The sequence below is a fragment of the Rhinichthys klamathensis genome, unplaced genomic scaffold (assembly GCF_029890125.1).
Source record: "Rhinichthys klamathensis goyatoka isolate OS25496 unplaced genomic scaffold, OSU_Roscu_1.1 h1tg000125l_1, whole genome shotgun sequence".
Taxonomy (NCBI): domain Eukaryota; kingdom Metazoa; phylum Chordata; class Actinopteri; order Cypriniformes; family Leuciscidae; genus Rhinichthys; species Rhinichthys klamathensis.
In genome coordinates, this window is record NW_026606662.1 from 1 (window position 1) to 288358 (window position 288358).

At 38.9% G+C, this 288358-nt stretch overlaps 10 protein-coding genes across 19 annotated transcripts; 5 read left to right on the plus strand and 5 right to left on the minus strand.

The window, feature by feature from the left end:
* Positions 1-68: 68 nt before the first annotated feature.
* LOC130089115 (regulator of G-protein signaling 6-like) lies at positions 69-15079 on the plus strand. Its single transcript, XM_056256227.1, has 13 exons — positions 69-270; positions 673-738; positions 1518-1594; positions 2322-2403; positions 3615-3689; positions 3772-3870; positions 3967-4028; positions 7266-7376; positions 8385-8510; positions 11327-11513; positions 12481-12570; positions 13528-13581; positions 14271-15079. The coding sequence occupies exons 2-13, from the start codon at positions 697-699 to the stop codon at positions 14319-14321; spliced, it is 1056 nt and encodes a 351-aa protein (XP_056112202.1). The 5' UTR covers positions 69-270; positions 673-696; the 3' UTR covers positions 14322-15079.
* A 3130-nt stretch (positions 15080-18209) lies between these two features.
* Positions 18210-68520, minus strand: dpf3 (double PHD fingers 3). Of its 5 annotated transcripts, none has more exons than XM_056256228.1 (12): positions 68405-68520; positions 44167-44327; positions 38141-38248; positions 34609-34742; positions 32927-33022; positions 32617-32689; positions 31823-31864; positions 28794-28931; positions 27475-27603; positions 20494-20606; positions 20161-20242; positions 18210-19006 (listed from the first exon to the last, which is right to left on the minus strand). In XM_056256228.1, exons 1-12 carry the CDS (start codon positions 68434-68436, stop codon positions 18939-18941), a joined length of 1176 nt encoding a protein of 391 aa, XP_056112203.1. In that variant the 5' UTR covers positions 68437-68520; the 3' UTR covers positions 18210-18938. The 5 variants fall into 5 exon arrangements, with proteins under 5 accessions (XP_056112203.1, XP_056112207.1, XP_056112204.1 ...); XM_056256232.1 differs by lacking the exon at positions 68405-68520 and adding an exon at positions 46752-46853; XM_056256229.1 differs by lacking the exon at positions 31823-31864.
* A 1021-nt stretch (positions 68521-69541) lies between these two features.
* On the plus strand, positions 69542-76789 carry wdr21 (WD repeat domain 21). The gene is made up of 13 exons (XM_056256234.1): positions 69542-69675; positions 70148-70203; positions 70296-70453; positions 72242-72324; positions 72436-72538; positions 72855-72998; positions 73102-73151; positions 73633-73712; positions 73803-73895; positions 74479-74576; positions 75760-75939; positions 76060-76174; positions 76269-76789. Exons 1-13 carry the CDS (start codon positions 69572-69574, stop codon positions 76499-76501), a joined length of 1497 nt encoding a protein of 498 aa, XP_056112209.1. The 5' UTR covers positions 69542-69571; the 3' UTR covers positions 76502-76789.
* A 342-nt stretch (positions 76790-77131) lies between these two features.
* Positions 77132-87925, minus strand: zfyve1 (zinc finger, FYVE domain containing 1). The gene is made up of 11 exons (XM_056256235.1): positions 86526-87925; positions 83397-83901; positions 83047-83261; positions 82680-82786; positions 81725-81833; positions 81529-81626; positions 81319-81436; positions 81066-81236; positions 80796-80976; positions 78830-78946; positions 77132-78549 (listed from the first exon to the last, which is right to left on the minus strand). Exons 1-11 carry the CDS (start codon positions 87006-87008, stop codon positions 78317-78319), a joined length of 2337 nt encoding a protein of 778 aa, XP_056112210.1. The 5' UTR covers positions 87009-87925; the 3' UTR covers positions 77132-78316.
* Positions 87926-89378: 1453 nt separating this feature from the next.
* Positions 89379-91618, plus strand: pigh (phosphatidylinositol glycan anchor biosynthesis, class H). The gene is made up of 5 exons (XM_056256224.1): positions 89379-89669; positions 89779-89988; positions 90086-90169; positions 90269-90348; positions 90445-91618. Exons 1-4 carry the CDS (start codon positions 89493-89495, stop codon positions 90341-90343), a joined length of 546 nt encoding a protein of 181 aa, XP_056112199.1. The 5' UTR covers positions 89379-89492; the 3' UTR covers positions 90344-90348; positions 90445-91618.
* Positions 91619-103892: 12274 nt separating this feature from the next.
* rhov (ras homolog family member V) lies at positions 103893-106550 on the minus strand. The gene is made up of 3 exons (XM_056256236.1): positions 106198-106550; positions 106023-106081; positions 103893-105576 (listed from the first exon to the last, which is right to left on the minus strand). Exons 1-3 carry the CDS (start codon positions 106394-106396, stop codon positions 105130-105132), a joined length of 705 nt encoding a protein of 234 aa, XP_056112211.1. The 5' UTR covers positions 106397-106550; the 3' UTR covers positions 103893-105129.
* Positions 106551-107136: 586 nt separating this feature from the next.
* vps18 (VPS18 core subunit of CORVET and HOPS complexes) lies at positions 107137-113085 on the plus strand. Its single transcript, XM_056256237.1, has 5 exons — positions 107137-107548; positions 107632-107773; positions 108141-108232; positions 109411-111281; positions 111992-113085. The coding sequence occupies exons 1-5, from the start codon at positions 107458-107460 to the stop codon at positions 112718-112720; spliced, it is 2925 nt and encodes a 974-aa protein (XP_056112212.1). The 5' UTR covers positions 107137-107457; the 3' UTR covers positions 112721-113085.
* A 765-nt stretch (positions 113086-113850) lies between these two features.
* ino80 (INO80 complex ATPase subunit) lies at positions 113851-167689 on the plus strand. Of its 6 annotated transcripts, none has more exons than XM_056256242.1 (37): positions 113851-113998; positions 116798-116859; positions 116977-117153; positions 117375-117535; positions 117843-117910; positions 118732-118878; positions 118967-119087; positions 119169-119371; positions 119461-119514; positions 120943-121146; positions 121235-121430; positions 121525-121616; positions 121705-121914; positions 122490-122570; positions 123935-124030; positions 125197-125256; positions 125348-125490; positions 126541-126625; positions 126729-126846; positions 128249-128334; positions 128425-128592; positions 128890-129023; positions 129508-129575; positions 129676-129769; positions 131133-131331; positions 136976-137116; positions 139228-139453; positions 158838-158965; positions 160677-160771; positions 161166-161238; positions 162347-162505; positions 162945-163047; positions 163170-163258; positions 163774-163935; positions 164296-164455; positions 166031-166252; positions 166349-167689. In XM_056256242.1, the coding sequence occupies exons 3-37, from the start codon at positions 117011-117013 to the stop codon at positions 166540-166542; spliced, it is 4683 nt and encodes a 1560-aa protein (XP_056112217.1). In that variant the 5' UTR covers positions 113851-113998; positions 116798-116859; positions 116977-117010; the 3' UTR covers positions 166543-167689. The 6 variants fall into 6 exon arrangements, with proteins under 6 accessions (XP_056112217.1, XP_056112214.1, XP_056112215.1 ...); XM_056256239.1 differs by having other exon boundaries at positions 113852-113998; positions 166340-167689; XM_056256240.1 differs by having other exon boundaries at positions 113852-113998; positions 163777-163935; positions 166340-167689.
* A 693-nt stretch (positions 167690-168382) lies between these two features.
* chac1 (ChaC, cation transport regulator homolog 1 (E. coli)) lies at positions 168383-169941 on the minus strand. The gene is made up of 3 exons (XM_056256246.1): positions 169303-169941; positions 169152-169187; positions 168383-168781 (listed from the first exon to the last, which is right to left on the minus strand). The coding sequence occupies exons 1-3, from the start codon at positions 169471-169473 to the stop codon at positions 168395-168397; spliced, it is 594 nt and encodes a 197-aa protein (XP_056112221.1). The 5' UTR covers positions 169474-169941; the 3' UTR covers positions 168383-168394.
* Positions 169942-175064: 5123 nt separating this feature from the next.
* On the minus strand, positions 175065-183095 carry dll4 (delta-like 4 (Drosophila)). The gene is made up of 11 exons (XM_056256245.1): positions 182389-183095; positions 181982-182242; positions 181613-181670; positions 180682-180945; positions 178894-178954; positions 178466-178596; positions 178100-178269; positions 177448-177667; positions 176615-177335; positions 176021-176129; positions 175065-175719 (listed from the first exon to the last, which is right to left on the minus strand). The coding sequence occupies exons 1-11, from the start codon at positions 182440-182442 to the stop codon at positions 175714-175716; spliced, it is 2055 nt and encodes a 684-aa protein (XP_056112220.1). The 5' UTR covers positions 182443-183095; the 3' UTR covers positions 175065-175713.
* Positions 183096-288358: the final 105263 nt, after the last annotated feature.

Below are 288358 nucleotides of genomic sequence, written 5' to 3' on the forward strand. Positions count from 1 at the left end.
TTTCAGAGAGCTATATAACTCCATAACACTGAACACCCCGTCTCAGCCCACAGTCTGCTTTCCCAGGATTATTACAGCCCTGTTGAACAGTGGAGGGAGAGACTGCAGAGCACTTCTGTGTGTGCGGTCAGTAGGTGTTTGAGAATGAGAAGATGACTGTGGGCAGATGTTTACTGATGGTCAATGGTGACTCATTCACAGTCCCCTACTGTCTGTAAACTGGCCAAGCAGAGATGATAGATTGCAGAGAAAGCACAAAATCCAATCAAGGTCTTATGCTGGATGTGTTTGTAGGGGCGGGATTATACATGACGGTTGTAAGGCCAAATCTCTCATGACCTCTTGTCTGTTTTTCTCTTCTCTGTCTGTCTGTCTGTCTGTCTGTCTGTCTCTCTCTCTCCTCTCTCTCTCTCTCTCTCTCCTCTCTCTCTCTTCTCTCTCTCTACTCTCTCTCTCTCTATCTCTATCTCTCTCTCTCTCTCTCTCGCTCCTCTCTCTCTCTCTCTCTCTCTCCTCTCTCTCTCTCTCTCTCTCTCTCCTCATCTCTCTCTCTTCTCTCTCTCCCGCTCTCTTCCTCCTCTCTCTCCTCCATTTCTTCTGCTTCTCTCTCTCTCTCTCTCTTCTCTCCTCTCTCTTCTCTCTCTCTCTCTCTCTTTCCATTACCTGTCACAGCCATCTATCTGTGCAAGCCGGACCATGCAGAACAAGACCCGGCTGGAGCTGGCGGACTATGAGGCGGTAAGTGACCCACTGCGATGACAGCCGACAGAGAAAATGGAAGCAGTGTGTTTTGCCAGCATAGAAGCATTTCACTTTGGATTCTTGTGCTTATTGGCAGATACGTCGAGTTGCTTTAGACCTGAACGCACCGATTGTGAGCCTTGTCGTTGAGCATTAAACTTGAAGTGTGTCATTTTTTTTCAATGATACTTTCTCCTCCATAGCTTAACGTACTGAGATAGCGATATGTACGCCATTTGTAGATTGTTTTTGAGACGATATACTGAGCCATAAATGCATAAATTACTTGAAGTGACAGTCACAGACTATCCTGAGCTGTGATGTCAAAGTCAGCAGAGAGGGAAAATGATCAATTTTATGCTTTTAAGAGTCTTCCCAAATATATTGGCCTCTGTCAAAACAGCTGCTATAAGAAATATTTTGTAACATTATACACTACCGTTCAAAAGTTTGAGATCAGTAAGATATTTTTTTTAAAGAAATAAATACTTTTATTCAGCAAGGATGCATTAAATTGATAAAAAGTGACAGTAAAGACATTTATAATGGTACAAAAGCTTTCTATTTCAGATAAATGAATTTCTATTCATCAAAAATATCCTGGAAAAAAAATTCTACATTGTTTTCAAATCACCATATTAGGACTGATTTCTGAAGGATCATGTGACACTGAAGACTAGAGTAATGTTGCTGACTTTCCATTTTTGATGGATGAAGCTGAAGTTTGAAGCTTTCTTTCTTTCTCTCGCTTGTTTATCTCTGTCTCTTTCATTCAGGAGAATCTAGCGAGACTACAGAGGGCTTTTGCCAGGAAGTGGGAGTTCATCTTCATGCAGGCTGAGGCACAGGTCAAGTAAGTGCTGTTGTCAGGACAACTAAGCAAACACTTGCTCTTACTCATACCTGCTCTCTCCTCTGTTGAAGACAGATCTACCCTTTGTATTCAGCCCACACACATTCACACAAAGACATATGTACTGTATATATATATATACACAAACTCTCATTATGATGTAATGTAACAATAATATTGCAGATGTGTAGTTGTTGGGGGCGAGACGTATTAGCATGTGCGTTTGATTTGGAGTGGTTCTCATCGATTGAAGCAGTCTCGCACTCTTCAAACATCGGCTGAAGAGCCTCATCTGATGGCCGAGGGCTGCAAACACAAGTCAACCCTGCTGAGATTTTTGATCATCAGTCTGTGTCTATCACCACACTGTCTGCAGTACCCTTTTCAAGACCAAACCCCCAATTTTGTGGAGAGAGAGAACAGGAGAGAGGAATGAGTCTCAGGGCTCAAAACCAGGATCAGTGAGAGATAGAGAGAGTGATGCAGCAAATGTCAGTTATGTAAGAGTGAAGTGGCAGGAATGGAAATGAATTAGCTCTGCTCGCAGGCAGGTTGCAACTTTGATGAGCATAAGGGCTTTGCTCTTTGTCTGTTTTAACGCGTGATGCAGGACGTGTGTGTGTGTGTGTGTGTGTGTGTGTGCGTGTGGGGTGGGGGGATTGGGAATGTTTCCTGCTCTCTGTTTAATATTAATGTCTTGCAGCTTTGTGTTTCTTTGATTTTGTAGGATCGACAGGAAAAAAGACAAAACGGAGAGAAAGATTCTGGATAGTCAAGAGAGAGCCTTCTGGGATGTTCACCGTCCTGTGGTGTGTGTGAGGGGTGGATCCAGTGTGGGATGGGTTGCTGTGTTTGCATCTTTGTTTGAATTGAATAGATCAAATAGGCACACTGTAAAAATTAAGTACTTGAGACACCATTTGTGGTTCCGTAGATTAGCACTTTGGAAAACCTCAAGGCCCATTTTATAAGGGCAGTTCTTGCTAAATGGAACACAGAAGTTCCTGCTCAAACTATGTTGACGCTTTCTTTAGTAAATAAAAATGAGGCACTTTGGGGTATTTCAAAACAAATACATATTGAAGTTTCTTGAGTACATAAAAGGATATTTGAGGCAACTTCAAAATATGTCTAGATGTTCTGCCAATGTGGCAATCTGCAGAACCCCAAAATAATGTTTAAAAATCTGCACTGATTCCTTCAGATTTGAGCAAATTAGTGCGTTTTGGACAAAACTATTTATTTGAAGCTGTCAAAACAAGTTTGTAATATCATTTGTAGTACTGTCAGTAGATTAAAAATATTGAGTAAACTTTACAATAATATTCAATTTGTTGACATTCAATGCATTTGGTATTCTGAACTAAACATTTTACAGCATTTATTATTTAGCTTAATGTGAATTTATAAATATACAAAATAAAAATACAATTTAAACATACTTGAATTGTTAAAATGCATAGAAATTAACATTTTAAAGGGATAGTTCACTTAAAAATTTAAATTCTGTCATAATTTACTCGACCTCATGTTGTTTCAAATCTGTGTGACTTTGTCTTCTGTAGAACACAAGATATTTTAAGAAATGTCTCAGTGTTTTTTTGTCCATACAATGGAAGTCAATGGGAACCAAAACCAACATTATTCAAATATATTATTTTGTGTTTCACAAAACAAATAAAGTTATACTACTGGTTCGGAATGACATGAGGGTAAGAAAATGATGGCAGAATTTTTTTTTATCCCATAAACCGATTTAAATAAATGTTGTAAAAGTAGCCTATTATTCATTGCTATTATATTTTAGCTATTCCATTAACTAATATTAATGAATAGAACCCTGTTCATAAGTGTTATCAAATATTTAACTTTATAGGTAACACATTTTTTAAGGGAGGGAAAAAAAATTGTATGTGTATTATTGGGTGCAGCAATTTGTGTGATTGACGATCATAGTGGGAAATGTGCACATTGTATCAGTTTTTTTATAGCTATATTTACATATGATTGTGATTCACAGCCTGGGTGTGTCAACACCACAGAGATGGACATCAGGAAGTGTCGTCGCCTAAAGAATCCTCAAAGAGTGAAAAAGGTGCTGATGCTGTATTAATGTGTGTACTGTATGTATGAGACAGATAATTGTATTGTAACCTATCTTTGTCTCTGTTTCACAGTCAGTGTATGGGATTGTGGATGACACACAGACTCAGAGTCCTGTACACACACCCTCACAGCAGAGCAGCAAGGACACCAGAGAGGACGTAGAGAAAGAGGTCTGTGCGAAGGATTGTTGTGAATTTGATTCTTGACAGTCTCACAGTGGCTATTAATATTTAGCACGGACCACTCACATGCTCTGTCTTTTTCAGATTCTTTTCTTGAACACTCAGTTGGATCGACACTGTATGAAAATGTCCAAAGTCGCTGATACGTAGGTCCTCTTTTTTGTTCTGTCCATGAAACTCAAACTTTTCTCAGCAAATGTTAATACATGCAATTAATATTAGGTTATTTGAGGAAAAAACATGCTTGTTAGGGATGGGAATCATAAAGAATTAAATGTTTCCAGTTCTGAATCCTCTTAACGATTTTGGTTCCTTAATAGTCCTATTTATTATTTTTAAGTACTTGTAAGTTGTAAGTAAATTAAATGTTATTACCGAGTAGTGAGATTATTTTGATAATAAATAGCTTTGAAAATACTTTTATGCAAGAATTGTTTTAGAGACAACATTTAAGGCCTGTTCACATCAAGGATAACAACAATAATAACAATAAAGATATAGTTCTAAAGATCATTCTAAATGTAAAAGAATAGCAGATTCCACACCACAACTATAACAATAACGGCACAGAAGAACAATAGTGTTGAAATCACTTTCAGAACAATACTTTTCCAGCTGATGAACGATAAAAAAAAATTGACAGCCAATCAGAATCCATCCAACTTTAAGGAGCTCGAGCTTGTAAAGCGGCAGATGACAAAACTGCAGTGTGCACTTATAATAAACAGACAATATTGTGCATTGGTGTGGAAACTAATAGTTATTATTATAGTTGTCTTAATAGTTATCGTTTCTGGTGTCAACGGGACTTTATTGCAATCCAGTAACTGGCCTTAAAGGTGCCCTAGAATGTTTTTTATTATTATTTTATAATGTTTCCTGGGTTACCCTTATAATGTTAGTATGTTTTTTAGATAAAAAATAATCATAATTTAGAAATAAATGGCATTTTTCCTAGCCTGCTTTTAGCCTCTGATTTGAACACTCTGTTTGAAGGGGCGTGTCTGCTGTGGGATTCAGTGTAACCGCGGCCACTGCTGTGATTGGCTGACATGCTTGCATATGAAATAGCAACGCATTACATGTGAAACTCTCTCCCGAATACTTTTACTACTGCTATTATACGTTTTTACTATAACAGCTATCGAGATTAACGAATCGTGAGAAGTTTTTAAAGTATTTAGATCTATTCCCATCACATAAAATGTTGCCGTGATGCGCATTGAGCAGATGACAGTGTGTTGATCACGAGAATGAAGATCTTATCATTGCAAAGCAGTTTCTGCACTCTCTCTGCTTTCACCAATGCAAACACGATGATGTAAATACAGTAAGAGCTTCGTTGTGCAGTAACGTGCGTCATTGATTTCATAACGAGTTTGGCAAGTGTCCAGATAAACTCGAGCTGTGTGGAAAGATTGTTCTTTGATCGCTTTCTGTATATAATTTGTTCACAATTTAAATACGATTATTTTCATCCTACTAAAAGAAACGATGTGAAGCTGATATTTTAGTCACTGGCTTGACTTACTGATGCATAAACAGTATTGAACGATTTTGAGAGAAAGATTACCTGTCTGAACTTGAACAATTACACATCAGAAAGTGTTGCTTGGTAGCTCGATCCGAGGCCAGCTCTGTATTGGCCCAAGTTGAGGAAACAGTCGGTGAAATGTTTGAAAATTTCCAGAGAAAATAAAATTAACCCATTGTTTCTTCAGAGGCTCAGATGAAGGAACTAAAAAATACTTTTGTGTTCATGTGTACATCCACACTGAGCAACTGCCATGCTTCGGCTGCGCAGTTCCGCCTGGCATTGAGGGCTGGCATTATGCAAATATTTGGAGGCGTACATATTAATGATCCCGACTATTGCGTCACAGTCGGTATTGTGTGGAGAACCGACCGTTTTTCAGGGGTGTTTTTCATAAACGTGAATTAAATGAGAACGCGAAAACAGTCCAGTTTGAGATTCACTCTGTCATGTCCATGCACTGAACTCTTGTTATTTGACTATACCAAGGTAAATTCAATTTTGAATTATAGGTCACCTTTAACTATTAAACAAAAATAATAAACTAACAAACATTTTAGAAACATGTTCCATTCTTTCTTATAAAACAGTATAGACAAACCTCATGTGTATTACTGACAGAATGTGTATCTTTAACTACAAGATCCCATACAGTATGAACTTTGCTTCACAAATTGTGAGCTGTATGTTTAACATTCAAGCTGTTCCTTCAGGAATCGGATTGGTTGTGGATGTTTTTAACTAAACATTAACAGGCAGTTTACACTTTATTTGGATGGTCCACTTTTGAAGTTCTACTAAGTAAGGGATAATCTACATCCAGCCGGTTGTTATTTCAGAATAAACCCCCGACAGGTTGATGAGGTCTTGCATCAGTCTGAAGAGGATTTATTCTGAGATAACAACCGGCTGGATGTACATTATCCTGCTTATTACACGGTTACTTGCCACATAAGTAGCCTAAATAATTAGACACAAAATATTGATCTGAGTTGAAATATTTTATTAGGTCTTTAAACACAAAGCTTCCGCGGAGAGAGCAGTTGCTAGCGCGGCAAGTTCAAACTAGACGGACATTTAAGGGATACGGTATACAGTCATACCACTTACTACACAGCATTTCACCGCATAAATAATTATGGAGATGAGAGATATTGATTTCAGATTAAACCGTTTTAAAATCGTACCTGTTTGTATCAACAGTGTACAAAACAATAGTCATGAAAGCAGCTGCGTTTGTATAACACAAGAGAGAGCCAGTCCACGATACTGGATGGCATAATTAAATAACTGTACACAAAGTTTTAATATTTTATTAGCTTACCAAATGCAAAACTTCCACGAAGAATAAGCAAGCGTTCCTAGCAAGCGTATAGCGCTGCTGACTTCGGTAACCCGGATGAGCCTGTGTTATCTGTTTTCAACGGTTGTTATCGAGGAATAACACACCACTGGATGGCGCGATTGACCAATCAGAATCAAGCATTCCACAGAGCCGTGTAATAACTATAATTAACTTGTCAACTAACTCTCATTAGAGTAGTAGTAGACTGTTAGTAGACTGTTAGGTTCGGGTTAGTAGAATTAGTTGACATTTACTTGCTAAAATACTTAGTCAGTAGATTGTTTGTTGGGGGTCCATCAAAATAAAGTGTTAGCAGATATTAAGCAGACAGTTTATTAATACTCTAATAACTGGTAGCTGACATGTTGTTGCAAAGTTACTTATAGTTAGTAGAATGTCTAACTGTAACTAAACTTGTCCCTCAAATCTGATTGGTTGATTGGAATGTTGTTCCAGTACAATAATATTAAAATATAAACATGATTTCATACCTTTGTCTTGCAGATTGATGAGTTACACTGAGCAGTATCTTGACTATGACCCCTTTGTGGCAGTACCAGATCCATCTAACCCCTGGATCGGTGATGATGTCACTTTCTGGGAGCTAGAGGCTAGGTATGAAAACCTAAATATCACATCGCTCTTTTTAGATTTCTCTATTCTCTAGTCAGGTTTCATTAAATGATAGGAAGAAGATGCAAGAGGTCTAAATTGTTAATTGTCCGCCTTGTAACGTCTGCATTAGAAGTTAAATTTATCCCATTTTTAGATTTTCATTTCTTTAGTTTTTATGCTTCTTTTTGGTTTTATTTTGAAGTTCTTGTGTGACTGTTATTCTATGTTACTGTTCCCTTCTCCATTGTTGCTCAAACTGGGGTCCATCCTAAAATAACATAAAGGTCTGCTGACAATTCCTGAATTGTAGACAAAAATCTCACTGGAACATAGGACTGTGAAATTGAGAGTGCAAGGAAGACTGATTTGGTGACTTCATTCGCAGAGCGGGAGTCATGTTTCCATAGTAACACTGACTACTCTGATTGGTGGACCTCTTGTCAGGATTGTGACTAATGTAGTACCTTGTTCTGAATATCTCAAGTAGTTCAAGTCTGCCAAAGTCCTTATGTTGTTTTGAATTACATAAAACACTGCAGGTTCCTTCTTCTCTGTTTGCCTGAGCCGTTTACAAAGCACCTCAAAAATGCCCTGACAGGAATTAATAAATACATCCCACACGCACGCTCATCCTAGAGTTTCATTTCTGGGTGTTCACAATGTGATTCTTGTCACTTAGTTATGCAAAAAGGTTGCCTAATTTACCTTATTAAGTTAATTAACAGATATTGAAATTAAGCTGAGCACTCCTGTGGAGCTTTACATATTGTTATTTATTCAAAGACTAATATACAAATATTATTATTAGACATGGTTAAGTGATCTTGTGTACACACACACAGTCTCTTTCTCTCTTTGTTTTCATCTTTGTCTTGTTAATATGTCAAACAATGGTACATTGTGCTGTCAAAGCAGTAGCTGCTCTCAGTAGATATCGCAAAGAACAATGCAAGTTAAATAAATAAAATACTGTCTTTCTCCCTCCGTCTCTCTCTCTGTCTGTCTCAGTAAGGACCCGAGTCAACAGCGAGTAAAGAAGTGGGGCTTCTCGTTGGACGAGGCTTTAAAGGACCCAGTGGGCCGTGAGCAGTTCCTTAAATTCTTGGAGTCCGAATTCAGCTCCGAGAACCTCCTGTGAGCCTTTCATCGCCATATTCCTTTCATTTGCACTTCTGTGACATTTTATACTCATCCCTCTCTTAACCTCCCACTCTGCTGTTAATGACTTGCACAAAATGTAGCAGGACAGGACAAGCAAAAGGTCAGACCTCAACCGCAGAGCTGCGCTTTAATATCGCCAATGAGAAAGAGCGAGTAAATTCACTGATGGTACATGATCATTACCACATCCAAAGCCTGATCACTGATGCATTGTGATAAGCTAATGCAAAACACGGGCATCGTGGGGCAAATGAGGCAGCGGTGGGCCCCAGGAGATGCCCAACCAGGACAGCGAGGCCCCGAAGGGAGCTGCAGAGATAATGCAGGTCACTGGAGCCATAAAGTTGACTAGGCTAGAGATAAAATGCTGCTTGTCTCCATGCATCTCTCATCCTTCTCTTTCTCTCGCATCTCCACGTATCCCCCAGCTAGGCATTTAATAGCCTCTGTGGGGGCTGTCTTATGTTTGCCAGTCTGTGAGGAGAGTGAAAGTGATGTGTCCTCTTGACTGCCTGACTCTCCCCTGGGCCCATCAGGCCCTAAACCACTTCTACACTGCAGGGATCAATAGAGCTACAGCGCAAGTTTGATATGAGAGGAGGAGTTGCTTCTATCTCTCTCCGTCATGGCAAGCTATGAGTGTGTACTGACTTCAATAATTAACCTGGTGTTTGTTACTAAAGAGTTTGGGAATGCCATTTCCATCAGCGTTGTAAAGAGGTTCCAAAAGTAACATTCGCCAAGTGCTGATTGGGAGTAAAAATTGGCTTTAGAGAGTGAACATGGCCATGGAACAGAAACATGGTGCATGATTTAAATCAAATTGCAGGAATGATAGTCTGGCATTCACTTGTTTACCATAAAATGGTTAAAGGATTTTCTTCTTAACTTAACACGTACAGGTCCTCCTCAAAAAATTAGCATATTGTGATAAAGTTCATTATTTTCCATAATGTAATGATAAAAATTAAACTTTCATATATTTTAGATTCATTGCACACCAACTGAAATATTTCAGGTCTTTTATTGTTTTAATACTGATGATTTTGGCATACAGCTCATGAAAACCCAAAATTCCTGTCTCAAAAAATTAGCATATTTCATCCGACCAATAAAAGAAGTGTTTTTAATACAAAAAAAAGTCAACCTTCAAATAATTATGTTCAGTTATGCACTCAATAGTCAATACTTGGTCGGGAATCCTTTTGCAGAAATGACTGCTTCAATGCGGCGTGGCATGGAGGCAATCAGCCTGTGGCACTGCTGAGGTGTTATGGAGGCCCAGGATGCTTCGATAGCGGCCTTAAGCTCATCCAGAGTGTTGGGTCTTGCGTCTCTCAACTTTCTCTTCACAATATCCCACAGATTCTCTATGGGGTTCAGGTCAGGAGAGTTGGCAGGCCAATTGAGCACAGTAATACCATGGTCAGTAAACCATTTACCAGTGGTTTTGGCACTGTGAGCAGGTGCCAGGTTGTGCTCAAAAATGAAATCTTCATCTCCATAAAGCTTTTCAGCAGATGGAAGCATGAAGTGCTCCAAAATCTCCTGATAGCTAGCTGCATTGACCCTGCCCTTGATAAAACACAGTGCACCAACACCAGCAGCTGACATGGCACCCCAGACCATCACTGACTGTGGGTACTTGACACTGGACTTCAGGCATTTTGGCATTTCCTTCTCCCCAGTCTTCCTCCAGACTCTGGCACCTTGATTTCCGAATGACATGCAAAACTGAGCAACAGTCCAGTGCTGCTTCTCTGTAGCCCAGGTCAGGCGCTTCGGCCGCTGTTTCTGGTTCAAAAGTGGCTTGCCCTGGGGAATGCGGCACCTGTAGCCCATTTCCTGCACACGCCTGTGCACAGTGGCTCTGGATGTTTCTACTCCAGACTCAGTCCACTGCTTCCGCAGGTCCCCCAAGGTCTGGAATCGGTCCTTCTCCACAATCTTCCTCAGGGTCCGGTCACCTCTTCTCGTTGTGCAGCGTTTTTTGCCACACTTTTTCCTTCCCACAGACTTCCCACTGAGGTGCCTTGATACAGCACTCTGGGAACAGCCTATTTGTTCAGAAATTTCTTTCTGTCTTACCCTCTTGCTTGAGGGTGTCAATGACGGCCTTCTGGACAGCAGTCAGGTCGGCAGTCTTACCCATGATTGCGGTTTTGAGTAATGAAACAGGCTGGGAGTTTTTAAAAGCCTCAGGAATCTTTTGCAGGTGTTAAGAGTTAATTAGTTGATTCAGATGATTAGGTTAATAGCTTGTTTAGAGACCCTTTTCATGATATGCTAATTTTTTGAGACAGGAATTTTGGGTTTTCATGAGCTGTATGCCAAAATCATCCGTATTGAAACTTTAAAAGACCTGAAATATTTCAGTTGGTGTGCAATGAATCTAAAATATATGAAAGTTTAATTTTTATCATTACATTATGGAAAATAATGAACTTTATCACAATATGCTAATTTTTTTAGAAGGACCTCCAATATTCCTTGAGGTATTGAAATCGCTTTTGAATGTTTTTCACTTTTGAATTCGCGATCACATGTAATCTGTGTAGAGGGAGCAGCGGTACTGACCACACATTTTACAAGATGAGATATTTGTCAATGGAGCTCGGGATCTGTTCCGCATCAAATCCTCCAACATTGTCCTGTCAGTTTATAACTGTAGCGTCCGTCATTCAGCTGTACAATAAAACCACATATGTGAAGTTCATTTGATTTGTACCATCCTCCCATTTCCAATACTCTATATATACAGCTGACAATTATTATTGTTTTCTCTTTAGGTTCTGGTTGGGTGTGCAAGATCTGAAGAGCCGCCCCCTGCAGGAAGTGCCAGCTCGTGCTCAGGAGATCTGGCAAGAGTTTCTTGCTGAAGGAGCTCCCAATGCCATCAATCTGGACTCGCACAGCTACGAGCGCACCAGTCAGAATCTAAAAGACGCGGGCCGCTACAGCTTTGAAGATGCCCAGGTGAGTAAGCTGTCACAGCTGTTCCTTTTCACTATTCCCACACCCTTTCTACACTTCTGGGGAAAATGATCCCACTATATGAACTAAATGAGAAGACATCATGACTTATCAAACAATTGTACCTTATTATTATTATTATTATTATTATTTATTATGTTCAATAACCAATGTGTGAACGCTTAACAGTTTTACAGATGATTGAGGGCTTTTAGGTCTTTTGATGGACGGAGGGAGGGAGTATTAAAGCTGCACTTAGGGACAAGTTGTGCCCAAGGCAGAATCTTTTTTATTCTTTGAATTGATGAGGAGGAACTTAAAGGCTTTGGGCCATTCGGGGAGATTGATGTTCAGTAATGCTGATAGATCATCTGTTCCTTGTCCTTGTCCTCGTGGCTTTGTTCAAGAGAGTTTGCCTTATGTCTGTCTCCTTCATTTATCTACATTTACATGGTTGATGAAAGAGACAGAATAACAGGCATTTGAATGCTCAAGAAGCAGGGAAAAATACACCATCTCTTTGGAATTATGAAATCCATTTTATTCCAGAAACTGTCACCGACTACAAGCTTACTGCTTTCAGAATAATTGAAGAATGTTAAAGAATTCATGAAATTACTGATCAGAGTCTCTCAAGATACTTGCTAGGAGTCTGTCAAGGGGATTACGCTTAATTGTGAAAATAAAGGAAGAAAAAAACAAGTGCACCTTAAGTAAAACATTACTTTTGAATTTGCAAAGTCTCGCTACTACTGCTGCAATATATGCCTTATCAGAGATTGATACTTCCTTTAGGAGAACCTACAGATTTATTTTCTGTTTGCATATGTGAAGTTATGCTTGAGATAAGAAGCAGGATCATGAGGACAGGAAGCTGGTTTTTAGAAGATTCTTGGCTGATTCTCATTACTTTGCAATGAGGCACTTTTCTTTCGCCTTCCTGTCAGCCTCCAACGTTTTTCTCTTTCAGGACCATATCTACAAGCTGATGAAGAGTGACAGCTACCCTCGTTTCCTGCGCTCCAGTGCTTACCAGGACCTCCTGCTGGCCAGAAAGAAGGTTAGTCTCAATCTCAAATGTCTCTCGTGGCAATTTCTGCCGTGTGTAATGAATCTGGATACATTTTTCTGCATTTCTTGGCAAAATCAGTGCATCTCAGAAAAATATCCATAGACAAACTGTCATTTTCAGGCTAGGATATTTTCCATTAAGTTTACAGACGTTGCCTTTAATACAAAAACCTAATACAGTGCGTAATAATTTTTTTTATTTTTTAAACGAGGTAAACACCTGTAAATTATTTTTTAAATCAAGACCATTTTTATTGACTTTCTTGGACGTTGGCGATACATCTAATTGTTAGCCAAAAGATATACAGTATATATACATTTTTTTTTGATCCGACCATACAAAATGAAGATTTCGAAAGACAGCTTAAAAGTAAAATCTCATTTTTGGTGTTCCGGCAGAAATTCCTTCCTAGTCAGTTCTTGACTTCAGGGACAGTATTTCAGCCCTTAGTTTCATTTTGACAAAATGAACAAAAGCTCTGAATGAAAAGATTTCAAGCAAGTGTTCAATTTGCACTTATTAAAAAATACTAAGCCAACCTATCTTCTAATGGCCAACTTAAGCCGGGGACACACTTAACGACTGTAAGGCCGATTATGATTGTAATTTGATACTTACGACTGATCGTGCCCAAACGCGGCGAGTCAGAGACGGTTACGTTCAGTCAGTGTTTAATATCTGCTCCAGTTGTTGGAAACAGTCTGTAAGTGCGTTCAGTCTTAGAATGTTTCAGCTAGTCGTTAAGTGTGTCCCCGGCATTGATCTACTGCCAACTTATAATGACTAAACATGGGTACCGTTGTGCAGTTTAATTTTGTCTTGTCCCCAGTGTGATTGTTTCCGATTAACATTAATTGTCCTGAATGTTTTTGTACTAACACATGTTAACCTGGTGCTGTGCACTGTTTCTTCCCCTGTTCCCCTCCATTAACCTGGCCTCCACAGCCTGAGACCGAGCAAGGCCGCCGCACATCCCTGGAGAAATTCACTCGTACTGTGGTGAGTGGCACCTGTTGTCTAGAAATAAGTCTGCCTTAACAATCCTTTTTTAACTTTACCTCAGAGTTCTGGAAGGTGGTCAGATGTGATCACAAGAAAATGGGATATTTTCTGAAAAACATGTAACGGGTTCAATAGGATTTCACCGTCATTTGTATTTTATTTACGCTGTCACTGGACAGAATTTATTTTTATTGCTCATTTCACTGGACAGTGAAGTTAATTCGATATAGATATATTATATTTAGATATAATTCTGCATATTTGAACATAGTTTTTTTTTTTTTTTTTTTACTTTTTCAAATATTATTTAATTTCACCCACCCCTGTCTTTGATAATAATGTAAACAAATAAATATATTGTATACATTGTGTGTGTGTGTGTGTGTGTGTGTGTGGGTTATAAATAATTTGTTTAATTATGTTATTTTAAAATAGGAACATCTAGAATTTATGTACCCCTATCTTTGATTATAAAATAAATACATTACATAGAAATACATATAGTACATGCAATTTATATTGTATTTTTATTTATGAATTTATACATTGTTATAAAGTAAAAATGTATGTGTCGTTATTGTATAACTGCTGATGAATGTTATTAGTCAATTGCAAGAGCAGAATAAGTTTTTAACCGACTCTTTAAAAGAGTTTTGACATTTAATAATATTGTAACTGTGTTTCAGGGCAAGTCTCTGACAAGTAAACGCCTGACAGGCCTCATGCAGTCCTCCTGACGAGTCCTGGCTTTTCAGAAGTCCAGACCCCTCCAGAGAAATTGCCGTTTTTTGGGGTGGAAGCATCGTGGCCACGGCGGGCCATGTGTACGGACCACCCTCTCTCCAAAACCCACCCGAACACCGCACAGCTACCGACTCTAGATGGCAGCATGCAATAAGTCCAAGAAAATCTCCAAACGGCAACAGTGTTGTCTGTGTCTATTAAATCAGCGACTGCACAGACTGCATACATGAATGTCAGATTTCCCAGTACCATCTAGAGAACCATTATACGTTTATATGATACCTATAACCAAACTGCAGAAAGGACAGGACTGTCTCGCTGGATATCCATTTAAAAACGTTCATTGTCAGATTTGAAAACAAGGTGTGCAGTAATCAGTCCGGTACGTCAACGATTAAATCCGATGAAGCGAGGAGGATGTCTCAAATCTTCAGAGCATTCCAAAGGAGTGAAGAACGTGTCAAGGGCTTTCAGTGACTGTGGTTAAGGTTTGCACAGAACTTTTCTTTGTGTTGAACAGTCACTGAATATGAAGAATGAATGTGGAAGCGAAGGGGATCAGAAAAGCACATTGTTATTACTCCTGCCATTTTGATGAAACTAGAATTATTTATTCTGTGTCTACTGGATGTGTTATACTCACATGATATTAGCACATGATACTTCTAACTGAGATGAGAATGATGTAGTGAGATACCTTTTAGACTCAGTTTTATTGAGGAATAAAGAAATACTGAGCTGGACAATAAAAGTGTTAGTATTGTAGGATGAATGATTCAGAGCTTTTGCGCAAGTGAGGAACACTGGATGCCAGAGATGCTTGGTCAGTAAGTTTCCTGAACAGCTTTAATAACAAATAACAACATTAAATGATTTAGGAGCATTTATTGAGGCACATTCCACCACATAGAAATTATGGCATACTAAGTCAATTATTAGATTGAAATGTATGGGATAAAATGTAAAAATTGAGATAAAAAGACATTGTCATAAAAACAGAAATGACTAAGTTATACACAAAAGATGACAAAAAGTCTAGAAATTATTATTATTTAAGTCTAAAAATAAATGATGACTCATAATTTTGCCTTTTTATGCCATAATTATGAAATTGGGCTTTCATAAGCATCTGATATTACTGTATGTTTGAAACCAACAAACTTGTCAGCTATGTTTGTCTTTGCTTTAATGTAAGGTATTGTAGATTCAATGTAGAATGTGAGCGCTTAGTGTCGATGTAGTGATTAGTCATAATGATGATGATTTTCTCTAAGCACAAATATCTGCAGATCACAGCCCTTCACTCCTAACATATCAACAGTAGACAATGTTTTTGTGGGATTACCATCTATTAGAAATGTATTTTTGCAGGACACAGAGCAGCCAACCAATCTGCATTGTTCCCTGAAGCAGCATCACTGCCAGAGACACATAGACTTGAATGACATGAATTCTCTCATTTGCCCACAAGTTTAAAAATGGTCAAATGGCAGAACAGAAATGTGTTCTGTTAACATTTCCTCTAACACATTTTCAGGTAGTTGATTTGACTCATAACTGTACATTAGGTTTAAATGGAATGTATAGACTTTGCAGCAATCCTGAATATGGAAGATTATATGTAGAATACTTAACGTGGAATATAACTTAGAGGCACAGGTGCCATATTCAGCACAAAACTATGCATGGAATATTTCTAAAGACTTTTATTGCCTTTAGGTTGTTTTGTTTTTATTTTTTCATTGAAAAAAAGATGAGAACGCAATAGGTCAAGATAATGGAAAGGAGGAACTGAAGTCCTGAGACCTTCAATAAACCTTCATTTGGAGAGCTCAAGAATGCTCATTTTTCTATGCTCGGACCATTTTGTCATGTATTTTTAGTTCAAACTGTGCGTGATGGTCCATTAAACATCTATTAAATGTTTGTTGTGGCATATATGGCTATATCAGAGAATTGTGATTCCATGAGCTAAATTTAACTTAAATAATGTCAGAAAAGTTGTTGAGGAAGGATTTTATGAAACCGAACCGAAATATCAGCACTAAATGGATAGAGGAAAGGTGTTGTCTCTCAGCTCGTCTGTTAATGTGTATGTGCTGCTCTCTAGTGGTAAGCATGAGCGGTACAACCAATTTCGTTAAAAAAACCCACATGAAATCAGCAGAGCCTTGGATTTAATTATCTTTTTATTACATTATAACAAGGATAAGAATAAGAAAAGGGCATAAGAAAAAAAAAAACTAAGTACAAAACGATTCTCGTGACTGGAAAGGATTAAAAAGTATTCAACATTTGTGTTTGTATTACAGGTGATTATATACAAGAAATGTCATTGTAACAGGCCATGACACAAATTAAATGGAATGATTATCGTCCTTATAAACTCAAAACTGAGTTGTTCTACTATTGGACTAGAAGAAATCCGTTCGTATTGAACGACTCTACACTTCTGTTGAAGCTGCTACTTAACTATTAGCCTATCGTCTTTTTTAAAGGGGTAGTTCACCCAAAAATGAAAATTCTGTCATTTACTCAACCTCAAGTTGTTCCAAATCTGTACGAATTTATTTCTTCTGCCGAACACAAAAGAAAATATTTTGAAGAATGTTAGTAACCAAACAGGCTATGGAAAATAAAAATACTATGGAAGTTAATGGGGTCCATCATTGTTTGGTTACCGACATTCTTCAAAATATATTGTTTTGTGTTCAGCAGAAGAAAGAAATTCGTACAGGTTTGGAACAACTTGAGGGAGAGTAAATGATGACAATTTTATTTTTGGGGGGTAAACTATACCTTTAACCCCCTTTTAACCACAGGCAACGAAATATATAACACGTATTCTTTAGAAAGGAAGACATCATTATTTAAATTGTTCGCCCAATCGATAGCCTATCTTTGCAAATATCCAAAAAAGAACATTAACCCAGGATTTACATTTGTACAGTGAAATCTCGAAACCTGAATACAGTGCAAAACATGAAAAAAGATAACCCAGGAATTAGAATGGGTTAACAATTTTAAGTGTGAAAAGTCATACAGCATCAGCTGTAAGTTCCTTTTCAGTTCTTTTCTTTTTATTCTAATAACAACAAAAACTATATTCCAAAGGCTTACCTGTGGTAGATAAAGAGACTCTAAACATTATCAAAACTACTTTGATTTTGGAACCTTTAAGAAATTGCTCACTCCTTTTTATCATGTTAATGCCAATATCTCATTGGCAAAGAATCATCTGCCAAAAAACAAATGTAAATGTAATGTAGATGACCTTTGAAATAGACAAAAATGCATAGCTAAAATATTCAACAGATCGCTGGATCTGGAGAGTGTTGATGAATTGGCTCTGAAAATAGAGCCTCTAATGTATTATACAGGTGAAGGAGCTGGGAATGACATGAGAGAATGTCCAGATGGAAATAGAAATGCTAATATATCATGAGCAAAGAAATACAAAATGGAGTGAACAGATGTTTCACTCAGAGAGGTATGAAGGGCTCCAAACAGGCGGATGGAACAATAGAAGGTTTATGACACAAAGCTAAAATGTTCCTGGAGCATAACCAGATATGTCAGACACAGAATAACATAAAGATTTGAACAGTCAATGTGTTCACATTTAATAGTTAGAAAATAGAACCTAAAGGAAAAAAAGCAGGCTTGAAAAGACAATACAACGCATGCCAGTATTGTCATTGCACAAAGAAAAGCATTAGGTGTATTTGAATATGATGGCTTATGTAATTTACCAACCACACGATTGTCTACTAAATTATATATATATAGAACAAATAAAAAACACATTATTTTCCAGTCCTGATAATAGTAAAAACTATAAGTGCTGCTTTGATACATGGATTTTTTTTTTTTTTTTGCCATTTAGATAAAAGATTGCTTTCACAATAACTCTGATACTAAGCTCTAAATGTCTACCTGAATGATGATCCCAGTAAGAAAGATGAGCTTCTAATCACATTTATCCTCATTATTTCTTTCTTTGTGCAAGCCAAAAATGTCTTTGCAAAAAAAAAATCCTGTAAACTTACATCTTGCACACATTAAAAACATGATTAAAGCGAATAGAAACCAAATCAAATGAAAGGGGTTCTGCTTTATACCACTGGTGTGTGTCTCTGGGTAAGTTTATGTTGCTTTTTATTTCTTACAGATTTACAGTACAAACAGCTTGTCACCATGATATTGACTTTAAAATCTGCTATTTCTTAAAACTGGTGTTGTCAATCGTAATTTCAAAGAAATAATGCCTTAGAATCACAGCTCAGGAGATTTTTTTAGTGTACAAGAGTTTCATTATCACTTCATTCAATCGCAATATAGTTCTAATACGGATTTTGCTATTTTACTAAGTACTTTTCATATAAATGTGAGTTGTATTTGTAGGCGAGCAGACGATCTGGACTCAATTCTGCCTTTGGAATTCACTATGTGTGTGACCTGTCGATTGCCTAGACGTGATTGAGGAAAATGTTTGTAACACGGAGGAAGAGGAAATCTCCACTTCACACTACAGGAGGAAAACTACAGAGGAAAACAGGATGAACATCCATCCTGAGTCTGCTGTGCGTGTCTGTATGGGACCTCAACGCTTACGGCTCTCCGAAACCAGATGCCTTATCCTTCAGCAGATCAAGACACAGGTGACAACTCCAACTTCCTGTGGATGCAGATAGAAAAATGTAAAGGGCTAGATCAACCAATGATCGAGCAGTTCTCTAAAATAGCTCAGAGGTACATCTCACGAAGCTTCGTTTGGCAAGCATATATAGACAGAGCACAACACAGTGTTACAAATTCTGACAACAAAAGAACAAGGAAACAAACAGGGTCAACAGCCAGGAAGAAGAAGAGGATTAAGGATGCATGGTGGAAGGGTAGGGAGGAAAAACAGTAGAAGAGGCCAAGATTGTAGAAATGTTTCTGATGAAATAAGGGCCACTTGTGGAACATGTTCTCAGTCATGACCTTAAGGCAGAGGCGGGTCTAAAGGTGCAGCCGGATGTTGGGAGAACAATTCAAATGTTTGTAGACAGAACAGGTATGTAATCAGACAGTGTTCACTATACTGTAATACTGTATACTTACTGTAATGCTAGATTACAGTAGTCCACTTGTATTTTACATTATACAGTAAATATACTTTATAGAGACATAATGTAACACAAACACACACACACACACATATACAGTGTGTGTGTTTGGTGTATATATATATATATACATTTTTTTTTATTCTTTATATCGCATTTCAATTTGTTTACAGAACAACAGTAAAAGTGTAATTGTGAAACCTGTCCAATCTCTTGCAATCAATATCCCACACAGAGACAGAGCAATGTGTAAAGTTGTACTGTTGAAATATGCCATACAGATAAAGTGCAGTCTTGCGAAATTTCAGTCATTGTCATCAAAATCGTATCCATAATTTACATCTACAAATTCTGACTATATTGACAACATCTTGTTTGTGAACAATGACACAAGGACTTGTCATTCTGATGGCACTGATATATTTATTAAATACTTTTGAGAGATGAACTAAGGATTTCGAGCAAGTTACAGGCTTTTGCAGGTGTGTGGTGCTGTACGAATTGTTTTGAGAAATGCACCCACTGGTTTGCAAATCTTAAGGATGATTCAAGAAATGTACCAAAGGGACTGAGAAAAACTGTCATATATTTGCACGTTATTATAGGCCAGACGTGAAATGTAACAATCCAACACAACACTATGGCAAATTTTAGAATTGGAGCTATGCAAATATGATTTTTCATATCTATATTGTCATTAGCTGCTGTGAAGTGATCTTACCTTCAGGTGGCTGTGTCATAGGAGGCTTGAGGCAGTACATGTGGTATCCCCGATCACAGTCATCGCAGAACAGAAGCTGATCCTACAAGAGGACGGCATCACCAAGCTGTTAACTCTCTCTCTCACACACACAGTGTGTGAACCATACAGTTGAGTGTCAACCATATGAGGAGGCTGGCATATAATTCAAATATTAGCAAAGTGGTCTGTCGGTAATTTCAAATGCACAAGTAAAGAGTGCCATCTTGTTTGAGATGACGGAAATAATATAAAACTATTTCTTTATGCTCACACACTATTCTATATGTCCTCCATTAGTATTGAAACACTCACATCGTTCTCTGAGGTGCCGCACAGACTGCAGGATTTACACTCGATGCACTGCCACTGGTATGTTCGCACAGCCTGCATCATGTTGTCTGTGAACTGCAGACATGAAGGATGGCCTGGTGAAAGAGAAAGATGAGAGAATAATCTGACAGAAACAAGTGTAGCTAAACTCAGACATTAACAGCTATTATATTGTTTTCGGATGTACTAAGCAATTTATTAGAGAAAAACAAATCCACATAAAATGTAATAAGACTAATCATTAAATAGTTTATTTATGTAGCCTACTTTAAGATGGATGGATGGATGGTGGACAGACAGATAGATATAAATGGATGGATGGATGGCTAGATAGATCGATAGATGGTAGCAGATGAACAGATAAGACAAGTGATTCCACACGATTTGTATGAACGAACGAACAACAGTTTCCTATAAGCTCCACCTTCTGTTCTGCCCTCCATACACAGAGAGAGGGTGAGCACAGGTTTGGAAAATGCCAGATGGTTCTGTAATCTCTCATAGCTGCCTCTCTCTCTCTCTCTCTCTCTCTCTCTCTCTCTCTCTCTCTCTCTCTCTCTCTCTCTCTCTCTCTCTCTCTCTCTCTCTCTCTCTCTCTCTCTCTCTCTCTCTCTGTCTGTCTTCTAGGGAGGTGTCATTTCCTCGGCCTGCTCATTTCCTCAATGAGACTGTGAGAACAGCAGGCTCCTCTTGCTTGGATGCTCAGTAGAGCATGTGCAGTTTCCCCAGTTTGGAAAGCATGTTGGGTCTTGGCCTGAAGTGGGATGTTATGTGAAGCTCTTTCCCTACGAGCGCTGCTACAGTACCTCGTTCCTCTCCGTGGATCTGTCCCTGGTATGCAGAACTGTGTTGAGTACATTATGCCAACATGCATCTTTTGCCTTGATTTATTCCCTGCAAGTGTATGGAAATATGCCTTATGTGCATCAAAATTCAGATATGAAAAATTCGATCTATAAAAATTCTTATTAACTCATTTTTTTTATGTCTAATATTTTGATAGAGTGCTCTAAATTGCATTGAAACTATAAACAACAATGGCCCCAAATCATTTGGTCACAAGCAACACTCAAAAATGTGTGAATGTCTTTGTGTAATGCAAGAAAGCGGAATTTATTTTAAAGAAATATGGCACACATTTTTCAAACAAAACATTTCACAAAAATAAGTTTGCTAGGTTTCAATGTATAAAACAACATACCATTCGAAATAAAGGCAATTTTGTGACACTTTTGTTTGTAAGACATTAGTGAAACATCCATTTGAACTTGATGGGAACTGACTTCATGCATCCGCCATGTTGTTAAACTAGTTAAAAACGGCTCATAAAAGTGGTTAGTTCTGAGATGAGGTTTAGGATCATTTACCTGCAGAATTAGTTTGATATTTTATGGTCTGGTTTCACAGACAGGGCTTAGATTAAGCCAGGATTAGGCCTTAGTTCATAGTTCATTTAAGAAAAAACATTACTGGTGTGCATCTTGAGACGAAACAATGGCACTGACATATTTTAAGATAGGTCAGTGCAAGTTGCTTTCAGTTAAAACAGCTCAAATATGCATTTTAGTCTGGATGTAGCTTTAGTTGATTCTTGTCTGTGAAACCAGGGGTAAATCTAATGTAGTGTCATTCAGACATTTGTAAGTGTTCAATTACTGTTTGAGATCACTGCATATAACATGTCCCCTGTTTCCCTTCCTTGAAACAAAATGAACTCAGAGTAATTCATAAAATGAAAAATGTTTAATGTTTTCAGTAACAAAATCCAGTGAAAGACTTGCAGGCTGACATTTGGAGTAACAGGACTCAGCAGCGACCACAGCAGGGACGACAGGTTGCATGAAGTGTGTTCTGTGTGGTTTGAGCCACAGGTCTGCATGACACAGAAGCAGTTACAAGCATCATCTCTAGTCATGTTGCCCTTTGGCTTAGTATTAAATGAAATTAACTTCAAATGTTAAACAAAGTTTAGACATCGAAACACTGGGAGAAATTTGTGGGCTTATATACATTATACAATATCTTAATAAATTATATATTTTTGTTTTCAAAAATTAGGCCCTGAAATAGAGACAAGATCGAAAGCATTAATACGGAACATTTTTCGCAACCGTTTAAATTGAAAAGTGACACATGAGTTCACCATAACAATAAATAGAAGAGCTTTTAAAGAGCGAATATAGCTAATTTTGTTCATACAAAATGAATACAATGAAATTTCCCCATATTAACTGGGTGATGTCCCTGTGACTAATGTGTATTGTGCCATTTATTGCATGTATTCTGCTTTCTAGTTCACATTTACTGCATTTCCCATTGAATGTAGGAAGCTTATGTGCTTGCAATCCAGTGTATTATTTGCAGTTACACATACACAGTTAATCCTCAGAGCTGGATCTCTTAACAGAGGTGAATGGTCCAGATTTTATTTGCAAAACAAAGCCTTCATGGGAATCATTGCACATATGCTACAATTGTACCCCTTCTTGTACCTGTTGTTTCCTGAATAGTAAAGGGGAGTTACTCCAAAATCAGTCAGTCCTTTTTCTTCTTACTCAACAAAACTAGGGAGAGGCCAAGTATCATGTATCCTCCAGTAAACTGATTTCAAATGTCCTTTTGTTGTTGTTGTAGCTTTCCTGAGAAAGGAGGAGAGATGGACATTTAAATGCCAACTGGCTCTTACCTCTCTGCAAACTGTCCTCCCTTCTTTCTGGATCCAATCAGGGCCTGGCCTCAGCCCTTTCTGCCTTCACCTGATCCCTTTCTTCGCAAATATTGTATTTAACCAGAGATATTGTAAAAACCCTCTTCACTGTCCGACCTACAGACACATGTTGAGTATTTTCTCCTCCTTGAGGTTTGCAATGCTGTAATGTCTATTTCTAAAGTTAATTTCCACATTATCTTACATGGCGATGTGTAATCAACGTCCACACACTGGGAACGTCAGTGTTTTCCATTTCGGAAAACAAACAGTCCAGAAGTAATGGCTCCTCTGTCCGATAACTAGCACCTCTCAGTATACAGAAGTGAGAAGCAATAAAAACAACATTCCTTAATTTATAAAAGGCTGCAACTTTGTCCTTTGAAAGCAATTCCTGAAGTTAACTTTGTGTCTGGAGTTGTGAATCCATTATGCATGCTGCTGCAAAACAACAGGAAAAAAGGAAAAGAAAAAAACAGGCAGCAGACACATGCCCAAAGTTTCTCTGAAGCTGTTTTCTTGAGGTTTCTCCTTTGTCTATCTGTACTGAGGTGAGCCTGTGCTGTCGTCGGACAGAAGCCCGTCCAGGTCGTCCTCCTCAAAGCCGTGAAAGGTGGACGCCTCGCTTTCTGAAGTGTCGCCGAACATGTCCAGAACTCCACCCGTCCTCCTCTTCGCCCTGGTCCCAGCGACGCGATCAGCTGACATGCATGACGGACATATCAGCATCACAGTGGAAACACACACAAGTAACACTGCAGTCAGCTAGGACTCACACTCCTCTGAGCTTGGACAACTTGCAGTACTTGCAGTTACTCATACTACGGCTTGCATGTCTGATGCCCTTGCAATTGCCTGAATGTATGCTTATCATTGGTTGTAGATAAAAGCACCTTAATAGCTGTATGTGAATCATAAATCTTTTAAAGGGAGAGTTCACCCAAAATGAAAATTCTGTCATTATTTACTCACTGAATGTTGTTCCAAACCTGTATGACTTTCTTTCTTCCAGGCTTTGAACAACGTGAAGGTGAGTAATTAATGACAGAATTTTCATTTCTGGATGAACCATACCTTTTATCAATATTTTGTTTTACTGAAGAATACATCATTTGGTCTCTCCCTGTCCTTGCTATACCATTCGATTATGAGAAGGCAATGGATCACACAGCCAAAAAAAAACAAAAAACTAAAAACACAAAGAATGGAAGCATATGAGCAAAATGAATATGAGAATATTTTGTACATGTGAACTTGTATAATTGATAATGCCCTAAACAGTTAAATTTGAGTATGTTAAGAGTTGAATAATTTAAGGAAATATACATGTGACCCTTCCAGGACCATTTGCTAGCAAGAGTAAAACAAAAAACGCAAAACACAAGCACTCGAAGAGATGAACAAAAAGTCACATTTAAACGTTCATTCTCATCACTACAAACACAATGCACATTCTAAATGCAAGCATGAAAAAATTCTCTTTTTAAGATTATTTTTTAAAGACCGGAAATAATTACAGAGAGCAAATGTTTTCCGCCACCTTGTAACCTTTTCGAATCGACCTAAGCAATCTAAATTAGTCTTATGTTTAGCTACTTATATCTTAACACACACGCACTCTTTCACTGTAAAAACTAAAAGCATTGTGTTGGAATTCACACTCATCTTCAGTGAACATTAAGCTCCGCCTTCTTTGATCTGATTGGTCACCATTTTGACATTGACGAGCGCTGTTAGACCGCTGAGTCAGACCAGCCTAAATATTTACATTTTTAAAACTGTCTGCCATCCTAACAACAAACAGAGCGATGCATAATGGATGGCAGCATAAAGAAATATCAAATATTGGTGGGGTCCATGGTGGTTACGGCCTTGATGTAAGATGCTTTTGGACTTTATAATTTTGGCATCAGCCTTGCAAAAGGGCATTATTTAATGTTTTCTTTTGCTTTAATAGAATCCCATTACACTCAGAAAGCAGTTTGACAGAATAGCACCTGCTTTCTCCTTCCGACTGTGACCTAGCCATGGTCAAAACAGTCTTAGCAGAAAATGAATATCAAATAGATGATTTTTATTGAAATGTCTTTTTGTACGGCATCAAAATCTTGGCAGAACTATTTTATATTAGAAGGAGAAAATAATGCAAATAAACAATAACGGTATTAATGAATTTATTTTATCTCTATTTTATTTAAATGATTCTACATTTTAAGATAAAAGTTCAATATTACTGCTAAGATTTTTTTGTTGTTGTTTTGTTGCACAAAATATATTTAAGTAAATATCAAATAGTAATTATTCATTTTCTCAAGTCACATGCAGGATAAATCCAAAAGTTATCAAGTGCAGTCAAATACTTGTATATTGTGATATTTGTATTATGTTACATTTAGTAAGTAAATTATACTGTCCAATCTCTGCTCACATGTTGCTTTTCATACAACATGTTTCTAAATGGAGCAAGAATTCACGAATAAACACCAAGACTGCAACAGATAAACAACTGTATTAAAGCAGTGGTAATCTGCATTAGTGGTCGACCCATATATATCGCCATGGCCAATATATCGACTGATTTGTGCCATTTTTAAATATCTAATAAACATTTTATTTCTCAAACCGTGCAGACTTTGTTGAATCCAGCTGTGAGATCTTCTGAAGTGTGCATTTGTAGCCTGCATAAAAACGTGTGTATTCTGTGCATGTCGGTCAGTCTGTGTGAATTGAATGTGGACAGGAGAGTTCAGCTTCACTGGTGACGCACAAAAGACAAACTTTAAACCCTTAATTTCAAAATATTCTGCACTATATCCAGTTCACTATGTGTTCACACAGTTTCACATATGTGCTGTGTGTAAAATTAGAGTTTCTTTGTCATTATTTAAAAAATATGATTCCCAGTGAGCACAAACTTACCAGATTACCGATTGTCCTGTTGGTAACAGTGTTTACTTCCTTTTTATTCATTTTCTTATTATATTTCTATTCATATTTTCATGTTTTATTCATATTTCTTTATTTGTGAAAATACTGCAATATGATTACATAATTAAGAAGTTTACATCTAACTTATAAGTCTGTTTATTTTATAGATTTAGTTTTTAACTCAATTTCAAATTATTTATTTCTAATTTATGAAATATTAAGTAAAATAGGATAAATATAAAGTATAAATATATCGGCTTTATATCGGCCACCCTGCTCTCTAAGATATCGCATCGGCCATAAAAAAAATCAATATCGGTCGACCACTAATCTGCATATTTCTGAACCCACTGTGCTGATTTCCGGGGCACAGATTAAGCCTAGTCTGGTTTTAAATCACTGCTAATGGCAACTCTCCATTAAGAAGCCTTTCTAATAGTATTAATCTGTGTCTGGGAAATCATTTCAATATTACACGGTTATGCCAAGCCAAACCCAAATCACACTCAGCGAAACTCCATAAAACAAATAGACAAACATGCTCTAGCAAAAAAACACGAAAAGATGGGATATGCACAAACAAGCTGATGAAATGTGCTATTGATGCATGGCATGATAAAATGGGATTTTAAATTTTACTTTTGATGGATACATATACACTAAATTTCATGGGCTTTAATTTGAATGTGCTAAAGCTTTTTCAGATCAACTTAAAAATATATTAAAAATAATTATTATAATTGGTATCATAATTTCTAGAAAATAAAATATAAATGTTATATGCATGACATTTCTATGTATATATAAAAGCTAAATGTTTTTTCTGTTGTCCAATGTGTATGTGTGGAAACCCTCAAACCCTTTTTCACATTAAAATTCCTTAAAAACAAGAATGATGTGTGTATAATGATCATACATTTCTGCTTCCTTTAAATAGAACACTAACATCACTTAAACTTAATACGTCAATAAAACAAACATCTATGTGCTTCTGATTTGTGGTCAAAGTCAAGGTTTTACTGACCAAATAATACTGTACCTACTGTAATCTGGCCCATTTTAGAGCACCATTACACTGATTACAGAGAGAGAGAGATAAATCTCTGAATACTGTCTTTGACAGCTCTTACTGTTTGTTTGTTTGTTCTGGCAATACATTTTAAAAATATTTATTTTTAAAAATTTCTATTGGCTATGCCATAGCAAAAATCTCCCTCAGAGTGAGAATAAGGCTAGATGGAGGTGAAACTACCCTACTTGATCTAACATGAGCAGATACTGTAACTGTAACTGAGTAATAGAGAATACAGTGAAGTGAATGGACTCACCAGAGCGGCCGCAGTCTGAACAGGAAACCAACTCCTCAGCCTGGCCTGTCTTCCTGTTAGAGCCTGAGTCTCCCAGACAGAAGTCACAGTAGTCATTAGGGATGATCGTGCCATCAGGACCTTTCTGTGCTGTAAAAATAGTGCAAATTAAAATAAAGGGAAGAGTTAAATATGACAAGATTTTAGTATTGAAAAGTATCAATAGAAAATATTTCCATCTAATTAAAATGAAATATCTCCATAGATATTTGTGTGTAATGTATTACATATGTTTCTGAATATAAAAATGTCGATACAATGTTGAGTATTTGGTCTTGTTTTAAATAATTTTTTCCATTGTTGTGCTTGTTGTTGTTATCTGTTGGTGTTTTACAAGCAGGATGTGGCTGTTGGTCGGAGAGGTTGAACATTTTGAACAAAAAACAGCGTGAAATAGGCCCTGTCCCAAATGGAACCCTAAGCCCTCGCGAGTCCACACTTTCATGACGTAATGCCACTTTGGCCGTCAGGTATAGGTCTGCTGCGGAGCTCGTTGGAAAAGTGTGCATCGAGGGTGCATATCAGCCACAGCCATTGTAAGTCCACAAGACCACAAGTACACACGAAGTGTGCCAGTTGGGACAGGACCATAGACGTGCAGCACCATGCCACGCTGCTGTCCTTTTTAAATAGGCGGTGCTCCCATTGAAAACAACTGAAAAAATATGCTGGCCTTAGGAAAAAACACTTTGGTGGACACATGGCCTAAATGATGTCTGGAATACGCCACCAGAGAAAAAAAGAAAGTTCCACCGCAACAACAGACATGACAATTTTTTATTTAAAATTCCGAGGTTAAAAAAATGTTTTTAAGGAAACATACGCATGGATGAATTGTTCACAATAAGATTATTAAAAGGATAGCTCAAGCTTGTTCGCTTGACGTGTGAGAACCAATGAGGTTCATTCTCGTGTTACGACGTTTGAGCGTCAGCAAGAGGTTTGTTCTCGCGTGTCAAGCATGAACGAAGATGAGCGGAAATCTTAGGGGTTTGGAATGACATGAGGATGAGTAATTAAAGAAAGAATTTTTATTTTTGGGTGAACTATCCCTTTAAGATTAATTTAGGTGAATTCCCATTTCTTGCTGATATTAAGATATCTTTTTTTGGCACAACACAAAGCAGAATACCTAAAATCGGCTTAAAAACAGCAATGTGCTGAACTAATGGCTACATGGTAACTGATCTAATGGCTACATGGTATGTTGGGTGTTGGAACAACAGAAGCTTAGATATTAAAACATTTATTTTACATTTAAAAAAAAAATATTAACTTACGTTTGTGATTCTCATGGTGGACAGGAGGAGACTGGGGGATTTCAGTTTCTCGTTCTTCTTCACCCTCCTCTTCAGCAAGGTGAGTATGGGCATAATGGTAGCTTAGTCCAGGGCGGTTTTTGTAACGCTTCCCACAGACTAAGATAAAGAGCATTGGTTACAATGAGATCCATTTTAGTGGCAAACACTTCTCATTTACTATTTAGTCTCAAAGTTATTCTAATAATCAAGCAGGGACACTAACACATATCTAAGGAATTCACAAAGCAACTAGCAGTGGAATCAAAGCTCTACCACAAAATCTACAACGCATGTTCTCAGCCAGTGAGAGAGACATGCGGGGTGTTTTAGGCACAGTATTAGCACTGCAACCCCACAGTATGTCTTCATGAACACCTATAGGTACTCCTAAAGGCGTCGACCAGTAAATTGCAAGAGTTCAAGGAGTATAATAGGTGAAGTGACCTTTTTAGAACAAAGCTATATTACTTGTATATTGAATGGCACCTTTGTTGAATGTGGTCAGAATCTGTCTGATAAATTTTAGGTGCATTTATGTTTAGTTTTTAATGTGGTCAAGTGCTATCCGACGGTGATCCAATCACTGAAAACACATGTTGATAGGGATGCACCGATACCACTTTTTCCAGAACGAGTCCGATACCGATACTTTAATTTTTGGTACTCGCCGATACCGTATAACCGATACCTGTATTTTCACTGCATTTGTGATTTTTAAATGTATTGGTAGAGAAACCAAAATAATATAAATCATATTAGTTGGCTTAATTTGTTCATCAAATACATATTTCCTTCAGTTATTTTCATGCTTAAGACTGCCTGAAGAAGGTCGCAAGACCGAAAGCTTGCTAATAAATTGATCTTGCACAGTGTTTGAGTGTGCGGCTGCTGTATTTTTACAATTTTCCATGATGATTTAATGTAGCAGCACCTCTCTACAAGACTTTTTTGACGGATGAGCGGTGGTTCTTTTCTATTTTTTCTATGCTTAAGACTGCTAAAATGCATTGTATGAGCTTCTGTTACTTTCACTCTTCATTCTATTGCTCTTTCATATTTTATCTTTCATTTAATAGCACAGCATATTTAGAGCAGCTCCAGAAGGGCTCAGTGCTGAGGATTGGGTCAGTGGTACAAATATTTAGACACCAGTGAAATATTAATTCTTTATTCCAATTTTGATACTACAACAAAAACTACAGTAATCAATCAAATGTGAAAAAACTCTGCATACCCACATATGCATATAAATTAAATATAGATGGATCTTTTTGTAAAGTTACAAAAGGTAGCCTATTTAGTCAAGAGCAGTGAGTAATTTATTTCTCCTTTGTTTGATTAACATTAAAACACAGCAGCAGGTTTATAAGACTGCTGCCCCTTTAAGACCGAACGCACGGACCTCATTTGAATATACTGCGCGCTCAATCCACTGCTAGTGTTTCTCTTATCAGCTCGCGCACCACAGCTATGCCTATGTGTTACTATATTTCGTTTAATATTCCACTAATAACAATAACATTTACTTCATAGACAGCCTTCTTTTTTATCCCCATTATACTCTCTGTTGTCAGTGTTTCTTTGTCTGGACACAAGTGTACACACGCTGCTGCCTGGTATCGGTTGTTGGTATCGGAGCATTTTCATGAGTACATAAACTCAGTATCGGCCCGATACTGGTATCGGTGCATCCCTAAAATGCTTATTAGTTTACAGACATGGGATATATCACATAACCATAGCATAGCATTGAAGTGTGTAATGGATAGAGAGAAAACAAATGGCTTGCTGTTATTGAAAATGTTGGCTTTTGTTGTCATATTATGTAAACCTCAGCACAGAAAAGATGCAGTAAACATGTCAAGCATCTGTGGGTTGCAGACTGCAATACCAGCAAGGTAAGCACAATATTTTCACAGTAATAAATTCTCTCACTTCAAATCTATAAAAAAGGGATGACCAAACCATACAGGAGGAAAGCAAGATGTACAGTATCTAAAGAACTATGAAACTAAGAAAGAAACTGATATTTTTCTTTGATTTTTAAAGACAACCACAAACCATTACATTTTCTATATAGTTTTTCCTGCTCAACCTCAAAGAGGGGTGTATGTTTGATTTTAAAGGGGGGAAATGTAATAATGTTATTTTTTCTTTTTTCTGTTTATGTAACCAAGCTGGCTGAGAATATTAATATGAACTAATACTAAAAGCCTGTCCAATCAATCCGGCTGGCCCAATCCAGTGGACAGGGTGAAATCCCACCCCACAGTTTTTCCTGATGATCGCTTATTTTACTCTGAAGTAAATTGTATTACAGTTAAATGCTTTTCAGTGCTGTTTTTAGGTTGTCTTTTAGCGTCATTGTTACATTTATGCTTAAATGACTAACATACTAAAGCACATATTTTAAGCACATACAATTATAAAACTTTCATATATTTTAATTTGATTGCAGTTAATGTGCAATTCAGTGTCCAATAGCATTACATTCAGTTCACTTAAGTATATTCTTTAATTGCATATGTCTTCATCTAATGTGATTGTATATCACTGTAATCATTTTTGTTTAAAGTGCTTTTAAGTTCTTTATAGGGATAAATTGTTGTCAAAAATGACAGACCATAAGGTAACAGACCTTATTTTTGTACAGACCATTAAGCCAGAAAAGGGAAGCGACAACATGCATTTCGTTTCAGAAAACGGCACATCCAGAGTCAATCATTCCAGCAATGCAGTGGATTGCCTAGAACAGGGCCTGCAAATCTAGATTCAGCAATGAAAAGGCTAGGTGTTCAAGCTTTGCTATTTTAGCAGCAGTGTTGTTAGCCATGCATGATAGCTTTGACCAAGCGGCGTGAAATATCAACAGCAGCTACAGAGAAAAAGACTGAACCAGCTGATTAATGTTAATAATTCCTCCCCGACATAAGCATTAAATGATTAGCCTTGTCATTAGCATAGCCCATATGTCCGAGCAAGAGGAAGATGGCAACATGGCTGAATACCTGAGTCAGCAGTTTTTGAGTTATGCTTTTGTTTGTATCTGTCTGAAACAGAGGAGACACAAAGCAAAAGAGGAGACAGAAAACAAAATACAGGAAGTAAGTTACATTCAGAGAGGCCTCTGGAACCCAAAGTAGCTCTAGTATCTCCTCTGGAAGTCACATGCTCTTGATATATTATAACAGGCGACCATGCCAAGATGAGAAACACAGGCAGGTACCATATGACAAAATGGAAGACTTTTTTCAGGACCCCAAAAATAAGACAGCCAAACAGCAGTAGAGTCAAAATAGTTCAAATCTCTTGATTAACACAGACAACAGAGTGAAATGAAAAATAAATACTACTGTTATACACTTCTACTAAGTTCGATTCATGTATATACTGCACTAATATATTGCTTTTCATAATTTAATAAAAATAAAAAATATATTTGTAATTATATTCAACAATAACAATTTGGGGGGAAAAAAGAATGTCACAAAGTGTCACAAATTAGCTTATTTGATTAGTGCAGAATCATAAATATTTGTATTCATTTTAATGTTAGATTTAAAATGTTTCTAAATTCGAATACATTGTTTATTTCGAATTAGATTTTCAATATCACATTTTCTAAGCAGACTTTTGGACTCGAATGCATAATGGTGGTTTAGGTTACAAATTCGATTTTTCCTAATTAGTTTTTCTATTGAAGTTCGAATGTATATATATATATATATATATATACTGTATTTCAGGTTTCTTTGACTTTAAGGCACACATTGAATATGAAAGTGATGAAATTGACACTTACTGTCACAAACGTAGGGTTTATCCTGATCGTCATTGGCCGCTGCTTCTGTTCGCCTGCGCCCAGAGCCTCGACCCTGATCAACATATTAAAAAAACACATAATCACTTTTTACATGATGACATAATCACTATTTATATCATTTCTCATTTCTTTATCTTTTCTCTGTCTCTGCACACACCATAAGTCAGATATTTCTCTCTCTTGTTTTATTTCTCTCTCTGGCGTCAATCCTCCATTTATTTCTTGCTCTCACTTGCCTTTTTTCCTTCACACCATCCACAGACTTTGATGAGTCATGCTCATCACTCACCCTGCCTTTGTTTCGATGCTTCCTCTTTGGTGTGTCCACTTCAAAATCCTCATCGTCATGGAAACCATCCCCATTTTCGTCTGCATCAAGCACCCTCTGCAGAGAATGAAGAAAGTTGGGGTAAGCGATTAGATGACAAAGATCAATGCACTGCACAAGAAAATACAATAGTCCACATATTCAGAGAGATGGTGGAGAACTTTATTGCCGTACACTTTGTAGTAGCAAAAACAGAAAATGAGACATAGTACAAGAGACACTACAAATGTTAATCAATTTGCAAGTTTATCAATTTGAACTCAAAGTATGTGTAATTGTACAACAGTTATTTCTCGTCCTCCATTCTTTATGAGTGAGCCAATGACTCGTTTATTCAACGAATTCATTCAAAGATGCTGATCCATTTAGGAACAAAACAAGTGACTGTTTGTATGAGTCAATGTATTGGTCATTCAATCGATCTGTTCAAAGATGCTGATTCAGTCAAGAATAAAACAAGCAACTGTTTTATGAGTGATCTTTGAATAATACAAGTTATTATTATTATGAATACTACTATTTTTATGAATAAGTCATTTAATCATTCATTTAACTGATTTGTTAAAAGATGTCGATTCATTCAGGAATGAAACAAAAGCCTGTTTTTATGAGTGAGTCATTGAATCATTTATTCAACCGATTAGTTCAAAGAGACTTATCCATTCAGGAACAAAACGCCATCTACTGTATGTTGCTTGGAAATGCGAGGGTTGTTTTATCTGTGGCATCATTTGGATGCATAAACTGAAAAAGTTACTGGCAAAATTGGGTCTAAAATGTAAGTCAAACTTAATATTAACTTGTTTATTCAACTGTTGTTATGGAACCAAGATCACACTCGCAATTGTGCGTTTTTTCTGAATGATATTCAGGAGCAACACTCTCGCTCGTGTGATATTGAGTAGATATATAGTAATGTGCAGTGCATTGTGTAGAAAGCATGCTGCAATTTGTGCCCTGTCAAGTCTAGTGGTCCTTGCCCTAATAGTATGGTATTGTTTGCCAGAAGGTAGGAAACAAAACAGCTTGTGGCTGAGGTCTCAGGTGATGGATTGGACTCTACAGTGACAGTGAATGGTGGATATCACTGATTGATGGTAGATTGCATCTTATAATCTTCTGCGCCCTTGCCTCAAACCTTTTCAGACCATCTCTGTCTGGTTTGGTAGCGCTTCTGTACCATACAGTAATGCAGCTAGTGAAGAAGCTTTCCATGGCTTGAGAGAAACAGCTTATTTACTATTCATGATTATATGGTTACATTTTATTATTTGTATTTTGTTGTTGTTTTTTCCCGTGCTGTCTGTGAATCTTTTAGAACAGAGCTACAACCTGTACCTTAAGCCACCCACACATACAAACTACTTTTGCCTTGATTTTTGCCATCAGTTGATGGAGGTCAACAACAAGAGGCAAATTAATGCTTTGAATTATCAATGACGGGATCTGAGAAGAGAACAGATGCGTCGCAGATGTTCAAGAGATCCAAGAGACCTGACAGCGATCCAAGTCCTGTAGTGTTTTGACTGGAACTGACATTGGTAACTATATACAGTTGTGTAGTGTGTAAAGAACAGCAATCCAACGACTTTGGAAGCCATGTAGTGAATGGGCGGCATTTGAAATGACTGTCGATGTGTTACCTGGATTTCCAGTAGTGTCTCTTCCTCTTTCGAGTTATTGTTTCTCTTCTCCAAGATCCCGTCACCTCGTAGCAGTGCCTCCAGGGCCGTGGCTTCCGTCGGTGGGGCTTCCCTCTTGGCCATTAGCTCAGCCTCTAAACGAGAAAGAAAGAAGCAGAAAACGGGGTGTCAGGTGGTCAGCCAGTAGAAAAAAATCCACCAGTGAAAATGGCCACTAGTGAAAATGTTTCTATTTTGCGTTATGTATTTCTATATTTTCAAATCTTTGTTTATTTCCAGGTTTAAATAAAACCCCAAATTAAAGTCCCAGATTTGTTCTCAGATTTTTTACCCCATTTTATACCTAAAAAGGAAGTACAATCATCTGGAGACACAGACAGTGAATTAAATCAATAGTCTGAATAAACTTCATGAATTAGCTTCACACAGGCAGACAGATGCATGTGTGTGTGTGTTTGCCAACATCAGTTTGGATAGCTTTCTTGGATACACCAGCCATCAATACATTTTTATAGCGTGGATAGCTTTTCAAGGCTCATTAAAGTTGAAAAGCTCCAGGTGTTGAAGATAAAATAAAGGATGTGTGTGAGTGGAGGAGAAGGCAAGAAAATAAATAGTCATTGGCTGTGTCTCATTTCACTCCCTAGATCTTTATGACATGAATCGGTATTTCTTGAATCCTAATGGGCACTAGCAGGGGCCAGGATCCACTAAACATTGGGACACTTATGAGTCATGACTCAAGGTCATCCATTCACACGTAGCTGAAATTGAAAATGCTGTATATGCATTTGCTGTTAGAAGTTAAAATGTACAGTGCCATTAAGAAATATGTGCTTGTTTTGCATTTTTTAATAAAGAAAAACAGATTATGTACATATATAATAACTTTCATACACTAAACAAATATAATAAAGCTAGGCACAAAAAGCTTACAATTTAAATATCAATACCTCACAACAAAATATACAACTGGAGTCGGTTCGGGGTCAGTACGATTTTTTTTAATGTTTTTGAAAGAAGTCTCTAATGCACAACATGAGGCCTGCATTTGATCAAAGATACAGTAAAAATAGAATTATTAATACATATAATATTATAAGTTTCCTTTGTGATGGCAATTTTCAGCAGTCAATAGCAGTCTTCAGTGTCACGTGATCCTTCAGAAATCATTCTAATATGCTGATTTGCTGCTCAAGAAACATCTCTTATTATTATCATAGTTGACAATGGTTGTGCTGCTTAATATTTCTGTGGAAATATATATATTTTTTTTTAGGATTATTTGATTAATTAAAATGTCAAAAGGAAATCTTTATGCAACATTATACATGTCTTTATGGTCATTTAATGCACCCTTGCTGAATAAAGTATTAATTGGAAATAAATCTGACCTCACACTTTTAAACAGTAGTGTTTAAGAACCAAAAAATATATGTTAATCTTTAGTCTTTTTTTAATAACTCTAATACCTTTTTACTGGCTTACAAGCTTTCCCTATTCAACTGATGTTCAGGGGTTGTTTCAGTGCATTCTGCGAATTTCTAGGTAGGGAGGGAATGTTTCAGTGCAGTGGAACCATGGGCAGCCTTAGTTCTGTAAACCTTAGTTAAATGTCCGACTCCCTGGAAAGTGCACTTACTAATGCACTACTAGTGACCTAGGGAGCTGAAAGAAATACACCCTTAGATCTGACACATCATTTTAATTGTTTTCTGATCTATAACCTGCTCCCACAAGCAGTGGCCCTATCATGTGTTGCCCCCAGATGTTCTTACTCCTTTCCTTTAACCTGTTAAATGTATGAACATGATTGAGAATGTTTATATGAATCTCTGTCCTTGTCTTTATTCTCTTTGTGTCTGATTGAGTCGAGACACACTCTTCCCCTGGGAGAGGAGCTGAAAATAGCGCAGACTGCCAGTCAGGGGCTGATTGCAGCCTCCCATCCCCCGTTTCCAGCCGCCAATCATGACAAGAGGCTAAGAGAGGTTGATGTCTACAGACACAAATCATAAGGTTTTAATCATCGCAATATAATGCAGTGATACTGTGATATGTATGCATGCCATTGGCACAGAAAAAGCTTGCACTAACTGGAAAGAGCATGTACTGCTTTTAATTAAGAATTCAGCACGATAACTCAGAGGAGCCTGTTTCAAATGGCAAATGCAGAGACTAATGAATATATCAGTTTACTAAGATGCAGCTATTTTGTGTTGTTAGCCTAATTGAATCAGTTTATTGAATTAGAGACTGTTCTACATGCCACATCTGCTGTGGAGAAAAAGACTGCATATGAAGATTTACATTGGAATCACACTTGCTTGCTTGTCATCATGAACCAGACTTGGATGGGATATTGGACACCAAACCTGTTTACAGTGGCTGAGCACCCAGAAATGTACAACACAAACATATTTCAGACAGGATGCCCTGCTGCCTGTAACAGACCAGAATTATGCCTCTCTATACGCGTAAATATTACAATTCCAGGACTCTGGAAAACACATAACTTAGAGGGATAGTTTACTCAAAAATGAAGATTATGTCATTATTTACTTTTCTTCATGTTGATTGTCCAAACCTGTTTGACGTTCTTTCTACTATGCAACATTGAATACAGTGTATAGAATAGTTTATGGTGCTTTTACATCTTTTTTTTTTTTTTTTTTGCTTCAAAGCTCCAGTCCCAAAAACTGCATTAATTGCAAACAAGTACACTATGGTTCAAAAGTTTGGGGTCAGTAAAATTTAGTTTTGTTTGTAGAAGAAATTAATACTTGTATTCAGCAGGAACACAGAAGAAAGTCAAATAGGAACTGAACAATGTGAGGGTGTAAATAATGACAGAACTTTAATTTTGGGTGAACTATGCTATCAGAATAGACTACAATGCATCATATATATATATATATATATATATTCATGATGCCAAATGTGTAAGGATAGCAGTCATGTGACTTGAGAGGAGTTTTGGAGGGGCTTAATTGCTGTTCCAGCGTTACACTTTGTAGGAGTTAGCTCTGTCATTCAAATCCTGATATCTGCATTATTGGAAACGGATCACACACAACTTGATGCCTAAATCAGTTATATTCACTTTTTTTTTGCTGAATTGCTGGCTGAGCTCCAAGCGAAGGTCAGTGGTTCATGTATTGCTTTACTGCTATTGTATTTTCAGGGACAGCTAAGAAAATAATAGAGTGGCTTTCTTGTTGATACAGACAGGCCTTTATCTAGTTCCTCAAGCCCTTCTGTAGCCTCCCCCCCCACACACACACCCACACCCACACCAGTCCCCTAGACTTACATTCTAATGCTGCATGGCCAAATGATTAAAGGGGCCTGATCAGGGCACACATAGAGACAGAGAAGGATAATGAGACCCAGATGGGCCAGTTCTACAGCCTCTGAATGACCTCAGAGCAAAGAAGCAAGGGCGGAGAGAGAAAAGAGAAGAAATAAAGAATTCAAAATCAAAATGTAAGCATGAGAAAAATTACACAATTAGCCGCAATCATGATCTCACCAAGTCTGAGTTCACAAAGGCGAAGCTGCGGGTCTAGTGGTGGGTGAAGTCGCCTCTTCTTTCTCCAGCAACGCGCTGGGTAGGTGTACATCTGACCTGCCGCCAACCCTGCAAACACAGAAAGTAGCATGGTTTGACTTTGAATAGGCTCTTACACACATTCTTTACAAAAACATTCTTTGGACGGGATTCGTTTTGTACAGAATGTTTAGGTTATGATCAATAACAGGATATTTGTGGATAAACTTTTGAAATGGGCCATTTTAACAAAATGTACACTACTGTTCAAGAAGTAATGTTTTTGAAAGTAGTTTCTGATGCTCACCAAGGCTACATTTTATTGGATAAAAAAAATACAATAAAAACAGCATATTGTAAAATATTATTACAGTTTAAAGTTACTGCTTTCTATTTCAATATATTTTAATGTAATTTAAATATAATTTATTCCTGTGATGGCAAAGCTGAATTTTCAGCATCATTACTCCAGTCTTCAGTGTCACATGATCCTTCAGAAATCATTCTAATATGCTGATTTACATTTCTTATCATTATCCATGTTGAAAATGGCTGTATGCTTAATTTTTATTCTATTTTATTTGTTTATTTATTTAACAGGGACAATGCAGTCAAACATAGTTACAATACAAATCCTGCAACTGATGCGCCACATAAAGAGTTTATAGCTAATGCTAATTTTCAACTCCTGTCCCTGGTTGGGCTTTTCTAAGTACATTGTAAAACAGATACATACAAGTATAAAACATTCACATTTCTTCAAACATACACTCACTCACTCACTGACAATATTTAGCCATTTAAAAGCCATTTAAAATGGCTACAGTTTTGGTTTGTCTTTAGCCACAACTTTTGAGTCAGATATAGTCTTAATGTCAGATGGTAACGAATTCCAGAGCTTACAGCTCTTAACAGAAAAGGCTGTCTGTGCGAAGCTTGTCCTGCAGTGTTGTACAGTTATGATTTGTGGTGCTTCTGGTAACTTTTTTGCTGTTCTGTATTTGAATAAAGTGGCTCGGGTGCTAAATAAATGTGCCAAATAATTTTGTGGAAAGCATGAACAGATTTGATTTGAAATAGAAATCTTTAGTAAAATTATACATGTCTTTACTGTCACTTTTTTTAATTTAATGCATCCTAAAAGAAAAAAAATCTTGCTGATCCAAAACTTTTGAATGACAGTGTATGTAAATGTGTATTTTATACATTTACAAATACTAGTTTATTTGTGGTTTAACGGCATGCCAGATTTTGTGGATATTTTTTATAACGAGAAAGACTAAAATCTACCCATCAACGTATAGCAAAAAAAAAAAAAAAAAAAAATCATGCATACATAGGATGATGGTTTGCTTGCTGTAGGTAAATTGTCATTCAAACACGTTTTTTGACAGCGAGAAAAGCCATACAAATTTCATTTTACAGGTATCATCCTGAGAAACACAAAACTAATCTTTTCCGGACAGGGATTCAGACACAAGAATTTTAATGAAACATCTTAAAACAAAAACACTGGCATCAGGGGTGTTGACAGAGTCATTCTCTCTGATTGACCCATAACACATAATGCATTTACATATGTGAGGCACATGGTCTCAGTTATGCATCTGTCCAGTCTCCTAACGGTAATATAGAGGAATCGAGAGAGAGAGAAACCCAGAATAAAAAACATGCAATAAACACTGGTCTACCACAAAGTGTAGGGTGTGGCTATGGAGCTTTTAGTTGCGAGACGCTGACTCTATTTGTGTCCGGTTCTCGGCAGGCATATTGTTCCCTTTGGCATCTGTATGTTTAGATATTGGCTGTTTTGGTTAGATAATAAGAAAAGGAATGCTGTGTGACTAGAGACAGAACCCTAATGCATACTTCTGCCTCATTACATTGAATATTCTATTTCATTGTTTAACATGTGACAAGCGGAAACCTACAATTTCCTAAACACTAGAACACTGTATAAACGCTCATCAACACGTATTATTTGCAATCCCTGTGCCATCTGCTTTAAAACAAATTGTGCCAGTCTTTATCCTTAAATCAAGCTGCATTTTTAAGTGAAATTAAAATTGAGGTTTAGATGAATGTGTACAGTGCCAAAGTCCAACTTATCCAAATGCCTGCGGTGAGATAAAAAAATTGTGGAACGACTGGATACGACACCATTTTAAACATTTGGTTACATGATGGCATCTCCAGATGACACCAGTTTACATCCAGTGTGTAGTTCATTTAATGCACATTAACACATTGCAATATAGGGCTGGGCGATAAAACGATAACAATAATTATCGCGATATAATTTTTCTCGATAAAACGATATCAAGAGGTCGATAAATGTTCGATAATGTTTATGCAAAAGCGGAACGAAACTCATTTGAACCGCGCGCGCTCACGGACTGTTTATCCGCTCGGCTCAAAGTCCAAACGGCAGCGCGCGCGAGTAGAGCAGACGCGTTTACTCTGATCGGCCTCGGTCACGAGATTCAATGAGAGAAGTATGGCGTTATTATCCTGTCCAATGTCGAGAGCGCATTATTGTAGCGCGAAAGTACATTAATATTATGCGCGAGCGTGAATCTCTCTGCTCGCGCGCGGAATATGACGTGCCGAGCGTGAATCCCTCTGCTCGCGCGCGGAATATGATATGCACAGCGCGAATCTCTCTGCTCGCGCGCGGGAACTGGGCGCGCGCTCTCAGATACACTTCTCTTGTAAGAATTCTCTCTCTGGGCTGAGTGGGCTCGCTGCCTCGCTCAGAGAATATGCCTGCACTTAAAACGTGTTCAGTGCAATCGCGAATTGCTCCTCTTCCCCAGCTAACAATTTTAGGTTATAAGAACGTTTTCATAACGTTCCCATTAAGTTATAAAAACGTTATTTATTTCTGAATGTTCTAGGGAATTTCAAAAAGTCCAGTTTTTTAGACGTTGTATTAACGTTATTTCTTGGTTATAAAAAAAGTTCAATTCTCCCGTTATGTAAACGTTGTATTAATGTTATTTCCTGGTTATAATAACGTTAGAACGTTCAATTCTCCCTTTATATAAACGTTGTATTAACGTTCTTGTTTGGTTATAAGAACGTTATTCAAACGTTCAATTCTCCCATTATATAAACCTTCTCTTAATGTTTTTCTAAGATAATGAAAAACGTTTCATTCAATAAAAAAAACATTAAGAAATGTTTTAATAATTATTAAAACCTTTCTTAATGTTTTTTTATATAACAAGGTAGCCTATATAATAGGCCTAGCCTATATGAAGAACCTAAAATAAAAATAAAAAAAGACCCATGAATCATGTCTATAATATGTGTAATAGCCTACTCCACTGAAGTCGAGTTGAATTGAACCCAAGTAGGCCTATAGTTTATTCCAGTAAACCGATTAGGGTTGAAGTGACCATATGAAATTAACATGAACATAAACTTGGACTAAACATAGAATCACCAACAATGGTACAGGGAACAAAGCTAGACAAGAGACAATGGGAACACAAGGACAAGGATTATGACCAAAAACAACCAATGACATCCACAAGTTAAAGTTAATTTAATTTATATAGCTCATTTTTACAACAATTTCCAAGTTTATGTTTATGTTAATTTCATATGGTCACTTCAACCCAAATCGGTTTATTGGAATAAACTATAGGCCTACTTGGGTTCAATTCAACTCGACTTCAGTGGACTACATTACACATATTATAGACATGATTCATGGGTCTTTTTTTATTTATTTTTGTCTTAATTTTAAAATCTGAAAGTTCTTGTTTTAGGTTCTTCATATAGGCCTATTATATAGGCTACCTTGTTATGAATGAAACGTTTTTCATTATCTTAGAAAAACATTAAGAGAACGTTTATATAATGGGAGAATTGAACGTTTGAATAACGTTCTTATAACCAAGCAAGAACGTTAATACATACAACGTTTATATAAAGGGAGAATTGAACGTTCTAACGTTATTATAACTAGGAAATAACATTAATACAACGTTTACATAACGGGAGAATTGAACGGTCTTATAACCAAGAAATAACGTTAATACAACGTCTAAAAAACTGGACTTTTTGAAATTCCCTAGAACATTCAGAAATAACGTTTTTATAACTTAATGGGAACGTTATGAAAACGTTCTTATAACCTAAAATTGTTAGCTGGGGAAGAGGAGCAATTCGCGATTGCACTGAACACGTTTTAAGTGCAGGCATATTCTCTGAGCGAGGCAGCGAGCCCACTCAGCCCAGAGAGAGAATTCTTACAAGAGAAGTGTATCTGAGAGCGCGCGCCCAGTTCCCGCGCGCGAGCAGAGAGATTCGCGCTGTGCATATCATATTCCGCGCGCGAGCAGAGGGATTCACGCTCGGCACATCATATTCCGCGCGCGAGCAGAGAGATTCACGCTCGCGCATAATATTAATGTACTTTCGCGCTACAATAATGCGCTCTCGACATTGGACAGGATAATAACGCCATAGAGAAGCGCTTGAGTTCAGCGAAGAACACAAATGTTTAAAGGCAGATGAAACAGCGCTGACAAACAGGAGAAACACTGCGCGCAGAATCTGAATTGATACTGAATCCATTTAGCCTACCTTGGATTTACTGTAAGGTTAGCCTAGTAATATTAACTGCACCATGAAGTGTGGGATACATATTGAATTGTATAATATTATTAATGTAGACAATGTATTAAATGACTAATGGAATATAATTATAGTATTTAATAATGTATTTAACTGTTAGGCTACTGTTTTTCATAAAAATACCATAGAAACCATAAAGTTACATTTTGCCATGATAGTGAGGTGCTAAGTTATAGGCTATGCCTGGTTTTATCTGTGGTTATCATGATCTAAATGCATGATACTGGATGACTAATGGTTAATTTTAATAAAACTCAAACAGTCAGAATATTAGGCTACATTTTACCAAATAAAAATGTGGTCGTCAAATTATTATAATTTTTTTAAACAGATGTTACTGTTTTTGTTAATACATTTAACAGAGTAGTATTAGCTTGAGTTAGGATGCAGATTTACTGTCAACTCACTGTCAAATATGCATTTCGAGACAAAACATGTAATTTGAATATTGCAGCATGCACTGCAAACTGTGCTGAAGAAATATTTTTCTATTCAGATATTAATTTAGTTAAGGAAAAATGACAAATGTTTGAATGCTCTACCTCAGATTTGTGAAAAGTTCACCTGTTTGGCAAGTGTTTGTCATGATATGTTCTGACAATAAAGAGTTAAAACCACAATTAACGCTCTGGTTTATACAACCTTCACTTAGGAGCAAAAATCTGCCTTTAAACTTGAAAGAAATAAAGATTTGACATTTATCGTGATAATTATCGATATCGACTGATATAAAAAAAAATATCGTGATAATTTTTTTGGGCCATATCGCCCAGCCCTATTGCAATATAAGCTAAATATCGCTCATTTATGCTAGAACACCCCATCTCTTCATTAAAAGGATAGTTCACCTAAAATATAATTTACTCACCCTCATTTCATCCCAGTCTCATATAACTGACTTTCTTCTGTGAAGCATAATATTTGATTTGATATTTTGAAGAATCCTAATTTATTTATTATAGCAAAAATCATACATACGGTTTATATACAATCATTATACTATTATATAATATTGTAATATTTATATATAAGCCTTGTATATAATTTACAATTGTACTGTATTGTACATTTACAATACATTTTATTAAATAAATAATATGAATATGAATAAACATTATAACATAATATTATATTTTACTTATAGGATTATATGAGCACTTTTATTCACTGATTGATTCACTTTTTTTTTACTGTCACCGTATTGAAAAGACCACTGTAAAGATTTTTACAAAATGTTCCTTCTCTGTTCCACAGACAAAATAACAGCATACATGTTTGGAACATCACGTAGGGATATAAATAATGAACATTTTGTATGAACTCTTTAATCAAATGAATTTTATGCTTGTAGAGTGTGCTACCTGGCCCTCGGTGCCGCTTCTCCATCCAGATGTAACAGTTGTTCTGAGCTACGCCCGTCTGAGAGTCCAGGAATGGCATGCGTACGCTGCGCTCCGCACACAAGCGGGCATTGTAGCTGCGGCAGTGCTCAATGGCCTCCCTGTAGAACTGGTCCCCGAGCCTGAGGAAGACACATTTGGTGAGGAATCCTGGTTTTAGCATAAACCATGTCAGTGCCACCTTCAACTAATAATTACTAGTACACATATATTTTGTTGATCCTGGAACAACATGCCTGAAAATGTAGGCCTAACCCTATCCCTACCTCTAAATTGACCCATTAGTTATCTTTAAAATCAGAGGGAAAGGATAGGTGAATAACACTGATGTAGAAGCACCTAACCCTGATTGTAAGCCGAAACTTGACATAAATTGTAAACGTGTCCCTCAAATCTGAGACATTCAACCTCATACATTAGTCAGGAGCTGTTAAGTTTTAAAGAGTCATGTAATACAGGGCTATTTTTGTTGGCTAATACCATTGTACCTCAATACAGTTTCAAAGCAAGCTTGTGTTTTGTGCTGTCGAGCCTCTGGGTCATGTTTTTTTTCACAATTCAGTTTCCCACCGATTGTTTTTGAGAGTCATGCACTTTTAGTTATAAGCACAGTCTCAATTGCACAAAGAAATGCTTACATTGTCATCCATGTTATTCCCTATAGGCAGTCAAAATAAGTCATTGAGACACAACTACCAACTTCCATATTGAAAGACAGAAGAGACACTGGACCTGAGCCAGCCTGCATGGCTTCTCTCCCCATAACTGCCTCCTGTTTCGATTAGATCACTCTTCTCTGGACTAGAGGATACACAGATATGTGAGGAATGCTGGGCTGGACAAAGAGGAGTATTCCAAATTTCCAACCCAGCATAGTGACACAAAGAGCCTCAGTGTTTGGAGGGAGCAGGAGAGAAAAAGAGCAGGCAGGTATGAAAAGCAAAGGTCTGAGAGAGACAACTGAGACAACTAACATTTGATAGCATAGTTTAACCCCAAAAGTAGGTTTGAGAATCAAGAACAAGTTCTTAAAAATAACCAGTTCCATTTTAACTAAAAAATCTGTTACGTTTAGGAAAGTTTGTAAATATGGGCAGACAGTTTGGTTCCAAACCTTTCGACTTTCTTTCTTCTGTGTAACACACACAATACATATTTAAAAAAATGTTGTCCACACAATGAAAGTCAGTTGGATCCAATGTTATTTTGAACTAAGGCTGTCACCTATATCAGATTTTCTCTACACAATTATCCTGGCTAAAATAATTCACAATAAGGATATTGTTGTGATATCTATACAAATTGTGAAGAAATAATAATGCTATCTGTGAAATTCATCTTTAACTGTGTTTATTTCATGTTTTCCTTTTTTTTGGCCATTGAATCACAAATAGAGTGTAGGGAGGCAGAGAGTGAGTTTGTAACCATAACTGTACAAAAGCACTTCCTGCAACACCCTGTCTTTTTTACAGAATTAAAAAAACTCTCACAGTGGCGAGCTACATTTTTTGGAGTGCGGGTAGAATGTTTTGCTATCATCTGCCATCAGATATGATTTTGTGTGGCAGTACAGTAGTAACCACAAATGATGTTTTATGACTAGTGGCAACAAGTGCTAAGGTGCAGTACTGCCACCCACTATGTTGGAGGGTCAACCAGATATTTACTGGCTCAAAATTAGTTATTTACAATATTATTGTTATTGTAGTATTATCAAAAAATCTCTATATATTTTTTAAATATCGCCTATATCGTCAATACCGATATACTGCATGCAACAGCCCTATTTTGGACCCCATTGACTTTAATAGTTTCAACTATTTTCATCCAAACATTCTTGTGTTCCACAGAAGAAAGGAAGTCATAGAGATTTACAACAAAATGAGAGGAGTAAATGATGACAGAATTTAGATTTTTTTACTTTTTCCTTTGTCACATTTGACATGTCATGATTATATATGTACAAGTATGTGTTTAGGAGAGATAACAGTTACTTAATGGAATAAATATGAATGTTATTGTTCTGTTGCCTAAAAATCAACTATTCATCTTTATATTATATGAAATCAAAATAGAAACCAGAATCATTAGATTCCTTATGCTTTCAGTCTCTACCCAAAAGACACTGAGAACAATATCTCCCAGATCAGCCGATGAATTATTAAATAATCTGCTTGATTCTTCTCTTGTCATTTATCTTGAAAATCTCCAGATTACATCTATTCTTCTTTCCTCCAGCATTCACTATCCTGCTCCTACCGCTCTCTTTCATGGGCTTCCTGTGTGCATTATTTCCCTGAAACGAAATGCCTGTGCTATCAGCTGGAGACTGCAGGAGTCATTATGTAAGTTGCAGTGACAGAGGCCAGCATTAGAGCGCCCACGACCTGCGCGAGAGCCTCTATCACCATAATCATCAACATGCTCCACTGGACTAAACACCCCTGATGGCTCTCAACTCAAGTTCCCTCTCAGAGTCGATCTATAACTACTTTTCAGCACCTTAAACAAAAACATAACAGCCCCTAGAGATGACAAGTGCTTACCAATGAGCGGCTGATGATGATGGTGTCTCTCAGCACCATCTTAAGGAAAGAGCTCATGTGAGAACACCGTGCTTCATACAGCCTCCCTCCCCCATACAAAACCTTTACTATAAACGGCGACCCGTATTACACTCAAGGCAAGGACTCCAGTCAACAGAGTGGAGCAGTTATGTAAACACGTGTTGGGAGACACGTATTCTCTCTGCCACCTCCCTGGAGGCACGGTGCTTGAAGGTCGTTGAGATCTTCACTCTTTTAATATTATGGACTGGGGAGAATAGAATGGATGTTTATTAAATCGGTCAAAGTATTTGATTTTCACAACCCCATAGCAGTTGCTTCTATATAGATGATGCATGTTGTGGGCAGGAAACAGAAATGTGACTTTGGTCAAGTAATATTCTTAAAATTTTGAAAGTGAAAGGCAATTATAACTGGTCTTCTCACAGTGTATATGAGCTCACCAAAATTGTGGGATGATATGACACTGGAATGTTTTGGAATAAACACTGAGCTAACAGAGCATTGTGTGGATATCAATTCTTCTGTAAGCTTAGAGGTTTTAAACATGTACAGTAGACCATTGCAAAAGGCCAACCCAATCTCAAGGCAATTCGTATGAATTTTATGAGGTGGCTAATTCGTACAAATTCATACGAGCTCACTCGTACAATTTTTGGTAAATTGTACATATTTTACCAGTTGCCCAGTTCGTATGAATTCATACGAATGACCTTCCCCTGACCCCGCCCCTAAACCTACCCATCACTGGGGTTTAGACAAATCGTACGAATTAGCCACCTTTCACTCGTACGAATTGGTCATGAGATAGCATTGAAAAGGCCTACAATTCATGATGAATTGAAAGATTAGGTGTCTGATAAACAACATGCAAAACTTATTTTATATTATTTTAATTTAATAAATAAATAATCATTATACTGCAACAATATAAGCATGATTATCTTTTTTCTTTTCTTTAATAATAATAATAATAAAAATAGTAACATCAACTGTGTTATAATTATGTATTTATGTATATTTAATGTAGCCTATATTTATTTCATTCTCACTAGTATATTTAGTATTAAATTATTTATTTTATAAAATAACAATAATTATTATTAAGCACTTATTTAAATTTTTATGTTGAAACAATAGTAATAAATAACTAACAATAAAAAACTGAACAATAAAAACATTATTATCTTATTTTTTCTACTTAATAATAATAACTATTCTTGTTATTTATGTATGATATAAATTAATGTATGTATATTTAATACATAATAGTATATTTGATATTAAATTATTATGATATATTGTTGTTGTTGTTAGTCCACACAATAAAAAATGTACTCTTTCTCTCATCAATTATTAGTATTATCATTATTTTATGCAAACAAAGCTATAATTTTTTATTTAGACTATATGTTTAAATGTAAAATGTGTTTCTCACTGGAAAATGGCACTGATCGGATCAATCAATAACCGAATTTAGAAAAAGAAATCATATATAAATGATAGGGGTGTAATGGTACACAGAAGTCACGGTTCGGTTCATACCTCGGTTCAGACATCACGGTTCGGTACGAGTTCGGTACAATGGAGGGAAAAGCAAAACAAAAAAGGAGGGGGCTGGATTAAAGGAAAATAAATGTCTTAAACCTTGTATTTTTAAAATAAGTTTTATTAATAAAGTAAAGGCATAGAACCAGTTTAGAGAGAGAGCGCGCGCAACTGACTGGGAAACCGAAGTTTTCCCAAACTTGCGATCTTAAAGAGGCCGGCGGGTCCTTATGTGGGTCGCCACCACTCGCCATACTCGTCCTTATTGCTGCCAGAGAATGTCTAATAAGGGGAGAACTTCCACTCTCAGTAAACTTCCGGCTTCTGAACTGGTTGCAGTTCCACTCTGGTTCCATATGAGGGCGCTCACAGGACGAGTGCAGAATGAATGGAGGTCTATGGAGCTATACCCCTCAAAATCCACTTTTCGCAGGATATAATTTTTTGTCTAGTAATTTGAATGATGTATTCGAAAGGAGATGCAAAGAAATTACACATTGCTGGGTGTTAGATTTTTTAGAGTCACTTATTTGCTTTAAAAAGTCTTTTAAAATGTCAATGACGTCATACACATCATATGACCAGAGATCCTGCTTTACGGCAATCCTTCAGTCACTTTGGTGCTTTCGCGCTCTGCACTTTTTTTCTCTCTCGAGGCATCGACAACACAGCTGACACGTGCTAGAAGAGTGTTTGTGTTTGTTAAACTAAAGTTCTTAACATTCTGGTCCCGCTTCGGATGCCACGATGCCATCAAGCGGTATCTTTGGTCGTAATCAGTCCTTCACTGACCAACCAGCGTTCATTAGCAGAATGCTAGCGTGTTATGGGCAACAACAACTCAAGCTGTAAGAAACTGAAAGGACATAAGTACTCGTTCATTCAACTTTCGACCTATAACCAATGTTGAACTTGCAAAACCTACAATAAAATCTGAGATTTCTCAACGGCAATCGGGTGAAAGAAACAAATTTAGCCGTTTAGCTCCATAGACTCCCATTCATTTTGCACTCGGGTGATCGCCCCCAGTGGAACTCTGGTGGAACTACAACCAAAATTCGGTACAATAGGACTTAATAGGGAGTGGCCAGGCTCTCCGTAGACGGGCTCTGGTGCTGCTATCTCTGACTCACTCATTGGACCGCCGTAGACCTGTCTATGCGTCGACCTGACAAAAAAACAATAGGTTACTTGCGTAACCCAGGTTCTCTGAGGTGTCTCACTATGGGATACGCCCCTTCCGCGTGTTCCTCAGAAGCCCTATTACATTACGCCAGCCCCAATTGGCTGGCAGACATGACGTTATGTCTGGGAGTGGCTACCCACCCCTCCGTATAGACCAATTTTCAGTTGGTAAACATGGTGACATTTTTTTGTGGGCGGAGCTTAAGTGGTGGCAGAACGATCCCTCAGGCCGTTTCCCTAACGTTAGTTTGCAAGTTTTGCTAGCTTGTTTTTTCACAATGACTGGAGAAAATCCGATTTTATCATAATGTGCAAGGTCACTCACTGTCCAGGGCTGCGATTGTTATTTGCAAAAGTTAATTTTAACGGATGGAACCAGATTGGCTGACCCGTACTGTACACGCTGTCAATGGATGGACGATCTGACAGGATTAACGTTAACGCTACCTCCGGTTGAGTGGCCTGACTTCTACACCTAACGTTACCTGATAGAGAAACAGAGCGGAGATAGAAACTGATGGCATATAAATCTTTAGATGCCTATAACTATGTGCTGAATGGTCTTGTACAAGACTTGTGTGGTACGATCCGCAGTTCTGCCTAGCCAGCGCCAAGAAGACGACAATGTAAAGAGTGACATTACGGTGCAATTTTAATGATGTGAATATTTTCTAGAAATAAAAATTCCAGATACAGCATATTCATTTTTCATCGATTCTTGCACCCAACAACACAACAACATGACATTTAATAATAATAATTTAAGCTCCTTATTATGTAGCCGAATCTGTGCTGGTTTGTATTGGCCGCCTCCAGTTTTCCCTTTGTTTTGCCTCCAGCTAGCGCCGTGACATAACTGTGACGTCGGCTCGAAATTGGTCTATAAGAGGAGCGACGCAACGTCATTACGACATTCAAAACAAGCACACCTCTTCCTCGCTTCACACAGCAAGGAGGGTGATCTGGTGAGACACCTCACTTAATGCAATCAGAGAACCGGGGTTACGCAAATAACCTATTGTTCTCTTTCAAGCATACATTTCGGTGTCTCACTATGGGATATCCTAACTCCCGTATTGCCAGATAGCCTGCCTCGAAGTCTCCTGCCAACCACAGCACCGCCTCCAGGGCTGGACGAGTCATGACTTATGACTCAACTCCAACGCTCAATAAACGCATGTGCTAAAGTTTGAGTTGTAACATCCAGTTTATAAAACCTAGCAAATGTATGCGGCGAGGACCAACTATCCTGTATCATGACTCCTTTAAAAAGAGCCCACGAAGTTGACATTCCCCTTGTTGAGTGTGCACTTAAACCAGCTGGGGGTGCATGACCCTTACTGGAGTATGCCAATGAAATCGCCTCCACTATCCAGTGAGACAAACGCTGCTTACTTAGTAATCGGCTTCCCCGTACGTGGCTTCACCCAAGATCCGAACAGCTGATCACTCTCCCGGAACCCTCTGGTTCTTTCGATGCAAATGCGTAAAGCACGCACTGGACACAACTCATTTAACTTTTGCTGTTTTGACGAAGGAAAAGGTGGTGGATAGAAAGCTCTTAACTTCAAAGGAGTGATAGAATTAACTATTTTGGGCATAAATGCAGGATTAGGCCTCAGAACTACCCCTGCATCCCCGGGCATGAACTGTATACATGCTGAATGCACCGAAAGTGCGTGAATCTCACTACGCGCTTTGCCGAAGCCAAGGCTAGCAGCAGCGCCGTCTTAAACGACAATATTTTTAAATCAATCTTGTCCAGTGGCTCAAATGGTGACAATTGAGAGAGCATCAAGTACCAGTGCTAAATCCCATGAATGGGAAAGCGGTTTAGAAACTGGTAAAGCACAACGCGTGCTCTTCATGAACATGCATACTAAAGGATGCTGCCCAACAGTTTTATTATCAAAACCTATGTGACAAGCAGAAATAACGGCCAAATACACTTTTATGGTTGAAAACGCTTTCCCTTGATCTATCAAATCCTGTAAAAATGATAGAACGACTGCCACTGAGCACTGAAAGGGAATCTCGTGCTTAGCCGCGCACCAGCGCTCAAACACACCCCATTTGCACTCATAGAGAAACCTAGTCGACGAAGCTGTATGGTTCTGATAACACTGTCAGACAGACCGATTGTATTCAAATTGAACCACTCACTGGCCAGGCCCATAGTGCCAAACGTTCTGGGTGGGGATGAAAGATGCCCCCCCCCCCCCCCCCCCCAACTTAGTCCCTCCTCTCTCACTCTGTAGAGTGTTGGGGATATTAACGCTATTGGTGGGAACGCATAGAGGAGAGTGCGAGGCCAATCGTGTGCCAGCTAGGGGTGTAAATATTAATCGATTCGTATCGATCCATCGATTATAGAGCCGACGATTCGATGCATCGATGCGTCCGCAACAGTATCGATTAATGTGTTTATTTTGCCGCCTGTCTCTTCGCCTGTCTATTTTCAGCATCAGCTCCGACATATGCGTACAACCTATTCCTAAGCTGCGGGTGGCGCTAACCTCATTATTGTCTTCTACTTCACACCGCTTCACACGCGTTACTTACGTTTCACAGTCTATCTATGTTCACACACATTGTTGAGTCTGTCTTTCAAGAGCGATGGAACCGTCAGAGCGAGCTGGCAATGAAAGTGAAATGTTACACACTCCAGTCGGCGTCAAGTCATGGGTGTGGAAGTATTTTGGCTTCAAGAAAACAGATGGAGCAGTGGTAAGAGATGTTGCCGTTTGCAAAGAAGACTGCTATAGTGTAACATACACATTATGTGAATAGAATACTGTGGCGAGCAGGACGCGGCCGACGTGAGAGAACGGCGCGAGGCCGGTGGTGTGAGTGTTAATGAACGTCACCTGTGAGACGCACCGGTCTCGCATCTCTCACGAAGGAGCGGAAGCATAAAAAGAGGAGCGACGAGCTGAAGATCGAGAGACCGGTGCGTCTCACAGGTGACGTTCATTAAATGCCACCGGCCAAGCGCCGTTCTTTAACGTCGGCCGCGTCCTGCTCGCCACAAATGTTGTTTCTGTATTCTCAATAAAAGGCTAATTTTTTTTGTTTTGATTTTGATTTATTTGAAACTAGATATCATGTACAAAAAAAATATCGAGTATTGAATCGTATCGAATCGAATCGTATCGTGGGAAATTCTGAAGTATCGAAAATAATCGAATCGTTGGCTTAAGAAATCGGTATCGTAGAGAATCGTCATTAAGGCTCCGATTTACACCCCTAGTGCCAGCGCATCTATCCCCAGAGGCGTGCTCTGATCTTTCAGGGAGAAAAATCAGAAAATATCGCTTTGCCGTATATTTTCCAGATCTGCTCGACCACTTCCCTGTTCAATATCCACTCCCCGTAAAGTGGATTGCCCCTGGACAGCAGATCCGCTCCCCGGGTTCATGACACCCTGTACGTGCGTCGCTCTCAGGGATGAAAGATTGGCATTGCTCCACAAAATCAGTTTGCTTGCCAGCATGTGCAAGGTAAGTGATGTGAGGCCCCCCTGTCGATTTATATAAGCCACAACTGTAGTGTTGTCCATTCTCATGAGAACATGATGCCCTTTCAGAAAAGGGAGAAAATGCTTCATTGTCAGAAACACGGCCAGCATTTCCAGGTAGTTTATGTGAAGATTGATCAGATGATGACCCCATCCTCCATTCACTATTCTGCCCTCGTAAATGCCCCCCAACCGGACAATGACGCGTCCGTCGTTATGACTTTTCTGGCTTGAACCACTCCCATGGGTACCCCTTAAACCAGAAAGGTTGGGTGTCTCCACTGGCGCAGTGCAAAGACTGCCTCTGAAATCACTCTCACTCTCCTTCGGCAGTGCCTTAATGGGTCCAGTCTCAGAGACGCTATCCAGCGCTGAAATTCTCTCATAAACAGTCTGATAAGGGAATAACTATTAGGGCTGAGGCCATCAGTCCCAATAGTCTGAGGCATGTGCGGAAAGAGACATTTTTCCTCCTCTGAAATTCGGCCAGGCATCGGGTGAATTTCTCCACCCTGTCCTCTGACAGTCGCGCTCTGAAAGTCACAGAGTCCAGTGACAGCCCCAGATATGTTATGGACTGTGCGGGAATCAGAACACTCTTTTCGGTGTTTAGTTTTAAGCCCAGTTTCTGTATGTGTTCCAGAAGAATGGTTGTGTGGTATCTCACTTCTTGTTCTGACTGAGCTGTCACCAACCAGTCGTCTATGTAAGTAGCGGGACGAATGCCCTTTTCCCTGAGCGGGGTCAGGGCCGCTTCTGTACATTTTATGAATACTCTGGGACTGAGAGACATGCCAAATGGCAGAACTAGGTATTTGTATGTCACTCAAAGGAAAGCAAACCTCAGGAATTTCTTGTGGGGTGGGTATATCTTTATGTGAAAATATGCGTCCTTCAGGTCGATCGATGTAAACCAATCGCCTGGGCGCACCAGTTTTAGGAGTGTAGAATGAGTGAGCATTCTGAACTTGTACTTCCTTAGGTATTTGTTCAGTGCACGCAGATCTAATATGGGACGAAGGGCACGAGTTCCTTTCTTTGGGACGAGAAAGTATCTCGACTAAAACCCACTGTGGCTCGGGCGGTACCACTCTTATTGCCCTTTTGTTCAACACCGAATAAATTTCGTCCTGAAGAACATGTTTTAACTCTCCCCGCACATGAGAATGAATTATCCCTTTGAAATGCGGGGGGGGGGGGTCTGGGGGGGGGGGGGGGGGGGTCTGGGGGGACGGGGGGGGGGGGGAGTGGCAAACTGCAGTCGGTACCCGAATTGTATTGTCTTTAATACCCAGCGGGACTGTGTGCACTCTCGCCAATTGTTTATTCGCAGCGTTCTGGTGCAATCGTGTGGCTGGGTCATGAACGAGTTCGTGGTGTGGTCTGTACTGCGCATGCGTGAGCACTTAACGCTTGGACAGAGTCTGGGTGACCCATCACCTCTAAGGGATCGAAAGCTCCCCGAGGTGATGTTATAATGTGTTCTGTTAACATGTTTTGCAACATTTTTTGGGGCATTGTGTTTTGCAACATTCTCTGGGGGTACAGTGAAAACTTTATTGAATTTTGAACATGAAAAGTGCTTGTGACTAGTGGGTTGGTATGCACCACTGCACCGTTTCTTTTACTTTTCACCGCTCTGCTTCCTCTAGCCCAACCGGGCGCTGTTTTCCCCACAGAACATCTGTGAACAGTGGAACTCGTGATTTGACGAACGCTGAACGTGTGAGGGTCGGGAGCTAGCAAACTGGGGGGTTGTTGACTCCCTTCCCTGGGGAAGACCCTGTCAAACGGTCTTCTTCTTCCTCCTTGCTCCCTGAAGATGGGGATGAGGTTGAGGAGCTGGCTGGGCCGTCTGAGCTGCTGCAGGCAGATAGTTCTTCCTAGGCCAGGCAGATCTCTGTTCCTGTGCTCCGCTCTGACCCGCTGCATTCACGTCAGTTCTGCTTTATAAGCGTGTTCCGTCATGCTCGACTGGAAACTTTAGATGGCAACGTCGGACTTGCAGCCGCCGTGCGCTTCGGTTGCAAGTGCGCGGCAACTAATGGCTCCATGGGGGGCATTCGGAGAAGGCCTTCCTTTTGCATCCCCTCCACATCTAGTATGGAGCCACCCTGCACGGGCATCTTGCTGGTAAAAGGCTTGTCCTTCCACGTAACCGCGACCTCCTCCAGGAGCTCTGGGAAAACAGGAAGGAGCTGTCTTGCTGCCCGTTTTGCAATCGGCAGCCTCTTACCCTCATAGCGAGACGTTGCAGACTCTGCTACCACGATCGGCCACGGAATATTTAGTTTCCCTGCAGCGCATTTGCACACATCTTGCAGATCAACACTGACAAGTGGGGAGGATGGTGCCCCGCCCGCCTCTTCCGTGGATCCCGCCGCAGCAAGGAGTTGTGCCGGGTGCGCAGGCCGGGGGAGGAATGGAGAGTCCTCGAAGTCTTCCTCTTCATCAGAGAGAAGAAAGTCCGATTGCCCCTCTTCCTCAAATTCAGGCACGTAATCTTCCTCGTCTGTGCTGAGCAGACTGGGAAGAGGCATGCACACATCGAGCTGTTCACTCCAGGATAGAGCTGCCGTGGTGGGCAGTTCTACAGGCATGGATACCTGCGGGGTGGCAGCTGGCGCAGGGCTAGGAGTCATAAGGGGATCCTGGCCCGACAGGCTAGCTTGGTGTGCTAGCCTGCGATGAAGGCTCTTCATGCTGAAGCGTGCACAGTGTTCACATGTGCCGGGACTCTCGATCGCCAATTGAGCATGTTTCAGCCCGAGACATGCAGAGCAGACCTGGTGTGTGTCCTTACATGAAATTTTGTTCCTGCATGTACAGAGTCGCACAGAATCTCCCTCACTAGCCTGGATAGTCTGCATTGCTGCAGCCATCGTAGTGTCGAACAATCCTTGCAATCGGCTGGAATGCGAATCGAAGGAGCCAGACGAAAACGGTGTGGTGGCCAGTAATTCGTCCAAAAGTTTGTTGAAAGTTTGAAGGCTCATAGGCTTCTGGTGAAGAGAAGAGGTTTTTGAATGTCGTAATGACGTTGTGTTGCTCCTCTTATACGGAGGGGTGGGGTAGCCACTCCCAGACACAACGTGTTGGCAATTGGGGCTGGCGTAATGTAATAGGGCTTCTGAGGAATACGCGGAAGGGGCGTATCCCATAGTGAGACACTGAAACGTATGCTTGAAAGAGAACTGCACATATGCGGAGCTCGCCTAGGCGAAGCTACAGATTATCTGTCCCTAAAGAACCCGCATATCTAACAGTAGTTCCGCATTACATTAATTGCACACGATTTTTATTCATTTTTATACCGTGTACCTATTCTCCGTGTAAATTCATGCACCGAACCGTGACGCCCGTACCGTTTCAATTCAATACAAATACATTTACCGTTACACCCCTAATAAATGACAAAATTGTTTGTCTATAGAAAAAATACACTGCTGGCAAAAGCAGCAAAATTAAAGTCTTCTCACTGAGAGGTAGAGCAGTAGCAAAGAATATGAGCTGTGCAGCCCTTAGGAATTTACTTCAAATCTACTTTACTCTTTCCCCGCCATTGTCTGAACTTTCAGGCTATCAGTGTTTTCTGTACAGTATGGTCAATCATTAAACAGCATATAAGTTCAAAACTGAATGAAATGTCGAACCCATGAAGTGGAAACGACAGTGAAGCTTTGAGGGTGTTGATAGATAGGGATGCATCGATCCGATACTCAGTATTGGTATCGGCTCCGATAGTGCCATTTTTGCCGGATCGGGTATCGGTCAGACGAGGCCGATCCAAATCCGTTATTGTGCGTATTATTCTGTGTTATTGTTAAGCCCCACAAAAGGCACAAAAACATTATAAAGCACCATAAAGTTTTCGTGCACTATCTTATAAGTGTTCTGAAGCCATTATATAGTATAATGTGAGATATAAATTAATATTTAAGTCATTAAATTCAAGATTACGCTTTTTTCCCTCCGCTGCGGCTGTCAGTCATTCTCCATTCACTTTCAAACAGCGTCGCGTTCGGTTACGACGACAGTCAACAACATGATGAAACTCTCCAAGATGATTCAATGTTTATTATACTTGATCTGTAGATAAATGTCTATGGTTTAGCATAAAACAAATTTATATTGCTGGACTTTATTGCTGTAACTAAATCATGTTACTTTCTACCGGGTGTCTGTTAGATCGTAACACTAGAGTCAGGACACTAATTGTTCTTCACACGCACAGTAAATGAAATTTAAAACTGTTAAAAGAAAAGGCTCAATAAACGATTGCATAGAAAGATACTGTGTATAATACACTACGCATCGATTTGTGTTTCCCTTGTGCTTTGAACTTTTCAATGCGGACTCGACGCGCTGCGACTCCGTGTTACTTCAAGCACAGAATTCTGCGCTCGGGATGCGCATAGGCGATGTGTGCCGCACTGTGCCTTTCATAATCATATCATACTACTTTTGCGCAATGAAAGATTATTAATAGCCTTTCTTGTTCTGTCCTGTCTATAATATGTTGCTGCCTCATTAAACAGCTGTGCTATACATTTAAAACATGTATCAATTTTATAGTAGCCTATATAGGCTATGTAATTTATCTTTTTGATTTTAGTTATCTTGTTTTTCATTAATGTATTTTACAACAATACAACGAGCAATGTGTAACGTTTGACCAGATTTAGTGTTACACTTATTGTCTCTTATTTGTTCCCCTAATTTTTTTTTTAAGTTGACAAAATGAAGTTGTCTGTATTAAGTAGATTGTGTTTAACAAACAAAAGAGTGATTATCAGTTCAACACACAGAATTATAGAAATTCTACTTGATTTAAAAAAAAAAAAAAAAAAACTGCACTGGTATCGGTATCGGCCGATACGCAGAATTTTGGTTTTGGATAGGATCCATCGATATTCGCTATAATCATCATACTGAATCCGATCCGAGCATAGTCTTTGACAAAAATGTGATTTTCTCTGCTTTTTGTTGAAAATGTTGCTTTTTTTAAATTTAAACTTACCCACATTCAAGTGTTGATAAAAGAGGACGCATGAAACTAGAATAAAATGTTTTTAAAGTGGAAAGAGTTAAAGTACAGTTAAAGGTAGGTATTTCAAGTAGGCCTATAAAAAATTATAAATAAGAACATACAGTATACTTTAAGTGAAAAAATTATATATAAATAGTAAACTATAAGTATGATGTTATGTTCACTTAAAGAAAACTTACAAGTATACTTGCAGTATAAACTACTAAACTAGTTGTTTACTGAGAGTTTAGCCTACTTCAAAGTGTGCTTTCATAAACTAAAAAAATGTGCAACAAGTATTAGTAGTAAATTAAGTAGACTAGTAAATTATCAGTATACCTATAAGTTCACTTGTAGTATAGTTGCAGTACAAACAAAAAACTTAGTTGTAAACTACTTTTTTTACACTAAAAAGTGGGCCAATTTAGTCCCAAGTATTGAAACAGTACACTTTTAGTACATTGATATTAGTGTACTTACATAAAGTATACTTAAACTTTACTTAAGTGTACTTAAAAAAAATTAATGTTTTTCACACGTCCAATTCGAAAAAGGTATTTCTGTCAGCCTGTTTCAGCCTCTATGACTACTGTAAATGAAACTTCTGCACTGAGCCATGTGCTTTGTGCCTGGGCTGCTCTTAGGAAATGAATACCTCTTCTTTATTCAACAGAGCAGAGCTGCAGCTCATTCACAGTTTTGTGTGTAACTCAGAGGCTGGAGGCCCCTTTACTCAGCAGAGCCAGCGTCTATATTCATATTACTTGAACAACAGAGGCGTCTCCTTTGTGTCTCAAAGGAACATAGCCACACTTCTTAAGGATGGAGAAGATGTCTTTCATATTTAAATGACCCCTTTAGTTTGACTTAATCAGAATGGTCTCTCTGGACAGGTGTCCATGAATAATCATTGGCTTAGGTAGGCGTTGCTCAGAGAATTGTTGTTCATTTTCAAATACATATGCATACCGTCGTGATAATCAGTACTGCATTTAAATTAGACACGTGCTTTGTCAACTGGCCCTCCAAATGTGATTAAGCTTTCATTAGTTAACAGGCCGGCACAGAGATGTCTTGTCTCAAAGCACTTCCTAAGGAAGCTTTTCATCAGTAAAAGTAAACAAGATTTGATTAACTAAAACGCTGTATCAGATTTTAAAAAAACAACAACAAACAAACCATCATGGCTTCCTTGTTCAAACCACCTACTCGATCACAAATCTATACATTAAAAATATACCACGTACAGATCTCCAGTGTGCCAGTTTGTATGTTAAAGTACCATGCTGCTATGTACCATCCTAGCCTGAAATACATCCCACAGGGCTCCAGACTAACTTTTTTCACCTCCGTCCTGGAACCGTCCTGAAAACCAATTTGAACCGTCCTAAAGTGAATGTCAACCGTCCCAAAATAAAACTGTTGTTTCTGTACTTTGTTATTATGATCTATAGTTATAGTTGTTGGTAGTTTTTTTGTATTCATGCAGAATAAAATTGTTTTTTTCCTTTTTATTTTTTTTTACATATAGGCTACGAAAATTAAGAGAAAAATACATAGGCCTACAGCTCAAAACGTTTTTGAGTTGGTTGGATTAAACAATAAAAAATAAATACTGGTGACTAAATATCTCAAAGTGGTAATGTGTCATAGCTGATCATCTGGAAACGTGTTAATAAGAGAAAGGGCTTTAAAAAGTGTAATATGACTTCCCTAGAACACAGAATTTGGGGGAAATTCTGTTTCCATCTCAGTCTTTGTACTGAGATCTTCGTGCCGGAGAAAACATCTATTAACCTGTTAATATGAATGATTTTAAAGTTTGAACATGCAATACAGATTTAACTGCTTAAAATATCTTAAAATTAAATAAAACCACTTTTCCTAAAATAGAACAGTCTTCTTTTCAATTAATGATATATGCATTCTTTATAACTACTTGCATACATAATTCTTTATTCTTTCAAGCAGCAGACAGTTATTTGTATGAACTAATTATATTAAATATAACATTAAAGCTATTAACGAGCAGTGAATGCTTTTCTCTTTTTCTTTTGTTGCTTGATCAATATTAAGGACACGGACCGCATTAGGTTTATTACGCACTGTCACTTTAAGACGTCGGATCATGTCTAAAGACATGCGGATACAATTGCACTGATGCACATCCGATTCTCTCACAACTGTTTAAGACATAACCAACATAGTTTACATGAATACTCTCCAAAACGGACATTTAGACATAATGTTGTGTGTATTTGTCCACTCAGACACGAAAGAGAGCTCAATCAGTCCTCGCGCGCTGTATAGGCGTTTATGTGCATGGCTGCACGCTTCGGTCGGGTGTGTGCGCACAGAAAACCGAATAGAGCTATTTTTTGCGTCGTCACTCTTATTCATATATATACACTCACCGGCCACTTTATTAGGTACCCCATGCTAGTAACGGGTTGGACCCCCTTTTGCCTTCAGAACTGCCTCAATTCTTCGTGGCATAGATTCAACAAGGTGCTGGAAGCATTCCTCAGGGAGTTTGGTCCATATTGACATGATGGCATCACACAGTTGCCGCAGATTTGTCGGCTGAACATCCATGATGCGAATCTCCCGTTCCACCACATCCCAAAGATGCTCTATTGGGTTGAGATCTGGTGACTGTGGAGGCCATTTTAGTACAGTGAACTCATTGTCATGTTCAAGAAACCAATTTGAAATGATTAGAGCTTTGTGACATGGTGGAAGTAGCCATCAGAGGATGGGTACATGGTGGCCATAAAGGGATGGACAATGACATGGTCAGAAACAATGCTCAGGTAGGCCGTGGCATTTAAACGATGCCCAATTGGCACTAAGGGGCCTAAAGTGTGCCAGGAAAACATCCCCCACACCATTACACCACCACCACCAGCCTGCACAGTGGTAACAAGGCATGATGGTTCCATGTTCTCATTCTGTTTACGCCAAATTCTGACTCTAACATCTGAATGTCTCAACAGAAATCGAGACTCATCAGACCAGGCAACATTTTTCCAGTCTTCAACTGTTCAATTTTGGTGAGCTCTTGCAAATTGTAGCCTCTTTTTCCTATTTGTAGTGGAGATGAGTGGTACCCGGTGGAGTCTTCTGCTGTTGTAGCCCATCCGCCTCAAGGTTGTGCGTGTTGTGGCTTCACAAATGCTTTGCTGCATACCTCGGTTGTAACGAGTGGTTATTTCAGTCACTGTTGCCCTTCTATCAGCTCGAACCAGTCTGGCCATTCTCCTCTGACCTCTGGCATCAACAAGGCATTTCCGCCCACAGAACTGCCGCTCACTGGATGTTTTTTCTTTTTCGGACCATTCTCTGTAAACCCTAGAGATGGTTGTGCGTGAAAATCCCAGTAGATTAGCAGTTTCTGAAATACTCAGACCAGCCCTTCTGGCACCAACAATCATGCCACGTTCAAAGTCACTCAAATCAACTTTCTTCCCCATACTGATGCTTGGTTTGAACTGCAGGAGATTGTCTTGACCATGTCTACATGCCTAAATGCACTGAGTTGCCGCCATGTGATTGGCTGCTTAGAAATTAAGTGTTAACGAGCAGTTGGACAGGTGTACCTAATAAAGTGGCCGGTGAGTGTATATATATATATATTAGTGCTGGGCAAGTTAACGCGTTATTATCGCGTTAACGCATTTATTAATTAATGCCGACAATTTTTTTTATCGCGCGTTAACGCAGTTTTTTTATTATTATTATTATTTTGAAAGTCCGTTGCTCACTGGCTCTGAATACACATAGGCCTACAGTCAAACCATGATCACAGGAGGGGTGGGATGTTGGTCAGCCAGCAAATAACCAACCCAAACAAGCAGTGGAGAGGCTTTGGCAGGTTCTCTCAGGTGAACAGAAAGGGAGACAGCGCTCCGCGAGTGAATGACAGGCGCTCCATGGATAGTAACCATGCAACGGCTTCTGTGCGCTACGCAGCTGTAGCCTTTTTAACTTAAATTAAAATTATACATAACTTTACCTGATAGGCCTGCGTTTAGTTTAGCGGGGATGCTCTGCCATGTGAATTCCCTCCTGTTGATATCCTGATAACTATTTAGATTCTGGAAACTCACAAACAGCGAGCCGAGGATCAGTCTCTCTTCCAATGATTTGTGCTGCGCGTCGTGTACAAAAAGTTAGACAATTCAACTTCGGCAACGCGCGGGCGCGTGCGTGAGGTGAGCATGACCGCAACAGTTTCACAGAAACGCACCCGCTTGTCGCTGCACCTGCTCGACCACTTCACCTCACTCTAGGCTGATTTATAATTCTGCGTCGGACCTAAGCCGGAGCCTCTACGCTATAGACTACGCGTTGGTTTTCATTTATATATCTGCGTCGTTGTCCGCGTTGACGCGCAATTACACATGCAGAGGGAGAGTGTGAAACCCGGGGAGCGGTTCTAGCAATCACAGCGCTTGCAGTACGCGTAGAATTGACCTTACATTTTTGGAGAGATGCACGTCAGGGTACGCGCGCTACACAGCTACGGCGTGAGTTCGACGCAGAAGTATAAATTGGGCTTTACCTCTGTTTAATGTAATCTTACGTGGGAAACCATGGCATGCCATGCTAAGCTGCTATCAGAGAAGTAACGTTGGTCGATTTATATCTGTAGTAGTGATCATGACCCTTTGACTAGACTGTTTCTGCTGCTCCCTGATACAAGATACCTGTTCAGAAAAAAAAAGAAAAGAAAACTGGACTCTTTTTAACAAGCTAGATAAAAGGTAATGCCCTGGCAGTGGCAAATAGCTTTGTTTAAATATTTGATTTGATTACGTTAATGTTTAAGTTGATATTTACAAGAAATATTGTATTGATACTGTGTAAAGGGAATACTGCTGGTATAAAAGCACCTTATTTGTTTAAAGTTTTTGCAAACCACATGTTATTGCACTTTTGTAGCAGTACATTTAAATCAAAAGTGCGCAATACACTACTTTAGAATTCATTATTCAATATTGCGCGTAACAATGCGATTAATCGCGATTAATCGCAAGAAAATCATGCGATTAATCGCGATTAAATTTTTTAATCGTTGCCCAGCACTAATATATATATATATATATATATATATATATATATATATCTGCTCTACTCATTCTCCCAGACGTTTACACATTTTAACGTTTTATGAAACATGCAGCGAATGTCAACCCGTGTCCCGCTGGGTAGATCAGCACGTTACAGTACAAATGTGCGCATCTACACGCAGGACATCAGTTATGACTGGATCGCTTCCCAAATCGTCACTATCTAACATTTTTGTCTAGTTTTTATTCGTTGAATATCTGTTGTTTAAACAGCGCAACATATTTACGATGTCATTAAGCCATTTGATAGATGTACCGCGGAACAAGTCTCTGGGTGAGTAGCCGGTGATAGTAACGTTAGGCTATAGCATGAGAAGACGCGCTCCGTTGTAGTCAGCACTTGGTCGATTAATTTTGACATTTTCTAAGTAAGTTAGCCCATAGGCTAGAAATAAATGAACACGCATACAAAAATATCTTTCGTCCTGTAGGCGTCCTGGAGAATATTTCTGTTCGTCCTAAACACATTTTCTATCGTCCCCAGGACGATAGGACGCCGTTAGTCTCGAGCCCGTCATCCCAACACATCCCAGAAACATTCGGCTCAACCAATGGTGCTAATTTGGGGCAAGGCTTTCTGTTCACTGACCAATGGCAGTCAGGAAATGATCAGTCTGCTACGGGCACAGAAATGCCCCATCTTTAAACCTCTCCAAAACCTCTCACTTCAAAGTAAACCGCCTATTCAAATATAATAATCATTTTATGTGATCGTATGGGTATTTTAATATAGTATGTAGCACCGGAGGGAAGAGAGGTGCTGATATGAATAGGGATTTGCCCTCCACAGTGAGTCGTGTGAAGAGAAAGAGTGATCCATCACAGTCAGGCTCTTTTCTGTATGTCTATGGGGAGATGAAGATGCTGGAAACAGAAGCATAGTCCTCTCTCTCTCTCTCTCTCTCTCTCTCTCTCTCTCTCTCTCTCTCTCTCTCTCTCTCTCTCTCTCTCTCTCTCTCTCTCTCTCTCTCTCTCTCTCTCTCTCTCTGAACACCCAGGGCACTGAGTGCACCACATTCACTCATTACATGCCTGTTAATCCAACTGACCAGTAATTACTGGGCAACGTTTGCATTCCAAAAAAGCATTGATCATCTAGCGATAGAATTTAGGCATTTAAAGGAACACTCCGACTTTTTGAAACTTTAGCCTATTCACCTTATCCCCCAGAGTTAGATAAGTCCATACATACCTTTTTCATCTCCGTGCGTGCTGTAACTCTACCTGACGCACCCACCGCTAGCCTAGCTTAGCACAAAGACTGGATGCAAATGGTTGCAGCTAGCATACTAATCCAAATAAGTGACAAAATAGCGCAAACATTTTCCTATTTACATGTTGTGATTTGTATAGTCACAGAGTGTACAAAAAACGAATTCACATGAGACACAGACATATTTTAACCGTATAAATACTGGGAACTATATTCTCTGAAGGCGAAGCACTGCTACTTGGGCGGAGTGATAACCGCAGCACCTGAGACGCGCTCTCTGCTCCTCACCACGGCGCGTCTCAGGTGCTGCGGTTATCACTCCGCCCAAGTAGCAGTGCTTCGCCTTCAGAGAATATAGTCGCCTTCAGAGAATATAGTTCCCAGTATTTATACGGTTAAAATATGTCTGTGTCTCATGTGACTTTGTTTTTTGTACACTATGTGACTATACAAATCACAACATGTAAATAGAAAAATGTTTGCGTTATTTTGTCACTTATTTGGATTAGTATGCTAGCTGCAACCATTTACATCCAGTCTTTGTGCTAAGCTAGGCTAGCGGTGGGTGCGTCAAACAGACTTATAGCACGCACGGAGATGAAAAAGGTATGTATGGACTTTTCTAACTCTGGGGGATAAGGTGAATAGGCTAAAGTCCCAAAAAGTCGGAGTGTTCCTTTAACAATTTAGCTTCATTGAATTTGAATCATTAATTGCAGGCTTCTTTAATTGCATTTTTGTTTAATGGCATAAACTGTATCCAAACTATTTTACTGTGATTTAGCACTGCATGATATATCAGATTCAGTACCATATCAATCATCGGCAGACATATTTTAAATGATCAAACTGTTGTGCTGCACAATATTTTTGTGGAAACCATGATATCGATTTTTTCAATATTCTTTGATGAATAGAATGGTAATGTACTATTTTAGATTTTAGTGTTACATGTTTATGTAATTGTACAAAATAGTATAGAATGCATAATATCAGCCATTTACAGCTTATCAGCCATAACATGAAAATAATTAGCGACCCACAGTATAAAACACATAGTCTAAGTATTTATTTATAAGATGCCTTTTCTCATGGTAATTCACATGCTTGTACCCAGAAATTACAATTTTATGATTGATTATGAATCTGTGAAATAATGTATGATTGTAATGGAAATTCAATGCCTAATTATTCAGCTCTGCTCTGAACTTCTTTAGTCAGTCTTAAAGAGTTTGAAGCAAATCTAGGCTGTGAGGAAGCTAAACATAGGTGCCCCATCAGACTGCTGCGCTTTCATGATATCGCTCACTTTCTGAGAGAAACCCCTTAGCGGTGAATAAAGAAAGGGCCTTGAGCAAGAGAGAAAGGCCAGAAGAGCTTGAAGAACTCCTGGAGTGTGCAGTTATCTGGCTTGCTAGCAAACATTTATTTAAAAAAAAAAGGCGGAAAAAGGTGATGTAGAGTTCTAGACTTTTAGCAAATGGATAATGGAATGGAATGAAGAGAGGCACTTAAAATATGCCTTCCCTTTAGTTCTTTTACTTCATATGTATGTCTATTTTTTTCTTTATTTTTTTTTAAAGACATAAACAAAAAGAAACAAATGCTGAACAGGATAAGGGTTTTGTGTAGTGGAGTCTATCCCAGCACAAATCCCTGTTCCTGGACACACAAAGACCTCAGGCTCAACGGTGTTTGTAGTGCAGTTGTAATGCGAAAGCGAAATGCATCCAGACAGACGAAGATGGGGGGATGGGGAACAGCCAACCGCAAACGCCTTAACCTAAACCCCACATTCTCACCCCCTCAATGTATCCCTCCTCGATTTATATGAGACGAGACGAACGCAAACCACCTGACCCCGCTCTCCAGACACTAATAAATGAATAGGCTAAATGCTGTTGAGCATGGTATGGTATATATGACTGCTCCTCTGTAGAAAAGAACACTTGTATTTCACAGTGGTAGGAAGTAATCTCATTCACGACGAACAAACAACCAGGCAAAAAACACATTATTTGCCTGGGCTACATAATGAGATTTATAAAGGAAGAAAAAAATCACAGCCAAATTTCACCAGCAACAGTCTTTGTTAACCATATTCATCATTTACAAATTCTTTCATAACACAATAAGTAAACATGCTTACTGTCTTATGGCAAAGTATTTAGAACAATAGCAGTGGGAAGAGGGAAAAACACGAGAGTGTGCTCAGACAGGTGTATACAGCTCCCTTTCCTGCTCGTGGTGACCCCCTGATGTCTTTTTGGTGGGATGGGAGGGGAGCTTTATGTCCATGATCTGGAGCAGATGGGGCTCCGTCTCTTGCCCACTGACATCTCTGCGGCTAGTCATCGGAACAGATGGGTACTGAGGGATCCTGGGATATTGCTAATCTGCTCCACCACAGCATTTAGAGATGGTGCATCCCCCTCAGTGTACACGCTTATATCGACAAATCAGCTTGAGTTTGAATTTGAATAGAGATGAATTATAGAAATAACTATGATTTAGACTGGTGTGATTCCAAGGGCGTCGTGCAACCTTTTTTTTTTTTTTTGGTGAGGAGGCACCAGATGCAATCCTATTTCACTTGCAAGATAAGACACGACCAAAGAAGGGAAAAAAAACAATTTAACATTGTTACTCTACTTATGCAATATCTGTTATAAAGCACAAGTATTTATTCATATATAATTATTTTTAACATGGATATCTAAAACTTTTTTTATTTTTTATAAGTGCTTGCAGAACTGCAAAACAAATATTCCACAGTTTGTCTACTGACAATGTTATAGGAATAGCATAAGATAAATGCACATGTGAAATTTGAAGGGTGACATGTATTTGCTTTATTAATTGCCAGGTAAATGATTATACACATGATACTGGAAGTAAATCCTTTCTTTCTCCATCAAATATTTAAGACTATACCCTACAAGGTAAGGTATCAGTACTATTCTAATTTTAACCTAAAGGTACTGACAAATGCCAATAAGTAGGACAACCCCCTCCTTAAAATCCTAATAAATGTAAATCTAATAAAAGCTGGAATTCTGTCACATGGGAGAAAGCAGCTCTGCACTTCAACAGACAAACAAGAGAGAACAGGACAGTGAATTCCATTGTTATCCATCAGTTGATCTTGACTTAATGAATGTTACGCTGTTTTTATAGCCTTTATATATATATATATATATATATTTCATTACACATAAAACGGCGTTTATTCACCAGACACGACGCAAATATCAATGTATATCTCATATCAAACAATAAATATGTGCGTTCAACAAAGTTATCTAAAGAATTCTTGTGAAAAAAGCACATATTTAATTTTAAACCACAAAACTTGTTCTGCAACTTGCCACTTTTCAATTGTCAATGTATATGTGACGGTTATAGTCTGTCCAGCAGTTCTCTCCATAGGCCACGGGGAAATTATTCGATCCCTACTTATACGCATTTTAGGACAATAATGCAACCGAACCACATAATCGGTTTACTTCACCGTGTATCATCTGGATCCTTAAATGATTATTTTACGTTATAAGTAGTTTAGCGATGACATGCTCGTGCAGTCATATGACAGCTCATCCCGCCAGATTTAATATATGGCCAAGGCTTTAACGTTATCTAGGTGTCCTGCAAACAAGTCAACGGAGTCTGTAACGTTACACTCTCGAAGCATTGCATCCGAAATAATGCTGCACTCACAGTGACCATCAGAGGCTGAATGCTGAGACACACCGTTGCATATTTGCAGAATGAATGTCCGAACATAACGCTTTAAATGTATTTAGTCACATGTATATATACATTACACACCCACACAAAGAGAAACTACGTGGATTAAACAGTTATTCGTTTGGGACAGAATTCCTTGAAATACAAAATGCACGGTGCATACAGTTCTATTTCGAGACTCGGTTTGCACACATACTCTAAATCAAGCGGAATACAACACATTTTCAAAAAAGAGCGAAAATAATGTTTATAATTACTTACGATTTCAGCGGATTCTGAATGACAGTCGCCATTTTGCCACACTGTAACCTAATATTCCAAATCTCTGAGTTCTTTGGGATCCGTGTGAAAGGAAAGCAGCCAATACGGACCTCAGTGTCCGGCAGTCTGGCCAATACAATACTAGGAATCAGAATCTGGGCGTAGCTTCCAAGAGCTGTCAAAATTATAAAAATTACACATTTACTTAGACTATTTGCTTGGCTGCAGAGATAAAGTGATGCTATTTATGCAAATTGCATATATATATATATATATATTGTTTTTAATTATTATTATTTTTTACATTCAGGCACAGAATAAGAGTCTCCTGTAGTCTTTACTAAATAGCCTTCATCTGACCGTTTTAACTAGATCTTTGTATTCTTGCAGCTTGCTCCAGAATTTGCTTGGTGAATTTTATATTGCCTATTTTAAATATAAAAATGTAAACAGTCATAATTCAAATATTAACAATATTAATATAATGAAAACAATTAAAATAAACACTGTATATTTTTGTTAGACATGTTGTTAAATTGTTATAATTTTATACATTTAAATACATCAAATACATTTAATCGTGATATACAAATTTTTATTTTTATTCATTCGTTTAGCAACGAGACCCCAATGAACGAGACCAGCATGTAAAGTGATTGACAGCTCATTATCCAATCACATTATTTCATTATTGAAAAGTCTCAGAGGTCCACCATTGAACAGTAAGGAGGCGGGTATTCATGAGGAAATCGAGTTTCCAAACAGGAAGTCAGCACGATTGGCATCTATTTCAGGTAAGTTTATTATGACTTTCCTTTTTACCTACAGTTGATATGTATGTAATGTATGGTATATACCTAATAAGTTACGTCGATCAATAAATATGTGAGTACTTGTCTGTGAAAATAACCGTTAACTTAAATGAACGAGCCACGTGAATGTTCATGAGTAGTCTTAGCATGTTAGCTCCTTGTTCAACTCGATAACAAATCAGTGTTTTTCATCAGTGGCCACTGTCTTAATTAATAATGCTCCAAAAATGTTTAGTTTCATATGTTCTAACACCAAAAATGAATATACACATTTTCCTCTTTATTTGAATATAAAGGTATTAATCTGATTGAACTAATTTATCAGATATTCTGGCATGACTCCTGAGAAATAGAAATGAAGCGGGGATATGAAGCTCGAGGCAGGGACCGTCACCGACACCGACACCAGTCACAGTGGCGGAGGAGACAGCGTTCAGCCCACGATGAGCAGGAATATAGGCAAGTTAATTAACACGGACTGAGTCTGATCACCTTTCAAATAGACGCTCCTCAAAGTGAAACTATGAAACATTTACTCCCCTCATGCTGTTCCATACCTGTTCGTCTTTTTCTGAGGAAGAATGACAGCCTCGGTATTATTCACTTTCATTGTTTGGAAAAAAGACGCAATCAAAGTGAGTGATCATGTCCTTCTGCAACGTCTCGTTTTGTTTCACAGAAGAAAGTACGTCATACAGGTTTGGAACAACATGAGGGTGAAATTGATTTTTTTTTAGTGGACCATCACTTTAACTAACATATATGTTGCATTTCAAATCAATGCATGTGTTCATACTAAGTAAGTAAGCAGTTTTGGCTGTTCAGTTCTATCTTCAGATTTTTTATTCATATTATTTTTTAGTTATGCTTGTTTTGTATTTATGTTAGCTGTTACCATCAACAAGCATTCATAACATCAGTCCTTTTCTAGGTCCGAGAGCACAGCAGGTGATGCAGGTTCGTCCTCTGCATCCTCATCTGCACCAGGTGAACTTTTACTTTGCATTATCCCTCTGCACATCTTTCTGTTATAGCAGTCAAAAATGATTCACTTAGCCATTAACCATTATCACTTTTAGAGCTGCCAGGCTTCTACTTTGACCCAGAGAAAAACCGATACTTTCGTTTGTTGCCCGGACACAACAACTGTAACCCTTTGACAAAAGAAGGGCTCCAGAAAAAGGAAGAAGAGAGAAAGAGAGCAGCACTGCTTGCAGAGGATGATGCTCCTAAGAAGGTGAGCTGGGGAAGTACTGGATATGTCCGTACATGTATTTTATGTGGACGTTCCTCACTGCTACATTTTTGCAGTAAATTCCAGCTGTAACATCATTATTTAAGAGATGTCTTTTGACGTTTTGTTCAAATGCATATCTGCAGTAGTTGGATGGGTTTTGTAGGTAATAAATAATTGTACTGATTTGTTATCAAGCCTATTGAGATGTAACTTTCTCCTTGATTCTCCCTGGTGTGTTCAGAAAGCTAAAAAAATACAAAAATGGTGTGCACATCCCAAACACCCAAATTGGGCTCAGGTGCAGGACAACTAAGTGATATAAACAAATAAAGAAGTGTGAAGTCCGCACACTGAAAAATACTGCTCCAAAAGAATTTATTAAAAGGCAACGTTTCGACCTATATATATATATATATATATACACTCACCGGCCACTTTATTAGGTACCCCATGCTAGTAACGGGTTGGACCCCCTTTTGCCTTCAGAACTGCCTCAATTCTTCGTGGCATAGATTCAACAAGGTGCTGGAAGCATTCCTCAGGGAGTTTGGTCCATATTGACATGATGGCATCACACAGTTGCCGCAGATTTGTCGGCTGCACATCCATGATGCGAATCTCCCGTTCCACCACATCCCAAAGATGCTCTATTGGGTTGAGATCTGGTGACTGTGGAGGCCATTTTAGTACAGTGAACTCATTGTCATGTTCAAGAAACCAATTTGAAATGATTCGAGCTTTGTGACATGGTGCATTATCCTGCTGGAAGTAGCCATCAGAGGATGGGTACATGGTGGCCATAAAGGGATGGACATGGTCAGAAACTATGCTCAGGTAGGCCGTGGCATTTAAACGATGCCCAATTGGCACTAAGGGGCCTAAAGTGTGCCAAGAAAACATCCCCCACACCATTACACCACCACCACCAGCCTGCACAGTGGTAACAAGGCATGATGGATCCATGTTCTCATTCTGTTTACGCTAAATTCTGACTCTACCATCTGAATGTCTCAACAGAAATCGAGACTCATCAGACCAGGCAACATTTTCCAGTCTTCAACTGTCCAATTTTGGTGAGCTCTTGCAAATTGTAGCCTCTTTTTCCTATTTTGTAGTGGAGATGAGTGGTACCCGGTGGGGTCTTCTGCTGTTGTAGCCCATCCGCCTCAAGGTTGTGCGTGTTGTGGCTTCACAAATGCTTTGCTGCATACCTCGGTTGTAACGAGTGGTTATTTCAGTCACTGTTGCCCTTCTATCAGCTCGAACCAGTCTGGCCATTCTCCTCTGACCTCTGGCATCAACAAGGCATTTCCGCCCACAGAACTGCCGCTCACTGGATGTTTTTTCTTTTTCGGACCATTCTCTGTAAACCCTAGAGATGGTTGTGCGTGAAAATCCCAGTAGATTAGCAGTTTCTGAAATACTCAGACCAGCCCTTCTGGCACCAACAATCATGCCACGTTCAAAGTCACTCAAATCAACTTTCTTCCCCATACTGATGCTCGGTTTGAACTGCAGGAGATTGTCTTGACCATGTCTACATGCCTAAATGCACTGAGTTGCCGCCATGTGATTGGATGCTTAGAAATTAAGTGTTAACGAGCAGTTGGACAGGTGTACCTAATAAAGTGGCCGGTGAGTGTATATATATATATATATATATATATATATATATATATATATATATGTGCCTGATGAAGACCTGAGGGTCGAAACGTTGCCTTTTAATAAATTCTTTTGGAGCAGTAATTTTCAGTGTGCGGACTTCACACTTCTTTATGTGTTCAGAAAGCTCCCAGGACAGGGATGAATTCTGCACTGCTGTTACAGAAGAGACATCTGGGTCTGCTGCCCCCAAGCTCTTATTCTAGGTATTGCATAAAATAATGTTTTATGAATACTTATTTTTTTTTTTTTTTTTTTTTTTGATATTTTGTATTCTTTAAAATTAATTTGATTTCAAGGCTGTTCTCATTTTGCAGGCTGATCCATGAAGTGAAAGTCAGTGGGATGCAACGTCACAGGCTGGAGGTGCAGAGCTCCAACTCCACCTGCCCAAACACTGACAACTTTCATCTCATTGTTGTAAGGCTCTTGTTTAATGGGAAAAACTTGAAGACTTAGAAAGAAAACAATGATTTCTGAGACCACTCCCTCTATTTAAATGTATTCTCAGTGGAAAAACAGAATGTTATGCTGAGGTCAGGAATCTTGAGAACAGTCAAGCCATTTTTTGGTTAGCTTTGTTTTCATGGAAAAGGGGTTGTTGGCAGGTGTTACTGGAGGTTTTGGCCTCCAGTTGTCTATTCTTTGTAAAACTAGCAAGAAGGAAGATTAAGCTTTGGCGGTGATCGTGTTTTACAGTCTGACTTTCTTTTTTTTTCTGGATGCATCTTATTAGGCAGATTCAGCTTGTGAGAGGGTTTTCACAGTGAATGACGTGTCGCACGGAGGCTGCAAGTATGGCATTATGAATTTCCATGGCTGCAGAAAAGGCTCTCTGTCAGTGGAGATGTGCGATAATCTTTATTTTACTAACCGCAAGGTAAGCTGGGTAGTTTAAAATGAATTCCTTCCACCAATGAAAAGCAAAACAAGACCTTTTTGTAATAGTGATTTCGTAATGAACAAATGTAATTTTGTTTCAGGTAAACTCTGTATGCTGGGCCTCTGTGACGCATACAGACTCGCATGTTCTGTATCCTTCAAACATTTCAGATTCTAGAAACTAAAGCTTCAATTATGTTTTTGATTTATTTTGAAGCTGTAGATCTGTGTTGTGGTTTTACTAGATACACACTAACGGTGTGTCAGTTTTCAGCAATTTTCATAACCAGTTCTTAAAATAAACGATTAATTAATCTTTAACATTGTGTGGAAGAGGAGGACTACAAATACCATATGCTTATGAAATGCGAGTATTGGTATTTCCCTTTTAAATTTCATTCCACTGTATACTTTTAGAGTAGGTTTAGTATGACTTTTATTGTTTAATGTAAAAAAGTATTTCTCTTTGTGAAATACTTTGAATGGATGCCAAATGATAACTCTTTGTATGAACCTGCGTATCATATTTCACTACACTAGTCACTGTGCATTTTTAGATGAGCATACCTGCATGTTTACTCTAGTAAATACAATTAATCAAATACCAAATTTTTCTTGACGAGGGTTTTCAGGTTGTGTTTGGTGGGCATTTCTCAGACGCCAGGCTGTGTAAGCTTATTACCTGCTTCTCTTTTCAGCAACTTCAATCCAGGTTCAAATCTTTACCCAAATTTTGAAAAAAACATTTATTTGGTTTCCCTCTATCACGATGAAATGACTTGGCTTCTTTTTTCTTCTTCAGATCAACCAGGGATGCTATGCAGTTTTAAGATCTCCACAGCTTGGTCATGTGCATGGTGTCTCAACCCTCAGGCTGATAAAACCTTCAGCACTGGTGAGTTCTTGAGTCTGTATATTTGTATGAGTTTGTATACATTTCTGTGTGTGCTATTGGAATGAATGTACACTATACTGCTGGTTTTTTTTTTTTTTTTTTTTTTTAAGAAAATGCTCACCATGGCTGCATTTATTTGATCACCAATACAGTAAAAAAAAGTGTTTTAATTTTAAAATTAATGTTTTTGCATGTTAACATATTTGAAAATGTAATTTATTCCTGTGACGGCAAAGCTATATTTTCAGCAGTCATTACTCCAGTCTTCAGTGTCACATGATCCTTCAGAAATCATTCTAATATGCTGATTTGGTGCTCAAGAAACATTTATTATTATTTGAAAACCGTTTTGCTGCTTAATATTTATGTGGAAACTTTGATGCATTTTTTTCAGGATTCTTTGAATAGTATTTATTTGACTATTTGTTTTATAAATGTCTTCTTTAATGTCACTTTTGAGCAATTTGATGTATCCTTGGAGAATATAAGTATTCATTTCTATAAAACAATAAAATCTTACTGAGCCCAAACTTTTGAACAGTGGTGAATATGTAGGCTATATATTTTTTATATGTTCACCTAGGCCTTTCTCGACGAGTGATTGTTACGGATGCTGTGACTGGACGCAGAGCAACATACCTCGCTGGAAGTGATGTTCTAGCTCAGCAGTTTGCCCTAAGGGTGAGAAGAGAACATTGCCTGAAAAGTGAAAGTTCATTGTGTTTAAGTCGGGACATGGCGCAGTAGTAGTACACATGCCCTATTGCCATATATAATCTCTCTCTGTCTGTCTCCTCCCACTTTCCAGTCTCCCCCAGTTTGACTATAATTATTAGTTTGACTACTATTAAAGGGTTAGTTCACCCAAAAATGAACATAAACAGCATCAGAGACTGACACGGAAGAGAAGAATTTGTTGAATAAAGTCGTTATTTGTTTTTTGCGCACAGAAAGTATTCTTGTCACAAAATTAAGGTTAAACCACTGTAGTCACATGGACTATTTTAACAATGTCTTTACTACCTTTCTGGGCCTTGAAAGTGGTTATGACATTGCTGTCTAGGGAGGGATCAGAAAGCTCTTGGATTTCATCAAAAATATCCTAATTTTTGTTCCGAAGCTGAATGAAGGTCTTACAGGTTTGGAACGACATGAGGGTGAGTAATTAAGGACAACAGAATGTTCATTTTTGGGTGAACTATCCCTTTAAAGGTGCTCTGAGTCATTTGTACCTCTTTATAAAGGTTTACACATAAAGAAATTAATAATTTGTAATAAGTCCTGCATCCAAGCCACTAAGTGTCAAAACAAGTCCAAGATGACAATGCAACATGATAAAACTTGAGTGTAACTTTAAATGCATAATAGCCCTAAATACAAAGTTAAAGCAGAATTTTAATAATAAAGAAAATCACTTTACAATAAGGTCATAATAGTTAATGCATTATCTAATAATGAGCAATGCATTTGTCACGGTATTAATGAATATTGTTAACCTTAGTTTATAGAAATACAACTGTTCATTTTTAGTTCATGTAAGCTCAGGTCCATTTAATTAATATTAACAAATACAACTAAGTGTACAACTGTTAACTAATGAAGTTAACAAATAGATCCTTACTGTAGATTTTAAAACTTACCAAGATTTTAAAAGTAGTTTATGGTTTATAGCAATGTTTGATTGATTAAAAAACATATCTATTTAAAAACAAACAAAAAAAAACTTTTTTTTGCAAGGAATCCATTTTCTTGACTCTAAAAATTAACATTCTGTACAGGAAAGTTTTGTAAATTTTATACATTTTAGTTACTTCTGCATGTGAGATATATGTGGGACACTTGTGTCATGCATCTCATATTTTAGGCTCCGGTGCTGTTCAACGGCTGTCGCTCTGGAGAGATCTTCAGCATTGACCTGCGTCAGCGTGACAGGGGTCGCAGTCACGGTTGGAAGACCAGCCGCTTCTACCAGGAGTCAGCCATCACCTCAGTCCAACTGCTACAGGATGAAAACTACCTCCTCGCTGCTGACATGCTGGGCAATGTCTGTCTATCATAAACAACTACCAACCATCATGCTAATATAGGTTCAGCTAATAACATTTAGAGCACTCAGGTATGGATTACCCGATCTTTATTCTCCCTTCATATCGTCACTGAACAGATCAAGCTGTGGGATATCCGTGCCAAGCGGTCCGTCAAACAGTATGACGGACACCACAATGAATACGCCTATCTACCCATTCATGTCAATGAGCCAGAAGGATTGCTTCTTGCTGGTACATCTTTTTCATATAACCCACATATGATCATGTAGAGCTTGTTCAGTTGTTTTGCAATGCTTATACCACATCTCCTGTGTACCGTTCGCAGTGGGTCAGGACTGCTACACCCGGCTTTGGAGCCTTCATGACAGCCGTCTCCTCAGGACGATCCCCTCGCCTCACCCTGCAGGGAAGGACTCAATCCCAAATGTAGTGTTTTCCTCCCAGCTGGGTGGTAGTAAAGGACTTCCTGGACTCCTTATGGCTGTTCGTCATGATCTGTACTACTACTCTTACAACAAAGACTATCAGGATGGGCTGACACTGGCGGGTCAGTGCTAATATTTACCCTCTGAAAACAAGTACAAGGCTGCTGTGGAAAATGATCTGTTGTCATTTTTATTGTCATTTTATTTTATTTGGTCATTTTACTGGCCAAAAATGTTGCCATTTATACCATCTGCCTTTTTAAAAAGTAATATATTGATTAGACTGTGAGGAATTCAGAATACTTGCTTGTCCATTATATCATCAATAGATTGATTTCAAAAAAAGCTTTAGATATCTAAATTATAGTCACATATAGCCACTTGAAACATACCTCCTAAAAGTGCAATTTCATTGTTTATGGTTGTTTTTGAAAAAAAAAGAAGGATTTTACTTGAATTATGCTGGAACTTTTTGTAAAATAAGAGGGAAATTGTTCAAAATAAATCCAAACTTTGTTTATCTGTAGTTCGAATCTCAACATGAATTTAACTGTTTTTGTTCAAACAAAACCACATTGACTTTCATTTATTGGGCAAAAAAAACATTGACACAAAATGTTTTCTTTTGTGATCTATAGAAGAAAAAAGTCGTAGTGTTTTGAATTGTAACAACATGAGGGTGAGTAAATGACAGAATTTCTAGGTGAACTGTCGCTTTAGGTACAGCATATACTCATTTTTATACTGTATGTAAGCCACACTCTTAGAGGTACTCAAGTTTAATTTAATTAGCATACAAGGTGCAAAGAATATAAAATGATATTCATGTTTCTTATGTCTGTGTCAGTCATGTTCAATCATCCACACATGCCTCACTGAGTCTATAATAACCTGATTCTACATAATGAGTGTTCGATTGGCCAAGAAAACCATTTTACTGACAGTGATCAACACATACCAGGGGCTAAATAAGAACAACTACCATATAATAGCACGCGATTTATGAGAATTAGCATCTCTTGACAGATAATGCAGAGCCACATCATTTGTGCGGTTTCATCATGGCTTTGTGTTAGGAGTAACTGTGCAGTTTGATTCGGCAACCGTGGTAGTGATTCTTCAAAAAGGTCCATTTTAAAAACTTCAAACAAAAACTTCCCGCCCGAGTACACACATTTAAAATAAATGATAAAGAAGAAATTTAAATTATGCTGAACAATATCAGATAGTGTAGCACGATCATGTGAGATCAGATTCATAATAGGCAGCAAATAATTGAGACAAACAGTAATGAATCTAAAATGTACACTAGGGTTTCTTTGAGGGTAAAGGAATGCAAAACAATATGGACAATTTTGCATTTTAAAAGCAAATTGACAGGGTAAATCTTTAGTAAAACCGAAAATTGAGCAACAGTACGGTAAATAATATTACTAATAGTTGTGCACCGGTCTAATGTCTCCTGTAGAGGCCTTATGTTAGCTGCCTTTACCCACAGGAAGGTCCATATGGATCTGCAGCCACAGAATTTGAACGCCCATAATTCATATCTTGCACATTTAACACTTTTTCTATCACATTTAAGCCCATTCTGCAGGTTTTCCCGAAAAACATTTGTTCCATCTGGGCCTGCCCACAGGTAACGTATTGCATGGTAGACAAAGGATTGTCAAAGGTCTGACATACATTTATTTTCCTGATGGATTTAACCTCTGAAAGAAGAAAATACATAGGCCATTACATATGTTGAACTGTGAACAGCTCATGTAGAGTTGAAGAGCATGACGTGAATGAAATGTTGGGACAAAAAGCAGAGATGTTCCTCTTGTTTTCAACAACCAATAGGATTTATCGGTTTGAGAGTAGCACTTCTTCCCTCCCAACCTGTACTGAAGCACTGTGGCCACATATGGGGGTGTCTTATAATGCGGAGAGCTGTCCGGTTCTGCTAGAGCTCTCCAGATTTTTGGTTGCAGGTGATGCACACCCGCACAGGATGGTCCCAACCCCTGGAGGGCACGGCCCGGCGATCAGGGGAGCAGTCGTTACATACTCCTTGTCCACATGCACGGCAGTGATGGATAGAGAGACGGGCGTTAAACTCGCGCTGGCACTGGGAGCAACAATGGATGTCTTGGTCAGGGACCCAATATGCTGGACGGGCGGCATCTTTTACCAGACCTAGTAAATACACAGGTGCATTTGATCATCTGTGTATGCTGATATTCCAGTGCAAGTATGTAACTATGATGAAATTAAAATGCTTAAACCTAAAGATCACATAACAGGTTAGTCAAACAAGCCAAAGGTTTAAAATGTATATTAATAATACATCTCCTTAATTATAAAAACATTATAATAGATTGATACTGTATTTCCAGTGTGAATTCATATTAGTATTAACATATCATGTTAAGTGTTTTCATGGGCTCATAAAACTGAAATACAGTGAAGAACTCACCAAGAGGGATGTCTATGGCAGTGACTACCGCTCCTAATGTGTTCTGAACAGCTTCTCCCACCTTCCTGGCAATCAGAGTCCCACCTTCTTCCTCTTCCAGCGCTGCATCCAGCAGTTCTGTGTGAGATCATAATTTTGATATTATTCATGTTATGAATTGAAATAATTCCATTGTCACAACATGTTGCAACAGTGTCTTATACTAAGTTTGTAATACATTCAAAATGATTGAAACCAGTAAATCAAGCTTTTTTTTTTTTGTTGCTTTTTTTTTTTTACAATATTTAGTAATTTAAGACATTAATGATCTCATTGATAAAGGTATCAGATACATTTGCATAACTGCACAGTAGACTATAATAAAACAATATTTTTTTAATTTTGAAAGTATTACAGTATGCACTTTATTTTATATACTAAAAGAAATGATCTATCATCTATATCTATCCATCTATATATACACTCACCGGCCACTTTATTAGGTACACCTGTCCAACTGCTCGTTAACACTTAATTTCTAAGCAGCCAATCACATGGCGGCAACTCAGTGCATTTAGGCATGTAGACATGGTCAAGACAATCTCCTGCAGTTCAAACCGAGCATCAGTATGGGGAAGAAAGTTGATTTGAGTGACTTTGAACGTGGCATGATTGTTGGTGCCAGAAGGGCTGGTCTGAGTATTTCAGAAACTGCTAATCTACTGGGATTTTCACGCACAACCATCTCTAGGGTTTACAGAGAATGGTCCGAAAAAGAAAAAACATCCAGTGAGCAGCAGTTCTGTGGGCGGAAATGCCTTGTTGATGCCAGAGGTCAGAGGAGAATGGCCAGACTGGTTCGAGCTGATAGAAGGGCAACAGTGACTGAAATAACCACTCGTTACAACCGAGGTATGCAGCAAAGCATTTGTGAAGCCACAACACGCACAACCTTGAGGCGGATGGGCTACAACAGCAGAAGACTCCACCGGGTACCACTCATCTCCACTACAAATAGGAAAAAGAGGCTACAATTTGCAAGAGCTCACCAAAATTGAACAGTTGAAGACTGGAAAAATGTTGCCTGGTCTGATGAGTCTCAATTTCTGTTGAGACATTCAGATGTTAGAGTCAGAATTTGGCGTAAACAGAATGAGAACATGGAACCATCATGCCTTGTTACCACTGTGCAGGCTGGTGGTGGTGGTGTAATGGTGTGGGGGATGTTTTCCTGGCACACTTTAGGCCCCTTAGTGCCAATTGGGCATCGTTTAAATGCCACGGCCTACCTGAGCATTGTTTCTGACCATGTCCATCCCTTTATGGCCACCATGTACCCATCCTCTGATGGCTACTTCCACCATGTCACAAAGCTCTAATCATTTCAAATTGGTTTCTTGAACATGACAATGAGTTCACTGTACTAAAATGGCCTCCACAGTCACCAGATCTCAACCCAATAGAGCATCTTTGGGATGTGGTGGAACGGGAGATTCGCATCATGGATGTGCAGCCGACAAATCTGCGGCAACTGTGTGATGCCATCATGTCAATATGGACCAAACTCCCTGAGGAATGCTTCCAGCACCTTGTTGAATCTATGCCACGAAGAATTGAGGCAGTTCTGAAGGCAAAAGGGGGTCCAACCCGTTACTAGCATGGGGTACCTAATAAAGTGGCCGGTGAGTGTGTGTATATATATATATATATATATATATAGAGAGAGAGAGAGAGAGATACACACTACTATAAAATAATAAATATATTTTAAATTGTAATAATATTTCACAATATTACTGCATTTTTTGATTAAATAAATGCAGTCTTGGGGAGCATAAGAGACTTCTTTCAAAAACTTTTTTTAAAACCTTTTTTTAATAGTGTATCTCTCTCTCTCTATATATATATATATATCACAATTAATTCATATATGAATTATTGAATATGATCTAAAATGTTTCTGTCTGCCATTCAAAGTGTAGTATACCTTCTGGGATGCCTCTGTTTTGAAAGCAGGCATCACAGACTCGCACAGGTGCCAGGCCCCAGCCTCTCTCAGGAACTGGTCGTGTCTTAGAGGAGCAACCATCACAGAAACCTTCTCCACAGGCCCGACAGTGGTGCTTTGTATCATTATCCTGGAATCCCTCTCCACATTTATTACATCTCTGAAAAAAATAAAATAAACTCTTTCTTCAGTAAAGACTTATCTTCATTTAAAAGGCAAATTAAAAAAGAACCTAGCATTAAAACTCACAAGGATGAGAGAATTGGGCTTCCAGTAAGTAGGAGCAATTTGGTCTGTTAACCAGGCGGTGACGGCTTTGGCAGGCTTGACGCTTAGCTCTGAAACAGACTGAGCCATATAGTTCACACCATCCAGCAGCCTCTGCGCAGCATTGTTGTTGTCTTTCAGGAATCCATCAGACTGAGACGGAATTGTGAAAGTGAATAAAACTTTGCTATTTAAATGGAGGAAACATAGGAAAAAAACAGCAGATTTCTCTCACCCCTGGCCAGACATGCTGGATCTCAGTCCGAACCACTGTATCAACAGGGTCCTGGTTCCCATACCAGTATTGCCTACTTCTATATATCACAGAGCAGTTTGGACACTCAATCACATATCTGCAAAGAAAAACCCCAACTCAGTCCCGTATGTCTAAATGAACTGAAGTAAATGCACCTTTGTACAACTATAATCCAATAACACCACTCACCCGGACCAGGCGTATATGGCCAAACCAAACCAAGGTGAGTCAGAGGATGCCGTCGTCTTTGGAACCACAATCACCTCTTTGCCACTCTCATAACAAGCCTGGAATAGCAGGTTAACACATATTGTCAGACCTGGGCATTCACAGAATTTGTATAGCTGGTAAGGTCAGGTCATGTGTTGCATTGTTTAGGACCGACCTTGCAGGTGTAGATGCGATTATCGTAGTGGGCTGAATAGCGGCAACGGTGTTTAGCCTCATGCACCACACCCTCTCGTAGGTGATTCATGCTATTTTTACAGCCTGAGCTAAAAAAAACAAACAAACAAAAAAACCAAAGAATTAGAATTACTTTTGTGAATATATGTAATTCAGAACAGGCTTCAGTATGGTGTACATGCAAGGAATTTTCCACCTGCATTACAAGAGTCAAAACTAGCATAGTCAAACATCTAATTACTAGTTTAGCCAGCTGAGTGGCGCTGCACAAATAACTCCTTGTGAACTTTTTTTATTTTATTGACTTGATCAAACCAATTTAAGTGTATGTAAATTACTCAGCTGTAAAAACGAACTTTAGGAGTTAAAAATATAAGGTAGGTGACGTGTTGGCATCATAACTGAACATTTGGCAATCTAAAAATATAATATATAAAATATATACAAATATTAATTTTACTTGCTAAAAATTGTTGCTTCAAATTCCTTCAAAGGGTTTGTCATTTAATAGGCTTCAAAGGGAACACGTTCTATACATCCCCACCCCTTGCATGGTCATTTAATAAATATTTTGTCTAAATTAATCAAGCCTTGTTTTTTTACCATATTTGAGTTCAACCCCGATTCTGTCTAGGCCTTTGTCTGAAAGAATCAAATTGCTAACATGACTTAACACTTATATTTGATATCCATAACATTACCATTCAAATGTTTGTTTGAAAGATATAATTTAATTCAGCAAGGATGCATTAAATTGATCAAAAGTGACAGCAAAGATATTATAAAAACATTTATATTTTAAATAAATGCTGTTCTTTTGAACTTTCTATTAAAATTGAAAACAATATTAGTGTTTTTACTGTATTTTTGGTCAAATAAATGCAGCCTTGGTGAGCATAATAGAGTAGTGTATGTGAGAGTCAGGAGCAGCTTACCCACAGCTGAGGCAGATGCTAGAGCAGGTAAAGTATTCATCTGGAAAGAAAGAGTTGCTTGCCAGATGCTCATCAGGAATCTCTCCACTGAAGCATTCACTCAAAGCCTTGTGAACAAGAGCTTCATCATTAGCTTGATGATACATTACATTTTATAACTGAAAAGTAGTGTCTTATGGAATATTTCAAGGCCAGTGCTCAGGATTTGTAAGCAGCCATTTGAGGAAAACGACCTTCTTAATGGGTTAAAAATTAAATAGAAAAAAAGATTTTTGGAGATAAGTAATTCAAACCAACACTTCCACCCTTTCATGTCATTGATGAGTTAAATGTGTGATTGAGTTTATCAATGACAAAAAAAAATTACCTGCAAGGCCTTGTAGATGACACCGGCAGACCGTGGAGATCGTGTAGTGTTGTTGTCTAACTGCTGCTCCACGCTACGCAGCAGACCGCTGAAGTCAGTCGGGGGGTTGTGGGTGCGGGTGCCCCGGTACTGAATAGAGCTGAATGCTTCCGGAAAGAGGCCAAGCTTTCTGAAACGTTCCTGAAGAAGCCGCTCAGCTGATTCTGATGGCTTATCTACAGTGCACAAGAGAGAGCGGTATTAAGCATTCATTATTTTGCTTACTTTATCTATTTTCAATGTAATTTCTAACCTATTGTTTTGTGAATAGGACAGCAAAGTGGAAAGCATCCAAAACTCAGTAAACTGACCTGAGCCTAATAACTTGGTGTGGACTGTCTCATGAAAGATTATAACAGCAGGACCCAGAGTCGAAAGGGGCACATCCAAACCACAGCGGGCAGTCGTAGCTTTCAGCTCCTTCGTAAAATGCTTTAGATACGCATCTGACGCATCCCCGAGAAACTTGAAAAGATCGTCATGAAGCCGGTCAGCATGTGTCCGATAGATGACGAGATCAGACACTGCAAGCACCTTCAGGAGGAGGCGGGTTCGCTGTCCTTGGTTAGCTCCTGCCCCCAGGAGTCCCTCTGTGTCAACAACCACCACTTTATGAACAGGGTCCATTGCTGCCCACACCCCAACGGTGCAGGATTCCTGGGTTGGGGATGTCTGGAACACTTCACGACCCAGAAAGAAAGTGTGATTGAGGGTGTGGGATTTGCCCTCTCCAGTATTGCCGAAAATGGACACCACCTTCAAGAGCTCCTCAGCCCTGCAGCCTAATTTCCTCACAAACTCCTCCTCATCCTTCAGCTGTTCCGGTTAAGAAAATAAACATAAGCCATATACTTAGGCAATATCACAGAGTAACATAAAACAAAAAACCAACTAGTAGTTTGAAAAGAAGAGAAAGCATAATGCTTTGTCACAATGCAACACACAGATTAAAAGACAGTCTGGAACTTTGGTCGAGCAGAGCGACAGTGAGTTCCCTCACTTAAGGCAAGTGGTGCTCACTGCAGAACGAAATGACGTCCAGCTCCCCCTCTCTGGACATTATGGGTGGAGTTATGTATAGGGTTAGGATGTGGTTGGGCCATCTAGCTCCACCTGTTATGTCCAGCGAGGGGGAACTGGACATCAAGCTGCGGGCATTCCGGGGGGTTGCTTTAGGGTGAAATCGCATTCCAGGGAGAGGGTTCCCCCTCGGCTGAAATCACGTTCTTTTTGAAATCTCAGACCGGTTCGAGGGAGATGGGGGGAGCACAGGGATGTCCATGGGCGGCCAGTCCAGATTTCAACTTTGGTGCCCGGGACTGCTCAAGGCGTTCTGTAATTACTCCGCTCCATGATTTCCACTTCCCACTCCAAACTAACTAGTGAGAGAATCCTTGCTCCAAGTGACCATTGTCTGTGTATCATTCGTTGTTTTAATATTCAATTAAATAAAATTTGGAAAATCGAAAAAGGACTTTTATTGGTCATTATTAACAAATACAAATTTTCAATTACGAAAAACGCTTACAGTAGTCCAAATCCATGTGTCATTAGTTCCTTTAATTTTCAATTAAGACACAAATCAAATTTGAGGATGACTGTTGTTGCATAAAAAGGACACATACTTGTAAAATACAAATAAGTTAAACAAAATGCGAGTGATGCTCACTGCAGAGTCAAATGACGTCCAGCTCCACCTCTCTGGATGTCTCAAGCCTCGGTTCTACTCCAGTTTGGACGCGTACACGGACAGCACAGATGCAAACTACTTGTATTTATACTACTAAAAAGTGCTGGGGTCCGCTCGGTGGACGTGTTCTGCACATGCGCATTAGATCGGCGCAGTTGGAGTTTTTGCAGCCTAGTGACCGCGCGTACATGTCCGTGCGGTGACCGGTCACAAAAAATGGGAGGCACGCGGCTGTCCGCAAAGAGCCTCTGCTTACACCCTCCGATGACGATTTTTACATCACGCGGACCCTTGCGGATGCGTAAAGTATAACACTAGCTTTATGGGATGGAGGGATAGAGTTGTGGGTAGGGTTAGGGTGTTGTTGGTAGGGTTAAGGCCTCATTATGCTTCTGCGTCAACTCCATGGCGTAGCTACGCCGTCACTCCTACGGCGTCGTGGCCGTTTTATGGTTCTGTGTCAGGTTGCGTTGCATCGCGGTGCATTTCACCGCCAGAACGCTAGGGGGGTGTGTGGTTCGCGAATCTCTTTGCTAGTTTGTTTTGGTTCCGTGCGCCGGTTCCGCTTTTTCATTTCCAAATGGCGAGCGAAAGAGAGAGAATGTTGTTGCAGCTGGAGCTAATCGACGTTGAACAACAAATGATTTTATTGCAAATGTTTAATCGCAGAAGAATCAAACGTTCCTCAACTTGATCCATCGTTGAAACAAAAAGTGCAGTTGTCACTTTAAAAATGGCGGTATAGCGGTAGGGGGAAACCGGAAAAGCTACACTCCGGAACTGATGTATAACCTGACCAATCACAGCCCTTGCGGTCTGCGTCGCCTCGACGCGTAGCTAAATTTTTTTTGGGGGTGCACGTCGAGCTACGGCGGAGGGGTCGGAGAGGGGTCTGCGGGGGTACGCCGTCGATTCGACGCAGAAGCATAACACAGGGTTTAGGTGTTGTTGGTATTCTAGCTCCACCCATTAGGCCCAAATTACATTCTTTACTCCTCACTGACGTGTAGCGAGGCAGAGCTAGACTTAAGCTCCACCCATTTCCTCTGCAGTGATTATCATCCTGGAGTCTTTTTTGAATGGGGTTTTGGTTAAATGGCTGAAATAAGGTCTGTGGTGAACACAAGCTCAAGGTACTTCCACGTTTTATTCTACAACATAAAATACATCAATATTCCCCCACTCGTGATTTTTTTTTTAAGCTGTTATGTGCCTTGAATAAGGCGGTTGCTAACAAATGGCTAAATGGGACTACAAAGGCTGTCGAGGAGATTAAACGTCATGACGCCGAATAGGTCAGCTCAGTTCGCTTATACAGCATCGTTATGGTTATAATTGTGCTTTTACAAACTATTCTAACTCAAACGTTCTGGGAGAACTGAAAGAGTTATCGTAAGCTTGGTGGTGGTGTTGAATTCATGGGACCGTGGTGTAGAGTTTATAGCCTACCTTTAGCTTTTTACTTCTGGCGACTGCATTTGGGCTTCAAAATTCATAAAAGTTGTCATGGACAAAAGGACAGCGTGATGCTAACTGCCGGTTGGCCTACAAAGTGACGTCATACCCGCACCACTTTATTTGGGCCTAATGGGTGGAGCTAGAATATCCAACCACACCCATCCCTAACCCTATAAAACCCTACCTACACCTCTATCCCTCCACCCCATTAGACGTCCAGAGAGGAGGAGCTGGACGTCACTTGATTCTGCAGTCAAGTACCACTTGGAGCAGCCTCTAACAAATTACTTACCTGCATGTCTTCCTTTTCATCCACCAGAAGAAAGCTGATGACTTTCTCCAGTTTAGCTTTCAACGCATCCAGCTGTTCATCCCCAGTACTGCAGTTCTTCTCCGCGGGTTTACAGGGAGGGTAGGCAGTGGTAGGGTGCTTTCTTTTACTGACCCCGCTGTGAGTCCGCTTTTGACAGTCCAAACATAGGTTGATTTTACATCCCTGACAGCGAACCACTGCTCTCAGCCGACCCCCGTTCGGAACCCCGCCGTCCCCTTTACATGAATCGCAGTAGGGTACGTGGCCGGGTGCGATTCGGATCCTGTCGTGGTTCCTCATGCGCTCCTGGCGGTGGAGCTCCAGCTCGCAGCGCATGCACTGCAAGCTGCCACATTCATCGCACTCGAAGGCGGCCTCGTCAGAGCCACCGCAGGCGTAACTCTCCTGACAAACCAGGACACCGTTCAGCCCCTTCTCCGCTGGAGAGCCCTGACCGCTCATTATACGTCTAAATATAATAGCGAGGTAACTTAGCACACCGAAATGAAACAACCGAATTTAAAGTACTAAAAGCTCTCTGTAAATATACCGACTGGTTATCCCTCAGAAAGTTGAACCAACTAACTTACAGCAGAGACCAACCTAAATGTACAATCAACAAGAGATATGATATATTATACCTCATGAATGATGCATTTGAGTTCTTCTTAAACGAAATATCTTACTCGGTTGCCTTGAATTTCATTGGAATTCTAAATGTGTTGTCAAATTATGACACTGGCTTAAAATCAAATATTCAATATGAACTATAAATAGATCAGTTGACATCCGTATAGCACTGGCACTAAGTCAGACTAAAGTCTAGCTTTCTGGCTGATGTAAAAGTGACCAAGCAGTCTAAAGTGTCTAAACTCACAAACTACAATCGAAATGTATTTATTGACAGACGTAAACACTAAGAAAACAGCTACATTCGAGTATTGTTATCGTCCAGGGCTTTTGTTACTCAAGCTAACTAAGATTAGCATACGTGTCTATAAAATATCCTCCAATTTCAAAGACAACAGATACTAGGGGGTTAGAAATATGATTTCTGCAGCTGAATTAATGATTATTTAGTATCGTACAGACTGTCCTTAAAGTAAGTTCACCCAACAACAGATTGATCAACACAGCTTTGACCGAACAAAACAAGCTGATTTCGAGCCAGAATCACACCGCAGTCTTCATCAAATAAGCCGCTGAATTCCCTGCAACATCGCACACGACAACGACTCTTTGATAAACACAAATTAATAAGCCGGTTAATGTCAAGATAACTGTTTTTTCCCCACCAGCTTGTAAAACGATTCCACTCCCCGGTAGATTCGGGTGAATGTTGTTGCCAGGTCAGATCAGCTGATCGGCTTGTTTTCACTGTAGCTGCAGTCGAAGGTTACCAAACGCAAAGCTAGATGGGAAATGTAGTCCATTCTCTACAAGCAACATTTATTACACTTATCATGACATGAATTCAATTTCAATTTCAGTTTAAGTGTTAGGATAAGGAGAGGTCGACAGATATAAGATGTATGATAAAAAAGAACAAGATTTTTTTTGGGAACATATGAGACGACAGAATAATAACATTGTGCATTCATATCTGAAAAAGAAGTGCACAGCCTAATTGTATTTGTGTGTGTGTGTGTGTGTGTGTACATTACATAGCCTACACATATTAAATAAACTATTCTTGCAGGTAATATAATATTAATTACAGCCCACTTTAGTGTAATTTATCATACTGAAGTACACCTTTTAAAAAATGTCAAATTAAACGGTTTAAGTAGCCTACATTTTTAAATGATTGTGTTTAATATCTTTTATTGGACTTTATAAAAGCACACTTGTTTTGATGTGTTGACTAACATTCTAAAACACGTTCATGATTATGATTGCTTTATTTGTAAATGTTCTAAATTGCAACTTCTTTATCTGAGGCCTATAGCCTAGTTATATTTAAATACATGATGTGTCATTAGAATTTAAATTAAAGTATATTTAAGTGTACAATAAATGCATGTCATGTCAGTACATTTTTCCGTACATGTTAACCATATTTCGAAAACAATAGAAGTAAATATGAAATTATGTATAAAGTAAGTTCTAATTTATAAAGAGAATTATTTTCGTAATATGTCAAATTAGCTATGCTAAAGTGTAAAGTGCCTTCTCTTTTTCACAAGGATCATGTTCAGTCACTTTTCATCACTAGTTATAAGTCAGTATGTTCAGGGTAGACAACATTTACATTTTCCACTAATGAAAAGTGAGGATCTGAGGGTCAGACCAGGGGCGTAGAATTTAGTAGGGACGCTAGGGACGTGTCCCTACCAATATCCAGTAACACTGATATATCCCTAGCAATAATTTTGATCAAAACTTAAAATATATATATATATTGATGTCCCCGTCCCCACCAATTTCAAAATCAAACCTACGCCACTGGGTCAGACATACAGACATTCAAATCATTATTGTGTTGGATGTGAAAATTCAACATGATAGCCTATAGAACATGTATATAGCCTACATAAATCTTGTTCACAAGTTATTTTTATTATTATTTATTTATTTTGGAAACGTATTTTAAAGAAATGGTTGACACCCACAATAGCTACATTACAACCATGATCTAAAGGTAATTTAGATCCTTGCTACAACCCAATTAACTGCCCGTCTCTTCCTCAGCCTCATTTTCATTCACGTAAAATCAAATAATAGGCCCATCTACCATAAAAAAAGGCCCATTATAACTAAAATAACAATTAAGGTCAACCGCAATTCTCCTCCAAACCCCAGTCCAGTAGGTGGCGGAAATGCATCTTTATATTAAGTTGCCACCGCCATACTGTAAGAAGAAGATTTCAGTGTCTGTTGACAAATGAAACAAAGCTGGTTAAACTCAAGTCCTCATTCACATAATATTCTGACAGCGAGATAACTATGGCTGGGGAAGAGTTCACAGACATAAATGGCAACTCGATTTCTTTAGACTGCCAAACTCACTCTGGTTTCTGCAGAGAGTTTACTGTCACCTCACCGAAACTGTCCTTGCGCAAGGTGATGGTGTGCACTTGCTTTATATGGTTATTTGCTTATGCTATATTTTTCTTCACCGAGGTAAGAACGTTTTATAATGCAAATAATATGAACTCGTAAGCATATTTAATTTTATAATACTAAAATGAGATTATTATACTGACTTTTGTTGACTTTTATTAATGCCTAGAACACTGCTGTCCTGTCGAGTGCCATCATCCTCACGCTGGCTGGGATGATGATTCACATTCATTTTGTAAAGGTGGACCATGAGACTCTTCTTATAATCGGCTCCCTCGGCATCCAACTGTCTTCATCTTTCGCATCTGGACGAGAAAGCACGACCTTCATTGAGATGAGCAAACTGAAAGACATTGTCATCAACGAGGCCGTTTATATGGTAAACAAACTATTTGACTCTCGTGCATGATGGACTTTGTAATCTAGAAATCAAAATCATGTAAAAAATAATCACTCCTTGTATGTTTCCACCTCAGCACAGCATCATATACTATCTGTGCATTCTGATCAAGGACCCGGCAGAGCCTGAGACTGTGACAAGCGTCGTCCCTCTATTCCAGGTATGAAACAGCTGTATAGGAATCACTCTGTATGATAGCATGTCATATATAAATGCCCCATTCATTCATTCAGATTAACACGTTGCATTCTTCCGTCAGAGTTCAAAGCCTCGGCTGAATTGTTTGGTTCAAGTCTACAGGAGCTGTCAAGAGATTTTAGCAGAGACCAGATGACGCAGAGGAAATGGTGCATACATATTATACATGTTTTACATAACTGGCGTAGTTCTGTCTGTGTCTATATATGTTTTATGGCTCTATTTCTTTTACTCACCAGAGTCTTCCTTTGAAACAGGATAAAGATGGGAAAACCACAGAATGTACCATAAGCGTATTGTTTGTAGTATTTGTATTATTAACTACACTACATCTTTCTGTTACATATAGTAGTTTGTTAGATATATTTTCCATCCACAAACTTAGTGGTTACAGTTGTCTCAACTCATTTAAAAACATTATTTTATGATCAGACATTTTGTATTTCTCACTGCCTTTATTATTTTTCTATATTAATGTTGCAGTTAATATTATATCCATTGGTTTTTCCTCACTGTTTCTGACCTTAAATAGCCACTAGGGGGACATGTGTGCCAATTTTTGGAAACTGACACAACATAAGTTTATTAAATATTAATGATTTCCTATTTGGTACAATAAGGTTTCATTTGTTGACGTTAGTTAACTGCATTAGTCAACATGAACTAACAATGAGCAATACTTCTACACCATTTATTAACCTTAGTTAATGTTAATGTCAACATTTACTTATATATTTTTTTAAATCAAAAGTTGGATTTGTTACCATTAGTTAATGGACTGTGAACTAACATGAACAATGAACAGCTGTATTTTTATAAACAAACTTTAACAAAGGTTAATAAATACTGTAAAAATATATTGCTCATTGTTACTTTGTTAGTCAATGCATTAACAAATATGACCTTATTGTAAAATGTTACCGTTATATGACATTTGAATTATTCATTTTTGTTTGGTTTTAATAAATGTTTATATTAAAGAGTCAACATAAAAGCTGTTTTAATTCAATTATAATTTCAAATACTGATTTGATTGATGAATAAAAACCATACAGAGATTTTATTTTAAAGAAGTATAGAGAATCAATGCATTATTCAGCTATTAAAGCAGATCTTATTTGGCCACCATTGTTGTGGGTCACTTGAGGGATTATTCTAATCCATCTCATTCGCTTTTTGGCGGGTCAGCATTTGATTGTGTTCCAGTTTTTGTCAGGATATCTTGTTATCCAAAGCAGTTTATGTCTGAGAGCTAGCATACAGGTTCAACTCACTCTAACTGGATGGAGTGAGTTTATTTTATCCGAGCTCTTTTTGCAGAATTCAGAGCACCACCAAGCTTCTGAGTTACTTGTTGATGATTTTTTTCTTATAAATTACATAGTTGAATCAATTATTTTATTGGTGTCAATTTTTTTTTAAATTGTTTAAATACTGTAAATACCAAGTGGAAATGTATACTGCGGTTTCCTGTACAGAGTAAATGCTTTCTAGAGGTCAGACAACAGAAGGCAAGTGAACCTTTTTTGCAATATCAGTTTCATAGTATTTCTGGGGCACAGCTGTTGTGAACATCCATCACACTAGATCTTACTGTCTTCTGTTGTTTTATGGACCACAAAACTATTTTTTTTTTTTGTTCTTGTTGCTGTGTTTACCTTTTCTTATGATTCCACTAACCGTTACATATTCTGAGGAAATGTTTTCCATGCCACCTCTGTGTTATTTAAATAGTCTGCAATTTCCTTATAGGAACTCGCTGCCTGTTGCATAGACAAGGGTTAAGAGTTATTTGAGTTTACCCGTTTGGGAAAAAGAAAGAGAAACCACCCATATTTATTTGAGTTCATGCTGCTTTGTGTTTACACACAGTGAAACATTCCCTTCACTTTTGAAAGCAACTATCAACAATGATTAAGAACACAGATTCCCCTCTAACCTTTGCTTAAATGAATACTCTGGGTTCAGTACCTAAATGACAGCATGTGTGTTGATTGGCACAGAAAATAATTTCAACAAAAGAAAGCTAAAATCTGAGTTAGTGAGGCAATCTGGTGAGGCCCCCCCTTACAATGGAATTAAGTGAAAATGTAACTATAGTATAGCCACAAGATGTGAACAATATTTGTGTTAACATGACTAAAAAAAATGCTTACTTTTCTGTCTGAAGTTATACGAATGCTTTTGAAACAGTTATATTGTGATTTTTTTTATTACAATTTTACATAACTGTTCTCTATTTTCATATATTGTAAAATGTTTTTTTTTTTCTGTGATGGCAAAGCTAAATTTTAGTCTTCAGTGTCACATTAAGCAACATAACCAGAAACCATTCTAAAATGCTGATTTGGTGTTCTAGAAACATTTCTTCGTATTATTAATCTTGAAAACAGTTGTGCTGCTTAATATTTTTGTGGAAAATGTGATGAATTATTTTGCTCAATTATTTTGATAAATTATTTTAGTATATAATTGAAATAGATTTTTTTGCAACAAAGTGTCTTTACTGACACTTTAGATCAATGTAATGCATCCTTGCTGATTAAAAGTATTAATTCCTTTTAAAAAATATCTTGAAATATAACTGACCCCAAACTTTTGAACGGTAGTGAATATCCAGTTTACAACTTTGTTCCCTGCACAGCAACATAAAACCATAAAAATGACTAGAACAGCTTTACAGCTCAAATAAGTTTTAACCAGAAATAATGTAAGTGATTTTTATAAAAATATAAACTTTGAATCTCTTTTTAAATCCTGCATAAATTGGCCCCTTTTGCTGCTTCTTATTTTCCGCTTCTTTTGTCTCATTGTAACCTTGTTTTTTTTTTAGAAAAAATAAGGAAGTCTCAAAATATTTTTTTACGAATATTAACATTATGCTACAAATGCAGTCGATGAGGCTTAACTCGTATTGAAGTCCTGCTTGAGCCCGAATAGAACCTAAAGGTCAGAGTTCAGAGATCTTGTTGTTATTCAAATACTGTTTCCCATGTAGCATTGCTTCATTCCCCTCTGACCATTTGGAATGACCGTTCCCATAGAGGCTGTGAAAACAACTGAAGGGTTTAAAATGATCCTGTTAGGTTGCTGTGAAGATGCTCCTGACAGGATAATCATCCCTCCCGGAGGTGCGAACCTCCCAGGAACTCTGCTCGGTGGGGGTTTGGCCGTCCTACACCCTCCAGCCACCCAGCGGAGCACATCATAAACAAGCTGTCCACCATCAGCATTTTTCCAATTAATTAAACTCTATATAACAATAAAATATCAGGGTGTTTAGCTCCTCGGATTGATGTGTTTATACTGTGTCCTCCTTATGCGGTTAAATGACGTTAACCACGGTTATATATTTTTGTATACATAAACACTCCAGAGGCACGTGAGCTCCATTGGTTTATAAATTAAAGTACTCAAGTGATAAAACTTGGCATTTTCAGCTCAAGTGGGAGGAAGCCTTCTTAAGGACTCTGTTTTGGCCTTTTACAAGCAAAGGATGTTGATCTTACCCTCTTGTGAGACTGTTTTAATGTACATACCACTTAAACTATTTCAACAGAGACCCCTCGTCAGCTGAATTGAATGGCTACATCTGATTGCCCGAAGGATGGGCTGTTTTTTGGAGGGAAAAGTTGTGTGGGAAGGGTGCAGGAACCCCGCTGTGATGGGAGTTCCCCTTCCAGCACCACTTTGCCTCCCTGTGGGCTTTTACTATGTGCTAAGGTGTAACATTCACAGGCCATGAGGCAACACAAAAACACCCATGTGATAGAATATGGACCGCTGAAGTGAATCCCTCCTCCAGCTGTAATCTTTTTGCCATTGGCCACAATTTTTTTTTTGTGTGTGTGTGCAGTTGCTAACTTGTAAGTTGGTTGTACTTATATACCAGGAAGCGACATAAACCCTCCCTAAACTATGTTTGTGTGCTTTGTCTATTGTGTAATAGTATATGCAAATAGTGCTGAGCAACACAATCTGGAAAATCTAACTGAATCTGACTTTTGATATGCAAAAGCAGCTAATGTGAACTTGTTCAGAAGTAAATCAGGATGTAAAATAAATTCAAGAGGGCATTATAAAGCCTTTAAAAGGAGAAAGATTGATATTTCTACTCAGGAAGCTATACTGCTGTGCTTTTTCAATGCTCTCCATCCCCCATACCTCTCTGAATAACAAAACTGTAACTGGAACTTCAACCAGAAAGACCACCCCTTCAGCCTCAAGTTTTCATTTGAATCTTGGTTCTAAACTCTCTAGCTTCTCTTGATAAACGTGTGCTGAAACTTTAGGACAGGTGTTTTGGCTGTGCATTGTCACCTGAACCGACCCATGGGAATGTGGCTGCGTCTTTTGCCTTGCCAATTTACCTATTTAGCCTATTTGTTAAAGTTTCAAGCATGTCAGCTATATCAAATATTGTCTTTTTTTCAGCTTCAGTCAGGTACTCAGCCTCTCTCTTTCCCTGAGGTTGTTTTGAAATGTGTGCTTTTCATCTGCCTCCCTGTAAACTTTCACCTAGAAATATCCACCTGATATCCTCTTAAATTAAGTTCTCAAGTTTGCTACTGCCAAGTGCCTGTAAACAGTGGAGAAGGAATAAGCAACCATTTTTGTGATATTAGGTCAGACAGTGACCATAGAGAAAGATGACTCCGATTACTCATTCTAATAAAATGAGAATAACAGGTTGTCTTGACATCATTTTCTTTAATATATTAATTATATATATATATATATAGAGAGAGAGAGAGAGAGAGAGACAAAAATTAGATTTCAAATAAATGATGTTCTTTTGAACTTTCTATTCATCAAAAAATCCTGTAACCAAGAATGCATTACATTATTTTTCTAAGTGTGCCATGCATGCTGTTTTGTCGCCTGGTGCTTTAAATGCTTGAGCTCTTTAAAACAGGATAGATTCTGATTGGCTAAAAAAAAATTGGTCTGAAAGTGATTCCAACCATTTTTTTTCTTTGTGCCATTAAAGTTGTGGTGTGGACTCTGCTGTTCTTTTATATTAAGAACGATTTTTAGAACTATATCTTTATCATTAGCGTTATAGTTATCGTCCTTGGTGTAAGCGGGCCTTTAAACGTTAAAATTCCATTTAATTTGAACACCAAATTAGCATGATTTCTGAAGAATCTGAAGAGTGACACTGAAAACTGTAAGAATATATATTTTTTTTTACTGTTTTTACTGTGTTTTCGATCAAATAAATGCAGCCTTGGTGAGCATAAGAAACTTCTTTCAAAAACATTAAAAAAATCTTACCAACCCCGAACACTAGTGTATATATTGTATGAATACAGGTTTTTCCATACATCATCAGCTGTCATAAAAATCTACATTATGACATTTACAATCCCTTCTTTTTGAATGGCACTGAGTTTAAAGACTTGGCGGAAATAATTGTAGCAATACGCCATTTCCTTAAAGATTAAACAGAGATTATGTTAATCTTCAGCGCTCGGTTTCATGAGAGCTCTTATAGATATCATTGTCTAAGTCTGTGGAAGCGGATGTTGATGTGTTAACCTAGCACTCTGCTCACATTACCTCACTAGCAGTTAGATGATCTGAAAGGCTGGGCCGATAGTCTAGATGTTCTTCCAGTCAAACCGGCTCTTTTGGCTGTTAAGTTGAGCGGTGAGAGAGAGCTTGTAAAGCTGGTCAGGTGAGCATTCGCTTTGTTAACAAAACGTAAGCCTTGTGCAGGCTTCATTTCAAATCATCAGACTACATCTATCAATGACCTTTGGTCTGGACAAACTCACATTAAGAGCCACAATAGTTAGCCTCTTCATGGCTTGGTTAAATTACATTTGTGAGGCTGGATATTGCTGAACTCCCAGTCTTACATTTTTAAAAGTTATCTTCTAAAATTTATGAGGAAATTAATCTGCCATGACATCATTTAGGTTTTGTAAATGTCAACAAATGTTTGTCTTTCATGTTAAAGGAACAGTGTTATAGACAGGTTTCTTGGGGTATATTGGTGCTTCCAAAAAATCCATGTCAGTGGAATTTTTCCCCATCATTTTTTACAATGAAAAGTGTGCAAACCTTTTTTTAAAACTCTGATGGGTCCCATTCCTTCAGATTGAGTAAGCAAGAACCAGTCACGTTTAAACGTTTATGTCATTGGAAAACACAGCTGACCCACATGCCAGTCTTGCATGCTTTGTATTCTTTCAGTAATACTACCATTAGAGCTAACACATGATAACACAGATGTCTGACAAAGAATTTTGTGACTCTTGTATGAGTTCCTTTCTTTTCTTAGCTCAGTGTCAAGAACTTAATCTGACTTTGAATTTATCCATTGTAAGAAATCTATTGCACTACATTGCATGGGATCTTTAGGCAAGATTAACAGCAGTAATCATAATTGATAGCACAACAGATTGTGGCAGTTCATAAGGGTGTAAACGACGTGGTGACAAAAATCAGGATACATTTTAATCAAGATTACTAGAGCGCTGTTGTATCCACCTTATTTTGCAACTCAATATTTACCTATTTTCTGTGAACGTGCAAAACGTCCGATTCATTAGGTAAATTACTAAAATAAAGTGCAGTAAACAATAAAACTTCATTCTCGCTACAAACCAGTGTGATGACAATTATGATAAAGACAATCAATTAAAATAATAGGATAACAAATACCAGTTTTCAGTAACAAGCAGCTAAACAGACTGGAAGTGGCTGAACCAGTCTTGCACATTCAAGTTAAAGATGGTCACACCAACTCTAACGTTAAAAATAAGTTGGATGACAAGCATGTCATGTAGAATACAGTGAAACAAGGCACTCTCCATTATATTTGTAAATGTTCTTAAATGGAATGACTGAGGGACAGTGATGGTGTTCTCATTGGCCAATGATCTTGTCACTCAACAAGCCTCAGCAAGCGTGTGAGAATTTATGCGACTTGATGCACCATTAGTAAACATGTTCTGATGTCAGCATGTCTTCCCTTTTCGGTACTGGCCCGGGTGGTTGGGAAGTGTGGGATACTGTTGGTTGTTGTTGCCATCTTGTCCTTACTTGCAGTTGCGCCTCTCAGTTGGCTCGTGTGGCTGCACCCCCACCCCTACATGCAAAGTGTGAGAAAGGCACCGCCTTCTGATTCTCACCCTTGATGGACCTATTAATTCACTTACCTTAAGAGAAGCATCTCATCAGTGTAATAAAGATATTGATATTTCTGGAACTTAATAGCTGTTTGTGTCCCAAGTTTTATTTTATAATCGATTGAAATATGACTGTATGTGTCTATGACTCTGTTCCAAATCTAATGAGCTTCCAAGCATCTTACTTGAAATGAAACCTATTAAGTGATTAATGTTGAATGCTCTGAAACTGAACAGCAGGCTCAACATTTGCTGCAACATTAAAGGCAATGTTTTTCACAAACACTTTTTGTTTAAGAAAGTTACCTGAGCATCTGCAACCGTAGTTAAGACGCATGCATGAATATCTATATCTGCAATAGACTTCAGCAGTTGATTTTGCTAAACTAACACAATACAACAAGACGAAGGCATCAGCTAACACAAGATTACCATACCAATACCATAAAAGTTACCATAGTTTAAAAACCTGTAATATTGAGTTAATACATAAACACAAACCAACACATTCTCAAGAAAGGTTAGCCCATTTCTTCAGGAATTTAAATCTCAGCAGTTTCACAACCAGAAGCTGTGCAATTGTTGTGGCATCATTGATTCTTACCGTGAGTAACGACAAGCTGACCGTTCCAAGATGGCCGACGTGTCTGGAGATGTGGAATGTGGCATCTATGTACACTATGGCCTGCCCTACGTTTAATAAACCAATAGAAGTACATAGCACACAAATATTGGGTACAATATGCAGTTTTTAATAAGTATTTAAATAAAAATGTTGGTAGTATTTTATAATATACTTATTATGTAATTATATATATACGGGGTTGGACAATGAAACTGAAACACCTAAGACCACAATAATTTGTTAGTATGGTGTAGGGCCTCCTTTTGCGGTATAGCATCAATTCGCCTTTGGAATGACAGATACAAGTCCTGCACAGTGGTCATTCCTCTTCCAGAACAGTGGCCAGGTCCTCCATGTGATGCTGGTGGAAAAAAAACGTTTTCTGACTTCCTCCCAAACACCCCGAAGTGTCTTTCAAATATTTAGATCTGGTGTCTGTGCAGGCCATAGGAGATGTTCAGCTTCCCTTTCATGTTCAACAATCATTCTGTCACAAGTCTTGCTGTGTGTATTCGTGTATTATCATGCTGATACGCACGGCACCCCCTTCAGGATACAATGTTTGAACCATTAGGTGCAAATGATCCTCCAGAATGGTTCGGTAGTCTTTGACAGTGACACGCACATCATACGGGATGCCATGATATTGCAGCCCAAACCATCACTGATCCACCCCTGTGCTTCACTCTGGGCAGCAACAGTCCGGGGGTTAAGCCTCTTTGGGGCTTTTCCACACCAAAAATCCCACGGATGTGGGGAAGACAGTGAAGGTGGACTCATCAGAGAACAATACATGTTTCACATTGTCCACAGCCCAAGATTTGCATTGTTGGCACCGATTAAACCAACATTTGGCATTGGCACAAGTGACCAAATGTTTGGCTATAGCAGCCTGACCCGACTCTGTGGAGCTCCAGACAAACGTTTTGGTGGAAACAGGAGAGTCTAGGTGCACATTTAATTCTGCAGTGAGTTGGGCAGCTGTGGGTTTATGTTTTTTGGATACAATCCAGGTTAGTAGGCCTACCTGACATCACTTTCAGACAGATTCCTCTTAGGTTGACAGTTACTCCTGGATGTGGATCATCCTACGTGGAGGTATGCCAATATTAACCTGGATACCATTATAGCTCCTGATACACCACAAAAACTTGCTGTCCTGGTCACAGATGAGCCAGTGTGATGCGCACCAACAATTTGTCCTCTTTTGAACTCTAATATGTCTCCCATTATATTGGATGGATTGCAGTATTTAAACAGCTTTGCTCAGCTAATTCAACCTTCACACTCCGCTCTTACTGATGGAATGTAAAATCAGTGAAGATTGGCCACCATATATAGGCTTGAAACCTCCAACACAGTATATCAGCCAGTGTTTCAGTTTTATTGTCCAACCCTTGTTGAATGAATTATGAGTGTATTTAATGATTTATAATTATAAAAACAGTATTCTCTCATTCGTGCATTCTGGGATTGTTGTCTCTGCAAGGAAAACATGATGATGTTTTAAAATTGATCTGGCAGCATAATTATAATTTCCTGTTGGAACAGAAGTTGTCTCTGAATTGCACATAGGGGGCCTTAAAAGGCCACCTGGTTTTGGAATGGTTCACTTTTGGAACAGGACCTGTGCAGTCAGAGATATTTTAAAAGAATTAACGGAAATCAAAATACAGTAAAGTGAAATGTCAGCATGTAACACTGTGTCATGATTGCATCTTTGTGTTTATGTTGACCAAAATTGATCTTTTGTTGGTCAGACTCAGCAGATCGTTGCTCAATGGGTTTCAAAAGGTCAAACTATTTCGTGGACAAGAGTGACATGTCAATGGCATAAGAACAGCACAATTGATTTAGTTCAATGGTCAAAATGATACCATCACATTGAACAGTCCAATCAAGGCTTATATCAAATCTTTGAAGTCATTATCAGCTCATCAGTATTGTGAAAGGGGAGCAGTTTGAGGATCAGAGTGGCACGAATTCTTTGAAGACGGACATTGGTGATGCACGGAAAGACATTTAGCCTACTATAGTAGCTGATGAACTGTCATTCACTTATGAAGCAATCCATCATGGACATTATCAAGCAATCTCTGTTCACAGGATCACATGACTGCTTACCAGTTATCTGTCAGTTCAACCAGGAACAGCTTTATCAGGGTTCTGTCTTAAAGTACATGTGTGAGAACTGAAACCATAACAGCTTATAAGCCACACACCCGAAACTGGGGATGAATCAAATAAACATGACAGTCAGTGTGGGAGTGTGTAACGTTATTGCCTACAGGCAGTTCTGTAGACAACAGCTGTGAGCCAAGTAGAAGCCCTTGAGCTGTCCGTTATCACAACTTTTATTTTCCTGATTAACACTTTCCCCCTGCTCGGGGGATCTTCTCCACAGCAATATTTGCTGTAATTACAAAGATTCATTTAGGTTTCTAAGTTTGAAGTAAAACATCACTTAATTAATTTAATTTCATGAAGACAGTTTATTAGTGTCAATGTGTAAATCTAATTTTAAAACATTAAAAAAAATATATATATTTATTTACTAGCGGTGCTTGGTGAGACAAACATCACTATTACTATTTAGTTGATTAGAACAAAAAGTATTCCATTTGGCTATTACCTTTTACCACAAAATGTGTGCTATGGACATGAATGATAACTCAAATTATGTTTATCATTGAGAACAAGTATGATATTACTTTTTTAAGTTATCGCACTAACATTTTTTTAATTGGCAGATGATAAATTGGTCAAACAAATCCATTGGAGCCGGGTCACAATATCAGAGACTTGGGGGTATAGGCACCAATAAAGATGAAATAAAACTAAACTAAAGTAAACTAAACTAAATTAAATAAAATAAAAAATAAAATAAAATACAGCATTCTGTCCACCAGACAATATATTTTAAAATTAACTGCATGCCATTTAGCAACACAAGTCATCCAGCTTTTATTAATAATGCGATTCTAATATCGATCTAGCTTCCTGCAATGTGCAACAAGTGCCATACCAGCCACCAAATAATGTTATAAACTTTCAACACACTCATTCATTATTTAAAATTAAAACTGAAAATGGAAAATATAAAAATTAAATCTAATTGGAAATATGAATGAATACTATTATAGAATATAAATAATTCTTAAATAATATTGGTACGTAGCAATCACCCAGAACACCCTAGAAAAAAATCTTGAAATGCCCTAGCAATAGCATCATGGTACAAATCCCCCTGACACCCAAATCCCATAGCAGCTAGTATAAGTTATGCACGCAATAATTGATCAAATACAAAAATGTAATGGGTGAATTGGTGCTAATGTTAAATACCATTTTGAAAGCACAAGATTCAAATGAAAATATTGTTAATACAAGGAATACAATCTGCCTTGTCTGCCAATCAGCTTCTGGCAATAACAGTAACATGGGATTTAGCTGACCAGGAACAGGTCGGTCTGTGACTATGCACCTGTCTCCTCTCAGGAGGCCTGTAGGTAAATGTGACAGCAGTGAAACTCATTGAAACTGGCTGTGTGCCAGAAAAGGCACAAGTCAGTTTAGTCTGAGCCCTGGGAAAGGGGGCGGGCAAGAAACCTAACAAAGGGGTGAGTAACCGTTCCTTTAACCACAAAGTGAGATGAACACCTCACCATTCATGGGAACCTAAACCTGTCAGGCCTGGCCTCTGTTGCTCAACATGTGGAAAGCGGTATCATGCTAGGCTCAAAAGCACAAATGCATCTTCAAGGAAATGTGGGTGTGTGTGGACATGGCCGAATTTACCAGTGGATTAGTTTAATTACTTCGTGTCAGGCTAATTATAGAAATTTGTTATTTATTGCTTTCCTGTAGTTCCCTGCACTTTGGAATATTACTTAAGTATTCAGTATACCTTTAATTAAAACTTCTAAATGTCCTGTCCCTTATTTTAGTTGCCTACAAAACAGATTGAATATAATTTCAGTTTTTAATTTATAATAAAATTAAATAAAACAATTTATAATTGCTCATAGAATATAGATGTACTGTTATTGTAGCATGAGGTCATGTGTAATTTGATCTTTCATATTGTTAGGAGCAGTAACACCTTATCTTGCCCTCATATTGGTTCAATTCAATGCAGCATTAGAAATTAGTCAGAAATTGTACAACTCACAGGATGCTCTTCGGGTCAAATGAGTAAAGCCCTACAGTGGAAGTGATTCATTGTTTTTAGGCTTACCGTAATCTTACTCTTGCAAATGGGCACAATAAACATTTGCCCATGACAATTTTGTTACGTGGCTTTTGTCACTTAAACGGGTACTGATGTTAGGCATTATGGGCAATTCAGCATGACCGTTTAGTGTTTTAAGAGATCTGAGTTTAAACAGTTATGATAAAAGTTCTGATTTGAGGTTTGTCAAGGCTTTTTAAACATGGATGACATCAACAAAAGTTTAAACATTTTAAAAAAGCTTTAACGTTTGAATGCTATAAAAGAAAGAAAGAAAGAAAGAAAGAAAGAAAGAAAGAAAGAAAGAAAGAAAGAAAGAAAGAAAGAAAGAAAGAAAGAAAGAAAGAAAGAAAGAAAGAAAGAAAGAAAGAAAGAAAGAAAGAAAGAAAGAAAGAAAGAAAGAAAGAAAGAAAGAAAGAAAGAAAGAAAGAAAGAAAGAAAGGGATTTTAGGGAGGTTTTGTTCATATTTTTATTTCTTTTCTTTAATCTTAGGCCTTAGAAATGGGATTTTGAAAAAAGAGTCAAGGCATCATAACAATCTGAATTTAAGTAGTTTGAACAGTGCAAACGACGGCAACAAGCCCTTTGTCTTCTGTTTACACTTCAAGGGTACGTGAGTGACATCCTCTCCCACATTCAGCTGAGCTCGGCTCAAAGTCACAGCATGAGACCTCGGAGCAGAGAACTGTGAGTTCACAATGTATTAATATTCCTTCAGTACCTGACACTTCCCAGTGTGTCTCATTTACACCCTCTGAAGATATTTGCAGAACCATTTACATCAAGTTCTTGTGCTGTTTGGGGAGCGTATTCAGATCTCTAACATTTGTTTGCTATGTCTATAATTTAGTAGCACATTGCATGTCCAAGCAAAGCAGTATTTCTTCTCAAAACCACAGAAAAATGTATTTAAACATTTAAATATTTTAAATCAGAATCAATTCAATAAAATATTCACATGTTTATTGTAATTAGAATTAAACTGGTGAAAGTAATAGTTTTATTCAGCAAGCATATGTTAAATTGATCAAAAGTGACAGAAAATATATTAATAAAGTTACAAAAGAATTCTATTTAAAATAAACGTTGTTCTATTAAACTTTCTGTTCGTCAAAGAATACTGAAAAAATGTATCACGGTTTCCACAAAAATATTAAGCAGCACAACTGTTTTCAACATGAATAATAATAAGAAATGTTTCTTGAGCAGCAAATCAGCATATCAGAAGTATTTTTGAAAGGTCACTGAAGACACCTTTAACGTCACAGGAATGAATTACATTTTAAAATATATTTTGTATTATTATTTCACTATATAACTATTTTTACGACTAAATAAATGTAGCCCTGTTGAACAGAAAAGACAAAAACATGAAAAACTCTTACTGTACCAACTACAACCTTTTCCCTTGGTTTCACAGACACGGCTTAAGCTAGTCCCTGACTACAATGCATGTTTGAGCCGTTTTAACCGAAAGCAACTTGCACGGACATATTTTAAAATGCCTCAAGACGCAAACCAGTAATGTTTTTTTTCTAGTGCACGTTAATAAAAGCTATACTTAAATGTCCTAATTGAACTAATCCTGGCTTAATCGAAGCCCTGTCTGTGAAACCAGGTCACTGAATGATAGTGTAATTGCTAATATTATTGCTTAACTGATCTTAGAAAAATTACTAGGAAACAATATTCAATTTCAGCATGTTATTTTCATTTATTTGATATTTAAGAGAAACATTTTAAGATTATGTAAATAAACAACGTTCACAATATAACACTTAAAGCAGGATAAAAACAGAGGACTTGGATAGGATAGTTGCATTGTAAAAACAGCATTGGAAATGTATTTTGCCCTTTAAATTTATTTCTAGATGATGCAAAAAAACACTGAAGGAGAAGCCGTTTAAAAGTGCTGCTTGAATTTGATCAAAAGGCAAAACCATAGTGAAGACAAACAGAAAATAAATGTTGAAAGCAATACATCCTTCTTGCCTGATGCATCAAAACAGAACAGGTAAAACTGTTAAAAACAAACAGCATTTAAAAAAAAAAGATATCTTCCACAAGAAGCACATTTATAACAAAGACAGCACTGTTTACTCTGTGAGAAGTACATGCTGTCAGTAAAAGATTAAAAAAATAAACATAACCGAGCTACGGCTCCACAAAATGGGCTGGGCTGCTATACTTTCATCGGTGTGTGCGTTCTCACAATACATTTGCACAAGAGAGGACGCTAAACCCGTCTTAGGAGACCAGGAACAACCCTGCCAAATTTTCCCCAGATGTAGGAAACCATTTTCACACAAGCCTAATAATCTTATCTTCCCGATTTGCAAGACAATCCCCAGCTAAGATTTATCAGGAGGACAGGCTGAATCATTGTAAGCGTGATGTGGGATTTATTTGGTCACAAGCACCTAAAGAGGAGACAACTCACACATCGGCTTTAGTTTGGGGTGTTGCATATGAAAGAGTCTGTCTAAGTAGCGGCTGAGACGAAAGAGATAAGACAGATACCCACTCTTGTCCCCTCGACCATCAGAGACGCATCCACGTGAGCGCCATTCAAGCTTTGAATAGGCAGCTAACCAGCTCATGCAAATTCATTCATTTACATATGGTGGGTGCTCTTTGTGAACAACAAATGATTTAAAGAGAAGTTTTCTCTAATCTTTCTTCATAATAGGTCTATAAATCTTACAGCATGTGTTACTTAAACAGGTTGAACGATTAAAACCAACGTTGCTTAAACGTTGTGTTGAGCAACGCAACACCTCTCAAATTTCACTGGAACATTTGCTGGGAAGTTCCACAGATCAAACAACTCCGCCCATAAAATAAAGCTAGATGGCCCTAGGTAAACACATTGTTCAAAATAAATTAATATCTCGTATAAACAGTTCACACAATGTGACCCACAGGGTCAGACGAAGCAGAAGAACTTCTTCCAGCTGCATTTGGAAAAAGCTTTAGCTCGTCTGTCCGACAGCCTCCGTTTTTTGACCTTCCTGGCCTTGTGTTTAATAGCCGCGAATATCGCCGCGTCGAAGGCCTCTTTTAGGTTCTTCTGGGTCAGGGCCGAACACTCCACATACTCGGCGGCCCTGATCTTCTCGGCGATGCTCCGTGCCCGTGAGCTGAACACGGGTTGGACCTTGTATCTGTCCAAGTCTATGAGAACATTAACGTCCAACAGAAGGTCTGACTGTGTTCCAACTAAAATGATGGGGGAGGATGGGTTACACGCACGAATCTCAGGGATCCATTTCTTGGTAATGTTCTGGAATGATGTGGGGTCAACCACACTGAAGCAGAGGAGGAAGACATCCGTGTGTGCGTAAGACAGAGATCTGAATTCATCAAATTCTTCCTGCAAGTCAAAGACAAAGAGAGATAAGAACACTTGACAAAGTTAATAGACTTTTGTTTAACGTTTTTTTTAAATGACACTTTATTTAGTAAAACTTTGAATGATTTACATTCGTTTAAACAAAGTTTACACTTCACACTGTAAAAAAAGGTGCTGCCTTAAATTAAGTACAATCAACTTGGATGTTTAAGTCATTTCAACTTAAATTACATTAAGCTGACTTAAAATATGAGTTGAATCTTGTATAACTTGTAAAAAAAGTTGAAAATTGCTTAACTTATTTTGAGGAGTTAAAGCAATGTAAAAACATGTTATCATAACGTATTGATCATATAATGTTTTACAGTGTACAGACCTTTAAACAAAGTTTACACTTTACAGACATTTCCATTTTCAAAATGTTAACTCTTTTTTACTAAACAGTTTAAATGAAACTGTTCAATTACCTGACCAGCCGTATCCATCAACTGAATCCGCACAGGGGTCCCATCTACCTGAACTTGTCCTGAATAATCAGAAGTAAAAAACTTGATTTAAAAAAAAAAAATTTCATCCTCACGATCTTTAATTACTGTAAATTAACCATCATCAGCTAGAAGGGGTCAAAGATCATACACTTACCCGAGAAGACGTCAAAAGCCGTCTGTTTGTAATCCGTGGGGTATCCATTGGTGGTGTAGCTGACAATCATACTAGTCTTCCCAACCGCGCCATCCCCAACCATCATACAGCTGATCGCAGGCTCCAGCGCGTCGTCCTGCTCCAAGCACACCGACGGAACTCTTGACTCGTGGTAAAAGTAATCCATTTGAGGTGGCATGTCCAACAATTAAAGCCAAGATGAAACGTCTTCAGGAAAACTTTTTAAACTCCACAGTATTGATTGGCGTCTTTGTTGAGACTGATGAGTGACTCATTACTTTCTCAACTCAAAAGCTGAATTGACTCTCTCTGTGATCTGTGACGGGACCTCTCTCTGCCTTTTGAATCAGCTTGACTTTGCATAGCCACGCCCACCATAGTGACTCACGGGCCTCAATGGAAGGACACAAATCTTTGGTTTGAACCTTTTTTTACAGTCTATGGTTTGAACACAAATAAGCCTTTAATGATTCGTTAATGATTTTAATCCCAAATTAATCTCAATGAAACAAACTGCAAGCCTTTTCTAAAGAGTAAAAAAAAAGACCCTTTAAATATTAAATGCATCCATGGTCATTTAAATAGAATGTTAAAATACTGTTAAATGTCTGCATTTTCATTTTTATGAAAATGCTGTAAAAAAACCACTGTAAAATCTGTAAAAAATCTGTAAAATCTGTAAAAAAATAAATAATTATATATATAAAAATATGTATAATTTTAGACCACTGTCTTTGGGCCTGGATGTTGGACTGCCATGATAGATTAATAAATAAATCAGAATAAATAAATTAAAAGAAGCACAAAAATAAACAACACAAATTAAGCATAATCCCAATCATTTCTAACACTGACAAAACAGCGCCACTACGTGGACAGATAAAGAACAGCAGTGAAGTTTGTCATTTTAATCACATGATATATTCATCAGCTGACCAAGACAGCAATGCACACAACATAGATCGGTCTCTCAGTGCTGTCATTATTGATAGATAAAATATAATTTGAAGCTCAGTTAGTTTTATTTTATATCTTTATTTGATCACTTTTATATTTTATTTAGCACACAACGGGGACGTTGGCAGTAAAAACAGCCTTTGAACAGGACGTTTAGCTCACATGCTAGCGTGTTATGGCTGGGAACAGTTGGTAGAGACTTTACATCTTTACCTGCAATGTAAACACAGGTTTAGTATTTGTTGTAAGTACTGTAGTTTTGTGAATATTTGATAATTTGCAATGGCATCTATTCTGGATCAATATGAAGACTCTCAGAATATCCGTCAACACAGCCGTGTGTCAGCAGCCAACATCGGGATTACTCATTCAGGTACAAACCTACACAATTTAGGATATTGCAAACATTATGATTTGGGGACGTTGTGGTATTTACATGAACTTTTTCGTTCACAGGGTTTGTGAATGTAAGGCTAGAAGAAGAGAAACCCATTTTCAACAAGCAGCGCATCGACTTCTCACCTCCCGAAAAAATCAACCACTTCTCGGTGTGCAACAACCAGTTATGCATGAGTCTGGGGAAAGACACTCTGCTGAGGTAAAGTTGCCATTTCTAGAGGCTGTGTTATCAACAACTGTTTAATTGGCAGATTTGGCGGTTGATAAGTTTTGCATTGATTAGTTTATGTACATGCAATGAGTGATTAATGTGTAATGTAATGTCTGAATACTGGTGAAAGAACTAAGCTGTGAGGATGTGGACCATTAAAGGCAATTCTCTTTGACATGCATATCGAATCTGCTGGATAGGATAGAAATCACTTAATCTGCCTTTTATTTGTGTTAGTGTAATTAATCAATTATTAATTTATTGATTTGCATTACATATGCCTTAAACAAATAGGATTGATTCCTATTTAAGCAGCATTTAAAATGTTGTAATAGACATACACATTACTTTTCAGAATTGATCTTGGAAAACCTGATCAGCCAAATCAGATTGAACTGGGAAGAAAGGATGATGGCAAAGTGCACAAACTTTTCCTGGATCCTACAGGTAATCACGTGTCGATGTTCAAACCTTGTTGTAGGAGGATTTAAATGCATTTGGGACATCTATTAGATGTCATTATTAGACACATAAGTGACTTGATTTCCCTTGAAATTAGAATGACAAAAGAAGAATCAAGCATCCCAAAGTAGAGGATGTGAACTGAGGAATTCAGTTAGGACAACATATATTTTCAAATTGTTATATAAATATTTGGAAACGCATGCACAAGAATAAACTCGCATAAATGTAATGCTTATTGTGTTTTTGATATGATTTTTTTTACATCATGTAAAGCTTTCCAATGCGTGTCATTGAGAGAAACAAATGCTCTGTTTACAACTGGTATTAAGCTCTGTCTCAGGTGATCGATCACAAATGGTCAGGTGAGACACACCAGCGTTTAAATCTGGTAATAACATTCATTTTCCATGTTAAGTCCAATATTATATAATTATGCTTTTAATTCAAATTAAATGATAAATGTAAATTTATAGGCCATAGGCCTATATTTAGAAATATAAAATTATAATGTCATAAGTTATTTTGATTAGAGGGTTACTTTTGTTTAACCAGCAAAGTTTAAAGCATCTGTTTGGCTAAGTGGTTGATTGACAGGTGAATGGGCTTGTCAACATTTTAAACTGGTCAGTTTGGTCTAAATGCTTGACTTATTTTTCATTGATTTATTTTAGTTAGTAATTTGTTTGTAAATAAAAACATATTACATATTTTAAAATAAATATAAAAAGATATTATTTATATAAAATAGGAATAATATTAAATAGAAATATTACTTTTTAAAATGTTTACATTTATAAACCAGAGAAAGGCTACATTTATAAATGTAAATATAGAATTATACATTTAAAAAAAAAGTGTAAAAACACTTCGGCACAGGGGTGGTTTAGGCTCATTAGATGGATTAGTTTTAACAATCCAAATGTGATATGCATTTCTACCTCCTTAAGTGGTTTCAGTGATCGGATCACAGAACATTTTGTACCCCATTTACACTTGTTTTTAGCGCTGACTGAATAATGGAATCACCCGAAATGAATCTTAATATCAGGTGAAAACAGGATCAAAAGCTCAGGCCTGGCTTTTTAAAACATGTCATTTGTTGTTGATCTGCTTAAAATACTTGCAGCCTGTAAAATGTCATTTTCTCAATTATCTTACAGGGTCACATTTAGTCATCAGCCTCACCACAAACGAATGTGTATACCTAAACAGAAACACTCAGAAGGTCCGAAGTCTATCGCGTTGGAGAGGCCACCTGATTGAAAGTATAGGTTGGAACAAATTAATTGGCTCAGAGACCAACACTGGGCCGATTCTGGTCGGCACCAGCCAAGGAATCATCTTTGAAGCTGAGATTTCTGCCTCAGAGGGCAGTCTGTTCAACACCAACCCAGACCAGTTCTTCAGACAGGTTCATTCCCTGGAGGAGGATGGCAAGCCAGCTCCGGTTTGTTGCCTCGAAGTGGAACGTGGCTTGGAATCCAAGTACTTCATCGTTGCGACCACACGAAAACGGCTGTTCCAGTTTGTAGGAAAGCTGGCGGAGGGATCTGAGCAGCAGGGGTTCAGCTCCATCTTTGCTCAGAACCAGGATCTCCTACCTAGCTTCCAGGAGTTTCCTGTCAATATGGGCTACAGTGAGATTACATTCTACACGTCAAAGCTGCGCAGTTGCCCCAAGAGCTTCGCATGGATGATGGGCAACGGGGTTTTGTATGGACAGCTGGACTACGTGCGGCCCGACTCTCTACTCAGTGATGTCCAAGTGTGGGAATACACACCAGACATCGATTTAAACTTTGTCAAGCCCATCTCTATAGTACTCACCCAGTTTCACTTCCTGCTGCTGCTTCCTGACCGTATCAGGGGTATCTGCACTCTGAACGGGCAAGTTGTACATGAAGATGTATTTACAGATAAGTTCGGCACCCTAAAAAAGATGATCAAAGATCCCGTCACGGGGCTTGTGTGGATCTACACCGAGAAAGCCGTGTTTCGCTACCACATCCAGAGAGAGGCGCGGGACGTTTGGCAGATGTACATGAACGTGAATAAGTTTGATCTGGCGAAAGAGTACTGCAAAGACCGACCAGAATGCCTAGACATGGTGCTTGCCAAGGAGGCGGAGCACTGCTTCCAGAACAAGCGCTACCTGGAGAGCGCCAAATGCTATGCGCTCACTCAGAATTACTTTGAGGAGATTGCGCTGAAGTTCATTGAGGCCAAGCAGGAGGAGGCCTTGAAAGAGTTTTTGATTAAGAAGCTGATCAGCTTGAAGCCCAGTGAGAAGACTCAGATCACTCTGCTGGTGACCTGGCTGACTGAACTCTATCTGAACCGGCTCGGTCAGCTGGAGGCCGACGACGGCAAGCAACACCTCTTTCTAGAGACCCGTGAAGAGTTCCGCACCTTTCTTAAAAGCCCCAAACATAAAGATTGCTTCTACAACAATCGCAGCACAATCTACGACCTGCTCGCTAGCCACGGCGACGTGGATAACATGGTGTATTTCTCGGTCATCATGCAAGATTATGAGCGTGTTGTGTCTCATTACTGCCAGCATGATGACTACAGTGCAGCTTTAGATGTCCTCTCCAAACACTGCAATGACAAGCTCTTCTACAAGTTCTCTCCGGTCCTCATGCAGCACATCCCCAAAAAGGTGGTCGATGCGTGGATTCAGATGGGAAACCGGTTGGATCCGAAGAATCTGATCCCAGCTCTGGTGAACTACAGCCAGATGGGCAGCATGCAGCAGATAACTGAGACCATCCGGTACATGGAGTTCTGTGTGTATGAGCTGGACGTCAAAGACGAGGCCATTCACAATTACTTACTGTCGCTTTATGCCAAACACAAGCCAGATGCCCTGTTATGGTACCTTGAACAAGCGGGAACCCACGTCACTGACATCCACTACGACTTAAAATATGCCTTGCGCCTTTGTGCCGAACATGGGTACCTGCAGGCCTGCGTCTTGGTTTACAAGATTATGGAGCTATATGAGGAAGCGGTGGATCTAGCTCTACAAGTATGTGTGCTTTGACATTCTTTTTTCATTTCTGTTTAAGAGTATACCCGCATTACATTTGTTCTTTTACAATAACCTGTTACACTCGGATGTACGTTGTTTTCTTGCGATCTTTGCAGTTTTTTTGCAAAAATTTTTTTAATATATATTTTTTAATCACAATTAAGAAAAACATTTTATTTCATTTTTACTTAATTTATTAATTCATAAATATTGTGTTTTTTATTTGTTGCACCGCATAGCATTTTCTAGCCAAATTATCTGAAATTTTAAAAGACTTGAATTTGGCATACAGTCATGAGGGTCTGCAGGAGTCCTCTCTATGATATATATGATATTCAAATATTAATAAGCAGTAAAGCAGTTGTGTTCATTTTTTTCTAGGAATTATAAAATATATCAATTATTTTAAGAATTGTATTCTTTAAATTAAGATGTTTTTCCTTCATTATGATATTATGTTGTTTCACTCAAATTTTTTATACTCTCCCCAAAATATCAAAAGTGAGTTTTAACTAAAAAATGAAACATTCTCATCATAGAAGAGGTGTCAAGTCATTCTATTTATGAATTGCAATTTTAATGTATTTTTTTAATTAATTAATATATTTCAAAAAAGCATCACAACCATTGACCTTAAAACCATCTATATTGGGATAATTGTGCATTAATTTCTTTTTTTTTAATAATGTCTATGTTTATCCCTTTAGGTGGATGTAGATTTGGCCAAGTCTTGTGCTGACCTTCCAGAGGATGATGAGGAGTTGAGGAAGAAGCTGTGGCTGAAGATTGCTCGTCATGTGGTTCAGGAGGAGAAAGATGTCAAGAAAGCCATGAACTGTCTGTCCAGTTGCAACCTGCTTAAGATTGAGGACATCTTGCCTTTCTTTCCAGACTTTGTTACAATAGACCACTTCAAGGAGGCAATTTGCAACTCCCTGGAAGAGTACAACCAACACATAGAGGAGCTGAAACAAGAAATGGAGGAGGCCACAGAAAGTGCCAAACGTATCCGTGATGACATCCAGGAGATGAGGAACAAGTATGGAGTGGTGGAGTCTCAGGAAAAATGTGCCACTTGTGATTTCCCCTTGCTCAACCGACCTTTCTATCTCTTCCTGTGTGGACACATGTTCCATTATGATTGCCTCTTTCAGGAAGTCATTCCTCACCTCTCTGCCTATAAGCAGAATAAATTGGAGGAGCTTCAGAAGAAGCTGGCAGCGACCACACAGACCACCAAATCCAGGCACAAGCCCAAAGAGGAGGATACGGTCAGCTTAGGCAAGGGCCAGGGAAGCAGAGAGCAGATCAAGTCAGATATTGATGACATCATAGCGTGTGAGTGTGTCTACTGCGGTGAGCTGATGATCAAATCCATCGACAAGCCTTTCATAGATCCACCGAAGTTTGATCAAGAAATGTCCAGCTGGCTCTGAAGGACACATTTCTGCACGAGTTCATCTGAGGGCTGCACAATAAAACCTCTCTAAAGTTCTATGATTTAAATTGTACATATGCTGAAAAAATGTAACCATTTGTGTATTGTGAAAATTGTATTTTGTTTTGAATTTTACATGCGATATGCTAAATTAATGAATATTAACATGCTTATGTTAACAGATATGTACTATACAAATGGCCGCCTTTGATTTATATGTATGTTTGCTTCCATAGACCAGTGGGCACTACAAAATTTAATATGCAACTGTTTTCATTTTGCATTTTGAGTTAAGTGAATTAAAATCTTTTCTTTTTAATGTACTGTATGCAGCTAAATAAATAAATAAATGCTATTTGACCAGACTTTGTGTTATGATATGATGGGATGTAATAGCACAAAAGTGTGCACTGAAGGGCATTTTTCCTAATGAAAAAAAAAAAAAAAAAAAAAAATAGTTAATTGTATAAATATTAATGTATATATAAATGCTAAAATGTATATCTATAAAACTATATTTTTTTATATAGACCACTTATATACAACACATCTCCCCTCAAAATATATATAAAAAAATTTATACAAAACTCCAAAATGAAGCATGCGGTTTAATTTTTTTTTGTTACATGACATGGATAAAGATTTATTATAGATCCTAACATCACTTTAAAAGTGAGAAAATAGGGGGTTCATTTTTAATACCTTACATTTATGGACATAATATTTGGCAAGCAAAATGACTAAGTTGCATAGACATTACACATTTTCATATTGCATTAGTGTTATGTATAACAAGACAGTGACAAATTCTACTTCAAGTCCCAATCACGCGATATTTTAAGACTACATTCGGAAAGTGTTACGTCATAAGACCTTCGGCAACGTTCGGTTTTTCTAGGCACAATCAGTAGAACTCCGATAGCCAATATACTCTCCTCCAATTACCTGCTTAATTTATAATGAGTCAGTTTCTCACCTCTATCCTTTCTTAATCGAAACTACTCCTTTCTTTTTGCTACTACTAATTTATTATGATACCCTCCCTAAATGCTTATAAGATTGCAGCCGTCAATCTATTGTCGATTGGTTCGCCTGTTCCCCACTCTGTCCTCGCCATGGCGCCGTGTCCCTGTTCTCTCAGTTACTGAAAGTGGCCGCCTCTCTGCTGCTACCGACTCACGGTCTCTCTCCTCGCTCACAACCGCCATTTTGGAGACAGAGAGCTGCGAGTCGGCTGCAACAGAGACAGAGCAAAAACGGCGGACACGGGGACAAGGTGAGCTAGCGTTTATGAGGAACGTGGTGGGGGAGCAATGGGGGAAGATGGCCGGGAGGGAGAAAGAATTAGAATATGGGAATCGCAGATCTGCTGGCCTCCTCGACTCCCGCAGTGCATATAGATACGAGACGGGGCAGATGGTCCATGACCTCACGTGGAACAAGGCCACAGAATATTACGAATCATTTTAAACCATATCCCTACATTTCATTTGACAAAGAGGTGGTGGCCTTAAAGAGACAGAACCCATTTCAATTATTCAAAATAATCAAGAACTTGCCATGATACTAAATCGCGTTGCTAAAAAAAGTCACCTCTACACGGTTATCATTTCAATAGCAGGCAGCTAAACTCCATAGCCTTCCTTAAAAAAAAAACTCATTAAAGCTAATTTTTGGTGGTTGTGACTCAAGTTTACCTTATAACGTTAATTGCTGCGTTGCTAACTAGCAACATGTACAGTAACTGGATTTAGATTAACAAGCAACACTGGCTGCTGAAACGCTTAGCGTTAGCTAAACCTAGCCAGCTTAATGTGCTAGCTAAGCTAAGTCAGATATGAATCATCAGCCTTTCGATTATATTGTGTACACTAACTTAATTTTACCCGGTTTTTATAATGTTTGTTGAGACACCTTGCACCGCTATACATTACCTCTTTGTATAAAAGGATACGCTCATATCGTCATCAGTGTGCGTTAGGTTTATAAATGTTTGTCGCAAATGAAGAAACCATAAATTGACGAGTATTTGGCTGTATTTACACATGCGTGTATTGATGGTGTAACAAAGTTCCCCGGGCATTAAAGTCATATGAGTTGCCAAACTATAGAGATGAGAATAGTTTCACACATTGTAACTCGTCATGACCATTGCTACAGTATGTTAAATGGCATTCAGGAAATGGTTAAATGGGGGCACTAAAAACACTAGTGGTGTCAGTGCTATAGTTATGTTTACAGAACTCTCAAACTCTGCAAATACACCAGTATTATATATCGTGTATTGCATTAGATTTCCAGTTGGATGAATTATTACTAGATTTAAATGTGTAAAAATCCATTTCCAGTGGTGCATTGCCAATAAAACAATGCACATTTTTTTAATAGAAATAATATTCTGGGTTTGGAGAAAGAGTTCAGTAATCCTTAAAGTCAGCATAAAATTGAAATTCAATATATTTTTTAAATGCAAGTTATTGATTTTATTAATATGAGCCATTAATCCATGTAAGTTTTTATTTTTTTAGTCACAATGAAACGGAAGAAGTAGAAAATCTTTTCTTTTGTATTGTGACACTTCTGCCTGACTGTAATGATTTATTGAAAAGTAAAGCATGTTGGGCAGGGACTTGGATCTATGCATTGGTTGTTGATTGCATTTTGAGATGTGGGCGTTGCACTTAAAAGTGAAGGCAGAGCTAAACTGTCCCTGAAAGCTCATGTTAAAGTGGACTAATTCATTGGAAAAGTCCTGCATACATCACCAATGAGAAGTCTGTAATTTTCCCCAGAAAATCCAGTTGACATTTTGATTGATCGATGCCAAAAAATAAAATAAACATATGCCCAAATGAATTGCTCACAATAAGATCTATAACATGCATTTGGAAAATAGGGTGAATTTTCAGATCATGCCGACTTTTTTTTTTAACCAAAATGTCAACTTTGTCCTTTTTAACAACAGTCTTCTTTCTGTTGATTTATGCCAGATTTATCGAATCATTTAGTAAGCTTAAACCCCGCCCCCTTTCTTACAGTCATCTGCAAATTTGCATTCAGTCAACAACCGATCAATAGAACCCTGCACTACATTTATTTTATGATGATCCATTTCACTCAGATGTATGTCACAATGAAGAAAAAATCTGTGCAACATCTGTTACATCTTGACTCACTTGACAAGTGAAGTTTTCTTTTCATATGCTTATATATTTTCTATTAAAACAGGAAAGCAGGATGGGACTTATTGAAGTGCTGGTCCCATTTTAAAATTCTTTAGTTTACACCACAGCCACAAAACATGGTGTGCTGTTTGTCAGTCATTACAGGTGTTTTTAGGGACACTTGACATTCTCATTCTAGTGAGCATCTGATTGGAGAAAGTACAAACGAGATCAGTCATCAATGTCCTTTGTCTGTTTTCCTGAAGGACAAGACTATTTTAAACATGTATCTGATAAAAGTTAATTTTGTCTACTTTTAGGAGTTATACGAATATAGATGGCCTCAAAGCGGATGCACAACCATTAAAGGCTACATGGGTAGATACACTACCATTCAAAAGTAAAAAAAAAAAAAAAAAATTCCGAAGAAGAATGATATCTGAAGGACCATGTGACACTGAAGACAGTAATCACTGCTGTAAACAGATGCACATCTGAAAAACCCGCAGTAAACAAAGCGGTTCACAAGATTGTGGTTAGCTGATTCTGAACCTTAGAAGGCTCGCTGTTATCAGATTGGTTAGCACCTCTCCTGTCCTACAGAGGGCACATACTGCTGTGACAATGGAATCAATTTGCTATTACATTTCAGTATGCTATCAACTGTGTTAAATCTCAATCCACTTCATTCTCTTTCAGCCACTGCCAGTATCACATTCTGAAGTTGCTCAAATTTGTCAGTTGCTATGAATTATTGTCCAGTTCTGAATATTAATATGCAGTCTTATTGTAAATGTGCAATAAATCGTACAGTGATCATGTCTATAGAAGAGCACAGCACATGTAAATGCTGTATATGCTGTGTTCATCAGTAAATGCTGAAGTAAACATCACATACTTTTCTGTTTCAGATTTATCATTTGTGAGACACTGAATGTTAAAATTGTGAAATATGAAGTCTCGCTTTCCAAAGGTACTGTACTGCTCTTTGGTCACAGTTATGTTTCCACCTTCAGAGCTTTCAAATCATTCAGGTGATCTTCAAAATCTCATTTTGTGTTAACCAACAAACTTTCTGTCTCCTATGCAGTGATCGCCATTTCAGGCTCTTTTAACCTCTGCCTATGGCCTCAGAGCAGGATGGCGTGGGAGACGCCACTTGCTCAAAGTTGGCCAAACCACTTCACCTGCAGTACCTTGAACGATCCCTCCGCCTAGACACCTTTCTAAGGCAGACTGCTGCTGTTTTTAACCAGAACATTTCCAGGTAATTCAGTCCTCTTTGACCTTCTGTCTATTGAGTCACAACATTACCTCTGTGACTCTAGAAAATCCTTAGAAACTATAATGTCACAATCCTGTTTGGGATTCTTGGCTAGTTTTCCATAATTCCTAAAGCCAATAGCTTAGCTAATAGTAGATTTTTATAGGAAACGCTGCACTGTAGGTTTGTTTAAGATTGTGTTTGTGTGTGCTTCTCTGTTTAAGCGATGACAGCGATGATGGTTTGGGCGAGGGGTCTTCTCTGGCCTCGTCTAACCCACTGCTGGCAGTGAAAGAAGATCACATCAACCTTGAGGACAAGACCAAGGACTCCTGCAGAGATGGAGAGACAGACTGTGGCACTCTCAACGGAGCTGTGCTGCAAGGTACAATACATAAAATAAAAAAGTTATCTGTTGTATAACATAAGAATGCATAACCTCCTCTTCGAAGTATTTTTCTGTATATATATATGGAAGTATTGGAGTCTGTCTTGGACTGCAAGTACATTTTATCTCATAATGTTGATGAAGTGAGTAGTATTTAGCTGGTCATGTGATCTCAAAAGGGTGGCTTTCATGAGGCATTCCAGTGTGTGTATGATTTTCAACATATTTTTTAAAAGTACTCTTCATTTCTTTAGGGGTAAAAGTTTTTAATGAGTCACCTTTAACCCCAAACTGTCTTCTTCAGAGCACAAAAGTGACAAGGCCGGTCTGTATAACTTCTCGAAACTGAAGAAAAGCAGGAAATGGCTGAAGGTATGTATAGATAGAAAAGAAATAGAAAATAGTATGTATAGATATCCAAATCTAATCCCTGCTCAATGGAAGCTTGTTTCTGCCTCAGAGTAAAAAATAAAACTGGTAATTGTGATATAAAGTTTAAAATAGTAAAGAAAAGGCACTCTGCAAAATCTAAATTAAATTTTTTTTTTTTTTTACAAAAAATATAGTCACAATTGCAGGTTTAAATGTCGAAATTATGAGAAAGTGGCAGTACTAGTGAGAGTAATACCACAGTTAAAATAAATAAACTTGCAATATTGAGAAATGAAGTTCTTCTTTACACGGCAGAGTTAAGGCTGCTCAGTTCCTGTTCAAAATTCTGCGTAAAGATATAATTCTGAATAAAAGCCAGACCAAATTATGCCTGCTCTGACCCATCTCAGCCCCTGCTTGAAAAACTTTTCTCTAGAGAAAGAGATTTTGTGTGCGAACGAAAAACTGCTGATTGAAATAATGAGATAGAATGAACTATATTTGAATGCTTCTGCGAGTGAACAGAACATTTCTCAGGGGAACGCTATACTTTTGTGAACGCAAAAGTTTTGTGAGCAGATACAAAGTTTCTCTGGGGAAACGCAAAAGTTTTGCAAGTGAACTTTGAACATTTTTGTTCTCCAGTTTTTCTTTCCACCACAATCTCAATTTAGGGATTGTTGCAATTATGAAAAATGAATTTGCAGTAATAAGATATTAAATTATCTTTTTCTTTTCTTTTTTGCTCAAGTCACACGTTCATAATTAATTGTCTCTTCTTTATGTCCATGTCTAAGCAGTCTGATGTTTGTGAATTGCAGGGCATCTTGCTGAGTGATGACACCACAGATTCAGATACTGATTCGGATGATTCTGACTTTACAATGACACGAGAAGAGCTCCAGGACATGCTGCGCCTGCACAAGTTCACCAAACTCCACCAGAGCAAGTTCCACTCTGACAGAGAGGTAAGACGTGTTCGCTGAGTCTGGGACAGCTGCCCCCCGCATGGATAGCTTCATGGAAACTGTTGGTAATGTGTGTTTGTGTTCACAGCTGCAGCACTATCAACACTACAGCACAGGCCTCCTGTCAACTCACGATCCTTTCTACGAGCAGCAGCGCCACCTACTGGGTCTCAAGAAAAAGAAAATCAAGGAGGAGAAGAAATGTAAGGGTAAGCCAAGCCTACAGGACAAAAGAGGATGGCAGTAACTGTTTTCTGGTCATCTGAATACTAATCCTTCTTCTTTTGTAGCCAAGCTAAAAAAGATGAAAAAGAAGAAGAAACGGGGAGAGGAATTCTCCATGGATGGACGGGCGCACATTACTAAAATTTTTGCTAAGTTTTCACATGATGCACCTCTTCCCATGATCAAAAAGAAGCACTTAACCATCGAGCAGCTCAATGCTCGTAGACGAAAAGTCTGGCTCACGATTGCCAAAAAAGAAATCCCAAAGGTACAAACATTTTTCTTGGTCAATAATTTGCAATCGACTCCATTTCTTCCGTTCATGCATTAGTCTAAATTTTTATTGTCTCATTTCAGGCATTTAAACAGAAAGTCTCGGCAAGGAACTTTGTTTTAACCAATGCCAGAAAGGTAAGAGATGCTTATATTTTACATACACTACCGTTTTGAAGTTTGAGATCTGTAAGTCTCTTATGCTCACCAAAGCTGCATTTATTTGATCAAAATTATTTAAAATGTTTTTTTTTTTTTCTTGTGATGGCAAAGCTGAATTTTCTAATATGCTGATTTGGTGCTCAAGAAACATTTTTTTTTATTATCAATGTTGAAAACATTTGTGAAAACTGATCAATTTTTTTCAGGATTCTTTGATGAATAGAAAGTTCAAAAGAACTGTGTTTATATGAAATAGTAAACTTTTATAACAATATAGATGTCTTTAAGTCACAATTTAATGCATACAAGCCGAATATCTTAATGTTAATCTTACTGACCCCCAAACTTTTGAACAGTAATGTATAGTGTGGTCAAAACATCTGAGACCACATTACAAATCTGGAATTCAACATTTTATTTAAATCTGGAAATAAAGAAAATGTTTTACGATTTTGACATTTAAAGGTGCTCTACGTAACTTTTAGCGGCCTCTAGTGGTGATGTTTCAGATTGCAACCAACTTTTACAAGAGCGCTCGTGCTCAAACTCATAGACAATACCGTCTATTACGCAAATATCTCGGCGAATACTAGACGGATTCGGCGAGCACCGAGCTTGTTGGGACCATCTAGTCGAGCTGAAAAGAACCATATAAGTTCCATAGTTTTTGGTGGTGTTTTCGCAGAGATATTAGCAGAAAACCATCGGGCGCGCTGCAAAATTGCGGACGCCGGTGACGTCACGATCTCAAAAGAAAATCGCTCGTATCTTTGGAACGCAAAGACCCAGAGAGCTCAAATTCGGGGGAGGAGGTCCCAGGGGAACCCTTGCCCAAACGCTAGAGTGGCGGGCCTCGGGGATGCCCCCTACCGGATCGCCGTTCGCTGGGACCCCTGATTTCGAACGGCTATAACTCGGGGAGCCGGGCGAGTTGGACCTCGGGGGTGGGCTCAGTCGAAAGGCCCCGTCCAGCACTACGATCGATTAGAGTCTTGGGAATATTGATCATAGATTGACTGAGATATAAGGCGAAAAACGTGCGCCTTTAACCGGACGTAACTCCCTGACCGTCTACAATAGACTGTATATAAGGAGAGAGGCTCAGGAGCGCGCATGCACGTCACATCCGTTGGATTTCGCGGTAAATCCGACCCGGAGACTTCACATAGAAATAGGAATACTGGCCTTCAGAGGTAATAGCAAAACCCGACAAGTGGCTCATTGTAATGTGTGATTACAACCCCTTCACACACAGGCAATAAAAAAGGATTCATTTTAGAAGAAAAGTTCCATATAGCACCTTTAAAACTTAGTTAGAAATTTGTTTATTTTTGCTAATGGTCTCAGAAGGTCTATTTTTGTGGATGTTTGTTAAGTCTTCTTTATGCATCTACACTTCTCCAGTTGGCCCACCAGTGTATGCGTGAGGTCCGGAGGGCTGCAATCCAAGCGCAGAAGAACTGCAAAGAGACTTTACCACGGGCCCGTCGGCTCACCAAAGAGATGCTGCTGTACTGGAAGAAGTACGAGAAGGTGGAGAAGGAGCACCGCAAGCGTGCTGAGAAAGAGGCTCTCGAGCAACGCAAACTGGATGAGGAGATGCGGGAGGTATTTATACATACGCTAAAAATCACATTTCGCTGAGAATCATTTCCTAAAGCATCATCATGACAGTTCTTCCTGTGTGTCCCATCAGGCTAAGCGTCAGCAGAGGAAGCTGAACTTCCTGATCACCCAGACAGAACTGTACGCTCACTTCATGGGGGGCAAGCAGAACGCTGGGGGAGACGGCACACAGGAGGAGATCCTGTGCAAGCTTGAGGACAACACCTCCCAGCGGCAGATCGACATCGGTGGAGGGGTTATGGTCAATGTCGGCCAGGAAGACTATGGTAAGACCTTATTCCGTCTCTAAAGGACCATTCTACGTGGAACTTATGGAAATGTATATCAGAATCATGTGGTTTCCATATTTCCCTCTTGCAGATAGTGAATATTACAAGTCTCAGGCTCTTAAAAATGCAAAAGAGGCGTACCAGATCCACCAGGCTAGAGTAAGTGCTAGTCGGAATTATATGGTATATATTTGCATTACATCATACATGTTTCCCTCATGAATTTTGGCTGGAAATGAATTATTACAATGTCCCTCTTTTTGTTCTGTAGACCAGGTTGTTTGACGAGGAAGCAAAGGACAGTCGCTGCGCCTCTCTGCATGCGGCTAGCATGTCTGGCTCTGGCTTCGGCGAGAGCTACAGCTTATCAAACCCATCTATTCAAGCGGGTGAAGACATTCCCCAGCCCACCATGTTCAATGGGAAGCTTAAGGGCTACCAGCTCAAAGGCATGAACTGGCTGGCCAATCTTTATGAACAGGTGATTTTTTTTTATGCTCTCTTATGCTTATTTCTCCATATGCTGCTGTTCAAAAGTTATTTTTAATGAATTAAAATTAATACTTTTATTTAGCAAGGACGCATTAAATTGGTCAAAAGTGACAGTAAAAACACATTTTAATGTTACAAAAGATTTGTTTCAAATAAATGCTGTTCTTTTGGACTTTCTATTCGTCAAAGAAATGTCACATTTTCCACTAAAATATTAAGCAACACAGCTGTTTTTAACATTGATAATTATAAGAAATGTTTCTTGAGCACCAGATCAACATTTTATAACGATTTCTGAAGGGATCATGTGACACTGAAGACGAGTAATGGCTGCTTAAAATTCAGCTTCGTCATCACATTAAATTACATTAAACACATTATAAATTACATTTCAAAGTATATTAAAATTGAGTGCAGTTATTTAAATTTTTTATATTTCATAATACTACAGTTGTTGTGGTATTTTTAATCAAATAAATGTAGTCTTGAAAAACTTCTTTAAAAAAAATGTACCGACCCCAAACTGTGGGATGATTTATGTCTCTTTCTGTTTGTCTCCCATAGGGTATTAATGGCATTCTGGCAGATGAGATGGGGCTTGGAAAGACGGTCCAGAGCATTGCTTTACTGGCTCATCTGGCAGAGGTAAGGATTGACTTTCCAAGTTTTCTGAAGCGATGCAATAGCTTTGTGTGATGAACAGACTGAAAATTTAGTAGTTACGCACTGTAAATCTTGACTTTCGACTTGGCTTTGCTAGAAGACATTTGAAACATTATATAAGTATTATTAATAAATATTAATTTGTTATTTTAAATAATATAGATCTATAAATACATGATTTTAAATATATATATATATATTAGGGCTGGGAAAAAATTAATCGTGATTAATCGCATCCAAAATAAAAGTTTTGTTTACATAAAATATGCGTGTGTAGTGTGTATAATTATTTTGTATCTATAAATACACACACATGCATGTATATATGTAAGAAAAATGTGTTATTAATATAAAAAATATGTATATTTATATATAATATAAATGATGTATAAATATATATACAGTATATACATGCAAATATTTCTTAAATATATACATGCATGTGTGTGTATTTATATATACAAAATAATTACACACACTACACACACATATATTATGTAAACAAAACTTTTATTTTGGATGCGATTAATCACGATTAATTTTTTCCCAGCCCTAATATATATATATGTATGTGTGTGTGTTTGATTTGTTTGTGTGCGTACTGCGTAGTGCATTGTTGTATTTGTGATTATAAATGTATTATGGACTTGATAATGATGACTGTTCTCAAATGATAAAAAAAGTAAAACAAATCTTAATAATTATACAAATAAGTTTTCTCAGACCATTTTCGAGCAAATACATAAATATCAAGATGTGATGCATTTAATAACAAGATATTTTGTTTCATTATATCGCCCAGCCCTACCATTAGCACAACATAGCATGATAACAGGGCTTGCGAAACATTCTCCTTCTCTATTGTATCATCTTCTAGCCAACCGATTTCACTTGAAAGATACTGTATTTTCTAATCGCTAGGCTCTCAGATCAAAAATCTGGAACAAGTTTATTTTTTTGGGAATATGACACCAGCGTTATATAAAAAACACTACTCTCTGTTCTGCTTTCCTGTGCTATCATATGCATTTCTCCCAAACAAGCCCCTGACACCACAAATCAGTTCTTTGGCACCGATGTGAACCCTCCAGCTGTCTCCGCTGCCCTCTGTGACCTCCAGGGTTTGCGAAAAGAGGAGGATACAGAGTTTTGGGATTTGATATGAAAGCGTAGCGCTGCCTGTGGGCCCATAGGAAGCCATGTTAGCATGTTACCTTGTTCTTCAGTTGTTTCCTGTTTTGACCCCCTCTCTCTTCTCTCATTCTTTCCCACCATCTCCGTCCCCATCCCCCTCTGCCGCCTGCACCTGTTGGGATTATTTTGTGTTGGTGTGCTCTATCGGACAGAGGGAAAACATCTGGGGACCCTTCTTGATTATCTCCCCTGCCTCAACACTCAACAACTGGCATCAGGAGTTCTCTCGCTTTGTCGCCAAATTCAAGGTGAGTATGGCAGCTGTGCAGGGAAACACCTGCAGCCGTGGAATCCTTTTTACCGCTCTGTCTCTCTGTCACTGTCTCAAACCTTTTATAAACCCATTGAACTACGTCTATTTTCAGAACAATGGAAAATGTGTTTTTTCTAAGCCGTTGCATATTTTGCTGTAAGGAAACGCATGTCAGATTATTGCATTTCTGGTTTGATTTTTTTAATCCTTAGGGGGCAGTGTTGTATCATTTATAGTGTGTTCTTCTAATATCAGCAACCTAAATATTAATTTCCTGCCAGTCAGACTGAATCTCACAAATCATCTGTATCCGAAATCCCAGCCAGAATAACTTGAGGAATATCAGAGGGCTGAACAATAATTATTTCTTTTTGTTGGCCTGGTCAGGCCAGTAGTTCAGTTTTATACTTGCCCTGCCAATATTTTCACTGGCCCTGCAACACTTTATTTTTAGCAATATATTTGCCAGAAGGAAATATGTTTTTCATTAAACATTAGTTTTCTTTATTAAAAAAACGTTACAACAAATAATTTATAAAATGTTTAATTTGTGTTATAACTGAAAATAATAGAGCTATAATGTAACTTCATGAAAGCTGTTAATTCATGCATACACTTTTACTTGCTCATTCTTGCCCGGATCAGTCGGTCCATACTTATTGTTGAGCCCTGAATAATTTACATTATACACTTTGTAATGAGGTTAAGATTAGTGTATGTATATACAGTACCGATCAAAAGTTTGGAAACATTACTATTTTTGTGTTTTTTTGTATTTGAAAGAAGTCTCTTATGCTCATCAAAAAGTTAAAAAAAAACAGCATTCATTCAAAATATAAATCTTTTCTAACAATATTAATCTTTACAATAACCTTTTTTTTTCCAATTGAACACATCCTTGCTGAATAAAGGTATTAATTATTTCAAAAAAAGAAAGACTAAAATAGAAAACCTTTATTTTAAATTGTAATAATATTTCACAATATTACTGTTTTTCTGTATTATTGATCAAATAAATGCAGGCTTGATGAGCATAAGAGACTTCTATCAAAAACATTATGAACAGTAATAATGTTTCCAAACCTTTGACCGGTATATAAAATGAAAATGTTATAAAATTTTCAACTTTATTTAGTTCTCTTGTCTCATTCTGTCTTGCAGGTGTTACCGTACTGGGGGAACCCTCATGATCGTAAAGTTATTCGAAAATTTTGGAGCCAGGTAAGCATTTCATAAGAATATTGCTCTACTATATCAGATTAATTTAAATCTACTACTTCAACCCTATTTTATCCATGTTTGGCTCCTGTAGAAAACTCTGTATACCCAGAATGCACCATTTCATGTGGTCATCACCAGTTATCAGCTGGTGGTACAGGATGTGAAGTATTTCCAGAGGGTGAAATGGCAGTATATGGTTCTGGATGAGGCCCAGGCACTGAAAAGCAGCACCAGGTAATTAGCACTCTTTTAGCACTTACATACATGCATATACACTGCCGTTCAAAAGTTCGGGATCGGTAATATTTTTTTATGTTTTTAAAACCAAGGCTGCATTTATTTGATTAAAAAAAAAAAAAAAAAAACTGTAATTATTACAATTTAAAATAAATGTTTTCTATTTGAATATAGTTTAAAATGTAATTTATTCCTGTGATCCAAAGCTGAATTTTCAGCATCATTACTCCAGTCTTCAGTGCCACATCATGACAATAAATAAAAAAATAAAATAAAAAATCATAACATTAAAGGATAACCAAAAATAATACTAATTTTAATACAGTTTCATTACAGATAGAATATTAACTAGCTATAAACTTTGTTTTACACAGTATTTACTTAAATGTTTTGGAACTGACACTGGCATTACCACTTCCGCAAAGTGGCCAAACAGACTGGTTATCAACTCATGCTGATAATGAATGATTGAATCTTAAGCCTTAAAATGCCCAAATATATGCTAGTTTTCTTGCAAATATAGCGCCAAAATGTAAAAAACTGGTTGTCTAACCGATACGCATCCTTGATTGTACCTTTCAACAAGGGAAACTAGCTTATAAAAAGCTCCAGATGCTACAGAGAGTCTCCAGTACTGGTGCAGATTTTCCATATTCCCATCCTCATAGTCAGCGCAGTGACACTATGTCTGGACTGGAACCCTTCAGAGAATGAGGGCCTCTCGAGCTCTGAGTGTGAGTTTGTGCCTCTCTGGAGATGACAGCACATGTGCCAGCATGTCCTTCTGTTGTGGTGGAACATGATTTATCGCCCAATTGGATTCTTGACAGGGCGTCAGAGCAGCTTTCTTGAGCTTTCAAGTCTCTAAAGTCCCCAAAATCAATGAAAGACTTAACCAAGTCTGAGAAGTGAGCTCTGAAGAGAATCCCTGTAGTATTCAGAGTTCAGCATTAAGCGTTGTTGTCATGCAGAGTTATATTCTCCATTAACCTCAGCTTGCTGCTTGCTTGGGAGGTCTTAGTTGCTGTGTCTGGTTCTTCTTGACAGCGTCCGATGGAAGATTCTCCTTCAGTTCCAGTGCAGGAACCGCCTCCTGCTAACAGGGACACCAATCCAGAACACAATGGCAGAGGTGAGTGCATTGATTCATGCGAGATGTTGTTTGAGAGTCCACGTGTGCGAGACTGCGAGTGCAGTACCACATAAAAACATGACACTATTGTTCTTCTCCTCAGTTGTGGGCCCTGCTTCACTTCATCATGCCGACTCTGTTTGACTCTCACGAGGAGTTCAACGAGTGGTTTTCCAAGGACATCGAGAGTCATGCTGAGAACAAATCTGCTATTGATGAAAGTCAGTCAACTCAATTATCTCAATTTTGTTCACTGTCCATTTTATCTCCAGGGAGGTTCAAATACAGTGGTGTGAATAAGTTATTACCCCCATGCTAAAGTTGCCTAAAAAGAGGAATAAAAAATCATCTTTTGGAAATTGATCTTAATGCCTTAATTAAAAAAATGAGGAAAAATCCAACCTTTAAGGACACCAATTTTCTTTGTGTATGAATAATGTATCATAAATAAATAAATGTTCTTCCTTAAAATACAGGGTGCATAAGTCAGGCCCCCCCTATGTTAAATTCCCATAGAGTCAGGCAGATTTATATTTTTAAAGGCCAGTTATTTCATGGATCCAGGATAATATGCATCCTGATAAAGTTCCCTTGGCCTTTGGAATTAAAATATCCCACATCATCACATTCCCTTCACCATACCTAGAGATTGGCATGGTGTTATTTCAGTTAGCCTAATAGCTGGTTTGATTTGCATTGAAACATGATCTTATGGAAAGTACCCCATGCTAATCTCTAGGTATGGTGAAGGGAATGTGATGATGTGGGTCTATTTTAATTCCAAAGGCCAAGGGAACTTTATCAGGATGCATATTATCCTGGATCCATGAAATAACTGGCCTTTAAAAATAAAAATCTGCCTGACTCTATGGGAATTTAACATAGGGGGGGGGGGGCTGACTTATGCACCCTGTATTTTAAGGAAGAACATTTATTTATTTATGATACATTATTCATACACAAAGAAAATTGGTGTCCTTAAAGGTTGGATTTTTCCTCATTTTTCTAATTAAGGCATTAAGATCAATTTCCAAAAGATGATTTTTTATTCCTCTTTTTAGGCAACTTTAGCATGGGGGTAATAACTTATTCACACCACTGTATGTGTTAGGGTTGAACAATTTATTAAAAAAAATTATGTGAAAAAACGAAATAAACAAGAAAGCTGATTTGATATAAAGCCGGGATAGTACTGTATGTCAACGTTTGAAGTAGTTTAAAAAGCTTGAATTTTGAAAGGCGTTCAGTTTGAAGTAGTTTTAAAAGTTCTAAGGTTTTAAGGCCTTCCTCATCCAGTCTATTCAGTTTATCATCTGATCTATAGATTGCTTGGATTTTGCTAGCTTGTTTTAGCACATAGCTAGTAGGTTTAGCAATTTGCTTGCATGTTTTAGCATGTTGCTGGCATATTTTATTAGGCTTTGCTAGTATGTTTTATCATTTAGCTACATTGTCCTAAGCAGCAAGCCAACAGAATTATTTAATTATTCAAAATGATTTGGGATTTAAGCTGCAAAATAATAAGGATTTAACATTTAATACTGCATTAATATTAAAACAGCGATGTCTTCATGTGTTGCCCATGCTCCAATAGATGTAATTTACCATGGTTTACCCTTTCAGACCAGCTGTCCAGATTGCACATGATCCTAAAACCATTTATGCTGCGCAGAATAAAGAAGGATGTGGAGAATGAGCTCTCTGACAAGGTGATACAGTCCTACAGTGTCTCAGACAGAATTATGGTTTGTGGTTTCATGCCTAGTCTCTATATGTGATATTAATTTATTTAATCGCAGATTGAAATCCTGACATACTGCCAGCTGACCAGCAGACAGCGGCTGCTCTACCAGGCTCTGAAGAACAAGATCTCCATCGAGGACCTGCTGCAGTCATCAATGGGCACGGCCCAGCAGGCCCACACCACCACCAGCAGCCTCATGAACCTGGTCATGCAGTTTAGGAAGGTGAGGCTGGGTTTATCAGCTAGATATAGATCACCCAAAAATGGAACACAAAAGAAGATATTTTGAAAAATGTTGGTAATAGCTTTGGTTCCCAACATTTTTAAAAAAAAATTTTTTTATGTTCCACCAAAGAAAGGAAGTCATACAGGTTTAAAACAACATTAGGATGAGTAAATGATGACAGAATTTTCATTTTTGGGTGGACTATGACTTTAAAACCTGTTTATCCTTTTAGACTCACTGAACATATAGTAATGAGCTGCAGTTTTTAAACAGTGTTTTTCACAAATTTAAAAGGTTTGTAACCACCCAGACCTTTTTGAGCGTCAGGAAATACGCTCACCTTTCCACATGTCCCTGAAGCCCTTCATCATGTCCAAGTTCCTGTTCCGACATGCCATCCTCCGCACTTCTGACCTAGGAAAGACCAAGTGAGTTGATCTCCATGTAGCTTCCAGGTTTACTGTTCCTCCCTCAAGGCTTGTTCACACCAAGGACAATAACTAAAAAAAAAAATTGCCTTAATTCAATGAGATTAGGTAAGTCCATACCATAATTATAACAATAACGACACAGAGGAACATTATCATTGGAATCTCTTTCAGAGCAATTCTTTTCCAGCCGATGAAGGATAAAAGCATTCTCAGCCAATCAGAATTTCGAGCTCAAACAGTCGAAGTGGCAGACGAAATAACTGCATAATGTAATTATAATAAACAAGAACGTTATTGTGGTGTGGGCTAATATAGTTACCGTTATATTTATTGTTCTTGGTGTGAACGGACCATTAGGATTGGTGCCGCCAACTGTTCGGCATTGTTGATTCCATCTCCGATCAAAAGTTGTTGTACAACACGTGTAATAGCTTTGACAAGTTTTAAGTAGATTGATTTATTCATTCTCTTCACTCCTCAGGCTGAAGCAGACTCTAGTCTCTCCGTTCTCCACACAACACATTCAACAGTCCTTGTTTCACAGAAAAAGTGAGTCTCTTTATTTATTCCACAATTATATTTCAATTTTAATTTTGTCATTACAAAACTTACACACTCTTATTTCTGATCATCTGCATGATTGGTATAGCTGATGATGAAAGCAGCAGCTTTTCCTTCCTGCGTTTCATCGATGTGTCTCCTGCTGAGATGTCAAACATCATGCTTCAGGGGACTCTAGTGAGGTCAGTTACTTAACATTCATGTCATACACACTTTTTCTGACTCAAAGGGATAGTTTACCTGAAAATGAAAGTTCTGTCATCATGTCATTCCAAACCTGTATACCTTCCACAAAAAAAAGAAAGATTGGAATGATATGAGGATTAAGAAAATGATGACAGTTCAAGTCTTCCTGTAGTCAATATTTTTTATCCCTTAAAACTCATCTTTGATCACCAAAATGACATATTTAAAACTTTATTCTTCATGGCTTAAAATAGCTTGAATGTAACTGCACCCTTGCTTCATTTAGTATACGCGTATCCATGATGAATGTGCATATTAGTCCCCGCCTCCACTCACTCACACCAGCTCAGAATACCTGATCCACTCACCAACTTTACTATAGTAAACGCTACATGATGGCAAGTGGAAAAACTGGTTTAATTTAGCCATATATGTTTGAACCAGAAACTGATTCAGAAGAAGTGGAAGAGTGAATTTTACAGGCTCATCTACAAGTCAATGTATCAGAATGGAAATGCGTTTTATTTTTCGCTCTCTACAACGTCTGACACAAAACGGTAATTAATATGATTAGCCTTTGGCTTGACTGTATTTTAAACAGCTAATAATGTGTTGCTAATGTTACTCAAACCATGTTTCCGTTCCCCATCTCTGAGTCAGACAGCTGCCTTCTAAAAAATCAGCATCCTTACAAACGCTTTGAACAACTCAGAACATCAGTGGAGAAAGACATAGTACATCATAACATCATATACATAATTCACCCTCTTTATTGCTAAATGTACCCGGTTTTTCATGTCAACAGAAAAATATACTAGGATGACCTGGCTTCTCTTAAGACTCCCCTACTTCGCAGCATAGTAATGATGATATGCTAAAGCCCGCCGGCACGTTGACGTGATTGGGTACAACACATTGTGACGTAGAGAACCGGGGCGATTTTTAACCAAGTTTTTTAGACTGTCTTTGTTAACTGCAGTTTTAGGGAGAAAATACTCAGCAATTGTTTTGTCTGATGAATTTGCACATGGTTTGTCTTAAAGCATATTAAAAACACCACATAGACATATAAACAACATTAAAAACTTGATTTTCACCACAGGGGGTCTTTCATGTTTGCTTGAACTATCCCTTTACCCAGTGGATATCTTGAATAAATTGCATTATTCAAGCACGTTCTCATCCGGTAGGATCCATGACTCTAATAAGAACTGAATAAAGCAATAAGAATCACATTTTTTTCACACTTGGATTAGGTAAGATTTAGGTGTGGGATTCAGTACATTCATCGTTTCCTACGGCATTGATTCCTTAATAGCTGTTTAGATAATAAAATCTCCTCTTTTCCTCTTTTCTCAGGTGGTTAGCCCTATATCTGTCCTTTAAATCAGCATACCGGCTCCACCACAGTCGTCTGTGGGATGTAGAGGAAGAGCAGGAGAATGAGGCTAAAGGGAGAGCCTGGTTACACAAGCTGTGTCTTTCACGCAGAGATCTCATCCTGTGGATCAACAAGCCAACGTCTTTCCCAAACGTCCACAGCAGTCCTGTTCTACAGGTGAGCTCTGTCGTTCTTCTTTTTTATCGTTCTTGCTTTGTCATATGACAGCACATGTACTAGTGGCCTTCATCACTATATGCCTAGTAGTTATCAACTTTTTTTGGCTACGTTTACACTGTCAATTTTTGGGAATGACAACCGCATTTACTTGCAGGTGTGAGTCTTGAAATGTCCCATTCACATTTTCACTATTTACAGTAGCGTCTCGAATACTGTCTGTATGAACGTGCAACAGGAGTCAAGCCCATATTCTCTTACCGGTAACCAAAGTGACAGTGACCAAAGTAATGCCTGGTTCAGATTACACGATTTTAGCCCGATTTTGGCACGATCCGTTTGACGTAGGGTGTCTTGGGGATTCGTAAACGGCAACGGGCGTCGGGACGCAAGATTCGATCGTATCATCTCGTATAGTGTCTCATAGTGGGCGACAACCTATGTCGCGTCTGCGATGCATCATGACAAAAAGACTAGCATGTTTAATTTTTTTAACGGTCGTCCACGACGGGTTCCGTCACATGTATGAGGTTGACCAATAGGAGCACAGAAGCTTTTCCGTACACAACTTTCAAAAATGGCGAAACGAAAGAGAGACGATGGTGCTACTAGGTGGAGTTATGAAATGGAGGAAAGGTTCGTGGAGCTGTGGCAACAGTAACAGAAAACAATATTTTACCTCAAGTTCTCTTTGGAGGATTTGACAGCCCATACTGTCCTCTTCGAGCAATCCAGGAACGTGTCCATTGTCGGGTTTTCTTTCTTTTTTTACGTTTTTCTGAACACAGGACAGCCAACACTCACCGCTTCATCCATTGTTTGTTTACGTTCGTTTCTAGAAGTCACTCGCTACTAGTTTCGCCTTCTCGATGACATCACGCGCGTCGTTAAAGACGGCACACGATGACTGGTCAGGAAGCAACGTGTAGTCTGACATGTTTCTTGTCCACGACACGACAAGATTTTAGGAGTCAAAATCGCGTAATCTGACACCGTGACTATCGTAACAGACAAAAAAAATCGTGTAATCTGAACTAGGCATAATATCAAAGGTGGGGACGTCCATAAAACCGAAAAGTCTTTTGACAGGACAAGAGTCCAATTTTCTTTAACCTACAGCAGCTTTTTTATCTGGGTGGAGAGTTGAGCATTTGAGTCATGCGTAGAACACAAAACTGATGGGAGCAGCTCCGGTGGAGAACAATGACTGATCTAACACACAGATTATATCTCCGTCACACACAAAAAATATACGGGTGTGAGTTTGATTTATAGAATGTGATTTTCACTCCTGTAAATAACTTAACTGTGTGTGAACGTAACCATATTAAGGACTCGAATACAGGACTGACAACCGTATTCTGCTACTGAAGGAAAAGCAGCAGTGGAATGGAAAAACACAAGACACAGGGCAGTGGATTCTCTTAAGACACGTTTTTTAAAAGTTGAATTACTTTGACTTGAACTTAAACGCGAGAGACCGTGAGACGCTACAAAGCGCAAGACATAAACGCATCTCTCAAACATGTCCATCTAGTGCATGTTTACATAGAAAAACAATGGAAAAGCAGAGCAGTTAAATACAAAAGCACGTTGTGTGTGCCGTTTTTTGGCATACATTTTAGATGTAAGTCCAAAAATAATAAGTACTGGTTATTTCTCAGGCAAGACAAAGTGGAACAGTTCTGCTTCTGGATGTTTAGTTAACATGCTCGTACAAAACTGAATATCTTCCAAAGATTTGATTGCACAAACTTTGGCATATTTCTTTGTTCATCGTATTTCTTGCGTTCACTGTGCAGGTCTACGCCTGCCTTGGGTTACCCCACTGAACCAGATTAAATGACCCTCATCTTTCGTTAGTGCCAAGGGTTCGTATTTCGTTGTGGAAACCGATTTCCACTCACCCACGAGACACTCCAATGTAGCTGTATATCAAATGCTGATGGGAATATCAAAAGTCCAAACTGATTCCCGAGGAAAGGAAAGACGATAGAGGAAGTGATGCTGGATGTCCCAGTCCACAAGCTACAGTGTCGTCGCCCGGAGGCCAAACAGCGGCAGGGGTTAACCTGTAGTTTGGCGCGCTGGCGTGCGTTCAGGCTTCGGTCAGGGGAAGCTGTGCTCAGAAGGTGCTGACTGAGGTGTAATATTATCCACTTCCCACTACAGCTTTTATACCACACAAGCGTCTCCTAGCTCCACTGGGGCATGGATGGGGAACACGACACCACAACAATCAGCTCCCCATGCGGAAATGTGGACCGGCCCATATCGAGCGCTCTGAAGCTTTGCTGTAGACTCGTAAAGAATCTTAAACCATGCTAACTAGTAGCAAAAGTGAAAGCACCTGCCTTTTTCTAAGATTTTCTCCGCCAGACTCAATCTGGCACAGTTCAGTTTTCTCCAAATATTGCAACATACTGTGATTTTGAGTTATAAACTAAGATGCAAACTGCAAATTCAGCAAGACTGATTTCTAGTTTCTAAATGTACAAGCCCAATTCCAGAACAGTTGCTGTGATTTTAACTATCTTTAACCTTTATTTTCTGACAAAAGAAAATGTTTGTACAATACTTAATTGTATTTTGGAAATATAAACAAATTTTGTTTTTGATGGCTGCAACACAGTCCCAAAAAGTTGGGACAGAGGCATGTAATATCTCTGTCATATCACCTTTCCTTATTACACTTTTTAAATGTTTTCGATTGGAATGAGGATATTGATTGTTGCAGTTTTGCATGTGGAATTTTTGCCCAATCTCACCTGATACAAGACAGCTGCTCAACAGTCCGTGGTCATCGTTATCTGATTCTTCTTTTCATGATGGGCAATATATTTTCAACAGCAGACAGAAATTCACTTTTTGCAGGCCAGTCAAGCACATGCACTCTATGGTGTAAGAAACCACTCTGTTGTAGAACGTGTAGAATGAGGCCTGGCATTGTCTTGCTTCCCAGGAAAGATGTCATCTTGATGGCAGTATAAGTCTGTACAATTCCTGCATTCTTCAATGGTACCTTCACACAAATACAAGTCGCCCATACTGTCACATGACCTGTTGCTGATGAAAGTCTGGATGTCTTTTCGTCTTTGGAACTGAGAACTCAATGCCTGTTTTTTCCAAAAACAAGCTGAAATGTGGATCTGACCACAGCACAGTTTTTATTTAGACCATCTGAGATGAACTCAGGCCCAGAGAATTCGGCGGCTTCTCTGCATTGAACAGATGTATAGCTTGCTTCTTGCGTAACAGAGGTTCAAGTTGCTTTTCTTGATGCAGCGGCAGACTGTGTTAAGTGACAATGGTTTTCCAAAGAACTCCCGAGTCCACGTGGCTATATTTAAAACAGTAGGATTGATGGTTTCTCGTGCAATGGCGTCTGAGGGCTCAAAGATCACGCATATTCAACGGAGGCCTCCTGCCTTGCCCTACACATTTCTTTGGATTCCCTGAATCTTTCCACAGAATTATGTATAGCAGAAGGTGAAAGACCCTAAATACTTAGCAATCTTGCATTACTAAATGTGATTTTTGAATCGTTTGATAATTCTCTCATGAAATTTGGCATAACGTTATGAGCCAGGACCCATTTTTGCTGGCAAAGTCTGAGCCAAAGTTGGTGGATGCTCCTTTTATACCCAAACACGATCCCCTTATCTATTACCAATTCACCTACTTATTGTGGACTGTTTCAACAGTTTAACTTGGATCATCTTTACACTATTATTTTGCCTCTGTCCCAACTTTTTTGGAGTGTTGCAGCCATCAAAATCAAAATTTCTTTATATTTTCTAAATGCAATTAAAGGGATAGTTCACCCAAAAAGGAAAATTCTGTCAGTAATTACTCACCCTCATGTTGTTCCAACCCCGTAAGACCTTCGTTCATCTTCGGAACACGAATTAAGATATTTTTGATGAAATCTGAGAGCTGGATCACTCCTCCATACTAGTCCATAGGCTTCTTCAGGGATTGAACTTGCCGGCCTCGAAAAGTTATTAAAGACATCGTTAAAATAGTCCAAGTGACTACAGTGGCTCAATTTTAAGTTTATCAAGCGACGAGAATACTTTTTGTGCGCAAAAAAAAAAAAAAATAACGACTTTATTTCAACTATTCATTTCCTTCTCTGTGGGCCTCGAGTCAGTTCACTAGTGTAATAGCGTAAGCTTCTGTTGTTGTACGTCACACGCATCACGCACATGACCAGCGTCGGCCAATAGTGAGCCTACGTGTGACGTAGCTCTACGGAATCACACTACGTTATCTGACTAGAGGCCCAAAGAGAAGGACATGAATAGTTGAAATAAAGTCGTTATTTTTGTTTGTTTTTGCGCACAAAAAGTATTCTCGTCGCTTGATAAACTTAAGATTGAGCCACTGTAGTCACTTGGACTATTTTAAAAATGTCTTTAATAACTTTTCGAGGCCGGCAAGTTCAATCCCTGAAGAAGCCTATGGACTAGTATGGAGGAGTGATCCAGCTCTCAGATTTCATCAAAAATATCTTAATTCGTGTTCCGAAGATGAACGAAGGTCTTACGGGGTTGGAACAACATGAGGGTGAGTAAATACTGACAGAATTTTCATTTTTGGGTGAACTATCCCTTTAATTTAGCCATTGAAAACATCGGACATTTTTTTCTTTGTGCTTTAGTCAGTTAAATAAAGTTTAAAGAGAATTCTTTAGATTCTTGACTTTATTATATTATTTCAAAATGTCCCAACTTTTTTAAGCTGGCAGTCTGTGGTCTTTGTAAGTAATCACGTATTGCTCAAGCCCAGGGAACAACCTCTGTGCAGAAGTTGATGATCTGTGTGTGTTGTTGTATGGTAATTAGCGTTTGATATATTTGTATCAGTCAGTGAGCAGCCGCAGGCAGCAGTGCTGTGAGAATCTCAGTGCTCATCTGTGTTCGTACGGTCGCTGTCACTGACGTCTCCAGCCGGTGCTTTATGAAACAAGACACGAGCACTCCTGCTGAGGCTGCCACACAGCACCACTTTCTTTCTTTCTTTCTTTCTTTCTTTCTTTCTTTCTTTCTTTCTTTCTTTCTTTCTTTCTTTCTTTCTTTCTTTCTTTCTTTCTTTCTTTCTTTCTTTCTTTCTTTCTTTCTTGCTTTCTTGCTTTCTTGCTTTCTTGCTTTTCTTTCTCTCTCATCACATGTCTTTTACACCTCATCCATCATTAGCTCACAGTCTCCTCTAAATGAAGTTGACTGGTCTGTTTATTCTTGTCACTTTGTGGATGCAGACAGGAAACAGGCAAATATATAGGCTGGTCTTTATGATTCATGTGGGTCATTAGAGCCGTAGTTCTGACTGTGACCCCGTCTGGACGTCTGTTAGCACTGTGGTCTCATTTAGGGTATCACTTCTGCTCAGTGTGACCTCTTGACAAATGGAGCTGATGAGATGGGAGTTGGGTTTACATTAGATTAGGAGTAAATCGTTGTAGAGAGTAAAGTGATCACTAGGAGGCGCTGCAGGTCCATACACTCCTATTTGACAAATTCAAGCATTGTGCGGGAAAAATAGCAATTCTCTCACACTCAGTCATACGTGTTGACATTTTGTCAGTATGTGTTTTAGTAGGGTGTACTATGCTATACTGATTTTTTTCTTTCTTTTCCTGTAGGATTTAGTGTTCACGTCCACAGGGTCTTCGCCGATCTGTCACACCGATGTGGTGATCCACAGCAGACGCTCATCAACTAAAACGTTCAGACCGTGCCGGCCTACCCAACCTCCCAAGTTTTTACTCACCGTCACACCCAGGGTGAGAAACACACAACCTTTCTCTCAGAAAACAGCCTAGTGGACCATATTAACTGCCACTGAACTGAACTTGCACTCAGTTTAGCGGTTTGAAATAAATCCAGGATTCTATATGCAGTATCTCTGTTTTCTTTATCCAGTAACTGTTTGGTAAAAGTCAGAAACTCATCAGCGGGGATTTCTACTGAGGGTGGTCAGCTGCTGACAGGGATCTCCCGCTGTCTCAGAAACAAACTTATGATCAAAAATGAAAGCCCTGTTGTCTGTGTGGCCCTCACTACAGGCCTGGTTTATTTATCCTCTTTGACCCCATGACAGATCTTCTGCTCAGCTGATCATGACCCCGGTGGAGAGTAACCAAACAACACAAGCCCACCAGTGAGAAATCGGAGGTCTTGGTTAAGGGCTGCTTCTCTGGCTGTGAATACACAGCCCATCAAAAACCACACCGCCATTTGGGATAGTCTCAAACTTTGGGATAGTCTGAAGATACTGTGAAGTGACATCTTTGGTACTGCAGGGAATGTGGTAGTCAAGACCTACAACATTGTTTGCTGGTTCTTATCAACATTCCTATCAAACAATCCTAGCCAAACGTATAATTATTATCAGTTTAAATCTTGAAATAACCTAACTTTAACCAATAAATACATTTTATTAATAATAATAATAGTGATCAAATCATTTTGATTAATCAGTCAATCTTAATGGTAATTTATTGTAATAATTTAATTTTTTATAATAATGTTATAATTCATAGGTGTAGTTATTTTATAATTATTATTTTATATAATTAATAATGTAATTATTTTATAATTGTTTTATTTATATAATTGTTTATTTACTTATGTTTTGATTACTTTAACTTATTATTTATTATTATTATTATAATTAATGATTTAATTTGTATAATTAATAATGTTATAATTCTTCCATATTCTTCTATATTCTTATTATTTTTTTCTGTTTAAAAAAATTTTAGTAATTATTTTGTTTATTTGTGTTCATTTTCTTCCTTGTTTTCCCAATTTGAACCATTGCTCTTGACTTCTCCTATCCCTAACCTTAACCATAATCCACACTTTAAACCAGAGAAGATGATTTTATGATGAGTTTTATCAAAAGCATGTTCAAGCTCTGAAGCCTAACCCTAAACCTAATCTAATCTGGTAGATAGGAATGCTGTTCCCGAACCAGCAAAAGATGTTGACCCAGTAAAACGTCCTACTTAAGCAAGGCAAGATATTAATCTTTTATAAGTGAGTATGTTGTACTGAAACATATCTGTGACGTTAATGGTTTAGTCACGTATGAGGGACTGTTTTCTTTTTCCTCCAACATCTGCTGTTAACTTGGCTAATGTGAGGCTACCTCTGTGTTATCCCAGCCCAGAGAGTCGGGATTGTGTCTGGCCTCATGGCCGCACTGTGAGAATTGGCACTGCGTTGGCAAAGGCCCCTAGGCACCAGGGGCATATGGGCACTGTGGGAAAGTGATAAGATAGATTAGTTGCCTTTTTTCTCTTTATTCATGAGGGACTCTTGACCCTTTGACTTTTTATGGCCACATCTGCGTGTTCGCGCTCCCATTGGTCAGCTGTTCGCTACAAAACTGGAAGCCTGGCCAAAGCTGAGCTGTTTTTCATCAGAGATAAGGAATGAAAGGAAGATAATATCATCCGCTTGTCAGCACGCCATAAAATCCTCCATAAAGCTGAAAGAGGGATAAAGCGAGAAGGAGAGGGAGAGAAAAGAAATGGCCAGTGGAAGGGATTGTGAGCGGTGTGAATCACTACAGGAAATGGTCATCTGTTACTCAAAGGCCTGTTAGCGCTGTTAGCACCGCTGACCTCTGCCACGCTTTCCTGCCAGAGCGGCGGGGTTCGGACAAAATGTCAGAAAGACAGGGTTGTGCGTGCCTGTGTGTGTGTGTGTGTTCACGTTCGACAACTGGAAATGATTCTTCTCCCCCCTCAAGGTCCAATTTGTTTGGTGTTTCTTAGTGATAAAAAGACTGAATGGGGAAATAGATGACAATTATCTGGAGGAAAGAAAATGCATTAGTGTAAACAGCCTTGGAGGTGTTGACTAAGGAGTTTTCTTCATTCCCTAGGTGACTTCAGTTCCCATGGAACGCTACTGTGCGGATCGCAGTGCGGAGTATGAATGGAGGTTAATACGCGATGGAGGGAGTCTCATTGCTAAGCAGTGCTTCCTGTACGGATCCCCCGAGCTGGCTTGCGCCTGGGCTCAGCGCTCTCAGGCCTTCCTCCCGCAGAGCCCAGGGGGCGTCATGGCCCTGCAGCAAAGACATGGCTGGTCCTTCATAAGGATTCCAGGTAGGTGAGATCCTGGGTGGGAGTTAGCATGCAAGTTTGTTTATGTTTGCCCGTGTGTAACAGCGGTTGAAAGGTACTTTGCTGTGAGATTTTGCAGGCAAAAAGGTCTAATGTTTATTGGCAATAGTGTAGCAATTTATGAAGCACAGCTCACACAGCAGTCAAACCAAAGCAGCTTTTTTTTGGTGAACGTAGAGAATTTGCGTGACCAACATGAACACGAGTAAAATCTGTGTGGGGAATTTTTTTGCACTCACACAAACCTCCTGATTGCATGGATTCCTTTCGAAATGACTGGATTTGGCCCACAAAATTTTGCAGAGGAACTGTAAATGTGGCCGCACCTTTAGACTGAACACAAACCAGAGAACTGCATCCCAGCTCCTAATGGCAAGACTTTAGGCCCTGGGGGACCCCATGGTACTGCTGTGCTCTGGGGTCAAATTGCATTTCAATCAAAGAAAACTCACATTGTGGCTAAAAACGAGATGTAGGCCCATGGGAGAGGGCTGGGGGTCACGAAAGAGGCCATGTCTCAGGGTCGGTGCACCTCTTTGTCATTGTCACTGTTTTGGCACCAATGCGCAGCCATTTGTCACATGTTTAGCGCGGCAGTGCGATGGGACTAGCGCCAGGCGATGCTTAAGACTTATTTTGCAGATAAGACAAATTTTTGCATGAGCCTGTAGCGTGAATTGTGTGCAGGCCTGTGTTTGTGTGCGCGTTCCAGTGTAATTGCTGGGAGCAGCCTGGGGAAGAGAAAGAGGTCTGGGAGCGCTTGTGAAGTTGGGAGGGGGGACAAAGCAAGGAAGTTGGACTATTGGACATTGTTTCTGCACAGCGTTAGGTAAGCGCTTTGAATGTGTGTGTGTATCACTCTGAATGTTCATTCACAGGCTTAAGGTGTTTCAGAGCGCACTTCTCCCATTTTCTCAGAGTCATACTGTACCCAGGGAAGGAAATGACACAAGACTGGGTAAGAGTCATTGATGTATACAGGCGCTCCCACCACTGGCTAATGGAACTAAAGGCCTACATCTCCATATAAAGGCTGGTGGAGTGTTTATTAGCAATAATGGGATACTATGTTGATCAATTTCTAATTATAGGACAACTATTTTGAATGGTCTTGAATAATCTAATCTTTAATATACAACTCAAAATATAACTTTTTTTTAAGTTGCAAATTAAAAAACTATGTAGAGAGAAGTTAAATCGATCAGGGGTTTTAAAACGGGGACCACAAGGCAGTGGTTTTTCAACCAGGGGCCTCTGCAAACTGCCAAGGGGGCCTCAAGATGACTATATATTTACACATATTCAAGACAAAACAAGTGTTAAAAAAACCCCCGCTGAGAATCAAGATATTTCTTGTTCTAATTCAACCCCTCAACATAAACCCCTTTACAAAAAGAACAGGACTCCCAGTGTCTGTAAAAACCTGGAAAAATCTAGAGCTTGTAGACCTGAAATATATTATCTAGGGCTTGGCTTAGGCCTGTGAATATTGCTGTGGACAATGGGGGGATTTGGAGTTTAAAAGGTTGAGAACAACTGTGCTAGCGGGTCCGTGTAAATGTTTGGAGAATGTAAATGCAAAATATAATAATAATAATAAACGAAGATTAGATTAAAATAAATGGGTAACTAAATAAATACAGTGCTAAATACAGTTCAGCACTATAATGAGTAGAAAAAAAAACGTAATAATTTGACATTAACATTAACTTTTAAAGTTGGATCTTTATAAGAAAACTGTATAGATGCCTTTTAAATTGATCATATTTGGAGGTCTAACAATCTTAAAGATTGAAAATCCCTGATATATATTATATGAAGTTACAGATACAGTTTTGAGTTGTATATTAAATAGTCATACAAAAAATGATGATCACACAAACATGTCATACATTTAATAAAGAATCATAATAATAATAAAAGTTGAATGTTTTTATTTACGTCTTTAGTTATAGTTACAGATCAAACGAATCTAGGCATGTTCACCTCTTACTGTATTTTTTTATCATCACTTAATCACACACACACACACACACACACACACACACACACACACACACACACACACACACACACACACACACACACACACACACACACACACACACACACACACACACACACACACACACACACACACACACACACACACAGACATGTATTGGTGCAGCCACCCATCGGGTGTTTTATACTGTTGTGTTAGCGTGTTGCTGCTGTACCTTTGGTGTCACAGTAATTGTGGGCAGGCCACAGAAGGACAGGCTCTCTCTTGCAATAGCTCTGCACATTGTTGTAACGCGACTGCTGCTTTGAGCTGTTGTTTTGAGGGAGAGAGAGTGAGAATGCTGCAGAGCTCAGCTCACAGACAGCCTGTGGGAAACTCTGCTTTCCCTTCCTGTTCTTTCAAAGAATCTCTGCACTCCAGCAAAATGGCCGGAAATATTCCTGGCCTTTTTGATTTGGGGCCCAAACAACAGTGACTGCATAATTGTTTGTGATCTGCTCCCTCGCCCCGCCTTTCTGGCTCTGAAAAACAGCCAGGCTTCACCAAGGTGTTTGGGAAGCTTATCCTTCAGCTTATCCTTTTTTATCATGTTTTCTAGTCAATTATTTTATTTATTTATTTGTTTTTAACGCCTTAGTTACTGTTTAGTTACGCCTTAGTTACTAGTTTCACATACCTCATTAACTGTATGCATTGTGCACTTTCTCTGCCATAGGGTATTGTCCTTTTTAATGTCTGCAGGGTTTTGGTCCTATGTCCTATGGTTGCTGGGGATTGTTGGGTTCATTGTTGGTGTACTTATGATGTCTGTTTTTTGGTTATTTATGTCTGAGAGTTGTACCAAGACAAATTCCTATCAACTTAGTTGACATGGCAATAAATTATTGATTGATAGTTTGTATATTAAAAGGGATATTTTAAATTTATTTTTACTTATCCAAAAATAAGAGTATAATCACACTAATATATATATATATATAAATATAGCTGCGAGCAGCGATTACGGGCCCAAGCCGGTGGCACCGCAACCCCGGTGCCTTTAGTTACCTAAAGGCACCGGAGTGGCGGTGCCACCGGCTTTGGCCCTTCATCGCTGCTCGCAGCTATATTTATATATATATATATATAAACAAGCCGGTGGCACCGCCACCCTGGTGCCTTTAGGGTTACTGTGCATGACGGGCAATAACTTAACCCCGCTTTGACTGTAGAGCTTGCATTGGTGTGGGCTCTGCAAAAGTGTGCATTGAGGGCACATATCATATGCGTGAGCAAACTTCTGAATCCTAAAATGAAAAATGAGACACCCTACGGTCTCATGGACTTAATGGACACATGAAATAAGTACACAAGATTGAAAGTTAAATCAAGTGTGCCAAGACAGAATATTACTTGCCTGATCTGATTAGAAAAAAGTTTGTGTGTGTGTGTGTGTGTGTGTGAAACGTGATTGAACAATGTAGACATAAAAACATACTCCGTCCTTTTGTTCATACAGGACATTATTCAAACTGCAAAGTGTTTACTTATATTTGTGTACAATCGCAATAAAACACAACATTGTGCTTTTGTCAAACTGTAAACTACAACTGTCACCCAACCAAAATCTCTTTTTTATTTTATACAGAAATAAATAGTCTATCATTCAGATGAGAATAAAGTTAGTTCAAATTTTAAGGAAAACTCTGAAATATAGCACATTCATTTAAAATTCATTCAGGTTCAATTACCAAACATACAAATCTTAATGTAATTTAAAGCAAACAATACATTTAAAATATATGGGTTGTATGCCTATTTTTTTTATATAAAAAGATATATATCCAAAAAGACAAGGCCTAAACTTTAACAAGGGTTAAACAATCACTGTAACAGACACAATCATACACACACACACACACACACACACACACACACACACACACACAAGTCAAATCACTTACATTTTATATGCAATATTGACTTTTTTCTGTTTCAGCAGCGAAAATAGTTAAACAAAGATCACAGCAGAACCATCGAGCATCTCACAGCAACGTGTTTTCTCATTACTGAATGATTCAGCATTTTGAACGAATCGGTTGACCCAAAGATTCAATGACCAATCCATAATCTGTCTCATTCATGAATGACTCAGCCGTTCGAACGAATCGTTCGAACAAATGAATCAATGACTCGCTCATTAAGACGGTCGCCTGGCGACACCTAATGACGGTTTAGTGTTATGTTTAAAAGTATCATTCTTTCAAACGATTGTTAATTAACTCATATTTGAAACATAAGCTATATATATATATATATATACACACATATATATATATACACAAAAATAAAATAAAAACACATTTGAAGCGTGTTTGCTTACTAAATTGTGAGCAGAACGAAAGTTGCAGCAAATATCAGCAACAGGAGTCAAATTTCATTAATCACGAGAGTGAAGAGCTGACTGGAAAAATTATGACGGAATATTTTGTGTAAAAGCGCCTATTTAAGCGAATCTGTCATTTACTCTTTCGTTGTTGTGTTTTCCCTGAAAACCGGAAGCAATCGGTCCCCGATATTGCACTAATTTTAAAGTGACACTAAAAAGTATGCGGCTGCACTGGCATTCATAATGGTGTGCGTCCATGGCGACGAGCGAGCAAAACAGAGCGAACGTTTTTTCATTTCTACTTCCATAGAAATTCATTCGAGCGCACTGCAAGCGCCACCACTATAAATGTCCTTACTTTACTTTCACTTTTAACTTAGCGATATAAAAGCCCCCAGTGGTCAAAAACCGGTGAGAAAAAATTCTCGGAGTCACATAGCAGCTACCTATATTTAAATACAACAGGCCTACCTGATTTTGAACACAAGAGGGCAGTATAGCCCTATGTATTATTTGATATATTTATTTTTTAACTGAATAGTGCATCCTGGCTGTTTTTAAACTTGTACATTATTCTTAAATTGAAAACAAGAATAAAATGGGTTTAGTTCTGATATTTGTATAATTTTATCTAGAAATAAATGGTGTATAATTACATTTTTAGAAGATATGAGGCTTTTAGTGTTTTTTTTTTTTACATGACTTTAATCCCTCGCCATAGCAAAACAATTAGAGATATTCAATAGATATTCACAATTATGCTTCTTTAATGTATTTTCATCATGTTGAAAAAGTTTGGTGGGAATAAAATAAACCACTTAAGAGGAGTGGTTAAAAATGTAGAGCCTGGTTTTGCAAAACATCCACATTAAGACCAAAATAGCCCACTTCCTGTTGGGCTGGCTTAAAGTTGTTTGGCCCGATGAGATCTATATGTGTACTGAGTTTCATAATATTACATGCAAGTGTGTTTGATTTATGGACCAAATTTTCTGACGAAGTTTCTGGACCAAGTTAATTTAATTAATAAACTAATTATATAAAACTATTTTCAATGCACTACAATTCAACTGGTTATATGCCTTTACTTATTAATACAACTTATTTTAAAAATACAAGGCGTAAGACATTTATTTTCTTTTTTAATGCAGGCCAAACCACACAGCAGTCAAATGGTTAATATAGCCCCCCTCCCCCTCCCCACACTCACAGACACACACACACACAGAGACGTAGGCTCAGAGAGAGAGAGAGACATAAAATGACAATTTTCAAACCAAAATATCTGACTTCCTGTTGGTTGGAGCTATTGAGTGTAAATTAGAAAGTTGTCTGGCTGGAGGAGAGCAATACACATACCGATTTTTATTACTGTAGATAAAATTAATCCCCCCACTTTTGACAAAAGGTGGCGCTACTGAGCCCCTCACCACGCCCGTTTCTGAAACTTTGCACATATCTACTGGCTAATAAATGTGATGTGTCTGTCGAGTTTCATGCAATTTCAAGTATGCTAAAAGTCTCAAAAGCATAAAAAAAGAATATTAAAGTTTGATGCGTTGCCACGACAACAGTATCTAAGATATCAAGAATCCATTCACAGGTCTACATCTGCCGTGTGTTTACATTATAGTAGTGAAGTTTGAAGCAAATCGGGTTAAAATAAGAGGGTGATTTCAAAGCATTTTGAAAGTGACACACTTCCTTCTGCCAGTTGGTGGCGCTATAACTTTAACTCACAAGAGTCACATCCATGTGATCGGCCTCTTACAACGAACACACTGCTGAAGTTTCATCAAGATCAGTTTATGTATGCAGAAGTTATAACTAGTGCTGTGTTGAAAAAATCGATTCACCAATTCTGAATCGATTTTCATATTAATTTCTAAAGATCGATCCGTAACTCAGAGGATCGATTTTAATAGGTTTACATTTTCCCCGTGAACTTTAACTTGCCGCGACTGGGAGATCCCTGTATGCGCATTGAAAGGCTTTCACTCAGCGCGCACATTGTTACGACAACGGGCTTTGAGTGAGTCATTAAACCGTTCATTCAACGAACACGTTCAAAAAAGCTGATTCATTAAAAGAGATGTAATGAAACAAGGTGTTAATTATTTTTTAACTTTGAGTTCCACTTTTCAAGGCTCAGCTGAGCAGCAATGCGTCGCATGGGTAACGCTGAAGCTGATGCTTTACTTATTAGAGACCAATATGGCATTGATTCAATGCGTGACTCGCTGATTTTATTTCCCCGCGGCTTCCTCGCGCAGTGGGATGCTGACCAGCGCTGCTGCTGACGCGCATTTATGGTAAATACCCGTGACGTGAACGTTAAAAGGATGATACGACAAATATTTCGCTTTCCTTTGACACGGCAACCTTTTTCACAAATACATATATGACTTCAAAGACAGACGCAGGTAATCGCACGCGCTCTGCCGATCTCTCTCATTCACTGTCTGTGCGAAGCCTCTGTAGGCTACACATCACCACGATAAACAGTCTTGTTTGTTATCATTATGAACTTGTTTAACATTCAATACACATGCATGAAGTTCAAAACAAGAAGGGTAAAGCCTTATAAAAAACGTGAATATCGCGGTTGCTGCGGTTACTTGCAATCCTCTGCGGTTACTGCTGCTGATATACCTCTGCGTCCTCTGTCGTCTACACCAGTGCAAGTTTGTGAAAGCAGTTGTATCAACACTCTGGAAGGGGGATTGTTCTTTACAACCATCCATACTCCATTAATTTGCAGTTAAATGTCTATAATAATTGTATCAATATGTTGCATAACTACAGTCCTGTAATTCAACAGCTGGAAAAAAAATATGCTTTTTTCAAAAACACTTATCTTAATCTCGAAGATCGGATCGGATCGGATCGAATCGAATCGAATAATGATAATCGATTCAAGATCTTGAGAATCGGAATCGAATCGATTCTTGAAATTTGAATCGAAACCCAGCACTAGTTATAACACACTTCCTGTTTCCATTATTCGCCATAAATTCGTTTCCTCGCCACGGCCACACCGTTCGAGATATCAAAAATCCGTTCGCAATTTGGGATCCTCAATGTCTTGACTTCATGCACACCGAGTTTGGAGACGAACGGCGGAATTCCCTAGGAGAAGTGTTTCAAATTCCTGAGCATGCGTTTCCAAACAACCCTAAATAGCCGACTTCCTGTTGGGCTGGCGTAAAAAGTAAGAGCATGAAGGATATATGAACCGATGAGATCTATATGTGTACCAAGTTTCAAATTATTACATGAAAGCGTGTTTGATTTATAGACCAAGTTTTCGGACCGCGTTCCAGGGGGCGCTGTCGAGCCCCCCTGCCACGCCCGGGTACCATCTTCAGCCCGGCCCTGATGGCCGCGGGTTCTGACCCGTGTGCAAAGTTTCAAGAGTTTTCGAGCACGTTAAGGGCCCCAAAAGTGCCCGAAAGGTTGATAGAAAAAGAATAATAATAATAAATATATATATATAAATATAGCTGCGAGCAGCGATTACGGGCCCAAGCCGGTGGCACCGCAACCCCGGTGCCTTTACCTAAAGGCACCGGGGTCGCGGTGCCGCCGGCTTTGGCCCTTCATCGCTGCTCGCAGCTATATTTATATATATATGTATATAAAAAGCCGGTGGCACCGCCACCCTGGTGCCTTTAGGGTTATTGTGCACAACGTGACACAAAATATCAAAATATCTGCTCGCTATCTGCCGAACGGCTCTGGTAGTTCCGCTTCAGCACTGATGATGTTGTAGAAATAGTGCGCTCTGGTTGGTCTGGATTATTCGGGATTTTTTATTTTATACAGAAATAAGTTATTTATAATTCAGATGAGAATAAAGTTAGTGTTGATATATATCCAAAAAGACAAGGCCTTAAAGGGTTAAACTCTTTTCACTGTAACAGACCCAATCTCTCTCTCACACACACACACACACACACACACATCAAGTCACTTACATTTTAGATACAATGTTGACTTTATTTCAGTTTTAGCAACGAAAATAGTTAAATAAAGATCACAGCAGAACCATTGTGCATCTCACAGCAACGTGTTTTCTCATTACTGAATGATTCAGCATTTTGAACGAATTGGTTGACTCAAAGATTCAATGACCAATCCATAAACATCTGTCTCATTCATGACTGACTCAGTCGTTCGAACGAATTGTTTGAACGATTGAATCAATGACTCGCTCATTAAGACGGTCGCCTGGCGACACCTAATGACGGTTTAGTGTCATGTTTAAAAGTATCATTCTTTCCAACGATTTTTAATTGACTTATATTTAAAACAATCTCATAACATTATTTAATGCATTGTTATTTTTCAGTGTAAACGATTTAATTTGATCAGCCCTACCTAGGGTAAAAGCCATATAGTGTCTAATCATTCTAAATAATTGAATTTATTGATCAAATTTACAAATTAAAAATGAAAGATGAAGCATACATTTAATAAGACTGGACTGGGGTGCCCTGCATATATTACAATATGCAGATTTAAATATACCATTGCCCCCCACTGTCAATTTGATGTGTGTGTTTGTGTGTGTGTGTGTGTGTGTGTGTGTGTGTTTAATAAAATCATTTAGTCACTACAATTAAAACCTGAACGTGTTTGCTTACTAAATTGTGAGCTGAACGAAAGTTGCAGCAAAGATCAGCAACAGGAGTCAAATTTCATTAATCACGAGAGTGAAGAGCTGACTGAAAAAATGATGACGGAATATTTTGTGTAAAAGCGCCCATTTAAGCGAATCTGTCATTTACTCTTTTGTTGTTGTGTTTTCCCTGAAAACCGGAAGCAATCGGCCCCCGATATGGCGCTAATTTTAAAGTGACACTAAAAAGTATGCGGCTGCACTGGCATTCATAACGGTGCGCGTCCACACACACACACACACACACACACACACACACACACACACACACACACACACACACACACACACACACACACACGTCAAGTCACTTCCATTTTAGATGCAATATTGAATAAGCAGAAAAATTGGATTTTCTGCTCTGAAAATATAAATAAGCAGAAAAATTGAATAAGCACTTTGAATATTCTAAACCGAATAAGCACTAGTCGCTAATGAATAAGTACTAGTACTTAATAGAATAGATACTAGTATCTAAAAAATAAGTACTAGTAGCATGAAAATAGAGACTAGTAGGTTAAAATGATTAAATGTTAAAACGGCTTGCCATATTGGCTCAGAGAGAGAGAAAGAGAAAATGACCTTTTAGATACTAGTACCTATTAATAGATACTAGTATTTATTCAATAAATACTAGTACTAAGTCATTAGATACTAGTATCTATTAAATAGATACCAGTACTTATTCGTTAGCTACTAATACGTATTCAAAAGAATATCTAAAGAATAAGCACTAGTATCTAAAGAATAGGCACTAGTACTAAAGAATAAGCACTAGTCGCTAATGAATAAGTACTAGTAATTAATGGAATAGATACTAGTATCTAAAAAATAAGTACTAGTAGCATGAAAATAGAGACTAGTAGGTTAAAATGATTAAATGTTAAAACGGCTTGCCATATTGGCTCAGAGAGAGACAGAGAGAGGCTCACCATATTCAAACCAAAATATCTGACTTCCTCTTGGTCGTAGCTAATTACAGTAATTTAGAAAGTTGTCCGGCTCGAAGAGTACAATATACATATCGAGTTTTGTTACTGTAGATAAAACTAACCCCCCCACTTTTGTCAAAAGCATTTAGAAAGTGACACACTTCCTGCTGCCAGTTGGTGGCGCTATAACTTTGACACACAATCGCTCTGCACGCGCCACCATTATCAATGTCCGTGTGAACGTCCGCGATCGAACAGTGGAAACATTGGCTACTCCGTCATTTTATTCAAGAAGATCATTCAAACTGCAAAGTGTTTACTTATATTTTTGGATACTCGCAATCAAACACAACATTGTGATTTTGTAAAATACATTCAAGAAATCCGCCCCCGATATGGGGCTTCTTTTAAAATGAAACGAAAATGCTCACGGCTGCACGGGCATTCATAACGGTGCGCGTTCACGCCGAGGAACGAGCAGAACAGAGTGAATGTTGTTTAGTTCATTCCTACTTCCATAGGATTTAATTGAAAACTCTCGCTGTACTCCGCACCCTTGTTAATGTCTTGTGGGGACGTCCGTTACTTTCGCTTTCAAGTTAGCGATTTTAAAGCCCCCAGCGGTGTCACGGTGGGAAAATATTCCCATAGTAGCGTCCCTACAATTTAATACAATTTGCCTACCTGATTTTGAACACAAGAGGGCAGTAAAGCACTATGAATGATTTTTTTTTTTTTGGCTAAACAACCATTCTGACTGTTTTTAAACTTAAACATAAATCTTAAATTGAAAAAAAGGAATACAATGGGTTTAGTTCTAATATTAGTATAATTTTATAGAAAAATAAATGGTGTATAATTACATTTTAGAAAGATATGAGACATTTCCTGATTCTTTTTTTGACATAATCCCTCGCCATAGCAAAACCGTTTGAGATATTCAATATCCGTTCACAATTTAGCATCTTTAATGTATTTTCATCAAGTTGAAAAAGTTTTGTAACTGTAGATGAAACTAACCCCCCCCACTTTTGTCAAAAGGTGGCGCTACTGAGTCCCTGCACCACGCCCGTTTCTGAAACTTTGCACATGTCTACTGTAGGGGTGACCCCGAATAGTCGAAGATTCGATGCTTCGATAGGAGGAGCCTGATTCGACTACCAATCTCACGGTCGAATCTTCGCAGATGTGTTATTAAACGAGGATTATGTCATTTTGGCTATATGAGTGTGGTCAAAGACTGATTTCACATAGAACTACTGGTTTTCTGCCAATACGTTAATACACAGCCTATTATGATAATGCTGTCAATAAAAATGTGCAAAGAAAGAAGCTTTTAATAAATATTTTTTAACGTGCGTGCAGCGTGAATAAATCCAAACACCCCGTGACAGATTTAAGTTTCACTTTCGATCCGTGACCGACAGAGGAGCGTCTTGTCGGCAGGGATTTAAATCTTTAAAAATGTCTGGGATAAGAAAATCTAAAGATGCACACCATCAGAAAGGATATTCTCCAAGGCTGGATTTAGCATCAGGAAAACCATGATCGCACTTCTGCCGGCCAACGTTAACAGGTTGGTTTTCCTCGGGACGTTCTAAAACGCTTAACGTGAAAAAAGCTTTTAAAACGCTTAAATGGCACTTTTACGTGCTTAATGTATGTACACAGTAGGCTACACACCTTAAGAAACCATTCTATGTGCATATAAGCAGATGAACCCAGAATATGAACGCAACGCGTTTCTCCTATAGAAAGTCACGTAAAGCTTTTTCTTTAACGGTTTTCTATGCGAGGAAAATGCTTAACGTAGCCAATAATAAAACGCATTGCGTTCATATTCTGGGCTCATCTGCTTTTCTGTAGGCTATATAATATGCTTTATTAATAAGGTGTGTACAGAATTTGATCTTTTAATATAACAGTTTTAGGACCGTTAAGCGTTTTTCACGTTAAGGGTTTTAGAATGTATTTTATCCGCGCACACAATTTGAAAAGACTCAAACGGACACAGGCCGAGTGAAAGACTGGATTTTGTTTTTTCGATCAGGTATGGGTACAAGTGATTTCAAAACATTTCAGCCAGTTCTAATTTGATTTTTGGATACTGTGAGTGTGAACACGTTTAGCTAAAAAGACTGCCGCTCCAGTTTAGCGTTTATTGTTGTTTCTGCAGTTAAAAAGACAAAGTTGACAATCCTGGCCATACTTTCGTTATTTTAATAATTTCTTTATTTTTATTTTATTAATTGATCACTCAGGGTGATCTAATTTAACTATTTGTGACTTGTGTTTTGAATATTTGTTCCCCTGCACTTTAGGCATTTTGCACACATTTGTTCTGCTTCTTGTGACTTGATTCTGACTTATTTCGTTTTGTATTTTTATTTATTATAAATGTATATTGTGTTCTTAATTGTTAAATATTTTTCAGTGCATTGATGTTGCGCTGTAGGCCTACTTAGAGCATGCTCGTACAGGCAATTCAGCCGATTTAATTTGATTTGCATGTGAAATGCAAATCCTATCTGCAGTGTGGCCTTTCTGCAGTTATTTATGTTATTTCTTAGTTTTATTGATCCAAAATGTTTTTATACATTTTCTTCTATATCTTTGTGTGATGTTCTGTACATCGCGGCTTTAAAATGTTAAAGCCCCGCCCCCTCCCCAACACCACACACATGATTCGACTATTAGTCGACTATAGGCAGGACTTGACGAATCTGATTCGACTATGAAAATCCTTAGTCGGGGACACCCCTAGTCTACTGGCTAATAAATGTGATCTGTCTGTCGAGTTTCATGCAATTTCAAGCAATTTCAGGCATGCTAAGAGTCTCAAAAGCATCCTAAAAGAATTTTAAAGTTTGATGCGTTGCCACGGCAACAGTATCAAAGATATCAATAATCCTTTCACAGGTCTACATCTGCCGTGTATTTACATTATACAGATGAAGTTTGAAGCAAATCGGGTTAAAAATAAGAGGGTGATTTCAAAGCATTTTGAAAGTGACACACTTCCTGCTGCCAGTTGGTGGCGCTATAACTTTGACTCACAATAGTCACATCCATGTGATCGGCCTCTTACAGCGAACACACTGGTGAAGTTTCATTAAGATCAGCTAATGTATGCTGAAGTTATAACACACTTCCTGTTTCACGTTTCTCGCCATAAATTCGTTTCCTCGCCACGGCCAAACCGTTCGAGATATCAAAAATCCCCTGTCAATTTTTCATCCTCAATGTCTTGACTTCATGCTGACCGAGTTTCGTGGCATTTCTTTGAATTCTCTAGGAGAAGTACTTTAAATTCCATTGCATGCGTTTAACAAACAACCCTAAATAGCCGACTTCCTGTTGGGCTGGGGTAAAAAGTAAGAGCATGAAGTATATATGAACCGATGAGATCTATATGTGTACCGAGTTTCATATTATTACATGCAAGTGTGTTTGATTTATGGACCAAGTTTTCGGACCCCGTTCCAGGGGGCGCTGTCGAGCCCCCCTGCCACGCCCGAGTACCATCTTCAGCCCGGCCCTGATGGCCGCGGGTTCTGACCTGTGTGCAAAGTTTCAAGAGTTTTCGAGCACGTTAAGGGCCCCAAAACCTTGAAAAACAATTTTAAAAGCATTTTCACTCAACAGACAATCCCCTCACCCCACACACACACACACATAGATGCAGAGACAGAGAGAGAGGGAGGGAGAAAATCCTCCTGAAAATCACATTCAAACCAAAATATCTGACTTCCTGTCGATCCGAGCTAGTGAGTGTAAATTAGAAATTTGTCCGGCTCGAGGAGAACAATATACGTGCCTATTTTTGTTACTGTAGGTAAAACTAATACCCCATTTTTGACTAAAGGTGGCGCTACTGAGCCCCTGCACCACGCCCGTTTCTGAAACTTTGCACATGTCTACTGGCTAATAAATGTGATGTGTCTGTCGAGTTTCATGCAATTTCAAGCATGTTAAGAGTCTCAAAAGCATCAACAAAGAATAATAAAGTTTGATGCGTTGCCACGGCAACAGTATCTAAGATATCAATAATCCTTTCACAGGTCTACATCTGCCGTGTGTTTACATTATACACATAAAGTTTGAAGAAAATCGGGTAAAAATAAGAGGGTGATTTCAAAGCATTTAGAAAGTGACACACTTCCTGCTGCCAGTTGGTGGCGCTATAACTTTGACTCACAATAGTCACATCCATGTGATCGGCCTCTTATAGCGAACACACTGCTGAAGTTTCATCAAGATCAGTTAATGTATGCAGAAGTTATAACACACTTCCTGTTTCCATTATTCGCCATAAATTCGTTTCCTCGCCACGGCCAAACCGTTCGAGATATCAAAAATCCCCTGGCAAATTTTTCATCCTCAGTGTCTTGACTTCATGCACACCGAGTTTGGAGACGAACGGGGGAATTCCCTAGGAGAAGTGTTTCAAATTCCTGAGCATGCGTTTCCAAACAACCCTAAATAGCCGACTTCCTGTTGGGCTGGGGTAAAACTTAAAGCACGAAAGTTGTTCGGCCCGATGAGATATATAAGTGTAGCGAGTTTCAGATTATTACATGCAAGCGTGTTTGATATATGGACAAGTGTTCAAACCCCGTTCCAGGTGGCGCTGTCGAGCCCCCCTGCCATGCCCGGGTACCAGCTTCAGCCCGGCCCTGATGGCCGCGGGTTCTGACCCGTGTGCAAAGTTTCAAGAGTTTTCGAGCATGTTAAGTGCCCCAAAAGTGCCCAAAAGGTAGTAAAATAATAATAATAATAATAAGTCGGAAGAATAATAATAATCCTTAGGAAAACAATAGGGCCTTCGCCTTTTCAAGGCTTGGGCCCTAAATATATCACATATCTAATAAACTTGTCTGATGCTACATTCATTTTCTTATAGTAGGAGAAGACAGAAAGTCAAGGGGAGAGAGTGGGGAACAGTATGGAAACATGGCCAGGGACAGACTCGAACCCTGATTTCCCGTGAGCTCCACTGCTCAATATGTCCTCAAGGCCACCACGTATTTTATTTTTGCAGGTCAAAGGCTGCAAATGTCGACCTTTCATGAAACAAGTTGCTTCCCTGATGCAATTCTCCCTCTGCAGTTCTCCTCTGGCCTACAGAGGGAGCATTTTGCTCGGTTTTAGCCTGCTTTGCCTCTCCATTTTGTGTGAAATTGAAAATGTGGTCACATATTTCATCCCCTGTGCTTTTGTGTTTGGGTTTGTGCATAGATCCCAGGTGGGATCTGGTGAGTACAATCGATATATGACAGCTTAATGACAGTCTCCCTCATTTGCTCGTTTCACTGCTGCAAGACCCCATAAACAAGTGTGTGGCAGCAGATGTGTCGCATTTTATACAATCTTTACCTGTAGACTACAAAAAGACGGCTTTAGATGGAATATCCCACCGATCTGAACATTTCTTTAGCTGCTGGTCTGTAGGTTTTATGTCTTAAATGTTGTATTGAGCACTTTCTATAAAGTATAAAGGGATATTTCACCTAATGTTTTTTTGGACCCCATTTCCTTCCATTTTATGGACAAAAACAGTTGAAACATTGTTCAAAATATCATCTTGTATTGTGTTCTACAGCATGAGAGTCAAACATGTTTAAAACAACTTGAGGGTGAGTAAATGATGACAGAATGTTTATTCTGAGTGAATTATCCCTTAATTTGGAAGTATATCACACTTCAAATCTGAGCTCATGCCCTTCTAAAGCATGAATACATCATTTATTTTTGCAACTCTGCCCTGTTTTTAAGGTGCAGTAATCACTGTCACTTAAGCAAAGTTTCATAGTGTGGAAAAACAAATATTGTTTGTGTTAAGCATCAACTTTACCCCTTGGCCCTGTGCCAATGTTTAGGTGTTGGCCAGTGGTTGTACAGGGCGTCAGTAAACACTAAAGCTAATCTTATAGCATAGAGGTCATAAGAGCCTGGTGCTTGTGCTTTCACCTACTGTCCCTTTGCCAGAAGAAATGTCCCTAAAGCTCAGATTGCTTTAATGAAATTAGCATACAGCGGAAGGGCAATTAAGTAGGGAGCGGGGTTAATGAGCTTGTCCAGGGCTCTGTGGCAGATTTTTAAACTGGGTCAGACCTGAGTTTTGGACGGGAGGGATTGGATTAGAGCTGAGGCTCCTGGAAGAGGCATTTTTAAGGGGTTGCCACCAGCAGGTGGGTTGGATGGATAGTGGTAACCATGGTAACATCAGATGGTACAATGCTTGGTAACTTTGAGTTCCCCTTGGTTTGCAGTTGAGTTGGAAATCATCCTGAAAGTACATGAAACGTCCTCTATGAACTTTCATGCCAACACAATCCATCCGTTATTTTGAAATCTAAATAATGTAGTCGCCCTTGTTAGTTTCCTCTGAAAATGTTTTATTTTTTTTTATTTTTTTTACGAGATTAGCTTTGTTTGATAAGCATGGAGGACTCACCAAATGTTTTCGATGAAGTAGTAGCATGTAAAGTCTAACTGAAAAAAGTGAGTAATTGCAGAGTCGTCAGGCTTGTGAAATAGGACGTGTGGGGGGATTTGATAAGAAGGGAATGGAAACACCAGAGGAGACTCTGTGGTGCCGGTTTCGTTGAGTTGTGGGCACCAACGGGTCACATCATCCCCTTAGATCACCATCTTCATCCCACAGTCATTCAGGGGCTTCATAAAGGGGGATCTGGCAGCTTGTTGCCTTATTCCTCTGACGCCAGACCCATTAGATTAGAGCTTTATGGGGAAGAGCGTATGGGAGTCTCTCTTCTCTTCACGAAACCGTCCTTCTCTCAGTCAGGAACCTGAAACCTCTGCTTTTTGCTAAAGAAACCATTGCTGTTAGCACTGTGGGATATGGTTGTTAAACGTGTATTTCAGCAGGCAATGAAATATGATCACTCAAGCAGTCTTTAGTGGTCTAAAAGTAGTATAGTAAATAAGTATTATGTTGTGTAATGTATAATCATTATATAGTGTGTAATAAGTTCTATTAGATCTTTATTAGTTTAAATGTGCACGCTCAGCTGCAAGTCACTGTAAATCTATGTAAATCTGGGGTAAAAAAAGAAAAGAAAAAAGAATACTTTCAGTATTAAGTACCAATATTCAGCAAGGGTGCCTTATCAAAAAAAACAACAACTAATAAATAAGCTTTTTTTCTGTTAACTTTCTATTTAGCAAAGGATCATGTTTCAAAAAAATTTTTTTATAGTGGTTTCCACAAAAATATTTAGCTCAACAACCATTTTCAACTGTGATAAGAAAAAGAAATGCTTTTTGAGCAGCAAATCAGCATATTAGACTGATTTCTGAAGGATCATGTGACTGAAAACTAGAGTAATGATGCTGAAAGTTCAGCTGTACAATCACAGGAATAAATGACATTTTAAAATTTCAAAATAGAAAACAATTGTTTTTAAATTAAATTAATATTTCACCAATTTTTTTAAATGAAATAAATCCATCCATGAGTTGAGTTGAGTTACTTGTTTTAAAAACATAAATCTTACCATCCCCAAACTTTTAAATGTTAGTTAAATATCCCAATTAAATTATTTAAATATTTAACTAATCTATTATAATAAATTATAATATTGTAGATATTTAGAATTATAATTTGTTTACATTAAATAATAATAATAATTTAATGTTTATTGAATTATATTTAATATACCAAGTGAAATCCTTTATTTAATTTTCAATTCAAATCTTCAGAAAAGCTAATCAAGAGATGAATAAACTGAAGATGACCCATTTTAACCCTTAATGTTTTTTGAACATTTTCAAGAGAATTTTAATGTCTGCTCTGTCTGAAACTGATGGTTGTGAATTTCATTACTTTTTCTTTATTATTACCATCCTCTCTGCAAACAAATTGGTTAGATGTTATCTAGTTTTCTGTTCTATGTAGTTCAGTGTAGATGTATGTAACCCAACTATTTTGATGAATATAAGCATGCAGGCTTGTTTGTTAGTTTTGAGTAGCACTTTTGAGGGGTCAATTAAAAGTATCTCTCGGGCTGAATGTGGCCCACGGGCCTGATGTTTGAGACCCCCTGCCTTAAGAGTAAATGTTCATCTTGGTTGGAGTAAATTAGATCCATGTGGTCATTATCTTGTTAATCATCAGCACGGTGAGTATGAGATTCTTGTATATGAGCTCATTTGAGCCATTCTCCTCCACTTATGGTAAAGGTTTCAGGGTCATGGGGGTGTTGAGTCAGGGTTCAGCTATGGTTCACATTAGCATGGACATGATGTGGTAATAGCAACATGGTCATGCTGACCGTGTGTTTGACATCCTTTTTGTACTGTCTAAGGCTCGGCCAGCAGGCCTCAAACTCTCTCTGGGGATCTCTAGATTGCTCTGGCAGCCGGCTCACTCTGTGTGTATAATCACTTTCTGAGTGCCCATAACCAGCAGGGTCATTTAACTTACCCCCCATGAGCTGACCTTAGGGTCAAGGGTTGCACCAGTCAACAATGGGAAGCCTGAGCTTCCTCTTTTATAAGCTCTGTTGGGGTGACAGCATTGACAACCCATTGCCACTAGATTCTCTGGTCTGTGAACGTCAGTCACATGTGTTGAGGTATTACGTAACTGATGTAAATTTGATTATTTAAAAACTGAAATGTGGATTCATAAATGTAGGATGATGTGAATTACAGAAAATAAGTTAAACTGAAACGAGAAAAAAACAAACATATTAAACATATAACCAATATTAAAATTCTAGTTGACATCAATAAGCCAATAGTTATTTTCATGTTATGGCCAATATTAAACTCTGTACTTTTTACAACATTATACTGTACAGTATGACAAAAAAATCTTTCCATAAAGATGGAATCTAAATGTAAAAAACAAAACAAAAGATAAACTCTAATATTGGCCTGTAACCAATTTGGTAACAATATATCATGCATCACTAATGTTTACAGCAGAATAAGGCAGTATTTTATTTTTTAAATATGAGAAAGGTCATTCCGATAACTTCATCCTGAGCGTAGTTGATATGTTTTGTTCTTGGATGTCCAAGATATTATTAATCAAACATATTTAAAGAACTTCACAGTGGATCGGTAACCGGGTACAAATCTTGCTACTGAGAGTAGGATTTCTGTCATCGGTAAGTGAGGAGCAGGAAATGGAAAACCCGGAAGGGGAGCTGACGCGGAGTGATTACAGAACGCTTTGAGCGGGGAGGGGAAATTGCTGTCACTCCACAAGCCTATTCATTATATTCCTTTTGATTTATCTAATCAGCTCCATTCCGACAGTGTGGGATACAGTTTGGATCTTGTGAGATGACACATTATTTACCGTCTCTCAGTGTTTTTGAAATGTTATTCTCCGCTTTGTTCTTCAGACAAAGAGTCTCTGATCACAGACAGCGGGAAGCTTCACACTCTAGACCTGCTGCTGACTCGACTGAAGTCTCAGGGCCACCGAGTTCTCATTTACTCTCAGATGACCCGCATGATAGACCTTTTAGAGGTGAGTACTTCCAGGACCTTCTCACAGTCGGTGACTGACAGCTCTGTGGCCTGTGAACACTATGTAACTACGTCATGTCATTCTGACATGTTTTTTCCTTCATGTCCACAGAAATCTGTCTACTGAACCGATTATAGATTTCTGAGGTCATGCTGTACTTGTTTTTGTTTACATGTTCAATGTTTTTTGAGTGTTAATCTCACAAAAGAAGAGATGGCGAAATTTGATCAAGCATTGTGAAAGGAGTGTTTGCTGTTAAATAGCTCCATATTGTTGTAGCTGGACAAAGGCGGTTGAGAGAAGATAACTGGAGGAAACAATCACTTTTTCCAAAGGCACAGTTGTTTGCCACATGTTCAGCAGCAAGCCAAACATGGAGCTAAATGTAGAAGCCTCCAATAACAGTCAACACAGGCCGCTTGTAGTCCTACACAACAGCTCTCGTAGTCTAGAAACACCTCAAGTCAAAAGGAATATCCTTCCGATTCGTTTTGGCTTAAGCATTTTCCATGGCAGTCTCACTAAAGTCCGATTACGTAGACTAGACTTCCTTTATTTGTGAAGTAGATTGTCTATAGAAAAAGTTAAGCATGGAAAAACATGGGCTCTTATTTGTCTAATAGTTTTGGCATTGCATGCAAAGCTCCACTTTATATTTTATTTTAAGTCAACATAAAAATCTAAATTAACTCTATTTTTTTTTTAAAGCACCTTCCTGGGCTCACTGTGAATGTTTCATCGGTGCGCATAATTCAAAAGAAAAAAATGTTTGGCATCATAAATAATCTTCAATAAAAATGGAATAACTAATCCTGCCTCTGAAATAATCTTTTTCAGCTGACGTGAAAAAGTCTTCTTATATTTTAACCATCACTTTGTGTGGACTTTTTATTCTAACGTATCATTAAATAATTGCGTAACACTTTACAATAAGGTTTCGATAAAGTGTTTTAAAACATTACATTAAACATTTAATTTATATCTGAACTTAACATGTTAACTTTGACAGCCCTAAATAAGCATTTTGTAAAATCTTTTTTTCTGTGGACCACCCAGCACCCCCTTGCAGGTCGCTGAATCCCAGTTTGAAATGCCTTATTCTATAGCAATGTGTGTCTTTCCAAGCAGACCCCTTGAGTGTTTTGGTCAAGTTTTCTCATTTGTTATGTGTTCAACAGCTCAGCTCCCACTTGAGGTCTGTTCAAGTGTATTCCGGGCATTGTTCCTAAGTCTCAGGCTAAATCACGTTATGTTGAACACTGCTAACCTAGAGTTATGTTCTCAGCGGGATAATGCAGTTTAAGATGGTCCCATTTGTTACTTACAGCTGCAGAGAAGCTTAGTGTTTGTGATCTAATGTTACTTCAGGCTGGAACAAAGTCCTAATCAAAGACGTTTAATGTCAAGGAGAGTGCTAATGCTGGCTTCATACAGTCCAGATGTGCTTTTGGGAGGCCGTCCAGTGGAGTCGTAGGCCAGATGGAATCGAGACTTCACTCTGGGTGGCGTAGGAGAGTGGGAGGTCATCTGAGAAAAGTCACTGAAAAGAGTCTGCCCAATGTTAATGAGGGTCTGTGGCAGCGTGTTAAGGGGAACGTTATTAAAAACCAGAGGATTAAAGTGAAATAGACACCAGTTTCATATCGTTGACTTGTTTCCCTGCACGTTTTTTTCATTTTCCTACTTGAAATGTTTCTCAACTGTCCTGCAGGAGTACATGGTGTACCGCAAGCATACTTACATGAGACTGGATGGTTCATCCAAGATTTCGGAGCGGCGGGACATGGTGGCTGACTTCCAGAGCCGGTGAGTTTTCAGCTAGTTTTCAGCTGCCTGACAGCCAGGATTGAAAAGGAGACGCACACGTCTGTAAGCGCCCATCTCTTCTTAAACCTAATTGGGGCTTGTTTTTTCTAAATGTCACCAAGCGTAAATTCCTCATCCATGGCGGTGCTGTCAGACGCAGAGGGTTTTGCGCTCTTTTCTCTCTCCCCGCCCTTCCTCACAGGGTCTGGTTTGCATTAGCTCAGCTCTCTGTGGGTGCAGTGGGCTCTGGTTTTCATTTTCTAGAGGAGTGTGCTGTATATTGAAACGTCTCTCTGTGTAAATCCTGGGTGGTTGGGCCGGCCCCTTAAAGAGCACGATCTGCCGCCGCTTTATTTGCTTTCTCTCACTGTTCTGGTCTCCCCTCCCTTTGCAGGACGGATATTTTTGTCTTCCTCCTCAGTACCAGAGCCGGAGGCCTGGGGATCAACCTGACAGCTGCAGACACGGTGAGGCCATAGCCCATCAGCACATCATGATTACCAGATCACCTCCCCCCACCAGAGGCCATGAGAACGGCCCCTAATATAGTATGAACCTGAAGACATTTAGCGCTGCACTCATTGACCTTAATATGTACACTTTGAAGCTTTGACTAAATGGTCAGCATGAAAAGCGACCAACCACATTTTGTTTTGTTTAGGGGTGGGAAATTATGGAAACCGCAATAATAGAAAGGAATTAAATAAACAGATAAATAATAATGGAGCAGTTTCTATTTATATTGTCACTTTACTGAAATGAAAGAATATTATTATAACATTAAATGGAAAATATTTACTTTTATTTTTTTTACTGTTAAAACCCATGCATAAATTATTAATCTTTTGAAAGTTATTGCATGAAACCTAATTAATTTATTAAATTAACTTAAATTACTTTGACAGAATTAATGATAAAAATGCTTTTTTAAACTTTTTATTCTAGTGAATGAACATCATTAAACTAAAGCTCTTTGATAGTACATTCATGTTTTTGTTAAATGTTGACAATATTTAAATAAATAAATAAAATGTTTGAATATTGGTTTAATTTTACACTCTCGTGTCAACTATTTTTGTCAGCTAAAATCAGATGCCGTTTTAGTCGAGAGTAAAATGAATAGGGCGTGACAATTTTGGAGACAAAAGCTATTGCTAAAACATAAAACTAAATAAAAAAATAAAAATACTTATTTGATGTCACTATCCTGTCAAACTTTGGCAAATCCAGTGATTATTTCATCCTCAACAGTGCTCATTGTATCAGCCCCTTACTTTGTAAACATGATTTTGTTTTCAAGCAGACTGATGAAAAAACCCTGTTTGCTCTTACTCCCTGAAGTTGCGTTGGCCAATCAGATAAGAGCTTGCCATATCCAGAAAGTGCTTTTTAGTTTTGTTTACAAAAAGCAGCGAGAAAGACAGCGAATTAACTGTGAAGTTGTGCAATCTGAGGCTTTTAAACCGATATGAATTTTGTGTGTAAGAACAAAAAATGCCATCTGTGGATTAGACATGACAGGAATGAGTTCATACGTGGAGATCATTTAATGTGACGAATTTCCTCTCTTTCCAGGTGATCTTCTACGACAGTGACTGGAACCCAACAGTTGACCAGCAGGCCATGGATCGAGCCCACAGACTAGGACAAACCAAGCAAGTCACAGTCTATCGGCTTATTTGCAAAGGGACAATTGAGGAACGCATCCTACAGAGAGCCAAAGAAAAGAGTGAGGTTAGTACACAGTATCAACTCCCTTCCTTGGGCCAAAAGGTTACACAAAATATAATGTAACACATTTTCCTTTTAATTCAGCTAATTCCACAATGGATAGTCAAATTACCCCCTTTTTCCCCTGACAGCTTACATTTGTCAGTTCAAGTTACAAGAACGATATTTAACTAAATGTCAAACCTCAGAAGAGTCTTTGCAGTGACAAGGGGGTTAAAGTATTATTTAGCCCATGGGTTCAACTGCAATTACCACTAATTATACTGTAATTACATATGTGCTCTAAACAGTCACATGTAGTCCAGGACGTCTGTATCAACACATCATTATAGTCAGTATATGTTTCCAAGAGTCGTGTCTTCTCCTCTTACTGCTCTTAGTTCTTTGATTTATTTATTCTCTGTCTCAATAATCACTCTCTGCTGTGGGATCTCCTCTTCAGATTCAGAGGATGGTTATATCAGGAGGAAATTTTAAACCTGACACTCTGAAGCCCAAAGAGGTGGTCAGCTTGCTGCTGGATGACGAGGAGCTTGAGAAAAAGTGTGAGTTACCACTCTGTTATGATCATAAAAGAACATGTATAATCTATATAATGTAATAATAAATGAATCGATTGGCTGTTTGCTCTCCTCTGATTGGATGGTACGGTTGTGTTTCTGGGCAGTGCGCTTTCGGCAGGAAGAGAAACGGCAGCTGGAGGAGTGCAGTAAGGTGAAAGAGCGGAAGAGGAAGAGGGATAAGTATGCAGAAAGGGTAAGTTTCCTCATAGAGGCACAAGGAATTGATTTTAGAATCTACTTCTCCTTTGCAGTGGTGTTCAACAGTAATAATAAATACTGTATCCTTTTTTTGCTAAATATTTTATATTTAAAATTTTTATATGTTTATATTTCAATACATTTTCTTGTGGTAAAGAATATAGTTGTGCACTATATCAGTGTTATTATTGTTAACTTTTTTTTTAAACTATTATAAAACTAAAATGATTAAAATCATGTTCAGTATTTGAAATAAATGTAAATATTAGATATTATAATATTAGAAAACTTGCCTTAGCAACTAACTGAAATAAGTTGAAGTACTAAAGATAAATGAAACTTTAATAGAAATACAAAGAAAATAATACTATACTATAATAGTATATAAATAATGCAACAAAAAAAAAACACGGCTCTATATTCACAAATTATTTTGTAAGCAAACATCAGAAAATGCCCTAACCACTCTTGTCCAACTGTCCTGTCTCCCTGCATCCCTCTTATTTTAAGAAGAGAAAGGAGGATGACCCTGACACTAAAAGGAAGAAGGAGGGTGTGAATGTGGTCATCCCTTATGTCCCCTCAGCAGACAACTCCAATCTGTCTGCGGATGGAGAAGACTCGTTCATCAGCGTGGACATGGACTCTGCCATGCCCAGCCCTTTCAGTGAGGTAAGAACCAATGAGACTCGACCCATGACCACTTCCTGGACTCGATTTAAAATAACTCTGTGATCTTGATGATGTGTGTTGAATTGCAGAGGTCATGATGTCAGGAAGAATTATTGTACAATCCTGTAATGACATTCTTTAGGTGATGAGTCCACAAAACAATCATGTGAGAACTTTCCCAAAGAATAGATGATTTCTATAGAGCTATTATGCCATTGTCAACACACATCCTCTCGTTTACTTGCTGCATTGATCTCACGGCGCTCTTCCTCCTCCTCGTCCATCTTCTGGTCCTGCTGTCACCTCCGTGGTGCTGTCCCTCTGTCCCTGTCTCACCCCCAGAACTATGTGTCTCTGCAGATCTCATTGAGCAGTGAGCTCCAGCCCAGCTCCATTCCTGCAGACGAGAGTAGCAGCGACATGCTGGTAATTGTGGATGAACCCATGTCTTCTGCTCCTCAGTCCCGTGCCACCAACTCTCCCGTCTCCATCGCCGGCTCTGTGTCCGACACCATGAATGGTGGGTACCCTCGGCTTACTCAATTTTTAATTGGTCTCATGTATATCACAGCAAGCCATGTCATATTACACATACAGTATTCATAAACTTTCATACAGTATTATGCATTGTCGGAAGTTGGAAAAGGGCAGGGAATCCACACTGATGTCTAATAGTCAGCGAGGGAGGGATTTTTCAGTCCGCTCCCCCAAGATTCTGTCCCTTTTCCGTTCCCGTTAGGTCTGCATCCCATTGTCCTACTTTCACCTACAAAATCCCGCAGTCCCGTTCCTGTTAGATTCTCACTCCAGTGTTATAGACTATTTTTTTCAATTTCCACATACACGCACAAAAGTTCAGACCCACACCCTTTTTGTATTTGTCTCAGTAGGCAAACAGAAGGTGCTTTCTCTCTTTGGTTCACTGTATTTTTAAGGAGAAAATACTCAGCAATGGTGTTGACTTGTGAATTTTCACAGGGTTTGTCTGAAAGCATATTAAAAACACCACAGACATATAAACAACATTCAAAACATGTTTATAAGGATTTTTGCGTAGGCGTGGTTTTAGTTGTTCCTACACATTTTAGAACAAAAGAATCATTTGTTTGTGAAAACGTTTGTATGCGGATTTCACGCACAAATTTGTGCGTTGGCATGCTTAGTAAATGAGAATGAGAAAACTGAATGTATTCTGCTTTTTAACTATGTTTGTTACAACTTTTCACTTTACTGGTCTCATACATGTTTGTTGGGGCTTGTTGCTTTACTGCTCAAATCCCTGAATCCCCTACATTTAGCACACATTTGGCTGCCTTCCTGTCAAATGATGAGCAGTGCTGCAGTCTAGGGTGTAAAGGTTTGTGGGACTGAGCTTGCCGGTGAAATGCGAGCAGAACTGTGGCTGTAAAGGAGACAGGGTTTGCGTGAGTCTAGGCCGCAGTGGCTCTGCATTCAACCTCATAATAAACTGAGGATTAGTGGAAGATGAAAAACTCCCAACAATTCAGAAGAAACATGTAGATGTTGTTTGGCTGGCACATAATCCGTTAAATAGTCGTGGATCTATGAAATCAAAGTTTGAGCATACTCTACTTTTCAAAAGTTTGGGGTCGATATGATTTTTTTATGGGGTCACTTATGCTCACCAAGGCTGCATTTATTTGATAAAAAATACAGCAAAAAAAGTAATATTATGAAATATCTTTACAATTTGAAACTGCTGTTTTCCATTTTGATTTATTTTAATAAGTAATTTATTCAGTTTTCAGCATCATTTCTCCAGTGTTCAGTCAGTGTCACATGATCCTTGCTGCTCAATAAACATTTCTTATTATTATTTCTTCTTATTGACAATGTTGAAAATGCTTAATTTTTGGTGTTAACTGATGTTTATTTCTGGATTATTTGATGATTAGTAAGCTCAAAACAACAGTACTTTTATTTGAAATTTGAACTTTATTTTGTAACATTATAAATGTCTTTACTGCCACTTTTAATGCATCCTTGCTGAATAAAAGTATTGATTTAAAAAAAATATCTGCTTTTGAACAGTAGTTCAACAATAAGCTAATTTCATCATACATGACTCTCTCAGGTGTCTCCTCGCAAGATATCTCCAGTCCTGGCAGGGGAAGGTCCGGTCGGAGTCGAGGACGACCCAAAGGCTCTGGAGGATCGGGCAAGTGTTCTGTGAGGAAGGGAAGAGGCCGGAAGTCCAGCGCGGGCAGTGCTGCAGCCATGGCAGGAGCGATGGCAGGGGCGGCAGCGGCCTCAGCAGCGGCCTATGCTGCATACGGCTACAGTGTACAGTCCAAAGGTAACACATTTGACTTTGATTAACAGAACTGCTGGTGAAAACTAAGGCCTATAATAGTTCATCCATTGTTATTCAACTCTCTTCCAGGTATTCCAGCAACTGGCTCCGTACAACCGACTCTCATTCGGTCTTCTACCACACCTGCCTTTGTTCCAACTGGCACCTCCTCCCCCCAGGCTAAAGGAAGCGCTGTGGCCACCAACTCACAGACTTCAGCACATGGCAGTTCACAAAGCCAACACAACCCCACTAAAAGAAGCAAAGTACCAAGCAACCACAGTGGGCGGTAGCAGCTTGTGAACCCTTGCTTTTTGATTGTAGCATGGCCAGTACGTTTTCAGTCCCAGGTTGACGATTCTCACGCTTATGATGTTGAGCCGCTATCACACCACAAGCCCTACTGTCACTGTGAAACCCAATTCCATGCCCACACCCAACTTAGCATCTATTTCAGTGGCTGGTGAGCAATATGGGAAGTTGTGCACTAGAAGCAAAAAGAGTCATTGAGAATTATATCTTCAGTTTATGAAGTTTAGCTCATTGATCCTTTATACAGAAAATAGCTGTTGTAAGGATGACCAAGGGTTTTGTTATTCTAGTAATGGCTCTTTTTTGTTTTCTGATGACCATATAAGCAAAGGGCAGCATGGCTGAATGAAGGAGTTTTCTTCATCTTCTGGCACATCATGAGATGTTCTGCGTCATTATCAGCAGAGATGAGTTGAAATGGGAACAGGGAGGGATGTTGGTTATTAAACACCCTCTTGAACAAAGTCTTTACCTGAACACATATGAACAGATAAGACTGCTTTTGTAAGATTGCTCTTATTTTTGTAGGACAGACTCGTTGACATTTGTTCAGTTTAAATACCGAATGGCCTTCTCTTTCTATGTTTATTTGCTGCAAATTCAAAGATTTTGGCTTAAATACTAATATATATTTTCTCTTGGAAAGAATAAAATAAATCAATGTTTTTTGTAGTAAATGCAATGAAAAAACACCTGAAGTGAGTGCTGCTCGAAAAACTCGAAAAACAAAGTCACTGCTCAGATCGTGACTTAAAAATACTTGGATGTGAAATGTAATATAGCTTAAGTTAAAACTTGGTAATTTATAATGATCTGTGCTAGTTGTAAATTGTATCGAATCTGTTTTATTTTTAAATAACATGATGAAAAGTCCTTGTTGCATCCGTGACAAATGGCTGTGGTTTTTGAGAAAGGCCATTTCTGGGTTTATTTTGTCTTTAAATTGTGATGATAAATGTTCTATGTATGTAAATATTTTAAGGGTATCATCCCTTTCAAAGTTCTCCATTTCCCCCCAGTTGCTTGTCTATTTTTATAGGTCAGTGTAAATACCTAAAGGAAAAACCCAAATGGTCCTTTTACTAACTTGGAGAAAAACTAAATAAACATTGATTCAATGATTTGAAATTTTCCCTGTGGGATGTGATTCTTGATAAATCTTTTCCCCCATACATGTTACTGCTGAATTTTACAAAACTATTCGTTTTTAAAAAGCAAGTCTACTTGAGCTATAGGTAGAGCAAAAACACATATGCCATTTTGAGCTCTCAGGTTCAAACCTCTTTCTTGCACATTTAACAAACATACCGACTTCATTTCACACCAAACACACTTGACAACAAGGATACAGGTTCTTAGAATATTTAATGTGCAAAAGGACAACAATTATAATGGCTTAACAGTATTTTGCTTCAGTGCAAATTAAAATGGAAGTGTTTTGAGGTTGCATGCCCACATATTTGAAATAAAATGCAAACACCTTTAGAACTTGACAAACTTTGGCAATACATTATCACAAGCATGCGTTTGTACTACAGCACCACATGTTTGGGACAAGAGCACATGACGAAAACTGACAGTATACATGTCGCACCATAGAATCAAAATAAGAACAGCCTAAAATACCATGTTCCCTTAATGCAGTACCTTTACCGTAGTACAGTAAATTAATCTCTTGGTATAGAGAGAATAAAATGTTTGAACACAGCCACTAAATCACAATTACACCCAAAGGACGGCAATGTTAACTTTATGTTAGGAGGACCTTAATGGTGTTTGGATTAGATGCTGATAGCCTCAGTGACATATTTAGTGTTTTACAGAAGATACAGGTTACTGAGATGCTAACAATATGGGTCTAATGGTGGTGAGAACAGCTGCCTCGATAGAGAACAGGTGAGGGTCGTCGACATCAGGGCAGCTGACTCTCATGAACTCCGCCAGGCGAAGCAGGTACTCGATGTTGTGGCCCGACTTCCCCTTGCACACAGCGATCTGAGCAGCGATTTCCTCCGTACTTGCAGGCCCCAGGTAAATAGGGTTGTCAGCTGTGGCGATATACACCAGAGCCTGGACAGGTGACTGATTCATGCCCTGCGGAAAGAACTCTAAGGCCTGGGTCAGGTAGCCTCCTCTCACCGCCTCCCTCACGTTCAGGTACTTGAGAGACTCTTCGACCTGAGAGCCAGTCACCTCGAAGGCAACACCCCAGGTGCATGCCTGTGTAAAAAAAAACCATAAGGTTAGTCACATATAGTGAGAGAAACGAACATTTAAAGGGACAGTTCACCCAAAAACGTTTAAAAAAAAAAAATCCATACACAAAATGTTATTTTTCCAAACCAAAAACTTTCAGAAAAATTTAAAGATTTTGGGTATAATGACAGCCTCAGTCACTTATTTTCATTACATCTTTTCTCTATACAATGAAAGTGAATGGAGACTGACACTGTCATTCAGTTTGATATCTTTCGTGTTTTGCGGAAATCAGTCATGGGTAAACGGTAAAACCATCATGCCCACAAAATGTGATGTTTCTTTGTGGTCTATTCATAGCGTTGTTCCTATAAAAAGTGGAAGTTGCACTTACGTCATCCTCCTCGATGAGCGTCACCACTCTTCCGGGCTGTTATGGAAACACGAAAAAGTCAATGAGTTGCAATGGGAGAACTGTTCAGGTATTTACTTGTGTGTTCTTAGGGGGGAAAATATATATATATATATATAAATGGAAAACTCACCATTTCATCATCTCCACGATGAAAATTATCTCCGTGCCAGAAGCGTCTCTTGTACCCCTTAATGTAACCGACCTTGCTCCTCTTGTACTTAAAGTCTGGTTTCCAAACCAACGAGCCGTAACCGAAGATCCACAAGCTGGATTTTACAGCGACGACGTCTTGAGGTTTCATCTTAGTATGGTATGAGAATAGGAAGGGTAATAGTGTAACGTTACGGTTTGATGTAACAGCTAAGTTGAATGGGCCCACAGGCTAACTAGCTAACGTTAGCTTCCTCCTGTCAAGTAGGAGAGGTATCGGTTGGCTCACGGCTATACCGCGGACGGTATTAGAGCCCAACTGCTTGGCAGTTGTGATGGTGCAGTCCCGAAAATCGCTTTTCTGTGCCTGGTGCATGCCGATGCCGTGCAGTTACCGCATCATTGCCTTAAAACTCCATCTCGGCCTCTTCGGCTCTTTCAATTCGAATAAAACACAAAAGCTGTTGCTAGCTCACCAGCCAGCCTCCTATTTAGCAACAAACCGCTAACCAGCCAATCACACGACTCTTTATAGTCAGAAGAAATAGCCTTTTAACCGTTGCTTTCGGGAACCCTAGGTTGCCGTGCTGCTTTTCCTCCTCAGCGGATGATGAAATGTGGACTGCTTTGAAGCACACTATATGCGAGATGTCTATGGGCGTATCTGACCTAGCTCAAAATCCGGACCAATCATTAGCGTAGATAGGGCGGGGCGTCCTGCCTTCTATCCAACCAATTCATCTCGCTGTGACTCTATAAGCGCATAATTGTCTGATTGGTTCACGAACCCGGAACAAACGTGCGCAGTTGACTAATTTCATAGGCGTGCCAGCCGTCAGTCACAGAAAACGCTCACGCTCATTCGCCAGCAGTTCTGTCGCTTAAAGTCTGCTCGGCTGATGCAACTTGAAACAAGCGTTTCAAGCCGCGATGCAGGCAGGCACAGTACGTACTGAGACTTATTGCATCAGTCCTCCCAACAAGAATGTTTTTTTTGAGACCGAGTCAGGTCTCATACAAGGTATCGGATTTTACTAAGTAAGAAGTCTTCATTGGAAAATAATATAATGTCCATCCATTTTTCAAACCGCATTTACTGTCTCAGGGATGCTGGAGCGTGTCGAGCAAACTAATAATATAATATAATATAATATAATATAATATAATATAATATAATATAATATAATATAATATAAAGAGAAAATAAGATGCTTTTGCAAACCATATCCACCAATTCCTTTTTGTTGTTTTTGCTTTAAATGCAATTGTCTAGTCAAATTGTCATAAGAAACGGCAACATCCTTGAAACATCTCCATTTAGTTTTATCCTATCATGACTGCTGAGGCAGATTAGTTTCTTCCTGAAGATCTTTTAAGCTATGGCATCGGCTTGTATTTTAGATCTCCTTTGTCTGTAATCTCCATGACATATTTCAGATCTTTCCATTTTTATTAGAATGCAGAATCCTGTTATTCATACTATTTTCATTTCTAATCTTTCTACAAACCTGTGACATCCAATGCTATACCTGATGGTTTCCACTGTGACAACCACATATGTTCATCTCTAGTTGTTTACATCTCATGTTCACTTTATTTACAAATTATGATAAAGTTGAGGTTATCAGTACCTTAAATTCAGAAGGTACTCTGAGTACATATTGTTTGTCCTCTGAGTTGCATCATGTTCCTTGCAAAACAAATATTTATGTACCGTTTTTTTTTTTTTTTTTTTGTCTTGGTGATTCAGTGTTATTACATTAATATATTTGCATAATACTGAGTCATTCAAATGTATTTGACCAGGCTGAGAATAACAACATGTCAGCATCATAAAACTATTAAGACAGAAAAACAGGCAGGCAGACTTGTGATCTCAGTAAGTCACAGTTCCTTTGTCAGCCCTGCTTGGGAATTGCGTTTTTAGGTTGACACCCTTTATCAGCCGAGTTCCGAAGCCATTAAACCACACTGACTCAACTCCTTGACAATGAGGATAGTGGTATTTTTCTAATTTTAAAAAAAATTAAGAGTTTATTTTATTAGTAACCTATTATATTGCAAATTAACCTTTTCAATTAAACATTGAATGTCACAAAAATTGGATGAATGAAAATATTATTTGTCATTTTTGCTGCTATTTTCTTGTTCAGTTCAGTTTCGGTTGATAAACAAAACACCCCTCGCCCTCGGCCCCCTGCCACTCCTGGACATTTCCTGTAGCTTAGGCTTTTATTTGGTTAAAATAGGATTATCTATAAATAGAGGTATTAGCTGGCATCATAAGATACAAGCACATGTAAGCTCCTTAAAAGTCTGCATGATGCACAAGCCTTTCTCTGCCTATAGCTCAAGCAGACGGGGGAGCGCAGTGACCAGACCTTTCACGAGACAGCCTGTTTACTTTCTCTAGCGCAGTGACCTTAGACTCGGACACACTAGCCCCCGCTGACCTTATATGAGTGACAAATGCAGAATGGAAAGAGGGTCATGTGAATTACACACTTGCTGTTTGTTTATAGCCATTATGAACACATTTCTTAAAGCTTACTGTTGCTAAAATTCCTGAAACAATTTAACAGCATAATTAATCGAATGTGTATCTTAATTGTGCTGCAACTGATATGTGATTTGAAAAAGCAAATTATTTTAAAAATGGATGACAATGGGATGTTCATGATGCTTACCTTGGTTGCCGTGCAAGTTTGAAAATCTGTTGATGACCAGATGAACTAGTTTCAGTCTGAAACATACCAATAGTATGTCCTGCAGGGAATTGAGGTTGGAGACCAAGAAATTTGCACCAAAACAGAAAAAAACAGGACAAGACACATTCCAATGCCCCATGCACACATATAGTGCACTTAAACATTCTTCCTGCCATACATGATAAAATGCAGTGAACGGTTCAGAGACGTTGATGTATTTAATATATATATTTTGTTTAATAATTTATTTATTTATTTTTTACTTTGGCTCACTGATAGATGGGACTGTTTGGTAATTATATATTTATTGTGATCACCACTTTTTTTTTATTTAACCTTTTCCCTCTTTTTTTTTTCTTAAAGGAATAATTTAGCCAAAAGTGGAAATTCTGTCATCATGTAGGCCTACTCACCCATATGTCGTTTTTTTATTCTGTGGAACCCATGATAAGATATATTTCTAAATATATAATTGTATTTGAAATTTTTTTGAACAATGTTCCAACTAACTTTGTCCATACAGTGAAGGTGAATGAGGTCTAAAACAACAATGGACTCCATTGACTTTCATTGTTTGGGCAAAACAGATCTTCAGAATATATTCTTATGTTGCATAAAAGAAATAAAGTCAGTTTTAGAATGACATGAAGGAGAGGTGAACTATCATTTTTGGGTGAACTATCCCATTAATAGGCTACATGCAAATCACTTGATAATTGCTTGACCTTGTAAATACTCAATTGTTATGTTTGTTGCATGGTTAAAGAATTTAAAATGTCACGAAATGCATCCTATAAAAGAAAAATTCAAGGACAGACAGGCACCAAATGTATTTTTTTTAGACCTTTATCATGTATTAATGTACAAACCGCACGGGCATTTTAGCGACATCTAGTGTTAGTGAAGAAAATTGCAGATGGAGGGCCTTTGGGTTTACTGGGTGTCTGGCTCATGATTGCTGTTTTTTGGACATCATGTGTTTTATATTGTACATTTTGGTATTGCATTTTAGCATCCTTTTAGGAATGGATTGACGTGTGACACATTTCCTCTTCTTCTGACTGCATATGGCTGACTGTGTCAAAATCTCATGAATGTTTCGCGATGTCAACGATGTTTTCGAATTCCACAGTGCAGATTTCAAAATACTCTTGAAATGAAATCAATAGTCTTGATTTGATGCCCCCCTCCCCTTTCGTTTGTTATGAGCTTGTTTCCTGAAACTTTGGGGATCCGTACAAAAATACAGAACGGAGAAAGAAAGAGATGCGTGAGAAAAGCGTTTGGCCAGTGCCGGCATGTTCTGCATTTTTTAATCAGACAGGAAAAAGGAAATGATGTCACTGGGTCACAAACAGGATGCAGTGATTATAACACAATGAGAATGCCTGGCCATGCGATTTAGACCCAGAGGCCAGAGAGCAATGCGCACACACACACACTTGCAGTTGTGGCAGGAGGGGTTCAAGTAACAGGTTGCATTGCGAAAGTTTTAGTTCAAGACTAATTGCTGCGATAACAAGTGTTTAATGCTCCTGCTGCTGACGGAAATTCTCTCAGAAACCTTTCCGAAATGTGTTTATTCTTCCTAAGTGTCCTTTTGACCCAAGCACAGACGCAAAGACAAGGATGCTTATGACATGGATGAACAGGATGTGTGTGTGGAGTGTGTTTGCGTGGCATAGATTTGTTGTTGTTTGTTGATTATGTTGCTGTTAGGAATGGAAAGAAATCCGAGCTTGACCTCCTGGACAACCATTTCTGTTTTAGTACTTTGTTAAACTCAAACTCAAAAACGCATCTCCTGCATGGCCCTCTGGTGCCTTGCGTGGGGTCTCGTAATATTGACTTTGGCCAGGGTGGTGAATTATTTAGGAAGAACTGATGGGAAGGATGAATCTCAGAGCTGAACATCGAACGCTAGTACAGATTGCTTTGTTTTTATGATGTGTGTCACCCTATTTAAATTCCCAATCAAGCCTTACAGATGTCCTTTGCACCCTTTAGGTGATCCTGTACAGCCGATACAGTCTTTGATTATTTCATTATTTTTGAATAAGACCCTTGCTTTTTTTCTCGATTCTTTTTGGTGTTTGGTGCGCATAATGCCACTGAAACCCATCTGTGGGCGCCAAGGCCACGTGCACGGCTCCGGCTGATTCTTTTGTTGGGGATGGAGATGTCTCCTTCAGCCCGAAGGCGAGGCTGAGGCCCTCGGAGCTGGAACTCGTTTGTGTCTGTAGATAAGTGTGTGTGTTTTGTTTATGGGTGCTCTGCTGAGCAGCGCCACGATGAACCTGGTGAGAGGGGCGGCATATGCCGCTGTTTTTATGGCAGGGCAAGGTTGCACCCTGGGGCATCTGTTTCGGTTTTCTGAGGAGGGGCTGCTCCTCTGTCGTTTGCGCTCTTCGCCTGTCTTTGTTTCAGAATTTCCAGCTCAAGGGGCCTGTATCCGAGGCAACGGATTTAAATTTCAAGCCAATTTACAACTGGGGAAGTGGAAGGAGGGGGTTGAATGTTTTTTTTTTTTTTTCAGGATTGAGAAAAAAAATACTTCACGGAGATGTAAAAGACGGTACATTTGTAACCTTTATAAGAGAGAGTAAAAGTAAACCATAACATTTTCATTCCCTTTCCACTCACCATTATAAGAAACACGTAAGTGTGAATGTATATGTGAAAAAAGCAACAAAAAAATAGCTTGAAGGAATTAACTTTTTATTCTTCAGATGTTTGGTTTCTTATAAATATGCATTATATACAAAATAATAGTATAAAACATATAAAGAGCAGTGTGTCATTATTAAATTAACTCTGGAAATAATCACTTTTTAAAAAAATTACATTATTGGTTCTGTATTTTCAAAACTAATTATAGGCAGTCAGTGGTGAGCAGTTGCTTTGTTTTTGTCCATTTCTTGTCTTGTACTCATGGGCCGTGTTGCATAAAAGAAGTCAAGTGAACTTCTTGGATCTTGCTGGCACAGTTTTGCGTATTACAGTTCTGTAGGTTATTTTTCTTCTCTTCTCCCCCCCCCCCCCATGTTGATCAAAATCCCCAAAACAATCCAAGAAGACCCTGGGCACAAACATAGCACTCGATTTAATTCTTTTAAGGCTTTTTTGTGAATTTTCAGCTGCTTATTGTAGAGAGGAGAGCAAAAAGTCTTTTTTTTTATATGATTGATGTAAGCAGTTTTTTTTTCTTCTCAGACATTCATAATGCTCATCATTGATTTGTATGGGTAAGCTCTGATTGGTGCTCCCCTCCTCATTCTTGCATAGCTGGCAATGCTGGTTGAAGGTTTGGAAGTCCCTGGCACCTTCCATTGATTACTTGGCGGACAATGTGTCCATGATTACCGCAAAAGGATCTTTTAAACTTTTTTTTTGAAGTCCCTTTTCCTTTCAGCCCACGGGGAAAAAAAAAAACATACCGTAGCAGAAGAGTTCAGAAATCATCCAGGACTGTACACGTTTGTACATAAACACTTCTTCAACATAAAACTAAACTATTGCATTCGATGAGCAGGACTCTGCTCTCTCCAGTTTCTCAAGTTTCTCAGTGCAGCAGTGGATGTCGATATAAATCTCCAGTCTCTAAGATTTTTGTAAACAATCCAGAAAAGATTTTAGTTTGATTGTGTTTTTGTCTCCTCTCTTCATAGACATCAGCCTGTAATTTATACCTGTAGAAAGAACAAAAACAAAACAGAGGCTTAGATTATGCTTTGGAAATGAAGCATCGCTCTCAATATGTACCATAATAATATCAGTTTCATAATAACCTAAATGGCATACAGTAGAATTCGATTTCAAATTTTAGTGGACTAAATGACACATTTATCACTTTTCTTTCATCATTAAGTGAGCCTCTGTTTAGTAGACTTCATTAGTAGACACTGACAGAATGATAAAATGGTGAACATGGCTAGCAGATCCCTGCTTGAAACATGCAGACATATTAAGAAATTAACGGATCCTCCTTACCTCAGTTGCTATGACACATTCACTCCTCTCCTCTGCTATTACAAACACAGACTGGTACATGGAGTCCCTTGGGGAACATATCGTTGATATCCTACACTCTGGCTTTTCCCTGCACACACAAATCACGCTTCATGTTAACACAAAGTAAAAGCACATGGGGCAGCTATTTATTGTGCGGAGATGGGGGTGAAAGCGCTCGGCTCATTTTTTCGCATTATAGCATTTTGTTCCTTTCCTCTGTTTACAGAGGCTGATGTAAGAAAACCCTTGTAAGAGGAAAAAGCGCTTTTGTTGTGCAGTCCAAATCAATAAAAATCTTTTAACAGGGTAAAAAGGCTTCTTGCTGTCAATGCCTTTGGGTCCAAGTGTAAAATTTAGTTTGAGTGTGTAAATGTGTGTTGTGGTTGTGGATATCAGGGTTTAACTTCTCTTAGCCAGTATTGATGTTCATATTACGGTCATCAAGTGAGCGCTAAGTGCAAAGGTTAATATACTGGGCGGCACGCTAATGGAGCATGACCTCAGCATAATAAAGCAAATTCAATCCATCCAAACACCTCTATTTATCAAAGTGACGTGAAATCCATTTCTTACCTGTACATTCTACTCAATGGTATTTTCTCTTCTAAACACTTTTCGTATTTATGACTTTTGTCCTCTTGGGATACGATGTCCTTGAACTCTTTCGATGAATTGTAGTCCAAGTGGCAGTTCTTGTGTATGTAATTCGATTTGTCAGGTGCACAGTCCACCTCTAGGCTGACCTGCTTATTAGTGTTCTTCAGCTGTGAGGTGGGGATCAAGTTGTCTCTTTGTGATTCCGACATGTTGTTCATTGCCTCGCCTCGAGTCCTTTCTCCAGATGCCTGCCTGTGAATGTGGCGCAGGGCAATGACCACCATGCAGAGCAGAACCACGAGAGCCACCAAACCCACGGCCAGAGAGACCGCGGCCCACTGGAAGGAGTCTTGAGTTTCTCCTTTGCTCACGGGAGCGGTGACCGAGTAGTATTCGCAGTGGGGTCCGGTGAAGCCGCTGGGGCAGAAGCAGGCGGGCGGGTTCCCTGGGATGCCCACGCAGGATCCGCCATTGAGGCAGGGTCTGGACGAGCAGGCGTTGGAGGGCCGGTCGCAGTTGCGGCCTTCGTATCCCGGGGCACAGGAGCAGACGTAGTCGTTGATGCGGTCGTAGCACGTGCCACCATTAGCACAGGGGTTGTTCGCGCAGTCGTTGATGTTGATCTCACAGCGCTGGCCAGTGAAGCCCGCTCGACAGCTACACATGCGAACGCCCCCCAGGACCACACACAAGCCATCTGTGGATCGTATAGGCACAGGTGTAAGTGACTAATTATACACACATCTGGATCTCTAGATCCAAAACACACTGCAGGAATTTAACATAAGAGAAAAGTTACTTTTGCGTACCATTGGCACACGGCAGAGTCGTGCATTTGTCCACTCTTCTTTCGCAGTTGAGACCAGTGTAGCCTCTGGGACAGTCACACGCATAGCTACGCCCGTTATCCTTCTCGTGGCATCTGCCGCCATGAAAGCACGGAGAGTCTGCGCAGGTGAGCAGACTGTGTTCACAGTGAGCTCCCTCAAAGCCAGGCAGACAGGTGCAGATGTAACCTTTATCAAGATCCTATAGGGCGAGAAAGGAAGCAGAGGTTTCAGAGATATATTTATGGACCCGTTCGCATTGTTTCATGTTTGTACAGTAATTCTAGATGTGAAGAAAGAGGCCTTTCAAAGGATGCAGAAATAAGGTCATAACATGCCCCTTGATTAAGCCTGAGGTTTTTACAGACACATTAATGATTGTTCTGAGATGACCAGATAATAAAATATCAAAGGTTAACTGTCATATTTGAGTGATTTCAATATCATCAAAGTCTGTTGTGAAGAGTATCCCAATCCAGATTGGTGCACATTACAGTAAAAAAAAAAAACAACAAAAAACATTAAACCCATGCATGTGGTTTTAATGAAATTAATATTTTCAGATGGAGTCAGCATCCCTCAGTGGCAGTAAAAACATGATAGTTTGGGGCTTTTCAACAAAATAATGACTCACTGAGCAAAGACCTCCGTTCTTGCATGGGCTGCTGTCACACTCTCGCACCTCAAGCTCGCAATTGACCCCGGTGAAACCAGGGCGACAGGTGCAGGTGTAACTGCCCTGACCTGTATTCATACATGTGGCTCCGTTCACACATGGCTTGTGATGTGTGCAAAAATTCAAATCTGTTTTGAAAGAAATAATAGAAAATGTCAGTCATATTTTTTACCATCACATTTTATTTTTCCATGTTAGAAAACTAGCAATGAACTGAAGTGCTTTAACTTCTTAAAGTTTATTACTTTGAGTGGTATGACACTGAGGTCAGTAATGAGTGAGACATTCAGTCAGCTATTGTAACCGTTTAGGGTTTAGTCTTACCTTGGTCACAGAACAGTCCACCCCAGCCCTCTTTACAGTTGCACTGCCATGGCTGTTGACAGGTGCCGTGTTTACAGGCTGGATATTTTCTACACTCTGTACAAAGTTTACCCTGCCATCCTTCTCTGCACCTGCAATACACAAATATAACCATACTATATGAGAAACACTTTAAATATGGTTCAGAACAAATGTTGTTTTTAAGCCCCACTAAACTAGATTTTCATGTTATTTTTCCATCAAACCGCAGTTGCTAAAACTCATTTAAATGACAAAAGCTGTTGCTTTTTAAGACTTACCCTGTTGTGTATTACAACAGGGCAAATACTATATAAATGTATGTATGCAGAGACACAGATCAAGAGGAATATTAGATCTGAATGTGATCGAGATATTTCACACTTCATACACAACCCATGTATACTTACACACACTCTCCAGGTTTGGAGCAATTGCCATTCGCCTCACTGCACCCCTCCAGACAGATCGCTGCATTAAAAGAAAAAGCTCTTGTTAGTAAAGAGCCATGGGTTTACAGTAGTTTTGCAAAGTTGAATCAAAGTTATGTTGGCTTATTAAAGGTGAAATGTCTTTTTTTTTCTCATGACATAATTCCTCCCGCATAGATAATAAGTAAGCCTTTGAGAGGTTGATTCTTCAAAAAGTGTACCAAAATATCGCTCTGTTTCTTTGAACATCTCTGCAATAACAATGTTGGCTTAGCCAGGTTTGGGCAGCACTACTTGTTTGCCCAACCAATGAAAGACAGGGGAAGTGCTCAGGAAACCTTTTTATTTTTTTTTATTTTTTTTATTCTGTCTGGTGGGAATAGTGGCACAAAAATAACACACTTTAACTAAAGATTAACCTTCACATTGAAAGTTGAAGATGTAATATAGCGCTGAGTTTTAAATTAGTATGTGTGACTGATTCATTCTGTGCATTAAGCTATGTTGCAGCTGAATGAAAAACAGAAATGTTAGAAACTGGTATATATATCTATTCCCAAGCTTTACAATAGGAGCATCCCATTATTGCATTATAAAAATTTACTTATCATCAGCTGCTCTTGTAAACTGAAGCTTTGTACTTCTTTATTATCATCAGCATATAAAGCATGGGCCTTGTCCAAATAAATATATTTTACTGCAACCAATTGTACAGAACCTGTCTAACGAGGTCACTGCTATGGATGCGGGTAATTTACTGTTGCCTGTGTTGAGCGGTCTATGACATTGATTTTGAGCGGGTACCCGACCAGCACTGACCGCAGCAGATGCTCTATCCCAATAACGGACAGCTGCCCCTATTGTTGTTTGTAGTCTCTGTGAGCCATATTTGCAGCTGCTACGCTGGAGCGCAACAATGGGGACTACAATTTTGTGGCGCGTGGCGGATAATAATGGCGCGATTAACCCGGCGCGTGCTTGCCATGACGCTCGTGTAGGATTAAATTACCAAGCACCCGCGCTTAGAGTATATACAAACTGTGTCAGCGCCCTGATCAACAGCGGGAATGGTCAGAGAAACTACAGCAGTTCACACCGTCACCGAGAAACCGTACACGCAAGAATCAAATGAATACAGCCAAACATTTGCTTTTCTTTAAACCCATGTAACCATCTCTGCGTACGTTTTGACAACCAAGATAAGGTTCTGGGTCTTTAAGGTACACACACACACACACATATTATATATATATATATATATATATAACCGCCTATTTCACCTCGCGGACGCTGTAAACAGTATCGCTTAAGTGGTAACCATAGCAACAGTGCGCTACTTGAGGATCATCATCATCGGATGGAACATTGACATGTTTAATATTTAACATTGCATGTTGCATTTTTACTAATTTAAACATTCATTTACACTAGATTTCATTATCAGTTAATTATTAATTTGCATATCTCAAATTGCCACATTTGTTTTGTTTTGTTTAAAAGGGAGTTTGCATGTGCTGTGAGCAGCAAAAGACACTTCTGGTTGTGCGGGATGGATTCCTAAAATGTCCTATAAAAATTCCCTCTAAAAAGTAGATCCAAGTCATTGTAATTTGCACAGTGCAGCGAGGCCTTATCTTAAGGTTCACCGGCAACATGGTTAACATCACTCATACATGCTCGAACAGAGCAAGACATAGGCTAAGGCTCACAGCAAAGCCTCAGTCTTCAAGACCAGAGTCCAGTGGATTGTGATCTCTGATTGCTTACGTTCTTCGCAGTACTCCCCCTTCCAGCCAGGGAGACAGGATAACTGTCCATCTGGGTTGCAGGTGTAGTGGCCAAAACGGTCGTCCCTGGGCGTGCATTTTTTGGAACAACTGTCGCCGTAGTAATTTTCATTGCAGATGAACCGGTAAGAATACCTTAGCTCCATCTGCTTCCCGCTTTGAACATCCTGAGACCATTCAGCCCCTACTTCCAACTTTCTCTGGATGGCAAAAAAGCTTATCTGCAAGTCGGGGTTGTATGTGTCTGTAAAGAAGAGGAGAAGATTCGGATTAGGCCATTGCTTCACTATTATTTGATTCTTCTTTTAAAATGTTTTTTTTTTTTCTCAGTAAAAACAACAACAAAAAAAGTTAAAATTAAGTATAGGTTAGAGTATGCCATTATTTGCTTATGTGTTTTTTGAATGCCTCTTCAAAAGAAGGAAAAAAATAAAGACCAATTTTAACTTATGGGAAGCTGACACATTTGGAGTACAACTTATGTTTAAATTTCCTCTTCCTTTTGAGTTAAGCAAAATATTCCCATGGTATTATCCCATTCTAAAGGGCGGGACAGACAAAGGTGTAAAATACAGGAAAATGCAGTCGGATGGTTTTGGCAAGCGCTGTGTATTCTCACCAAAGCCCACTGCGCTTTCCCACGCCAAAAATAAACCAAAGGAAGTTCAATTGTGTTCGAGCATGAGAATGCAAAGGTGTTTGAAGCAATAGAAAAAAAGGCATTACAAAGTAGCATTTTTTTAAATGAACATGTTTTTCTTAAGAGTTGGGTGCAGCGTGCCATGGTTTGATTAATGTTTTGAAAACAAAAATGTATATAACGTTCTAATGAAAGGAGAAGATTGAAATTCTGTATATATGCACAATATCGTAGTGTCGCCCTCTAGTGGGGGAAAAAAATCGTATCTTACCTACAGGTAGATCCGCGTAAGGTGAGTGCCAGGCCTCAATAATCAATGAAAATGATCCCTAACAGGAAAGAGAGATTTAGATGGAAACCTTTAATAACTGCAACACAAGATAAGTAAAACACAGTCGGGTGTGTATAAATAAATATAGTTGCATGCATTATAAAAACGTTAGAAGCAGAAATAAACGAATAACCATAATTAAGATGATCAAACTGCTGATTAATGAGGAGAGGATCGAAATAGTTAGTCTACACATGTTGAACCTGGCTGCATTACAAATTGTTGCTATCATAATACTGGAATAAAAACACAAACGTAATGCGTTCTGTTTTAGATCATACAATCCAAATAAATTGTATTTGAGCTTACCGGCCACCCAAAGTTGAACGGCAGTCGAATTGGTGTGCTGAAAGAGCCACCTCCCATGATACTGAACGAGTTTGTCCCAAGCACTGGCGTTATGGCACTTCCAAAGATACAGTCACCTGGAGACACGACCACCTGGTAGTTTTTTAGGCAAACTCTGAAGAAAGTCCTGCAGTCAGGCTTGCATAAATTGCCATTTGCGAGCAAGCCTTTGAAATTTTTGAATTCGTGAAGGTCGAGTTCGAAAACACCAGATCCAAATATCTGAAGGGAAAAATGACATGCATTACAACATTGCACTGCAAATACTGGCTTACCTACAAAAGTGCTCTCTGTAGGCAACTTGAGAGACAATTGAGAGAAACAGGTCCTACTGACTTTCCACAGCCTGACCGACTATGTTTGTTTACCTGCGTCAAAACGGTCGTGAAAAATGCGATGAGAAAGGTGAGCCAAGCTGCCATGCTTTTCGATTCTCCTGGGCAGCCGCGTCACCCACGATTATATTCCACGAAAGAGCCTATTCCAATGTAAAAGGGTGCAATGAAAACAAATGCCGAAGAGTAAAAAGGTATATCCCGCTGCGCGTCCACATGCACGTCACTTCACTGTGCAGGAGCACGTCAAATTTCCAGGTTATCCAAAAGGTGAAGGTGAAACTGGCAAATCAGCATCCAGTCTTATTCCTCTTCGGCTCAAGATATCCACGGAGCATGTTTAGTATTCCACAGTGAGCACACCGATGTGTTTAAATGTCAATGGTAATGTCTTGTTTTGGTTCTAAACTTTGTGCGCTAGCATTGCGCTGTTGGGTATCCTCGCGCTTCTCGTGTAATTCGTGAATGAAGACTTGTTTCTTGCGTCCCGGAGTATTTATACTGGCTTTGTGTCCGCGCTGCTCATTATATAAACTGTCTATCACTAAACGCCGCCCACTTTATACTCAGCCCCCCTCTCTCGACAACAATGATATCCACATTTAATACCCACCACTACGCGGATGATGACCAATTGAGCGCGAGTGATTATTAACAAGCCCAGCATCTGTTGGCATATTTAAAGCAGGCACGATTAAACACTGACCATTTCACACCATGCAATTTCCCCCTTATCGAAAACGGAGGAAACTTCGCACTACGTAGGCTACAGCCGGTTACTTCTCGTTTGTCCCCGTTCCAGTCAATTGGGCAGGTAATTATATTACATCATTGAAAGCGTGCACGGTCAGTGTAGGGTCATATTGCCTACCTTATACCTGATGTTCCGGCGTAGAGCCTCTTCGTGTTTCGAGCTAGGATAATATGAAAGCTCTGCGTTAAAGTGACCCCGACAGCACTATAATAATATTAGAATATGAAATAGTTAGCTAATAAAAAAATAAGCTACTGATTTTTTAAAAACAGTTTATGCACAATATTTTATTTTAAAATAATCAAAAGCTCACTCCAAACAATGCCTAAATAAGCTTTAATTAACAAAATCACAATGAATAACATTTCCACATTTAATTTGATACATGTGCTGCACGCGCTGCTGAGCTCTTTCAGCCTATAGCGTGCCGTTATTGTTGAGTCGCGTGCCCCTCGTTAGAAGCGCGTTTCGTGTTGCTTTCATAAACGGGCCTCTGGCTGAGATGGGGTGAGATAACAATTCAGCTGTATGATAATGAGGGGTTTAACCATAACCGCCATAAAACTCTTCGTCTTGTTCAGTACTTAACAAGAAAGATAAAATGACTCCAGTTTTATTCAGTTTTTAATTTTACCTTTTACCTTGAAGAGCCACGGTGGTTTATGACTCACTCATTTTGGATGATGATAACTGCGTCATGTAAATTTAGTATGCCTGCAGTCTATTATTTAATTTAAGTTATTAATTAGTTTAAAATCAAAGTCACAATGTAGGCTATGGTCTCAATAAAAGAAGACTAAATATGGGCTATTAGGCAGGCATAATGTAGCCTACAATTTATTTGCATGTAAAATACTTAACAAGCTAATTACTTTAAATTGATCATATAAAATGCCTTTAATAGCAAAATTAGTGTGGTTTGCCGGCATGATTTTCATAAAGCGTTTTCAAACGGATAGCGTCTTAATGAAAAGAAAGAGCAATAGGTACAGAGTTCAAATTGAAAGCACTTTCATTTTGCTTTCGATATTTTGCCAATGTCCACAGGCGTTTGGATTTTTGATTGGTTGTGCTATTGGACTGTCATGTCGCTTGAGGATTTTCTATTTACCATCTGGTGCTATTGAGCTCGTGCACTAGCCTACTCTCGTCTGATCGCGCTCTGAAGAATGAATGAACCTGTTCATCTTGGATTCTAGCAGCCATCGTTAGTGAGTAGAGAGGGATTCGGCACATCCAACGAGCCCTTTAATTGCATTGCATTGCTATAATGTGAAAATTTCAATAATTAGCAGCAAGCCTTGTTTTAATTTTCCGGCGCGCTTTGAACGAGCCATTTGAAGGAAACGCCTGATACATGCACAGGTGGCGAAAGTGCATGGAAGAGGGTTTAATTGCTTTGTGGTTAGCGGTGACATTTGAGCTCTTTCGACAAAACATTATATTCTCTGGCTTTCTTGCCAAAAGTAGTAAACCGAACTGACAGCTTGAATAACCCATTATCAATCACTTATTATGGTTAAAGCTCGGGATTCTAGTGTCATAGACTGGTATGCAAATATCTGTTCAAAACCGAACAAGCCTTACCTATACTTAAATCATGCACAAGCCATGCAGCCAGATGAAGATCATTGATCCCATCGAGGTCTGATGTTTAGACAATATAAAACTTATAAATCATATAAATAAGCTCTGCAGCTATAGAGGGATTCCCATCTCTTCCATCCCCTTTTGCTTAATTTTTTTTTGTGTGTGGCATATTTGTAAATTGCAGATAGGCCTACAACACAGAAACTTTGATCTAAACCCTTATGTTGATAAATTGTTGTAGGATACACACATGGGATTCTGTTTATTAGCCTGTTTTTACTTTTGGTCAAGAGGGCAGTTAATAATTATGGGAAGGGCAGCCGTAATAATAATATGAATAACAGTATAAATATGCCTCCCTTCCCTTGTTTCATCGTTTAGAGTTTTTATGAAACCTTTATCAAGGGTCTTTTTAAATGGAAATTCTGGATGTTGACAGACCTTGATCTGTGAAACAGATTTGCCATTATCTGTTTCAAATCTCATTTTCTCCATTCCATTCCTTCTGAATATACGCGGAAACAGCATATTTATCCAAACATTTTTTTAAAAAGATGATTCATTGAATAGGTTTTGTGAGTCATATTTACACACCTGCCATGCTGATGATGACCAGAACAAATGAAACAACAAAAAGAAAGAAAATGCAGTCTGTGTAGAGAGAGAGCGAGAGTGGCAGAAAGTGATGGAAAGACATAGACATAGCATACTCTTTGCATCCATACTTGTTTTGTTTATTGACTGAATTAATTGTACTGAATTAAAAGCACCATAAATTAACCATAGCAAAGACATGTTTGTTTTGTCTTATCATGAGCAATCTCTGAGTTTCAGTGGATAAAGCAGTGCATTAGTCCACAACGCCACATGGCATATCAACTCTCATTTGTTTTGCAACTAGTTAAATAGCATGCTCCAAATTATCCTGTTTTTGTCAAATCATTAAACCGGGTTCACAGTCAGATGTTATTGTATTATTTGCACCCAGGAGGTTGTGTAGAAAGCTGGTTTCTGGTTTGATAGCTGCCTCGCTGGAAAATATTGCCCATCTTATCTCCTCTGGTGCCATATGTCTCAAGTTAAACAGACATATAAATGTCATGGTGCAAGCAACAACTAGGCATTTATAGATGCGTTTCAAGCATTCACACTGCTGATGATAGTGCACTGTGCTAAATGTGGAAAATTACCTTCCTTTGTCTCTTTTCACGGTAGAAGGGAGATAAAAGAACACACGAGCTTTGAATAACAAGTTGCTTTATTGGTCACTGTGGAACAAACTAGTAAAAATGTGCGTTGTTTGCACAATTGTGTTTTTGAATGAATAGATTTTTTTAAGGTAGAGTTGGTAAAAAGCACCAATGATCCAGGTAAAAAGAAATATATGAATGCTGCTGTTAGTAAGCAATGAAACTTCCAACCATAATTGCATTAGCTGGCCATTTGATAACACCACAAAATGGAACTTATCAACTCGTTCCTTCAGTTATCGATCCAGAAACTGTTTCTGGATTTAAATGGACTAAAGTCCCAAGAGGACTTTCTGCAGTCCTCAGCTCACCCCTGCGGCGAGCAGAACAGTGGATCAGAGAACATTTTTCCTCCTGTGTCTACACCACTTCCCTCCACTCCACAGTTGTCTGGTCTATATACAATATATGTCTTCTTGTTTTGACTGCATAGAGATCTGATGATGAGATCAGTCTACATTCATTCCCAAACAAGGGAATCAAATTTTAGATGGATACTTCACAGTTGTCCAAATGATGTTGATATGAAATCAGATTTGTTCTATCCTTGCAGATCTTTTGTAATATGTCAGATCATATATCAGGTCAAACTTCAAACAATAAACATATTATGTTTTCTGTCATAGATGGGAACACAGAGTGCTCCATATTTAAATGAATAAACATTATGTATGACCGCTACACAATGTTTGCTCAGCATTGTTTCAGTGAATCCCAAACCTATAAAATACAATAAAATAAACCTGCTTCTTCTGCCGGAGTGACTTATCAACACTTTATTTTATTTTATTGCCAGCACTGGAAGTAGAGGCAGATGGCCCTGGTCCACTTGGATTACACCCCTATTAAAACATGGCAGTTTCACACTCCGCAATGCTACATTTGATCTCTGAGCCACAATCTGTCTCGGCCAATCAATATCCAGTGCTGCATTGAGAGGCTGTATATCAGCAATATTAGCCACCTGTTTCACTGATTATAGTTCAGAGCTCTATTTGTTTTAGCTAAGCACCAGCAAACGACTAAAGTAGGATGGCGTTCATTGTAAAATATTGCAAGGCTTCCAATGAGAAACGTTAATTAATCTGCCGGCCTTATTTCTAAATGTGAATATAATCTGTATCTTAATAAAAGTGGACAATAAACATTAGTACAAAAGGCTTTGTTATCATTATAAATAACCTCACTCAAGCATATAGCGATCTGATATCTATCAGACTGACTGTGTCCATCTTGATCCTGGCGAGCCATTAAGGCTTCTCATTAAAATCACTAGCACCAACCCATCACCCCTGAGAGGAGCTTCACTTTGAACCTGTTTTGGAACTTTTCTACCATTCTCTCCCACATTATGTTGACACAACAGTATTGTTCCATCCCTCCTCGCGTCCCTCACAAGAATCCTGTTACTGGCAGTTGTTCTGTTGAAACCACGATCCATGAGTGTATTTCAAGATGTCATGATTCATCATACCATGACCTTCCCGAAGACAACCCTGCTGAAAAGTACATTAAAATCAATCATATATAATTAAACTGTACACGAAAATGCAGTTTTTAGCTAATTTCACGGATGCAATCAACATAATTGGCCATTTTATTTAGCAAAATGTGGATGTTAGAATCAGTGAATAACGTATTTTTAAAACAACTTGAACACTCTAAAAAAGAAAACATCTATCAAATTTTATTAAACTGATGTCTTCATAATTCATGTGTACACTTCTGTTCAAAAGTTTGAGGTCGGTAAGATTAAGATTTTTCTTTGTGTGAAAGATTTCTCTTATGCTCACCAAGGCTGCATTTATTTGATAAAAAATACAGCAAAATTAGTAATATTGTGGACATGGAGGATTGGGGTAATCCAATATACAGTGAATTACAATAGTCCAAACGAGATAAAACAAAAGCACGTGTGACAGTTTTAAGATCGTTAAAAGATAAAAAATGTTTAACTTTGGACAGAAGTTTAAGATGGAAAAAACAAGACTTTACTACAGAGTTTATATGTTGGTCAAACTTGAGAGATGAATCAAAAAGAACTCCCAAATTTTTCACAGTGGGTTTGATATAAGAGTAATAATCATAATCAGTATTCGGGTTTGCTTTTCCCACAGAGGGCCCAAAAACAATTGCTTCAGTCTTACTTTTCTTTAAGTGCAAGAAATTCAAGGACATCCAAGCTCGTACATCAGTTAAACAGGCAAGCAAAGTTTCTAGGCCTTGCTTGTCATTATGTTTCAGAGGGAGAAAGATTTGGGTGTCATCTGCATAAAAATGAAAAGACACTCCATGCTTCCTAAAAATTGAGCCCAGAGGTAGCATGTATAGTGAAAATAAAATGGGAGCCAGAATAGACCCTTGAGGAACACCACAGGTAACTCGTGCTACAGATGATATAGCACGACCAATACCCACTGAAAAGGTTCTATTACTAAGATAAGATCGGAACCAGCTAAGGGCAGTTCCTTGAAAGCCCACACACTTTTCAAGACGTGATAAGAGCATGTCATGATCAACTATATAAAATGCAGCACTCAAATCTAATAGCACCAAGATTGCTGAATTCCAGAGTCAACAAATAATAAAATATCATTTAAAACTCTTAAAAGTGCTGACTCAGTACTATGTTTTTTCCTAAATCCAGATTGTAATTTTTCTAGAATCATGTTTGTTTCCAGGAAGCTCTGCAATTGCACAGAAACAGCATTCTCTAAGATTTTTGCAATGAAAGGTAAATTTGAGATTGGTCTGAAATGTGATAAGACAGTTGTATCCAGACCTGGCTTTTTCAACAGAGGTTTCACCATAGCATGTTTGCAAAAGGATGGAACAATCCCAGAAAGAATGCTCTTATTTATAATTGCTAGAATCCAATCCCCAACACAATCAAGTACCAATTTTAAAAATTGGGTCGGAACAATATTACATGCAGAGGTGGTAGGCTTCAGCTTAGCAACTGAATTCATTAAACCCCGCAATGTGATCGTCTCAAATTAATTTAAAAGTTTAGTAGGAATTAAAAGATCAACAGGGTCATCAGTACAAGGATTGATGGACTGTCTAATTGCATCTATTTTATCCGTAAAAAATATCAAAAAGTTTTCACACACAGTTGAGGACTCCGCTAAACAAATTTTGCCATCTGGATTAAAAACAGAGTTTAAGATATTAAACAAAGCCCTGGGACTATTTGTGCTTTTGCAAATTATCTCAGAGAAATAGTGAGATTTTGCAGCTTTCACTGCTTTTTGGTATGTAATTAAAGATTCCCGTAGAATGTCATAGGATACTTGGAGTTTATCCTTTTTCCACCTGCGTTCTGCTCTTCTGCAGGCTTTTCTTAAACTACGGGTATTGCTGTTTAGCCATGGTTCATAATTTGTTTTTATGTTTTTTTAGTTTCATAGGGGCAATAATATCTAAAACACTAGTGCATACATAATTAAACGTGTTAAGAAGCTCGTCCACATTTAACGCATTAGCAAGATAATCTGAAGAAAGCAAATCACAGGTCTCTTTGAATGCTACTGAAAAATTATCCACGAGGTTGGAGCAACACGTGACCATTTTTCAGATCTAATAATTTCAGTAGTATGACAAGAAATATCAGCAGTAAACATTATAGGCTTGTGATCCGAAAAACCTAAATCGCCTATATGCACATCAGAAATAGAAAGGCCATAGGTCTAAAATATGACCCTGTGCATGTGTTGGTTCTTTCACCCACTGAACAAAATCACAAGCCTCTATGAGGCTAAGAAACTCTTTCACTAACACTGTGGAGTCACAACAAACATGAATATTAAAATCACCATCATTTTCATATTTTAAAATGTAATTTATTCCTGCGATGGCATAGTAAATGGCAGCATGCCTGTTTCTCTCATAATGCTCTTATAAACAGTGCAGTAGGTCCCAAAAAGAAGTTTGCTCAGTGATTATGGTTTTAAACATACACTGGGATCCAAAAGTCTGTCCGCACTAAAAAAAAATCTGGGATTCAAAATGTAATTTAAACCTGGAATAAACAAAGTTTGAAGTAATGATGTAGAATGAGAAAGAAATATTTAAGATTCGGCACAATTTCTTGGAATTAATCAAAAAAAGTCATGTCAGGTGTTCTTGCTTCCATTTGAAACTGAAGATGCTCTTTGGATCATTCTCAAATCACACTCGAGAACATGATCATCAAGTTTTAAACAGCCTGCTCTCATTAAAGCAAAGGGGACAATCCAAATATTGAGACATTCAATTACATTTTTCATTTAGCTTTTCACTCAAATTATTATGCTGATAATATTTGTACTGAAATTAAACCTGTACTTAAGTAAATACGAAAAAAGAAAATATATATATTGGTGTTCTCTGACTTTTGGACCCCACTACATATTATGCAATATTAGTATTTTTAATTAAGTAATTAAGATTTATTAATGTTTTTTGTATGCTCACCAAGGCTGCAATTATTTGACACAGTAAAAACAGTAATATTGTGAAACATTATTAGAGTTTTAAAATAACGTTCTATTTTTTAATTTTTTACTTTCAATTGTTTTCTTTTTGAATATATTTAAAATGTAATGTTAGTAGTGATGGGAAAGCTGAATTTTCAGCAGTCATTACTCCAGTCTTCAGTGTCACATGATCCTTCAGAAATCATTCTAATATGCTGATTTGTTGATTTAAGGAACATTTCTTATTATTATCAATGTTGAAAATAGTTGTGCTGCTTAATATTTTTGTGGAAACCTTTTTTTTTTCGTTGATGGATTCGTTGATGAAGAGAAGGTAAAAAAAAAAAAACATTTATATGGAAACAATGGGGTTACATGAATATCATATTTGTGTTGTCTCACCTCCAGAGCAGCAGCTGAACATGATGCATCCAGCGAGTGCTAATGACAGAAAAAGACTAGTTCCACTTCCTGACTCGATTATGAGAGAAGACATGTGGTTAAGATACAGAATGTAGATTAGAGAGACCACCTGCAGCCATGTAAGGGGTTTAGAGCACGATGCGAGACTGAATTAAAGCATGTGCTAATCTTCCCAGAAAACATACTTTATTAATCAATAGCACACTACGTCTTATCATCCACATCTTTGCCTGTGAAACGAAAGTGAAAACCGTATGTTTGATCTGCTCTGTGGACTTCTTCACTATGGGAGCCTGAATAAAATTTAGGGAAGTGTCTAAATTCACCTTCAACACTTTGTCACTGGTGCTAGTGGTGACAAAGTTAAACAAATCCCAGTGGTTGGGTACATGGCACATTGGAAGCATGGCCACAAGCAACACATGGGGGTACAGTTTCTGCAAAGCCTTTGCCAAAATGGGATTAACGTCTGTAGCCCAAGATAATCCCAGTTGTCTCCACACTAACCCACCCTGCAAAACTGGAAGATGAGAGAGAGGGTAAACAGACAACTGAGGCTAAGATGGAGTCAGAAAGCTACACTGACCTCATGAGTGAAACTCCTAATGCTTTTTGTCCACTTTCTTCATGTCACAAGGTAGGAGTGGAAGGTTCTACTGGCCTGAGGCTCTGAAGACAATTTGGGTAATCTGTCGCATGGGTGCAAGGCTACTAGCCATCTGTGGGCATGACGTGGTCAGTAATCAGTCAACAAGTGAGATCTACACTGCAGTTAAGCTCCATCCAAGTTAATATGTACATTGCTTGCCAGTTTCACAGACAAGGCTTTAAGTCCCAGGTTAAAATGCATGTTTAAGCTGTCTTCACTGAAAACAACTTGCCACTAATGCTATTGTTTTTTCTAAGGAAAATTAAAAAAATGCTACTTAAATGTCCTAATTTAACTAAAGTCTAATCCTGATTTAATCTAAGCCCTGTCTGTGAAACCGGGCCTAAATTTGGTATGTTTGAGTTGCTGAATAGCCTAGGCTACTATTACACAGGAGCCTAAACTCTTGAGAATAGGATAACATTAAGTGCACCAGAATAAAATAAAATATTCAGAATTAAACAGTGTAGCTGACTTACAGATTTAGTTAAATCGCTACTTTTCCAAAAGTGAATCGCTACTTTTTCAAAAATGAATCGCTACTTTTTCAAAAATGAATTGCTACTTTTTCAAGTGAATCGATACTTTTTCGATAGTTAATCACTACTTTTTTGAAAGTGAATCGCTACTTTTTCAAAAGTGAATCGCTACTTTTTCAAAAATGAATCGCTACATTTTCCAAAAATTTTGCTACTTTTTTTCCAAAAAGAATTGCTACTTTTTCAGAAAAAAACCCCTACTTTTTCAAAAAGAATCGCTACTTTTTCAAAAAGAATCGCTTCTTTTTCCAAAAAGAAACAACAAATGTATAATAATAATAATCTAACAAATGTATAACACTGTAAAAAATGCATAATTACATTGTAATAAATGTATAATAACACTAATAAATGTATAACTACATTGTAATGAACGTATAATTGCATGGTAATAAATGTATAAAAACACTGTAATGTATAATTATATTGTAATGAACGTATAATTACATTGTAATAAATGTATAATAAGACTAAAAAAAGTATAATTCAATTTTTTACACTACATTTTCAAAAAGAATCGCTAATTTTTCCAAGAAGAATCAACAAATGTTTAATAATAATAATATAACAAATGTATAATAACACTGTAATAAATGTATAATTACATTGTAATAAATGTATAATAACAGTGTAATGTATAATCACATTGTAATAAACGTATAATTACATTGTAATAAATGTATAATTACATTGTAATAAATGTATAATAACACTGTAATAAATGTGTAATTACATTGTAATAAATGTATAATTACATTGTAAAAAACACTGTACTAAATGTATAATTACATTATAACAAACATAATTACATTGTAACAAACATAATTACATTGTAATAAATGTATAACACTGTAATAAATGTATAATTATATTGTAATAAATGTATAATAACAGTGTAATATATAATTACATTGTAATAAACGTATAACACTGTAATAAATGTATAATTATATTGTAATAAATGTATAATAACAGTGTTATATATAATTACATTGTAATAAACGTATAATTACATTGTAATAAACGTATAATTCCATTGTAATAAACGTATAATTCCATTGTAAAAAATGTATAATAACACTGTAATAAATGTATAATTACATTGTAATAAACGTATAATTACATTGTAATAAATGTATAATTACATTGTAACGTATAATAACACTGTAATAAAGGTATAATTACATTGTAATACATCGCTAAATTTTCAAAAAGAATCGCTACTTTTTAAAAAAAGAATCGCTACTTTTTCAAAAAGAATCGCTACTTTTTAAAAAAGAATACTACTTTAAAAAAAAAAAAGAATCGCTACTTTAAAAAAAAGAATCGCTACTTTTAAAAAACAATCGCTACTTTTTTATAAAAGAATCGCTACTTTTTTTAAAAAAGAATCGCTACTTTAAAAAAAAAGAATCGCTACTTTAAAAAAAAAGAATTGCTACTTTTTCAAAATAGAATCGCTACTTTTTCAAAAGGAATCTCTACTTTTTTCAAAAAGAATCGCTACTTTTTAAAAAAGAATCGCTAATTTTTCCAAGAATCAAATGTTTAATAATAATAATATAACAAATGTATAACACTGTAATAAATGTATAATTACATTGTAATAAATGTATAATAACAGTGTAATGTATAATCACATTGTAATAAACGTATAATTACATTGTAATAAATGTATAATTACATTGTAATAAATGTATAATAACACTGTAATAAATGTATGATTACATTGTAATAAACGTATAATTACATTGTAATAAATGTATAATAACACTGTAATAAATGTATAATTACATAGTAATAAATGTATAATAACAGTGTAATGTATAATCACATTGTAATAAACGTATAATTACATTGTAATAAATGTATAATAACACTGTAATGTATAATTACATTGTAATAAATGTATAATAACACTGTAATGTATAATTACATTGTAAAAAACATAATTACATTGTAATAAATGTATAATTACATTCTAATGTATAATAACACTAATAAATGTATAACTACATTGTAATGAACGTATAATTGCATGGTAATAAATGTATAAAAACACTGTAATGTATAATTATATTGTAATGAACGTATAATTACATTGTAATAAATGTATAATAAGACTAAAAAAAGTATAATTCAATTTTTTACACTACATTTTCAAAAAGAATCGCTAATTTTTCCAAGAAGAATCAACAAATGTTTAATAATAATAATATAACAAATGTATAATAACACTGTAATAAATGTATAATTACATTGTAATAAATGTATAATAACAGTGTAATGTATAATCACATTGTAATAAACGTATAATTACATTGTAATAAATGTATAATTACATTGTAATAAATGTATAATAACACTGTAATAAATGTGTAATTACATTGTAATAAATGTATAATTACATTGTAAAAAACACTGTACTAAATGTATAATTACATTATAACAAACATAATTACATTGTAACAAACATAATTACATTGTAATAAATGTATAACACTGTAATAAATGTATAATTATATTGTAATAAATGTATAATAACAGTGTAATATATAATTACATTGTAATAAACGTATAACACTGTAATAAATGTATAATTATATTGTAATAAATGTATAATAACAGTGTTATATATAATTACATTGTAATAAACGTATAATTACATTGTAATAAACGTATAATTACATTGTTATAAACGTATAATTCCATTGTAAAAAATGTATAATAACACTGTAATAAATGTATAATTACATTGTAATAAACGTATAATTACATTGTAATAAATGTATAATTACATTGTAACGTATAATAACACTGTAATAAAGGTATAATTACATTGTAATACATCGCTAAATTTTCAAAAAGAATCGCTACTTTTTAAAAAAAGAATCGCTACTTTTTCAAAAAGAATCGCTACTTTTTAAAAAAGAATACTACTTTAAAAAAAAAAAAGAATCGCTACTTTAAAAAAAAGAATCGCTACTTTTAAAAAACAATCGCTACTTTTTTATAAAAGAATCGCTACTTTTTTTAAAAAAGAATCGCTACTTTAAAAAAAAAGAATCGCTACTTTAAAAAAAAAGAATTGCTACTTTTTCAAAATAGAATCGCTACTTTTTCAAAAGGAATCTCTACTTTTTTCAAAAAGAATCGCTACTTTTTAAAAAAGAATCGCTAATTTTTCCAAGAATCAAATGTTTAATAATAATAATATAACAAATGTATAACACTGTAATAAATGTATAATTACATTGTAATAAATGTATAATAACAGTGTAATGTATAATCACATTGTAATAAACGTATAATTACATTGGAATAAACGTATAATTACATTGTAATAAATGTATAACAACACTGTAATAAATGTATAATTACATTGTAATAAACGTATAATTATATTGTAATAAATGTATAATAACACTGTAATAAATGTATAATTACATTGTAATAAATGTATAATAACAGTGTAATGTATAATCACATTGTAATAAACGTATAATTACATTGTAATAAACGTATAATTACATTGTAATAAATGTATAACACTGTAATAAATGTATAATTACATTGTAATAAACGTATAATTACATTGTAAAAAATTTATAATTACATTGTAAAAAACACTGTACTAAATGTATAATTAAATTGTAACAAAAATAATTATATTGTAATAAATGTATAATAACACTGTAAACAAGGTATAATTACATTGTAATAAATGTATAATAACATTGTAATGTATAATTATATTGTAATAAATGTATAATAACAGTGTAATGTATAATTATATTGTAATAAACGTATAATTCCATTGTAATAAACGTATAATTACATTGTAATAAATGTATAATAACACTGTAATAAATGTATAATTACATTGTAATAAACGTGTAATTACATTGTAATAAATGTAATAAGCTGGTGTGTGGTGAGCGTTCTGGCGCAATATGGCTGCCGTCGCATCATCCAAGTGGATGCTGCACATTGGTGGTGGTTGAGGAGATTCCCCCCTTCCATGTGAAGCGCTTTGAGTGCCTAGAAAAGCGCTATATAAATGTAATGAATTATTATTATTATTAATTATTAATGTAATACATCGCTAAATTTTCGAAAAGATTTGCTACTTTTTCAAAAAGAATCGCTACTTTGTTAAAAAAGAATCGCTACTTTGTTAAAAAAGAATCGTCACTTTTTAAAAAAGATTCGCTACTTTTTAAAAAAGAATCGCTACTTTAAAAAAAAAAATCGCTACTTTTTCAAAAAGAATCGTTAATTTTTCAAAAAAGAATCAACAAATGTTTAATATTAATAATATAACAAATGTATAATAACACTGTAATAAATGTATAATTACATTGTAACATAATAACACTGTAATAAAGGTATAATTACATTAAAATACATCGCTAAATTTTCAAAAAGAATCGCTACTTTTTCAAAAAGAATCGCTACTTTTTCAAAAAGAATCGCTACTTTTTTCAAAAAGAATCGCTACTTTTTCAAAAAGAATCGCTACTTTTTCAAATCGCTACTTTTGTCGTAAAGAATCGCTACTTTTTCAAAAAGAATTGCTACTTTTTTCAAAAAGAATCGCTACTTTTTCAAATCGCTACTTTTGTCAAAAAGAATCGCTACTTTTTCAAAAAGAATTGCTACTTTTTTCAAAAAGAATCGCTACTTTTTCAAAAAGAATTGCTAATTTTTCCAAAAAGAATCAACAAATGTTTAATAATAATAATATAACAAATGTATAATAACACTGTAATAAATGTATAATTACATTGTAATAAATGTATAATAACAGTGCAATGTATAATTACATTGTAACAAACGTATAATTACATTGTAATAAATGTATAATTACATTGTAATAAATGTATCAAACAGTGTAATGTTTAATTACATTGTAATAAACGTATATTTACATTGTATTAAACGTATAATTACATTGTAATAAACGTATAATTACATTGTAATAAATGTATAATTACATTGTAATGTTTAAGACTGTAATAAATGTATGATTACATTGTAATAAATGTATAATAACACTGTAAACAAGGTATAATTATATTAAAATACATCGCTAAATTTTCTAAAAGAATCGCTACTTTTTCAAAAAGAAAAAGTATCGTATAATTACATTGTAATAATTGTATAATTACATTATAATGTATAATACCACTTTAATAAATGTATAATTACATTGTAATAAACGTATATTTACATTGTAATAAATGTATAAGAACACTGTAAACAACGTATAATAAGACTGTAACAAATGTATAAATACATTTTTTACACTACTTTTTCCAAAGAATCGCTACTTTTTCAAAAAGAATCGCTACTTTTTCAAAAAGAATCGCTACTTTTTTCAAAAAGAATCGCTACTTTTTCAAATAGAATTGCTACTTTTTCAGAAAAGAATCGCTACATTTTCCAAAAAGAATCGCTACTTTTTAAAAAAGAATCGCTACTTTAAAAAAAATAATTGGTACTTTTTAGAAAAGAATCACTACTTTTTCAAAAAGAATCGCTACTTTTTCCAAAAACAATCAACAAATGTATAATAATTATAATGTAACAAATGTATAATAACACTGTAATAAATTTATAATTACATTGTAATGTATAATAACAGTGTAATGTATATTTACATTGTTATAAACGTCTAAATACATTGTAATAAACGTCTAATTACATTGTAATAAATGTATAATAACACTGTTATGTATAATTACATTTTAATAAACGTATAATTACATTGTAATAAATGTATAACACTGTAATAAATGTATAATTACATTGTAATAAACATAATTACATTGTAATAAATGTATAATTACATTATAATGTATAATAACACTGTAATAAATGTATAATTACATTTTAATTAACATATATTTACATTGTAATAAATGTATAAGAACACTGTAATAAATGTATAATTACATTGTAATAAATGTATAATAACAGTGTAATGTATAATCACATTGTAATAAACGTATAATTACATTGTAATAAATGTATAATAACACTGTAATGTATAATTACATTGTAATAAATGTATAAAACAGTGTAATGTATAATTACATTGTAAAAAACATAATTACATTGTAATAAATGTATAATTACATTCTAATGTATAATAACACTGTAATAAATGTATAATTACATTTTAATAAACATATGTTTACATTGTAATAAATTAATAAGAACACTGTAATAAATGTATAATTACATTGTAATAAATGTATAATAACAGTAATGCATAATCACATTGTAACAAACGTATAATTACATTGTAATAAATATATAATAACACTGTAATAAATGTATAATTACATTGTAATAAACGTATAATTACATTGTAAAAAACACTGTACTAAATAATATAATTACATTGTAACAAACATAATTACATTGTAAAAACATAATTACATTGTAATGTATAATAACACTGTAAACAATGTATAATTACATTGTAATAAATGTATAATAACACTGTAATAAATGTATAATTATATTGTAATAAATGTATAATAACAGTGTAATGTATAATCACATTGTAATAAACGTATAATTACATTGGAATAAACGTATAATTACATTGTAATAAATGTATAACAACACTGTAATAAATGTATAATTACATTGTAATAAATGTATAATAACAGTAATGCATAATCACATTGTAACAAACGTATAATTACATTGTAATAAATATATAATAACACTGTAATAAATGTATAATTACATTGTAATAAACGTATAATTACATTGTAAAAACACTGTACTAAATAATATAATTACATTGTAACAAACATAATTACATTGTAAAAACATAATTACATTGTAATGTATAATAACACTGTAAACAATGTATAATTACATTGTAATAAATGTATAATAACACTGTAATAAATGTATAATTATATTGTAATAAATGTATAATAACAGTGTAATGTATAATCACATTGTAATAAACGTATAATTACATTGGAATAAACGTATAATTACATTGTAATAAATGTATAACAACACTGTAATAAATGTATAATTACATTGTAATAAACGTATAATTACATTGTAATAAATGTATAATAACACTGTAATAAATGTATAATTACATTGTAATAAATGTATAATAACAGTGTAATGTATAATCACATTGTAATAAACGCATAATTACATTGTAATAAACGTATAATTACATTGTAATAAATGTATAACACTGTAATAAATGTATAATTACATTGTAATAAACGTATAATTACATTGTAAAAAATTTATAATTACATTGTAAAAAACACTGTACTAAATGTATAATTAAATTGTAACAAAAATAATTATATTGTAATAAATGTATAATAACACTGTAAACAAGGTATAATTACATTGTAATAAATGCATAATAACATTGTAATGTATAATTATATTGTAATAAATGTATAATAACAGTGTAATGTATAATTATATTGTAATAAACGTATAATTCCATTGTAATAAACGTATAATTACATTGTAATAAATGTATAATAACACTGTAATAAATGTATAATTACATTGTAATAAACGTGTAATTACATTGTAATAAATGTATAATTACATTGTAACGTATAATAACACTGTAATAAAGGTATAACTACAATGTAATACATCGCTAAATTTTCGAAAAGATTTGCTACTTTTTCAAAAAGAATCGCTACTTTTTCAAAAAGAATCGCTACTTTTTCCAAAAAGAATCGCTACTTTTTCAAAAAGAATTGCTACTTTTTCACAAAAGAATCGCTACATTTTCCAAAAAGAATCGCTACTTTTTCCAAAAGAATCGCTACTTTAAAAAAAATAATTGGTACTTTTTAGAAAAGAATCACTACTTTTTCAAAAAGAATCGCTACTTTTTCCAAAAACAATCAACAAATGTATAATAATTATAATGTAACAAATGTATAATAACACTGTAATAAATGTATAATTACATTGTAATAAATGTATAATAACAGTGTAATGTATATTTACATTGTTATAAACGTCTAATTACATTGTAATAAACATCTAATTACATTGTAATAAATGTATAATAACACTGTTATGTATAATTACATTTTAATAAACGTATAATTACATTGTAATAAATGTATAACACTGTAAGAAATTTATAATTACATTGTAATAAACATAATTATATTGTAATAAATGTATAATTACATTATAATGTATAATAACACTGTAATAAATGTATAATTACATTTTAATAAACATATATTTACATTGTAATAAATGTATAAGAACACTGTAAACAAGGTATAATTACACTGTAATACACATATTTTTTTTAAGAGTGTAAATGATATTAGGAAAACATAAAAAATGTTGGAGGTCCGAGAGAGCATGTGAAACAAGGCAATCTGTTAAAGGTGCTGTATGTATTTTTTTAGCGGCCTCTAGCGGTGATGTTTCAGATTGCAACAAGAGCGCTCGTGCTCGTGTGCGTGCTCGATCTCAAGAGCGAGCATTCACTACCGGCCACACGGAGACTTTCAACGCAACGGCGAAAGCATCACACAACATGCTGGAAACTCATGTAAACTCCCACTGCAACGTTACAATAATAGGTTACTTTTACCAGCTTGACGTTGAACTAATGTTCCATGCTCGTACCATGATAACGTTACATTGACTGCATTTAGCTACTTTTGTGATGTGATGTTATCTAGCATAAGGCATTTCACTAACTATTCGTGTATCTTTCACAATCAGTGATGTCAACATAGGTGAATGTATAATATGATAACGAAAACGGTTAGTGAACTAGACTGAACAATGTCAGTGTAACAGTAAGAGAGTAGGAAGTAACTGAACGTGTCTGGAAATGTGTATTATAAACAATCTGATAGTAGGGGGATGAGTGACGTTAGACAGTAGATCTAGTACATAAAATAAGTTACATCCTAAAGCACCTACTTTTTGTTATCCTGGAACAGTCTTTTGTATTCATTTCATGTCTCATGTAGTTTACCTTGCTATTTCATTGGAGTTTACTAATTCAAAAGCTCTGCCGATGTTGATCCGTGTTTTCGTCCTGAGTCGATCAGAATCACGTTTGGCCTGACGAGCTTCAGCAGATAAAACTTTTTTTTGTTTTTTATATTTTTTGTGGAGTTTGTGTTGGAGTCTGTGTTGTGCTGGAGGCAGGTCGTTTTGGGGTGTTATCAGACTCCATGTCGTCAGCTGCAGTGCCGTCGGTCGCATAGACTGTATATAAAAGGAGAGAGGCTCGGGAGCGCGCTTGCACGTCACATCCGATGGATTTCGCGGTAAATCCGACCCGGAGACATATAACACATTCACGGACACATTCACATATAAATATGAATGTTGGCCTTTCTAGAGGAAATAGCAAAACCCGACAAGTGGATCATTGTAATGTGTGATTACAACCCCTTCACACACAGGCAATAAAAAAAGCATTCATTTTTAGAAGAAAAGCTACATAGAGCACCTTTAAATGACAGCTGGATAAAAACAAAATTCTGTCATCATTTACACATTCTAAATGCATGACATTCTTTTTTCTGTGGATCACAAAAGAAGATATTTTGATGTTTTTATCCATACAATGAAAGTCAATAGGGTTCAAAAAACATTGGACTGCATTGACTTTCATTGGACGAAATAAAAAAATCTTTGTGGTTATAGCTTGGCTCCGCATGTACACTACAGTATACATGTTAGGCGGAAAAATGGCCTAACTCCGTAACTAAAATAAGCTTTTTAACTCCCAGAGGGTTCTCTCCAGAGATCTTGTTAGCCACTCACCTAATTAACCACTAGGGTCTACATCTGTAACGCTTCAGGTCATGGGGTCATCCATTATTCAAGGACCGTGTTAATGGACAAAGCAATCTTCTTCGGTTTTGGCACTTGAAGAACAAGCTTGATGTGGATAGCAGACACAGAGCAGATTATTTGAGTAGTGTAGATGTTTGTTCGTGTTTGACATTAATAAATAGTTGATAGAATAGATGCTGTCCATCCAGCCATGTCATCATCCAGTGTGAGATTATATAATGTTGCTCATCATTTGGTATTTGGTACACATGTTGTAAATCAAATTTGAACCCAGAGTAGATTTATCACTATTATAGGTCCATTTGAATGATATTGTCTCTCCGAGAATGCTCAGAACCAGACTATTGAGGAGAATATTGAATCACTTAGGAAGCTGGGGTCAGAGGAAGTGACCTTAAAGTGCTGACACACAATTAGTCATAGCAAGGGTTATGTCACAGCCTGTCACAGTTGTAAAGTGTTGGGTAAAGTGTGCAGTTCATCTGAGAAGCCGCTGATGCATCTGCTAGCTTCATGGAAGACAGTAGACATCCAACAATTACTACCTTATGACTTCATCAATACCAAGGAACAATACAATTCATTTGAGTTTAATCCCGTCAGACAAGAATCTTAAAGGGATAATTAACCTAAAATGGATCATACAAAACTGTCAAATATTATCCTTATATTTGAATAATTCTGTTCACATTGCTGTTTGTTTACATGATGTTTACTAACCAACCACATAACTTATAGCAGTATATAATATATGGACATTACTTTGGCCCACTCTGGCTGAAGACAGAATGCTTCCTGCACATGCATTTTCTGTGAAGCTGCTTTTAAACAATGTGTATTGTGAAAAGCGCTAGGGTGAATTCAGGGTGATTGGGCCACTTTTTGCCATTGAGATGTCTTGGAAAAAGTGTCCCATTCAACCCGAATCCACGCCTATACAAATAAACTTGAACTGCATTAAATTGAATTCTGTCATCATTTACTCACCCTCATGTCATTGTAAACCTGCATGGCTTTCTTCTGCAAAAAAAAAAAAAAAAAAAAAAAAAAAAAAGATTAAATAAATATATATTATATACACACACACACACACACACACACACACACACACACACACACACACACACACACACACACACACACACACACACACACACACACACTTATATATATATATACGATTTTGCAGGTTTTCCCACTTACAAAGCATGTAGAAGTCTGTAATTTTTATCATAGGTACTTTTCAACTGTGAGTGACGGAATCTAAAATAAAAATCCAGAAAATCACATTGTATGATTTTTAAGTAATTCATTTGCATTTTATTGCATGACATATTTGATACATCAGAAAAGCAGACCTTAATATTTGGTACAGAAACCTTTGTTTGCAATTACAGAGATCATATGTTTCCTGTAGTTCTTGACCAGGTTTGCACACACTGCAGCAGGGATTTTGGCCCACTCCTCCATACAGACCTTCTCCAGATCCTTCAGGTTTCGGGGCTGTCGCTGGGCAATAGGGACTTTCAGCTCCCTCCAAAGATTTTCTATTGGGTTCAGGTCTGGAGACTGGACAGGACCTTGAGATGCTTCTTACGGAGCCACTCCTTAGTTGCCCTGTCTGTGTGTTTCGGGTCGTTGTCATGCTGGAAGACCCAGCCACGACCCATCTTCAATGCTCTTACTGAGGGAAGGAGGTTGTTGGCCAAGATCTCGCGATACATGGCCCCATCCATCCTCCCCTCAATACTGTGCAGTCGTCCTGTCCCCTTTGCAGAAAAGCACCCCCAAAGAATAATGTTTCCGCCTCCATGCTTCACGGTTGGGATGGTGTTCTTGGGGTTGTACTCATCCTTCTTCCTCCAAACACAGAGAGTGGAGCTTAGACCAAAAAGCTCTATTTTTGTCTCATCAGACCACATGACCTTCTCCCATCCCTCATCTGGATCATCCAGATGGTCATTGGCAAGCTTCAGACGGGCCTGGACATGAGCTTGCTTGAGCAGGGGGACCTTGCGTGCGCTGCAGGATTTTAATCCATGACGGCGTAGTGTGTTACTAATGGTTTAAAGGCAGCACTTGAGACTGTGGTCCCAGCTCTCTTCAGGTCATTGCCCAGGTCCTGCCGTGTAGTTTTGGGCTGATCCCTCACCTTCCTCATGATCATTGATGCCCCACGAGGTGAGATCTTGCATGGAGCCCCAGACCGAGGGCGATTGAGCGTCATCTTGAACTTCTTCCATTTTCTAATGATTGAACCAACTGTTGTTGCCTTCTCACAAAGCTCCTTGCCTATTGTCCCGTAGCCCATCCCAGCCTTGTGCAGGTCTACAATTTTATCTGATGTCCTTACACAGCTCTCTGGTCTTGGCCATTGTGGAGAGGTTGGAGTCTGTTTGATTGAGTGTGTGGACAGGTGTCTTTTATACAGGTAACGAGTTCAAACAGGTGCAGTTAATACAGGTAATGAGTGGAGAACAGGAGGGCTTCTTAAAGAGAAACTAACAGGTCTGTGAGAGCCGGAATTCTTACTGGTTGGTAGGTGATCAAATACTTATGTCATGCAATAAAATGCAAATGAATTACTTAAAAATCATACAATTTGATTTTTTGGAGTTTTGTTTTAGATTCCGTCACTCACAGTTGAAGAGTACCTATGATAAAAAATACAGACTTCTAAATGCTTTGTAATTGGGAAAACCTGCAAAATCGGCAGTGCATCAAATACTTTTTTCTTCCCACTGTATATATATATGTATATATATATATATATATATATATATATATATTGCCCATACAATGAAAATCATTAGGTCCCAATGTTGTTGTTTTTGGCCCCCATTGACTTTCATTGTGTGCACGAAAACATTTTTCAAAATATCTTTGTGTGCTTAAAGGTTTGGAATGACATGAGAGTGAATAAATGATGACAGATTTTTCATTTTCAGGTGAATATCCCTGCTCGCAATGAAAATGGGATTAATGGGATGGTTTTAACAGGAAAGCATGCTTGCTTTCAGCTGTGATATTTCAGCCTGTGACCGTTATGAAAGAGGAGGCTGATGAGGCTCCTAATGAGCAGTTACACTGAGCTTCCTGACCAGCGAGGAAGGGGCAACATAAAATGATGATGGCCGGAGCAACAAAGGAATAATATTTCTGTTTATCTGCTTTGGGATGGGTCAGGGGTATTTTTGGAAGGCTGTTGTTTTTTCCTCTGCAAATTCCAGGTTCCGCTTTTTTTCCGTCTCCCCCTTCACCCCTTGTTCCCAGACTGTGAATGCACGGACGCTTCCTCTCCCTTCTTCCTATTCTCAGCCTCTGATTGCTAGGAAGCGTATGTGTTTGTGTGTGTGCGTGCGCGCGCGTGCACGTGTGTGAAGCAGAGACACACACACACACACACACACACACACACACACACACACACACACACACACACACACACACACACACACACACACACACACACACACACACACACACAACACACACACACACACAAAGAGATATTTAATAGTGAGGGGGAGTGTGTAGGGTGTAGGGTGTGGGGGATACGGCCATTAAAGAAATGAGGGGAGAGTGTCAGCGCTTCCACGAATGCCGCTTTCTCAGAAACAGCTGCTGATAGTTAGTGTGTTAAACAGCGAGACCTGTTCAGACAGCCCAGAAAAGCACATGCAGATGGATTTAAACTCCTACAGTTTTAATCAGACTGTGTCATGCTAAAATTACTCTGTGTTGTCAGAGCAGACTAAATAAGCAGACTAAAAATGGTTTGTCTGTTGGAGGAGGTGGTGGTGCTTCCAGGTGATATGACTTGTTCCATATTAGTTTTCCTGATTGCATGCGTTTATCAATATTGAATATCCTGAGGATGTCTCTGCTAATAGGTGAGCATCTGAAATTCAGGCATCAAGCTGATTTATAAAAACAGTAGTAAATGGCAGCATGCCTGTTTCTCTCATAATGCTCTTATAAACAGTGCAGTAGGTCCCAAAAAGAAGTTTGCTCAGTGATTATGGTTTTAAACATACACTGGGATCCAAAAGTCTGTCCGCACTAAAACAATCTAGGATTCAAAATGTAATTTAAACCTGGAATAAACAAAGTTTGAAGTAATGATGTAAAATGAGAAAGAAATATTTAAGATTCGGCACAATTTCTTGGAATGAATAAAAAAAAAGTCATGTCAGGTGTTCTTGCTTCCATTTGAAACTGAAGATGCTCTTTGGATCATTTTCAAATCACACTCGAGAACATGATCATCAAGTTTTAAACAGCCTGCTCTCATTAAAGCAAAGGGGACAATCCAAATATTGAGACATTCAATTACATTTTTCATTTAGCTTTTCACTCAAATTATTATGCTGATAATATTTGTACTGAAATTAAACCTGTTAAAGGGGTCATCGGATGCAAAATTCACTTTATGGTGTTTGCATATAAATGTGTCTTTGCAGTGTGTGGACACAACCACCATACAATGAAAAAAATCCATTCACGACTTTTTTTTTAATCCTCAAAAAGTCTAAACACTCAATAATCTTTTAGATTTTCTGAGCAATATGATGTCATATTGCTCATGCTCCGCCCACGACCACTGAGGACTGTCACGTATTAGCATATTTCCACCCTCAGCCATTTGTATACTGTCCACCAAGGCAGGTTGCCAAGGCAGCACTTTATGCTTCTTGTGTCGACACCCCCCATGGAAGAGAGGGGTGGGGTGAGCAGTTGCTCATTATCATTTAAAGAGACATGCACCGAAACCGGTCTCTGTGAACAGAGCTGTTTTTGAGGAGGTAAAAAGGGTGTTGTTTTACACAACCATTGAGGAATTTTAACCAAAGTATGTTACAAACTTTACATGAAGACCCTGAAGAATCATACCAACTTGTGGAAAATGGGCATCCGATAACCCCTTTAAGTAAATAATAATAAATAAATAAAAATCGAAAAAAAAATTGTATCGGTGTTCAAACTGACTTTTGGACCCCACTGTACGCAATATTCGTTTTTTCCCCCTCTTACACCCCCATTAAAAAGTTAAGGGTCAATAAGATTTATTAATGTTTTTCATATGCTCACCAAGGCTGCAATTATTTGATCAAAACAGAGTAAAAACAGCAATATTGTGAAAGATTATTACAGTTTAAAAAAAAACTTCCAATTTTTTTTTTTTTACTTTCTATTGTTTTCTTTTTGAATATATTTAAAATGTAATGTATTCCTGTGATGGCAAAGCTGAATTTTCTGCAGTCATCACTCCAGTCTTCAGTGTCACATGATCCTTCAGAAATCATTCTATTATGCTGATTGGGTAATTAACAAACATTTCTTATTATCAATGTTGAAAACAGTTGTGCTGCTTAATATCTTTTGTAACATTATACAAGTCTTTACTGATACCTTTGGTCAAATAGCATTGACCTCAAAAAAAAAAAATCAAATAGCATTGACCTCAAACATTTTGAACATGCAAAATCAGATATTCAGTGTTTAAAAGGCAATGCAAGAGGCGTCAAGAAAAGGGTAAGAAACAAAACTGTTACCTTTGCTTCCAGTGTGGAAGTGTCACGAGTGGATGCAGACACCATTAGGTCACTGACATCCACTGGTGGTGACCTTGGGAAGGGGTGACCACAATAATGTAGATCAGCACAGACATTCAGTCCACCATGTGAACAATGAACAGTGATATTCTCTGCTGCATTTCACTTTATGAATATCATTTCTTTTAACTGACAATAAACATGTGTACATAACATTTATATTTTATAATCACGGATAAGGATCTGAGCTGACAACTCATTCCAGGAAAGTATGAAGAGTCTGCCATCATCTTCCCTAAGGCAGGGCACTTAATCCAAGGCTGGTCAAAGAAGACTGACTGTTCTTGCACTTTGAGTAGTTTAAATTGCTTTCCTGAGTGGCACATGTCCTATCTAACTATAACTCATTAAAAGTATCATTTACTTTGGAAAAGTGCACAAAGTGCTATTAGGGTGTAGCCTGAGGCAAATAGCACATAAAGTAGGGCTATTTTGCTTCAAGATTTGGCTTCTGTTTCTCACTAAAAGAGTGACTAAATCCATAGCCTTTTAGGTCCAAATAGTCACTGGTTTGCAGTACAGAATTAACCTTTTGCGTGCCAAATATCTAGAAGTACTTCAAAACAAGAAACTTTTGCTAAACCAGTGCAGTGTCCTGAATCAAGTTCACATGAGGTGTAACACCAAAGTTAACACTAAGACCGAAGTAGTTTTATTCTTTTAGGCACCATTTCCTGCTCCTGAAATCTTTTAACAAACCAAATTCCCTTGAAAGTGTTTGACAGAGATTTAAACGTGGAGTTCAAAACTATCAAGTCTTTAAGGGATGCCACGACTCTCGGCAAATACTTTTCCAAGGTTAGTGTTATTTCAGTTCAGGGTCATTGGGTAACACTAACAGTTGTAGAAGAGTATATATCTATATATATATATATATGACTTAACTGAGATCATTACACCATATGCCAGCGGTGTCGTTGTTTAGAGACAGCATCATCACCGAAAGCTTGCTGTTGATATAAAAACAAAGCAGTGCTGCTTCACCAACAGCCCAAGCCGCAAGCCAACCCTCAATGTTTACAGAGAAACAACAACCTCCGTCAGTTTTCTCCATCCAGAGTGTGCAGCCTTCCCTCAGGTTCAGCTGGAATACTACATGAAAAATAATTCATCCAAACCACACTTGAAAATTCATGCATGTTAAGTAAGGATATCGAATTTTTCTAGCTGTAAAAGACCATTAATCTTACTTTATTTACATTATTTTTGGATTCCCTGGATTTTTATGTCATGACCCACATTTGAATGAAAAAGAAAGCAGGCCCAGAGGACATTTTTGAACAATCCCCCCTCCCCCAGCAATTCCAGAGGGTCCAAATCTCCTGGGGAAATGTTAACACGTAAAACAAGCAGATAAACACAAACCCAGACTATCATTTACTATAAATCTCCCAAGTGCCGTGGATCTGCACTTGACGGCAGAAACGGCACACTCCATTCTTATCTGAAAGGCCACCGAGATACAGTTTGTTACATTGTCAGAGCAGGGAAAATGTTTTACTTCCAGACATGGTTCTGTTTCTGCAGCGATAACCGATCTTCACTTTAGTCAGCTGTTTGTCTGGAAGCACAACCAGAGATAGGGGCACCTTGATTAATGTTTAGGTTGTAAATATTTATATGGGTTGCATTTCATGGAGAGGTACAAACAACCAGCACATGGGTCTTTTGAGTTTAATGCCTGGTTGGGTGTTGAAGCGGAATACTTTTTTATTAACCGGAACATAAATTCACATCTTCTCCTGGACAATAAATCAGCAGTACAGCAGGTTTTCTTAGTGTGATCTTCTATGCCTTTCAAAATTATTTACAAATTCATGAAAAATAAAAATGACCTTGCATATCTCTGGCCATTTAAACATTTTGCTCTTGTTATAAAAATCACTCTAAAGTTGTCCTGATTCTTTTAAGATAGCTGTCATACATATGTCACAGGTTTAATCAGAACAGTCTTCTTAATTCCTTGTATATGTTTTTTGTTTTGGGTTTGATCTGTGCATGTAATTGGTAGTGTGAACAAAGCACATGAACATGCAATACATTTAAAATACCATAATTGTGGTTCCCTTTCGTTGCCACTCCGAGTTCCGTCGGATGACGAAGAATGGGGTTTCGCTTAGAAAGCCTATCGACTTCGAGTATACAAAAACGAGCCAATGGCAAAGAAATGCCATGGGTCTGCGGAATTTGCCTAGCGTAACTCCGCCTCACCTCATGGGTATTTAAGGAGAACGCTGGCAGCAAATAGGCATGTTTTCGCTTCGGAGCCAAGAGTATCTCTTCACTCCACAGCCATTTCTGACTTCACTCTACGAGACGAGCCACTCTCTCCGGTGTTGGTGTGACGGCGATCTGCAGCGAGTTCACATTGCCTGCTGATCTGTGCAGTGATCTGCCAATGAGTGTGTTTCTCCCTGCTCGCTTCAACATTGCGGAGTTTTTTTCTCCTCTCATAAAAGAGCTTGCACGCGGCACGTCTTTTTAAAGACGGCTCGCCCGTGCATTTCTGGTTGCGGTCGACTCATTTCCGATTTTGATGGGCACATTCTCTGCTCTGCGTGCTTGGGCTTGATCACGCTAGAGCAGCGTTTGTGGATGACTCACGTTCTCCCCGCGGGAACGTGACCATCACGTCATTACGGTCGAGACTCAATGATCTCGTTAGAGAGAGAGTCCCCTCATCCACACCCCAATCTAACACTCTCCACGTGAGGTGCTACTTCGGCTGGTGGCCAAGGTGACCTGAGGGTGTGAGTGTGGAACAAATCCGCCGACTGTTTGTCCGTGGACCACGCCCCCCTCTTCAGTGACGCAACCCGCGAGTGTTCAGGGGATTCCCCGGGTCTATTTTCGGATGCCCCGCGGGTTTCCCTTGACGCTCCAGAATCGGATCTGTTGTCCATCGCAGCATCACAGGGCGGGCTAGAATCTTCAGGAAGTGAAGATTCGACAGTGCTGCCACTTTCGGGTGAGCATATGGCATTTGTCGAGTCAGATCCTGAGATGACGGCCATGTTTTCCCGGGCCGCTGCGAGCATCGGACTAGAGTGGAACCTTTCACCCTGTCTGAGCGCTCGCTGCTGGACGATTGGTTTTGGGTGTGGCCGCTGACTCCTGTCGGCGTCCACTCCAATGCCTTTTCTTCCCGGATGTGCATCAGGAGATCTCGAAATCTTCGAAGACCCCCATGTCTTCCAGCAATCCCTCGTTGATCTCCTCCGCCCTTCCTTCCCTCGACGGGGCCGCTGCCCATGGGTACACTGGGGTCCCCCCGGTTGAACGCTCTGTTGCGATGCTACTGTGTCCTCAGAGTGCTTCCTCTCGGCGCGATCCTAAGCACCCGTCCAAAGCCTGTAGTTTTTCGTCTACACTTGTGCCGAATTCCTATAGCGCTACAGGACAGGCAGCCGCCTCACTGCATGCCATGGCCATTCTGCTGGTCTACCAGACCCAGATGCTCACGGACATGCACGAGGGCAGGACTGACCCCGGGCTCTTCAATGTGCTGAGCGCCGCCACTGACCTTGCTCTCCGAGCGACAAAAGTGGCCGTACGCTCCCTGGGTCAGGTGATGTCCACCATTCTGTGGCTAAACCTGTCTGATGTGCAGGATGTCGGGCGGACCCTTCTGCTTGACACCCCATATCCCAGGTCGGCCTCTTCGGAGGTGCGGTTGAGGGCTTTGCCCAACAGTTCTCAACCGCCCACGAGCAGACTGAGGCTTATTCTGCCCCGACGGCCCCGCCGTCCGAGCAGATCCCTCGGTCTGCCCACCGCCGAAGGCGCCCTCCTGCGGCTCCCACCCCGCCCGTTCACCCGGGCTGGCTCTGGAAGCCGCAGGGGGACGCCACAGCCCTCTCCAGCCCGCCCTCCGCTATACGCCTGATTAAGCGGCACTCTTGAGATGGGCTGCTCAGAGATGGGACTCAGTTCTTTCCAGGAGCTGGTAGCACTCCTTTCGCTGGTGGAGGGCCGGGGAAGAATCCTTATTCCAGAAAGAACTGTCTCTGAGCACACAGAGTTCTCGGACGACACGGTGCGCCACCCCTGGGCCGTGCACCCCTCGTCCTCCTCTGTCCCAGAGCCGGATGACAGTGCGCGCCGTCCCCGGACCGTGCCGCTCTCATCCTCCTCTGTCGCCAGACCCCTGGCAGAGCAGACCCCCGTGGAACGTTCGTCCTTCCCTGGTCTCCTCTGTTAGGACGCGGTCTATGGCTGTACCCCCACACCGGGCCGCTATGCCGTCCACGTCTGGGTCAGCCATACCGCCTCGCTGCTCCACCGACGGGAAGTCTGTGGTTCGGATGACCCCGCTGGTACAGTCCTTGGGAGCCTGGCTAGAGCTTCCCAACCTGTCCCGCTGGGTTGCGTGAACGATCAGGCTCGGCTACGCGATTCAGTTCGCGCGGTCTCCTCCCCGCTTCAGGGGAGTCCGCTCCACTATGGTCGGTGGCAATGCCCCTATCTTGAGAGCGGAGGTTGCTACCCTGCTGGCGAAGGGTGCGATCGAGACTGTCCCTCCAGCCGAAATGAGGACCGGTTTCTACAGCCCGTACTTCATTGTCCCGAAGAATACCGGTGGGTTACGGCCAATCCTGGACCTGCGCGTTCTGAACCGCTCCCTTCACAGGCTGCCGTTCAAGATGCTCACCGCCAAACGCATTTTCGAATGTGTGCGGCACCAGGATGGGTTTGCAGCGATCGACCTGAAGGACGCCTACTTTCATGTCTCCATCCTCCCTCGACACAGACCGTTCCTGCGGTTTGCTTTCGAGGGGCAGGCATATCAGTACGCGGTTCTCCCTTTCGGGCTAGCCCTGTCTCCTCGCGTCTTCACGAAGGTCGTCGAGGCAGCCCTTGTTCCTCTCCGGGAACACGGGGTTCGCATCCTGAACTATCTCGACGACTGGCTGATTCTAGCTCACTCTCGAGATCAGCTTTGCGAACACAGGGACTTGGTGCTCCGCCACGTAGCCCGTCTGGGCCTTCGGGTCAACTGGGAAAAGAGCAAACTTTGCCCCGTGCAGAGGATCTCTATTCTCGGTATGGAGATCGACTCGGTCGCCATGTCCGCGCAGCTTACGAGCGAGCGCGCGCAGTCACTGCTGACTTGCCTGAGACAGTTCGAGGGCAAGAGTGCGGTTCCACTGAAACTTTTTCAGAGGCTCCTGGGGCATATGGCATCCGCAGCCGTGGCAACACCGCTCGGATTGCTTCATATGAGACCGCTTCAGCTTTGGCTTCACGACCGAGTCCCGAGGTGGGCATGGCAACACGGCACTCTCCGAGTACCAGTTACTCCGACTTGCCGTCAGACCTTCACCCCGTGGTCGAACCTCAGTTTTCTACGGGCCGGTGTGCCCCTGGAACGAGCTTCGTGGCATGTTGTTGTAACGACAGATGCCTCTGCCACGGGCTGGGGTACCATGTGCAATGGACGTGCTGCCGCGGGCTCCTGGACAGGACCCCACCGCCTATGGCACATCAATTGCCTAGAGTTGCTGGCTGTACGTTTTGCTCTGCGCCGCTTCCGGGCCGTGCTCAAGAATCAACACGTACTAGTCCGGTCAGACAATACCGCCACTGTAGCGTACATCAACCATCAAGGTGGTCTACGCTCCCGCCGTATGTCGCAACTCGCCCGCCACCTCCTCATATGGAGTCAGAAGCATCTGAGGTCGCTTCGTGCCATTTATATCCCCGGAGCCCTGAACTGTGCAGCCGACGAGCTCTCACGGCTTCAGCCCCTCCCGGGAAATTGGCGACTCCATCCCCAGTCGGTTCAGCTGATTTGGAACCAATTCGGGGACGCACAGATAGATCTGTTTGCCTCTCACGACTCGACCCATTGCGCCCTGTATTATTCCCTGACTGAGGGCACGCTCGGCACGGATGCACTGGCGCACAGCTGGCCGCGGGGCAACAAATATGCGTTTCCCCCAGTGAGCCTTCTTGCACAATTCCTGCGCAAGGTCAGGGAGGACGAGGAGCAGGTCACTCTGGTCGCGCCGTACTAGCCCACCCGGACCTGGTTCTCCGAACTCATACTCCTCGCGACAGCACCTCCTTGGCCGATTCCCCTGAGGAAGGACCTCCTCTCTCAGGGACGGGGCACCCTATGGCACTCGCGTCCCAATCTTTGGAACCTCCACGTGTGGCTCCTGGACGGGACGAGGCAGGTTTGAGTACCCTACCACCAGCGGTGGTGGCTACCATCACTTCCGCTAGAGCGTCGTCCACGAGACACGTCTACGCATTGAAGTGGAACCTCTTCGTCAACTGGTGCTCTTCTCACCGAGAAGACCCCCGGAGATGTTCGATCAGTGTCGTGCTTTCCTTCCTTCAAGATGGGTTGGAGCGAAGGCTGTCTCCCTCCACCCTCAAGGTCTATGTCGCCGCTATTGCCGCACAGCGTGATCTTATAGAAGGTAAGTCTGTGGGGAAACACGACCTCATCATCAGGTTCCTGAGAGGAGCGAGGAGACTGTATCCTCCTCGTCCTCCTCTCGTACCCTCTTGGGACCTCGCAGTGGTCTTAACTGCCCTGCGCAGTGCTTTGCCTTTGCAGTCGGTCGAGCTTAACTTCCTGTCAATGAAGACAGCGCTTCTGACTGCATTGGCCTCCATCAAGAGGGTAGGGGACCTGCACGCATTCTCCGTTGACGAAGCGTGCCTGGAATTCGGGCCGGCTTACTCTCACGTGATCCTGAGACCCCGGCCTGGATATGTGCCCAAGGTTCCTACCACTCCCTTCCGGGACCAGGTGGTGAACCTGCAAGCGCTGCCCCCGGAGGAGGCAGACCCAGCCTTGGCACTGCTCTGTCCAGTACGTGCTCTTCGCATCTATGTAGACAGAACGCAGTGTTTCAGGACCTCAGACCAGCTCTTTGTCTGTTATGGTGGGAAGCTGAAGGGAAAGGCTCTCTCCAAGCAAAGGTTGTCTCACTTGATAGTGGACGCCATTGCTTTGGCATACCAGCAGCAAGGTCGACCGTGCCCCCTTGGTGTGACCGCCCACTCCACCCGGAGTGTGGCGTCCTCTTGGGCTTTAGCGCATGGCGCCTCGCTAACAGACATCTGCAGAGCTACAGGCTGGGCGACACCTAACACATTCGCTAGATTCTACAATCTCCGAGTGGAGCCAGTCTCCTCCCATGTACTGTCTTTTTCAAGCTAACATGGGAGCCGTTCAGGTGTCTTCGCTTGCTCGCCATTCCACTCCACGGACTGGATACGTGCGATATTTCCTCAGGTGAGCCTTCCTCTCTGAAGCCCTGAGTTCCTCCAGCACTGTTGACGCTGGCGCCAGTGTCTATTGCCTGTGCGTCGGCTAGGTGCCTCCGTGTGCATGGTTCCTCCTCTGAGTAACCCCCACATGTGTATTTCCACTGTAAGCCTCTTTGAGCATGTGTCTTTCCCTCGGCAAGCGACCTTGCCACCCCTGGGGTTGAAATATTCCACCTGCGGCTGGACACCCCAGTGATTCCCCATATGCATCCCTCGGGTCATATGTGTATTCTGAAGTCCCCCCCTCTGGGTTGGCAGTAATTGCATATTCCCCCAAAATCTGGGATATGCTCCCCAGTGTACCTTGGTATTCCTGTGCTAAATAGGAGTCCTTCGTCCGTGCTAGTCTCACGACAGGGATCTCAGATTTACGCAGGGCACTGGAAGACAGCTGAGAAGGTGGCGTGATTAGACTGGTATCCCCATTCGTCGTCATCCGACGGAACTCGGAGTGACAACGAAAGGGAACATCTCGGTTACGGATGTAACCCTCATTCCCTGAGTAGGGAACGGAGACGTTCCGTCTTCCTGCCACTTCCGCTGTACCGCGGGGATCGCCTGAGCTCAGTCTTGGCTCCTCAGCGAAGAAACATGCCTATTTGCTGCCAGCGTTCTCCTTAAATACCCACGAGGTGAGGCGGAGTTACGCTAGGCAAATTCCGCAGACCCATGGCATTTCTTTGCCATTGGCTCGTTTTTGTATACTCGAAGTCGATAGGCTTTCTAAGCGAAACCCCATTCGTCGTCATCCGACGGAACGTCTCCGTTCCCTACTCAGGGAACGAGGGTTACATCCGTAACCGAGACGTTTTCTATAAGCTAATAAACTCATGTTATTTCATTTTGCCCAATGGGACTATGTTGTAAAAAACATTTGATTGACTGATTGATTGCACAGGCTCATTCAAAATCAACACTTTTTTAATACTCCACAGGACCTTGCTTCTATACAGACTGGTGAAGTATTTTCGATTCTGCTGTGCGTAAGATGTAATGGCATTAAAGGAACAGGACAAATCCTGTTCTAACTGGAACTTCTCAGTTTGGAGACAAAAGCAGTTAATGATGACTTCATAAAGTTACGAGTCATATTAGGACTATTGTAAAGAGATTTTTAAGGTACCAGCTCAACATAGTATTTATGTAATTCATATGCATCAGAGGGAGGGGGTTAGGAAATATTAGAGGATGAGAGGAAATAGTGAGGGAAATGGTGGTGGTGGTGGGGGTTGAATGTTCCCACAGGAAATAACAATTGTGTATGTTCCTAGAGTTACACACACTGAATATATCTACAGGTTATACATGTAACTCAGTATCTAGCTGATTATCTATGTTTTTGAGTATTTTCATATCTGTGTCTCTGAGTTGTTTTCAGCAGCTAAGGGTCTGTCTAACTAAAATTCATTCAGGGTGCAATGTAGCTATATGTGATAACTCCCCTGGGTTTAACGCATTGTTCTTGTGAACAGAGTCATGCTTTAAGATGTTCTTGACCAGACCACCATTCACAGCTGTGGCACTTCGGAGGATGTTATTTTAGTGCAATAACCTGCATCTTATTCACTAGATACTCACAATACAGTATAACAATTTAGGCGTTAATTACTTATCCTAAATGTTACTTTGATCAATTTGATCAAAAATGCAGTATAAGAATAGTTAGTTCACTCAAAAATGTCATTTATGTCATTAATTACTCACCCTGATGTTGCTTCAAACATAAGACATAAGACATTTGCTCATCTTCGGAACACAAATGAAGATATTTTTAATGAAATCTGAGAGCTTTCTGTCCCTCCATTGACAGCCTATGCAACTACCACTTTCAAGCCCCAGAAAGGTAAAGAAAGACATCATACAAGTAATCCATGTGACTCCAGTGGTTTAACTTAAATTTTATGCAGTGACGTGAGTGCTTTGTTTGCACACAAAAAACTGCATTTACCACTTCATTTGCAAAATATTAATCTCAGACACGCTTTCACGCAACAACGTCTGCTCTCGTGTGCTTATTTTGTAAAGAAAGTGGTGATTTTTAAAAAATTTTTTGCAAACAAAGCTCTCAGAGTCCACTGGACCAAGGACTGGACCAACCACTGGAGTCACAAGGATTACTTTAATCATGTCTTTACAACCTTTCTGGGGCTTGAAAGTGGTAGTTGCGTATAGGCTGTCAATGGAGGGACATAAAGCAGCAGATTTCATTAAAAAGATCTTCATTTGTGTTCAGAATATCATCGAAAGTCTCCAAACGCAACGGTTTGGATTGTAAGCAGTCCTTATTCTATTCAGTGTCACATGGTCTTTCAGATATCATTCTAATATGCTGCTCAAGAAACATTTCTTATTACTTTCAATGTTGAAAACTGCTGTTGAAAACTGCTGCTTAATATTTTTTTGGAAACCGTGATATTTTTCATGATTCTCAAAAGAACAAATCTTTTGTTTGAAAATTTATTTGAAATATAATTTTTTTGTAACATAAATGTCTTTACTGTCACTTTTGATCAATTTATCGGGTCCTTACTAAATAAAAGTATTTATATATATATTTTTTTAAATCTTACTGACCCCAAACTTCGTGTGTATATTGATCACAGGAGCATGTTTCTGTAGCTCAAACAGTAGTGTGTGGCACTAGCAATGCCAGGGTCATAGGTTTGCTTAAGGCATGAACTGATCAAATGTTGAATGTAGTTGACTTGCAAGACCAGGTACTACGCAGTAATCTGCTTTGCATAATCAAGTGCTAAAACAACGCGAATAAACGCACGCTTAAATTGGCGCCGTCCACGGTGTGATTCCTTCGTAGTGAATTCCCTAAATCACCTGACCTGCTCCTTGGGCTCTACCTTTTTTGTCACTCGTCCCACATCCTGTGTGTACATATTAGGGTTGCAATGTCCCAGAGAACTGCAAAGGGAACACAATGCTGAGAAGGCCTTGCCTCTTTCCCTATTGTGGCCTCGTTAGGGAAATGAAGGGGGTGTTCCGTCTATACTGACCCTCCGATGTTTTTGCCAGTCCCTGCGTTCAAGGATTGCCTGGGAATTATTTCGTTTATCAGCACTATTGTTGCCGGCCATGGTATATCTCAATAATCTATCTATTGCACAAATTACAGTCAGATTGCAGGGCCTGCAGCAGGATATACAACTCACTGAAGTGGAAACAATAGGAAAGAGTCATTTTATCTTAGTCATTAGCGATTTTATGAAGGTGCTATTTAATTGGCCACAATAGTTTCGTGTGAGAGTCGTCCCTTAACAGAAGTTCACAATGCTGCGGGGACCTGTCTGGCCTTTTCACAGCTGATGGTTCTCATCCTTCAGGCCCTCCCTCTTCAACCCCTTCCCCCTACCGTACCCTTCACATTCCCATCTCCTCACAGCTTGCCTTTCTTATCTGCAGCCTCCAGACAGCTGTGTGTGTCATTGTGTTTGTCTGCACTGACTGTGTGGCGGTGTGATGAACGTGGGTACGTACGCATTGACTTGGAAGCAGTGAGTGTTAGCTATTTGGTCACAGGCCGTTATGAATGCAACTTGTCTTGATGTGGTTTGCATTGCATATAAGGCTATAGAACATGCGTGGACTAACGAAATATTGAATTTCTTGAAAAACCACCAAGATCTTACTCATTGTGTTTGGACACAGCAGATTTGACTGTTTACAGTGAGTCTGGGAGGTTTCGCAATGAATGATCGAGCAAACAATTATACTGTATGCGCATGATCTAAACCGGACTCGAATTTTATCAAAACAATGGATCCGCTGATGACAATTACTCTCAGCATCGTCTGTGTACAACATGCTATTTAAATATTTAAATTCGAAAGCTTCGCTTTTGGAATGTTTACGTGCTTGTGATTTGGTTTGAATATGGGATGCAGCTTTGCTGGTGAGAAACATCCTGTTTACTGTGGTCTTCCTGGCTCAGGGATCATCTTTGACATCACCTTATTGTCTATAGCTGTATTCAAGGTAACCACTCATAGGGGTCACTGTCTGATGCTTTTCCTGATTTTAACACATATTGAAGGTTTGAAACCGTATGTTCCAGAAGAGTGGTTCTCAATTGGTTTTTCTTCACAGCACAGACTATAGTCAAGTCAAGTCACCTTTATTTATATAGGCCTAGCGCTTTTTACAATACAGATTGTATCAAAGCAGCTTCACAGTGATAACATGAAAATAATACAACAAAGTTTGTTTCTAGAAGAAAATTGCGTCATCGTCCACCTTGGACGGTAAGGCAGATCAATAATTTTTTTGAATATTAAATGTCCCCGACTAAGCAGGCCAAAAGCCAAGGCAACAGTGGCAAGGAACCAAAACTCCATCAGGTGATAGAATGGAGAAAAAACCTTGGGAGAAACCAGGCTCAGTCGGGGGGCCAGTTCTCCTCTGGCCAACGAACGAACAGTGTATGATTATGATTCAGGCAACATTACAGGTTAGAAGTCAGATTGGATCAGAACATTCACAATATTTATCCAGTTCCATCTGTACATTAGATATCGAGTGTAGGGTGAATTCAGGTTGAGTGGGACACTTTTTGCCAGTGAAATGACTGGAAGCAACCCAGCACAGTACTACATTTTACTGCAAGCAAAAATGTATTTAAATTTTAAATTAATTATAGATATTATTAAAATAAAACTATTTAAAATAAAAATAACAAAATTGATAATTTCGTTATTTTCGGCATGTCAACAAACTTTCCATGTTGGCATAATGAAAGAGTTTGTGCCAAAATACTCCAGAGAACTCTTGGTCTTTGATGTCAACAACAAAATATTAAATATGGAAAATGTTTTCTTCTACTTTTTAAAGTTGATTAGTGTTGTTACATCGATAAGCCTATTTATTTTCGCTATCCTAACAATGCACAATTATATATTTAGTTGGATTTTATTTGGCAATGCTTTTGTGTTCTCTCGCAAACGGTTTGCGTTCCCCCCGAGAAACGACAGAATGCAAACGTTTTGCAATTGAGCGGACCGTTTCTCGGGGAAACGCAAAACATTGACTTATTATTTTTCCTCCCGTCTCACCGGTTGAAAATAACAGTACTAGAGCGTAGGCAATGAGCCTTTGTGCACAGTTTTTTTTTTTTTTTGTGGTTTGATGAATTGGCAAAATATGCTATATATAATTTCATTGTTGTGTTTTATTTTTGTTGGCTCACAATTTATCCAATTTAATAGTTATGAAAAAAATAGTTTAATCATAACCAGTTATGATTCAAATCAATCACCACATCATTTGAGCCCCCTGGAGCCATAAAATTCAACAGGCCATGGCATTTAATCATACTTTTTAAGGGATCTTGTCACTTTTGCTTTTGGAATGCGTGTCAGAATCCCTGAAAATATTGCACAAGGCACGAATAATTTCATGGGAAGGTACACACACACACACACACGCACGCACGCACGCACACACAATACAGCTGTGTGTCCTCATTTTGCAACTTAACTTGATCTTTACCTTGTCCAAAGTATGTTTATGGTCTTCACAAAAGTTGTGAAATCATTGATTCAGTTTTCTGTTATCTGAATGTTTTCATTATCTAGTTTTACAAATTAAGTTTCAGCGAAACCTGGCCTTCATGTAATAGCCTATCTGGAGGCAACTTCAATCAACACCTGTGCCTGGTATCACTATGACGTTTTTAGTCTGTGTACATTTGGGCCAGCTCTTATCTGATGTCAGATATATGAATAATAATAATAAAGTTGTGTTTTTTAATCAAAAGAGCAGTAAGAAGCCTCTTGTACCTTGTTTCCATGCAACGTTGAGTCAGCTTCCTTTACTGCCTTATCCCACCTCCTTTCCCCCTCCTCCATCTCCTGGTGCCGCTTCCTGCGTGTTCTGTTTTTGAGAAGCTTCACATCCTTACACTTTGACCATTAGGTCCTGTTACTAACACAGGAGGTTGCGTACAGGAACATCTGCGTGATGATTATTTTGAGCCCTCACATGAGGTCTCTCCTTTATTGTGCAGAGTGCTGGCTGTGATCATCCGTGTTTCTCACCCTCATCGCCTCCTGCCTACCTCTGTTCTTAAGCCTCACGGTGTGGTGCTACAGGGAATCTTGCCTTAGCAGTGAGAGGAATGGTAACAATCGCAGGCCCATAGAGGACAGATTCCCCCTGCACCACCATCCCCAAATTTTAGCAATGCAGTATGATAACACCTCCATAACCCCCACATGTGAGAGCACTCGTGAACACAGAAAACACATGGTGATTTTGGCTGCCCGTGTGAACATACAAAGGGTGTGTTTGGGGGTGCATTAACGACAGGCAAGCTGGCACTGGTCCTATTCTGTGTTTCACACATTTCAGCGCTGATGTATTTACTCTCATAAGCTCCTGTCTTTCCCAGCATCTGTTGCAGTGTGATTCTAGAAAAGGGACTATTGTGCTATCTATCTATCTATCTATCTATCTATCTATCTATCTATCTATCTATCTATCTATCTATCTATCTATCTATCTATCTATCTATCTATCTATCTATCTATCTATCTATCTATCTATCTATCTATCTATCTATCTATCTATCTGTAAGACCTAAATTAAATTACAATATATTTATATGAATACACACAGTACCGGTCAAAAGTTTGGAAACATTACTATTTTTAATGTTTTAATGTTATCTTATGCTCATCAGGCCTGCATTTATTTGATAAAAAAAAAAAAAAAACAGTAAAAATAATAATGGTTTTCTATTTTTATTTACTTTAATATATCATTTATTTCTATGATGCAAACGCTGAATTTTCATCAGCCATTACTCAAGTCTTTAGTGTCACATCCTTAAGGAATCATTCTAATATGATGGTTTGATACTCAGTTATTATCAATGTTGGAAACAGTTCCAACAGTTCAGTTCCATTTCCATTTGATCATCCTTATCAGGACAGATAAACAATCTTCTAATTTTGATCAGTTTTCACAAATCCAATATTTGGATTGGATGCTTATCAATCTGCAGCAGTAGGATGGATCCTGGGCAGATGGCGGTGTGATTTTATTATTTCCCAGTTCCTTGCCATACTGGTGCAAATACAGAGAGGCTTGGCTGTGGTGTGCAGTTCTGGCGGAGATGTCAGCTCAAGGTCGAACTCAGCCTCATTTGCTTCTCATTAAGCGGTTCCAGGCATGCTCAGCCATGCCCAGTCCCACTTTATTTCCCCCTATTAGAAATTATATTTGCATGGCGATGGCATGGCAATTAACTTTGCTGTTTTTTCGATGAGGGAAGAAGGGACTATGTATTTAGCAAGGCGTAGGAGCCACTAGAGGTCCTCAAAGATGATGAGGTGTGTGTAATCGCTGCTCTGTGTACCACCTTCCTGGAAGTCAAGCACCTTCCCCACAGGCTCAGACTGAGAGGAGCGTTACCATGGATATGTAGACTCACAGCGACATGTGACCGCTGGTCAATACAGGTCTCTCACTTTTTCTCCGTTCCTATCCCTCTCTCGCTCTCTATTTCCTCTGCTCTCTATTCCCTCTCTCCATTCCCAGCCTTACCTCTGAGCCTGGGAGCGGAATTCTGGGAACATTTTTCCATGTGAAACGCCGAGCACCAGTTGAGGGGTGTGACGCCACTGCATTGTTTCAGCCGGTGAAAAGAGGAACCGCGCGCGATGAGGCCAAATCCTGTCCACTCCAAAAAAACAGCCACTTTCTCACACTGGCTTCCTTCCTCGCTGGACAGCTCAAAACAATCCCATAGTCGTAGGGCCCGAGGAGTGTGAACGAGGAATCAGCCGCACAGAGAGCAAAAGGGAAGCGGGCCTTTTTCTATCGGTTTATGCAGACTGTTTATGAGCCATTGAAAACAAACAAAGGGGCAACACTACTCATGCCCCCCCTCAACAGCCGCCAACTGACACCCACACAACAAAGAGTGAACGGGCATTATATCACCGTGAAACAACTAAACCGGTGGGCTGCTGGATATTTTTTTTCTCTCAAGCTGTCTTGTTGCAAAAACAATGAAAAATCCTTATCATGAAAAATGGCTGGCTGTTCCTGAGGGCAGCCTTTTCAATGTTCAGCTAAAATAATATATATTGTCACCTGGGAAGTTTCCAGAGATGTAACTTTCACTGTGCATGTGATTTCTCTTTACCTATTTTATGGTCCAATTCTCACTATTAACTAGTGGCTTATTAGCATGCATATTACTAGGATAATGACTGTTTATTAGTACTTATATAGCACATATTAATGCCTTATTCTCCATGACCATATTCTACATCCCTTAATCCTACCCAATACCTAAACTTAACAACTATCTTACAAACTATTAATAAGCAGTAATTAGGAGTTTATTGAGGCAAAAGTTATAGTTGATTAATAGAGAGAATTGGACCCTAATCTAAAGTGTGACCATATATATATATTTTTTAAATCTATATTTGTAATTCTTTTTTAAAAATAATTCTTTCATAATGAAACATACAATTATTTACTTAATTTTTTTAAAGATTTTTTTTTAACTTATTTTATTGGTAACTTTTAGAAATCTCTTTTTTAGTCGAGGATTAGGTGTCAAGGTAATAACCTTCACTCTCTTTTAATAGTGTTTTACCTTTTTGCTGGTAAAACACATCTGTAAAAATGCTTGTGGTATTCTAGTAATGATTAAGAGTGGGGGCTGGAGGGGTCTGCGGATCCAATCAACGGCATGAGGTATTCCTGTTCACTTGCATCTGAGCTCAGGAAAACGTCTGATCCGTGAGGATAGATTCAGCTGTGGAGGTCTGTCTTCAGTTGTAGAGCAGTTCTCAGGTCAGGAGTTTAACGAGTTCCAAATGTGTGCATAAGGCCATGGAGAGGCTGCATACGTGCCTCCCCTTGCGATGACTCAGATAGCCCCCCTCAAATCCTCCCTCTCATCATCCTATTGTTTTATTCCGCGATGCATTTAGCACGTATGGACACCACACTGAGCTTTTCCTGCCCTCGTCTATCTATCTAGTATACAGTTTAAGTGTGCAATATATGTAGTTTAGAGTAAATTGATCAAAATGGACTGGTAAAAAAAAAAAAAAAAATCTATTTCAAATAAATGCTGTTCTTTTTTATTCATAAAAAGAATCCTGCAAAAATGGATCACAGTTTCCACAAAAAATATTGAGCAGCACAACTTTTTTCAACAATGATAATAAGAAATGCTACTTGAGCACCAAATCAGCATATTATAATGATTTCTGATGGATCATGTGACACTGAAGACTGGCGTAATGATGCTGAAAATTCATAGATATAAATATATATATATGTGTGTGTGCATGGTCCTAACCAGGGTGCCTTGCAGAAATGGGCTTCATTGAGCAAATTAAAAAGGTTCATGGCTGCAGGGCTCATGAAAAGTGTCTATATTAAGAGAATATGAGCTTTGGGCCTTGAAGAGGACTTCTGACCAAGTTTTTCTTTTTCTGAAAGTAAATGTGTGTTTACACGATGTATATAGAAACAGAATGGGTGAACAAAAACAAAAACAGCCGGGGTTGTGCGGCGTTTCCTGGCCTGTGTGCGTGCACTGTCCTTCGTCTCGCCCTGCCCTAGGATGCTGTTCCTTTAACAGCTCCGCTCAAACACACACACACACACACACAGGCTGGGAAAAGCCTAGTCTGACATGGCCGAAGAAGGGAGCAAGCTCAGAGGAAGCACCTGTTCTTCCGCGGCCGCTGCTGCTGCGTTTATCTGACCCCAGTCACATCAGGTGGCTTCCTGGTTTGCGTCAGTTGCTGCTCCCTGAGGCCTGGCTGTCATTGGGCAGCTCTGGCCCCTCCTCTTCCTGTCGCCGCCATGCTCATTGATCTTGAGAGCGATCTTGAGAGCTTTGTTGCTTCCTGGTTTTTCAGTGGACAGCAAATTGGTGGGTCTTTGGACCTGACTGATGGAGTTTCTCATCAGTGGAACGCCAAACTCTGACATTTGCAAATACACAAGCACATGCACACAAACAAACCCACTCAGATTGTGAGATTGTCTGGTTTCCCTGTTTACATGTGTATATATAAATAAATATATGTATGAATGGAAGAGCTAATTTCAGAGGGTGAGAGAAATTCATTAAACACACATCCAGTATACTCGCTCAACCGCCTTGATGTTTACCAGCAGAGCTGTTTCTTAGTTAATGTGACACAGAACATTTGGGAAATTAAATGATGGTTGGAGAGCAACAGCAAACACACCACTTCCTACACGCATATACAGCTCATAACATATGCTGGCTAGTTTTTATGAGCCGCTCTTCAAGGCCATTGGGTTGTTGGGTGAAACAAACACTCGGATCTTGCAGGCAAACACGGAGGAAAAGTGGATCGAGAGAATTTGTGAACCCTTTGTAAATACCTGGATTTCTGCATGGATTATTCATGAAATGTGGTCTTATTAATTATATTATGATATATATTATGAAATGTGATATTATTAATTATAAGTTAAATTTAACTCACTATTATAGGCTAGAATGAATATAATGTGACTAATGCAACTGTATATTTCAATTTTTTTACTGAATACATTAAGTAATTATTCACAGTGCATGGTGGAGAAATTTAGTGAACTCTTGAATTTAGTTATTTTAAATCCAGTCATTTTCAAAGTGTTTACAAACTTATTCTTGTAGAAGACAATAATCTGTATGACGTCATGGTACTGTAATAAGACTGACAGGAAAAAATGCTGCAAAGAATTGTAAGAACAGCACAGGATACCATTGGAACCCACTTACAAAATCTAGACTCAATGTAGACCTCACTTTGCTTGTGGCGAGGTCAAAACATCATAAACGACCCATTTCATCCACGCCATCACCTGTTTAACCTTCTGCCATCTAGAAGGAGATGCAGGAATATCACTGGAAGAAAAATAGTTTCTTTCCCAGGGCTGTGACAACACTGAACACCTGAATACATGCAATAATTAAGATCCACAGAGAGTAACATGTTAATCTCATCATTGTATATCGATACTCTTTTTCATCCCATGTTTACTTATCTCATATCTTGTTATTTAATCCTATCCTATCTTATGTTATTTATTTTTATTTTATGTTAACCTCATGTGTAGTAATTGTTTTCTAATATTTTTTGTTTGCTGAGCATGGTGACCTTTTGTAATCTCATTGTTTACAATGATAATAAAGCTCTATTCTATTCTATTCTATTCTATTCTATTCTATTATGATATAACATAAAGTGAACCCTCCCTTCAGACTGTCTCCAAAGCCATGGTTCCTTCAAAACACATGAACACACACAGCAGATTCTGCAGCGTTTAACTACCTCATGTCTCAAAGCACATAACATTACAATAATAATGAACATAAACAACTTACAGAGGTCTTACTTGTACCACATGACTGCTGCAGATTCATTTCAGCGTTGATAGTGCTGACATAGAAATGCATACATCAGAGTCTGAAGACCGAATGCAATGATTGGATGAAAATATTTTGGTCCTGAGACTTCCACAGAAGATATATGAACATTTTAATATTTTGATCACTGCTATTATTGATTGCTATCAGAATGTGAAGAGAGATTCAACTAGTATAACAAAAAGTGTTTATAAAACAAATTGCCTACCTTACTTAAAAAAAGAAGAAGAAAAAAGAAAATTAGAAATGTTACAAGTTAAAGTACTAAAATTACTAAAACTAAAATAAAAATAGGTTAAAGTTAAATAGAAATATAATAACAAAAACTAATAAAAATGACAAAATTAAAATGAAAACTGAAATTATAAGCCAATTGAAAATACTAATAAACACTACATTAGTATATAACTATTACTAAAATAACACCGTTACATGCTGAATGAAGCATTATCTAGATCTGTTAGCATAACTTCACAAAAAGAGAGCTTTTTTACATGACATTTTAAAAAGACAAATTATTGCCTGAAATCGTGCATATAAACACATGTAAATCCTGACCTTACACAAACTCCACTGAGGTTGATTGACAGCTGTACTATGAGTAATCAAATATGGTGCCTCCCTTTGTGGCACTGAAGTGATTCCTTTCTCTAGTAAAATCCTAAAAGGAAAGCTTTCCTTTAATCACTTAAGGTATGGATCTTTTTATGGATGGCATTTTATTGTCACTAACAGGAAGTATTTTTTTCAGAGAGCCCGATTGTGTGGGTATATTGATTACTATGGAGGCCAGCTGAGACGAATGGGATGACATTTACAATGTGTCTCTCTTTATTCGTGAGTTATCTTTTTTTCTGCTTGCTATGCATGTTCTACTGACCTGTAATGTGAAAATCATTGTTTTCTGACTTCTTTGTCATTCCTGTCCTACTATCAGCCCTACTTACTGAGACATGGAAGATCCAAAAGATCCATATCATTCATCTTTTACTAGAATGTTTGTTATCTCACTTCCCAACAACTGTAGATATGTCAGACTGAAACCTCTACATCTTATCTCCTTTGTCAGGAAGAGCGTATTTGACGTCATGCTCTTGGTTTTGTAAGATGAATCAAACATGGAAGTTATTCCACAGCGTCATCACTCATCCTGTAAATACTGCTTCCTTGTGTCTTGTTTTCCAGCAGGTGTTTCTCCAGAATGACTCCACCCCTTCCCTTCAAAGCCTCATAACATACCGTTTTTGTTATGTCTGTTTAGGTCGGTTGTTTGTGGGTCCGGCTCTTGTTCTGTCCTCTCTCAGATGAAGAAAATACCAAACATAATGACTGGGTAATTGCAAGGTAATTTCCTGTTTAATGACTCTGCGTTTGATGACTTTTGTTGTAGTAAATAGCATAGGCTCTAATGGTCCTCTTCTACAGATGAAGGTCCAAACCAGATCATTCATGTTACTGGAGGGCATTTGGTCTGGTTGGGCCAAATGCAGCACTAATTTCTAAGAGACGATTGCCTTTTGACTCAGTCTCAGAGGTTCTTCAGTGCTCATCTCTCGAGAAAATAGACTCTTCATGGACTTCTCCATCCCGCCCATCAGCTGTGTTTCTTCATTGACAAAGCCACGCTGATGGGCGTCGAACCAGCCATGCTCTTTGTGAATGAGTTTCTAAGGATGCTGTGGCCTTAAAGCTGGTTCAATAGCTGCTTTCCTGTCATTACCCCTTCCCCCATCCCAACCTGGCCTTTCCCTCTGTCTCATTTCCTTTCTGTGAGTGCCACATTTTGTGGGGGTCCGATAACAGGGGCACAGTTCCCATGGATATCCCCTTATGGGGGGAGGGAGTGATGTTGGCCAGGGCACAGAGAGAAACAGTCACTACATATATTATATTGAACACACAGATTGGCTGTGAAAGCTCTCATGCTCTAGCGCCAGTTACACCAAATATAACTAATATATAACTAACACAAAAATACATTCTCTGCTTCACATAAAATGGATTATACATTCCAGATGTGCTTGTAATGCTGTAATACAGTTGGGTTGATTAAGTCAGGGGTTTTCAATCTTTTACAATCACACTTATGACCCCATCCTAAAATGTGATATATTTCCACATATAAAAACCCAGTCTATGCTGAAAAAAATAATTATTTGGAAAACATTTAGTTATTTGTATTAAAAACATGTCTGTCTATCTGTTGCTCTGTTCCAAATAGTGTTTTTAACTGCATAATAGCATAAAATAGTGCAATTAATAAGCGTAAAATAGACAAATTACGAATTTGTATTAAACTGAACTGTTTAGTATGAAATAAAAGTTTCTTCCATCTTTGATTTATTTTTTCATTGCATGTTGCAGTGCATTCTGGGATTGCCTTCTCCACAAATGATCCATGTTATAATTTGGCAAAAAAAAAGTTATTTTGGGAGGCAGCTTTTGTGTCGATACTATGATACCTTAGGTAACTCACTAGGTTTTGAAAAGCATGGCTGTCTGTCTATCTGTCTGCACAATGGAATGACATGATTGAATGTCGTCATATGTATACATACGCAAAAGCAAACGCCACTTAGTTGGTTTTCTTAGGAACCATGTGGGTCCGCATGAAACTGCCAAGGGACAGGGAGTGGATATGCCCTCCGATATAGACCAGGGCCCTTGCCTGTCAACAAACCAAAACCAAGCTTTGTTTCTGGCTCTAGTTATAGTCTCTCCTTATTTCTTTGACATCAGCAAGCAGTTTCCTTTTTTTTTATTCTAGACATCATAACCCCAGGGGCACAATGGACCGATTTCCCCCTGCTTTTGTTTTATCTCATAATACATCTCACACCACTGTTTCTGTAATTGCTGAATAACACCTTGCAGTACTGCTTAAAGGCTAAATTCCAGATACTCAACAGAGGGGCATTAGGGGGCTCCTTGGGTAGCATCAGAAACCCCCTGAGGACAATTATGAATCACAGGGTATGAGACCTCCTCTGTTTTTCTGAATTCTTGCATGTGCAGTCTTGTCTAGATTAGAGTACACTGGACTTCTTTTAAGGTAACATTAAAACAGGACGTTGTTCTTTGGAATCTTGTATAGGAATGCCACAGACAGGAAGGCCTCTATTTTATTACCCATTTTTCGGCTGAGTTTAATTAAACTAATAAGCCTGGTTTCACAGATAGAGCTTAGATTAAGTCAGGATTAGGCCTTAGTTAAATTAGCATATTCAAGTAGCTTTTATAAATGTGCCTTAGAAAAAAACTGGTGTGCATCTTGAGACAAAACAACGGTACTGACATATTTTAAGATATGTCGGGTACAAGTTGCTTTCAGCCTCAAACATACATTTAGTCCGGGACTAGGTTTAAACCGTGCATTAATTTATAATTAAAATAATAAATTAAAATGAATAAATTAACTTTTATTCAGCAAGGACACATTAAATACGTCAAAAGTGACAGTAAAGACTTTTACATGTTACAAAAGATTTCTATTTAAAATAAATGCTGTTCTTTTGAAATTTCACTTAAACAAAGAATCCTGTTACAAAAGTATCATGGAATCCACAATATATATCAAGCTATATATCATATTTCTGTCAGGACCACTATTGTCAAATACGATTGCCAATTGCATACAGTTAGGCTTGGCGGTATGGTTCTGTTCTGGGAGAGAACTACCTGCGCATCCATCCAGCCTAGCATGGATAAGAGCAGCAATAACCCCCCTTAGGGTAAACAGAACAGCACCAACATGAACGTATTGATATCATTAATTCAAGATTTTAAAGAACAACTTAATTCGAGAATTTATTCTGATTCAAGGGGAATCAGAATGCCATACTGACTGGCGAGAGGAGGAGCTGGGGATGGAGGAGGGTAATACTCCTGAGAACGTGATAATTGCTGATAATACTGAAGGAGCTTATATATACAGTGATAGGCGTCATATTCCTATAGGTAAACGTGGATCAGCTGAGAGTCAGCTGATGCGAGCTTGACTAACGTGACCTGCCAGAACTGACGCTACGCTTAATATTACTTTTTTTCCCCCAAATTAAATGGACATTGAGAGGTTCATATTAGAATGATTTCTGAAGGATCGTGTGACACTGAAGACTGGAGTAATGATGCTGAAAATTCAGCTTTTCCCATCAAAGGAATAAATTCCATTTTAAATATATTAAAATAAAAACAGTTAATTTAAATTGCAATAATACTTCACAACATTATCGTAAAAAAAAAAAAAAAAAAAAAAAAAATTCTGCCTGAGTGAGCATAAGAGACTTCTTTCAAAAACATAAAACAATCTTAAAGACCACAAACGTGTGAATGGTGGTATGATTATGATTACCATCAGATACCATGGTAGTAAATGATTTAGATATACAAACATTTACAAGGTATGCCAAGGTACTAAAAAATAACACAAAATTGCATTTTGTCTAAAAACATGGCATTATCATAGAGGCGAGAGATTATCATGTTAATGCATGTAACTTTTTGGTATATTTTCGTTAGTGATTATGGCTAAGTAGACAGCGATCACACTGAACACAGAAGACATCATCTTACATAGCAAGAAAAGAGGACAAACCTGTGATGCTGACAAAATCCGACTGTAAAGGGTGTCAGATATTGAAGTCAAGTCATATATGCAACATTTTTGTGTCGAAACCGAGAAGGGTAATTCATCCTCCTGTCTAATATTAGCAAAACCAGTGAGCCTCTCTCTGCATTCCTCTGTATGGCGCAATGTCAAGAACAATAAAACCATCCATTCAAAACGCTTTTTCAGCTTGGATCTATTATTACTGGCAAAAGGTCTCATGGCATTCTCAGAAAAACATGAATGTGGGTTCACATGAGGTCATGTGAGCAGAGGGTGTTTTTTGCTTTGTTGAAGCCCAAAGAGTGATCAGCAATCAGGTGGACAACTGGCCTGGGATTTTATTTAAAACGTATTTTTTTTTAATTTAAAATGTAAAAACAGCACTGCAGACTATTGTAACAATTTCACATTGAACATACGTATCATGTTAAACAGAACATCCTGTAAATTTCCTCCCTTTTTTGAATTCTCATGTTCCTGACCACACATCTGGATGGCTTTCCTGATGAAAAAGATTCAATATGGCATGGTTTGTTTTCTCTGAACTGCTTTAACCTAAACATTTATGTGGTAATAGAGAGAAAAGGACTTACAGAAGGCTTCAGAGTGCTGCCTCGTGGCTGATAGGAACGTGACGTCAGTCATCCCTGTTCAGTGTTACAGCGAGGCGGTTCCTTACCCTTCAGAAATATGGGATTACAGAGCAGTCCCCCCCCCCCAACACCCCAGATATAGACTGCATATCTTGCCTCATATACAACTGTATACTCACATGTTTTTGTTTGCATTACTGTGTTTGTGGTAGTTGAAGCCTCTGGGCATGCCTGTATTGAATCGCTCACTGAGGCCTTCACTGATTCATTTTAGGACGCCCTTCTGCTGTTCTTCATCAAGAATAAACATATAGAGGTGAAACAGTACTAAGAAATTGTACTTCAGGTTACTGTGTAAAATTTTTAAATTAAAAGTCTAAGTAAGTCTCTAAGTAAGAAGTACTTATCAAAATATACTTAAGCTAAATAATAAAAATAGGCCTATATAAAATATAAAGTATTTAGAAAGAAATTAATTCAAACACCTTAATTGTCAAACAGTATTTTTGTGCGACTGGGATAAAGATGGATAAAGACTAATTACTACTTGATCTTAGTTAGCCAACTAGACACAAGTTCCATTGTTACCAACATAGTTTAACGATTCAGTGATTTCTGAAACCAAGTTCCAACGGACATTTGCAAACAGCATCGCAAAGTTGTGTGTTTGGAACTACAGCTCAGTATGAAAAATTGGTCTTATATCATACTCTTGAGCAAAATAAAGGCCCGTTTACACCAAGGATGATAACGATAAAGATATAGTTCTAAAAATGTTTTCAATATTAAACAATAGCTGGGTTCACACCACAGCTATACGATAACAGCACAGAGAAATTATATGTTGGAAGTACTTGCAGAACAATTTTATCCAGCTGATGAATGATAAAACATAGCCAATCAGAATCCATCCTGCTGTAACGAGTTTGAGCATTTAAAGATAAACACGCGCTTAGAATAAACAGAACGATATAGTTATCTTTATAGTTATCGTTTTTTTGTGTGAAGGGCCTTTTAGCAAGCAACATGCAGTACATTCTATATCTTTTATTTCTATTTCAACTATATACAAATTCCATCCTACATCTTTTAGTTTGTCAAGAGAATTAAAGCACTGTTTTTGAAGAATGCACATGTGTGTACGAGTGACTGAAGAAGAGTTAAGCAAATCAACAAACATCTACAAAAATACCAAAGTAGTCTTCAGATATGGCATGTTCGTTATTTACAGCAATAATCTGACATTAATTTGATCTACAACGGATTAATTAGTAGATTAACTTAATTAACTACACTGTTGAACTATGGGATGGATGTGCGACAAAGTTACTATGTTTTAGGGAAACAGTCTAGCTTCTCCGATGTATCGCACTGTGGGGGTCAAGCAGCGAGTTATGTTGTTGAATGGGAAACGTACCCCTAAATAGTCGCTAGGAAAATAAACGTGTGTGAAATGGGTTGGCTATTCATATGTGTTTGTTGGTTTAAATTTCAAATGCTTAATTTTTTGTAAACTATATTAATTGGAAAAGTTGAGATTGATTAGAGGAAGTAAAATGTGTGAAGTTATCAAATGAATATGCATGAAGTGGTTTTGTAAAGCAACCTGTAAAATCACAATTTCCTAACTACTCTGACTATGCAAGGCCATTAGATATTACACTTTGAGTACACTAGACTCGTGTCTCAGAAATCAACATTTATCAGAGTTATTTTTTTTATCTTCAGCGATGGTTATATAGTTAAAACCTATTGATATACATAAAAAATGTGTGTTGTGGTGTTACATTCGTAATTGTGCAAAATTTTACACTAAAATACACAATGCGATTGGCTTCTAAGCTTTGAAAGAAGGCCAAAAAGATTAATGATGACATGCAAAAAAAAACCCCAAAAAAACAACAACAACAAATAATAATAATCAATAATAATTGAATAAGGTTCACATTCCCCACAATAATGCTTAAGTGTAGTAAGTCAGTCGATTTTTTATTTGATTGGATAAATGCTATTGAATATTTCTTAATTTCAGTGATATTTCCATTCCATATTGACACTATTTTTGGCAAGGTCTGATGATTAATCTCGGTTTGTTGTTGTTGTTGAATGTTTCAATCAAATCCATTCATTATTAGTATGTCTGTGACACTTTCTCTTTCCAAATGGATTAATCTCCCTGCTTCCACAGTGCCCAGATGAGAGATGTTTATGAAATGGTTTTATGCAGAGAAGGCCACCCAGTGCCTCTGTTTGTTTCCATCTGTACTATGCAGGTGCATTGTAGAAAGACAGGCCAAATGGAATGGAAGGACAATGGAAAGCTGGCATTAGCAAGCCTGTGGAGGGGGACCAGGTGCAGTCCAGAGCTGTGTTCAGACAGGGCGGGTACATCCATAACGCGTAAGTGTGTGCAGAGTGGCATTATTGCACCCAAAACGCATTCTGTTAAAATATGTACAAATTAGTTAATTGATTTGAACTCAAATGGTTAAACTTTTAGAACATTTTTGAAAATCTGCAAATGTTATGTTTATCTATTATATTAGACCACACATACAATATGGCACAAAACAGACTTGATAGAGATCAAAATGATTTGTTTTCATCATAGAAATAAGTAGTCATGCTTATTTATTCAAATGGACCACACTGCCCAATTAGAGCACAGTTTCTTACTCTCACTGTAGCATGTAGCACCAGTTTCAATAAAACATTAATGGAAGAAAAATAATCCAGGATATCACTGTGTCTAAACTGCCGGTCCATTAGTTTGTCATGCTTAATGCATAAATCAAGCAGGATTCCTTCGGAAAGCCTTTTCTGTCTGTATAAAAATCAAGACAGAACCCATATAACTCATTTCTAAACTGAGCAGCATGTGGAAAAACAAAGCCACCAGAAGTGATTGTGTGACACCTGCAAAGTTGTTCCCTCTGTTTGTCCTTGTGTCTGTCTGCACTGCAGTGCCAGCCTTGTGGCCTTTGACTGTTGATGGTGATGACAGCTATGAGGTGGGACGTTTGTTTTTCCCACTACTTTATCGTAAATACAGCTCACGGCTGCCAAAGACGCAAAACGGTTCACGGACCCATAAGCAAGATAATCGAGTGTGAGCAAATGCTGCTTCAACTGTAAAACATGCTGGGGTGAGCTGCCTTTTGTGTATATGAAGTTGCAAAAACCATTGAAGTAGATGCTGATAAAGCTGAGTGAGACAACAAAGAGCACTTAAAAACATGCTCAAGCATGTTTGGAAAACTGTAAACATAACGAACTGTTTGATTCCCTTATCGGTGTTCATGCTCAAATTATGAAAGTAAATGTAAAAACAAACAATTGAGAATTACAAGAAAACTGTCTAGTCAGCTGCCTACAACTGTATTTACTATCACTTCCCCCCGCCACACTTTTTTATTCTATAACTGACCTATACATGACACATTGACCTGTTTTTCACCCGCATCCAGCAAGGCATAGTTCATCTGCAATAACAATTGTGTCATTATTTACTCTAAATAGCTTTCTAAACATGCTGTATGACTTTTAGTCTTCCATGAATCATGTGTTTTTTACAGCAGTGTGTCAAAGCTGCTCTTTTCCATACAATGAAAGTAAATGGTGACCACAGCTGTCAAGCAAGATTTTCATGTGATCATATGGTTTCATAAGACTTGAAATGTGTCACAAAAGTCATATGAGTTATGATGCTTGACAGTTCCTGGTCCACATTCACATTCATTATACAGAAGAGGGCAGCATGAATATCCTTCCAAACTTCTTATTCACTGCTCAAAAAGAAAGTCATACATGTATGGAATGACATGAGTCATTGAGAAAATGACAGAATTTTCATTTTTGGAGTGAACCATCTTTTCAATATCCAATCGTTAAATTTACATTAAATAATTTCATACAAGCAGGGAAAAACAATTATAGTAAATTTCCTGCTATTCAGTCATTCAGAGACACACGTTATTTTATGATTAGCATTCTGAAAACATACATTATGTCACTCAAGACATAATCTTGATTTACACACCGCCACTAGAATGTGGCGTATTAGTTCGTTTTTTCTCGTCGATTGAAAGTTGTTCTAAAAGGTGGATGGAAACCAGGTGCTCATTTCACAATAGAAAAGACTTTTACAGTTTTGGACGTAACTCAGACTGACAGAGTGCATGTGCATGCTGAGCCTGGTATGCAGCTGTATCCGTTTGGGGGGAAATTTTAAGTTTAGTCAATTATATTACATCTGTTTCCACCTGAGTCCAATAAGACACAACCCTTGATGAAAACACCACACATAGATCAGCTCCAAGGGTTCAGTTTTCTTTCTGTTTCTTCAAACAAGCTGTAATGCTGTAGAGTAATTTTCCAATGTTTATGTAACTATTAAAACTCTCTGAACTGCCATACCTCATAAAGTATGAATAAAATCAGAAAGACAAAAATGATTGTGTATTACATGTTTACATATACGAGTCCATCCCTTTGGTAAAACAACAGGTTTAATCAAGACCTAAGGCAGTTTTTAGACACCTCTGGCCATTTGAAATTAAACAAAGGATTAAACAAATTATTCACAAGAACATACATTTTGCTAGCTACGAAAACTTGCACAGGAAGAGATATGAATGTGTTTGTGTGCATGTCTGAGGGTCATTTCCCCCAAATAATAAAACATGTTGTAAAAAAAAACAACAACTAATGTTGGAGTTTGACTACATAATGTTCAAAGACACAGATGGCTTTTAACCGCAGTACTGGCAGTGCTCCTGTAGCTGTAATCCAGTTTAGCTCCTTTCTAAAGCCAATGAACTAAATTAATTCGATACCCCTATCAAACCTTCCCTTCGCCAAGGGCCAAGCAACGCCACCATTAAAACTCCTCAGGCCACTCAAATGTTAGTCTGTAATCTAATTGCACTTAATGGCCACACATTTATATGGATAGGTTGTGCTTAATCCCACCACTGTAATCCTGGACTACAGGACAAGATGAGAGGACTCTATTGTAGCCAAATGACATGCTCCACCAAGCTGCTAGAGGAACAAAGCACCTTAATCTGATTACCTTGGTGAGAGTCTGGAACTCAACCAACTTGGAAGCTTTAGAACATAAGAAAATAAAAACATCAAGTAAAACCAATATCAACAAACCTAATAAAAAAAAAATCGGAAAATGCAAAACTGATACAAAAAAAAAATGATGAAGCCAAAACTCCAAAAATTATTATAGACTTGAACAAATTTAATACATTTTAAATTAAATTATATAAATATGCTTAAAAATGTAAAAATACCATTACATTTAATGTATAACAAATTCTAATATTTTCCCTACTAACAAATAATCAATTGAAATACACATATGAACATCACATGTAAATTATATTTAAAAAGTCCTTTAAATACATTTTATGTTGAAATTTGATTTGCTGACGTGCTCATGATGGAAGGATATATTTTATATATATTAGGGAATGATATCTTATTGTAATGCAACCTGCTTTGTGCCGTTGGCCATGCAGGTGGATACGGAGAAAGGAGAAACAGAATCCAGTACAGGGATCAGAGGGCTCAAACTGTGAGACGCAGCTCCGGTCTACCGCTGACTCATTGTGTGTGCCAAGTTTCCCTTGCTGAGCTGCACAACTTCATTGACTATAGTGTCTGTGCTCCTCTGAGGGTTGCTACTGTAGTTTGAGTGTGTGAATATGAAATGTGTACAGCTCCGGTTTGTGCCGTTGTGCGGTGACAGATTCTCTGATTTGTTGATTGCACAAATACGCCAACGCCGGGGTCACAACCTTTGAATGAGTGAATTTCAATTTCAAGTGTCTGCTGTCACCAAACTTTTTCAACACTCAAACAATGTAAACAGCGAGTCGAGAACGCCGATAGATAGATGTAATAAGCTAGCAACAGCAGTAAGTCTTTGTTTACACAAGCATGTTGGCCACATGTCCCACGCTTCACGATGGCAAGCTAAGTTGTTTATGCGTCCCGCGAAGTTCACACGAGGTTCAGGACTAGCGTGGACTGCTTTTTCACTTAAGTTTTTCTTGTTTCTTTCCCCAGCCTTTCTTCCTTGTGGCAATATAACAGCATTGTATATGAGAGAGGCATTCATGGCCATAACAATGTCGGGGAGTGATTGAGACCTGTGGCGTGTTCTCTGATGGTTAGTTGTCGTGCTGTTCAGCCATTGCATTTAAACACACAGGGGACACATTTAATGCGGCACAGCTCTGTTTCACCATTGTTCTTCCAGGCCATAATGACAGATTAGGCTCTAAAAAGCACTAAACTACTGTGGGCCAATACTCCACATACTGAGTGAGTGAATTCCCATCCATGGGAACCCGAGCAGCTTAATTAACTACTCTTTCAATGTTCAATTTAATGGTATTGTGTCTAACTGATAAACATTGCATTAACCATAGCTTGGCAAGCACATTTAACCCTTTAATGGTTCCTGTATCCTGGGGAATATAGACATTTGAGAGGCAGTGGAGGGGGACAATAAAGAAGTGGGGCCCCGTAGATAATGAAAAAACAGAAAAACATTTGAGAAAAATACTGGAAAAAGTGAATTTGTATAAAAACTCTGGCATGAACGTTATCTTAAAGTAACAGAACAGCATGCCTAAGTAAATATTCATGTTTTTTATTTAGAGGTACCTAAACAAATTATTACATAAATAAATACATAATTGAATAAATTTGAGTTTTAATGTGTAAAAGAATCCACTTTTGGAGATATTTGGGCTATGGTTAATAGTTTGTAACCATCTCTCACTCTATTTGCTTTGTATGTTACCATTTGCTAACAGTATATTATTCAAAAATGATAGATCTGCCTGCGGATTTAGTATCCAAATCTCCAAGCCTTCAGTGAAACTGTAATAGACGCTTTTATAAAGATTTTTTAAATATATTTATAAAGCTAACGGATATGGATTTATAGCACTTGATAATGGTGCAAACAAACAATGATAAATCAGCTGTGATAAAACCCACTCCCCTCATAAAGTGAAAGCCAGAATAATAAAATAAAACTGAGTGGGCCATAAGGGGGACGGTTTTCCTCAAAACATGTTCAGAAACACATTAATTGGAATACAGATGAAAACCTACTGAGACTATGAAAATGTAATCCATTCTGTTCTGTTACATTTGCAATAATGACCTCATCCTGTTTTAGATTAATGTAAATATAACATTATTGCTGGGAATTATGTCATAATATTGCGCTTGTGGTTTTTGGCCTTTGCGTGCACCGTAGAGTCCAAGCACATATTACGCAATTATATCCTCAGTCAGAGAAACCCATTTGTAGTGAAAAAGGTCAGTGGACTAGGGTGAAAAATTACTCTCAGGTGTACGTTTGGCCAAAGCTCTCCTTCCATCTCCATTAGAAACAAGGGGATGAATTTGACGGGCTGATGGGTCTCAAGTTACCTAACTAAGCCCATGCACCAGATGCTGAATGGCACTTGCACACAAGTGCCAAGTCAGGGATGGTAGTTTTCAACAGCCACGAGGGCGTTTCCTGGCAAACGGCTGTTTAATTTCAGACAAGAGTTTTAGCGTGAACAGAGACTCAGACGTCAGATAAAGGCCCTCAGCAGCCTGACCAAACAAACAAGCGTCTGATTATTTCACTGCACACGCCAGGGCTAATTTGTAGTGAATTAACAGGGCCGCTCCTAGCACCGATAAGCCACGGCCCTCTCCCGTGTGTTTTCTTAACTAATGCTAGCACTCCAGAAGCCAGTTTAATCATTTTTAGATATGTGCAGAAATCCGCCGCAACGCAGGAATACAACGTCAAAGCAATTTCACTGCCAGCCAATTCACACGTCCTCTTTATGTTTGGAAACCTGCGAGTAATCAGCGACTGAATGACAATGTATATTTTGCTTGCTGGTGATTATGGACGATAGTCAGTGATTGCCCATGTAATTTTACACGAGCCTCATGTATCTGCCATGGAGAGGTTAAAACAGAAGAAAAATTTAATTTTGAGCAGATTATTTACACATTTATCTCTTGATATATCACAGGCTATGTAGGAAAAAGAAAGAGAGATTCATGTAGATTGAGTATGAATTATGGACTTCATTACAGGGATCATCATAAGGACAGGCTACTGGCCCGGGTCCAGTGTGAGAGAGTTTCAAGCCATGAACTGTTACTTGTCACTTTCCCTATTTTATTATTAGTGGGGTTTTTTTTTTACCATGCATTTTTAGGCCTTGCAAATGTTAAAAACATTTGGTTCACTTGTATTGTAAAACAGCAACAATTCACATTACATGAAGTCTTTCACTGGGAACCTTCATTCTAATATATCAGAGGTGAACATGGTCACACTGGGTTCACATTTATCTCACATCGAGAAATAATCCAGCTTGCCGTCTGAAGTGTGTATTATTGTACGATTAGAGCTGGGGTTTGAAAACAAGCAGGGTCTTTAATGACCCTGCGATCAGTCATCAGAGCTGTTCAGTCTCACTGTTCATCATCACTTTACAAAGGCTCTTAAAAGCCCTAATTCTGTTCTCCATTAGTCTGGCCTCTCTATCCCCCCGGTTCCTTTAGCAAAGACCCATGTTCCGATCCGCATTACCCGGGCCCTCGTATCGCCTTTGCCCTGACTGTTATTTGTGTCTCTTCCCTCTGGCGTTTGTATTGATTGAGCCGTGTTTCTTTTTGCCCCTTTGATGACTAAAGTATAGGCTGCTGAGATGAACCCTGTACAGCCTGTGTTCCCCTAACCCCTCCCATCCCGTGGTCCCGGAGCCCTGAGAAATCTTCACGTGGAGCAACAGGAAACACTCGAAACATCAGGAAACCAGCTTGCGTTAGAGGGAGGCTGTGTTCCTGTTGTTGTCATTGTTGTCACCGTGGCAGTTTCAAAATGAATATTTTCCGAGCTCATTTCGATTTCAGAATAAGTCTCATGCAGGCGCGTTTACTGGACTTGATGTGATATAGAATGAGAAACTGACATGATGCTGCATGCTTGTTTCCATATTTATATTATCTAATGCATTTTCTTTTTCCTGAAAATCCATTTCTGCAGAAGAACATGTTGGGTGGCCTGTGATTTTGTGACAAAAAATCTGTGCCCTTCTCTCATGTTTTGGTTTTGTTATCTCTTACTGTAAGTAGCTTATCTCTGGTACTTTTTGAAAATAACATATGAGGATGAGTCGTATGTCATCGTTCTGTTCCTGCCCAAATGTCTCATTTTCTCTCATGCAGTGCGGCCTATTGTTTGCGGGGCTTTTTACCAAGGCAGGTTTCCCCTGACCAGATTGCATCATTGATGTCAATGGTGAGCTTGAAGCAGAAAAACAAAACATGAATAAATAAACTGAAACAGTGAGCCAAACTGTCCTCCTTTTTAAAAGGGACACGTGGTCTTCATTATCTTGCTACGCTGGAGATAATTTCATTTATCCAACTGAAATTTCTACCCTCTGTTGCCATTTGGCACAACAATGCTAGTGCCTTTATTACCTAAAAGCTTACTTGATCTAATGTCTCCTGAAACCTGAAAATTAGATTTGAAAACCTGCCTCATTAATCATCACATCTTATAATCTTTTGATGTGATTTAAAAAAAAAGAAAAAGAAAAAAAGAAAAAAGAAAAAGAGATAGTCTGTTAGATGTTGAGATAAAAGGCTTCAGAGACAGTATTGGAAGATGAGGCCCACGATCGGATCTATTATTACTATTAAGAAACATCTTCAAAGATCAAGGCTTGTGCTAACGTAGTACTATCAGAAACATTCCATTATGAATGTATCTTGTTGTCCTGATAACGAGTGTTATTTTACTATTATTTATTAATATTTTGAATAATTTTTAGGTTATTTGTGTTAATTTTAATTTTAGTTTACATTTTTGTCATTTTGTTAATAGTTTTTTATACAACTTTTTAGCTTTATTTTTATTTCAGTTTAAGTTTTAGTAATTTTAGCACCTAGACTTAAATATATATTAAGATTAAATACATTTAAAAATATAAATTTAACTTAAAAATGTTCTTTTTTTTATCTAAAATTTATATTTTAGCTTTATCTAAATTACCGGCTTTAGTTAACAATGAGAACACTGTCCTGAACTGCTCAAAGAAACATCTGAAAATGATGAATAAAAGTGTATAAAAATAACAACAATGCTAGTCATGTTATGCTAGTTCCCACCGTCCCTCTTAATGCTTTTAAAGGAACAGATACATTTGGAGGAAACCTGAATGAGAAGCTGAAGGTCATTTAAGTGGCAGGAAGCTCTGGTTTAGCGTTTGTTAACAGCTTGAAGTCTTTCCAGACATCTTGCAGACATTGCTGAGAGTGTCATGAGTCTAGAAAATGTAATTTTGTTGTGTTCCGTATAGGAAAGAAATTCATACAGGTTTGGAATGACACGAGGGTGAGTAAATGATGACAGTTGATGCTTGCAATTTGAAATTGTGATTTCTATCATGTATGTATTATGTGGACACTGTAATGTAAAGTGTTACCGCTGTCTGTTCTGCACTGAAGAAATAAAGTGTGTGTGCGTGTGTGGATAGCTGTTCAGATTCCCGCTGATGTGTGTCAGAACACTGTTCAAATAGATGTAACAGAGCAAGAACAAGCTGTCCCATTAAACATGTACCAACAACCATGAGTAGCATCAGGTCATGCCAAGTGCTATCAGGTGGCCAAAACAAAAACTCAGATGCGCCATGAGCCAGCTGCCTGATGTCATTCGCAATAAGTGACCTGACGACATACTGACACTCCTAATGTTGAAAAAATTCCATGTGTTTCAACAGCAACACAATCTGTAAAAATATGATATAATGCAAATGTGATTTGCAACCTAAAGTTGCTGGATGAATCATCACTGGATGAAGGGAACATAACAACAACATTTTTAAAGGCTTCCTTTTTTATTACTGTGTATTTAAATGAGTTTAGTTTTTATAAATACAATAAAAATAAATGACTAATGCTTTGTAGGAAAGCCAGAGAGAGTCAACAAACAGGTGAAAAATATACATTGAAGAATTTGGATTAACATCATGCATTTCCCTGTTTTGTTGTTTGTGCACAGGATCACCAGTATAGTCTCTACAACAAGCCCAAATGTTGCCGTGTAAAGAGAATTCTTTTGGAAAAACAAAAATCATCCCTCATGGATATGGAAGTGTTAAATTTCACACCAGTTGTGGGCATCTTCCCAGCTAAGATGTAACACACTGCAGTGTGCCAGCGTAGAGAAGCGAGCTGTTGTGATGGTGCAGATAGAGCGAGTTGATGTTGATAGCATAACAGTGAACGTGTGCATGCGTGTGCACGTATCGTGGTAATCCGAATCAGCCGTGAAACCCAAGGAGGCTCATCTACCAGAACGGTTAATTATTCAAGGTGCTTTGGCTGAAAACCTGATCGCCTTAGGAATCCATTAGGCAGCGTGAGCACCAGTGCTTGCCGTGAAACTACAATGGAGAGAGAATGGCCACTGCTGATATACTGTACATGGTGTAATTGAAAACCAGGCTTTTTGGGTGGCATGTATGCTTAAACAGGGAGAATTAAACCTCGTGCCAAGCCAATGCCATACAGGAAAGTATCTAGTTGAGCCTTGAAACCACAACACATGCAATGAAATCAGCCTTGTTACAACTTTGTTGTAATTAGAATTTATGGTTTCGCCTCACCGGAATGGAGATTGAGAAATAGCGGGGAAAAAAGAGGAGGAGAAAGGGAGAAAGGATGAACAAGATATAGAGATACGAGAGACTACGTTGACACAGCAACGGAATAAAAGTGTCAGACATGTTTGTTAAATACGGTTACATTCACACACACAGTTGATCTCATTTCCTACGCAAGGTTTACACATGCATTGTTGCACATTTGAACCATGAAACTTATATATAACGCACCATTTGAAAGTATTTATACATATACAAATCTTTATACATTTTTTATACTGAATACTGGAGTAATGGCTGCTGAAAATTCAGCTTTGCCATTGCAGAAAGAAATTACATTTTATAATATATTACAATAAATAGATATTTAAAATTGTAATAATATTTCACAATATTACTGTTTTTACTGTACTTAAATGCAGCCTAGGTGAGTATAAGATACTTTTTTCAAAAACATTAAAAAATATTACCACCCCGAACATTTACAAGTTAACACATTGACAAAAATGCTAAATGTTAAATCTTAAGATGTAATACATTGATTAAATACAAAAAAAGAGATTTGATCCCTTGCTTAAATACAACTAAAACAATCTATTAATTCCTTGAATTCAATAATCTAATAACTTTCCTGATTCTATGAACAGAAGGATTTGAAAAGCTTTGACATCTCTAAAGTTGCTCATATGTAAAAAGCTTACATCTTTGTCAATCTGTTTACATACAAATACCTATAATTACTAATCATTTGGTTATGGAAGAAAATTGGCCCCGAACTCGGTTATTCATCCATAGAGACTGTATTTGAGCCACTGTTGTATAAACAGATTTTAAGAGTCACACCTGTTAGTAAATGAGGTTGCCATCCCAGACACTGACTGTTTGAACGTAGCCAGAGATTGCAAGCATTTAACTGAACATGTGAAGCACACGTGAGTACAAACATTTTTCATTGTGTGCAGTCAACGATGCTTGCTTCCCCTTTAGTTAAATAGAGGAAAATAGGAGCAGATCACAGGCGTTTCGTTTGACCATCTGCTCCCATTTCTCCCAATAGAAGTCCGTTTTGCCCCATCCGAGGCCTCAATTTCATCAACAGTGTGCTAAAGACACCCTAGAATTAATCTCCCTCAGCCTCCAGTCGGAGAGGGAGGAAGGATTGTGGGCGACCACAGAGCAGTGCTTTGGTTTTGAACGCAGTTATTTGTTCATTCACTGCTGTGGAAAGCAGCACCCGGGGAGCACACTTTCGCTTGCTCTCCCGCTGACAGAAAATTACTTGGTTCAGCAGAGCAATTGCTGGTGCAGTGTAACATCCCTCAGATCTGAAGAAAACAATAGGCCAGGGGCATCTGCTCTCTGACAGTTACACATGGGGTCTTGTTCTGTCCCGTTATCAACAGTTTAGTGTTGTTTATTCAGAACTACAGTCGGTCATATTTATCTTTTGACTGAGTAAATGGCCACAAATGTGACATAATCAAAATGTCTGACAATAAGTCTAAGAACCACTAATGACAGTTGAGAAAACGTTGTCCATATATATATATATATATATATATATATATATATATATATATATATATATATATATATATATATATATATATATATATATATAATTTGTTCACAACTCCATAGAGATGTTAACAAATGACTCTTATCAAGTGGCTCTTCATTTGTGAGTGAACGGTTCACTCAGTCAGCACATTTTTCACAGCCTTCTCACAGTTCAGACTTCCTCACTGAACGGTGTCATTTTTTCGGAAATGTACAATTGGAAATGAATGAGCGATGGAGCGATTCTGTAATTTGTCATTTGGTTCCTAAATGTTTCATTTTAAAGCTCCCTCATTGTCTGGATCCCTTTATCCAAAACTGTTGGACCATTAGCCTCTCTTTTAGAAAAAATAAAAATAAAATAAAATAATGTTTTTTTTTTTGTAAGCCTGTAATCTACATATGTGCTTCAGATCAGACCTTAAAACATTTGGCTAAACCAAAAGAAGATAGCTCCAAGCAGCGATGATGGGCCCCAGCCCCAGCCCCAGCCCCGGCGCCACCGTCACCCTTAAGGACAACTGTGCACGGCAGGCAATGTGCATTTAAAGCAGGTAAATGTAAAAGAATTACATGAAAATAATTTGAATATGCCACATTTACTGCAGCAGCTGGTGCCACAATGACAATGAACCACAACAGCCACATCCATAAGATCATTTAAATTTAGATAAATTGCACGTCATAGGTTATAGGTCACTTTCAAATGAGTGTGAAGTTATCATTTTTATTAACCTACAAATGCAATAGCTAGTAAAAGTAATTAATTATGACTGAAATCACTGTTTTTACCAACAAGGTTTTAAAAGAGAGTCTAGTGGTTATACTATGTATTACATGTGATTTTCCTTCTTTCTTTCAACCAGATAGCACCAAGTCTGCATATTTTTAACTTGCACATAATTCATTATAATTATGTTTTTTAAACTTTTTTATTTGTATTATTTTATTTAGAAATAAATTGTGTATAACTTATTATTTAGAAGATATGAGACTCTTCCAGTTTCCATTTTTGTCATTACTTTAATCCCTCATCATGGCAACACCGTTAAAGATATCCAATACCCGTTCGCAATTTAGCATCTGCAATATATTGGCATCATGCTGAGAGTTTGGTGTGAATCGTATGAAGTCCTTTGGAGCAGTAATTAAAAATGCAGAGCTTGATTAAAAAAAAACATTCAAACTAAAATAGCTGACTTCCTGTTGGTCAGAGCTAATGACTGTAAATTAGAAAGTTGTCCGGCTCGATGAGAAAAATATACACTATTTACAGAGTTTGATGACTGTAGATAAAACTAATTCCCCCCATTTTAGTCCAAATCTGTAGTGGCACCACAGAGCCCCTCCTCCACGCCCTTTTCTAAGGCTTTGCCCATGTCTACTGGCCGACAACTTTGATGTGCATGTCGAGTTTCAAAGAGTCTCAAAAACACCCAAGAAGAATATTAAAGTTTGATGCATTGCCATGACAAGAGTATTCAAGATATCAAGAATACTTTCACAGGTGTACATCAGAGGTGTCATGTTATTATTCTGACGAAGTTTGAAGCAAATCGGGTAAAAATAAGAAGGTGTTTTCAAAGATGCTCACAATTTAGCATCCTCAATGTCTTGCTGACCAAGTTTGGTGGTGATCGGATGAATTCCCTAGGAGGAGTATGTCAAAATCCAGAGCATGCGTATTTCAAACAACACATAATATCGAACTTCCTGTTGGACTGGCGAATGTATGAAATTTGCTTCATCGCCCCCCCCCCCCCCCCCCCCCCCCCCCGACGATTCCAACTTGTGTGCAAAGTTTCAAAAGTTTTTAAGCTTGTTAAGGGCCCCAAAAGTGGCCAAAGTTTGAAATAAAAAAAACTACCTTTGGAAAACAATAAGGCTTGGGCCCTAAAAATTTATTTCAAGTATTCATGGTCAATAAACAGAACATATTCAACTGTTTCCTGATGGAAAAAACAGTAAATCAAACTACTTGTCATTGCAAAGGGGAAATTAACTACTAAAACACATTGAGTGATTTGGTCACATGCGACCAGTCAAATGAACGGCTTGGAGGGCCATGAGCAGGTTTCAGAAGTCTGGAGATAAGAATTACAATCTTCAGGGCTTAATGAATATTCAAACACATCTGGTTGTGCAGGAGAGATAACAGTGGGTGGAAGGACTGTGAATTGTCCATCATTGCTGCTGGAATTGATGCTCTGCATCTGGCTCGGCTGGGAGCTTAGCCACAGCAAGCTAGTCAGTCACCAAATTAGTTGCATCAGAGTGCCAAAGACCCGACACACCATATGGAATGTCTAACTTACTGGGTATTTGAGGACTCCAGATAAACCACGGTTCACTCAGGGACATTCTGGGCAAGAATTGATCAAGTTAGCAAAGTTCAAGTCAACGCACTGGCTAAAATTCAAAACTATCACAATAAGGCTACAGCAAACATCAATAAAAGAGAACCATAAAAGTATGAACACAATTTAAATAAAAAAATACACCAGTGAAGCAGAGATAATGACACATCTGCTTTATTTTCCATCATAAAAGTCATTTGCTCAAAATGGTGTCAGTACATCAGGACTGTTTGCATCCATTACTTTGTGAGAAGTGGGCATGTATGTTTGCCTCCTGCCATAAATTTTAGGAGCTCCATATAGTTCCTTATATCGCGTTATATTTATGAGCCCTAAATAATGATGATAAGCACCACAAAAGAACAAACAGAAGATGTCCTGCTGCTGTGGAGCTCCTAGCACCTTTATTTGAGCGATTTCGTAGTTGAGATAAGGATAGAGTAATATCTTGTGCATCTTCTGGCTCATTTCATCTTGGCCGGCAGGTCTGCTATCACAAAGTCTAATAATTCTTGGTTGTGGTTGCCTATCAGTTAAAGATCAGAGATGCTATTCAAAAGGGTTGGAGTTCAATTCAACCAGGCACTGGAAACTTTCAAAAATCTTGGAAGCGATGCCAGGATGTGCGTAGCCTGCTTGGAGGAACTTGAGGAAATTAAAGCTCATTGACTGAAACAAGGATGTTCCAAAACCTTGATAAGTATAGCACAAACCGAAATCATGTCAAATGGAAATCATGTTTATGGTCTTTATACTATTCATTCACTGTTGAAACAATGGATTTTTAAACCCCAAAATGTGTTAAAGTAAACAGTTTGATCTTTTCTCTACTACTGCAACTTCAAACGGCTTTTACAGCAAATTCAATTATTTAGCTTATAGTAAGTATACAAACACTGTGGACAATTTATATTTCCTATTTTCTTTACTTAATTTTCTTTACATCTTTATAATATAATTTACATCTAGCAATACTTTCTAATGCTTTTTAAGCTGGAAACACCAGGGGCCTTATTAATAAAATGTTGTGTATAAACTGTTTGATCTCACGATAATTTCTCAAATGTGCGTAGCCTACGTGTGATTCAGAGGAGGAACGTACGCACAAAAAACGTGCGTACACCTCTCTTCCAGACATGAAATTTATAAATCGCAAATGATCTTGAAATTGTGTGCAGCTGAATGGTTTCAGATTTCCCCTTTGTAAATGTGGCCTAAATGTCATTATTAAAGAGCACCAGTCAGCATCCAAATCCTTTACTTGAGAATGGTGAGCGGCAAAAGTTTCTTAGTTTTTCACCCGCAGTACTGCGACTCTCTGCCACAGGGAAAAGTCGTCTGCTTAGAACCTGATGTGGAACTAAGCATCCACATCAAAGGCCATTTTTATAAATATAAACGTTGGCGCAAAGATCAAATCTGTGCGTACACACGTTTTACAAATAAGGCCCCTGATTCGGTACAAAGTTTCACGTTATGCAAACTCAGAAAGCCATAGGTTAAGTCCCATAGTTATTTTCATCTTTCACTTTATGTTTTTCCTGTTTACTTCTATTATTCAGCTTTCAAAACTGTTATCACATTAACAACTTAAAAGATTGATATTAGGCACTTTTAACATACTGTATACAAAAAGCACTATACTACATAACTGAACAATGCACAAACGTAACATCAAACATGCAAATCCCATATTGTCGTTCCAATTCCAAATGCATTATTTGAAATAACATATCACTTTCATGACACAAACATAGTTGTTATTTTTATAATATGTATAATATGTTTTATAATATTATCTATTCTAAATATAACAAATACTTTCCCTTAAAAATCCCATTAAATTGCTTGAACAAAGTGGTGTTCGGCTTAGTCCAACCTTTTACTTCGTCATAAAACATTAATATTTTGAAACTGCATCTACAGACCAATTCTGTGCTAATATCTAATTTTTCATTTCTTTTTCAAAACTTATTCTAACCCAATTTCAACAAACATTATTTTATTGCATTTTATTGAATCAACACAGTTTAAGGACATTGTGCTTCTGTAGAGATGCAGATCACCCCTGCATTGATGCTTGAAAGAAATGGGCAGGGCATCAGCATTTTCCTGACTCCTTTTGTGTCACTAATTATCACCTCTAATTGAGCAGAGGGGAGAGATTCGTGCTCCCGATCTCTCCGGGGGTTACCGTTCATCATTAAATAGTCAGTATTCCATTAACTTGGCCTGGCACTTCTGCTGGGAAGGGCAAGTGTGTGAGACGGCCTCAGGTGGGATCGTTAGACCTGGGCTGTGGCCGCGCAACCAATCTTGCCTCATTTGGGAAGCTCCATTTGTTAGTAACGTCACCGTTGCTGATGTCAGTCAATGGACATTGCTTCATCGGTGCAGTGTGCCGTCTCTTTGGAGTTCTGTCGGTAATGCAGTTTGCCCGAGGGCGGTATCAGCAGGTCAACTAATTAGGCTGTGAGAGGATGTGTGGCCCAGGGCACTGCATTTCAACATCGATGACAGATCCTCAAGTCAAGTCAAGTCACATTTATTTATATAGCGCTTTTTACAATACAGATTGTTTCAAAGCAGCTTTACAGAGATAACAGGAAAATAATGCAAAAATGTTTGTTTCCAGAAGAAAATAGCGTCACAGAGTAAACCGTGATGTCATCGTCCAGCTCAGTTCAGTTCTTGTAGTATCAACGCAGTATTCTCCTCTGGCCAATGAACGAACAGTGTATGATTATGATTCAGGCAGCATTATAGGTCAGAACTCAGATTGGTTTGGAACAATCAGAATATTATCCAGTTCCATCTGGTTGAAGATCGGAGTCACGCCGGTATGGAGATGGGTTTGACTCAAGACATTTATTATCAAGCAAAGAGCTTCAGCATCATGCTGTTTTGTACTTGTCATGAAGGTCCAAAATGAATGCTCGCCAAGTACCAAATGAGAGTAAAAAATTGGCTTTGGCAAGTAAATAAAATGTTATTCACCAGTTGTCCAGCAACGTAATTAGGGAGCAATATTATGCATAAAGTCAAATTGAAAGAATAAAATTCTGCTCCTCAGTGCATAGGCAATTTTAATCAAAGTTAAAAAGCAAAATGAGACATACTAAATGCATACTAAAGAAAACCATGACTGTCACATACATCAAGCCACCAAAATTAAATGGAACTGTCACAATAGCTTAAATTAGTGACACTTTTCACTTTGATGAACTTGTATATGATGTTGCAGGTGACCGTTTTGGCACAAATATATACCAATTAAAATGTAAAAACGTACATTTTTACATTGTAAAACATAAACGAATATATATATTGGGTTGGGTTGGGTCTCTTTTGCCTTCAGATCTATGCCTTATTTTTGGCATAGATTCAATAGGGTGCTGGAAACAATCCTCAGAGAACATTTGTCGACTGCAAAGTTATGATGAGAATCGTCTCGGTTACGTATGTAACTCTCGTTCCCTGAAGGAGGGAACAGAGACGTAGTCTTACGTTACGACTGATTGGGATCACGCCAGGGAGCCAGTCATCTTCGAGTACTATTGAAACGAGCCAATGGAATTGGCTTGCGTGATTTGCATCACACACTCCGCTCCCACGGTGCGGGTATAAATACGGAAGTGGATGCACGCACTAGTTGCTTTTTCGCTGAAGAGTCGAGAGTGACTCGGAGTCAGCGGTGGTCCAGCAATAGTGGCGAAGGGTTCCCCTTCAGGGAATGAGGGTTACATACGTAAGCTAAACGTTCCCTTTCAGTTGCTCACGTTCGACGTAGTCGTATGTTACGACTGATTGGGATCCCCATGAAAACGCCACTAGTGCTGCCACCTTCCAGTGCCTAGACAAAAGCCTCCTGATCCCCCCGCAACTTGAGGCAGAGATGGCAGGGCTTAGGCCAGGGAAGTCACTGCTGTTCCACAGAACCACTGGGAAAGCGTACCCTATCAATGGAAGAAAGGGACGATGCGGAAGCCACATCCTGCCCGTAGGGAGGTAACATTTGGAGAGTACACAAATGGACTGGGCGGATGACCGGGCAGTACAACATATGGAATGTCACTGGGATGACTCCAGCCTATAACAGGGGGGAGGATCGACCGAACAGTGACGGCAGAGCAGGCTCTGCCGAGGGAAGACACGGGCTCGCCGGAGAGAGCCGTACCGTGGAAGAATACATATATGGGATCGCCGTAGGGATCACAACATATGGACCCAGCCTAACACAGGTTCCACCAGTGCATACGAGTGATAGGCCTGGCTTCGGACGTTCCGCCACGTCTGTTGCCGAAGGGTATGGAGGAACTCGACAGGGAGGGTACGGCTAATAAGGGGAACTCTACTGGAGCAAGAATTGCGTACGTATCCAGGCCATAGGAGGGGAATGGCGCAGCAAGCCGACACTTCCAACCGGGCTTACAGTGAAACTGGCTTCATGTGAAGGGAGCCCACGGGAAGCAGCTGTTCGACACATAGGCTAGTTCTCTAGCAAACGTGATAGGTGTCGCCCAGCCCCCAACTCTATTTAACGTCTGTTCAGCGAGGCACTCTGTGTCAACGCCTAGGAGGGAGCAATACTCTCACTTACGAGGAGCTCACCACCCAGGTGGGCACGTACATCTTGGGAAAACTTTCTCACCAAGATGAAGGCAACTACATGTAGTGGGCCAACCTCTGCTTGGAAACAGCCTTCCCTTCTGCTGGTCTCCGTAACAAACAAGAGCTGGTCTGAGGTCCAGGCTTTGCATTCTGAGCAAGTATAACCGCAATGGAGTGGACGGACAGAGAAAAGCCAGGGCTGGGTCTGCCTACTCTGAGGCAGCGCTTGCAGGTTTACCACCTGGTCCCGTAGTAGAGGTAGGAACCTTGGGCACATATCCAGGCCGGGGTCTAAGATTTCGTGAGAGTTAGCTGGCCCAAATTCCTGGCACGATTCGTTGACCGAAAACGCGTGCAAGTCCCTACCCTCTAGATAGAGACCAAGCAAGCAGGAGAACTGTTTCTCTAAAAACAGGATTTTTAACTCACTGCCTGCAGGGCTCAAGGGGGGTCTCTGCAGTGCAGTAGCACCAGAGATAAGTCCCAAGAGGGTAAAGAGGGGGCGCAAGGCAGATTCAGTCTCCTTGCTCCCCTCAGGAACCTGACGGTCAAGTCGTGCTTCCCACGGATTTTATATCCACTGCATCATGATGTGCGTCAATACAGAGGCAACAACATTTTGAGATGGAGGAGTCAGCCTTCACTCCAACCCATTAGCAGGAAAGAAGCACTGAAGTGATCGAACTCCTTCGGGATCTCCTCACGGAGAGAAGACTAAATTCAACGATTAGGTTCCACTTCTAAGGGGGAGCGTGCCTCATTTTGAGAGGGTGCTCTCACAGAAGTGATAGTCTCTATAGCATAAAAATTTGTGCGGTAGTAACCAGAACCTGCGCGTCCTGTTCTTTTTAGAACCAGACCTGGAACTCTCCAAGGTCTAAACGCAGGTGCCATCATGCCCCATCCCTGAGAATTTACTCAGAGGAAGGAGTCAGGAAGGGCTGTCGAGAGGAGAGGTCTGGTTGGGCCAATAAGGGGCAACTAGCAAGACCTGTTCCATCTCCTCTCTGACTTTAGCACAGTTGTGTGCAGGAAGGCTCACTGGGGAATGCACTTCTGCGGGGACCCCGGGGCCAGTTGTGGCCAGAGTTTTTTTTTTTTTTTTTTTTTGAGGGATGTCCACTCAGACAGGAGAAAAAACAACTGGCGGAGGGACGAGTCCGGAGGGGCAACAGATGTAACTGTGTGGCCCCGAAGTGGTCCCAAACAGCTGGACTGCCTTGGGACAGAGACTCCACTCTCCCTAGGCCATAGGCTGTCGTGAGGCTCGTCAGCGGCACGATTGAGCAGGCCAGAAGTAATAAGTGGAATTTATCCGACCTCAGAAGCTTCTGACTCCGAGGTGGCGAGTGAGTTGTGACATGCGAGGGAAGCATAGTGCAACGGTCGCAATGTTGTCTTTTCAGACCAGTAAAAGTTCGCTGAGTAGCGGTGTCTCAAAGTGAAATGAACTGCAAGCAACTCGAGGCAATGGATGCCAATGCAGTCGGAAGGCCGCCCGGACCTCTGTTACTGCATGCCCTTTGTACATGGTCCCTCAGTCGGTATTGATGGACACTCGTTCTAGGGACCGTTGGCCCGGAGAAACAAAAGGTCTGTTACGGACTGAGGGTTTGGCGGCAGGCCAGAGTGCTTTCACACGGAGCGTGCCGCTCTGCCACGGCCACCTCGGGACTCGGCCGTGACGTCAGTGCTGAAGCGGTCTTCATATGGAGGAAGCCGAGCGGCTTTATCTACCATATGCCCCAGGAGCCTCTGAAGAGTTTCAGTGGGACCCTTTCTCACTTCTATACAGCACTAACCATCCACACACTCTTTTTCAGAGATGCGGTGGACCAAATCCATCTCCAAACTATAAAAGAGATCCTCAGCCCGTGGACGAGTTTACTCTTTCCCAGTTGACCTGAGGACCCAACTGGCTATGAGCACTTGAAGGGTAGGACTTTGTACTGATACTTCACACCTCACCATAGAGATCTGAAGTACATGTCTCTCAGGTCGAACGCTGCAGACCAATCTTGGGGACAGAGCATTTGGAAATGCATCTCTGTGTAACAAATTGAACGGAGGCTTTCAAAAAAGGGCCCCTCTAAATTAACAGGACCAAGATGGTCGTGACCCACCTGGGTACAATGAAGTACGGGCTTATAGAAGCCGGCCTTCATATCGGCTGGAGGGAGCGGCTGCATCGCGTCCTTCGGCCAGTAGACTGCGATGTGCGCACACAAGACAGGAGCGCTGCTCAACACTTAGGTGTGACTAAAGTCACTAATTTTAGGAGCATATTCGCTCAACACCCAAGTGTGACGAAAGTCACTTACTTTTAGAAGCATCTTTGCTCAATGCCTAGGTGTGATAAATATCACTCATTTTAAGAGCATATCTGCTCAACACCTAGGTGTGATGAATATCACTGAGCTTGGGCGGAGGCCAAGCGAAAAGGAGTCCCAAGCCGAGTCTGATGTTATAGTTTGGGGCCATCTGGACTGGTTGGGAAGCATTTTTGCCTTCCACAAACCGGGCAAGGGGACCACAGACGTACCTGAGGTGGGGCAGCGAGGTGGAGGACAGGGACCCGGCTTGGAAGGCCCAAAGGCGGCCCGAAGCAGGGTCTGAGTGTGGTGCAGAACACTTACCTGTCTCCACAAGACGGCCAGGGATGCGTGAGAAGGCGGATGACCGGGTCCTCGAACCGCACCCAGTTGCCGTGCTGGAGAACAAGAGGGGACTGAGGGGTGCAAGGCTTTACAGGGTCGCACACCACCAGACTTGCCCTCTTGGGACCCAGGAACAGAGGAATTTGCTCTTTCTTTGAAGTGTGGGTATCGCTTGCTCCGAGCCAGCGGAGGAACAGACACACACACTAATGAAGCGGGCCGCTGGGTCAGGATGTGCCGGATGGCCTCCATCTGCGCATGGGCGGCAGAGAACTGTTGGGCGCAGTTCTCCGCCGCGTCGCCGACCAGCCCAACCTGGGAAATTGGGGAGACCTGGAACCGAACCTCGCTCCTGAACCACTAAGGTGGACATCGCCAGACCGATCATGCACACCACGATATTCGTGCCCTGGAGGGCGAGGTCGGATGCAGTGCGGTGCTCACCTATGAGAGGCATGCATGTCCATGAGTGCCCTGGCCTGATAGACCTGTAGCAGCGCCATGGCACGCAAAGAGGAGGCGGCTTGCCCACAGGCTTTGTAAGCTCTGCCCGTCGGAACGGACGAGAACACACAGTCCTTAGGGGGGTGACGAGGATCCCCTGTCCAAAAGGCAGCGGCCGCCGGACACAGGTGCACCTGTGTCGCAACAGACCGCTCCACTGGAGGGATAGCCTCGCAACCCTTAACCGCTCCTCGGTCAAGGGTAGTGCTGGGGAAAAGCTATTCAGGCTGTTTCTGGCAGAGAAAGGTGCCGTCCACAACCTGGTAAGCTCTCCATGCACTTCGGGAAAGAAAGGCACTGGGGAGGCGAGCACAGCATATTTCAGCATAGCTGACATTTCTGGATCTGGCTCGGGCAACGTTACATTCCCAGAGGGAGATAATGCAGCCGAGTCGTCATCTCCAGAGGCCAGCTCACCCTCCGATGCTGCTATCGACATCATGTCCTCTGAGGGAACTCCAATTGAAATGGCTGATCGGTCCATTACAGAGGGACCAGCACGTTCAACAGGAAATTCCATAGGCTGCAGTGTGGTTGGGAATGGTTAGGGAATGTTACCGGGCGAGACATCCATCACTATCCTCCGATCACCCATCCCACATGGCACCCAGGTGTGGGGCATGGTAATGGGGACTCCAACTTCGCGGGCGAAGGATAGTCTCGATCTCAACAGCGCAACAGTCATATTCCCGCAATAGGAACATGAACCATCCACAAAAGCTGCTTCAGCGTGCTGAAAGCCCAAACACATGATGCAACAATTGTGACCATCAGAGAGGAACAGGGAATGACCGCATCCAGAAACGCACAGGTGGAATGACATCTTGAAAAAGACGCAAACGCACCCGTGTTGCTCTTTCAGGAAATAGGACCCATCACCAGTGCCGGAGCACACAGGGGAATGACCGCAGCAACAGTGAACTGAAACAATGAAGCACTCACCTTTCCGCCCACTAACCAGCCATCAACAAACACAACATTTAGAATTTTTTTGCTGTTAAAACAGCAGTTGAGAGCTCAAAGCTCGCGATCACCGCTGCACTCGCGCTGTAGAAACCACCAGCACTGGAAGAGTCTTCCAGAAGAACACCGACACACTCGCTCGTTGTAAACAACAGCACTCTTCAGAGACATCAAACGATCGGCTCCGAAGAGAAAGGCAACTAGTGCGTGCATCCACTTCCGTATTTATATCCGCGCCGTGGGGGCGGAGTGTGTGATGCAAATCATGCACGCCAATTCCATTGGCTCGTTTCAATAATACTCGAAGATGGCTGGCTCCCTGGCGTGATCCCAATCAGTCGTAACGTACGACTACGTCGAATGTGAGCGACTGAAAGGGAACTCCCTTTCCACCTTATCTCAAAGGTGCCCGATTGGATTGAGATCTGGTGACTGTGGAGCTCATTTAAGTATAATTACCTCATTATGTTCAAGAAACCAGTTTGAGATGATTTGAGCTTTATGACGTGGCGCTATTCCTGCTGGAACTATCAGAAGATTGGTACACTGTGGTCAAAAAGGGATGAACATAGTAAGCAACAATACTCAGGTAGGCTGTGAGTAAAGACAGAACGAAGCGGGCGCAGCGCTGAAAAGGGACGGGGCTACATAAGGTCTATAGGTATAGCCCCTCACGATCAACAGCTGGATTGCCCTGGTTGTCCAAAAGAGAGCACTCCCCTATTGTTCATTGCCATTCACACATGGACTACATTTCCCAGTCCCAATTCGAATCAAATTACACCAAAATCCATCATTGTTCCTTTCACACATGTATTTAATGAACAGTCAAATATGTTGTTGTCATTATTTATTTAAATAAATTCGCGATCAAGTAAAATGCGATCAGACTAAAAGTAGTAAAATGCGATAGAGGGCCCCCGGCTGTCAATCAATATCTTCCAGTCACGCGGGCCCCTGATTGGTCCGGGCCCCTAAGCAACCGCGTACCCTGCTTACCGATAGTTACGCCTGTGGCGTTACCTGATTATTACCCTCCCCCTCCCCCAGGCGTATTATTGGTACGCCTGTGGCGTTACCTGATTATTACCCTCCCCCTCGTTACCTGATTATTGTTTGAGTTCTTCCACCTGTCCCCTCTTGATTTGTTCCCTTCTTTAGTCTCCTCTTGTTTGCAGTCTTTGTCGGAAATTAAAGAATGGATTTAAGGAATGGACTGGAACATGAAGGAATCAAACAAATGAACATTACAAATATCTTCTCAAATAAATCCGGAAAGATGGTGATTAAAATCATGTCATCTTATCTACAACAAACTGGACTAAACCTAAGGATTTAAGCAAAAGTAAATAAGATACAGTAGGTGGCAATAATGCTCCATTTGGTTGCAAGTCGCCAGTAAAAGACGAAGAAGAAGAAGTCTTTGTCGGATCGTTGTTTAATGTCTCCAGTTCCCCGTGAATTCCCAGCACTTTCAGGTTTTGTTACGGTTTATGTTTCTTCATTTTGTTTTCCCCCTCGTGGGTTTTGTGTTATGTTTGTTTATTTTGTAATAAATATATTCTCCTGCATTTGAGTCCTCACCCCTTTTTGTCTTACCCATTCCGTGACAAATACAGGTTTACTGTGCGTGTGTCACATAAGGTGGCCCTCTGCTGCTTGCTAACGGGCTCTTTTGAGGAGACAGAGGATTTCCAAATTTGGTGTGCTGATTTCACGCGCAATGCACGAATACACTGCAGGCTCACTCTCGCTTGTATCCAAGGTAAATCATCAACACTATCATCCCTTACAAGTGTTTTGTTGAACTGAATACATCACAATAAGCTAAAACGCATGCACAGGTCACTTTACTTCCTGAACAAGTGCGCACCCGAGTCCTTGCTGCTTTCACATTCACGCGAACCGCGGCACGGTTCGGGAGCAACCGAACTCAGACCACCTCCTACAAGTAGTCTCGGGTTCGGTACCCCAGTGTGTACCTGGGTCCCATGACAGCGTTCACATTAGCGATTTTTCATGCGAACCGTGCCCCGTTCCGAACTAAACTGCCAGTGCTATTTATTTTTACACTTTAAGTATTCTACTATGTTCCTATTTAGGTATTAATTTTTATATTTGAATAATACCTTTAACTGTACTTTAATTCTTTCCCTGCCAGCGTTTTAATTTTTTTTGCCAGACAGCATCAGCATTTTTAATAATTTTCACAAAACTTTCATGGCCCCCAGAATTTTTTTGTTCTATGAATATCTGAACATCCAATATATCAAAAGAAAGAAAAGAGACTCTACTTTATATATATATACATAAATTCTAGCTTCCATGCATTCTTTTCTATTAACACTTGAAGTTTAATAAATGAAGCAACCTTTTGAACAAAAAGTTGAGAAAATCACGTTTTTGTCAAAGACTACTTCCGGATTGGAGTCAGAACAATGGTCAAAACAATAGATGGAGTAGCTCACTTCCATGAACACCCCCAAAGCCTGCACAGTCATTACCTCTTCCTGGGTTGATATTTCATTCGGTTACATAAGGCAGTTTTGATTTATATGCTGTTGAATGTTTTGAATGATTGCATTATTTTATTGATTGTTTCTGCTTCTTCTTCACCTGTGTTTTAAATCAGATTGATCCAGGCTGATTAGATATTTGCAGTAACGAGCAGTTGAACTGGTGTACCTAATAAAGCATACTGTCATGTACTTATAGTTCAGTCTTCTCTAATGTATTTTTATCCTGTAAAACCTTCTTGCATTTGGGTTTGCTTTAATCTTCGATAAAGGGAGAATTTAATGTGCATTTGACTTAATGTTCTCAAGATGAATCACGCCTGTCATGTTGTCCTTCTCCCTAGATAAGGACTGAGCAATGTGGGTTCCCAAACTCTTTTACTTTTAGATTTGTGTGTGTGAATGTTTACCACACAATTATAGGAGCATCCTGGTGGATATCCTCTTGTCTCCTCCTGTTTTGTACTACTACTCTGTCCGTGTGTGTAACCAAATACGGATGTGTTGTTTATTGTTACACAACCATCTCTCACCAATTTGTGGTCAGTTCGAAGGGACTGTCCATTTCAACTGATGTTTTTCCATACTGGATATCTGATACTGTTTAGGTAGCCAGTAGAAGCATGCATACACTTGTATATAACGCAACAAGGGGTTGAAATCTGATACTGTTTTACCTGCGACCTCTCTCACCATCATTTGTCTTCTTTATCACACAACCACCATTTTCTCACTGTTTCACTTCCCCATAATAATCTGAGGACAACCTACAGCATAAATAGCAGGTGGTTATGAGTAACAAAGGACATTGGCCAAATTAAGAGCCATATTGAGTTTTTCCCCTATACCAAACCAGCGATCCACTGAGAAAAACATACTCTGGTCATAGGTGTGCCTTGTTTTCCAGGAAAGTGATCAAAGACTTCCTTTTCTCACAGATCAAAACGGCACTGCGAGATATTTATTGCTTTGTTTGGCACTCACGCCGAAACGTCCTCAGAGAAGAGGAAAACGTATGTGCCTGTGCATGACACTGTAAACTGACATGTAACAGGGAAAGCGACAGATGCGGCTGCAACAGGGATTATGAACAGAAAACAAATCTACAGGGACGGACACAATTGATATATAACCCAATTCACACTGCAGTCAGATGAATGGTGTCAAGGTTCATTTGTGAAATTTGCACACCATCTTTATTGGCTTCAGAGCTGCTTTTCTCACCTATAATCAAATAACAATGACAAGTACAGGCATTACTTGTCACAGATTTCTTCATTTGACTTTTGTGTGCTCCATATTGCTATTTTTAAAGCCTAAAAACACTTAAGAGGGTGAACATGTCCAGTTGTTTCCCTCATTAAAGGGTTTTTGATATAAATAAATGGATCTTACTTTTGTTATGTTTAAAATGATGTACTCACACAAGATAAAGACTCCAGTCATATCAATGGCCTGGAAAAAGCTGTTTTATTCTACTTGGAGCAGGATTATTCAACAAGGGAATTGGAGAAATTCCATTTGGAGATCACGTGATCACATGGTTACTGTGATTTTTAGTTTGGCCAAAGACAGTAAAATATACACTGTAAAATGATGTGCAATTTTTACAGGAATATGCCACAGTAAAAATCTGTACTGTAAGGTTAATTATTATGTGGGTTATCAATACATTTTATGGTAAAAAGCTGATTTTGGTGGTTCAATTATTGGTATATTAACACCATATAACTTAATGAAATATATGGTTAAGTATAACACATATGCACCAATAATGCATTCTGTAATACCTTGTCACTGTATTTCTTACAGCGAATTTCTGGCAAGCATAGCTGCCGTTTTTTATTGTTTTTTTTTGTCTAGAAAAATAAATAACATTAATAATAAATATATTTGTACAGTATACATTTATACAGTAGTTTAAATTTTTATTTTATTTTATTTAAAACAAGCCTTCAAATTAACTAGACCAGCATTCAAAAATACTCATTTGAGCCAAAGAAGTTAAATTTGTTACCATTGTCATCAGATTAGTGTTGATTTGAAATAGTTTATAGAACATAAACTTGACAAACAGTTATATTCAAATCAATGAAGCTGTATGTTTTAAATACCTACATAGAAAATAGCTGTATCTACCAAAAATGGCTACTGACTGACAATAATATATAATATATAAAATATAATTTTTATCCTAAATGAAACCAAGTAATTTAGAGGTTATCAGTACATTTTGTAGTAAAAATAAAAATATTAACCAACAAAAACGTTTTACGGTGTAAATGTCCAATTGCAAAATGGCTCATTTTGTGTGGTTATGACCGATGACATCATTGCATTTTTCTCTTTTGCATTGCAGCTGCTCTATTATTGCAACTTACAACAATAAATAAATAAATAATGAATTGGCATTCCCTATTCATTGAGTGTATTGTTTTGAGGGCCAAATAGAAAAAGCCAGAGTTTTGCCAGCTGGAATAAGCACACACAAACACGTTTGGTTTCGCTAACAATCCCAAAAACAAGGTCAGCGCTTGGTGAAGGGATGTGCCCTGAATAGATTTTCAGTCATTTTTCAATAGGATCAGTGACTAAGCTAATTGTAGATTGTTCTTGTGACATTATATCAACGGCGCTGTTATGACAAAGCCTAGCGGCTAAGCAAAGCAATACATCTGTTACTGCTGTAGGCCCTCTCTCTCGCTCACACACGCATACACACACTCGATTCTCTCTCTCTTTATGTTTCTTTGCTTCTGCCTCCCTGGCACCACAAAAGGGACATTTATCACCATGGTGACAAGCAAAGAGAACAATGCTCACTTTTGGGAAGCGGAAGGTCTTCTGTGGCTGATATTATGTTTAGAATATGTTGGATTTCCTCCTAGAGGGTGAAATGGCCCTTAGATGAGAGATGGGTTGGCCCAGTGAAATCAAAGGTTTTGATAAGGGACCCCATAAATTAAATGCATGCCAAACTTGCCCTGCAGTCATTTTACAGCGTTTCCCTTGAGATCTTCCATATATCTCATTATCAGAGCTGTCAGCAGGTGTAGACCTGTCAGACTGATCTCAGGAAGGACAATCATGAATGAAGAGCAACATTTTTACCTACAGCAAGTGAGGAAACAAGACAATGAAGGCACCAGAAAAGCCATCATTTGGATTAGCATCTAGTCTAAGAGCAAAACCCTCTGTGTGTGTGTGATGTTTTTATCTGAATGGCAGCGGGGCCACTTCCCATGGCATGTCCTGAGGGTCATGAGTTTAACCTGCCAAACCCCTCCTTCCCCAGGGTTTCTGGGCTTTATGATCCCTGTGTGTCCCTCTTGGATACACCCTGTCCTGTACAGCCTCCCCTAGCTCTCTCTCTCCTCTGCCAGCCACTCTCACCCAGCTCTCTGTGTTTATTCAGCCTCATCCTCCGCTACGCCAGCCTAATAAAGCCACGCTCGTGCGCTCCCTCGCTCCTACCGGCCATACACTCCCGCGATTCACAACACTGAAGAGAACGAGCCAAAAGAACATGCAGTGTACATTCACATCTGATCGCATGCTGCTTCCTCTCTATAAAGCTGTAATTGTTTGGTCAATATTATCAGATTTGAGAAATTACGCTATGAATTTGGAAAACCATTAATGTATAAGTCACAAATGTGTATCGTCTATGTCATATTAGACCAGTACATCACAATAATAATATTTTTTTAAACTGGAAATAAAGTTTTAGGACTTGCAAAACTTTTAAATAAAGAAATGTTATGATTTCAACTGAATAAGAAACATTTGAGATTCTGCACTATTTCTAGGCCACTAATCAAATAAGCAAATTTGTGACATTTTTATGATTATGTGACTCTTTATACAAAAGGTCAAAAATCCTCTCTGGCTCAGAAAGAGGACAAACCAAACACCAACTGAAATGCATTTAATATTTTTAATTCAACTTTTCACAAACGTTCTACTGATAATATAATTGATAATGAAAAGATTAATAAAAATATATAATCATTAAATACAATATTCAGTGTCCAAAACCTTTACATGTCCAAAAGATGCTTCATTTCGCATTAATTTTATTTAAATTGGTAAAATACAAAATTATACATTTTTGCTAGTATTCACATTTTGGACAAGTTCTGTAAATATTTCATGTAAAAGTGGTAACGAAAAAATAATAATGTAGGGTAGTCTACATTTACATGACAACAATGTACAGAGCCCCGCACATGACATGCAGGAAAAAAAATCGTGCGTACGATTTACTAATTCGTTCCCTTGATTTGCTATATCGAGGGAACAAATTAGTAAATCCAGGGGACGAAATAGTAAATCGTCCACACGATTTAGCAAATCGAGGAACGATTTTTTCTTACATGTCATGTGCGTGTCACGACAGACTGACGGAAGCAAGTGCAGTTAAACTCTTTTATTTAAAGGTAGTAACAGTGCGAGAGTCCAACACAGGCAAACAGGTAGGTGGCGCAGGAACTCCGATGGTCAGATGGATGGTGAAACAGAGGTGCGGTGAATGGTGTCCAATGTGCGATAATGTCCAGAAACTCAACAGAACGAAAACCGGAACAAGGAAGGCAAGAGACTGGAACGCGACAGGAACACAGACACACCGGGGAAACCACATACAACGATCTGACAGGGAAGATGAGAAAGTGGTGAGTATAAATACACATGATCTGACAAGCTGCAGCTGGTGAAGGGATAATGAGCTGATAGATGATGAACGCTGACGAGCGGAACGCCCATCTAATCAGCGCGCTGACATATAACAACAGAAACACGAGACAAGAAGAAAACGTAGGATTTACCAACCGTGACAGTACCCCCTTCCCTAGGAACGCCTCCTGGCGTTCCCAGACTCCCTTACCTGCCGATTGTAATCATCGATAAGGGAGTGATCCAGGATGTCTCTAGCTGGTACCCAACTTCTCTCCTCCGGACCGTAACCTTCCCAGTCCACCAAATACTGGAATCCGCGTCCCCTTCGTCTCGAGTCCAGAACACGATTGACCGAATAAGTAGGTTCCCCGTCTACGAGACGCGGCGGGGGGGGAACCGGGACTGGCGGATTAATGCGAGCAAAAAATACGGGCTTAATTTTGGAAACATGAAATACGGGATGAATCCTCCTGTACACTGGAGGAAGGTTGAGACGGACTGTCACTGGACTAATGATTTTAGTGACAGAGAACGGGCCAATGAATTTTGGTGCGAGCTTATTCGAAACGGAGCGGAGAGGAATGTCCTTGGTAGAAAGCCACACTTTGGAACCGACGACGTATACGGGAGGCCTCCGCCGGTGGCGATCGGCTTTGGCCTTGGTGCGTGCCCCCACTTGGAGTAGAGTCTCGCGGGCTCTAGTCCAAGTGCGGCGACACCTCTGGACGAAGGCGTGGGCGGAGGGGACCGCAACTTCGGATTCCAGACTAGGAAAAATTGGTGGCTGGTAACCTACGCTACACTCAAATGGTGATAGGCCCGTGGATGACACTGGCAACGTGTTGTGGGCGTACTCCACCATAGACAATTGCTGACTCCAGGAGGAAGGATTCTTGGACACTAAACATCGCAACGTTCTCTCCAAATCTTGGTTGGCTCGCTCAGTTTGACCATTGCTCTGGGGATGGAACCCAGAGGACAGACTGACAGTCGCCCCCAGAAGTCTACAAAACTCTCGCCAAAATTTGGACACAAATTGGGGTCCTCTGTCAGAAACCACGTCTGTCGGGAGGCCATGAAGCCGAAAGACGTGGTCAATGACAACCAACGCTGTCTCCTTGGCTGAGGGTAATTTGGGCAAGGGAATGAAATGGGCCGCCTTCGAGAACCGGTCCACCACGGTCAAAACTACCGTGTGACCCTGGGAGGGTGGGAGGGCGGTGATAAAATCTAGTGCGATATGGGACCAGGGTCTCGAAGGCACCGGCAGCGGTTGGAGTAACCCATCTGGAGGTTGATTGGAAGTCTTACCCGTGGCACAAACTGAGCAAGCCAACACAAAACTGCGAACGTCACGAGCCATGAGAGGCCACCAGAATCGTTGCTTAACCAAAAACATAGTACGATTGACTCCTGGATGACAAGCCACATTGGAACAATGACCCCACTGAATGACGCTGGACCGTAAACTCTCCGGCACAAACAAACGGTTCGGTGGGCAACGAGTCGGAGGCGTTACCCCTTCTAAGGCCTTCTTGACCTTCGATTCGACCTCCCATGTGAGTGTAGAGATGAATAGATTCTCTGGTAAAATGCACTCGGGAGTAGACGGGCGATCGGAACGGTCAAAAATGCGCGATAAAGAATCGGGTTTGATGTTCTTGGAACCCGGGCGGTACGAGAGAGTAAAGTCAAAACGTCCGAAAAAAAGAGCCCACCGAGCCTGCCTGGAATTATGTCTTTTAGCAGTACGAATGTATTCCAGATTCTTGTGGTCGGTCCAGACGATAAAAGGTACCCCTGACCCTTCTAACCAGTGGCGCCACTCCTCCAAGGCTAACTTGACCGCCAACAACTCTCTGTTGCCAATGTCATAATTGCTTTCGGCAGGGGATAAACGATGCGAGAAAAACGCGCAAGGGTGCATCTTGTCGTCTGAAGGAGAGCGCTGGGATAACACTGCACCTACCCCCACCTCTGACGCATCGACCTCCACCACGAACTGACGTGATGGATCAGGGGTTATCAAGATGGGGGCTGAAACGAAGCAACCCTTGAGTTTAGCAAACGCAGCTTCTGCTGCGTCTGACCACCTGAACGTCGTTCTGGGGGAGGTCAAGGCGGTCAGAGGCGCGGCTAGTCGGCTGAAATTGCGAATAAAACGCCGGTAAAAATTGGCGAACCCCAGAAACCTTAGTAGGGCCTTACGGGAATCTGGACTTGGCCAATTCACCACAGCCTTAACCTTGTCAGGATCCATGCGCATACCCTCAACCGAGATGATGTGACCTAGAAAAGGAACAGACTGTGCATGAAAAACGCATTTCTCCGCCTTGACAAAAAGCCCATTCTCTAGCAACCTCTGAAGCACTTGTCGAACGTGTTGCACGTGTTCCTGGAGAGACGAAGAAAAAATCAATATGTCATCCAGGTAGACATATATGAACTGGTCGATCATGTCTCGCAACACGTCATTGACAAGTGCTTGGAAGACCGCTGGGGAGTTGGAAAGGCCGAACGGCATAACCAAATATTCAAAGTGCCCCCTAGGGGTGTTAAAAGCGGTCTTCCATTCATCCCCCTCCCTGATGCGGACCAAATGATAAGCATTCCTTAAATCCAGTTTTGTGAAGATAGATGCTCCTTGCAACCTCTCGAAAGCTGAAGACATCAACGGCAAAGGATAAGTATTCTTTACCGTGATGTTGTTCAACCCCCGGTAGTCAATACAAGGTCGCAACGATCCATCTTTCTTCCCCACAAAAAAGAACCCCGCCCCCGCTGGAGAAGAGGAAGGCCGGATGAATCCCGTTGCTAGAGAATCAGAAATGTATTTCTCCATGACCTCTCTCTCTGGGACAGAGAGTGAATATAACTTGCCCTTAGGCGGAGACGTACCTGGCAGTAAGTCTATAGCACAGTCATAGGGACGATGCGGAGGGAGAGAATCAGCCCGAGACTTACTGAACACCTCCTTCAGATCCCGATACTCCGTGGGCACGTTTGATAAATCCACTGTCTCCTCCTGTAACACATGAACAGGAACAGACGGACAGGCAGACACAAGACAAGACTTATGACAAAAACTACTCCATGATGCCACCGATTTGATCTGCCAGTCTATTTTGGGATTGTGACGGATGAGCCATGGGTGACCAAGAACGATGGGTGCTAGTGGAGTGTCCAGAATGTAAAAGGAAATAGTCTCAGAATGATTGCCGGATGTGATGAGGGTGAGGTCTTCGGTGATCAGTGAAATCGTGGGGAGTCTTTGTCCATTGAGGGCGTGAACGTCGATTTGGTGTGAAAGGGGTTTGAGGGGAATTTGATATCTGAGTGCAAATGAGTGATCCAAGAAATTACCTTCTGCCCCTGAGTCCAGTAGTGCCCGACAGTCGTGGAGGTGAGTTGACCATCGGAGTCTTACCGGGAGGAAGGTAGATGTAGATGAGGGCTTCTCGGCAGAGATCCCACCCGACAGTAGCCTCATACTTACTGTCGGGCTGGGCCTTTTAACGGACAATTGTACGCGAAATGTCCAGCTCCACCGCAGTAAAGGCAAAGGCCCAGGGACCTCCGCCTCTCCTTCTCCTCCCGGGAAAGCCGGGCTCGACCCACCTGCATGGGCTCGTGATCGTAGACGGGGCTGACCGCGCCCCCGCCTCCCGAACGCATTCCCTCGGCACCTCCAGAGGGACGGTCCGGTTGAAACCGTCTGGTGCCTCGTGATAGACGATTGTCCACTCTTAGTGCCAGCGCGATCAGATCATTAAGTCCGGTAGGCAGGTCCATGGCGTAAATCTCTCTTTGGACGCGGTCAGCCAGCCCATGCAGGAACATGTCCCACTGCGCCTCCTCGTTCCATTGGCTCTCAGCTGCCAGGGTGCGAAATTCGATCGAGAATTCTGATACGGATCTTTCTCCTTGTCGTAGTTCGGCCAGCACCCTGGCAGCTTCTCTCCCCGTCGCGGCCCGGTCGAAAACCCGCCGCATCTCTTCGGAGAGCCGCTGGAACGAGGAACAGCAGTCGTCTTGGTTAGCCCACACCGCCGTTCCCCATAGCGCCGCTTTCCCCGTCAGAAGCGTCAGGACAAATGCGACCTTGGTCTGCTCCTCCTGAAAGGTTCTAGGTTGGAGAGAAAAGTGCATATCGCATCTGGTTAAGAACGCACGACAGTAATTGGGTTCACCTGCATATGGCTCAGGGACTGGTAGACGGGGCTCTGACGGGGATGGGTCCGCTGGTGGTGGTGGGGGAATTGGCGGTGCGGGTGGCGCAGCGGGCACGCGAAGCTGTTGAATCTGTTGGGTGAGCCCGGACACCTGCGCCACTAAAGCCTGAACAGCACGAGCCGTATCATTGATATTCTTTTCCTGGATGTCCATTCTTTGACTGCTGTTACTCAGAAACACCTCTAGTGATGAGGAAGGGTCTCCTGCTGCTTCCATGTTTTGAAGGTCAGATCGTTATGTCACGACAGACTGACGGAAGCAAGTGCAGTTAAACTCTTTTATTTAAAGGTAGTAACAGTGCGAGAGTCCAACACAGGCAAACAGGTAGGTGGCGCAGGAACTCCGATGGTCAGATGGATGGTGAAACAGAGGTGCGGTGAATGGTGTCCAATGTGCGATAATGTCCAGAAACTCCACAGAACGAAAACCGGAACAAGGAAGGCAAGAGACTGGAACGCGACAGGAACACAGACACACCGGGGAAACCACATACAACGATCTGACAGGGAAGATGAGAAAGTGGTGAGTATAAATACACATGATCTGACAAGCTGCAGCTGGTGAAGGGATAATGAGCTGATAGATGATGAACGCTGACGAGCGGAACGCCCATCTAATCAGCGCGCTGACATATAACAACAGAAACACGAGACAAGAAGAAAACGTAGGATTTACCAACCGTGACAGTGCGGGGCTCCGTTACAATGCACTAAAAATGGATACGTTTTTCCTTTGCCTTTTTCAGACGACAACGTTGTCAAAACGACCCCCGTTCACACAGATATGCAAAAACGACTAAAAATGCTGTATTATGCAAGCCAGGCCAGTAGTTGGTGATGTTACTTTGTAAAGAAACACTATGCACTATAGACTGTGCACGTAACAAGCATGCCCATGACGTCACTGTTTTCATAAATTCGTGTTTTTGTTGTTTGCACACAGACAAAAATGGTATCGCTTTCAAAAATGTAGGCCTACACTTTGAAACCCATTTTCAAAAGTTTGCATTTTCAGGTCTCCAAAACACTGTTGTAATGTAGCCTAAATGAACGGCCAGAACGCATACAAAGTTTTCCATTTTTAGTTGGATTTTTAGGTGTCATGTAAACGGCCCTAAATTAATTTTGTTCAATCAGGTTCCATTCAGGTAAATTAAATATTTTGAATTAAAATAAAACCAGTTCATTTTGATGTTACCACATGAAGCACATTTTTAGATTACCTGACAAAACTGTTTTACAACGACATGCTACACCCAAAAAAAGCCTTGTTTGACAATTCCTCAGTTTGTCATTGAGTATTTTTTCTCCAGCTCCCCATCCCCATCTGACAATTTTAATATCTGATCATTTCCATACTTCATCTCCAAAATCAACAAAGAGCAGTTCCACAGCAGGTTCAGTGACAACAAGTGCTCTGATTATCTTTGTCTCCTCCGCTGACAGGCCGTTCTCAGCTAATCCGCTCTACGGCTGCTTTAGAGGAGATTCCGTCTCCATCCCTCCTCAAATGGCCATCATTATCTCAGCCCAATCAGTGTCTCAGTTGTGAATGACAAGCTTTTTTACTGATGGGACTCATTCTTGGTAGACCTGACTACATGGAAACATGACCTCCTCACTCTCCCACGTACCCCCACGGGACCACCATTTCAGTTGCTGAAATATTCATGCTATTAAAGAACACGTTGTATTAGCTTAGGTCTTTAAAGGCATTAGACAAGAGAAAGTGAGTGGAGAGAGACAGACAGAAAGCATGTGGAAAGGCTGCATGCAGATTTGTTTTACAAAGATCTATATGCACAGGCGAGCAAAGACAGCTGTAACTTAAGTCAATGGAAAATTCTGGAGATCTTTGGGAATAAGAGGGAGATGGATACAGGAGGAGAAAGGGAGAGGAGACAGTCACGCTGGCCTGGGGCCCTCTGATAGCAGCGCTCTAATTAATAGGTTATGAAAGCAGATGGAGGATGCGGGATGTCAGGGTCATTAAACTGCCTCTCTGTTTAACCCCCCTCCGTTCCCCCAAACACATACACACAACATTGCCTCCATCTCCTCAACTGTTGAAAAACAGGCCTGGCTATCTTTCCATAAAAAAAGAAAATAGTAATAAAAAAATACAAATAAATAATAAAATGGCCGTACAGACCATACACGAAAAGGTTGGATGTTCTAGTCTCTGGTGGCATGGCTGCAGAAGATAGTTAACCTGAATTACAGAGGAGAATGTCCAGATAGCTATGAAGCCTGATAATTAAACACCATGAGATTCACTCACCAACCATCTCAACTGTGCCATAATACGTGGCTAATGAGGATGACCAGTATGGGTTCTGTTTTACCTGGATCCCAAATTACTTTTAGGCTCCATTCTTCTATCTTTACAGTGCTGTTGTGGAGAATGGGTTCCTTCCTATGCAGTGTTGTTATTTTTACCTAAAACTAAGACTACTGAAAATAGTTTGTTAATTGAAATAAAGCTCAAATATAAACATTAGATGGAAAATGTAAACTTGAACAAAAATTAGAAACGCTGCCCTGGCAACTAAGTGAAATCAAATAAGTTGAAGTTGAAGTACAACAATTACGAAAATAAATAAAATTAAAGCTGCTAGCAGCATTTAGCGGTGTTCAAGCAGTTAAGGCCTTTAAGGCCGTTAAGCACAAAAGCATCAAAAGACAATAAGTTTTATGTAGCAAGCATTTAACCATTGACATCATAGATGGAATAGACCATGTTTTAGCATGATTTACCATGATATACCACATTTCAGTGTGATTGTTAATGATTTACTATGTTACAGTGTGATTTACCATAGTTTACTATGATATACCGAGTTCTAGTATGATTCACCATGGTTTACCCTGTTCTTGCATGATTTACCACAATTGAACACATTCTAGTAGCCTATGATGTAATATGATTCTAGCATGCTAGCACACATACACACACACACAAATAAAGACAAATGTTGTTGTTGTGGTTTTCAATGCTATTGGGATGTGTCATTATGAAAATATACTTTAATGGTCTATAAGCATTTCACATAATGTGTTTGTAAACTATTAATCAGATTATTTTGCATTTATTCAGAAACCTAGGACTACACACACACATTCTGTTGTAGATACAGTTATTTGAACTATGTGATGGAAAAAAGAAATGTTTACTGCAATTGTTACAATTAATAATAGAGGCAAATTTTGTCCGATTTGTCTGAAATTTTTCAATGCTGTTCAGAGTGATATTAGACATGTTCTTGACCTTTTTTAAAGAAGATCTGAGCATTCATTTAAGAGATCAGCATTTACAGTCAATACAGGCAATTTAACATAGGAAATATATGGTTTTAAAGCTTTTTGACAGTTATAGCACCAACTATGGTCCGATCTCCATGAAACTTTGCATGCTTCTTCACCAAGTTATTACACATATGCTCACCAATGTTTGTGAAGTTCTGAGTTTTTATTTATGATTTATAGGCGTTTGAGTGTATTTTGACACGCACCCTTTTCTTAATGACCCTGTTACAGTGAACCAAAGGGCAAAGTTCAACATTTTTTTGATAATTATTGATCTAGAGAGTCCAGAGAATTGTCCTAGATTGGTTTGGTTCCGATCGGGCAAAAAACCAGGGACTAGTTTGCGAAAGTAGGTTTTGGACAAAATTGGACATAGCAGAAATTTTTCTGGCCTAAATTGATTTTGGAGATATACATTTTGACCGCCTTGACCCAAGGATCACAGTGGTGTAAAAAGCTTGATTCTAAGTCAAACGGTATAGGAGTTATGAGCAATTTAGTACTTTTGGGTACTGTAACGCCACCTATGGGCCAATCGGGGTCATACTCTGATAGGTTCTCCCCAAACTGAGGCCCTACCACCTGGCCTGGTTTTAAGTCTCTAGGCCTTACGGTTTGGGCTGCACGATGCGTTTTAGGGTTGTTGTTTTTTTTCAAATAGCAATTACAATAGGTTTTCAGCACTTCGAGCTTGAACACCTAATAACAGGCGACCTTTTTGACAGTTATAGCGCCACCTATGGTCCGATCTCCATGAAACTTTGCATGCTTCTTCACCATGTTATGACACATGTGCTCATCAATTTTTGTGAAGTTCTGAGTTTTTATTTATGATTTATAGGCTTTTAAGTGTATTTTGACACGCCCCCTTTTCTTAATGACCCTGTTACAGTGAACCAAAGGGCAAAGTTCAACATTTTTTCGATAATTATTGATCTAGAGAGTCCAGAGAATTGTCCTAGACTGGTCTGGTTCCGATCGGGCGAAAAACCAGGGACTAGTTTGCGAAAGTAGGTTTTTAACATATTTGTGAATATTTAATGAATGATTTGATTGACAGCAATGGATTTAGAGGCAAAGTTGTTCAACATGAGGAGATCTATCAAATGATATGCATATTATGGGAAACACCACGTGATGTGTGCAACACCACGTGATTACAGAGCCATAAAACTCGTTAGCGCCAACTAGTGGCCGATTTCTTTCAAAACTCTTACAGACCTCTTGGGCCATGAGTCGAACATGCCCATTGAGTTTCGTTCCGATCAGCCTTCGTTAACCTCGTCTCATAGGTGCTCAAACTTCATTGGCCGATGGCGGCCATGTTTTTTGAGATACGCCAATGTCCTCATACACATACATGGGGCCTTGGACCAAGACACTGCATACCAATTTTCAAGTCAATCGGACTAACGGTCACGTGGTCATAGCCCTATTTATGTTTTTTTAATGTTATAGCGCCACCTAGCGGTAGATCGACGCGGTTTTTTTACTGTGACCCCAAACTGTCCTCATACACATGTGTGTCAAGTTTGGTGAAGATATCTCATTTACTTCTGGAGTTATAGCCATTTTAGTAAAATAGGCTCCTCCCACAACGTTTATTTTGCGCCCCCTAGCGACCAGAAATCGAAATTTCGACTTTTTTTCGATAATTATTGATAATCAGACTCCAAAGAACATGTATGCACTGGTTTGGTTCCGATCGGGCGAAAAACCAGGGACTAGTTCGCAAAAGTAGTTTTTTGACAAAATTCAAAATGGCGGAAAAATTTGCATACCGCAAATGAAATCGGAGATATACGTTTTTTAAGTCAGAAGTCCAGCTTTCCAATGATATAAGACACTTGAGTCTACGACATACGGTCTAGGAGTTATGATCACTTTCGCGCTTTTGTTGCTATAGCGCCACCTATGGGCCAATCGGGCTCATACTCTCTCAACCTCTCCTCGATTTCTGTGCTACCTTAATCCCAAATATCAAGTCTCTAGCACTTACGGTTTGGGCTGTACGATGCGTTTTAGCGGAGAATAATAATAATAATTAAAGCTGCAAGCAGCATTTAGCGGTGTTCAAGCAGTTAAGGCCTTTAAGGCCGTTAAGCACAAAAACATCAAAAGACATTAAGTTTTATGTAGCAAGCATTTAACCATTGACATCATAGATGGAATAGACCATGTTTTAGCATGATTCACCATGATATACCAAATTTAGTGTGATTTTTCATGATCTACCATGTTCCAGTATGATTTACCATGAATCTAGCATGATTTAACATAGTTTACCATAATTTCCCATGTTATAGGATGATTTACCATTATATACCACATTCTAGAATGATTTACCAGGATTGTAGCATGATTTACCATGATTCATCACATTGCTAGCATGATTTGCCATGATCCACCATGTAATAGTATTTTTTACTATGATTTACCATGTTTCTATCGTGATTTACCATGATTTACCACATTGCTGCATTGATGTGAAGTGCCAATAAAAATGAAGTGATAAACTCTGACAAAAAATGATTGTGTTATAATAGTTAACATGGAAAAACTGGTTTGCTTTAGTGCTTTGATTTACTGTTGAAAATCAAGTGTGTCAAAATGAGAGTGGGCCAATAAGTGGTCTTCTACTGCCCTCTGCTGGCCATTCTACTCATTAATAAAGTGTTTTCACAGGTGCTTTTGCACTCATATGTAGACATTTGCTCACACACACACACACACACACACACACACACACAAAGTCATTATGAAAATATATTTTAATGGTCTATAAGCATTTCATGTCTTTGCAAGCTATTAATCAGATTATTCAGAATTTATTCAGAAACATGGGACTACACACACACACACATTCTATTGTAGATTAAACTGTCTCATTCAGGGTTCACATTTGTCAATGTGACAATGAATTTTGACTAAATGTGATTGTAAATGTTAAAATAGTGATTATGTTAATTCTAAAAATGAATTATAGAACAATGATAGTCAGCATTATGACAAAATTACTATTTTAAACAGCAGGGGGCAGTAAAACACCACTTATTGGCTTAATATGCCACTATATTCATATCATTTTCACCTTTTTAACTGTTATAGAGGCAAATTTTGTCCGATCTGTCTAAAATTTGTCAAGCTTGTTTAGAGTGATATGTCCTGACCTTTTTTTAAGAAGATCTGAGCATTCATTGAAGAGATATAGGTTTTTGGGGACATTTGGTCAAGGCTACATATTGAAGTGACCCTATTATAGCCATCCAAATTAAGATGTTATACCTTTTCTGATCATTATTGATCTAGAGAGTCCCGAGAATTGTACTGCACTGGTTTTAAACATTATGATATGAAAAGTATACGATCATAGATGGAAAAGACCATTTACAGCCAATACAGGCAATTTACCATAGGAAATATATGGTTTTAAAGCTTTTTAACAGTTATAGCGCCACCTATGGTCCGATCTCCATGAAACTTTGCATGCTTCCTCACCATGGTATGACACATATTCTCATCAATTTTTGTCAAGTTCTGCGTTTTCATTTACGATTTATAGGCTTTTGAGTGTATTTTGACACGCCCCTCTTCTAAATGACCCTGTTACAGTGAACCAAAGGGCAAAGTTCAACTTTTTTTTGATAATTATTGATCTAGAGCGTCCAGAGAATTGTCCTAGACTGGTCTGGTTTTGATCGGGCGAAAAACCAGGGACTAGTTCGCAAAAGTAGGTTTTTAACATATTCGTGAATATTTAATGAACGATTTGATTGACAGCAATGGTTCTAGAGGCAAAGTTGTTCACCATGAGGAGATCTATCAAATGATATGCATTTTGGGGGGATGTGTGCAACACCACGTGATTACAGAGCCATAAAACTCGTTAGCGCCAACTAGTGGCCGATTTCTTTCAAAACTCTTACAGACCTCTTAGGCCGGCAATTTACCATAGGAAATACATGGTTTTAAAGCTTTTCAACAGTTATAGCGCCACCTATTGTCTGATCTCCATAAAACTTTGCATGCGTGTTCATGATGTTATGGCACATATGCTCACCAATTTTTGTGAAGTTCTGAGTTTTTATTTATGATTTATAGGCTTTTGAGTGTGTTTTGACACGCCCCTTTTTATAAATGATCCTGTTATAATGAACCAATTGGCAAAGTTCAACTTTTTTTCGATAATTATTGATCTAGAGAGTCCAGAGAATTGTACTGCACTGATTTTGAACATTATGATATGAAAATTATATGACCATAGATGGAAAAGACCCATTTACAGCCAATACAAGCAATTTACCATAGGAAATACATGGTTTTAAACCTTTTTAACAGTTATAGCGCCACCTATTGTCCGATCTCCATAAAACTTTGCATGCTTGTTCATGATGTTATGTCACATATGCTCACCAATTTTTGTGAAGATCTGAGTTTTTTTTAATGATTTATAGGCTTTTGAGTGTGTTTTGACAAGCCCCTTTTTATAAATGATCATGTCATAGCAAACCAAAGGGCAAATTTCAACTTTTTTTCAATAATTATTGATCTAGAGAGTCCAGAGAATTGACCTAGACTGGTCTGGTTCCGATCGGGCAAAAAACCAGGGACTAGTTCGCAAAAGTAGGTTTTTAACATATTCATGAATATTTAATCAACGGTTTGATTGACAGCAATGGTTCTAGAGGCAAAGTTGTTCAGCATGAGGAGATCTATCAAATGATATGCATGTTGTGGCGATATGTGCAACACCACGTGATTACAGAGCCGTAAAACTTGTTAGCGCCAACTAGTGGCCGATTTCTTTCAAAACTCGTACAGACCTCTTGGGCCATGAGATGAACATGCCCATTCAGTTTCGTACCGATTGGCCTTCGTTAACCTTGTCTTATACTTCATTGGCCGATGGCGGCCATGTTTTTTGAGATACGCCAATGTCCTCATACACATACATGGGGCCTTGGACCAAGACACTGCATACCAATTTTCAAGTCAATCGGACTAACCACTAGGTGGCCATATGTTTTTTTCATGTTATAGCGCCACCTAGAGCTCAATCGACGCGATTTTTTTACTATGACCTCGGATTGAGCTCATACATATGTGTAGTGAGTTTGGTAAAAATATCTCATTTTGTTCACGGGTTATAGCCATTTTAGTAAAATAGGCTCCTCCCACAACGATTATTTTGCCCCCCCTAGCGACCGGAAATCAAAATTTCGACTTTTTTTCAATGATTATTGATATTCAGACTCCAGAGAACATTTCTGCACTGGTTTGGTTCCGATCAGGCAAAAAACCAGGGACTAGTTTGCGAAAGTAGATTTTGGACAAAACCGGAAATAGCGGAAAAATTTGCATACCGGAAATGAAATCGGAGATATACGTTTTTTAAGTCAAGAGTCCAGCTTTCCAAGGATATAAGACACTTGACTCTACGACATACGGTCTAGGAGTTATGACCAGTTTCGCGCTTTTGGTTGCTATAGCGCCACCTATGGGCCAATCGGGCTCATAATTTGATAAGCTCTCCTCGATTTTTGTACTACCATCTGAGAAAGTTTCAAGTCTCTAGCATTTACGGTTTGGGCTGCACGATGCGTTTTACGGCGGAATAATAATAATAATAATAATAATTAAAGCTGCTAGCAGCATTTAGCGGTGTTCAAGCAGTTAAGGCCTTTAAGGCCGTTAAGCACAAAAGCATCAAAAGACATTAAGTTTTATGTAGCAAGCATTTAAACATTGACATCATAGATGGATTAGACCATGTTTTAGCATGATTTACCATGATATACCAAATTTAGTGTGATTTTTCATGATCTACCATGTTCCAGTATGATTTACCATGAATCTAGCATGATTTACCACAGTTTACCATCATTTACCATGTTATAGGATGATTTACCATGATATACCACATTCTAGAATGATTTACCAGGATTGTAGCATGATTTACCATGATTCATCACATTGCTAGCATGATTTGCCATGATCCACCATGTAATAGTATTTTTTACTATGATTTACCATGTTTCTATCGTGATTTACCATGATTTACCACATTGCTGCATTGATGTGAAGGGCCAATAAAAATGAAGTGATAAACTCTGACAAAAAATGATTGTGTTATAATAGTTAACATGGAAAAACTGGTTTGCTTTAGTGCTGTGATTTACTGGTGAAAATCAAGTGTGTCAAAATGAAAGTGAGCCAATAAGTGGTCTTCTACTGCCCTCTGCTGGCCACTGTACTTATTAATAAAGTGTTTTCACAAGTGCTTTTGCATTCATATGTAGACATATGCTTACACACACACACACACACACACACACACACACATGGGATATGTTATTGTGAAAATCTCTTTTAATGGTGTATAAGCATGCATTTCACATATTTCTTTGTGATGTAATAATATAAAACTATATTAAAACTAATAAAAAAATTGCTTTAAGCGTTTGTTTGTTAGCCAATGCTGAAAGCTGATAAAAAAGATTAAAAATGTCGGTAACACTTTACAATAAGGTTCATTTATTAAACATTAGTTAATGTATTAATTAACATGAACTAACCATGAGCAATACATTTGTTACTGTTTTTGTTCATCTTTGTTAACACTAGAATGGCCACGACGGTCATTTTGACCGTTTTGAATTTTATATCTGCAATAACTTAGTTGAAAAAATAAATAAAATCCTGCTGGTACCTGACTTTTCCTAAAAGTGTCTGTATTTTCATTTAAAATGTTTTTAATATAAATTACACATAAGGCAAACAAACAAATGAACATATTTACCTATTTCGGCCATAGACGGTCATATTGACCGCACTGAATTTCGCGGTATTCTTTTGTTACATTTCTCGCGGTTGACCTTTGTCTATTAGGAAATAATTAGAAGATTCAATTGCAAAATGACAGATATGTTTATTAAGAGCTGGTCAGATGCTGGGAGAGTTAAGGTGTGCAAATGTCCGGTATGAAGCCCTTGGCAGCACAGGGACGCTGGAGTGAGTGCTGAACCAGGAGTGCTATACACGGGATGACACACGGAAAACGGATACAGGCAGGGAACAAACACGCAGGAAAAATCCACAACGATCTGACAAAGGGCCTTTCTCAATCTGTGTTCTTGTCTGTACTTGTGTCCTTGTGTTCTTGTGAAACGTCATCTTTTGTGGCCCAAGTACTGTCCCAATACACAAGTTTGCATTTTGGCAAGAACAGTTAAAAATCCCGGATGTGTTCTTGACACGCCCATTTTACCGAGGATGCATCAGTTGGTAACTTGTGTGAACTTGACGGCAGAAATATCCCAGCATTCAATTCGGCATTCGAGGAAGGAGAGGCAGGTCAATACAGCATTTCGTTTTTCTACAATTACGTACACTATTTCATCACTAAATTCACTTCTGAGAACATTTGATGCGAGAAATCAACTGTGTAGATTTCAAATATTGGCATTTTTACGAATATTTATGGCTAATCGAAATGTACTCTAACGTTTTCGGAAGTGAGAATCTCCATAAGCGCCTGCGGGTGTAACGTTAGCTATCGAGCCAACCGGCCAGTTTGCTCACAGACTCGTTTTTCCCCACAGCCAAGAGACCATTGCAGCCTGGCTGTTATCGTCAATAATTCTCGTTATGTTTGGGTACTGCAGACGGTGTCTGTGCGGGGGTATTATTGCGCAATACCAGCAAGAACACATCGTCTCAAACTGTCAGCAGCGTTCTGTGTGCTCGTCACCTTGTGAGTTAATTCTTCCAAGAACAACTAGCAAGAGCGTTCTCCCCAAGAACACAAGTCCGTTCTTTGCATTCTTGGTTTTGAGAAACACCCAAAGACTAGGCGAGAACAGTAACACTGAAAAGGGTCGAATCGCTGATCAGTTGCAGCTGGCGCCTTGATCAGAGCGCACGTGCTGATCAGCTGCATTGATCAGCGACCACGCACACACACACAACAAGACGAGAAAGGAGACAGCGAATTCATAAATCGTGACATTGTCTCTCTCACTGTCAAAAGAATATCTAAATCAGATACTTTTAGTTGTTATTATCTTGTTCTGAGTTATGTTGAAGGGATATGGAAATATAGCTCTGTTGTGAATAGGCCCTATGCGATAATTACGGGCTACTGATATTATTATTTATAAATGTATAATTAAACTTTTTAAAATGTACAGTTTGATGTTGTTTTGTTTTTAAAAGATATCCTAATACAACAAATGCATTAATCTCTCAATTGGGTATTTATCATTAAAGCTATAGAGTTTGCAATCTAACGGTCAAAATGACCGCTTGTGGCAGTTCTAGTAGTTATGGAATTCTGGCATTTCTAGTGTTAACGTTAGTTAATACAAATCCAGCTGTTCATTGTTAGTTCAGGCAAAGAACGTATATTGACAAGAAGTGAAAGCCAATAGAACGTTCCATTGCAACACCAGCGCCCAGCAGCAGCCCTACGCGTCCGCCATTTTGGGGTGAAAGCGACTCGGCAGTCATATATTATACATGTATTTAGTCCAGTGCAGAGGTCATTTTTAGGTTGAAATAATTAGGTGATTATTTTAATTCACAACAGTTAACGTTATATCCGTTAAAAAGAAGTTGCTACTAGGCTTTTCCCCCACATAACTTGAGACAGGGAAGTTTAAGGATTTAATTAATTATATTAATCTCTACATTAAGTGTGACAGGTAAGAAGAATAAAGTGATGTAAGTTCATAAAGTTATAACGTTAGACCGTTTCCCAGGAGGTACACATAACCTTACATACAAAAATAAGTTCAATGAAATAAACGAATTCAGCAAATAAATGTAATTGTACTAAAATGTAAATGTTGGACAATAAATATATAACAGCAATAGAATAGCTTTGCACTACAGTAAACTGTTTTTTTGCAGTACTATTTTATATTAATTTTCTTCTTCAGAACCGGTGCCCAGTTAACCAATTCCCTGGAACCGTTAGTATGCCTGCTTAACGATCCGCTTATCGGTTCCGCTCGTTGCAAATGTGTCATGACGTCACACACGCGCTGCGTTATTTTGATTCAGAACGCATCAAACATAACATCGAGGCAGAAGCGCTCGTTTGGTTATATTTCACGCGAAAAGACGACAATATATGAGGTGCCGTCTAGGGCTTAAATCAAACTTCATTCACGCACACATATATGAAACACTTGCATATACACGTATACTAAGTAGTCAAACATACATGTATACTGCTGAATGCTCAAACAAATACATATGAAATGCACAACGACACACCTAAAGTCGCTCACGCATACATGCAAACTCTACACACGAGATGCGCGAAACTCTCCAGGCACATACTCATATGAGACGCGCGCGCGCACACACAAACTCATATGAGACGCGCGCGCACACACAAACTCTCCACGCACATACTCATATGAGACGCGAGCACACACACACTCAAACTCGCGCACATGCTCAATGAGAGTATGACGGCGCCACATAACAATATGGTCACTTGCTGCAACACCTGTAAAATTTCCATTTCGTCAAAGGGGGGGGGGAGGGACCTCCAATATGCAGAAACATTTGGCCACACATCATGAACAGACTTTAGTCCCATGAAACTTAAACTGGAATGTCACTGTTTCTGTCACTGCGACTTCACGAACGGGTGAACACGCGCACGCAAACACACACACACATCACTTTTGAAGTAAAATTGAGGATGCAGTGCATGTAATGCATCGAGATATCAAATTGAACTGAATCGATAACATGATAATCGTAATCGAACCGAACCGTGAGACCATTGTAGGTTCACACCCCTAATACTCTGTGCTGTGTCAGCGAGTTAATAATAATTAACAAACAAAATAAGTTATAAGTTCAATAAGTTAATACAAACAAACAAATTTGTACTTATTCCCTCACCCAATGAGAATCGATAAGGAATCGGAATCGTTAAATTCTTATCAATTCCCATCCCTAATCAAGTGTGTCAAAATGAAAGTGAGCCAATAAGTGGTCTTCTACTGCCCTCTGCTGGTCACACAAGCTTTTGCATTCATATGTAGACATATGCTTACACACACACACACGGGATATGTTCTTGTGAAAATCTCTTTTAATGGTGTATAAGCATGCATTTAACATATTTCTTTGTGATGTAATAATATAAAACTATATTAAAACTAATAAAAAAATAGCTTTAAGCGTTTGTTTGTTAGCCAATGCTGAAAGCTGATAAAAAAGATTAAAAATGTCGGTAACACTTTACAATAAGGTTCATTTATTAAACAGTAGTTAATGTATTAATTAACATGAACCATGAGCAATACATTTGTTACTGTTTTTGTTCATCTTTGTTAACATTAGTTAATACAAATCCAGCTGTTCATTGTTAGTTTATGTTAGTTCACAGTGCATTAACTAATGTTAACAAGATTTTAATAAAGTATTTGTAAATGTTGAAATTAACATTAACAAAGATTAACAAATGCTGAAGGAGTATTGTTCATTCTTAGTTAATGTTAACTACATTAGTTAACATTAACTAAGAATTCGTCGCGGGGGGCGTTCCCGAGCCCCGCGACGATAGATTTGGATCAAGAACCCCGAGAGAACCTTACCTAGCGTGCAGAGACTTTCTGTTTTCGAGTTATGAGTGAATTTGTACTTGGGGGGCGTGGCCCAACGTTATACTTTCGTTTTCAGCCTTCCTGTGACACAATTGTAAATAGTAATAAATAAAATAAATAAATGCAGTCCATAATACTCCAATAGATGAATTTGGACAAAATGTGATTGTAAATGTTAAAATAATGATTTAATAAAGTCTACATTTCAGTTATATATAACAATATTAGGGAGTAGTATGATGAAATGACAGCAGGGGGCAGTAAAATACCACTTATTGGCTGTTATAGCCATCCAAAATCTTATAGCCATCCAATTTACACTATTATAGCCATTCAAATGAAGAAATGATACCTTTTCTGATAATTATTGATCTAGAGAGTCCAGATAATTGTACTGCACTGGTTTTAAACATTAAGATATGACAATTTTACAATCATAGATGGAAAAGGCCATTTACAGCCAATACAGGCAATTTACCATAGGAAATGCATGGTTTTAAAGCTTTTCAACAGTTATAGCGCCACCTATTGTCCGATCTCCATGAAACTTTGCATGCTTCTTCACCATGGTATGACACATATGCTCATCAATTTTTGTCAAGTTCTGAGTTTTTATTTATGATTTATAGGCTTTTGAGTGTATTTTGACACGCCCCTTTTCTAAATGACCCTATTATAGCCATACGAAAAATGCAAAAGTTCAACTTTTTTTCGATAATTATTGATCTAGAGAGTCCAGAGAATTGACCTAGACTGGTTTGGTTCCGATCGGGCGAAAAACCAGGGACTAGTTCGCAAAAGTAGGTTTTTAACATATTTGTGAATATTTAATGAACGATTTGATTGACAGCAATGGTTCTAGAGGCAAAGTTGTTTAGCATGAGAAGATCTATCAAATGATATGCATATTGTGGGGATGTGTGCAACACCACGTGATTACAGAGCCGTAAAACTCGTTAGCTCCAACTAGTGGCCGATTTCTTTCAAAACTCTTACAGACCTCTTGGGCCATGAGTCGAACATGCCCATCGAGTTTCGTTCCGATCGGCCTTCGTTAACCTTGTCTAATAGGTGCTCAAATTCATTGGCCAATGGCGGCCATGTTTTTTGAGTTACGCCAATTTCCTCATACACATACATGGGGCCTTGGACCAAGACACTGCATACCAATTTTCAAGTCAATCGGACTAACGGTCAGGTGGTCATAGCCCTTTTTATGTTTTTTTAATGTTATAGCGCCAACTAGTGTTCGATCGTCGCGATCTTTTTACTGTGACCTCAGACTGTCCTCATACACATGTCTCTTGAGTTTGGTGAAGATATCTCATTTACTTTTCGAGTTATAGCCATTTTAGTAAAATAGGCTCCTCCCACAACAATCATTTTACTCCCCCTAGCGACCGTGAATCGAAAATTCAACTTTTTTTCAATAATTATTGATATTCAGACTCCAGAGAACATGTATGCATTTTTTTTATTTTGATCGGGCGAAAAACCAGGGACTAGTTCGCAAAATTAGGTTTTTGACAAAATTCAAAATGGCGGAAAAATTTGCATACCGGAAATGAAATCGGAGATATACGTTTTTTACTTCAGGCCTCCAGCTTTCCAATGATATAAGACACTTGAGTCTACGACATACGGTTTAGGAGTTATGAGCGGTTTTGCGCAATTGATCGCTGTAGCGCCACCTATAGGCCAATCGGGCTCATACTTTGATAACCTCTCCTCGATTTTTGTACTACCATCTGACAAAGTTTCAACTCTCCAGCACTTACGGTTTGGGCTGCACGATGCGTTTTACAGGAGAATAATAATAATAATAATAATAATAATAATAAAAATCAGTACAAATACAATAGGTTTTCAGCACTTCGTGCTTGAACACCTAAAAATCCTTACAATTACAATAGGTTTTCAGCACTTCGTGCTTGAACACCTAAAAATCAGTACAAATACAATAGGTTTTCAGCACTTCGTGCTTGAACACCTAAATAAATCATTTTTATTATCTCACACTCTCTCTCACACGAACGCACGCACTGTAACAAGGTTTGAGGCTCAGGGAAGAAGGAGGCGGGAACCGGTAAAAGTTTAATATTAAAATAATCAAACAACAAAATGAAAGTAAAGCAGCAGTCCCACACGGACGACAGCCGAATATAATCATAATAAAAACACCAACATAAATGTCCCAGGCCTGGTCTTCTCTCAAACTTCACTGTCATCATTACACCTTTTATCCCTTCCGGACCTCCTCCATGAGATTCAAGTCTGTTAAAATCCGCGCCACCGGCCTCGCTCCATTCCCACGGCTCTTGGCTCTCGGCCCCGCCCGGCTTGCCACACACATGCGTTGCCTTTCTCGACTGTTTACGTTCACTTAAGAAATAACCTACTATGTTTGCTAGGACACTTACCAAGACAGGCATGTTGACATAAATTTTGTGTGAATGTGATGAATGCACACATAAATCTTCTTAGAGTGCGCACAAGTTCTCTTTCACGTCTTCTTGCGCTTGAGTGTTTCAATTGGCAAGGCTAGTTTAGTTTAAACACAGATAGCAACGTGTGCTGTTCAGGTCTCACTTGCGCTCGCGCACTATCAACACCCAGGAGATGATGGCGTACATGACTTATATTAGAGCATATGGCACTCGCATCGAACAAAGTTTACAAAGAGTGACTGTTTTGTCCAACAGAATGAGTATCCATCGACAGAAACATGAACCGAACTCTGTCTGTTTTACGCATTGTTATTTTCAACAAAATATATAGATACGTCATCAGATTTACAGAGAACCGTTACACCCCTAATAAATACGAAAATAACACTGTTCCTATCTTGGAAACACAATTTTAAATATTTTAAAATATAAAACTCATCTTTTACTCATCCTCATGTCATTAAAAACCTGTATGAATTTATTTCTCTTGCAGAACACAACATTCTCAATACTCTTCTTGTCACATTGTTTATGGTCCAATCCAAAACGCTTGATGCAGGCACTATAATATAAAGTCTTTAATCCACACAGAGCATCGCATAGGAGAAAACATAACCCTGAACGTTTTCATGCAGTTGTTTTTTAAGCTTCAAAAATTACTCAAAAGCATCATAAAAGTGTTGTTATGTTACCCATATGATTGTGCTGTATTTGAATTCTTCTGAAACAAAAGAAAGAAATTACATTTTAGTCGTCATTTACTAAAAACCTTAACCTCCAGTGAGCTGTGACAGGCTCATTGAGTCAGTAACCTAGAGAATCAGATCAGTCAGATTCAAGAATAAATCCTTCAGATCAGATCAAATCAACCGATTCATTTAAAAGATTTCAAATTAATGATTTGTTAAGGAAAACGATATTGCTTCTTCTCTCACTAATGTACCAGAGAGAATATCTGGTTTTTCAGTGAATAATGACTGAATGATTGAAAAGAGTCCACTTTTACAATATTTTTCTAGTAATAAATATCTTTAAAAAAATTTTTTTTTAAAGCTTCAGTCCCCATTTATTGTAACTGCATAGCAACTGGTAGAATCTTCATAATTTCTCCTTCTCTGTTTCACTGAAGAAAAAAAGTCATACAGGTTTGGAACAACATATGAGTGAATAAATAATGACAGATTTAAAAATTGTGGGTGAACTATCTCTTTAACTCTAGTCTTGGCTCTGGCCCACATCCAGACATTAAAGATGGAACTTTACTCCATTTCCCATGAGATATATGAGTGCACCCTCCCCAAACAGCAGGAGTCATAATGTTGAATGGGCATCCAATCTGCTGACTTGTGTTTTTACGGTCACTCACGTCCAGCTTGAATCGGGAAGACAAGCAGAGAGGGCTGAAGGATTGGGCAAAGAGCCACGATATCATGCAAAAATGGACACAGAAGACAAAAATACTTCCTCTCTCTGATCTTCTCTTCCTTTTCCATTTTTACTCTCTAGCTTCCTTTCATTCCCCATTTCCCATCATGCTTCATCTGAGCTCTATTGTTCTCCTCCTCACCATCTTGAAATATTTTAAAGATCCCCCCGCAGGTCACTGGTGCAGTTTTCAGGGCAAACTTGCTGGATTTTCACGCTATAAAGCAGAGCTCTGCCAAATATCTTCCTCGTTCAGGAGGTTGACTCTCTTTCCCAACACCAGCTGGAGGAAAACCACACAACAAGTGCTGACCTCTGTTGGCCACTGTAAGAGCTGCACTCCACCAACAGAGCATGTGCGCGTCTCATCTGTGTTTGTACTACAGGCCTCAGATGGCATTCATGTGTGAACCGTGATCCACCATCAAAAGGGGCACAGCTTTACCAGATGATTCCCGTAAATTACAAGCTGCATCTTGTTACAGCTTCCAAATCAGCACAATTCAATGCCATTTTCTCAAAGTGGTGGATGTTGGGGAGCATGTCCACAGCAGCAATTGGGGGTGTGAAGCACTCTTCAGGTAGAGTGGGCAGTGTGTGGGAGGCCGGCAGGACGGGCGGTGGACGATGTGCGCAATACCAACGCTATCAGCTAGTCACTCGAGTGGCTTCATTCCCTAACGCCTCGGCTCAATCAGCATAATGAACCCATCGCACGCTTAAAGCGCACGCACACACTCTCAGAAGTGAGATGATAGTGCTAGGAATAAATTCATAGCCTTTGATTCACACAAACAGAGGTGGCTAATGGTTGTGAATATGACTTACAAACAGAATGGGGGGGATTTACTCCACATGGTAAATTAGCCCTTCTCCGCAATTAATTATTCATGTTGCCCAATTAATTATGAAACAATCTGAAACCCAAAGCCAGTCCGTTAGGTTTGGAGGTTGCCTAGGAACGGGTGACCCATATTAAATGCCACCATTGTTTGGTCGTAACTAGAGAGCCAGGCTTCCCATAGGGCAACGGCCCCCAAGGGTATTGTGGTGGAAAGTAAATAAACAGCAGCTATATCATAACATTTGTTTTGAGGTTGATCACACAGGGTAAACAAGTATGCGTGGTGAATTATTCATCAGTGACGAGCAAGAAATATCTCGGCCTCGTGGAATCCTCAGTAAAGGCTCACCGAATTGGCCGTTAGGTGTCATGATACAGCACTTAGGCTACTATTAACTTAGATTTCAAGTTGGTTCTGTCCAATTATTACAACCAAAACTCATTGAGATGTATATACCAGGGATCATCTTCCTAAAAAACGATGTCAGCTATGTAATTTTATGTATAAAGACATTAAAGAAAAAGAAAGGATCCTTTTATAGACATGTCGTTTTCAGAATTAAATAATTGGCTTTTATATTGTTATTGTACTAAGGCCAAAGCAACTTATTACAAATTATCAGGAGAGATCTATGATTTCCAAACTCTAGACAGCTAAATGAAAATATGATCAAATGATGCAAAATATTACGTTAAACATATTTAATTAAATTAATAGTATTACATACCTTATCATTTAAATGTTGGGGTTCCGTAAGATGTTTTCTTTTGAAAGAATGTCTTATGCATGGCTTTCACAAAAATAAGCACCACAACTGTTTTCAACTGTAATAATGAATGTTTCTTGAGCACCAAATCAGCATATTAGAAAGATTTCTGAAGGTTAATGTAACACTGAAGACTGGAAATTCAGCTGTGCATTCACAGGCAAATTATTATTTCACAATATTATTGATTTACTACCAACCCCAAACCTTTATACGGTATACAGTGCCTATAATAAAAATATATAATGCATTCCTGTTGAGGAACCCCCTGTGACCCCATGTGTCCCCAAACTCTAGTTTAAAAAAAATGATGTAATAGACTGTGTACTAAAGTACATACAGGCACAAATAAGAGTTCCTGCACGACGATTCTCTGCACAAAAACATCAGTACAGCTTTTGCACATGAACTCTTCACATATCACCTATGTACCAGTGCTTCTCAACACAACATCCGACAAGGGGGCAACATGGGACAAACACTGCACATAAATTTAGAATCTCTGTTTTGTTTCCATCCGATAAAAAACAAGCTCAAAGAGGGCATCTCTGGGAGCACATCCTGCCCCTGGTGTGAGGAGGTGGAGCAAGAGGCTCTTTCCAGCATCTTCTCAGCGCTGGCCAAAGTGTGGCGAGCGAGGCCGACAGAGGGAGATGAAGGAAGATATGAGCTCCGTGTGACCAGACGACGGGTTCCTTCCTTGCCAGCCTGAGAAACAGGAAGCCCATCTCGTTGTTCCTCCATTATTGTGACTAACAGGAAATGCAGAGGTCTTCAATGAGGGGATGGGATGGGGCAGAAGGAGGTTGTGGGGAAATTAAGGCTGCAAGGTATACAGTAACTCAGCATCATCAGCAAGGACTCTTTTCCACAAACAAGGTGGTCGCTGACAAGCTTTGTAGACTTCACACCTTTGACTTTGGAAGCTTTATTCGCCAAAGGAATTTCACTTAGGCCTACATATCACATATATATATGCACACACACTATTTTCCACAAATGCACATACAGTAAACATGTAAACACTAAGGGTCATGCTTCAAATCATTATAGGGTATGGGGTTGCTCTATAGGCATGTGTGCCTATTTCTGATGATACTGTTAGAATTATTATTTATGAAAATATAAAAAACTAAAAGCAACAAATCCACAAAGTAAAAACTAAAAGCGGGACCACTAAATGTGGCCCTTTCTGCCCCAGATAAATCAAAATCAGTGTACTATTCTTCTTAGCTATATTCTCTTTACTGAAATTAACTTATACAAGACTTGGCCTCAATTCAAACATCATTTTATGTACATTCATGGTCATATCTTTTTCATTATACTGTGCGTGTCGAATTTTATTGGGTATTAAAAAAGCTGTAAAAAGTTGCTTTGAAATATAGAATCATTCAAGATATAAAGTGGAAAACACCTATAATGCATAAATGTTTCATAATGCAATGCTGATGCTGATACAGATGCTCCTCATAAAATATTTTACTGCCTTTCAAAATTAGCGAGATTAACATCTTTAAAATGAGTGAGGATTTTCAGTGCTCTACTGCCATCCAATGGCTACCAGTGTAACTGTCTACATTGCAATCCACAGTGGACAAAGAGTTTAATCTATATAAAGAATCCTTGATATCTTTCTCTATTTTTTTTTTGTCTTCAAGGGCTCTGTCTGTGATTATCAAGCGGTTTCTTGATCTTCAGCATTAGGAGGCCCTCCAGGTTCTCAAGCAAGTA

Excerpts from the sequence above, each read along its gene's own strand:
- LOC130089115 (XM_056256227.1), top strand. The coding sequence starts at position 697 with ATGCAGAACAAGACCCGGCTGGAGCTGGCGGACTATGAGGCG. Across the intron at positions 2,404-3,614 it reads GGGATGTTCACCGTCCTGTG|CCTGGGTGTGTCAACACCAC; the intron begins GTGTGTGTGAGG and ends TGTGATTCACAG. Across the intron at positions 8,511-11,326 it reads TTCAGCTCCGAGAACCTCCT|GTTCTGGTTGGGTGTGCAAG; the intron begins GTGAGCCTTTCA and ends TTTTCTCTTTAG.
- dpf3 (XM_056256228.1), bottom strand. The coding sequence starts at position 68,436 with ATGGCGACTGTCATTCAGAATCCGCTGAAATC. Across the intron at positions 38,249-44,166 it reads GAAGCGGCACCGAGGGCCAG|GGTTGGCGGCAGGTCAGATG; the intron begins GTAGCACACTCT and ends CTGTGTTTGCAG. Across the intron at positions 32,690-32,926 it reads AGCATCGAAACAAAGGCAGG|GGTCGAGGCTCTGGGCGCAG; the intron begins GTGAGTGATGAG and ends TATGTTGATCAG.
- wdr21 (XM_056256234.1), top strand. The coding sequence starts at position 69,572 with ATGAAGCGGGGATATGAAGCTCGAGGCAGGGACCGTCACCGACACCGA. Across the intron at positions 69,676-70,147 it reads CACGATGAGCAGGAATATAG|GTCCGAGAGCACAGCAGGTG; the intron begins GCAAGTTAATTA and ends GTCCTTTTCTAG. Across the intron at positions 72,539-72,854 it reads ACAACTTTCATCTCATTGTT|GCAGATTCAGCTTGTGAGAG; the intron begins GTAAGGCTCTTG and ends GCATCTTATTAG.
- zfyve1 (XM_056256235.1), bottom strand. The coding sequence starts at position 87,008 with ATGAGCGGTCAGGGCTCTCCAGCGGAGAAGGGGCTGAACGGTGTCCTG. Across the intron at positions 81,834-82,679 it reads AGCATCTGCCTCAGCTGTGG|CTCAGGCTGTAAAAATAGCA; the intron begins GTAAGCTGCTCC and ends TGTTTTTTTTAG. Across the intron at positions 81,627-81,724 it reads ATCGCATCTACACCTGCAAG|GCTTGTTATGAGAGTGGCAA; the intron begins GTCGGTCCTAAA and ends CTGCTATTCCAG.
- pigh (XM_056256224.1), top strand. The coding sequence starts at position 89,493 with ATGGCTGGGGAAGAGTTCACAGACATAAATGGCAACTCGATTTCTTTA. Across the intron at positions 89,989-90,085 it reads TCAACGAGGCCGTTTATATG|CACAGCATCATATACTATCT; the intron begins GTAAACAAACTA and ends TTTCCACCTCAG. Across the intron at positions 90,170-90,268 it reads GCGTCGTCCCTCTATTCCAG|AGTTCAAAGCCTCGGCTGAA; the intron begins GTATGAAACAGC and ends TTCTTCCGTCAG.
- rhov (XM_056256236.1), bottom strand. The coding sequence starts at position 106,396 with ATGCCACCTCAAATGGATTACTTTTACCACGAGTCAAGAGTTCCGTCG. Across the intron at positions 106,082-106,197 it reads GGCTTTTGACGTCTTCTCGG|GACAAGTTCAGGTAGATGGG; the intron begins GTAAGTGTATGA and ends CTGATTATTCAG. Across the intron at positions 105,577-106,022 it reads TGATGGATACGGCTGGTCAG|GAAGAATTTGATGAATTCAG; the intron begins GTAATTGAACAG and ends TTTGACTTGCAG.
- vps18 (XM_056256237.1), top strand. The coding sequence starts at position 107,458 with ATGGCATCTATTCTGGATCAATATGAAGACTCTCAGAATATCCGTCAA. Across the intron at positions 108,233-109,410 it reads ACTTTTCCTGGATCCTACAG|GGTCACATTTAGTCATCAGC; the intron begins GTAATCACGTGT and ends ATTATCTTACAG. Across the intron at positions 111,282-111,991 it reads CGGTGGATCTAGCTCTACAA|GTGGATGTAGATTTGGCCAA; the intron begins GTATGTGTGCTT and ends TTATCCCTTTAG.
- ino80 (XM_056256239.1), top strand. The coding sequence starts at position 117,011 with ATGGCCTCAGAGCAGGATGGCGTGGGAGACGCCACTTGCTCAAAGTTG. Across the intron at positions 139,454-158,837 it reads GTCCTTCATAAGGATTCCAG|ACAAAGAGTCTCTGATCACA; the intron begins GTAGGTGAGATC and ends TTTGTTCTTCAG. Across the intron at positions 166,253-166,339 it reads CTACAGTGTACAGTCCAAAG|GTATTCCAGCAACTGGCTCC; the intron begins GTAACACATTTG and ends ACTCTCTTCCAG.
- chac1 (XM_056256246.1), bottom strand. The coding sequence starts at position 169,473 with ATGAAACCTCAAGACGTCGTCGCTGTAAAATCCAGCTTGTGGATCTTC. Across the intron at positions 169,188-169,302 it reads ATCGTGGAGATGATGAAATG|CCCGGAAGAGTGGTGACGCT; the intron begins GTGAGTTTTCCA and ends TTTCCATAACAG. Across the intron at positions 168,782-169,151 it reads CGCTCATCGAGGAGGATGAC|GCATGCACCTGGGGTGTTGC; the intron begins GTAAGTGCAACT and ends TTTTTTACACAG.
- dll4 (XM_056256245.1), bottom strand. The coding sequence starts at position 182,442 with ATGGCAGCTTGGCTCACCTTTCTCATCGCATTTTTCACGACCGTTTTG. Across the intron at positions 180,946-181,612 it reads TTACGCGGATCTACCTGTAG|ACACATACAACCCCGACTTG; the intron begins GTAAGATACGAT and ends TCTTCTTTACAG. Across the intron at positions 178,955-180,681 it reads GGGGGAGTACTGCGAAGAAC|CGATCTGTCTGGAGGGGTGC; the intron begins GTAAGCAATCAG and ends CTTTTAATGCAG.